Source organism: Malaya genurostris, chromosome 2 (assembly GCF_030247185.1).
Source record: "Malaya genurostris strain Urasoe2022 chromosome 2, Malgen_1.1, whole genome shotgun sequence".
NCBI lineage: Eukaryota > Metazoa > Arthropoda > Insecta > Diptera > Culicidae > Malaya > Malaya genurostris.
In genome coordinates this window covers 103,786,305-103,992,627 of record NC_080571.1, presented here as the reverse complement: position 1 = coordinate 103,992,627, position 206,323 = coordinate 103,786,305, and the positions used below count along the sequence as shown (strand labels likewise).

The window sequence follows — 206,323 nt, the reverse complement described above, 5'->3', positions numbered from 1 at the left end:
TTTATTGTTTAAAAAAGTTCTCAAGCTCTTAAAAAATCACCCTTTATTATATTATACTGTAGGGTTTATTATGAGTAGTACTACGTACCTCTGCGCAAACTATAAATTTGTTTTCCTTATAAGTTATCATTTTTAAAGTAACTTTCAACTAAATATCAAGGTCGTCACAAGGTGAGCTTGGTCCTCACTGGTTCCTGTTTCATGCCTACACGTGTGTCTGTGGTGACAAATGGTCGATGGAATGCGTTGATGGCAGAATGAGAGGATGAGAAATGACATATAAATTCAAGTAATATAATATCATAGCATATCGCAACATATCATTTTATTTATTCTATTATTTATTATATAATTCATTGTACTATATTATATTGATTTTTATTGTTATTTTCATTATTATATTAATTGTTATTATTATTAGTTTGTCATCAATAATAATAACATATATTATTTTTATAGATGTGGATATTATTATTGTTATTAGAAGAGAAATATTCTACTTCCTGCAGTATTGCGAAGATAGAAGAGCATAACTGACTCTCTACATTAACTGTTATTTTATATCATGTTTTATAATATATTATATTATATTGTATGACATTGTATTATATTATTTTGTAATCTATTATATCATTTTATGTTATATTAATTTCATTACACTATGTTTCATTGTATTTATCAATATAAAACATTTTGCACGGGGGCGTAAAGGGGAGGGAGCATCAGGGCATCGGACGAATTGATGACTGGACGAGGGATTGTGGATAGCCAGCCCAAGTCACTTGAAGGAAACTTGTTTCCTTCTGAAGGTTTGAAATGAGTCTGACGCGCCCTTCTCAAACAAACCATCAGGCGGGTTCAAGCATGTATAGCGATTTGCTTCATCCATGCACTGGATATTATGGTTGGAAGAGCATCTTTTATTCCCGCGGAATACGAGTAAGTGACTCTACTTACGTATCCGCCCAACCCTTTTTGTTCGCTTTTCGGTAACAGCTATAGTAAGAAGGTGAATGGATGAGTCATATCGGGGCTACTGTAAGTCTACCCGCATCCACTGGCAAGTCCTTGAACTGATGGTGGCTTCACTTCACATCACATCACATCACTATACCAATTGTCAAAAAACGGATGTACTTTGTTATTGTCACATAAAGTTACAATACAGCAGACAATTTCGTAACACATCAGTGATTGATTTGAAAAAAAAATGTATATTGTGACTTATATTGTGCAGTTTGGAAGGTCTTGCAGGTGAGTAAATTTTTTAGCCTTACTAGTTTCCGTCGTTGAAATTAAATTTTTCAACAATTTTGCCGGTAACGGCTGTTTTGTAGTGAAATCGACGTCCTGTATAATTTTTATTATTCGTTATCGGTCGCTGTAGAAACAACATCAAGCGATTGATGAAAACGACGAACATCATCCGATTCCCGGATTCAAATCACTCGAATCCGACGGAAAAAATAACAATATATGGCAGGTGGGTATTGAGATTTGCATCTGGACTTGGCTATTAATTCTTCCATGCTGCCCATTCCTACTTCAGGAAAAACTTCACCGAACAGAGCCTGGGATCAACAGTTGCAACCAAGCAATGCTGCTCCGTGTCTACGTTGATAATCAATATTTCACCAGGCTCATCATCATTTGATTTGATGCAAAAATAAAATAGAATTCAATGAAACTATTTTGTTGTTCTTGTTCTAGAATTCAAATTCATAGAACTTTTTAACATTAGCTCATGTTTTACTGATCTTCAGCATCGTTGAATCAACCACTGCCTTTAGTTTCGAAATAACTAGAAGTGAAATGTCAAACATACCATGGCTCTGGTTATAGCGAAAACTACAATGTAAATAAAGATTCGGTCATAGTTAGCCTAACCATCTCAATCGTATTAGTTATTCATACAATATACAGTTCAATATTACTATTCTAGAGCCGATACCATTTATAGTAAACATGAACTTGACTATTGTTGAAATCATCTTATTTAATAGTCGGCTGAAAACCACTATACTCGCATGGTCAGGTTGGCCCTCTATATAGTAACTGTTACCATAACATTTTTCTGAGTGTATGTTTGGTAGTGAGAAAGCAATGTTATTGGCAATAACATTTTCCATTATTAGTATATATGAAGGCAAAGACAACATATTAACAAGATAGCCAGCTCTCACATTTCCCGAACAAATCATTGGCAACATCCTTTTTTGCGAACATGGTGCCCTCAGGCGAGTCCGCATCGAATCTCGTACATAGAAGCAGGGGAGAGAAATGTCAAATTCGTGCGCGCCAAAATAGCAGCACTGCGCACCCATACAATTGACATGATATATTGAATGTGATGCCGTGCGATGGCGTTGCTGAACTGAAGATTGATTTCGCTCCAAGCTGACAGGGTCTGATGAAGGGCAATAACTTATTGCCTTTCATATGTATCTTTTATTGAAAGAATAAAACTAAGACGCTTAAAATGTAGAACCGATTCAAAACGGTTCTGCCAATCTTGTATGGCAAGAATCCGAAAGAAAAAAACCCGTAATAACCGCTAGGCGAAATTCACGGCCGGAAACGGTTGTTGCATTGTTGCCAAACTTTTGCCGGAACTCTGGCAGAATTCCGACAAAAATGGCTGGCAGACATAGCCAGCCGTCTGGGGGGAAATCTGCCCGCCGCGTACAAGTGGGTTTATGCTGGCCCGGGTTGGCGGTTCAATGCATCCCACATTATCGAAATGACGGAATGAGCAATGAAATCTTACTCGACTGCATGATTTTTTAGTGCTCGATCGGTTCAGTGCTAGAATTTTCGCCTGAGTTGACTGCTCGATCAACCTGATTGACAGTGACATTTTAAATGTCATTGAATATTCGCTCATTTTATGAATGTGTTAGCGTGAAATTTATGCGACTTAAACCATTTCACTACACTCCAGCTAGAGGAATGGATGATGCTGACTAAGGTAGGCCGTTTTGTTAATTTCCAGCGAATTTCAATAGTTTATGTTGGGATTCTAAGAAGAACTGGTTATTTACTAGTTCTGTATATCCGAAAAACATGAAGATTTAAACTTGTATATTCAGTTATATAATGTTTTCGTTTAAAAATAAACTGAAAATCAGCACGAAAACGTGCAAAATCAGGAAAGAAGAAGAAGAAGACGAATTGACAATTCAGTCCGCATCTTCTCACTCAATTTCGAATGATTTCCGAATCAACCGGTTGTAGGCGAACCGGTTCATTCGGAATCGGTTGTTGCACTGGAGTTGGAATTGATTCGGAATCCATTATGATTTCCACATGAAATTCCGAATGAAAATTTCTCGCCGATTCGGAATCCATTCGGATCTGATAATGTGGGATACGGCGCTGATTTTTACAAGCCAGTTGTCATATGTTCGAGCCCCACGCTTAGAAAAAGTTACTCAAAGTTTGAGTACTACACACTAAGATTTTATTCCTTTGTTCGGTAATATTTTTGACGAGAACTTTCGGTAATCTATAGAAATAATCGATATTTCGGTACATGGGTTTTATTTTACAACAATAATGCAAATTTTCACCGAACGATCAGTTCAACGTAAATTTTCATTACAGAATTCTGTATTAGATATACAATTGATACGGTAAACCTGAATAGTCACCAAATACTGTAAAAATCATACTGTCCGTTTGGTAAAGTTATCTTCCAATAACCGAACTTCTGTGAAAACTGATTGTCATGAAACTAACTGTCTATTCAGTGAGTGTCTTTTTGTTAACCAAACGAAAAAAATGTTGAAGGGTTCATCGAATGGATTGAGGTACAGGTGATAAAAGTTTTTAAGACATTAGAGCCACTAACAGCTTTTTGTTTACTTATAGGCAGAAATCAATTTTGTATCACTTGTCCTTTTGCTGCCAACACAAATCGTTCAAATGTAATTTTTGTTGGACTCGACGGATTGTGCAGTGTTTTGGAAGGCGCTCATAATTCCGTTCAGTCGGAACATCTGACACTTTTTAAATTTCTCGTGGAATAAAACCATTTTCTTTATTCGTTTTTGTGAATATGTGTTGTTTTTTGAAATCCGAAAATCCAGAATTTAAACCAAAGAAAAACAAACAAACAAAAATTACCGAACAATCTGTTAGATCCATTTGGTTTACAGTTTACGGTAGTTGTTTGACAGTTCAGCAATTACCGAACGATCGGTAATCAATTCGATTACCGAACTAATTACCGAACGTTCAGCTGTTGAAAATTCGGTAAAAAATTACCGAATACTGCGAAATTTTCTAAGTGTGTAGTTACTCATTTTCAAATGATACATGGAAACGTCAAAAATTGAGTAGTTATCATCAATGATATTGAGTAACTCCTACTCTAAACTTGAGTTTAACGCAAAATCTCGTTTTATAGTTACTATTCGCATTCGCGATAAGTCTAAAAGTTGTAATAACCATTTGTAGCAACAGGTTGTATTTTTTGTTAGTGCGACGATGTATTGTATTGTATTTTTAGTTAGGGTGAGTCGATCAACACAAACGGTGTTGTGTCTGCAAAAACCGGAATGATCAGCTTCGTGTTGTGCTTTAGAATGGAAAATAATATGCTCAAATGTCATTTATGAGGAATAAGTGTATGATTGGTGCCTGAGCATAACACACTACTCCAAGCGACCACCACTTGATATAGTATTGAGTTCAATTATTTAACATTTTAATACAATACACTCAGAAAAGGAGCAATTTTTTTTGCAAATTTGGTATATGTGAAATAAAATTTCACACAAAATTTGAGTGATAGTTACTCTGTTTTTGTACATGTACGAATAAAGTATTACTCAGTAAATGAGTAGATTTTACCCAAATATCGTTTCCAGTGGAAGAACTCAAATTTGAGTAACTTCGGAGTTACTCTAAATTAGAGTTGTTCCACTTTTTCTGTAGATGAGTGAGATCTTACTCATTTTTGAGTAACTATTTTTAAGCGTGCCCGACCTGGAAGGATTCATAGTGTCAGTATAGGATCGTAGTACTAGCCAAGCAATGATTCTGTACGCTAAGAATCGGCAGCGAAGTCTGTTGAAACAGAAAGGCCAAATTCCACAAAAGAAATGTAATGCCAAAACATTGCTTTGCTTACTTTTATTGCTGCCTTCATGAATTATAAAGTTACGCTCTTGCGCATTTTTCGTGAAATTGGTTGGTTTTCGCGACTAAGATAATTCGGCAGGTACTTTTATCGTCTCGTTTACTATTTCCAGTTGTAAAAGGATCGGAAACCATCTAAAATAAAGGAAATAAATAGTTTTGCCCTTCCTTACTAGTAATTGAAGTATCTCCCTGTTTGTTGGCATGGAACACGGAGAGCAAAACTTACGTCAACAAATGGAATGACAGTTTCGTTTTTATAGTTCTTTGTATTACTAAGATTGAGACTTTTATGGAATCCGAATTTTTAGGTAAAATTGTAGGATTTTAGAGCATTTATTGGTAGGTGAGAGAAACTCGATTTGTTTACTTTGGTAGGATTCGCCCTTCTTTGAAAAGCAGCTGAAATATGCTATATTTTTTCCGTGCAAATTTTTCGATGACATTCCTCTTTTCAGTGATTTTCCGCATCATACTGAAGAAAAACGTCAGATTTAGCTGTGAAAAGTTACATCACGCGCATGTTGTTAGAGAGAAAAAGTTTACTTAAAAATTTTCCCTAGTTTCATCGTTTAATTTGTGGAAAATATTTATTCAATAGTGGCTCTGGTCAGTATATTGAAAGCGTTTGCTTGCAACTCCGAGAAATGTATTAGTTCACGGACCGTAGCAAAAGAAATTTGGCTCTTGCGACTATGTCAGAGACGAACCAGGTTTGTATGCAATTGGAAATGAAAAACCTCTTGCTAGTTATCATCTCTACATACTTAGACCGTATTCTGTTGGTATTTTTGATTTTCCTGAAGCGTAATTGTGGTTCGATTAACTAGAAAAAAATATGTCGCTATTTAATGTTTTATTTTGTCTGACGCAAATATGTCAGATGCGTAGAAAAAAACGACCTGAAATAATCTCAGTAGACTGCAAAAATAGTAAAATTTGGATCTAATTTTTATTTTCTTATTTTTTGTTTACTTTCAGTTGTATCTTTGATTTGCTAAAACAAAGTGCATTGCTAGATAATCCCAACGATCCGAAGACTGCACCGTTTAGTGTGTGTGATATCCAATTCTAAGGCTTTTCTACATCGCAATTATCACATAACGCATTATCAACCTGTGTAAAAGAGTTAAAGTCAAAGTTTTTCTTTTCTCTTAATTATGTGTGTTATTGTAGGAAAATAATCGAAACAAAGCCCGAACACACAAGTATCTTTCTAATCAGCTTCTTTTTGCTACTACTACTATTACTATGCTTTTCGCTACCGTCACCAAAACTCAAACGTAACGGTATAAACAAACGTGTTATCTCACGGGGAAAAAATCAACCGCGCGCCCGTCGATTCAACAAAACTTGTGATTTCATTAAAAACCTGACACTGAACAAATGGCCGCCTATCTGAATCGCACGCTATCGATGATGACCGGTGCGAACGGTGCGGTTTCGGCCTACGAAACGGCGGCATTGATTGACGCTAACGCTTCGCCCCGGGGGTTGCACACCGGTGCCGGAATCGTTGGACACAACGACGTTTCTCCGCTGCAGATCTTCGTACGGGCCAAGAAAAAGATTAACGACATATTCTGCGAAATCGAGGACTATGTGGGGGAAACGACCAGATTCATCGAGGGTGAGTACTGGCCTGGCGTATCGAAATAATCTAGAAAGAAATTATGATGATTAAAATTTGAATTGTTTTTTTTTGTGTCAATAGCTCTTCCAGCGATAGTTGAAATCGTCGACAAGGCGGAGGCAGAAATGTTTAGAAGCTACGTGTTAAAGGTGTCTGGAATCCGAGAGGTTCTATCTCGTGATCATATGAAGGTAGCTTTCTTCGGACGAACATCTAACGGCAAGAGCTCTGTCATAAACGCTATGTTACGGGACAGAATTTTACCAAGTGGAATTGGCCATACCACCAACTGTTTCTGCCAGGTAGAAGGTGTCGATGGGGACGAAGCTTATCTGGTGAAGGAAGGGTGTGATGAAAAGCTGAGTGTTAAGGTTTGTTTCCATTGATAGCGGGGTATAAATTATCGTTAATAGAGAAATGTTTGTGTAGTCTGTCAAACAATTGGCCAATGCCTTGTGTCAGGAAAAACTCTCGGAAAGCTCCATGGTACGAATATTTTGGCCTCGCAAGCGATGCAGCTTATTACGGGACGATGTGGTATTTGTCGATTCGCCTGGGGTAGATGTGTCGCCAAATCTGGACGATTGGATCGACAATCATTGCCTGAACGCTGACGTGTTTGTCCTGGTGCTAAACGCGGAGTCGACAATGACTCTAGCGGTAAGTCAGTCGTGTTTAGATATCGAGAATGTTTTTAAACATGTTTGTTTTTTTTTTTTGTAACAGGAAAAATCATTCTTTCATGAAGTATCAACTCGGTTGTCCAAACCAAACATATTTGTGTTGAACAATCGTTGGGACGCCTCTGCCTCGGAACCGGAATTTCAAGAATCGGTAAGGTGTTATTGATTACATACTTGCTAACATTTATAGGCTCGGGCGACCTCCAACTTTATATTTCAATTTTTCCTCTCACCTGACTCCCAATATAATTATATATAATGGCAGATGGACCTGGAAAAGGTAATGAAGCAAGTTGAGAATTAACTCTGGCTTCTATTGCTAATGTCTGTCCTAACTGCTGATCATGCCTGTACTCGAAAAAATTGCAACAGATCAAAAATGATCACAAAAAGTAAATGTATTTAAGTTGGATATTTTTGAAACGCCCAGGGAAAAATAATGTGTTATATTTTATATTAGCTATGTTTTTGAGAAGTTATTTTATTCAATTTTCTCTGTTAGGGCAAATGCCCGCATCTTGGACTCAACACTAGAGATGGTCGGGTTTTGATTGAATACGGACCGGGTTCGGGTTTAAAAAAATGCTTTCCCGACCATCTCTACTTCGTACCACTCCTTCACCAGTTCCGCGTATCGGCACGATGCCTACATGGGACTATGTGAAGGGCAACAGACGTTTCTGGAGGCATTCTTCTATATATATTTGGCCGCACTCACAGATCGCCTTTCACATCAGTACTTTGTAGCAAATCATTCCACCTTCTTCAACCGAAACTTCTCCGGGTCAGCCAAGTCTGCTTGGTGTTCGCTTTAATGTACATCTCGTCATCCATTACGAAGCATTTTGACTGCACATCTCGTCCCGAATCAAAAGGTTCAGATTGTGCTTGAAGCAATCGCTAACCTTTCTTGGGTTCACATGTTTGCATTTCTTGGCTTTTGTTTCGCTGCCAGTTTGCCGCAGGGATGTTTGCGTCTACATGAATGTTTTAGCCACACGGGACACGGTCGAATTGTCGATTATTAATTGTTTCTAGAAAGACTAATTTCTTTTCAACCTCGCCCAAAGTGAACAACTTGACAGAATGTTACGTAGTTTTGCACATGTAAATCTTACAGACACTCTTAATTAGTTTTTCCCAAAACTTTCATCAATATTTATCCATTTTATTATTCACAAAAGAAAGTGTTGCGTTTTGTTCGAGTACAGTCTTTGTTTAGTATAACAAGTATCGGCACGACTCGTCTTCCGCTCTATGTTATCATACTAGTTTTGCACAAAATGTGAATTCATGCTTTACAGTGCTTTTGAAATATGCAAACGAAATAAACACAGACCGAATTTTTTTTCCAACAGGTCAAAGCACAGCATCAAGAGCGTTGCATGGACTTTCTAGTGAAAGAGTTGAAGGTGGCAACCCAAAAAGAAGCAGACGAACGAGTGTTCTTCGTGTCGGCTCGCGAAACACTTCAAGCCCGGTTAAATGAGGCCGAAGGAAAACCCGCAATCGCCGGTGCGCTGGCTGATGGTTTCCAAAATCGTTATTTCGAGTTTCAGGACTTTGAACGCAAATTCGAGGAGTGCATCTCCAAGAGTGCCGTTCGGACTAAGTTCGAGCAGCACAGTTTGCGAGGCAAAGGCATTTCCAGTGAAATGCGTTCGATGTTAGATGACATCTACGAGCGAGCGAACGTGCTGCGAAACCAAAAACTAGACCAAAAGAAAAAACTAACCGATCGGATTGCCAGCACCGAGACACAGTTGATGCAAGTAACACGAGAAATGAAGATGAAGATTCACAACATGGTGGAGGAAGTCGAACAGAAAGTATCGAAGGCACTGAATGAAGAAATTTGGCGGCTAAACATTCTTGTCGATGAGTTCAATTTACCCTTTCACACCGATGTCCTGGTACTGAACGTGTACAAGAAGGAAATCAATGCCCACGTGGAGAATGGTCTCGGATCGAACTTGAGGGCGCGCCTCAGCACGGCGCTAGCGATGAATGTCGAAACAGCACAACGTGAAATGACTGATAGGATGACGGCTTTGATACCCTCCGAGAAAATCGTTGCTCACACCACTCATATTGTGACAAGAAATCAACCCTTTGAAATGCTTTACACACTAAATTGTCAAAACTTGTGCGCAGATTTTCAAGAGAACCTCGATTTTCAATTTTCCTGGGGAATCACGGCTTTTATCGCCCGCTTCAATGGCAAAATGCGAGCTGGCAATAGAAAAGCAATAACACACAATAGACAGAATAGCAACATGAATGTATGTGTAACTCAGTTTGTATAAATTGAATTCAAGAAGTCTATGATTTTGATTATTTTAGGTATCGCAGATAATGTCGCCAAGTTCACCGATGTGTCTTATGCCCGAAAACGAGTTAATTACACAAGAGCAGCTGTCAGTGATATCGAAGGTAGCGATTGCATCGATTGGTTCCCAGGGTACTCTCGGTCTTTTGGTAGCAGGAGTGGTAAGACTGACCCGATTGCAAATGGATTTGCGATCTCGTTAACCCTTCACTTTTCTTGATTAATTTACCGACAGCTTCTCAAAACCATCGGCTGGCGAGTGATCGTTGGGGTGGGTGTTCTCTACGGTAGCGTTTATCTGTATGAACGGTTATCGTGGACTAACACAGCGAAAGAAAAAAGTTTTAAGAACCAATACGTACAGCATGCAACGCGGAAGCTGAAACTGATTGTTGATTTGACATCCGCAAATTGCAGTCACCAGGTGCAACAGTAAGTATTATTGTTTCGTCTTCGACTCGTCAGTGCAAAGTTCAAATTAAACTACTCCGTAACAGTTCAACTTGAACTGCTGAATTATGTTTCTTAAGAAAATTTAAAAAATCGGTAAATACGAATTTCTCTATTTTTCCTATTTCAGAGAATTATCCAGTACCTTTGCACGGCTGTGCCGTGCGGTTGATACTGCAACGACCGACATGAACACCGAATTAAAGGATATTGAAAACTCATTGGCGGTGATTGAGGCTAACCAGAAGCAAATCAAGGTGCTGAGCAACAAGGCCAATTTCATTCAACGCGAACTGGAGATTTTCGATAGCAACTACATCAAAGAAAACTGAAACCTAGAATATACCTAAAACGAGATGATAACTAATATATTGTACTGAGGAGAAAATAGTCATTACTGCAAAACCAACGGTCAACACTTTATTGACGGAAAGTTTAACTTAAATTGCTGTTTATAAAACATTGTTATTTTCGTTTGTGTTAAAATTAAATTTTATCTTCAAATATTATGACTTTTGGTGTATCCATAACCTACTTCGAAGCTTTTTGCAGCGACATGGCAGTAACTAATGCCGACACTTTAGTGCAGACTCTACGACAAGTCGGCACCGATATATCGAATGAATATTGTAGCTACTAATATATAGATAGCAGTGAACACTGACTATAACAAAACTGTTTAACTGTGTATTGTATATTGTAAGAAACTGTTATAAATGCTAGGAAAAAACGAAAATAAATCTACAATTCTCCTGTCATCTAGACATAGCTATCAAATATCGATAGAAAATACTGTTTGAAGTTCTGCGAACGAAACAAATTAATTGCCTACGATTGGCCAAACTGTAGTTCTACTAAACCAATCATAGAAATTGATTCCTAGGGCCCCGGTGTAATACAGTAGAACTGAAAGTTTTTTTAAACTCTGTAAAATAAATAGATATTATTGAAACAAATGTTCACAAATGAATTTGAATCCGAAAAAAATCACACAATGCACCTATTCCATTGCAGTTATGCTTGAATAGAATTCTTTACAAGTAAATGTTAATTATATATCAAAATTGTCCAGTTTGCTTTCGTACATTGTCCGAAACTGGCAAATAAACTGCTTACAGCCATAATAAAAGAGCTGATGTGCAATATAATCCACAGTTTGGAGGTGAAACGAGTTTGAAATTGGGAAGAATGGCATATATTTGTGTTTTTAAAGTGAACGCTGTTAATGCTACCGTGACAGGACAGGCTAAACGTAAGGATGTTCGTATAGCAGCACTTATGATCAGTGATGTCAACCCTACGGATTTATCCGTAGATCTACGGATTTCTATCTTTTCTACGGATCTACGGATGAATCATATGAAATCTACGGATTTAGCAATATTTTACCAGAAATCTCCTGAAATCTAGCATTATAAATCTCGATATAAAAGGAAAATAATTAAATATTGTTACATCGCCTGCATATTTTTTTTTGCTTGTCCAATTAAAATTGTAACTATGCATCTATCAGACATCGATAGGTCATTTTGGAAGCCTGCCTTTGCGGATTAGAGCTTAAAGTTGTTAAGTTTTTGTGAATGTACTAATATAAGCACACTTGAAACCAAATCTACGGATTTGACTTCAACGAAAAGTGGCATCACTGCTTATGATGCTCAACCGTGGCGGTATATTTACGTATCAACGAGGAATACTCGACTTTTAAACACAGGAAACAACATCAAGTCATCAGTTCGCATTCACATCGCATCCAAGTCAGTCGATATAACAAAACCGCTTACGTTCGGGACGGAAGAATCCAAGTACAGTATTGTGTAGTGAACAATAGAACTACCTCGAAATGAGTGAACCAAACGAACAAAAGCTACCGCCGACATGAAAGAATACAATTGTTGTTGACTTCAGGCAGTGCAAAATTCGACCTTCGATACGTGAACTTGAAGGTTTGCTTAAGGAACAGATGCATCTTGACATTAAACGTGTGCATTTACTTCACTGCAATAAGACGAATAATGTTGTTTACATCCAGTTTTATAAAGAGTTGGATGCAATTCAATTCGCAAAAGACAATAACAATGTGCACTATGTGGAGCACGAGAACATTAGGTACAACATTCCAGTTTATATGGAAGATAGTGCTATAGAAGTGCGTGTGCATGATCTTCCCTCAAGCGTCAACGATTCTTATATTCGCAAAACTATGCCCCAATACGGAGAGATTCTCTCTATCGAAAAAGAAAACTGGAAGAACTTTTTCCCCGGTATTCTAAATGGCGTACGTTTGTTACGCATGCACTTGAAGAGGCCTATACCTTCTTATGTGATTTTCGGTCAAGATACAATTCCGTGCAAATCACTTGTTACCTATGACAATCAGATGGCCACATGTCAATATTGCCAAAAAGCTGTTCACTACGGTAAGCCATGTGATAAACTGGACGACGAGACAACCACACCAAAGGACAACGGTGCTTCCTTCACATCAACCCCAAGCAACCCCAGTACACCTGTGACAGCCACCAACAACAATGAAGCATCCCCTTCAACGAAACCATCAGTATCCCCTATAGAACAAAGTAAACCAGCTGCAGTAAACAACTTACCCTCCAACCAACCAGCAACTGCAACTAATGTACAACACGGCGCACAGCAACTACGAGCCCAAGACTACGATTAACAAGGAACACGAAAATAAAACGGAAATCACACACAACACCGACGATGAAGCAATGGATGATGAGATAAGCCGCGGACGAAGTGACCCTCGATTCTCGTTGGATGGAAATGGAAACTCATCTCCCCCTAGAAAAAGGGTGACAACGAGATCCAATAGCAAAAAAAAAGTTTTAAGTAACAAAAATGTAAGCCAATCGGCCACGTAAAGCTTTTACGCAAAAAGGCCAGAATAAAAATTTTATTACAAAAAAAAACATCAAGTCATTCACTCCGATTATGTATTTCTTTCGTATCGGATTTTTTCGATACGAAATTTTGCATTCTGTAGCTCGATCGAGTTCGAGTTTTCCATACAGAAGCATCACTCGATCGAATTACAGAATGCAAATTTTTACATTCGTTCGACAAAATCGAAATACAGAATAGGAGTTTTTATTGCTCAAGTGGGTGAGAGTACGCGAGGGACCTCAACTACATCTTCCAACGAACATGGATCGATATTACAGCCAGTTCAAATTTCGGTTGATCCTTGACAGTGTTACCTTCCGCTCAGGCACTTTTGGACATCTGGTGTACACTGACTCACGATCGAAATGCATCACTACCAGTTTGATACAACGCACCCAAAGGCACGGTAAAATGTATATTGTACATACACACAAAAATACATACATACATACATACACACAGGCACACACATACACACATACATACATACCTACATGTATCACACACGCAAGTATTACAACATTGAATTACTATTTCTACTCTAATAGATCCTAACTAAAACTAGTGTGCCAATAGTCATCTCATTAGTAGAGTCACCATGTTATTTTCGCGATCACTCGACAATAACGAAGCAATAACGCATAGCATTTGTTCCAAAATGGTTCAATACTGCTGTTTTAGCGAAGCAAAATGTACCAAATTTCATGTTACTTCTGAAGTTAATATATCAAACAGAAATAACAGATGTCACTATAACAAATAGTTCTCGTATATGAAATGACTAATGGATTTGAGATGAATGGGGGTACCGTTACCCAATTTCTATCTCTTCTAATGGTCGATCGCTAATCCTGAGCTGAAACGGTGGCCTTTATTACCATTCTCGCATGCAATTACTCTTACATTTCACTCACACATCATCTCATCCATCAGGTCCCAAACGATACATCCTCACAATACCAACTGGATGAACATCGTTTGACAACTATCAGTGGTTTGCTCATTGGTTAAGTTATTATTATTTCGTTCTATTCTACAATATTATATCTCATTCCACAGTAATCCATTGTACACAAACCACCAATAAACGTCAAATATGGACTCGATTAACCGTTCATTTGTTGTCATCGTGTGAATCACAATTGGAATACGTTCACTCCACTTAATTTCCACTTCACACTGGTAATAAAGGCCGGTAGTATGAAAATAAAACATAAAAAAGAGCTCAGTTAAGCCCTACCGGCCTCTCCAACCCTGGATGTTGGAGCGTAATGCAATCAACAAATTAGTTATATTCGAACGATTATTTTGCCAAAAACGAACCGTGCTAAAATCGAAACGTGATAAAAAAGGGTACTGTACACAGTTTTTTGGGTGCTTAGAAACAATTGCATACAACAGTACTCAAAATCGTGTTTCACTTTGCTCTCAAACATCGCTTTATCATTCTGCGCACAATACTATTTATGCTAGAATAGGGAATGCTGCTTCTTATAACTCGAAAAGTAAACATCCGATCTCAAAACCATTCAACAGCTTTCAGGCTAATAAGAAGACTTTTCATTTGCGACCAGTTTACTAAAAATCGGTCCACTCATTCCTGAGATCTAGACCTCTTTGTTGACAGCACATGTACAGACACACACGGACATTTTTTCAGTTCGTCGAGCTGAATCGAATGGTATATAACACTCGGCGGGGCCTTGGAAAATTCTTCTAAAATTTGAGCGAATCCTATACCTATTTTTATATTTTTGAAAAAGGTAAAAACGCTCTTTGTCGAAACCGGCAGTGACAACCAATCGTTTTTCGAATTTGATTCACAATCCAATAGTGGTCTAAATTTGTTATTATACCAGTATATCTCCGGAACCGAACTAAATTCACAACCAAATAGTAACTTTTAAACGTTCCCAAGTTCCTAAGCTATCTCCGAGGAAAATCTCCAAAGAGATAACGAGATGCAACAGAAAAAAAAACTACATGGATCAGTCCCATGGGGTTGTTCGAGCCATTGATGTGGAACAAGGCAACCAAAATTTCTAATGATCTACAATCAAATAGTTCGATCAATCGTCACACTTTTGAATTCGCAAATGAACGAGAGTCTGCTTAGATTGATCTTTATTAGGAATCAAAACCGAACACGCGAACCCAGAATATAGACTCTATTTGTCGTGATTTGTATTTGTTTTGTAGCCGGAGAACTTACATCAATAGCCCAAATGTATGCAATTATAATTTGTACACGCTTCCCGAGTTGTTCACATTTTGATGTTAGACTTTACTCGGGTATATCTGCCGAAGCAGCGCTCGGAGTAAATGGCGAAGATCAGTCAAAGATCAAATTATGTGGAGACGAAAACGAGCTTCAACTTTCAGAAATTTCAATAGTTCAATTATTAAATGACATTAACATTTATTTTTTATTCGATTCGATATCATTGTTTTAATGATAAGTTTAGTAGTACAAAAAAAACTCAACGCTCTCTGAGCTCAATCAAAACAAAGTGACTTCATGTCAGTTTATAGTCGCGGTGGAGCGACATTCAAAATAAAAATGGCGCTTAACACTACTTGAAACTTTAACGCAAAGTCCTGTTTGGCCTAACACCTAAGATCTCATTACTACTTTACCGTATTTTTGGACAATCTCCTCTACGTCTACGATCATATCCACGTCTTGCCGCACTTTTTTTACGAACTCTAGCAAGGCCGCAGTATTGATCAACTGTTCTTCACCGGTGTTGACTTTCAGAACCAGTTTTGAAATAAGCTTAGCTAAATCCTTAGGCGCCTGTTCACAACCGATATAGATATCGACTAATCTATTTATGGCTGGAATATCGAAGAAAAATCCTCTAACATTAAAGAAATCTTCTAACCATCGGTGAAACATAACAACTCCTTCTCCGGTATCTAAAATCAAATCTATCAAAACGTTTATCTGGTGGAAGTTGGTTTTCTTGTGCTTCTCAAGCAAAATTTGAACTGCTTGCACTGCATTAGTTCCACTCATTTTCAGGCCATCGACAATGAAACGATAGTATTGCATGGGTCTTTTCGGTTTTTCGCAATCTGCGATGGTAGTAACCAACTGGTGACGCATTTTGTTTCGGCCCATTACCGTGGCATATACCGGGAAATATTTGACGAACAAGTCGTCTCGATTGGACACTAGTCGATAGGTCGTCATGATAAACTCGCAATTGTGGCTCATTAATTTCTGTAGAACTTCATCTTCCCTTGGCAATACGTGCGAATATCTACAGTTCACCTTTATGCATCGGTCAGTTAGGAAATCATAACAACCAAACAAATAGCAAATCATCTCCACTGTCTCAGTTGGATGTCCAGTGGGATTACTGGGAGCAACGGTTGGCGCGATGTTCACTGGTGGAGGCCATTGACCAAACATGGGCATATGTGTAGGACCCTGAGGAATCTGTTGTTTGAATTGCTCGTAGAGCATAGCAACGAAATCATTAATTCCTGCTGGATGACCAACGGTATTCATCATATCATTTCTACCGTAATTGTTCCATGCATTGTAGGCCCCCGAGATAGAAGGTTTAATATCCATTTCGTTGCACACTGGAAGACCTCTGCTGAACGCTGCGCTGTTATTACCACCGTACGGTGTAAATGAACCGAATGTATGAAAACCAGGTAGCGAAGGCTGATTGAACTTGTACTCATCCACAATCAACTGCGATGGTCGTCCTAAAGAGGACTGCAGACCAGATGCTGGCGGTGGTTGAACAGTTGATTGTTGTGTCACATCATTTCGGATCGTGCGCTTGACGTTCATCATTTCCGCACGATCCGGCAGTACACTACGTACTTCCAGTGGCAATGGTACCTGCGGAATTTTACAGGACACTGCCGTCGCATTGGTTTGATTCTCATGTTCGTTTCGAGCTGCCGGAATATAGTTGGCGTTTCTGTTGAGAGGAAAATAAACATATTTGTAGATCTGAACCGAAAAAAAAAACTTTTCTGGAGCTACGAAGTACTTACAGTGCATTAGCAAAACTCAGCGGGCTGTTCAAATCGGAAGAACTATTGCCTCGAATGCTAGCTGTTGGTTCAAAATTCTCCGATACTGCAACATTAGATCTGAAGCCCTCGCGGTCTTGTGGTTTCGTAACGAACGTGCGATAGCTTTCAGTTTCATCATCTACGTAGTCAGGATCATCATTGCGAGTTGAACAGCTATCTTTTACCACACCTTGAACTTTTTCCGAACGATGTTTGTTACGAGCAAACCTTTGCTCTTCATTTTTGCTACCGGGGCACTCTAGCACACTTTGCGTAGACGAGGTCACAGGTTGAGGAGATGTGGAAGGTTGTTTTACAAGCTTAGGTATACGGAAAGTGGACCGCACATTTTTCACCGTTTGTTCCTGAAATAGGTTTTTTTTGTCAATGTAAATAATAGTAAGTCATATACCCATTTCCACAAATATTACCAGTTGTTCGCGTGCTTGTTGATCAGGTTTCGATGGAGGAATATCAACTTCGTCCTTTTCTCGCTGGAACAACAGTTCTTCTACATCACTTCTTACTTGGGAGACCGGTGGATCAGACGGAGGATGGACTGGAGCTGGACCAATCGATCGGTGTAGATCTGCACGAGTCGGCATTTCTATTTGGCTAAAATCAGCGGATACATCCGAAGTAAGTTTGCGATCAACTTTCGGCTGCTTCGTCTCATCGTTGTACACTCGACGTAAGACGCATCGTGTTGCGCCACTGTTGAGCAAAACACGCAGCTTATCGAAGTGCTCGGAATGAAAATCGATCTGATCAAGCTTCACAGACCAAGTCAAACCACTGATCTCCGTCTGGCATGCCTTGGTTAGGCCTTTGGATCTTTTCTTTTTTGGGGTGTTGATTTTTCTGATTTTTTCATCCGTTAGTGGTGAAATTATAACTTGTACATTGTTCATCTTTAGGTCAGTTGAAGCACCTAGATCATGAGAATTTTCCGTATGTTCAACTTCTTTAACTGTAGTAGCTGATACGCTTTCATCTTCTGCACACGAACTACCCTGTCCATCGAGTGACTCGGTTTCCACCTCACTTGAACTAACAACAGACTTCTTCTTCCGTTTCTTTGTTACCTTTTTGTTGACGACTTTTACACCTATTAGGGAAAAAAACGATTAATCTATTGTTCCATCAATTCATCATCAACTCACCGGTAGTTCCACTTTCAGTTATCGATGCTTGTGAACCAGACTGACAGCATGACGCTGTACAGAAAGTTTTCTGTTGACCAGAAGACGCACAGAAGTAATCGCAGATTTTCAACCCATGCAGCTTGGGACGACCACGTTTACGGGTACCCTTGGGCGTAACTTTTCCAACCGTTGACGCTTTGACCGTACCTGGATAGAAAGATATATAAAATTTTGTTATCGTTCAGTTGTTTTGTACAGCAGTCTATCGATAATCGCATAACAAAATCAAATATATAAAAATCTTGAAACTTCTTGAGACTTAATTTGCAACGAGCCGATTGTCGCTAAAATAACACCGGGGCAATGTGGAATGTATTTAATAAAGTGTATTATCATTTTGACACAGTTTTATAAGAATTTTATTGTAAGAATTTAGTGTATTGTACTATGTGAACTTGAACAATATTGCGTTGGACGATTTGGGAGGTTTGGGAAGAGAAAATCTTTAGCGCAGGAATCGATGGATGTATTTTGGATGGATGGATTAACATTTAACTTTTTTGCAGTAAACTTGAGTTTCAAATGTAAAATAGAGGAAAATGGCGAAAAGCCTAGTTAGCTTTCCAATCCTACAAGGTTAAAATAACATGGTAATTCAAAATCCTAGCAACCAAACGTTGGTTAATAAAAACAGACGGCAACAAAAACCCAACGAAATCTAACATATCGTTGACCAGCCGAAGAATCAAAGAGAGATTTGATTAGTGTCGATAGATATTGATATTTTAACCATACCCACCGTGCACAGTCAGATCATAGACCAAGTTCTTTTTCCGCGGGAAGTGTTCTGAGATGTGTTCCATCACATCTCGAGTAGTTGATCTGGTAGAACGATTTCCCCGGATCGGAGAAGGTTGTGAGTTAAGAACTGTCTTTGAGAATTTGCTTTACCAGGTTTCGTATTTAGTTATTTTTATTTTACCAATCATTTTTTCAGTCTGCTTTTCAGTTGTGTGATGCATTAGAGCTAATCCCAGATGTTAGTCATTAAGCCAGTTCTGATCTTCTACGCGTCATAGAAAAGATTCAGGATGTGGAAAATAGGATTCTCATGAGCTGAATGATAGACAGCAGAGTTAGGAAAATTTTGCTTTCTTGGAATATTCAGCACCGGATCGTGACACTCTGGCCAACTATCGACATCAACCACAAAACCTAATCACTTCGGAAAGAAAACGATGCCTTGCATTTGTTGGGATCAAAAAATTCTCTTGTATCACGAACTTTTCAAAGTAGGGATAACTTAAAATGCTCCACAAGACATAAGATAAGCATTTTCCAGCACGAAACACCCCAGCAATTCGAAAGAAAGGTACTGAGGACCATCTATGGCGGAGTGCAGATGGAAGACGGAACGTGGAGACGGCGTATGAATCACGAATTGCAACAGCTGCTAAGAGAACCACCCATCGTACGGACAGCTAAAATCGGACGTCTAAGATTGGCTGGACATGTCGTAAGGATGTCGGACGACAGCCCAGTGAAAATGGTTCTTGAATCTAATCCGACTGGTACAAGAAGAAGAGGAGCGCAGCGAGCAAGGTGGATCGATCAAGTGAAGGGTGATCTCAGAAGCATTCGTGCCTTGAGTGGCTGGCAACGAGCAGCCATGATCCGAGTTATGTGGAGACGTATGCTTGATACAGCAAAGGACACCCCAGGCCTATAACTGTTAGGTAAGGTCAGTGCTTCCAACAGCTTCGCTTTTGCATCGATTGACCAATCAGAGCGAAGCTTTCAGTTTGATATATCGCTTACTCCTTCAAAACCGTCGTATATGGCAGGGAAATCTGGTATTCCGGAGATTTTTAGAAGACAAAATAGGACACTGCGCAACTAATCAAAATTTCATATTTTTTTTTAAATACATGGCTTGATACATTCAAATTGAAACTTAGAAATATTTCCAATAAAATGATGAAATAATATTAATAATTGATACAAAATATACTGAGCTGTAAGTGTTTAAAACCTGACCACATTTCTACGTGTATTTTTCCTTGAGTTTCTGATTTGCACCCCTATACACTGGGGTCTCTTTTTACGCGGATTTCCAAAGTTGCTCGGTTTTTTTTTTCGGCATTAAAAAAACATTTCCGATTTCGGAAGTTTCAAAATTTTTCTGTCCTAAAATCGATTTTCACAAAAAAAAACATTTCATTCATTTCTAAGGTATTTGGCATCAAAAAATTTTAGTTTGGAGGTTTTTACGCGGATTTCCGAAGTTACGCGGTTTTTTTTGCGTGGACAACCAAAATTTTAAATGATCGATATCTTCTACTGAACAATTCAATCAGTCGAACCTCATTTTTGATATCGATTTGTATGAGCGATACATTTGGTCGATCCTGATCCACAACACAAAGCATTTTTTTTTTCATAAATACGTTTATTTCTTAAGGCAGTTTACATAAGTTTTTCTTCGCCGTAGCATCACTTTTACATAATATTCTTATCCTAATTTAATTCTAACATAGTCACAACGTTTTGCATTTATTAAAACATATTCTCTTATTACTTAAATATCATCTTAGGTAACTCGTCATTAATTATGAAATCTACTCGGAAATATTATTTGAACCAAACGATTAACTTCTATAAATTATAAAATAAGCTGTTATTTTCAGACATTTTGTTAATAATTTCATAAACTGTTTCGAGTTTGTTTGTATCATTACATTATTTTTATTCTAATTTAGCTATTGGTTGAACTCATGGACGCAGCTGGGATCAGAACTAAGTCTTGAAAGGGGCCTTTATTAAATTGAAACTCCAGTTTTCTTTATGAAATGATAAATAAGTTTCATGTATGAAAGGTCACGACAAGCAAGAATGTCTCGAACTGGGATATTGGATAGTCTACCTTGGGTACGCAAAGAATTTATTAGTTGAGATCTGACATCACGATACTCCACGCATGTCCAAACGACATGATCAATATCTCGATAACCTTCGCCACAAGCACAATGATTAGTCTCGGAGAGCCCAATTCGAAGGAGATGTGCATCTAACGTGTAGTGATTGGACATGAGTCTGGACATCACACGAATGAAATCTCTACTCACATCCAGTCCCCTGAACCATGCCTTTGTCGATATTTTCGGAATAATTGAGTGCATCCACCGACCCAGATCATCTTTATCCCAAGAAGCTTGCCAGCTGGCAAGTGTTCTTTGGCGAGACGAGCTATAGAATTCGTTGAAAGCAATTGGTCTCTCATAAATTTCACCCTCAATAGCACCACGTTTGGCTAAAATATCGGCTCTTTCATTGCCAGGAATGGAGCAATGAGCCGGGACCCAGACTATAGTGATTAGATAATTATTGTTCAATATGTCGTTCAGGCACTGTTTTATTTTGCCCAGGAAAAACGGTTCAGTCTTGCCAGTCATGTTTGAGCGAATGGCTTCAATTGCACTCAGACTATCTGTGAAGAGGAAATAATGGTTTGGAATTAATGTGACGATTACACTCAAACTATAATGAACTGCTGCTAGCTCTGCTATATAAACAGATGCAGGTTCTTGAAGCCTAAATGAGGCCGAAACATTATTGTTGAACATACCAAACCCTGTCGCTTCTTCAATTCGCGATCCGTCCGTGTAAAACATTTTCTCAGAGTCAATATGCCTGAACTTACTTGAAAATATTTTTGGGATTTCCGTCGAACGTAGATGATCCGGGATTCCACGCACTTCGCGCTGCATGGATGTATCGAAAAATAAAGTTGAGTCAGGGACATTTAGGAGGCTGACACGGATAGGAATATATCTTGAAGGGTTGATTTCCTGTGACATATGGTTAAAATATACTGTCATGAATTTTGTTTGAGATCGAAGCTCGACTAGTCGTTCGAAATTATTAATTACCATGGGATTCAGCACCTCACATCTTATTAGCAGGCGTGATGAAAGCTCCCAAAATCGATCTTTTAATGGAAGAACTCCCGCCAGAACTTCAAGACTCATTGTATGTGTCGAATGCATGCACCCTAAAGCAATTCGCAAACAACGATACTGAATTCGCTCCAGTTTGATAATATGAGAGTTTGCAGCGGAACGAAAGCAAACGCATCCATATTCCATCACTGAAAGTATCGTTGTCTGATACAATTTTATTAGATCTTCCGGATGAGCACCCCACCAAGATCCTGTTATTGTTCGAAGAAAATTTACTCTTTGTTGGCATTTTGTTATCAGAAACCTAATGTGTCCTCCCCACGTGCATTTGGAATCGAACCACACCCCGAGGTATTTAAAAGTTAAAACCTGTTGGATCATTCTTCCCATCATATGGAGCTGAAGCTGCGCGGGATCATGCTTTCTTGAAAAGACGACTAACTCTGTTTTCTCCGCAGAGAATTCGATACCAAGATGAACAGCCCAATCGGACAAGTTATCTAAGGTATCTTGCAATGGTTTATGCAGATCAATAGCTTTGGGTCCAGTAACTGAAACCACGCCATCATCTGCCAATTGTCTTAGTGTACATGGGGTTACTAGACAGCTGTCAATGTCATTTACGTAAAAATTATAGAGGAGCGGACTGAGGCATGAGCCTTGCGGGAGACCCATGTAACTATTTCTGAGTGTTGCCAAATCGCCATGTGAAAAATGCATGTGTTTCTCTGACAAAAGGTTGTGCAAATAATTATTTATAACCGCTGGGAGTCCATTTTGGTGAAGCTTGTCTGAAAGAACATCAATGGAAACTGAATCAAATGCTCCTTTAATGTCTAAAAATACAGATGCCATTTGTTGCTTTTGAGCGAAGGCAATTTGGATGTCAGACGAAAGTAATGCAAGGCAATCATTCGTCCCTTTATTTCTACGGAAGCCAAACTGAGTATCTGACAACAAACCGTTCGTCTCGACCCAAGTGTCGAGACGTCGTAGAATAATTTTTACGAACAATTTTCTGATGCAGGACAACATCGCAATGGGTCTATATGAGTTGTGATTGGAAGCTGGTTTCCCCGGTTTTTGAATGGCGATAACTTTCACTTGTCTCCAGTCAGGTGGAACAATATTTTGCTCAAGAAACTTGTTGAACAATTCCAACAAACGTCTTTTTGCGAGGTTGGGCAGATTCTTCACCAAGTTGAATTTAATTCTGTCCAACCCTGGAGCGTTATTGTTACAAGACAAGAGTGCTATAGAAAATTCCATCATTGAAAATGGGTTATTAATAAAACCATTATTTGGAGGAGATTCCCGTATAATGCTCTGCGTAGGAACAGAATCTGGGCATACTTTCCTAGCAAAGTCAAATATCCATCGGTTCGAGTATTCATCACTCTCATTGCCCACGTTACGATTCCTCATTCGTCTGGCCGTGTTCCAAAGAGTGCTCATTGAGGTATCTCTTGACAAACCTTCGACAAAATGTCTCCAATAGCTACATTTTTTGGCTCGAAGTATGCTCTTGTACTTGGTTTCTAAAACCATAAGTTTTTCAAAATTCTGAGGAGTTCCTCCTCCCCGTTTTAGAAACGTCTTGCAAGCATTTTGTTTTGCGAGTTTAGCCTCTGAGCACTCTTTGTCCCACCAGGGGTTGGGAGGCCTTCTGTTAGTCGTTGGCCCAGGAAAGCGTTTAGTTTGGGATTGTTCTGCTGCCTCCAGAATCGAACAAATGAGGAAGTCATATTCTTCAAGTGGAGGGAGCTCTTCCATTGAATTCAAAATACTAGAGATACTACTTTGGTATTTAATACAGTCGATATTTTTTGTCAAATCATATGGAATACTAGCGGAAGTAGCAATGCAATTGCTACTGCTAATTGAGATGATGATTGGTAAATGATCGCTACCGTGTAAATCAGGCAGTATTTTCCAGGTGCAATCTAGTCGAATTGATGTTGAGCAAAGAGATAGATCTAATGCACTTGGGCGTGCCGGAGGTCTTGGGATCCGTGTCATGCTACCCATATTTAATACCGTCATGCTAAAATTGTCACAAATGTTTTGTATTAAAGATGATCTGCTATCATTGTAAACGGAACCCCACATAATACCGTGCGAATTTAAATCCCCCAGAATCAATCGTGGTGCAGGAAGGGCTTCAACCATTTCATTAATCTGTTGCTGTCCAACTTGTGCTTTTGGAGGAATATAAACCGAAGCTATGCAAATATCTTTGCCTTTAATGTTTATTTGGCAAGCAACAACTTCTATACTAGAAGTTGAAGGGATGTTTAATCTATAAAAGGAATAGCATTTCTTAATTCCCAAAAGCACTCCACCATACGGAGAGTCTCTATCGAGACGTATAATGTTAAAATCATTAAAATTTAAAGCTATGTTTGAAGTAAGCCATGTTTCGCATAAAGCAAATACATCACATTTTTGACTATGCAATAATATTTTAAATGAATCAAGTTTTGGCATGATGCTTCGACAATTCCACTGCAGGACAGTGATTGTATCATTTGCGACGGGTGATAAATTATCCATCAAAAGATACAAAACCTGAGACAATTGGCCATTGAGCTGATAACTGCTTCAAAAAGGTTCTAGCTATTGGAAGGAATGCCATTATGAGGGTCTTTAAGGGTTCAGATATATTGAATGCTGAGAAAATCCATTCAACAATTTCCGAAAACTTCAGTAATCCTGTTGGTGGCTGTGAAATGGAGCCCACTGGATTATTATCTTTTTCTGTACTAGATCCTGGATTGGTTTGTGAATTTGACAAACCAGGAGGCACAGTCTTTGGTTTTGACTTTTTTTGTTTAACACGGGGATCTTTTTTTGAAGATGAAATTTTAGGTGTCTTTTTTGGTAATTTGGAGGAAGACTTCTTTCTCTTAACTGACCCTTGGGTAGTGATAAACGAATTACCTTCACTATTTTCGTCAGAGTCAGAGTCCTCTGGTTCCTCTAGATTTGAAAACCCGTTTTCGGTTTCCAAAGGGGGGACATCAATGACCGTTTTAAGCATTTCTGCATATGTGCGCTTAGACCGTGCTTTTAAAGAAAGCTTAATTTTGTCTTTGTGCACTTTAAATGCAGTGCATACTGAAATATCATCATGAGGACTATTCCCACAATAAATACATTTTTCAATTTCCTTGTTGCAATCATTATCTTTATGAGGCCCTTCACACTTAATACATTTTGGTTTATTACTACAGTAAGTAGCTGTGTGGCCGAATTTTTTGCAGTTCGTACAATTCATTACATTTGGAACAAAAAGCCGAACAGGGAGGCGAATTTTATCGACATAGACATGGGACGGCAACGCAGACCCGGCAAATGTCACTCGAAACGAGTCTGATGGGCGATAAACTTTTTTTTCCTCTTCATGAACTACTGAGTACAGTTGTTTGCACTCCAGTATTTTCACACCCTCAAGCATAGAGTTCTTGAAACGACCAACACCATGCTTGAGTAAATCATCTACCGAAAGACTCGCTTCGGTAACAACACCGTCAATTTCGACATGTTTGGAGGGTATGTAAACTTTATACTCTTTATTGAAATGTTCCGAAGAGACAATATCATTCGCGTGTTTCAAATTATTTACCACAACACGAATTTTATCGTTATTTACTTTTATGATCTCTTTGATTGAAGAGTATCGTGATGTCAAACCTTTATTAATTTGAAAAATGTTTAATGGCTTTGATATACGTCTAAAAAAGACTATCCAAGGCCCAGAAGAGCTCTCCTGATATTTTTTCGTTCGTGGGGGTATCGGATTCATGCTAGGATTTACGTCCATGGATTCATCCATTACATTAAAATTTTTAACTAAACTTTAAAATAAAATTTGAAACCAACACTACACAGTACTCAATCAAAAGGAAAAGAAAAAACTTCTACCTTGAAATTGTTGTCTATCTCCGTTGCACTGCCGTGTAGATCCTCGTTGCTCTAGATGTTCTTGTTGGATGTATCTGGACGTTGATACAATGCTGAAGCTCACTGTAGCGATAGAATATGATGTGATGCTACTGCTACCTGTCATCCAGCACCACTCGAATTCCGATTTGCTTTCGTCTTCGCCAGCTGCAACCAGCGCAGGTCACCGGTGTATACCTGCGTGTTGTATGGCAGTGGAAAGACCGAGTTGTCTTGTCTCCCTCTTCCTAGTGCTCCGCACCGATATGCTTCTGCACCGAAGTGCCTTCGCACCGGTGTGCCTTTGCACTCTCCTGCTTCTATGTGCCTTTGCTCTCTTCCTCTTCGATGTGCCTTTGCACTCTCCTGCTCAGCACTTGTGGCTGTATATTGCGGCCTGGGTAGAGTTTGGGAAACGCCCTTTGTTGTTTCCTTCACCAGCTTGGCCCAGCACTAGGGCTCTCTTATGCAGCACGACTATACGTTTTAACGGCTGCTGCCAACAGGTCTCTACCTGTAGTTCAACCGTTGTCGTATTTAACGCGTGTAAACCAACCAGCGTTATTAAACTGTACGCTTCTATACACAACCTTCTCGGTTGAACGGCTATTACTGAATGACACAAAGCATTTAGAACCAAGAACATACACATTTAACTTGATTCGGTATTTTTTTCATCTTTTGACGAGTTTAGAATAGCCGAACTACCGATCATTTTCATTCTACTGATATAACAGAACAAATAAACATTTGTTGACAGCGGTACCCTAAGGTAATTCAGCAAACGAGGCTGGAACAGCTGAGATCGGTAACCCAATTTAAGTGTGTAGATTCCGTTCACCCTAAGGACTATTTACACTTTTGCGATTCGGTTTAGCTCCGTGACAGCACAGTAAAGTGCCTTCAACGCGCCGTCGGTGGGTTTTGTCGGAATCCTTTCGTGCCGTTTCCGTTCAGGCACAGCACAGGAGCTGACAGACTCACTTCAGTGAAAATTAAAAATATCAGTTACGACGAATTTGAGTTTAGGTCTATTCACACTTGACCGATCATACCGACCCAATATTCGAAGGTCGCTCAAAAAGATCGTGTCCATGCGGTGCAAAAAAGTCAGCGAGGAAATATCTTTACCAACGATCTGAATTCACAATAAATACGATTGTCGGTCGTCGGTCGGTCTGATCTGACAAGTGCGAATAGACCTTTTGACGAATGGACGCTAGGCGAGCTACACTGGAACGGTACTGCGTCGGATAGGTGTGAATGCGCGCATAGAAAACAAATGATATAAAATCGGTGCCGGCATTGAACCTGATCGGAAAGGTATGAATTGTCCATTAATGTATATTTGTTGTGTCCGACGAAATTATATCAGTAACCGAAATGTATATTTATAGCGCTTGCTGGAGTGTTTGGGATTCCAGTATTTAAGGCCTGAGGACAACGGGTCAGGTATAGATTTTAAATCGACTACGTTACTCCCTACCCTTTGCGTCTGTTTCCTTAGGAACCTTGTGGAGTCAATTTTATTTCTCTCCTCCCCTTTTTCCGAACGCTACCAGGAAATCAAAGCGGAGAAAATGGTGGATGCATTAAAACTATTTCACAGAAAAATTTTTATCGCAACATGTATGTAGCTCTTAACCAGTACTTAGGTTAAATTAGTGCACAAGTTTTTCATCCATGCGATTATATTTATAGCGAAAAGTTTTGCTATGATTTAATCAGTCTGCGATTTTGTTGAAATTTATAAAAGTTCCCAAGATTAAACCTGGAAATTATAATAACAAACATTCCAGAATAAGTTTTTGATCCTTCCAGCTCCGAAGCATGGATCTTTTCTCGTGTTTGTCTTCTAATGTCAACAATTGCATGGGAATAAATTACAGTTGAAGACAACAAACCATTTGATCGTCTTGTTGTATCACTCCACGCTAGTAAGAGATTCGCTTACATTTATAGATTCGCGTGTTATCACTGTCTCGCTTTTGGTATCGAATGACCAATCATACCTATGCTTTTCAACTGTTTTGTGGCTTACTGGTTCACACGCTTCGTCTATGTTATTGGAAAGTCAACATCGCCTCTTTGATTTTTCAGCAGGCGAAATAACACACTGTTCAGTATTATTTAAAATATCATGCATATAAGATTGACAAAAAAGTTTTTGCGTAGAAATAATTTCAATCACCAGGTATAAATAATATTATCACTCGGAACTAAATTGATTGAGTTGTAAGTGTTCAATTTATATGTACATACTTAAATGTCTATTTTGCGACCCTATATGGAAAACAAAGGCGTGTTTCACATGAAAAAAATCATTCTTAAAACTTGTAGTGTCTCCCGCCCCTTGAACATTTCGAAAGATGTGCGGTTTTTACGTTTGAAGTTATTTCATCCAGAATACAAATACGAATTCAGGTAAGAAAAAGTAAAACTATAATTTCAGTAAACACATACCTTCCTCCTTCTGTATAACCTGGATCACATTTTCCTCTTTATTAATCTTCTCCTGAGAGCCTTGCTTATCTTGATCACACACCAATGCCTTCGAACAAGACTCAATCGTACTATTTTCTACGGAGCTACTTTCGGAGCTGGTCAATGCCAAGTCTTCCTCCAATGAAGGCATACTTTTGAATGGCTGCGCTACATCTGCAGCATCATCACTCACCAGATATTCTCCTGTTGGCAAAAACTGGTTGGGTTTAACTAATTGAGATGGACGTTTACGTGGTCGTGCAAACAATCGTTTCTTCATGTAACTTTTTGGGCGATACTCTTCATCCGAATCTGGCCGCTTCCGGTTGGTTTTCGGACGTACTAATTGTTCAACCACTTTTGCCTGTTTGTTGGCTCGGTTTTGCAACAGTTTCTTGTAGCGATCGTAGTTCTGAATTACTTTGAAATGGGGACCTTTCTGTGTGCCTGTCTGTATAGTTATGGAATCCTGATCTGCGCGACAATGTACTGGAACAACCGTTGGAGGATTGACTCCATCCGATATCGTATAGTTAAAGGTAATTTGCTTGGAATCTAATGAGTTGTTTTCATGTTCACCTGTCGGCTTTCCTTCGAGAACGGAAGAAAGTTCTACAAGGGTAACATCGAAGATATCTTGGTTGTCACTCTGTTGAATCGGTTTTTCACAGTCAGCAAACAATGAATCCATTAAAAGTTTCTCTTCTGTCGAAATCGTAAATAACGACGGATTGTTATTCTTCTGTTCCTCTTCACAAGCGATATACGACTCCAACATATCTTCTAGGGCAATATCGGTTGTTGCCACCGGAAAATCGTCGTTAATGGGCAGCATTTCTTGAGTTGAAATACTGCTGTCTGCCACCGGAATTTCAGCCCCTAACTCTTTTGAAATTGCATCTTTTAACTGATTAGTATCCGTTGTTTCTTTTCTATCGTTGTCGCTTCGATTTTCTTTATCACTTCCCTTTTTGTTATCTAGTATGGTCTCCGACGGATTAGATGTTAATATGTCATCAACAGTGTCCGAAGATGATGCAGTTGAAACCGAAACTACGCTTGTTTTGGATCCCGATCGCGGCTTACGACGCTTGTAACCACGCATTGCAGGATCATCACGCTTTTTAGCTTTAACGCGATCTATCTTTGAATGACATTTTCTTAATTTCTTGGGACAAATAGTCAGAGCTACTTCCGGCAAAACAGTCACCTTGCGTTTACGCAATGAAATTACACGGTCACTGTAACCCATCGAAAGCATTGAATCATCGATTGATGCCAATGACGTTGTTTCAGAATCATTCCGTTGTCGAGCATTAATCGAATTTTCGCTTACCACAGAATCGTTCATCAAAACCATGTCCTCCGAAGAAAACGGTTCCAATGCAATGCAATCAGATTTTTTCTTTTCATCCTTCTTTTTTAGTTCTTTCTTCTGGTCATTTATTCGCTTTTCGTTAGTACTTTCGCTTGCTGTTTCTTCCTCCTCCTCGGAAGATGTTAGATCGATAGTAGGGATATCTTCGGAGCACATATTTAGTTTACCCAACCGTTCCTTAACAGGTGTTACAGGCTCTTCTTTAATGCGAACCATCGATTTGGGCATCACTGATTCATCGTCTTCCTCATCCGTTTTGTGACACTTCAATAATTCAATGTGCTCCTCTTCCGGTTCATAGTCCATAACACCTACATTGTCATAAAACTCCAATTTCAGCTGTTGAAAATCGGCATCTTCTTGCTGAAAAAAAAAACAAACAAATTTAATCTCTTATCCCATGAAATAACATTAGAAAAGGTCCCAAGTGCAAATGACAGTTTCTCTTGGTTTACTTTCTATTCCAATTAGTACGGCAAATACCAGTAATTTCCAACAAATTCTATAGTGCATTGAAAGTTGATGGTTTGTGCTATTATCCTATGTGACGCTGTTAGATGGAATGATTGCTGATTGGACCGTAATACTCGAAAGAGAAAGTAAACAAAGAGAAGCTGGCATTTGCACTTGGGCCCTTTTCTAATTATCGTCATCATTTGATCTGCATTGTAATTTTTGGTTCAAAAATAAACAAAATAGCTTACATGAAAACTTTCCATGCATGAACCACTGCTGTCCGGACCATATCCAATTTTTAATCCCATTTCCACTTCATCAGAGTCGTTTTTGTCATGGCGCTCTGAAGTACGCAACATGGTTTTATTTGAGCTCTTGTTAGCAATTAACTCCGAAGCTTTATCCATGAAGTGATCAATTTGAAGGTTTAGCGATTCATGACTGCCTATGTCGTTGTCCTCGTCATCGTCATCTTCATCTGAGATACTAATCTCAGGGATGATGATCTGCTTGACAAGCGGTTTTTTCAGAACTCGGTATCGGTCTTTTTCATCTTTCACGCGAAATAATATACACGGTCGAACCTCCTCTCTACTTTTGCTGACCGGTTCGTCCAACAGTGACTCAATATTTTCATCATTAATCTGTATCACATCATCGTCTACCTCTTCATCTATCATAATCGCAGTCTCAGACGGAATATTTCTAGGTAATGTAGATTCATTTTGGCGAAAAGGCTCAACCTTTTTCTCATCTAATGCTTTATTCGTATCAGTTTTTTTGCAAGAGGTTTCATTCGTCTTTGACTCACAGTCACGATTATTAACCAACGAATTGCGCTCAGTAGTTGGTTTCGATGAGCATAAAGAATTTTCGAAATTGACAGTCAAAGTTGAAGTGCGCAGTTTTTCTGCTTCCTTGCGACAAAAATCTCGTTCCATATCACTGTCAAAATCTTCTGTATAACAATCGATCACATCCAGATCTTCTTCTTCTTCTGCCTGTGGATTTTTCGCTTGCTCCTCCGTAATATTAACACCAGGTAAATCAATACTCTTTTCGATGGCACTGCCTTTGGCTTCTGCGGTATTTTCCGACAGATTTTTACTGACTGAATTATCGTTTGAATTTTCCTGCAGCTTAGTCCGATTAGTTTGAGCATCGGACATTTTGAACGCCTGTGAGGTGCTGTTGATGATTCGAAACATTGAAAATGAAATTATTGAAATTCACAGAAAAACACGGGAAAATTACAAAACTCCGAATTTAGTATCTTCTATGCAGTAAAAAATAGAGTTAAATTCTTTAATACGCGTGTTTCAAAAAAATCCAGCAGCGTCGAAACATTTACGCAACACACACTCCACGATTTCCACATTATTCTGTAAGGCAGAGATGCCAGAGGAAAGTTTCAAATATCTTCAGGCAGGGTTGAAAAAGTTTGAAAACGAAAAAGAGTCTGCGAACTTCTAGTTCTTTATAAGGAATACTGCACGAAATTGATTTAGCGAGCTAAAAAACCCGCAACGATTTCAAAAGCCTGTTAGTTACGACAAATGTTTTCGAAAAACGTGATTATCAAAAGTCTATAAATGAAACATTTCTGCAGCTTATACAAATCGGCAGATTTACAAACACATCTTAAGACCTGGCATCTCTGCTCTTCAGGCTTCAAAGTTGAGAAAGATCGATATAAATCCGAAAGCTCCACGTGGTATTTAATCGATTTTATTCCATTTATTGGCGTCACCATTTCAAAAGGAAGCATACACATGAAGCTGGTTTCCGGCCTCCTGTCACGACGCCATCTTGATGAGATCAAAATCGGAACTTCAAAATCAACTGATTGCAACGTAAACAAACAAACAGTAATACATTTGTTTTACGCGTTTACCTTGTTTGGTGCACGAAAATTAGTGAATTTTGGATCGACTCTCTCACAATAACTTGTCGGTTTACCTAAAATACAGCAGACAGTGTTTTGGGACATCAAGTGGAGATAATTTTCACAATTTGAGAGTCACGATGAGTATCAAAACATCGCAGTGTTTGGGGCTCGAAACGCGAGGGGCTCAACGTAATCGGTATACTTTCAAATGGCTGGTGCTCACATACCGGTGTCAGATGGGTGCTGGTTTCAGTAAAATCAACTGTGAAACCTGAGGCCGCTGAACAGAGTAAACGCGAGATCACACACTGTCTTACAGACGGATTGAGTTTATTCGACTGCTTCAAAGGGCTTCAAAGTTGAGAAAGATCGATATAAATCCGAAAGCTCCACCCTCCACGTGGTATTTAATCGATTTTATTCCATTTATTGGCGTCACCATTTCAAAAGGAAGCATACACATGAAGCTGGTTTCAGTAAAATCAACTGTGAAACCTGAGGCCGCTGAACAGAGTAAACGCGAGATCACACACTGTCTTACAGACGGATTGAGTTTATTCGACTGCTCAATCCTGATCCTGATTGTCGTTATGAATCTCACGGACTTTTCGCTAACTCTATGAATATGATATGTTGTCTTCGCTTGATGCCAAACCTAACCCATTTTCTATTCTAACTGCTGTGAAATCGTTTGTTTGAAGCCAATTTGGAAACTAGTTTAAACGTAATTGAACTGAAATTCGAGCTAGTTTTGAACCTGATTCATATATCGGGTTTTTAGTGCATATTATATTATGGTTCAGTTTCGGCATCTCAACACACCTCGAAATGTCCTGGAAGTACACAAGCAGCAGTACGATGTTTGGATAATTTAACTTGTTTAAAGGTTTAGTGAGCATGTCCGCTACCATGTCTTCTGATGAACAGTAAACTACCGTCGATACGCCTTGTTGAACAAGGAGGACAGGAACTTGGTATCAGTATGTTTTGCTCATTGCTCTAATCTTTCTGATTCCAGTTGACGGATAGTACTTTGATTGTCTTCATACAATACAATGTTACTAATTGGTTAACAGAAATCTGTCATAAGCTTCCGCATCCAAAGTAGTTCCTGACCAACTTCAGCAGAGCAATAAATTCGGCCTCAGTTGATGCTAAAGCGACACATTTTCCAACAACTCGCCCCGGGCGCAACGTTTTTAGAGGAGAGGCAAACCAATCCTTCGGATGGATGCTGTACATTACGAATATCACCAATGTTTCTTGAAACGTGCTGCTGGCCCTCCAAATCTCGCTTACGTTCGGATTGTTTGATGTAATTAATACGACTTTGCTATTTGCCAGTGGGATTGCAACGGCTTTTGGCTTTCGAAATCCAATATGTGTCCTAACGAAATGTATTTTTATAATTTTCTATGATATTTTCACAAGCTGTATTACTTTTCTCTCCTTTCGATACAGTCCAATAATAACTTCAGCCAGGTCGTCTACAATTTCAGTTGAAGTTTTACGGTTTTGATTCAAGTGGTAACTTGCAATAGTATCCACAACTAACTTCCTCCCACAATCTGATAGGGGATGTTTTCCAGCAGATTCCAATAATTGTTTTTCGAATACTGTTCCCTCCAAAAGTTCTTTTAGCTGATATGGAATTAAACGAAGTAGAAGTGATCTGCTCTCTGCATTAATGACCCGAATCTTCGTCTTCCGGGTTATGTTCTGACAGCGTCTGCAAAAATATTGAAGGATTTTCAGGAATTTTATTTTAAATTATTCCCAATAGCATAAATAAAATAAACTTAGATTCCCCAGTGTACTAGTACTGTAGTTGGGCAACCCGTGACACCAAAAGCGCCGCCTGGTGTAGAATGGGTGCGAAAATGCTCCTAAAATGCATGTACAAAGTTGACTGCGCATCCAACACAACCACAGTAGCTAATGGAAAAAAGTACACCCGTTTCTCACTTGAAGCGCTGTCAGTGTCACCGTACAGTGGAAAATCTAGGTTTATTTAATTTATGCCAATAGTTCATAAATACTAAATATGTAATTGTCATGTCATAATTTTCATCATCTTTATCGAGAATATTTTTATTACTATTTTTAGTTTGGCTGCAGCTTGGTTTGTTATCAACAATTTCACAATTGGAATCCAAATTTAATACAGTTGTCTGTAGTTATACGATTATGTACTATACAATACTCAAATTGTTGATCTCATGCTCACCAGTTTCAAATCTAAAGGTATTCAATACGATTACCTCGTTTAAACCACTCCCTGCTATGGAAGCTGGTTCCTGAAACCGACGCATTTTGTTTTGGTGGCGTTGTTGTCAACAATATAATAAGCTACGTTCATACCATACAATCAAACCACACTGATGTTAATTTCTTCAAATGCAATATAAATATAACTCTAGTCTAGTATTCTCTATAATACAAGTAATTTGACTTATTTTTGAATAAGAAAAAGAAATGTTGGTTTATTATAATTTGATTATATTCCATCGAGATCGTTTCCTTATGTTGGTGCAACCGCATGAAGAAAAATGCGAACGTGTGAACACTGCTTAAACACAGCATTTGACAGCGAACTAGAACCAAAGAAACAAAATTTTCGGCTTCAAGCCATTTGTTTGCAGATGACAATCGTGCCACCAGGGTGGTTTAAACCAGCACCATTCTCAGCTGTATGAGGATGCTCTTCAGTTCCAATGTTCTGAATAAGAAAGAAACAAATGTTATGATTTTCCATTCATATGTCAAATATAATTGAAACAGAACCGATAAAGATTGCTTGATTGCTTGATTGCCGTTACCAGCACTAACTTTCTTCAGCAGTATAACGTTATCTGCACTCGTGAATACAAATCAAATTAGTATTATGTAAAACTTTTCTGGAATCTACTTACGTTTCTTTTTCGAAAGCTGATTATTCTAGACAACAAATGATTAGCGTCAATTTCTGGGTATAATGCTCTACCAGCAGAAATAAGCTCTTTTTCGTTAAACGTCAACAACTCGATTGTTGGGATTTTTGCTCCTGAAAAAAGCATAATATGCCAATAAGATTAAAAAATTGAATAATAATTCATTCTAACTTACTAACGAAAATCTCCGAATCGACTTACGATGCTCCATGCAAGAAATCCGCAATAAATTTTGATTCATCGATTATAACAGGCACAGGTACTGAGAACAGTATTTAATTTCATAAAGCGCTGCGATGAAAACAATATGTATCACGTATGAAACTCATACTGACTGTATGAAATTCATAGTTACCTTATGAGAATTAGAGTTTGTAATATAGTGCCGGTTCTTAAGGTGGACCTTAAGAATTTCATATCTATTTGCCTGAGTCTAGAAGAGAAAATTGGCAAGGGAAATTTTGTTATATTCCAAACGCCAATTCGGTGAACGTATTGATACGGTGATTCATTCGTGATAAAATTTGAAAGTAGTAGGACGGACTTTTTTACAGTAATTATGCTTTACTAATTTTGTCTAGTTTTTTTTCAGTGTATAACATATTCATTATAAATGAATATGTTTTCTTCAGTGTACACATCAACGGTCTGAAAAATGCGCAGGGAATGATTTCATGGAAGAAAGAACCAATTAAATTTGTTTTGTTCCACACTCTATCTCTGTTTGTCTCAAGGGGGAAATGAGTATGTGCAGTAACAGTCGACACATGCCATCTTTTTCTATCGTATATTCATGAGTTTGGCTGAGATCAAAGTAATGCTTTCGTAATTCAAAATTGGTGGACGTGTTAGCTACTAATGATATGAAAAATATCTTTCCTGTGTAGAAAATTCGGTTGATATGTGGATTTCTTAACAGTAGCGGTGAATGGACCATCAGTGCACGGATTTGGTATATTATAACACATTTGCAGTACGAAAGCCATCATAAAAGTTTTAGTGAGTGATTTTGTCATCTATAAGGGGGGTGGAATTGTCCCCCGAGCGAAACTAATCAATCGTATAGCAATACAATTTTAGTTTCATCTAGTGAAAAGATAGCCCGACGAGTAGTGCGAATGCCGTATAAATTTTACAATATGTGCGGGGTAAAGGCAAATACTTGAAATGTGACTATTCGTCGTGACAGGCCGTGTTTGTTTAGTGCAAGATTTTTTTACACAATTGTGCAATGAGTTTTGTAATATAGAATGTTCGATGGATTAAGAGAATTATGATTATAAAATCAAGTTTTGCTGTGGTTTTCGAGAGGTTTTCTATTTTAGTCGTTTCAAAACTCCCAAATTTATGTTGCGACATATAAACATACTCTGCATGAGTAATCGATTCCCAAAATAATCATTGTTGAATATACCAAACACGCTTCTCGAATCGGTGACATCGTAAGAAGTTTAGTACCAAAATACTTTGTATATATGAATAATATCATACAAAACCGAAGAACCTCAAAAACATTTAAATTATAGTTAAGACTTAAATTAAAGCTTAGGCTATGAAATGACGTACAAGCTAAAAAAGGAAATGGAATAATGTCTGCTTGAAGGATTTGCAATAATTTATAATAACCCTATAGGCAGTCCTTCTATGCATTATTTCTAAAAGTCTTCTAGTATCTGTTTTTATTGAATTTTACGGTTTTTGAAAATTATTACTTTTATTTGGCATGACCATCAACAATACATTCATTCTAGAGCTTTTAATCGACTAATCGATCAAAAGACAAAGCAACTGTCATGTTATCGTTCAGTACAGTTTTTGCTGCGTTGTCGCTCAAAACAAATTGAATCGCGAATCTTCAATACATTGTCAGTAATTTTAAAACTGTTGTAAACATAAATTTGTAACAAAAAAAATCGATATCTTTCATGTACAATATACAGTTTTTATATACCAAGCGTGTGTATGTTGGAATACAAATACATTCACAATTGATGCATTACCTCACCTGATGAAGATCAACATTGCCTTTTAATCGCCCCTTGAAAAACCAAAACAAAACGTCCTGGTCGCTCTCATTGTAGAATCATTGCTCGAACCTAACGGTTCGTTGATCGATTTGTGCGATAATGATTTGTTGAAAATTCCTCGTTGTTCAACGTAAATCAAGTTTTATAGTTCAACAATTCAATTTTAGATATTAGCGAGAGAAATGATCCTAGTGAAAAGTGACAATAATTAAATCTTACGAAGGCACTTGGAGATGAATTTTATATGAAATATAATATCAACATCAAATTTCAAACACGTGCAGAATTCTTATGTACAAACAGTACTAGCCTATTTCCAATCAATAGTGCAAAGAAAAACATTGTGAAAATAGTGGCATTGGTTGTGGTTGTGCTAACAGATCTAGTCAGTGATAAAGCGAAACGATCCAGCAAGCACTTCGGAACCAGTCGGACAAGGGTGTAAAATGTTCAGTCCAGATTATGAGAAACGGATTCTAAAACACTGTAGGCCGGCAGCGCGAAGTTTATTTAATAGTGGCGAGTCATCATCCTCATTGGATCGGTTCATCCCGTGCCGGTAAGTCAGGAGTTTATGAAGTCTACATCTAACGCTATCAACGAAACATCTCAAAGCTAAATTTACACTTCCGTTGTTTCGTTTTTTTTTCTTGAAAACTTTTCCTAACTAATACCAAAGTTGTTTCGTTGAAATTGTTTATTTTTTACTCATTTTTTACATGACGGTATAATTTTACATTACAATTTTTTATCAAATTTTTCATCTTTGATTGAATACCAAAGGTATAAGCATAAGAAACACTGGCAAATATTTCGCATATTGCAAAACCACCAGAGAAAACCTAAAGTGGGCTTGCGTAACATTAAATATAACATCCAAATCCAGATATTAAGGCAAAAAGCAAAGTTTTGGCATTACATTCCTTTTGTGAAATTTGGCCTTTCTGTTTCAACAGACTTCGCAACCGATTCTTAGCGTACAGAATCATTGCATGACTAGTAACTACGATCCTACTCACACTATGAATCCTTCCAGGTCGGGACTCGAACATACGTCAACTGGCTTGTAAGACCAGCGCCGTATGCATTGAACCACCAACCCAGGTGTTATGATCCGGTGACGGTAGATGAGAGCGGTAGTTTCAATATTGTTTCACGATATGTTTCAAATTATCGTTTCCAAAAAGGTTGAAAGTTAAACAAAATAAATACAAATCTTTGTATTTAGTTCAAGTTTTAGAAGCGCTTCCTTGGAGTAAGAGGTTTTGTATCTAGTTCTTAGCTTATGAATTACTGTTTATAAAAACTTCAGTTTCTAATAAAAGCTGCAGTAGTTTTTTTGCAGATGACTATTTATTTTTATCAGTCATCAGATCAGGATCTCTGTATATTACAATTAAAATCCTATACATTTGTGTTCTCAGTTTTCGATTTTCAAGGTGTCGAATGTTGGAAAAACCTGTAATATCAGGCAATATTACTAACTCTGGAAAAATTTACCATTTTCACACTAATCAGGCAAAAGTTGACATCTGTGATCTTGTTTATTTTTCTATTTTATACCAACTTTAAGTTGCTAGCTACTTTGTCTGATCTAAAGCAAAATACTTTCGATTTCGATCAAACTCTGATGTCGTGGTTTGTCCGTAGCTCTTACAATCAATTTTTACATTTTTCATGTCCTAATCACGAATTCTGCGAAATATATAAATTAATATGCATAGTTTGAATAGTATGTTGTGTATTAAATTTTTGAACCAAAATGTTTTATTTTTAATTTTGTTCACAATAAAAACTGTGGATTTTTATTTTTGCTAAGAATTTTTATTGAAATTAGACGAATCTGTTGTAGATTTGGTCCCTTTGAGCCAGATTGATGAAATCATAAAAAATAACTTAAATTTATTACAACGTAGAACGAGTTGCTCACGGAAATGAAAATGATAGCATAAAAACTTCAACGTTGGGCGTAGTTTTTGAATTGGCGCTTCGGATGCATTAGACATACTCACTCTTTTTCTCTTTTGTTCGTGGATATTGGGAGCTTAAAAACTAACCGGTATATAGATGTCAATCAAACGATATCAAAAAAGTAAAGCCAAGGTTATTGGAACGTATACGAAACAAGGAGGAAGATTGATATTGATCTGACAATTCCAGTATTCCTTATACGACTTCGCTGCAGCTCGTTCGAAATGAATTGAGTCATAATATCTAAATTCGGGTGAACTGGAGAAAACGAGTAAACATAGACAGATGTGATTTCTGCGTCTTAGAGGGAAAGGTTTGGGAATGCTGGCGACTTACGACCGACACAACTCATTTTGTATGGATAATGGATGGGAAATGAATGATTCATGAAAAATAATTTACTTGTGATTGAACAAATAATAAAAAATAAAGTAATCAAATTATGCATATTTTATTCCAATATTCAGATCATACTCATTTGAATCTAAGTTTGTTGAAATTGGTCACGCCATCTTTGAGAAAAGTGAGGACAATTGTATCTTTCATTTGAATCTAAGTTTGTAAGATTTGGTGCAGCCGACTCTGAGAAAAGTAAGTGCACTTATTTTCATATTTTTGCACATATCACTCTGTAATTCCGGAACCGGAAGTCGGATTCGAATAAAATTCAGGAACTTTGTGTGGGGTTACAAGACCTTTCAATTAAATCTAAGTTCATGAAAATCGGTTCAGCCATCTCCGAGAAAAGTGAGAGCAAAAAATGTTACATACATACATACACACATACAGAAATTTTGCGTACTCGACGAACTGAGTCGAATGGTATATGATACTCGGCCCTCCGGGCCTCAGTTCAAAAGTCGGTTTTCACAGTGATTGCATAACCTTTCTATACTAGGTTGAGTTGTTTAAGCTTTAAATTGATTCAGAAACGATTTTATTCGAAAGTATAGTAGTTATGGAAACCAATGGATCAGGGTCATTTCGCCGAATGCCATTTTGTCGAAAGCCGTTTCGCCGAGAACCGTTTCGCCGAATGGGTCACTTCGACTAATGCCATTTTGCCGAAAGGATCATTTCAACGAATTCTGCAACTGTTCTAATATCGTAATTGGAATTGATTTAAAATAAAGACAAATGAAAGATGATAGCGTAAACACCAGGTGTATCTACCACTATTTGACGTTTACTTGATAAGTGATTTTTTTAATAAAATTGTAGTTACAACTAACAATTATAAGTAATTGTGTAGGATTAGATCTATTCAAACGGAGTAGTTTAACTAAATATCTCGAGAACAATAACTTGTAGTAGAAAGGTCGCTGAGAGTCAAGTTATTACGGTAGTGTTGACAATTTATAATTGAACAAATTTTAAATTCTGCGAATGTCTTTGAATTGTTTTTTTACTGTAACTTCTTCATTTAAAAATGGACGCAAATAATTAAGACGCTTACGTCAAATGTTGGTTTCCATCATGGCCATATTGCGAATTGATGATACGATTTTTTAAATTTAATGTTTTCGGTTAGTTTTCTAATTTTTGGAAAAACCTACAACCAATGAGTAGATTTTTAAATGAAAGGGTTTATGATCCCAAAGATAATCAGATTTTATATAATTCCTGAATTTCATTCCGATTTAACTTCCGGTTTCGGAGCTACAAGATGATAAGTGCAAAAATTTCATTTTCAAGATTGTTATGACCATGCAAAAAGTAGCGGATTCTCCAAACTCATTCTAGTAATACCGGTTTCGAGGAGTACCGGAAATAATAATTAAAAGCTCTAAAATGTAACTTACCTCGATTTATGGGAGGCGATTAAACCATAAATTTCATAGATTGTTATGAAATTTTATTCGGATCCAGCATTATACGGTTATTCTAGTGACGTGAAACTGTTTTAAAATCTTTTCCAATATGTAGGTTGATAATCAAACGACACAGTGTTTTCAATGCCGGTCCCAGGATTCCAGAAATAGTAGTTAAGAATTCTGAATGGAACTTGCATAAATTTCTCATATTACCGGTAATGAGAAAGACATCATTACACAACTAAATGTATTAAAACATGTTTTTTATTTATTTAGGGGTCTGGCTAAAAGCCGTTTTTGTGGTTTTGCACATAAAAAATCTGTGATCGGCCCAGTTCAGTCGCCTATTCGTTTCGCACGGGACGTCAGAAAAGACATTGCATTTTCTCTATAGAAAGTTAATAGAATTGCTGAAAAAACTGACTTTTGAACCGAGACTCGTAGTGTTTTATATTCAGCTCGAGTAGATTGGAAAATGTCTGCGTGTATGTACTTTTCAATTTTTTTCGTTCAATATTCTCAGAAATGGCTAAACCGATTTTACTAAGCGTAAGTTCCGCCTTTAAAAAGAAACTGAAATTCATTCCACTAACCGCTCAAAATCCAAATTTTGAAGCCTAAGTTCGCTTGAAAGCTTTAAGAGCCGAAACCGTCAAAACGCGTTTTTACCGTTCATTTTTCTCAGAGATGGCTGAGCCGATTTTAACAAGCCTGTGCTCGTTTGAAAACTACTATTGAACTATGTATCAAGTTCTAAGATCAAATGACTGTTACTTCCGGTTCCGGAGATATAATGGTATAAGTGACGTAACCGACTAACCGCACATTTCGCATCCGCAGAATTTTCTCAAAGATGACAACGAATTTCGATAAACTTAGGCTTAATTGAAATCTAACAGTGTCAATCAAATTTAGAAGGGTTATGGCCAGTGGCGTCTCGTCCTCATGTGCATCTCGTGCACTGCACAACCGGTCAAAGTCAAGGAATTGACTGCATTATTTTTTCAGATTCTCTATTTATTCGATAAAAGCAGGTTGAATGTTCCCAATAAAAAACAATAAGCGACTTTGTCCAAATTTACTTCAACTTAAAATTTCAAATATCTCTTGTATTGGTGTCTTTTTCGTGCACATGAGTTACTGCATAGATTCAAGAAGAGAACGAATTACTCAGCTCAGCTCTAAGATTTGTTGTTCTCTCTGTCACGTTTGGCTCTGCGAGAATTTGTATGATCACCTTCACGAGAGGTTTATGCTTGTGGCAGTTGAAAACAAATTGCTGTCTCAGTTGCAACTTCTAAGTGTTGTTATTGATGAAGTTATTGACAGATTTGTTCGACGTGCAGAGGACCGAATTATTATACTGTATCATGATACGAAATTAGTTTAATGAAAAAAATCCCATCCAAAAGTATATCGTTATTTCATTATATTGAAATAGCGAATATCCATTCCTCAATCTTTAGTTTTCACTTACTACGAACGGTTATATCTGATATCATACCACATAATCAGTGCACCACCCGTAAATTTTGCCACGAGACGCCACTGGTTATGGCAAACATTGCCGGTTCGAGAGATGTAATCTTATATGTTAACGGAACGACAAATTCCAGTGTTTTTTAATGAACCGAAGCATCGATTTCAAAAAACTTCGACTGGTTTAAAAGCTACCATGAGGTTATTTAGTAAGCTCACAATATTAATAACCGAGGATATAATCCCTCCCGTGGTTGATGGGCTTGACGGTATTGCAAACATCATCACATACAATCAATTTTCGTTACAATTTGATAATGAAATGTGTTACAGCTTTTAGCTTCATCACGGAATTAAATGAATAAGTTATGAAACGACTTGAATAAGATATTGATTGCATTACGCTCCAACATCCGGGGTCGGAGAGGCCGGTAGGTGAGATCTGTTTTATGTTTCATTTTCATACTACCGGCTCTTATTACCAGTGTGAAGTGGAAATTAAGTGAAGTGAACGTATCCCAATTGAGTTTCACACGATGACAGCAGATGAACGGTAAATCAAGTTCATCTTTGACGTTTATTGGTGGTTTGTGAACCATAGAATACAGTGGAATGAGACGTAATATTGTAAAATAGAATAAAATAATATAGACTGAACATGTGACCAAACCACTGATAGCTGTCAAACAATGTTCATCCAGATTATTTTGTAAGGATGCCTGATGGGTGAGTTGATGTGTAAGTAAAATGTAAGAGGAAGTGCATGCAAGAACGGTAATAAAGGCCACCGTTTCAGCTCAGGACTAATGATCGACCAATAGTAGAGATCACCTTCATTAGTCATCTCATATAGGAAAACCATTCGTTAGAGTGAGGTCTGTTGTTTCTGTTCGATAGATTGACTTCAAGAGTGAGATAAAATCAGGAGCATTCGCTTTGAGTTTTCGTATCGCTATAATATCAGTATTGACAAATTTTCGAACTACTTTTTCTGCGGTATTGCTTTACGGAACCGAAACCAAGATATTCGATTTTGACATAATTCATTGATTGAAAAGTTATCGGTAAAATAACATGGCGACTCTACTAATGAGATGACTACTGGTACATTAACCCTAGTTAAAATCTATTAGAATAGAAATAGTAACTCAATGTTACGATGTTTATATATGTGTATATGTATGTGTGTATGCAATATGTAATGTATGTGTATGTATGAATAGCAGAACTTTTAATCAGTTTTTATTGTTATAAAATAGTAGATTTGGTTACAACATACGTATCAAATTTTAAAGCAGCTTCCAAAGTTGGGTGTTAAAAATCCCAACTTTCATATGGTTGATGACGCAAAAACAGGGAGGAAATCATCAAGATTAATATCAACATTCTTCCGATTTGTTAGTCTGGTTAGTTGATGATTCGTAAATGACTTTGAATTGATAAGTATGATAAGTCTAAAAATGCTCAAATGAGTCAAGGTGATATTTTCGAAATTTTCTTTAGGGGTAATACGTGTCCTCGCGTGCTTCCACAGAAAGACCTGTATGTATGTATCTATATATTATATTAAAAACAAATACACGATGATGATGAGAACTGCAACTAAATTCATAAGACACAAACATGAACACACTTAACAACAATTTTATTAAATCTGTTTGTATCAGCACAAAAAAAAACAGCGACCAAGTGGCACCATAGCCTAGGAACGTCTGTGTGTTGATTTACAATGGAAGTTTATAGATGCAAATCTTATCAAGGGTCCAGTGTACAGTGTAGAACTGAGGCAAGGGACTGCTGCCACTGTGACTACTTACAAAAAAAAATTAATAACCGAGGATAGAATCTTATAAATGTTTTAATGAGACTATTTAAATGGCGAAAGGTATTATCACACCACTAGGTGGATTAAGAAGAGTTCTTTAGAGTTTCCAATTGATTTTCTTAGACACCATTTTATGAATAAAATAAATGCAAAAATACACCCACAATGGTTTAATATTTCAAAATCAGACTTCAGTAGAATTGGTTTTTCCATCCATGTAAAACAGATGGTTTGATATACTGAAGACGTATGCAAGGTTTTATCCAAATCGGAGTATGTGAACTCTGATCATTTGTTACCCATTTCTCGAATTGGACGATTGAATGAATATTCTCACCTTTTTTTGTTGTATCTCAATCATGTTTTTTAGTTTTTTTAAAATCAAAACAACAATAAAAAAATTAAAAATATTGTATTAAGTTATTTTAACTTAGTCAAATATTGTACAGCATTTAGTAACACAATTAGTTCTCTCTTTCCCTTACAGATCCAACAACAACTGGCAGACCAATTTTGCATCACTTAGCAACAAATCAAACGAAAACTCACCCCAGTCGAACAAGAAACAACGTGATTGCGGAGAAACAGCACGAGACAGCGTTGCTTACAGTTGTCTACTACAAAACGAATTACTTGGCACGGGAATCGAGGACGTAAAATCCGTGACAGACGATAAGATTGGCCTGCTGTCCAACAGTAATCGCCCCGGGCTGTTCAAGTACCAGTCACCGACGAAGCAGGTAGGATATTGTTCAGTTTTGATATGTTTCGTTACGACATTCCCATGCCTATCGGAAGTACAGATAAAGATGGTATAAGCAATGATAATGAATGAAAGGAAATGCAATTACCATGGTTTGCACAATTTGTTTGCATTTAACATACCAACATCGGGTAACTTTATGTATGACATTAGTCATCGCACTTGCTTAATATATACCAGGTGCTTAGGAGATTCGCTTGACCCAGCCCGAAAGGAATCGTAATACACAAAGCAAATAAAAGATAACGTTTTATCAGCTTCACAACTAATCATCAAGTAGCTAACGAAAAGGTAGAAGTGCAGGGTTTATACATAAAACTGCTCGTTTTCTTTCAAAAATAAAACTACACACCCGCTAAAATTTAATTAGTGGCTTTTGTCCATAAAAAGTTTATGTAAAATTATTCCATTGCTTGAAAAGTCGTATAAACGTCGGTTATTTTTCTTCCAATAAACATTGACACGCGGTAATGTTCCATTTTCGACTATCTGTGAAAAAAATAAACAAACAAATAGTATGTTTACACATTTTGATAAACAACCAATTCTAAGCGTACTCTAGATACTGTTAGGGCGCAGAAGAATCAAGAAAAGGCATCAATTATTACGGCGATATGACAGCGCACCTGTATTTCGTTTGCGAAATTGGCCTTGACGCGTGGCTGCTAGCTTCCCAATTAGCTCGGGAATCTAGCTTCCTTCCATTGAAAACGTACCCGGAAAGTGAAACTAACTAGACAACAAACAACGTCGCTAATGGTATTGCCAATGAGTTTTACTCGTTAATTACACTTTCAGCTCAAGACTGGCGGCCATTGAGACTAGCAGAGCGCGATGCACCACCTTGTCATTGATAACTAATGCTCATCATCCATTTAATAAGTTTTGGTATGTGCTCAGGAACCGATCCAAATGAATAATTCGTACACATTTGGCCAAAGAATGGTGTCGACAGGACACCCGAAGCCAAGTCTTCAACTGTTCTCAGGTATAAACTGCGTGACCCATTGTATCGATTTTCTTATTTGCCAAAACTGGCCAATTCTTCACATTCAATACCCTTCTAATGCAAGTACAATGGGTGTAGACTCTAACTTCCTTTGCCTGTCGGAGCTCACGATCATTCTCACACGACCGGCGGTTGATTAGCGCGGTTTATTCTTTCGGTTGCGATTTCGTAATCGAACTACATTTTAAGGTGCTTGAGCTCCTTCATTTCATATACTACGCACTGATGCACGACCAGGTGCGTACGGTTTTCCATGCTTTGCAAACAAACGCACGCCTCTTGTTTGCCAAAATTATACCGTATAGTTAACAAAGTGTGTAATTGATGTCTAAGAAACATAAGTTGCTGTCTAGTCGTAAATCACACGCACTTATATCCGGTTGGCGGTTGTCTTTTGCAGCCAAGGATTCCCCAACTTTTTTTCTCTGAACGGTGGCACACGCACTTCAACGACTGCGAAAACGTCAGACGCAATGAACCGTATGTCGGATACAAGTAGAATAGACCCATTTGAACTTTACATTATAATTCGCAATAAAAATAAGTGTAGTAGGTGCGTTGACTGGGCGTTTCTATGCAAGCATCGGACTTGCTGATACAATTATTGCTTCCAAATTAATACGACATAAAAAGAAAATATATTATATATTGGCCCTCGGTCATTTACCTGGATGTTTCCATAGGGGAAAAAATTACCACAAAACAACAACCCAATCAACAAATGGTTCTTGGAGTGCAATTACATATGTCGTGCAATAAAAGCGTAAGTATTGAGGAAATTGAAATATCTCAGTACGCATGTAGCACATTTGAGTTTATTTCTAGTCAATTAAACATCGTTCGAATATATTATCAACGTTTCAAAAAGCTGCACCCATACTCTACTGTATGCCCCATAAAATACGAAAATCTATACACTAGGGATGGTACTCGGAAGGCAAGGTAGCGATACCTAGGGTATCGGGATACCGAAATTTTGGGAATCGATACAAGGTATGATTTCACATTTCACATATTTTCTTAAAAAATTTCATGTCATAACCTTTATGTACATGAATACTACACTAAAAGCCATTTCCTATTGCCATTACGGCGGTACCGAGGACGGACTGAACAGAAGCACCAGGCTCGCGCATGTTTTGGTATGACGTGGACTAGCCGTCGCTGAAATTCGTTCTCGACAATCTCGCGTCGTCCCACAGGCGCACTGAAAGGAGTTTTGTAATTGTAGTTCTGGAGTTTTGCAATTGTATTCTGGTCTGAACCTCAATTTCAAATCCAGAATTCTATTTCAAAATGCATATTCAAGTCAAAAAATTTCTTTTCCAAATTTTAGCTCCAGAGTCTAAGTCTAGAACCAAGATTCTGATCTATGTTCCAGATTTCGGATCCATAAATCAGGCTTAGAATAAAATTCTTAATTTTGGTCCAAGTTCCAGAATTCTGGAACTCAATTCTGGCCCTGGAAACCGGACGAGGAACTGAATATTAGATCTGGATTATGAAAATGAAAAATAAAATCTGGTCTTAGATTTTGAAACCAAATTTCAGAACTGAACACTAGAATTGGATTCTAGTTATATTGCTGGAAATTTTATCACAAATTGCTGAAATCTCCGATGACGTGTAAAAATATTATGATGATACGTTGAATAAAACAAGAAATATTCACGATAAAAACCACTCTTCCAGAGGGTAAACTACAAAAAGGCGCCCCATAGTAAAGTAAGACGTATTCACGTCACAAATTCTTCCATCGGTGACGGGTATAGCGTGATGGGTTAGTCGATGCCTTTTACTCAGCCCACCTGGGTTTGATGATCTTAAGGTTAAAGCCTCAATAATGACCTTAAAATATTCCGTAGTAATAGGAATTGACTTCAATCTGTTGCGATACTGTAAGTATCGAGACCTAAAGTATCGATACTATTAGGTGTACAACTTTGCATCCGCCGTTTTTTCCAAAATTTAAAGCTTTATTGCGAAAAAGTGCTTACAGATGTATTATTCAAAGTATTGTCCGTCGGTAGCGACAACTTTCTCCCATCTTTCTGACAATTTTCGAATTCCGGCTCGAAAAAAGGAGTCCTCTTTTGACGCTATCCATGAAGCAATCCATTTTTCCAACTCTTCGAAAGATTGAAAATGTGAGGCCGAGCATTGTCGTGTTGGAGGATGACTTTGTCATGTTGCTCTTGATATTGTGGCCGCTTTTCTTTTTGCACAAAACAAAAAACCCCTGAATGTTCAAATCTCTGCGGCGACCAGTAGCCAGTCGTCATTCGTTTACGCCCGAGACGTCAGAAAGGATATTGCAATTCTGTGTGATATCCAAAAGTGTTACATAAGTTGTGTAAGCTTTGTGTCTGTCTAGCGGTTTAAGTTGGACTACTAGGCGGAGATGGCAGTTCTACTTGAACTGCTTTAAGCACTGACGACCCGAAGGCGAAACGCAAAGAAAATTGAAGCAATTTTTGTTTTTCCAAAGCAATACGTTTCCTTCTTAGGAATATTTGAAGAATTTTGTTCTGCGTCGCTAAAATACGATATTCTTAAAGAATATCGTATTTGTTGTTAGATGGAATCGGTTTTACGGACGGAGAGTTGTTCCTTAGTGATTAATTTTCAACCATAGGTATACAAAAAATAAAATAAAAGCAGTGACGTACGCTCATTACACACTGGTTACTTGTAACCAAAACCCCTAGATGATTACTGGCTGAAAACGGCGTAATATGTCATAAACTTTATTGTGTTCGGGATTTCATAAAGGCACTGTGCTACGGAACAAGATTCTTAAATAGAGATAACTTTACGTCTGCTTAGCAGTTTATGTTGAATTGCTGAAAGGCGTTGTAGTTGAACATGAACTGCTATGCACTGATGAGCTAAAGACGAAATAATAATAATAATAAGAATAATAAAAACAATACTTACGACGAGATAAATTTACTACTTTGGCAAAAATTTAATTTAGTTTGTTTTTTTTTTTTTTTTTCATAAATACGTTTATTTCATAGGCAATATACATAAGTTTTTCTTCGCCGTGGCATCCACAATACATAGTAGTTTAAACCTAATACATTTCGAATATCATATTAGTATGTTGGTACTCATTAGTTAATCTAAACACTGTTTTTATCAAGCGAGTTACTATTTTAATTACATTAAATAAAATACATTTATTTTGTACATGATCTTATAACTATTTCAGGATTGTTTGTATCAGTTCACCACTTATATTCAATATCCTATAGTTGGCTATTGGTTGAACTCATGGAAGAGAAAACAGTTTAACATAAAATAAAATTTAAATTGGAACTCCAATGGATTTAATGAAATGATAAAGAAGTTTCATGTATGGAAGGTCACGACAAGCAAGAATGTCGCGAACTGGGACATTGGATAGTCTACCTTGGGTACGCAAGGAATTTATTAGTTGAGATCTGACATCACGAAACTCCACGCATGTCCAAACAACATGGTCAATATCGCGGTAACCTTCGCCGCAAGCACAATGATTAGTCTCGGAAAGTCCAATTCGAAGGAGATGTGCATCTAACGTGTAGTGATTGGACATGAGTCTGGACATCACACGAATGAAATCTCTACTCACATCCAGTCCCCTGAACCATGCCTTTGTCGATATTTTAGGAATAATTGAGTGCATCCACCGACCCAGATCATCTTTATCCCAAGAAGCTTGCCAGCTGGCAAGTGTTCTTTGGCGAGACGCGCTATAGAATTCGTTGAAAGCAATCGGTCTCTCATAAATTTCACCCTCAATAGCACCACGTTTGGCTAAAATATCGGCTCTTTCATTGCCTGGAATGGAGCAATGAGCCGGAACCCAAACTATTGTGATTAGATAATTATTATTCAATATGTCGTTCAGACACTGTTTTATTTTACCCAAGAAAAACGGTTCATTTTTGCCAGCAGCGTTTGAGCGAATGGCTTCAATTGCACTCAGACTATCTGTGAAGAGGAAATAATGGTTTGGAGATAATGTGACGATTACATTCAAGCTATAATGAACTGCTGCTAACTCTGCTATATAAACAGATGCAGGTTCTTGAAGCTTGAATGAGGCCGAAACATTATTGTTGAACATACCAAACCCTGTCGCTTCTTCCATTCGCGATCCGTCCGTGTAAAACATTTTCTCAGAGTTAATATGCCTGAACTTACTTGAAAATATTTTTGGGATTTCCATAGAGCGTAGGTGGTCCGGGATTCCACGCACTTCGCGCTGCATGGATGTGTCGAAAAATAAAGTTGAGTCAGGTACATTTAGGAGGCTGACACGGATAGGAATATATCTTGAAGGGTTGATTTCCTGTGACATATGGTTAAAATATACTGTCATGAATTTTGTTTGAGATCGAAGCTCGACTAGTCGTTCGAAATTATTAATTACCATGGGATTCAGCACATCACATCTTATTAGCAGGCGTGATGAAAGCTCCCAAAATCGATCTTTTAATGGAAGAACTCCCGCCAGAACTTCAAGACTCATTGTATGTGTCGAATGCATGCAGCCTAAAGCAATTCGCAAACAACGGTACTGAATTCGCTCAAGTTTGATAATATGAGAATTTGCAGCGGAACGAAAACAAACGCATCCATATTCCATCACTGAAAGTATCGTTGTCTGATACAATTTTATTAGATCTTGCGGATGAGCACCCCACCAAGACCCTGTTATTGTTCGAAGAAAATTTACTCTTTGTTGGCATTTCGTTATCAGATACCTAATGTGTCCTCCCCACGTGCATTTGGAATCAAACCACACCCCGAGGTATTTGAAAGTCAAAACCTGTTCGATTATTCTTCCCATCATATGAAGCTGAAGTTGCGCGGGATCATGCTTTTTTGAAAAGACGACCAGCTCTGTTTTCTCCGCAGAGAATTCGATACCAAGATGAACAGCCCAAACGGACAATTTATCTAAGGTATCTTGCAATGGTTTTTGCAGATCAATAGCTTTGGATCCAGTAACTGAAACCACGCCATCATCTGCCAATTGTCTTAGTGTACATGGGGTTACTAGACAGCTGTCAATGTCATTCACGTAAAAATTATAGAGGAGCGGACTGAGGCATGAGCCTTGCGGGAGACCCATGTAGCTAATTCTGATTGTTGCCAAATCGCCATGTGAAAAATGCATGCGTTTCTCTGACAAAAGGTTGTGCAAATAATTATTTATAACCGCTGGGAGTCCATGTTGGTGGAGCTTGTCTGAAAGAACATCAATGGAAACTGAATCAAATGCTCCTTTAATGTCTAAAAATACAGATGCCATTTGTTGCTTTTGAGCGAAGGCAATTTGGATGTCAGACGAAAGTAATGCAAGGCAATCATTCGTCCCTTTATTTCTACGGAAGCCAAACTGAGTATCTGACAACAAACCGTTCGTCTCGACCCAAGTGTCGAGACGTCGTAGAATAATTTTTTCGAACAATTTTCTGATGCAGGACAACATCGCAATGGGTCTATATGAGTTGTGATTGGAAGCTGGTTTCCCCGGCTTTTGAATGGCGATAACTTTCACTTGTCTCCAGTCAGGTGGAACAATATTTTGCTCAAGAAACTTGTTGAACAATTCCAACAAACGTCTTTTTGCGAGGTCGGGCAGATTCTTCACCAAGTTGAATTTAATTCTGTCCAATCCAGGAGCGTTATTGTTACAAGACATGAGTGCTATGGAAAATTCCATCATTGAAAAGGGGCTATCAATGGAATCATCATTTGAAGAAGACTCCCTAACAATGCTATGCGTAGGAACGGAATCTGGACAAACTTTCCTCGCAAAATCAAATATCCATCGATTCGAGTACTCCTCACTCTCATTTCCTACGTTACGATTCCTCATTCGTCTGGCCGTATTCCAAAGAGTGCTCATTGAGGTTTCTCTTGACAAACCTTCCACAAAATGTCTCCAATAGCTGCATTTCTTAACATGTATGACCGTTTTGAGCATTTCTGCATATGTGCGCTTAGACCGTGCTTTTAAAGAAAGCTTCATTTTGTCTTTACGCAGCTTAAATGCAGCGCACACTGAAAGATCATCATGAGGGCTTTCCCCACAATAAACACATTTTTCAACATCTTTATCGCAAAGATTATCCTTATGAGGCCCTTGACATTTGATACATTTGGACTTATTACTACAGTAAGTAGCTGTATGTCCGAATTTTTTACAGTTCGTGCAATTCATAACATGCGGTACGAAAAGCCGAACAGGAAGACGAATTTTATCGATATAGACATGGCTAGGCAATGCAGATCCGGCAAATGTTACGCGAAACGAATCTGAGGGACGATAAGACTTTTTTCCATCGACAATAGATGCTGAGTACAATTGTTTGCACTCGAGTATCTTAACTCCCTCAAGCATGGAGTTTTTAAAACGGCCAACTCCATTTTTAAGTAAATCATCTGCTGTCAGACTTGCTTCAGTCACAACACCGTCAATTTCTACCTCCTTCGATGGAATGTAAACTCGATATTCAATAGCAAATAATTTACAGGTTACAATATCGTTTGCCTGTTTCAAGTCGTTAACTACAACTCGAATTTTATCTCTATTAACCTTACAGATTTCTTTAACTTCAGAGAAATGTGATGTCAAATCCTTTGTAATTTGCATCAAGTTTAAAATCTTTTCTTTTTTTCGAAGATAGACTATCCATGGCCCAGTGGTACCCTGTGGATAATGTTTAGCCCTCGGAGTATTTAAACTTTTACTAGTATCCGGAATCGGATTCGGATGATCTTCCATGAGATCATCCATTACATTAAATTTTTTTTGTAAATTAATAATACCAAAATAAAAACTTATGTTTAGTAAAATTTCAGATATAAGAAATAAAAAATAAATTAAATTAAATCTACCTTGTAGCTGATGTCTCTGTTCCTTTATCGTGAAGAACGACGTGAAGCTCTTCCAACGATTTCCAATTGGCAGTCTTTTGCTGTTTCCAATTGGCAGTCTTCTGTCGTTTACTGCTATCTCAGTTGCTCTGCCGTCGTTGTGAACACCACTGCACTTGCTGTACCTGACCCCAGGTACAGTGCTTTTGCTCTTGGTGGCGATCAAATGCGATGCTTGCAGTGTAGCACCTCGCGATATATGCCGTCTCTTTTGATCCTACGCAGCGTACAAATTCTGGTACCTGGTAGATCAGCACTGGGTTGCTTTAGCACCTCTGTGCCTTTGCACCCCTTCGTCTTCGCACCTTTATGCGATGGCACCTCTGTGACTCGTCACTTCTATGCTCTCGCACCTCTGTGTCTCTACACCTCTGTGCGTATGAACGGGATGGCCTTCGTTGCTAGCTTTCCAGTCGGGAAACGCCCCGAATATTGCGTTTGCTATGGGCAGTTTAACTACCTGAAGCTTAGAATTGTCTCGGTAGCAGCCGTTAACTCACGAGCCAGTACAATCGAAACACAACCTCTTCGCTTGAATGGTTTTTACTGAATGAATGAATTTAGTTTGTTTGTTTTATTTTATTAGTGAATTTAACCGTTTATTGTCATTCGCCGCACTATCATTTTGTTTATTACACGTGGAACACCACATTTGTTATAAGCATCGGAGATTGAACTTATACTACATCGATTTTAAAGAAAATAAAATCTATTTAATTTCACTCTTGTACTATTTTTTTTAAATATCTTTACTATTTCTTTACTATTTCTTTACAATTTCATTTCTAATGTAAATGGTAGCAAAAAAAGAATACTTAATTACTAGTATCTGTATCTGTTACTATTTCTTGACATTTATTTGACTTTTTTAAAGCGAAAATCAAAGTCAATGTCAAGTCAATGAAATTTCTCGGAGATGACTGAACCGATTTTCACCAACTTAAATTTAAACGAAAAGTCCAATGATCCCATACATAGTTCATTTTGATCTGACGTTTGGTTCCGAAAATACAGCATGATTTGCATCAAAAAGTTACAAAAATTTCACAATTTTTCTCAAAGCTCACTGAACAGATTTTCACGTACCTATTTTCAAATGAACGATATTCTCAAACATACAGTTCCTGAATTTCATCTGGATTTGAGTTTCGGTTCCGGAATTACAAGGTGATATGTGTTGAATAGTGAAAGTAATGTCACTCACTTTTCTCAAACATGACTGAAGCGATTTTCCCATAGTAGATTCCACTGAAAGGATTTGGAATCCCTTCAAATGTTCGTGATTTTTATTTAGACGTGTAAAAATGTCAAGAATATTTTTTTCTTAAGTGGCCATGTGACAAGTACCGAATTGCTTCAAAGTGATAAATAAATTTCTCTACCCAGACAACCAGTAATAACTATGGCTGTAAAATAACCTTTGCTTACTAAATTTACTTATTGGTTATCTGGGTAGTTGCAGACTTGGATAGCCGATGACCAAATAAACTCATATCAGTTATACTGGTACCTGGTTTTCGGTGTCGGAAGTACCGGAAATTGTGATCAACATCTCTAAATTGGAACACACTCTGAAATCTTCTGCCCGGATTTTCATAAGCTTAGTATCAAATGAAAGGTCTTACAATCCCATAGGTGACTGTAAAATTGTAACCGACTTCGGCCATACCGATCTCCGAATTCCGGTTCCGGTTATGTTTTCCAACAACTTTAACTTATTCCGAAAGAAAATAAATTTGAACGGTCTTTCATTCATCAGAATAACTTTGAAGAAATGTAAATTCAGTTGCCGATTTGCACAGAGCAGACGCGTATACTGGGGGGCGGGAGTCTTAGGGGTTCAACCCCCTTCCCCCTTTCGGAAACTCACGAAGTTATTAGGGGAGACCGGACACGAGGTTAAACCGGGCTGTCTTATAAACCAGCAATTATTTAGAACCATTGATTGACCTGCTGAACGTGCTTTCATCGGACAGACAGACAGTCAATTAGCTGGATAACGCTGAGTCAATTCAATTTGGCGTCAACCGTGTTCATGTCAAAACGTGTACGTTTTTTACTGCATTTTTTGTGAATTTTATGATTTTTTGGCTATGTGTGATTTCTGTGCATCATAACGACGGTCTGCCTTTGGTTCTTAACATTTTATGTCATTCTGAATACAGTGGTTGTCTATGCGGAGCTAAACCGGACAAAAAAGATGGACTCAGCCGGACACATAATTTTTGATTTGAAATTCTTAACGTGTTCAAATTCTTAACAAACCTAAATATTGATATCTTTCTATTATATTTTATATCACTTATTCCAACTACATTTAATAAAAATTTATCCAAAACGTTTATTATATGAAGCAAAACAATCAAATCTGTATAAAATGTTCAAAACGACGAATGTAACAATGAGAGATTCTCTTTGTTTACTTTCTCTTTCTATTATTGCGAAACATTCCTCCTTTTTTAGTAATTTCTTCAGTGCAGATTCAAAGATGATAGCTTTAGTTATTTTTATCGGTAAATAATTGGTTTGAAGGATTGCTAAGAGTACCGTAATAATCGAAAGAGAAAGTAAACAAAGAGAATCTCTCATTGTTACATTCGTCGTTTTGAACATTTCATGCAGAAATACCCTTCAATAATAACTCTAAATTTAGTTTCAGCAGAAATTATTCGTCACAGCAGGGTGCCAGTTTTGAGACAGTACCTATATTTTCGGCGATCAGTATTAGGTCTCACGAAATGTTGAAGCCAACAGACGATCTATTCGAACATGGCTTCGTTGTCCCGGGTTGGCGGTTCAATGTATAGGGCACTGGTCTTACAAACCAGTTGTCGTATGTTCGACCCGACCTGAAAGGATTCGTAGTGTCAGTAGAAGCTACCGTAGCACCAGCCATGCAATGTTTCTGTACACTCTGAATCGGCTGCGAAGTCTGTTGAAACAGAAGGTCAAATTCCACTACAGGAATGTAATACCAAGACTTTTTTTCGTTTTCTTTGCGCTTATTAGGGAATCTCGAGGTTAGGCACCCGCCATGATAAATACCTTAAACGTGTTTTTTGCCATTCAAGCTCAGGACAGTCAGCTGCCGAGAAAACGAATTATGTAAGGCTCATACGGACGCCTTGTTCGTTTATGTATAGGGACCGTGCACGGGGGCGTGGTTTAGTGGCCGGCGACGACAGCGCACGAGGCGGCGAGTGGAAAAAATAATGCTACCATAGCAAAACTTGTAAACTGAGTTTGAAAATACTTTCTAGCGTATTTTCTCTGTGGATTTTTTTCCGAACCCTATGGAATTATTCGCGTGTAATGCGAACGATTGTTCAACATCGACTGACTATTAAATTTTGAATCGAATTATTCATTCTGTATCTAAATACGGTCACGTCATTTTTTGTCATTGCAGTTGGATTTGTGTCTAATATTTGTCATATTCACTCATATTCAAACACTCAAACGATATTCTCAGCACATTAAATGATTTTTTAATCGACTTGACCGGAAACACTGAAAAATATCTTGCTGAAACATTCTAATTTCAGACCATTAGTGAAAATTGCTTCTGTGTAATTTCTTTTTATACTTTCACTCAAAGAAAATACACCAACAAAAAGTTAAAATATTTTTTAAATGAAGTAAGTTTATCTCGAAGTTATTCTTACTTTCGCTAAATTGCAATTATTACACCACTTGCTATTACTTTATTTTCAGAGCAGAATAGACCCAAATAATTTTGCATCCGTCAAACTTTGAAATGGGCCACAGTTTTAGATAAATTTAGCTACTCGATAAAAAAAATAACTGCTCGACTGTCAAACTAAAAGTTCAAATGATTCGCAGGATGGTCAATACTCTTAGAATGAAGGAAGAAAATAAATTGTAATCGTAAAAATGCTAGCAATCTCGCGAGTAGCCAGTTTGACGTATATTGAAAATACGAGTTACGAAGCTAACAACAAATAATCATTTTATTGAAACGCTGAACTGTTTTGCCTTTCTCATATAAAAAGGTTATACAATCACTTGAAAATCGACTAGTAAAAATTGGCCAAGTGTCATATGCCATTCCACTCAGTTCGTCGAGCTGAGCAATCTATCTTTGTGTGTGTGTTTCTCGAAAATGACTTGATAGATGTTGACCAACTTAGATTCAAATGAAAGGTCTCGTGGTTCTACTTGGAATTCCTGAATTTCATCCGGATCAGACTTTCGTTTCCGGAATGAGAGGCAAAGTGTGTTAAAATTGTGTACCGTCACTTGAAGAGTCGAAACGAAAAAAGTAATAAGTTTTCTAAATTGGTCTCGAAAGTATTCCCGTTTTTCGAATAACGACGGCAGATAATAGGCATACACTCAAAAAAGGATCTCACTTACTTTTACACTTAGTCCGGTATTCCTAATCTTAGGTTCAAATGAATGATCTTATGCTCCTACCGAAAATTAAACATATTTTTCGGTTGCAATTAAAATCATGTTAGTTGATGGCCATACGAACCAACTTCGATCATACGTTCTCGGGTTCTAGTGCCCGAAATACCTACAGTAGTGGAACTCACTTCGTTTTCTCATCGATGTTAGAGAACTGTTCCATTTTGTAGGTTATACTAGTTATTGCACAAAAAATCTCTTTGGTTTATTTTAGGAATCGGAGAGAAATGTTTTTAATAGTATACCACAGTATTATATATGAGAATATGATTGATGTGAGAAAAGAATCATTACACCACTATGTTGTATTAAAACAGGTTTTTGACTGTTTTATTCAGCGTGAACATATGGTAACAGTGTAAAGCTATGGTAGAGTTTTTTCGCCTATTCGCCACTAATGGCGCTACTTGTAATCGTGCACGGTCCCTATAACTCGGCCCTATGATGGTTATAATTTTGAACACTTGTTTTTAGGATGGCTTCAAATTTTAACACTTGACTAAATTTAACGAAAGGAGGAGTGTTGTTTGGTTTATTTCTTTTTGATTTGATATAGGTTCAATATGATATGAAGAGAATCGAAAAGAGGCATTATATCTTAATTAGTGCTACGGTCCGTGATGCAAGTTTTGAGACTGCAGTAGCTTTTGGTGCATTTCGCTCACTCGAGTGCGAAAATAAGATGCACTACAGCTAGGTATTATCATTACGATCAACAGCGAGCGTGCAAGAGTCGCCCCACTGAAGAACTAGTTAATTGTAACTGTAAATCAGCTGCTTTTGTTTTAGCGCTTTAAATCGTGCATTTCTGTGCCGGACCTGATTATCGGTCATAAACCTGGTCTTGCAAATGCACTGCACCGTATCATGATTACTGTATAGTCTGGTAGAGTGTTCCTCGCAGTGCCATAAAACTAAATGCGACTAAGCGATTCGCGAAATGGCCACATAAACCTGAAACCATTGCAGAACGTGTCCGCTATGTAAAGAAAAAATGCATTCCGTGTGGCAAATTGAATTCAAATGATAATGAAATTACGACTTTTAATGAGAGTATACTACAGACTACGAATGACACAATGTAGGAGCGAAGAATAAGTTTAAGTAAGTAATATGGACGAACATCTAAACTGGATAGAAAAAGAAAAAGAAAACTAAAATGTGTATCCGGATGGCAAAACGCCAACTGATGTTCCATATGCAGGGAGCTGTGGTTGACTGAACTCGGCTCCTGTGTGTGTGTCCCCACGAATGGCTCGGACGTGGGTGACGATGGACTATACGAAGCTCAGAAATGGTGTGTCATTTTATGACTGTCCACATTTTTCATGCAATTTGCATTTCGCAAATGGCTACGAAACTACCCTCATCCCGATATATGGAAATCGTGAATGTTCCGGGTCGCTACACTGCTAATGTGTTGCTTTTTCGTTTGTTCCGAATTGAACTCTGTAACACCTTTGCAAGTGGGTAATGAAAGACTTCTATTTTGCCGCATTTAGTGACCTACATATCAAGAAAGTCGCTGCTTGTTCTGAAGTGTTAATTTTAGGTGTAGATTGACAAGCAGCCGAAATTGTTTCTGTGTCGATGTACTGCTAGCGTTTTTTTGCTAGAATCATACAAATAGAAAGTTGTCATACCCTATTTGTTAAAACTAGTTATAGAGTTTTTTTGTTCGGATCTTTTCCGTTGTTCAGTTATGACTACATGGCATATTATACAAATATGAACTTAGACCTTCAAGAGTATTTTACATCTCACTGTAATCGAAAGTTGCGTTGCGTTGTTTCTTGGTTTCCTTCTGTTTGACTAATAGGAATTGTTTCGGAAATGGTATTTTATAATTGAACATTTGAACAGTGTGATAGCGCTTACATTCCGTCATGCTCGTCTCCTTCGTTCATTCATTTAAGGGATAGTATAAGAGATAGATGATTAACCTATTTGACGGAAGTATAACGACTCATAAGACTCTTCAGTAGATTTCGCGATGCTCGGTCGGATATAAGGTCTGGAATAAGTTCTGAGCTAGTGTAGCTTGGCGCATTTGCTATTGAATCACCAATCAGCTGTTAACTTAACTCTAAGTGCCTAAAATTTTATAGATAGGTGTCTCGTTCACATTCGAGACATCAGTAATCACATGATGCTACGGTACAAGATAAAAATGTTTCTCTCGTTGAGTTAACTTATTTGGTTTGTTTTAACCGGAACAGCACTAGTTGTTTATTATGAACTGTTTTGCACAGATTAACCGTAGACGATTTTTTAAATAAAATCATAAAATCAACGATAATTAGATCACAATGAGGGTCAGTGTATCGATTGGACCATTTACTTGATAGGCAAATGGTATAGACAGAAATTTACACCTTTATGAATGCACATAAAAGGAGCGTCGCGATTCACTTGCATTCGCAATTCAAAGCATGTAAAGATAAGTCATATCATTAACTTTACAGTTAATTTAGCTGAAGCTTACATCGATATAGACGCAAAATTTATTTTTACATGTTAATAGAAGAAATTACGGCATGCTTGAATTTACGTCAAGCGTAAATTCAATTTTTTTCTAAGAGTACACTCTACTAGGAAAAATCACACGAGATACATATAAAACCTAATCAGTCATGAAAGAAAACGCAGTTGATAAATAGAAAAAATACGTTTTACTTATTTTAAAGCTAATATTGTACAGAAAATTTAATGGAAACAAACTTATTAATAATATGTTGATATATATAAATGTTCGGAAATATATGCTACATTATATAAAACATACGCCTAATGCAGATTTTTGTCTTTATTATTTAGGCCAGCATAGAAATAATGTAATATTTAATATCAGATATTTTGGCTACGTAGAGTATCCTATTGCGTATTTTTTATATCTAATACCTTTCAGAGCATTTATAAGGGGATATTGATAGTACCTATTATCTTTCTCCAGACAGGACCAGCCTAGATGCCGTGTGGAATCCGGTGGCAAAAAATGTAGCCAAACATGGATTCACTGGTTTCCTGCTTCCATGTCGTGAAAGGCCACAATTGCAGAAGTTTCTCTTTTGCTTCTTTCAGTTACCAGAACTATTTTGAGATTAACTACAGACCAAAGTTTCCCTGTGAGTCAAACCAAGGATCACTAAACTAGAGCTATAGTTCTTCGTAAGAATCGGTCCATTCGAAAAAAATCAAATATAAATTCAAATATGCAAACTATCGTCTTATTTTATCATTATCGTACAACCTCAATTTAAAATAATTCTTCCTCTCTCGGTTACCGGCTGCCTAGAGACTGAAAAAAAAAACCTGTTTTAATCCACCTAGTGGTGTAATGATGCCTTTGTCATATCAATCATACTATCATATATAACACTGTGGTATTCTTCAAAATAATTTTCTTCGATTCTTAAAAGTATAACCGAAATCGGTTGGTTTGACCGTCTACTGATAAAAACTATCAATTAGAAAAGATTTGAGGTCGATTTAGAAACACATTTGCACATTTTACCCCATAACTCCCAAACCGGAAGTCGGATCAAAATAATATTCAGGAATTTTTTATGGGACCTCAAGACCTTTCATTTGAATCTAAGTTTGTGAAAATCGGTTCAGCCATCTCCGAGAAAAGTGAGTGACGTTATTTTCCCATTTTTGGTGCCTATTACCCTGCAATTCCGGAAGCGAAAGTCGGATCCAAATCATATTCAGGAATTTTGTATGCGACTATGAGACCTTTCATTTAAATCTAAGATTGTGAAAATCGGTTTAGTAATTTCTGAGAAAAGTGAGTGACATTATTTTCACATTTTTGGTGCATATCACCCTGTAATTCCGGAACCGGAAGTCGGATCCAAATAGAATTCTGGAACTTTGTATGGGACCGTAGGGCCTTTCATTTGAATCTAAGTTTGTGAAAATCGGTTCTGCCATCTCCGAGAAAAGTGAGTGACATTATTTTCACATATTTGGTGCATATCACCCTGTAATTCCGGAACCGGAAGTCCGATTCAAATGAAATTTAGGAACTATGTGTGGGATCATGAGACCTTTCATTTGAATCTAAGTTTGTGAAAATCGGTTCAGCCATCTCCGAGTAAAAAGGTTGACATTATTTTCACATTTTTGTACATATCACCCTGTAGCTCCGAAACCGGAAGTCGGATCCAAATGAAATTCAGGAGCTTTGTATGGGGCTATGAGACCTTTCATTTGAATCTAAGTTTGTGAAAATCGGTTAAGCCATCTCCGAGAAAAGTGAGTGACAATATTTGTCACACACACACAGTGCTCAGTTCGTCGAGCTGAGTCGAATGGTATATGACATTCGGCCCACCGGGCTGATTGTATAGCCTTTCTGTATGAGGAAGGCAAAAAGAAACCAAATATTAGATTATTTTTATTTTCTGAGTGGATACAACATACTGATGTACGTACAGGTGAGACATGTGACTGACATATTTATAGTAATTTCGTGAGACATTATAGTTTCAAACTATGGGAGTTTTCAGAAGAAATATCTAAAACAACGAAAACTTTCGCAAAGCTGCGAACGTTGCATTGCGAATTAAAAATTTGCATTATTGGCTAAGTTAACGGAGCCATTAGTATGCAAAGATGATGATGATAATGATGATGATGATGACTTTATTTGATCGTTGCTGTTGCCGCTCCGGTGCGTTACGCATGATATTACTTGCTACTGTGTTAATTTGTTGCTTCCGAATAACGATAAGTCGATGACCAATTTCGCGTGCGATTTTCTAATGTCGCCATTCGTTTCTTTTCGCTTAAGTCGTGGTTGTTAACCTAAGCGAATTCAATTAATTATGAAATCGGTCGTTCATAGTTCTTTACTATCAGCTATCACTATGCTAATGAATTAACGCTGGCTAGCGAGATTTTAACGGTTGCGTTTCAATTACTGCATCGCTCTTTCGATGCCACACTTGGAACAGTGTAGATTTAGTGGAGTTTTGGGCATCATTCTGGTTTCAATTTGATGTTCGCATATCTATTATCTGTCTAAATGGAATGTTTGTAGTTGTTTGAACTTTTTCTGCTCCACTGATGATTACCGTATTGTTATGCGTTCGTGATACAAATTTAATGATAAATGTTAGCAAATTGTATTCCACTTCTGTGTCCAGACATTATATTTTGCAAAATTCAATTGCATTTTAAATTTTTATGGCAGACTGTCTTTTTTTTTTGCTGAATGCGTTTTGGTTTTTGTTCTTCAAGCAGCGTTCCATTGTTTTATATGCCGTCAATCTATACCTAATGAAGAAATAATTAGGCGGGACACAAACTGGAACAGACTAATAAAAGCAAACGCAATGAAGAGCTCAACTCTTTGACAGTAGATTTCTCATTCCGATATACTTAGCAAGCTTTGTCGTTGAACATTAGCCGTTTTGGTTTGAAAATGTTCACAACAGGATCAAAATGCTTCGCTGAGAAATCTACAAATTAAATTGCAACTTACTAATTAGGGCTTTAAACTGTATCAGAAAAAAAATCCGACGATTCTAACGAGGAACACCTCGTTTGCGTTCTCCCACCGAGCTGCAGTTCAGCGTGACTTTGATTATGTTTTGCGTTGATGGAAATATAAGGGCTAAACTCGCAAACGTCATGATTGTTTAAACTTAGAAATTTTTATTCACTTATTTAATTGTAAGTTGGATTCATGGTATGTAATCTGTGTATAGATGCGGTATCAGCATTGATAAAATTATTACTTTCATTTCTACGTAATGCCAGTAGACTCGAGCCAGCATTTACATAATCCTATGACTAACAAATTTTACAGTAAAATAAACCCCACTTGGAAAAGATATTTAGTCACAGCTCGTTTGAAAATAAATATTCATTATTCGTAGTGTACAGGTCTTTCATTTCTTAGTGTCAGTAGGATCCAAAGTACTAGCCATGCAATGATTCTGTACACTAAGAATCGGCTGCGAAGTCTGTTCAAACAGAAAGGCCAAATTCCACAAAAGGAATGTAATACCAAGACTTTGAAGCAGAAAGGCCAAGACAGGTATTTTATTGCGTTACGTTAAACTTATATTATTTGAAAGAAGCTGCTTTAATACCGATAATCTGAGAAAAAATGGGGAATATCAGCCACCTATTAGTAACCCTTAACCTCGTCCTCGGTTGCACATATCCAACAATGAAGAGGTTTACCTCGCAACCGACGACTCTTACCAGGTCCGTACCCAAGATTTCGTATCGGTAGGCGCAAGCAGTTGAATATCCTATTTCACTGATGATCTAATTCTCGGTGCGCCTTTAGTACCATTTATTGCCTGGAAGAGTGAGTGTAGAATCTAGAGTATATATCAATTGATAGGAATTTCCAATCTCGCATAGCAAACAATTGGCACTTTAAAGTAGATAGTTATATATTTTGTATGGGACTATGCTGGATTAAAGCTAAAAGTTCTAAGTGTTGAATAAAAAAAGAGATCGATTTTTACCTTTTTCATGTATTGTAGTTTCACAGATTACTATTAAATTTTGTCCAGATTCGATTTCCGGTTCCGGAATCATGGACTGATGAGTGTTAAACCATCAATTTCAAGAGTGTGTTTTTATAAATGACAATGTAAATAGTAGCAAAACTATTCTGTAAACTCTAGTTTTCAAATTGTGTGTGTAATTTGCCGAATAAACTTACTTATATTAAACTTGTTCCGGAAGTACCTGAAAAGGTGGCAAAATCTGCGAAATGGAACTATTTCAAATGAAAAGCCTTATAATCCCATATGATAGCTAATATCATCAAGATTCAACTTCCGGGTCCGGAGATGCTTCAAACCTTCTCAATTTGGCTCAAAACTGTATTAATTTCATTGTCTTGTTAGTTGGTTACCATACAAACTCTTCTTGGCTTTACAGATTTCCGATTCCTGAAGTAGCGGTGAAAAAAACCAAAAAAGAGCCAACATAGATTTCTCAGAGATGATTTTCACTAATGATGAAATGGATTCCAATGAAAACATTCACAGAATTTTATTATATGAATTACTCAAGCAAATCTGACGAAATACCCTTTACCCTTTCACTTTGATCGACATGAACATTGTGATGCCGGCCCAAATCATAGCTCCGTATTTAAGAGCGCTGCGTACTAGGGCGATGTAAACACATTGTTGAAATCTTGGGTGTTGCGTTTGATAAGTCCCAATAGACTGGATAGACTTTCGAAGGAACAAAACGCAAACTATTCGATGAGTCTGTCTATATTCCGATCGAGAATAAGGTTTTTAAAGACAGAACTTTCTGAGCTGGAACTGCCATCATTGAGTATTCAAATAAAATTGGTGACTGTGTTCGCTTACTGACCGTTTCTGTAACACATAAAGGGTGATTTTTTGCTGGTACCTTTTTGGCAACACTGTTTTCGACATATCACGCGTGAATCATGTCTCGTGTTGTTGTTAAACTTGTTCAGCTTGGCATATAATTTAATTATGAATCGATTTACAACATCTAACATTTGGAGTTAGGAAGTTGGAGTTGGAGGAAGATCCACTTTGTTATCGAAAAATTGCTTTCAGCGATGAAATTCATTTCTGGTTGAATGGATACGTCAACAAGCAAAATTGCCGAATCGCTGGGAGTGAACCAGCAAGCCATTTCAAAATGTCTCAAAGCCCTGGGCATGATTCAGAAAGAAGGAAACTGGGTGCCGTACGAGTTGAAACCGAGGGACATCGAGCGCCGTCTATTTGTATGTGAGCCACTGCTTCAAAGACAAAATCGTAAGGGGATTTTACATCGAATCGTAACCGGTGATGAAAAGTGGGTTCGATACGATAATCCTAAACGCAGTAAATCATGGGGAAAGCCCGGGCATGCTACTTTGTCGAAGGCAAAACCGAATATTCACGGCGCCAAGGTTATGATTTGTATTTGTATCGATCGTAGTACTAGCCATGCAATGATTCTGTACGTTAAGAATCGGCTGCGAAGTCTGTCGAAACAGAAGGTCAAATTCCTCTACAGGAATGTAATACCAAGGCTTTGCTTTCTATCGATTCCAATATAGATTTCATAAGTTTTCTAAGAAATTTTTGGTTTTCTTTTTTGAAAATCAAATCTTATACCTTTTAAAAAGTTATTCTTTATTTAAAACCATCTTAAAACCCATTTATAGAGTACAACACTCCACAAGACACTGATGTGATAAATTTTGAGATCATCTGCATACAAAACTTTAAAAAATTTAAACAGAGTGGTCCGAGATGGCTCTCTTGTTACTATTAGTGAAGAAAGGATTTTTTTCTAAATGGGCCTATTTACTATTTAAATTGGTAGGTCGTATTAGTTGAAACATAAAAAATTATGTTGGTCGTATCGGTTCTCAGTTTCAGGTTTTTGCAGTCGATGTTTTTTTTTCGTTTTTCGAGGTTATCCACCAAAAGTGTAACATGACAATCCCAGAAAACCTACGTCAAGACCTTTCCGACCCATTGATCTTCCCTAGGACGCTTCGGAGAACTCCTGCCGATTTCAGTCTTTTGTCGGTTGATCATACTCTGGTGTATTATAACGGATCCAGATTTCAACAACAGTTACCAACCGACACCAGAAGTCCAACCGAATCTTAATCAGCATAGCCAAACATGCGTAAGAGAAAGAATGTGTGGCTCCCAACGGCTGAATAGGAAAGTAAAAGCAAAGTCTACCTTCCACAGCAAAGTCTCCCTTCCGCAGCGGAACTTGTTCTTCTGCTTCAACAGACTTTGCAGTCGACTCGTGAGTGTACATGATTGTTGCATAGCCAGTGCTACGTTTCTTCGGATACTAAGAATCCTTCCAAGTCAGGACGCAAACATATGACATCTGGCTTGCTAGACCAGTGCTTTATATACTGAACCGCCGATAAAAAACGTGGACGAAGTGAGCTCACCACCACCTCTAGATATATGAACGATTGAATTTCAATATCAGAAAAATGAATCGTGCTCCGTCGAATCCGTTTCCATTTGCTAACATTTTACATTAATGTAACTAGAATTACCAAGAAATGTATAATGCAAAAGACGGTTGAGTCACCATAGTGCCAAGCCTCGACGGTTATTGCGCTGTAAGTTCTCGTAGGTCAATTTTGATTCTGGAGAATGGTTCTCGCTAGAAACTCTTGTTCGAGATTTGCACTCAAGGTTTTAAATCGATTGATGCAGTTAGTAGTAGTCATATAAGTTTTCTGAGTAAAACGGGTTTATTCTAACTTTACTTTCAGCTGATTATACGATACCTATTTGTAATCATCATTAACATTGCGAATATAAAGTTGATAACTTCTTCAGGCTGTAATTTCGGAACGAGTATTGTGATCGGGATTAAATGAACTTTGTTATTTGCTTACATTAATGGTGAACAGATTGTCTTCGGAATTCAGTCAGCCTTATTGTGTAGATTTCCCGATCATCAAGCCCTAACAAGTTTATAACAAAAAGGTTTTAACGTAGCAAGTTCTGATATAATTTTGGTCACGTTGGTGGTTAAAATATCAAAATTTTCTAACAAGTATCAAAAAGAGAAATAGTTTTAATACGATGTGTAGTTCGGGTTCCGGGGCACTCTACCTTACACCATCGTTCTCCAGTTCCTGTACCTACTATTCAGCAGATGCGATATTCTCGTCCAGGGGTCAGGGTCATTTCGCTGAAGGGGTCATTTTGCCGAAAAAAGACAAATGAAAAATGGTGATGTTCACGCCCTTTTTTACCTTTCTCGTATAGAAAGGTTATGCAATCACTGTGAAAACCGACTTTTGAAGCGAGACCCGGAGGGCCGAGTGTCATATATCATTCGACTCAGTTCGTCGAGTAAGCAAAATGTCTGTGTGTGTATGTAATGTTTTTTGCACTAACTTTTCTCGGAGATGGCTGAATCGATTTTCACAAACTTAGGTCTTGATGTCCCATACAAAATTCCTGAATATTATTTGGATCCGACTTCTGGTTCCGGAGTTATGGGGTAAAATGTGCAAAAAACGAAAATATGTTTGCTAACTTTTCTCATAGATGGCGAGACCGATTTTCACAAATTTAAGTTCAAATGAAAGGTCCTGCGATCCCATACGTAACTCTTGAATTTCATCCGGATCCGACTTCCTGATCCGGAAATATAGGGTAAAATGTGTTAAAAATTTTATACCATCACTGAAAAAGGCGAAAAACCGTAAAAAAAATTCTAAATCGACCTCAAATCTTCTCCAGTTGATAGTTTTTATCAGTAGACGGTCAAACAAACCGACTTCGGGTATTCTATTAAGAATCGAAGGAAATTATTTTGAAAAATAACACAGTATTATATACGATAGTATGATTGATATGAGAAAGGCATCATTACACCACTAGGTGGATTAAAACAGGTTTTTTGACCTGCAATCGTACTTCTGAAATATTCTATATTTAAAATAACTGCCGTATTTTACAGTCCTAATAATGTCAGCACGTTCTTATACTTCGTACAGTTCGTGATTCTTGCATCTGCGTTAGTCTTTATTACCTATTTTATTGCGGGAATATTGGAATGAAATTAATTGTAGCTTACTTTTATATCCACGTTTTAAGTTGTACTAGAAGTTCGATTTCAACTTCTATGCACAGACGGATGGATGTTTTATTCTGAAAAAAGCTTTACCACTTTTCTCAGTTGGAAATTGCGATTTGTTGATTTTTTTGCATGAAGTTTCGCGAGCCGAATTCCACAAAGCGATATTGCAGTTGAAAATCTTGAGAGTGGGGCTTGGACAACATAAAGCCAGTCGAAAGTTTGCTGAAAACGATCCACTCCTGCCGGAGCCCAAAACCTATTGCCACTATAGAATGAGTATGTAATTTGAGACAACCTCATTTAGAATCGAAATGTTTATTCTAAATACTACAGGTGTTTTAAAATTTATTTCTAAGCAGAGAATACTTTGTTTTTATTTTATGATTTTGAATGTATCTCCTGTCCAATGTATTTTTTTCTCACCGAATAATGTGCTGTCTGATAAACTTTTCAAAGCAACAACACAACAAATGCTCGAAGCGGTCAGATTTAACTATTTCAATTAGTGATGGCTCGGCCTGACTGTCGGCAACCTGCGGAGCCAAAAGTCACGGTCAATTATATTTAGAGTGCGGTGTTGATAAAACTTTAACAAGGCAGTGGCAACCTCTGCCACCCAAAATGGAAATTAATGTTGCATTCAAGCAATCGTGATGCAGTTTTTACTTCTTGCAGTTAGTTCAACCGGATGCTCGACCCATAACAATTCGGTTTGTGGTTGTTTTAGATAGGAAAAGAAGTAGAGGGAGATTGCGTTATCCGGTGGATATTTTATATATTGCTAAGGGGCAAGGAGAAAAAATGTTCACAATGTTTTGAGCATGCTAGCTTATAATTTATCGTAAACGTTTTTTGATATTGCTCTATACCAGAGTAGCTGAACTCATAATGTATTGTTGGTGAAACATTTGATATTTAAGACAGTAGTACACTACGCAGATCAAAAAAGAGTAATGCTCAATGAAATATGACATTCTATTACTAGCAGTTCGTAATATACAAAGCATTCGAACTTTTTTCCGGTTTGTTGTTTTGTTTCGCTTCGTTCTCAAAAAGTAGCTGCTAAGATGGGCATCTACGAGCGCATGAAATAAATATATCTAGTACTATGTGTTTGTTTGTGTTACTGGCAGCTCTAGCCAATCAGGGCCATTCAGTAATTCTAGTAATACAAAAAAAATACGTACTTGCATTAAACGAAAACTCAATGCGATTTTATGGGCTATTCGGCAGACCTGAAGACATTATACGAAAGCCACTTTCTAGGTAACATATCTCTACAGAAACCGCCAGTAGTATAAAAAATATCGTTACAATGGCCCTACAATTGATCTGTCTGTTACGAAACGAGATGCTATTCCCCTAAAGTCATCGCTCCGCAATCGTTTTAATAGTTAACTGAAATCATGACCATACTCAATCCGCTTCGAATGTGTGAAGAAAGCGAATCAAGAAGATTGACTGTCAGCAACGTTATATTTTTCAATTGAAGTAATCTAAATTTCGGAGAAATAAATCAAAACACTCCTCAACTGTTTCATTTCTTACCCAAGGTATAGAATCCAGCAGAACAAGTAATGTAATTCTTGGTGCGATCGAAGCAAAAGTGCTGAGTCCTCAAAAAAACGTCAGCGCTTCGTATGTATGCACCCCAACCAAGTCTATCAGGCCAAGCTCTGTACTGCATTCTATATAAAAGTCAATGAACGGACTGCTGTCAATCGCTGTTGTCTTTGCACTTTTCAATAATTTATTGAACTTCGTATCCATTTTCATTTAGTCACATGCAAGTTCATAGCACCAAACATCAAAGCTTGAATGCTTTCATGGCGACTGTTGATGTTCGTATCCAAATGAAATTGAACTCCGATTTCCGCTTAGCCATTGCAATGAATAAAAAATAATCTATCTATTCATAACTTCAAAGTGTATGATTACAGTTATTGCTAGGAGACAAGCACGAATAAATTAATGATAATAATTCGTAATGTTGCTGCTTATTTTGTTTTTCATTTATTTCGTATCTCTTAACATGTTAACGTATTGTATCTTAATAAACCGAACTGTCGATTGAACTTCATAGTAGTTTAAATCGTTGTAATAGTGGCAAAACAAACAATGTTCATTTTCGGTAACATTTTCAGCCAGTATTTCAGGGTCCACTTGTTATCGGTGCTGATTGACTGACGTTGGCATTGAGCATGAATTATTATAAGACAATTTCGGTGTGAGATTTTCCATAGAGAACAGTTTACGGACAGAATTAACATGTAACCAGTTTATTTTCAGAGGTTACCAATGAGTTGCAAGGATACTTTCCGTCTTGACAATTAAATATGTAGGATGAAATACAAAATCCAATGGGAAAGATCTATGGTAATTAGCATCTAAGATATAGAAATCGTGAAATTTTTAAAAATTATAACTTTTTTATTAAATTTTGTTACAAGACCCGTTTCTTTTTTATTCCGAAGCAGAATCGACACATTTTCAGATTTTATTAAAATTTTCAGGGAAACTAAGTTGAGTTATCTCGAGCTCCAAACATTTCTTTTCACTTCACCCATTAAATTTTGTGCAATCAATTTTGTGGGTGTTTTTGTTGTTTTTACTCAAATTTTATCCAGCTCCAGCTCAGTTTTAATAGCTGTGGAATGTGTTCGAAACTTCGTCTTCATAATTGCCCAGCATTTTTCAATCAGGCGAAATTCCGGTGAATTTGTTGGGATCGAATCTGTTGGCACGAAATTTTCTCCGTTGACTCGGTTCCACTCCATCAAGTTTTCGGTGTATTATCAGGATGCTGTATCAGATAAAAGCAGAATCTATCTTTTATGTTTCCTAATGAAAGGCAAGAGACGCTTCTCAAGTCACTCTTCTATACAAACTCTTTTGGAAGTGATGAAGGTAAGTGATTTCACCACATCTGTAAATCGGTTGCCTGATCAGAAACTTCTTTGCAAAGGTATATATTTGTGCGATGCCATTCAAAAAGGAAGTTTTTTGAGCTGGTTCAACCTACGTCGTAAAATAATATAACATTTTTTCATTTGGGTGACCATTTCTATGTAAGGGTGGTTCAAAAAAACTTTCTTTTTCGATTTTTGCCTTTCTCATATAGAAAAGCTATGCAATCGCTGTGAATACCGACTTTACAACTGAGGCCGAGTGTCATATACCATTCGGCTCAGTTAGTCGAGATCACAAAATGTGTGTGTTTTGCCTTTCTCTATAGTAAGGTATTAAAATTGCTGGAAAAACCGACTTTCGAACGGAGCCTCGGAGACCCATAGTGTTATATACCATTCGACTCAGTTCGACGAGATCGGAAAATGTCTGTGTGTGTATGTGTGTGCACTTTTCGAAGATATTTGAACACGCTCAGTTTTCTCGAAGATGGCAGAACCGAACCAAACTTAGGCTCGTTTGAAAGCTACTGTCGGGCTATTATCAAGTTCAAAGACCAAATGGCTGTGACTTTTGGTTCCGGATATATGATGGTATAATTGACGTAACCGACAAAACACGTTGATTTTTACCACTCTTCTATATATAAGGGTGCCAATATTTTGGGATCACCTCTAATTTCGTAAAGCGCTAGTGCTCAAAAGTTTAAGCACCTCGAAAAATGTCCTCATGCAAAATTTGAGCTAAATCGGACATGCGTAAGGGGTGCTGCCCGGCGGTTAAGGTTTGAAAATTTTCGATCTTGAAAAAGCACCATGGGGGGGAGTACATGAAAAAAAACTAAACTGCATGAAACGTCGAGATTCAGTGTCATCTCCAAAAAAATATTTTTTTGAAAAAATCAACTTTCTGGGATTTTTTTCGAGATGACACTAAATCTCGACGTTTCATGCAATTCTAAGCTTTTTGGCATCAAAATTATTTTTTCAATTTCGAAAATTTCATGTCACCCCCCTATGGTGATTTTTCAAGATATATGACTAAGTGGACTGTTTTTTTTTAGATTAGTATCACTCTTCTCATACAAATAGGCAACGCAAATGTAAGCATTAGTTTGGAAAAATTATGCTGACTCTGTGACATAAACACTGAAGCATGCTTTTGTGAACCACTCGAATCAATCAATCAATCAATCAATTCAATTAATAAGGGTTTTTTACTTTTTTTTACAAGGTAAAATACTTTATGAACTTTCCCAGCTCACGCGCTCGGTAGTTGTCAAGCTACCGCTATTGTGAACCAGCGAGTGGGACTGGCTGAACCTTACCCACTAAAACACCTTGGACATCTTGCCTCGATCCCCCCGGAACTAAGCTAAGCTCAATACTTCGGGCGGAGGTTGTGCTCATGCACTTCTTCGTTTGGGAGAAAATGATCTCCTGCGTTTCTCTCTTTATCCATCTCGATCCACCTTTGGCGTCTCGACGACCCAATGCCGCTACGTCGCGCCCGACTACTCGACTGATCCCCGACGATGGATCTAGCCTACACCGACGGAGAGTTTCCCGGAGAAGAAAAATTCTCCCGCAACCGGTGACGTGTGTGTGTGTGTGTGTGTGTGTGTGTGTGTGTGTGTGTGTGTGTGTGTGTGTGTGTGTGTGTGTGTGTGTGTGTGTGTGTGTGTGTGTGTGTGTGTGTGTGTGTGTGTGTGTGTGTGTGTGTGTGTGTGTGTGTGTGTGTGTGTGTGTGTGTGAGACAATAATGTCACTCAATTTTCTCAGAGATGGCTGAACCGATTTCCACAAATGAAAGGTCTGATAGCCTCATACAATTTTCCTGAATTTCATTTGGATCCGACTTCCGGTTCCGGAATTACAAGTAAATATGTGCAAATTTATTAAAAAATGCACACTCAATTTTCTCGAAACTTTCTTAACCAATTTTTCAAACTAGGAAGCAAAGAAAAGGTTTTGAAATTCTCAAAAAAGTCCTCAAAACAATAATCCAGATCCGACCTCCGGTTCTGGTATTACAGTGCGATTAGTGAAAATTTTCAATTTCATGAGTATTTTTTCACAAGCGATGGCGAAACGAGGTGCACATTTATATAAAACTTACTGCTAAATTCTAGTTGGCAGATCTTGTTAGTTAGTGAATATATAAAATTATTTTGGGACTACTAGTCCCCGGTTTCCGCTTCCGGAAGCACCGATAATAGTGAAGAAAATCTCCAAAAAACGGAACTCAATTCGATTTCTCAGCAACGGTTAAGCCGATTTCACGAATGATGGTTCAAATTAAAGCTCTCTTTGTCTTAAAATATGCTGTGCAATTTCATCCTGATCCGACTTCCGATTCCGAAATTCTAGGGCGATAAGTGTCAAAATATTCAAATCGTCATGACGATGCAAAACTAGTACGCGACGGTACGTGCGGCTTTGCTTCGTTCGCAGCGTGTTTTGTTCAATTTCGTATAGCGTGCAGGGTTGCCACATTAAAATTTATATTTTTCAGGTGAAAAAAATGTAAATTTTCTAATTCTTTTATTCAATTTGTACCAACTTGTTATTGTTTATAACGATGCTCTTTTGTACAAGTACACTTATTGCCTTTCTGGAAAATTGACTAGTGAAAATTGGCCCAGAGGGCTAAGTGCTCTATATCATTCGACACAGTTCATCAAGCTGAGCAATTTTTTTTATTAATGACACTACCAGAATCCAGTCTATGTGTCTGTGCGTGTATGTGTGTGAGTATGTTTCAAATAACATCACTCATAAAATAAAAAAATCTGATAGCCCCAAAGGTTGCAATTGAATTTCATCATGCTTTCATATGGTAAAGTGTGTTTAAAATTGCACACCGTCATTTAGAGCGACGATGCGAAAAATAGGGTCTAGATTTGGCTCAAAACTGATTCAATTTGTAGACTTTGTTAGTTACTTACTAAACGAACCGACGAAGTGGTCAAAAACTCTAGAACGAGATTCACTAAATTTTCTCAGAGATGATTTGATCGATTCCCACAAACTTAGGCTCAAATGAATGTTCCTATAGTCTCATAGGTTGCTGTTTAATTTCATCCGGGTCCGACTTCCGGTTCAAGATCTATAGGGCGAAGTGTGTTCAATCATTTAGTGCGACGATGCAAAATAAAGTAAAACTCTTATTAACTTGACATAACTTTTTTTTTATTTATAACTTTTGAATCACTTTTTTTTTATTTTTGACTTTTGAATCCCTTGACCGATTTCGCTTATTTTTACCTTTTATATATATATATATATATATATATATATATATATATATATATATATATATATATATATATATATATATATATATATATATATATATATATATATATATATATATATATATATATATGTATATATATATATATATATATATATATATATATATATATATATATATATATATATATATATATATATATATATATATATATATAAAATAGGTATAGAATTCGCTCAAACTTTAGAAAAATTTTCCGAGGCCCGGAGGGCCGAATGTCATATAACCCAATCGATTCAGCTCGAACTGAACAAATGTCCGTGTGTGTGTGTGTGTGTGTGTGTGTGTGTGTGTGTGTGTGTGTGTGTGTGTGTGTGTGTGTGTGTGTGTGTGTGTGTGTGTGTGTGTGTGTGTGTGTGTGTGTGTGTGTGTGTGTGTGTGTGTGTGTGTGTGTGTTGTCAACAAAGAGGTCGATATCTCAGAGATGACTGGACCGATTTTGATAAAACTAGTCGCAAATGAAATGCATCCTCGTCACCCAGAACGCTATTGAATGGTTTTGAGATCGGATGTTTACTTTTTGAGTTATACGAAGTTTTATGTCAAAATTTTTGGTTTTTTGACAGTATCTGTCACACTTGACCTTGAAAACAGAATATGCTTCTATACTTAGATTCCACACTGTAATAGCTATCCAACAAGCCATAGATTGTTAAAATCCGTCCATTTTCAACGGAGATAACGACATTTTTGTATAAGCGACTTTTCCCCCTATTCCAGCAGTAGGAGTTTTGAGCGCTGTATGACAAACCAATGCTTGGGAGCAACGTGAAACACGATTTTTATACTGTTACATACAATTGTTTCTAAGTCCCAAAAAGACTGTGTACAGCATCCTTTTTCATGACAATTTGACTCGGACCGATTTTAGCACGGTACGTTTTTGGCAACATAATCGTTCGAATATGGCATATGTAAACCAGATGATATCAGCATTTTCGAGTTGGAAGTAATTCCATAATTATATTGATTTAAACTACTTACAGCAATAAATGGAAGAACATAACTTCCATATACCATACGACTCAGTTCGTCGAGATCAGCAAATGCGTGTGTGGCAAATAATTTCACTCAATTTTGTCGGAGATGGCTAAACCGTTTTCTGCAAACTCAGATTCATATGAAAAGTAGTATTCTCCCAAACAAGGTTTCTGAATTACGTTTGGATCCGACTTCTGATTGCGGAACCACAGAATGATATGTGAAACGAAATTAAAGTTATGCAATTCATTTTTCTCGTAGATGGCTGAACCGATCTAAGATTCACAAGGAAATCTTAGAATCTTCTATGATTCAAATGAGAGGTCTTAAAATCCTCTAAAACATCTTAATTTTTAGTCAGATCTGACTTCTGGTTTAAGAGATGCAGGGTGATTAGTATGAAAATGTCCATTTCACATAAATTAATCAGGTTTATCGGGTTCGAAGATTTGGATAGTCGATTACGAAATAAATTTATTTCAGTTTAAGCGGTATTCAGTTTTCGATTCGAGAGGTACCCAAAAATTTAATTCGCACTACAATTTCTCAAAGATGTCTACACACTCAGGTGAATTTAACTAATTTCGGCTACACCGATTTTAGAATTCCGGTTCCAGTATCGAATCGTTTCTCAAAGCTCAATCATTTTCTCAAAAAGGCCAAATCGAACTTTAAAAACAAAAACTTAATTTAAGGACTTAAGGTCCCATACAAAATTGGTGAATTTTATCCGATTCTGGAATTACAGATGATGAGTTTTTAAAATTCATGCCGATATAGAAGATGTAAATTGTTTGGCGTATTAATTTATGGCCATTCGAATCATTTTGGGTTATGCTAGTTCCTGAATACCGGCTCTGAAAGTACCATAAATAATGACGAAAAACACTAAAGTGGAACTTACTTCGACAGCCCATGGAATTTTCAATCGATTGTCACACGTTAGGATTGAAATTCGACACGATTTGCAGTTTCGACATTACAGGGTAATGAGTGATTAAAATCTCAATTTGCCGTTTAAAACGACGATAATTAAAATAATGTCATGAGAACTAAAACACCTAAGAATATCCATGCAAAAAACACATGCGGATTGATAAAAAAGGTATCATCTCACTGCCAGGTGGATTAATTACGTTTTTGAATATGTAATCACGAAAAGTTTATAGTATTTATGAAAAATATGTAAATATGATAAAGTTTTATGTTTAAAAACGTCAATCTATTTAACGGTTTACGTGGTTGGTAGACAAAGGGCATCATGGGATTTTTTTTGCTGAAAACAAAAACATTTTTACATACCATACTTAGATATCATATACCGTTTTCTCATGGAATTGCTTTGAATATAAATCACACATAAATAATTTTCGTAATTTACTATAGTCATTTCTATTATTTTTGGAAATTACTGGTTTTCCATAGGATTTTCTTAATTTACTGAATGGTTGCTATGATTCAACTATCATATTTTATTCATTTTCGGTAGTTAGCGGCATCGTGTGTTTATAATTAAATTCCTTAAACAAATCTTCATGTTCGTTCGTATATGTAAACGTTCAGCCGAAGCATAAATTCAGAGTTTCCGTCCAAATCGTTACCTTCGCTACACCTTTGCAGGAATCGGATGAGTCGTCGTCGTTCCGTAAAGTAGATCAAGCAGCAACATGTCCTCCCTTCGATATCTTTTATCCTTCCCTGTGAACGATGGCGATGAAGTGGGTTGATAGGGGCACGTTATTACGCTGTAACGTTGTCTTATCAGAGTTGAATGGTATCAATTTTGAAAATTATATCCTAACTAACTCTTATTTGTCAATCAACACAAAACAACAACAGATTTGTATTTCAGCACACAACATATGGCCATAATCGATTAGTAGACTACACACAGTGTTTGTTGTTGATATTTCAGTTCAAAATAATAAATAAAACAAATTTATTTCGTGAGAAAGGTAACTGATTGATTGTACTATCAATGAGCGTGCTAATTTAGTTGAACAGATGTGATTTTTATTGCGCTGCAACGATCATTCATGTTATCATTAAAATGCATTTTGCGTACCTCTCTATCATCGAATGGGGCATTGAACTGTATTTACCAAAATTGAAGCTATTTTTGCGATTATATTCTCATTGATCTACCACAGGATTACAATGAACAGTGCCCATACTCGCTGTCGCCGGTTAGCATAAAAAGTCAAAAACTACTACGGTCGCCACGGAAAGCCACCCGCAAGATCTCCAAGATCCCTTTTAAAGTGTTAGATGCACCGGAACTACAAGATGACTTCTACCTGAACTTAGTGGATTGGTCCGCACAGAATGTACTTGCAGTGGGGCTCGGTAGCTGTGTGTACCTTTGGAGCGCTTGTACCAGTCAGGTAAGCAACTATTTCGGCATTTACTCAGCACTAGGAATTCGAAATAATCTACGGAAAAATTTATTTTCGTAGGTGACACGGTTATGTGATTTGAGTTCCGATGCAAATACCGTCACTTCGGTCTCATGGAGTGAACGAGGGCATCAGCTAGCGGTAGGTACGCATCATGGATACGTCACTGTGTGGGACGTGGCTGCAAGTAAACAGGTATGTGCTACTGCAAAAAAAAGAGACAATACGAATATACGTTTGAAGAGTGTGCAAATATTGATTATTGACTAAGAGAAAACACACTTTTTAAGTGAACGTTTGAGCGCATGCCTTCCAGCAAAATGATCCAGAATGGAGAGAGTATTGCCGTCGATTAAAATAACCCTGCTCAAGTAGTATCCTTTTATTTAAAACAAATACGTTTGGAAGCAGAAGTCCTTCAACTTAATTAACACTTATTTGTTTTTTAATAATGGGAACGTCAACCCGAGAGAATATAGAAATGACGGACACGTGACTTGAGGAGAATGTGCATTTATTAAATCAATCATACAATAGTTATATGTCAACCCAACCTAAATATGGAGCTTATTTATTCCTATCCTATGCAGTCTGATCTTAAACGAAAGTCAATGGCTAGGTAAATAGAAAGCATACTTAACGATTTACGCACCGCGAAAATGACACCATTCAGTGTTCGCGAAAAAGTTCCAAACGCACCCAATCATTGCGAAACGTGCTTAGAAAAACAAATTGTACTGCTCCGTCATGCGTCGTTTTTGCACATCTCCTGTAACGTATAGCACATTTTCGCAAGACTAGCATTCGCAAAAAAGTGCGTGTGACCTACTAAATTTCTCTTTTATTTTCGATTCGACTCGTAGGTTAATAAATTACAAGGTCATTCGGCTCGCGTAGGAGCACTTGCCTGGAATGGTGATGTCCTCTCGAGCGGGTCTCGAGATCGCCTGATTATGCAGCGAGATACGCGTACACCTGCCCAGGTTTCCGAGCGACGTCTCGTTGGGCACCGACAGGAAGTGTGCGGACTCAAATGGTCTCCGGACAATCAGTATCTCGCCAGTGGCGGTAACGACAATAGACTGTACGTCTGGAATCAGCATTCATCCAATCCGGTGCAGTCATACTCGGAACATATGGCTGCGGTGAAAGCGATCGCATGGTCTCCGCATCATCATGGGTTACTGGCCAGCGGAGGCGGTACAGCTGATCGCTGTATACGCTTCTGGAATACCCTCACCGGTCAGCCAATGCAGTGTGTGGACACTGGATCTCAGGTTTGTAATCTTGCTTGGTCGAAACATTCATCGGAGTTGGTGTCAACCCATGGATACTCGCAGAACCAAATCCTCGTGTGGAAATATCCCTCACTGACGCAGGTTGCTAAACTGACAGGGCATTCGTACCGGGTCCTGTATCTAGCTCTGAGTCCCGATGGTGAAGCAATTGTCACCGGGGCCGGAGATGAAACGCTGCGCTTCTGGAATGTGTTTAGCAAAGCACGTAGCCAGAAGGAAAACAAAAGTGTTCTAAATTTATTTACCAACATTCGGTAGACACGCTCTGTCGGAATTCGTTTGTGATTTTGTTGAAATAGGTAAACCCGATCAGCGGCAAAATTTTAGGTACACTTCATATTTGGTTCGCTCCATTTGGCTTTCTTTAGATTTAAACGTTTCAAATAACTTATTTTTGCACTTGTGTATATTTTTGTAAGTACTTTATTTTCTTTTAGAAGAAATAGAATGAGAACTCAGAGTAAAAGATTTATAAAGAGTGCGCTAAATTTTTGAATGTTTGAAATAAATATCTAGATTTTCAATCAAATACGATTTGTATTTATAATTCAGTCTTGTGTATAAGTCTATTATTGTCATAGAGCGATGATAAAGTTGGTTTGCTATCTTCAGTATCGATAAAATCAAAATAAACTGTTTGTATTTTTGTTCTTCGGTAATATAAATTTAGACCGATTGTGTAATAGGATATCAGTAAAGTAATAACAAGAAAGTCCAATTGTTTACTTTCTCGTCCAAAATGATAATATTTTTTTAGGGTAAATTTTAAGTACTATACTAAAAAAATGACAGAATAATTTGAGGATTAAATCAGTGAAGTTTTCATTATAAAAATCAACAGAAAATATAAGCTTGAAAGATATTTGGCGACATTAAAAAAAGGTATACCAAACGAACAAAAAATACACAAGATTATCAATTCTGTGTCAAAACAGCTTCGAACGTTAAACAGGAATCACATTCTCGAAACCACGAATGATTTTTTGCCAGGTGAAAACAATGAAGGTCAAAATTTCGGCAAGGCAAAAAATTGCATTTTTTTAAACTATAAAAACCAAATGGACAGTCGTTTGGGACTATTTGAACTGTTGACCGACCAAAATCAAATTTTATCCTGAATAGCCATCAGGTATTTGAATTGATTCGTACCGTTTTGTTATGAAAAGTTTCGTGATCGATTATGAGAGTATTCTTACTGTACGTTTATTCAAAGTATTGTGTGAGCCGTTATCCACTACTTTTTGCCATCTTCCAGGTAAAGCTCGAATACAATCCAATTTTTAGTCAATACGTAGCTCTCGAAGTGCTTCTCTGACAAACAATGCGTAATCGAATCGAACAATGTCCAGTGTATATGGCGGGTGGGGAACATCCCATTTCAACGTTTCTGAATAAGCTTTAACGACTTTCGAAATGTGGGGTCATGTAATATCATGAAGCAAAATTAAATTATTGTGACGAGCTTAACATTGCGGCCACTTTTTCTACCCCGTTGAAGCGCATCAAATGTCGTCTATATTCATCAGTGATAGTTTCGCCCGGTGGGAGCTGCTCATAATAAGAAAAGCCCAGTTCATATCATCAAATTTTCGGTTGTCCGGGACATTCCTTGTTTCGAAGTAATGAAGTAACACTCCCCATAAAAACGATTGTTCAGGCGCAAAAATCGATTGTTTGATATTGCACAACAAAATATGAAAATGAATAGTTTTCTTCACATTTCGCCTTCTTACTATCATTTAAACTTCACTTGAACAACAATTTTAGAATTGTTTCACCATGGCGTACTAGTTTTACCGATGTTTGGAATGAAAACTGATTACAATTTAGTAAACTAATGTACTGACCTCGGTGTAACAATTGTTCAAGTAAAGCTTAGATTTTGTTTTATAAACGTTTCGAATTGAATTGCTAAGTAACTCTAACAATGGAATTTGACCTGCTATGCATTTACGAGCTGAAGTCGAAATGTAAACAAAACTAAAACTGATTAAGTATCCTAAGCATACAAAAACTTATCTTTGAATAACTAAAAAGTGTTGATTTTATTTTCGAATTTTCTTTATTTACCATCGTATAAATATTGTGATAGAGGTAAGAGAAAGTGGACAAATGGTGGTGCTTGATATCATTTTTGTACTTTTGACAACTTGTTTAGGAATGCATTTATAATTATGATGATTCTGCTATCAAAGAAAACTGATGCAATTCAGATTTGACGTACATAATGCAATACACTTTTCCAATCTGAATAAAACTCAAGTTTAAAATCAAATTCAAGGTCCGGCATTTGAAGAGCTACATTGAAACAATCAGATAAATTGTAAAAAAAAAATATTTAATTTCAAATTCATTCAATTTCACTTGATACCTTCTCTATCTTGCTTGGCTTGAGAAGGAGTTTATTTCTCAGGACGCAAAGGAGACTTTGATACGATACATTGAGATTTCTTCGTTGAGTTAGGGTAACGGAGGTATTTTGGCCCACTTTAGGATTGATTTTATTTTGGCCCAATTTGTAAAAATACCCACCAAATTTTGTAATATCTTTGAAAAACCCTTCCGCAAATAGGTAATTTAATGTGATTAGCTTCAAATTGATGCAACATGGGTTACTTAACATCGGTTAAATCCATAAAGTTTGTTAGGTGGGCAAAAATATATGAAGTGGCCAAAATACCTCTGTTACCCTAATTTAGTGGCACTAATGGCGTAAATTTCTCTTAAGACCTGAAGAATGATCTTCACAAAGGCAGGTGTCACCACAGTAGCTCCACGTTCCCCATCATATAGTTTTTTTGCTTCCGATTTCCAGGTATGGTTTGACTATAAACGAGCTGTCTTTATTCCGTTTTCCATTTTAGAACAAGACTACAATAGTAACATGTTTCGGTTCGAAATCTTTTTATCCAAGACACAATGTCGCCCAACACAGTTTCGCGTGCAACGTAATAGTGACTGTAGAATAGTAATGTAGCAGTTCAATTGCCGAACCATGTAAGGCATCGACTTCATTCGTTCGAATTTGAGTGAATTCAAGACATGGAAATACCGATTCAAGACATCATGTTTGATTCAGAAGGAACACTTTTCCGAACAAAATTGATTCATTCTATTGTCCGCAAAATCATTCTTTCACCGGTTAGAATAAGAATTGTATTATTTTTTTAGTACTTCTTTCTCTTATTGGGAATCTTACGCCAGAGAGAGATTTTAAAATACAACCAGATAATGCAGAAACTAAAGTTTTTCATTGGCAAAGTATGTTGTAGTCGTTTTGTCAAAGTTTTTGATCGTGCACTTTGTCTTGCCTTAAATAAATGCGAACTAGTGCAAATGCAGTAAGTATCTATTTTTACGAACATGCAGGACCTTCATTCGAGTCCACATCGAAACTCGCAGCGGATTCAACTGGGGGCGTCATATGTTTTGCTTATGATGTGTTCGTAAAATCAGAGAACCGAATATCTTGGTAACACTATTTCTTTGCTACCGATTAGACCCTAGTAGTGTTACCATATTTTAACTTCTTCACTGTCAAATATAATCCTACTCGTTAATATGATTGTTTGTTACAGTTCTATAGTTTGTTTTTTATATTGTCTTTATAAAACTTTCCATCTGTCAAATTTCGAAATGTGTAATATTCAAATTCAACTATTCTATTTTGATCTACTATCGAAATGTCAACTTTTACCCTAAAGTTAAAATCATGTCCGAGATGTTAGCAAAAAATTGTCGGCCATACGCAAATCAATGCAACTGAACTCAATCCTAGAGCAGGATTGAATTTTATGACTAAGTTATGGCTCAAGCCTACTGAAATAAATATTGTTGATGCTGGATATCCGCAGAACCGGCGGTACTCCACATAAAACTTCGGCTCGTGTCCAACTCGGTTTCCAAGATTTCACCAATCGACCTTGGAACAATAAATTTGGCAACAGAGACTATGCAACGACGAAAACTTCATTAAGAATTATATTACTAAAACCCTCAAAGTTTATTCTCGTCAACAACAAAACAACATATATTATATGTGCCAAAAACTTCTGGCTTAAAAGGTAATTCATAGCATTGACGCAAGCTTTTGTATAATAGTAAAATCCATATTTTATATTTTCGTTCAACTATTGTACTCCCTACAAGACTGCGGAAATCGAATGATTTTCCATACCTCGGGGCTCATCGTACTGTATTAGCCATAGTTTTAACATGTAAATAGTACTTTTAATTCAAATTAATAATATAATTTATCCCATTCGAAAGTAAACATTTTGTTTTTCTTCATTACTAATGTAACATATTGGCATATATTCTGAGTTATTCGGAGAAATATTGAAAAAAAATACGAACGCTAATCCGTGTAAAGCATATTAGAAACGTCAGAGAAGCATTTGAAATTAACTTCACCACGTGCTTTAGCCGAATAATCACTACGCATGCCAAACCCTTTATATACAAATCAGTACACGGCTCGATAGTGTCGTGTTACATGCCAGCGAAGTTTATATGCTCACAAGTGTTCGCAACCCAATAAATAACAATAAGAAGCTCCAAAATTGAAGTACTATAACAAATGAAACGTATAGCTGCGCACGAAATCAACCATAGCTAATTATTAAAATGTTTAAGTGACAAGTGCACCAGTAAAGTTTATAACAATAAATTGAGGCGTTGAATTATTCATGTAAAATATTGAGAAACATATCTAACTCATTCTGTTATATACACTCGAATCGATTATGGTTAACGTTTAATCTTTTCTACTCGTTTAGATAAACAACTGAGACTGATCACCAAGTCACCACCATTCAATTCTACTGAAAATTTTAGCAATGATATTCCTTCAAATAATAATTACTACATAAATGATTTGATTGACAAATGCTACAAATGTACCGTTCATACTATCAAATCTATAAATTACGCAAAATAAGTTGTTTTTCATTTTGGTATTTGATTCTGACACAATATCAGTATCAATTTTATTAAAAAATTATCCTCTCCGACGAATTTTAGTAGGTCATCTTTATATGAGTGGCTTAAAATTCAATTTAAACGGACAATAACTTGTGAAGCCAAAAACCTGTTTTAATCCACCTAGTGGTGTAATGGTGCCTTTCTCATATCAATCATACTATCATATATAATACTGTGGTACTCTTCAAAATAATTTCTTCGATTCCTAAAAGAATAATCAAAATCAGTTTGTTTGACCGTCTACTGATAAAAACTATCAATTGGAGAAGATTTGAGGTCGATTTAGAAAACTTTCTATGGGTTTTCACACCTTTCAGTTATGGTAAAAATTTTTAATGCAGTTTACCCTATATTTCCGAATCCAGAAGTCGGATCCGGATTAAATTCAGGAATTACGTATGGGATCACAGGACCTTTAATTTGAACCTAAGTTTGTGAAAATCGGTCGCGCCATCAATGAGAAAAGTTAGAACACATATTTTAATTTTTTTGCACATTTCACCCCATAACTCCGGAACTGGAAGTCGGATCCAAATAATATTCAGGAATTTTGTATGGGACCATAATACCTTTCATTTGAATCTAAGTTTGTGAAAATCGGTTCAGCTATCTCCGAGAAAATTTAGTGCAAAAAAACGTTACACACACACACATTTTGCGTACTCGACTAACTGAGTCGAATGGTATATGACACTCGGCTCTCCGGGCCTCGGTTCAACAGTCGGTTTGCACAGTGATTGCAAAACCTTTCTATATGAGAAAGGCAAAAATCCAATCACTACTAAAAGTGAAAACTATATTTCTATCACTTTCATTTTGACAGGAAGGTGATTGATTCGTGGTGACTACAGACTCTCATAGTAACAGACCGGCGAATACTTCTTAGGGAACCAAATGAACTGTCAAATTCCTATGCTATAGTATGGGAATTTGACGGTTCGTTTGGCTCCCTAAGGTACATTCGTCAGTGTGTTACTATGAGAGTATGTAGTGGTGCCAAACACCTTACGTAATGCCAACATTTGATAGTTATGTTGACCCTTCAGCAGTGGTGACAGAACTTGGTGATTATCATCTGACATGATTCAAAATTTTCAAAAGTGATAATCACCTAACGTGATTCCACCTCACCGACTCAGAGAGATGTTCGCCCTTATTCTTAATAATGACGTATTGGTTTTTCGATCGAATATGGTTCGGTCGAATCCTAGCTACCTTTGATTTTGCTAGCGTTATTAGGAATACGAATGAAATACGATCGAAAAAACGATACGTCGTTATTCAGAATAAGGGTGGTTGACTCAATCGAATTCCGATGACCCATTTCGTATACATAGCAAATCGTGTTCCGAGGTCACCGTTCCATCGACCAGCCCGCCTAAATGAAATGTTTGCATCGAATGGATTCAAACATTACAGAAAGACTTTCGATCCCTTGCAATTGGCAAACGACGCGTATTTAATTTATATTCTTCAATTTTGTATTTCTCGAGTTTGCATTCAATGTTTCATTTCTTACCGTATCCAAATCTTCAGCCTTCTGAGCCAGCCGATCACACCCTTGGAACATAGTATGATATTGCACATTTCTGGATATTTTTTGTTTTGTTTGTTCTATTTTATTTGCGACTTTAACCGTTTCTGGTCATTCGCCGCACCGGATATTTTTTCTATAGACACTCTTGCACAAAACACTAATAATAATAGAATTATTATTTATACACAAAGAATTATTCTTTCGTCCTAATTTTTCTTTATGTGTCAAATTATATAAGGATGATATGCAAAATGCTAATTTATGAATGGCAAGGAATGCTGCAGATGATTTTCATAAAAACGAGCTGACAATTTAAATTTTCATTAAGGATTAAAATACTCTTTAACAATAGACTTCGAAATACTTGACCTATTTGAAGAAATTTCAATAATTTTCGCGTTTTAAATGAATTATTACATACAAACCAATTCGCATCCTCTCATTCTGCTACTAACACAGAAGGCGATAGCACCCAGTCGACGCCGTTCTATTGAATTTTATTTGAATTTTTCATTGTATGTAAAATGAGTAATTTTTAAGACCTCCGTACAAGCTTCATTAAAAATACTTGATCATTTAATAAATATAACCTAAGTTTTGCGACGACAATGTAAATTTGGGCCACTTCTCGCGAACAGAGAACGCCCTGAAATGTGCCGTTTCGGAAAAAACGCAAGAAGTCTCAACACCTAGAAAATCAGTAGAAAAACGTGAATGTATTGCGTCAAATGAGAAATCAATTTCTCTTCAAATAAATATTTTTATTTCATTTTTACTTGTGTGATATTATACCTCATGATTTACGATATAACTTCTAGTAAAAAAATTTCTTAACAATTAATAATTCAAATATTATACACTGAGGTCTTTTTACGTAATTTTTTAAGTGTTTTTTGGCGAAATTCCGTAGTTACGCGGTGTCGCGGACGCTCGAATTAATTTTAATATTTATGGAAGATTTCTTCTGACGAGACGGCCGTAAGTAGAATCGTAAAATCAGGCCGATCCTAGAATAATAGGCTGAGTTATAAAATTTGTATAATGTTTTGTTAGGATGTAGCGTCTAGACAAAATCGGCGCACAGTATAGACAGGAAATAAATATATTATTTCTTTTGCATCTCCTCTGAATGGGAAAACCCATATCAATTGGTCTATTGAGACGCGCAAAGATAAAGGTAAATCAGCAGGTAAAATTAGCATATTTGTCTGTCCCTTTTGAGGTTTGAAGTGTAGTAATAGAATAAGAAAAGTGTACATATAGATGTAAGATGGAAATAATAAAGTAGTCTGTTTTTAGTTAGGAAACAACTCGTGTTTCTTTTGACGAGAAGAAAGAAATCCCTTCGTTTGGAAGGAGCTCGTTTTCCACAAGGGAAAACGAGAGCTAAAAAAAAAATTAAAAAAAAATCCCTACTTCGTGTAGGAAGAAATTTTCAGTAGTTGGAAAATTTAAATGGTGACCCCGACGTGATTCGGCAATCCTGGAAAGTATACTTCCAATGCGATGACAAGTTTGATGTGCTCTTTACGCGAAAGTTCGTAGTTGCAAGAGTGAAATTCAACCAGCAAACAGCTGGTGAAGGATATTCAACCGGCAAACGGCTGGTGAATTCAACCAGCAAACGGCTGGCGAAAAATAGGGTCGGCAGCGGATAGTAAAGAAAATTCAACCCGCAAACAGCTGGTGAAGGATATTCAACCGGCAAACGGCTGGTGAAGGATATTCAACCGGCAAACGGCTGGTGAATTCAACCAGCAAACGGCCTGCGAAAAATAGGATCGGCAGCGGGTAGTGAATAAAATTCAACCGGCAAACGGCTGGTGAAGGATATTCAACCGAGATACGGCTGGAGAATTCAACCGGCAAACGGCTGGAGATATTCGACCGACAAAAACGGCGGGTGATAAATTAAGTAGAGGTATGTGTTTACATTAAAGTATCTAAGCTAGGAAGCCAGGTTTCGTTCGAATCTCAATTCGAAAGCTAGAAGAAAAAAAAAATATCAGTTTTTCCTTTTTGTAATAATATTGAAAAAGTAGAGATTAACCTTCGTAAGGTAACTGCTCTACTAAAATGACGCATCCATTTGTAGTCAATAAGAACGGGCATTGCAGATTGTGCAATGAACCCGACAATAAAGAAGATTTAGTGGCATGTGACGAATGTGACCGTTGGTTTCATTTGTCATGTGCTAAACTACTTAGAAGACCGGGAAAATCTGAACGATGGTTATGTATTAAATGCAAAACCATCGAATCAGAAATTCTTAGCTTAAAAAAAAGAGACTCTTCTCCCCATTCAGGGTTTGAAGAAATGTTGAGAATCCAAAGGGATTCAATGAAAAATTTGGTGGATTCAATTAAAGAAATCAAAATTGAACCACAAGAGAATAATGTCTTGAGTATTCTCAAAAGGCAATCCTTGATGGAGCTGCCGTATTTCGATGGCTCATACAAGGTATGGCCTCGTTTTAAAGCCACATTCGAAGAAACTACAAAAGAAGGTGGTTTCTCTCAATTAGAAAATTTGAATCGTCTCCAAAAATATTTGAAAGGAGACGCCTTAAAATTAGTGAGTACCTTGCTCATTGACAAAGGCAATGCAGAGCTGATAATGAAAAAATTAAATCTGCGATTCGGAAGTCCAGAAATTATCTATTCCAATCTACTAAGTGATGTCCTTACTCAAAGGAATCCGAAGTTTGAATTACCTCAAACTGTCATAGACTTTATAACGTCTATTGACCGATTGGTTAATAATATGATTGTAATAAAACACGAAGAATATTTGAACGATCCAAGATTGATTCGTGATTTAGTGGCCAAGTTGCCAAGTAATCTACATCAACAATGGTTGAAATACATTGCTGATATAAAAGATTTAAGTGATGATAATATTTTCATCCCTAATTTAAAAGATTTCAACGATTGGTTGAAACCCCATGAAAGATTGGCGACAATGCTACTCTCTGAAAAAAGTGAGAAGCCAATACGTAATAAACGAATACTCGTTCATGAAAAGAAAACAAATAATAGCGAAATTTCTCGGGTTAAAAGAGCTGTTCTATGTTTTGTATGTAAAGACAAACATAGAACAGTTGATTGTTCCAAATTTAAGGGGATGGACATTCATCAGAGATACACCTTGGTGAACAAACACGGATTATGTTACGCTTGTTGTACGTATAACAATCATAAAGCAAGTGAATGTAAATTGTTCAAAAAATGTGGCACGAATGAATGTCAAAAAAGACATCATTCATTACTACACAAGAACTTGAATAATGACGCCATGAATATGGACCGAGTTAATCTTCATACGAAGGCAAAAGATTCAATTTTATACCAAATTATTCCAGTTACTTTAGAAAACAAGAATAATAAGGTTCACACTTTCGCCTTTATTGATCCTGGATCATCGGTAAGCCTAATTCGGGACGATATAAGGACAAAATTAAAAATTAAAGGGAGAAATAACCCATTAACCCTTTCGTGGACAAATGGGGAATTACAACAAGAAATGGAAAGTGTAGAAATATCTGTGAAAATATCAGGGAAAGATAAGAAACCATACATCCTCAAACATATCAGGAGTGTATCGGAATTAAGTCTTCCTTCACAGTCGCTCAAGGTTCAGGAACTAAAACAAAGATATCCTTACATCAGTGATATTGATTTGCAGGCTTACAATAATGCTACTCCGACGTTACTATTAGGTTTGCCACATTCATACCTAATAGTTTCAGATGAAATTAAAACCGGTAAATTCAATGAGCCAGTTGCACAAAAGAGCAAGCTTGGTTGGATTTTATCAGGACGGGTACTGGGTAAACCAAATCGTAACAATCATGTTATGATGAATAAAGAAATTATCACAGTAGAATCTATTAACAGAAAGATGGAGGAATACTTTAGCACAGAAGCATTCGGAGTGATGGTGCCGAAGAAGACATTAGTGTCAAAGGAAACTAGTAGAGCTAGCTCCATCATGAATGACACAATAAAATATAAAGAAGGAAGCTATGAAATTGGCTTACTTTGGAAGGATGACAATGTCCAATTCCCAAACAGTTTTAATGCTGCCCTAAAAAGGTTACAGTATCAAGAGAAAAAGATGCTCAAGAATTCTGAGTTAAAAAATTGGTACATAAACAAAATAGAAGAATATGTACAAAAAGGTTATGCGCGAAAGCTTACGCTGTCAGAGGCAGGCGAGTATAATCCAAAAATTTTTTATCTGCCTCACTTTACAGTAGTGAATCAAAATAAATTACCAATAAAACCTAGATTGGTGTTTGACGCGGCTGCGAAGGTAAACGGAGAATCATTGAACACAAAATTATTGTCCGGGCCTGATGCAACTGCTTCCTTGTTAGGAATACTAATAAGGTTTAGAGAAGGTATTTTTGCTATAACCGGTGATATACAAGAAATGTTTCACCAAGTAAGAATACGAAAAGAGGATCAAAACGCTCAAAGGTTTTTATTTAGAACAGACTTTGAAGCTGATCCCCATATATACGTTATGCAAGTAATGACATTTGGGGCTACTTGCTCACCAGCATGTGCGCAATTTGTAAAAAATACAAACGCACGAATTTTTCAAGAGACAAAACCAGATGCTGTCAGAGCAATAGAAAAGAATCACTATGTGGATGACTATCTCGATAGCTTCGAGAGTGTTGAAGCAGCATCAAAGGTGATAAATGAGGTCATTGAAATCCATAGACATGGGCATTTCAATATACGCAGCTTTATTTCAAATTCGAAAAGGCTGCTGGAAAATATTCCGAAAGAAAATAGATCAGACGATAAAACAAAGTTGCTCGGAAATGATGAAGAATCATATGAGAAAGTGTTAGGAGTATTTTGGGAAACCGATACCGACTATCTTAGATACAAGGTCAAAATTCCTAAAGAATAAGAATTTACTAAACGTCAATTACTTTCGCAAAGTATGAGCGTTTATGACCCCTTAGGTCTACTGTCAAACATTACCGTCCAATCACGAGTTTTAATACAAGAACTTTGGAAAACCGGAATAGGATGGGACGAACCAGTTCCAGTTAAAATCAAGGAAAACTGGCAAAATTGGTTAACAAGACTCGAAAAAGTAAAATCATTAAGAATACCGCGTTCTTACTGTCAGTTGCCGAATCCCACTGAGCAGGAGCTACACGTATTTGTGGATGCCTCCGAAAATGCATTCGCAACAGTTATATACTTGAGAAGTATATGCGAAGGAACTGTTTACATAAACATAGTAGCAGCAAAGGTAAGAGTTGCTCCTACAAAAATGCTATCCATACCCCGACTCGAATTACAAGCTGCGGTACTTGGAACACGATTAGCAAAAACCGTTGAAAACGAGTTACGACTTCCAATAAAGGGAACAGTTTTCTGGTCTGACTCAAAAACAGTTTTAGCATGGATCCGATCAGAACATCGTAAATATAAACAATTTGTTGCACTTAGAATTGGGGAAATCCTAGAAAAGTCTTTTATTAACCAATGGGAATGGGTTAATAGTAAGGATAACCCAGCAGATGAAGCCACAAAAACTATAAACCGTGAATCTATTTGGTTCAAAGGACCAAACTTTTTATACGAACCAGAGGAAAACTGGCCTAAAGAAAAGGAGTTTAAGGAAACTTCTTTAGAACTAAAACCGTTACATGTTATACGGGATAAAAGTATTAATGCCTTTAGATCAATTCACACCAACTGGTGCTTAAATTGGAAGACACTAAGGCGATCGGTTGCGATCATTTTTAAATATATTGACTATTTAAGAATGAAAATAGGTAAAAAATCATTTAGCAAATATATAAACAAGGATAATCTAGATTATGCTGAGAACATCCTTATTCAAAAGGCGCAATGGGAATCATATCCTAAAGAAATGGATACTCTCGAGCGTGGTGAAAATGTCCATAAAGAAAGTGAAATCAGAAATCTAAATCCTGAAAGACTTCATAATGGAATTATGGTATCTAAAGGACGAATAGAAAATGCGACATGTTTGCCGATATCGGCAAGGAAACCAATTATTTTATCCTATAAACACCATATTAGCACGCTGATACTTCGTTTTTACCATGAGAAATATCATCATAAAAAGACGGAGACAGTTATCGCGGCAGTCCGCCAAAGATTCTGGATAACAAATATGAGAGTTGCAATTAAAACAGTCAGGAGAAACTGTCAGTATTGCAATAACATGTCTGCGAAACCGCTCCCACCAATTATGGCTGCCTTGCCGGATTTCAGAACAACACCTTATTGCAAACCGTTTACATTTACAGGAACAGATTATTTTGGTCCATATAATGTAACGATTGGTAGACGCTCTGAGAAGCGCTGGGGATGTCTATTTACGTGCATGGTAACTAGAGCCGTATATTCAGAGTTGGCTCAAGATATGAGTGCAGACTCGTTTATTATTTGTCTGAGAAATTTACAATTTCGAAGAGGACGAGTGCAAGAATTATTTAGTGACAACGGAACCAATTTCGTTGGAGCTAACAATGAATTTAGAAAAATGCTAAGAAGAACATCAGATGATGGAATTAAATGGCATTTTAATCCTCCTGTTTCACCACATTTCGGTGGTGCATGGGAAAGAATGGTAAAGGAAGTTAAAAGCTTATTAAACAATGCTCAACCCACTATTCCAGAACATACTCTTAGAGCAGCATTAACAGAGGCTGAGTTTATAATAAACAGTCGACCTCTAACTCATATTCCACTCGAATACGAGGACGATGAAGTACTCACTCCTAACCACTTTTTAATAGGTTGTGCAGGAGAAGCCGTTTGCTCTATTAATGAAGCATCAAAGGCAGAGGTAACTCGCAGACAGTGGGTAAGAGCCCAAATGGTCTGCAAAAATTATTGGGATCGATGGGTCAAGGAATATCTTCCAACGTTGGGAAAAAGATGTAAGTGGCAAACTAAAGCTAAACCGTTAGAAGTAGGAGATATTGTAGTGTTTGCCGACGAAGAGAAAAAAGGAATTTGGCTTAAGGGAAGGATAATTAAAACAATGATTGCCAAAGACGGGCAAGTTCGATCGGCAACCGTTAAAACTAACAAAGGACAATATGATCGACCTGCTGTCAAGTTAGCTGCTTTGGACGTAAGAAAAGAAGAGGATTCGTCCTCATCCGAAGATCCCGAAAAAACTACAGATAGTAGCAAAATAGGATCATCAACGGTAAATTTTGTAGGAAGCATATCAAATCTAGATATGGCAAAAAATATCGACTATGATAAAAAGTCAAAACCTAAAATAAAGCAGTTTGGCACAATACAAAAGATTATTCTAGCTACTATGACAATATTATCTCTGGCAAACGCAATAAATACTTTAAATATAAAGCCAGTACCAGACGGCGGATTAATATTTGATCACATGGGAACTTGTATGGTTAAAAGAGGAGTATGGAGAACAAATATTGTATCCAACATATATCCTATTGAAGACATTGATCTGTTAAATCATATTCAAGCGAATCTAAAGAAAGCACTAGAATTTACGCAAAATAAAACTAAGGACAAAACACTTTCGGAGCTAGCAGCTTCTATTGAAAGACAATGTGATAACGCTATTCCTGAAATTCAAGCAATCGCGCGTCAGAAAAGAAGCAGAGGAATACTCGGATTCCTTAAAGATCTCCTTTTTGGGGGCGACGATGTGGAAGAAGAATTGAAATCGTTGCGAATTCATGAGGAACAGAAACTTCATGAAATTTCTCAAACGATGAAAATTCTAAACGAAAAGGCAAAGGTTATGGGCAACGATCTGAATCAAAGAATATACCATTTGAATACAGGCATGATATCCTTAAAAGAACGGTATTCTATCACGCAGGTTGAAGTATTCTCCAGGAAACTTCTTGAAGCAACGATGTTAGCATCTCAGTTAGCTGAAGGAATAATACAAAAATATCGTTCAATTCGTCAAGATCCTTTGAATAAAAACGAATTGGAGGAAGTGTACAACAGTATTAAGAAAAAACTACCTGCGGGTTATACAATCCTGCGGGACCCACTTGCTATTAAATTCGGAGTAAAACTTAGCAATAACTCCATAAATATTTTAATGGAGAATGTAATAATAAATAAGGATAACTTTGAAGTATTCAAAGTTATACCAGTTCCAAGTAATGGAAGCGTGATTGAAGTAGATAATCCAATAATCGCTATCAACCATTTGGAAGAGTTCTTTTATATTAATGAAAACTTGATTCAATTTAACGAGAGCCACTATCTGGTAAATCAACCTATACTGACAAAAACAGTTGACTGCGTTGCGGCTGCCATCCTTCATAAGGTTACAAAAGAAAAATGTTTGTCGAAAAAGCTAAATGAAACTTATGTTCAGCTAATACCAATGAACAATCAAAATACGGTTGTTTATATAACAAACGAACCAAGGAACATAATTGTTCATTGTGATAATGTGATTATAAATCCTCCGTACAAGGTTGCTATGGTGGAATTAACTTCCGATTGTAAAATTTTGGCAAAAAAGCAGGTTTGGTATGCACAAATGACAGGCGTAAACTATAGAACTAAATCATTCTTTAAATCTATCGATCAGTTACCTTACGAAATTGAAGTTAATCAAAAGAAATTAGTTAAAAGTAACATGACGTTACCTAAAAATCCGTATGAAGAAGTAAATATCATAGATGAAAGGGTTTCAGAAAACCGTCCATATGAAAAAGATTTATATGCTTTAGGAGGAGCGACTAGTACAATCATAATTACGTTAATCATTATATTCTGTTACATATATTTTAGAAGAAATAGAAGACAGAGTAGCAATAGTAATAATCAACAAAACATGTTAGAAATGCCACAGTCACTTATAAGTATGCTACAAATGAGGAGATCTAATCTAAATGAAGAATCAATCATGTAACAATTGAGTTAAATCGGTAAATCACCACGCGGATGATTTACGGGCCCCGGAATGTCGCGGACGCTCGAATTAATTTTAATATTTATGGAAGATTTCTTCTGACGAGACGGCCGTAAGTAGAATCGTAAAATCAGGCCGATCCTAGAATAATAGGCTGAGTTATAAAATTTGTATAATGTTTTGTTAGGATGTAGCGTCTAGACAAAATCGGCGCACAGTATAGACAGGAAATAAATATATTATTTCTTTTGCATCTCCTCTGAATGGGAAAACCCATATCAATTGGTCTATTGAGACGCGCAAAGATAAAGGTAAATCAGCAGGTAAAATTAGCATATTTGTCTGTCCCTTTTGAGGTTTGAAGTGTAGTAATAGAATAAGAAAAGTGTACATATAGATGTAAGATGGAAATAATAAAGTAGTCTGTTTTTAGTTAGGAAACAACTCGTGTTTCTTTTGACGAGAAGAAAGAAATCCCTTCGTTTGGAAGGAGCTCGTTTTCCACAAGGGAAAACGAGAGCTAAAAAAAAAATTAAAAAAAAATCCCTACTTCGTGTAGGAAGAAATTTTCAGTAGTTGGAAAATTTAAACGCGGTTTCATTTAGGTGAATTTTCAGTTATCCAAAATTTTGTCTTAAAAATGCATGAAACGTCATGATCTGGTGTTATCCCGAATTTTTTTTATGTCAACTCTCTGACACTGTTTTTTTCCAAAAAATATTCAGATTACACCAGATCTCGATGTTTCATGCATTTCTAAAACATTTGGCATTAAGAAAAAATATTAGTTATGTGGTTTTTTTCTATGCAAATTTCTAAAATTACGCGGTTCCAAAGTCCCAAAATCGATTTTTGTCAAAATTTTGTTTCGAGATTGCACTAGATCTTGACGTTGCATGCATTTCCAAGACATTTGGCATTGAAAAAAAATCGATTTCGGAAATCTCAAAATTTGTTGAAGTCCCAAAGTCGACTTTTTAAATAATTTTGTTTAAGATTACACCGGATCTGAACTTTTCATGCAAAAAAATTGGCATCAACATTTCTTTAGTTTTGCGGTTTTTACGCGGATTTCCGAAGTTACGCGGTACGTCTTCCCAGTGTAAAAAGAGACCTCAGTGTAGTTGTGTGACCCAAGGCATTCGCCATGGAGGGTGCCTTGGGCCAAATGTCAACAAATTTTCAAGTTCAATTTTAATGTAGAAATTACAAAACAATCTGTTTACAAAAAAATCACAATGAAGGTAAAAAATTAAATGAAAAGGGAAAAATGGCCTAAGGCTGCCAACCTCCCCTATATATTCTGAAAAGGATAAAAAAAGAAAAATTCTTGGAAATGTTATAGAATCGATATGTACATGGTTTACTAATTATCATCCAACTATATATTTCGATCGAATGTGAAATCTGATTTTTTATAAAAAAAAAACTCAAGCTCGATCGAAATGCAGAATGCAAATTCCACATTCCATCGAATTATTCCGATTCAATCGAATCCTTTCCATTAGTTACTTTCCATTAGCTACTCGACTGATGACGGTGCTGATGAGCGTTTACATAACAACATCCAACCCATCTCTATGACGTGATATATTTGATATTTCAGTTACATTCTCATTAGTTCAGTTCTGCAATATTCTTTATTTAAATATGTAATATATTACATCCATTTCATGTTCTGTAATTTAATACTTGATCATTTTGCTCCGTTAAAAAATCACTTCTTCAATGCCTTGTAGATCAAAACCAGGCCTAGACCGATTACTAAAGCCGAACCTGCAATGATGGCCATTCGTTGGCATCTGAAATTATATGTTATGAGATTTATATATAAGTTCATGTGGTATCAATCCATCTAATCTAGTTGCAACTAGCAGAGAACGCAGATAAGCACATTGCAATATATACTTTAGGATGATTATGCACATGTCGCAAAATGTGTTGTTCATATATAAGGCGTTAGGGAATATCGGATGATTGGATGTTTATCAAATAGGTATGTATTTGAAAACTGAACATTTATTATTCAAGCACCGGAAAATAAACTATTTAGAATAATCCAAAAACGATAACTGTTGTATATACCTAAGCATGTCAGTTCTTCAATTATCATAAGAAGCTTTGCACGATTATTATTGTTATTTATACAGAAACTGCCAAGAATCATTGAGCTTGAGAAATTGAATACTTTCAATTAACCAAACAACTTAGACTTCAAGGAACTAAACCAGGATCCAGATGGTGATGATGAGTCAGTACTGAGTTGGAAAATAAAAATAAAGTTTACACTCTGTCATTACAAGTAAAGCACTTCAATAACAACAAAAAAAATTATAACAAGCCAGTCATTTAAAAATGTTTTATGATTGAAATTCTCATTCGAATATCTCATTTGAAAAGCAATGATCGCATTTAGACTTGAAAAATTAATCTTAAGTTTTGATTCTATGTAATTAAGCTTTATCGTTTTGCGTGCAACTTGCATATTACATTATGTGTAAGAGAAAACATAAATTGAAATGAATAACTTACTCAGGCATAGCCGGTTTCTTTTTCCGCTCAGCTTCAATGATCTCACCAATAAGATATTGTTTCATTTGTTTCCTTAAATTTGAACAAAATATGATGCACATGAATCACGAGTAATGCATTTTAAAGGCGAACTCACTTTGCATCTGTACTGTGGCCAACATCATTGAATTCATTCGTCGCATCTTTGCCAGCGGATTCGAATAATACCTCCTCTCCGCCAGGATGCTATGAAGGATGGAAAATTTTAGTTATTGCTAAAAGTCAAGAATATTTAACGCTAAAAAAAGTTACCTCTGTTTGAAATTTGGTAACGTCGTACACCTTATCATCGATTACAAACCACAAATCCTGTTGGGTATTATGCTTCGCTACTTCGGCCAAGCTATATTGTTTAAGAGCAGCCATCACAAACAAAACTATGTTAACAGGATAAACAGTTAATGGATATCTAAGGATACTGAATGCTCTAAATTATCATATATATGCCTTCATATAAATAATAAGTTACAGTTATCAGGCAATGAACCGCCTCACACGAGATGAAATGTGCTCTGTCACCTTCTAACAATGATGCCAAATTAAATTTTGTAAATCGGTTTGTGAAAACACGCTTATTGAGAACTACAAAAAGTGAAACATACTATACACGGTTAAAATAAAGTACCCATTTATTTATTTTTTAATGTGGAACACATTTTTGTTTTCTATATAGGGATGCAAACTAGAAACTCAAGAAAAATACACGTAGAAATGTGGTCAGGTTTGGAACAATTACATCTCAGTCAATTTTGTATCAATTATTAATATCATGTCACCATTTGATTGGAAATATTTCTACGTTTGAATGTACATTGCCATGTATTTTTAATTGTATATCATTGAAATGTTGATTAATAGCTAGCAGTGTCCTATTTTGTCTGCAAAAAATCTCCGGCATACCGGATTTCCCTGCCATAGTCGACGGTTTTGAAGGAGTAAGCGATATATCGAAGGGAAAGCAGCGCTCTGATTGGTCAATCGTTGCAAAAGCGAATCTGTTGGAAGCACGCGAAGCTATAAATATAAGCAAAATTATAGCTAACGTTTCAGTCCTACACGTAGCTTGCTAGAGGTAGGTTGTTGCTACACAGCAAGACAAAAAGTGCCATAAAACGATTTGAAGCTTTAATTGCTATGCCCTGATCTTGTGTCATGAAAGATTGGATGAAATCCATGTTATGTCGTTTCGCCTGAGAAATTGACAACTACTCCACGGTAAATTTTTATTGCATAAGATTAATTTTTTATTTATATAAGATGAACTCGATTGATAATGAAAAAAAGTTTATCGCTTCAACCGAAATCGTAGAATGGTAGTAATGGTAGGGAAACGCTATAAAAATAACTTCGTGCATACAACACTTGAACACAAGCTTGGTGAAAAGAAGCTTAAATATCGATATCTGTATCGCAAGCATGTACAAACATATAATTGCATACATTTGGGCTATTGATGTAATTTCGTCCGATACAAAACAAATACAAATCATGACAAATATAGTCTATATTCTGGGTTCGCGTGTTCGGTGTTGGTTCACAATAAAGACTAAGCAGACTCTCGTGCATTTGCTAATTCAAAAGTGTGACGATTGATTGAAAATGTTGATCATTAGAAATTTTGGTTGCCTTGTTCCACATCAATGGCTCGAACAACCCCATGGGGCTGATCCTTGTAGTTTTTGTAATAAAATTTTTATTCTGGCCTTTTTGCGTAAAAGCTTTACGTGGCCGATTGGCTTACATTTTTGTTACTTAAATTTTTTTTGCTATTGGATCTCGTTGTCACCCTTTTTCTAGGGGGAGATGAGTTTCCATTTCCATCCAACGAGGATCGAGGGTCACTTCGTCCGCGGCTCATCACATCATCCATTGCTTCATCGTCGGTGTTGTGTGTGATTTCCGTTTTCATTTCGTTGTCCTTGTTGATCGCAGTCTTGGGCTCGTTGAGAGTTGCTGTAGATGCGCCTTGTTGTACATTGGTTGCAGTTGCTGGTTGGTTGGAGGCAAACCCTGTCAGGTTGGAGCGAAATCAGTCTTCAGTTCAGCGACGCCATCGCACGGCATCACATTCAACATATCATGTCAATTGTATGGGTTCGCAGTGCTGCTATTTTGGCGCGCACGAATTTTACATTTCTCTCCCCCACTTCTAAGTACGAGATTCGATGTGGACTCGCCTGAGGGTGCCATACTCACAAAAAGATGTTGCCAATGATTTGTTCGGGAAATGTGAGAGCTGGATCTCTTGTTAATATGATGTCTTTGTTGGAGGGTAAGTTAACTGCAGCTGGTGTACTTTGTTCTATAGGGGATACTGATGGTTTCGTTGAAGGGGATGCTTCATTATTGTTGGTGGCTGTCACAGGTGTACTGGGGTTGCTTGGGGTTGGTGTGAAGCAAGCACCGTTGTCCTTTGGCAATATTGGCATGTGGCCATCTGATTGTCATAGGTAACAAGTGATTTGCACGGAATTCTTGTATCTTGACCGAAAGTCACATGAAAATGTATAGGCCTCTTCAAGTGCATGCGTAACAAACGTAAGCCATTTAGAATGCTGGGGAAAAAATTCTTCCACTTTTCTTTTTCGATAGAGAATCTCCGTATTGGGACATAGTTTTGCGAATATTTGAATCGGTGACGCTTGAGGGAAGATCATGCACGCGCACTTCTATAGTACTATCATCAATATATACTGGAATGTTGTACTTAATGTTCTCGTGCTCCGTGCAGCAAACCATCATGTTCTCGTATCGAAGGTCGAATTTTGCACTGCCTGAAGTCAACAACATTTGTATTCTTTCGTGTCGGCGGTAGCTTTTGTTCGTTTGGTTCACTCATTTCGAGGTCGTTCTATTGTTCACTACACAATACTGTACTTGGATTCTTCCGTCCCGAACATAAATGGTTTTGTTATATCGACTGACTTGGATGAGATGTGAAAGCGAACTGTGAAAGTACCCATGAATATAAATCTCGTCATTTCATTAAAATGATATTATTTTTTAATAATGACACTTTTAATGATCGTGTAAGGTCCGCTATTTAATGGGTAAAGTCTTTTCTCAATAAAGTAAAGCAAATATGTGTCATAAATTGAGTGGTTCACGCAGAGAAATAGGGAACATTAGATTGTAATATATTGAGTCTTCAAGTCAATTTCAAACAATTGCTCGAATCAAATACAACTATTTTTGAATTAAAATTTGAATCAGATAAAACTCTTTAAATCAAAATCTAGACTGTGTTTATTTTTTTCATTTACCAACAGAGTTGCCATTCATACAGAATTACCTGTAATGTATTGATTTGTATACGACCATGCGAATTTCATGCAGGATACAAATATAATACATATTGCCAAAACAATATATAGAATTGTACCTACTTCTCATCCTCCAACGTAATACAAAATCGAACCCGTTTTGTTAAAATATTTACTTGCTTCTGGTCTGCCGCCACTTTTTTTCGGGTGAAAATTACCAACACAATAAAAAGTAGTCTAGATGAACAACGTTGAGAAAAATAAATGGTTACCTTCCAACGTCGCTAAAAAAGTTAAATATATTATCAACGTAATCCAATAATTTATTGTGACGATTCATTTCCAAATATTATGACGAAATCAGGCATCCCTGCAAGCAGCTGATCGGTGTTGACAAGCGAGGGGGAACCAACTAGTAAAAAAACTTTTACATAACACAAGGGGTGTACCGATAGTAAACAGTTCGCGCAGTTCAATATAGGGGGAACTAGTGCATGACGAAATTTATTTTTATAAAAATTTACTCATAGCGTCATGTCTGTTAGTCTGTCTTAGCTTCCAATACTTTGATGTTGATTAAAATTGTTCGTCCTTGGTTAACATACCAGAGATTATTGATTCTAAAATATTTTCATTGAATCAAGCATTGGTACTAGTTTATTTTGTGATATTTAACAAAACTGCTTTCTTTTGCTTTTATCGGATAGGTAGACTATGAATGACGTATGTTCACAAAATGCAATCAATAATAAATAATAAAACGTGGTGCTATTGAGGGTGAAATTTATGAGAGACCAATTGCTTTCAACGAATTCTATAGCGCGTCCCGCCAAAGAACACTGGCAAGCTTCTTGGGATGAAGATGATCTGGGTCGGTGGATGCACTCAATTATTCCTAAAATATTGACAAAGGCATGGTTCAGGGGAATGTGATTAGGGGCTTCATTCGTGTGATGTGTTTAGATTAACTAATGGAGTGTTTAGATTAACTATTGAATACTAACATACTAATATGATATTCGAAATGTATTAGGTTTGAAGTACTATGTATTGTGGATGCCACGGCGAAGAAAAACGTATGCATATTGTCTATGAAATAAACGTATTTATGAAAATAAAAATAATAAATAAAAATTCAATTTACAATATTTAGTGAAAATTCTTTTTGAATAACTATTTATTGATTTTTTTTAAAATCCATCATTGAACTAATTTGCTTTGAATCAAATAACAATTGCATTTGATTCCAAGTGAAATGAAATACAGATGGAAATGAAATATTTTTGAATTCAAAGCAAACAAATAAACGCTGATTCAAAATTAAATATATTTGAATTCAAAGTGTAACAGATCGGCTGAAAAGTTCGTATCGTTTCTATGAGAAGGGCGCCACTAGAATTAAATTCATACCATTTTCAGTTAGTACCAACCTTCAAAAGATACGTGTATAAATTTGACAGCTGTCTGATTATTAGTTTGTGAGATATTGCATTTTGAGTGAAGCTACTTTTGTTATTGTGAAAAAAATGGAAAAAAAGGAATTTCGTGTGTTGATGAAACACTACTTTTTGATGAAAAAAAGTGCCGCCGATACCAAAAAATGGCTTGATGAGTGTTATCCACCCTAAAGATATCAAAGGAACGTGTTGGACATATTATTCACGAATATTTGGATATGAGAAAGCTTTGTGCAAAATGGGTGCCGCGTGAGCTCACAATCGATCAAAAACAACAACGAATTGATGATTCTGAGCAGTGTTTGGAGCTGTTATATCGAAATAAAACCGATTTTTTTTCGTCGATATATAACAATGGACGAAACATGGCTCCATCACTTCACTCCGGAGTCCAATCGACAGTCAGCTGAGTGGACTGCACGCGATGAACCGAACCCAAAGCGTGGAAAGACTCATCAATCGGCCGGTAAGGTTATGGCGTCTGTATTTTGGGATTCGCATGATATAATTTTCATCGACTACCTTGAAAAGGGAAAAACCATCAACAGTGACTATTATATAGCGTTATTAGAGCGTTTGAAGGACGAAATTTAAAGAAAAACGGCCTCATTTGAAGAAGAAAAAAGTTTTGTTTCATCAAGACAATGCACCGTGTCACAAGTCGATGAAAACCATGCTGAAATTGAACGAATTGGGCTTCGAATTGTTCCCTCATCCACCGTATTCTCCAGATTTGGCCCCCAGTGACTTTTTCCTGTTCTCAGACCTCAAGAGAATGCTCGCTGGTAAAAAATTTAGAAGCAATGAAGAGGTAATCGCTGAAACTTAGGTCTATTTTGAGGCAAAGGACGAATCGTACTACAAAAACGGTATCGAAAAGTTGGAAGATCGCTATAATCGCTGTATCGCCTCTGATGGCAATTATGTTGAATAATAAAAACGAATTTTGGCAAAAAATGGGTGTTTCTATTACACGATACGAACTTTTCAGCCGAACTGTTAATATATTTAAACCTACAATAATTTTTTCTGCGTGTACAACAACAAAACTCGTCGTTTTTAAGATAGCACATCTTTTGAAAAATGATGGCGAAAATTCAACCTCCTTCAATTTTTTTTTGTAATTCGTAGGTATCAACTGACTGACATAATTGAATGAATTATTTTTTGTAAAAATATCCACCAAATGTTGTAATATCTTTGAAAAACCTTTCCGCAATAGGTAATTTAATGTGATTAGTTATGTTGTTAGGTGGGCCAAAATATATAAAGTATTTTGGCCACTTCATATATTTTGGCCCACCTAACAAACTTTATGGATTTAACCGATGTTAAGTAACCCCTGTTACTCAAGTCATTGGCATCTTAGAGCTTAAGCAGTGTGCCTTAAACCCTGTTACCGACGACACGACCAGGCACTCTGAAGGAAATTCGGCTTGAAACATGTTCGTTAATGATTTACAATCAGTTACCATAAATTGAGCGATCCCTCGCTATTGACAAAAACAATCTGATCGAGCAACACTGTTTAGTTGCTACGAACAAGTTTCCAAGGAGTCCCAATATAAATAAACAAAGAGTTTGTCTCCAGAATTTTGCTACAGGTGGAACAAACTAGAGGGTCGGGTTCGGATTTCCCGTATCTAGTGCAGCGAACAATCTCCAAAAATTCAAATTGACTATCGGTTAAGGGACGATACGGTTAGATTTCATTTTGTTTGAACCACTGATCCATTCTGGTTCCGATCACTCATGAGGCTCGAAAACATACTCCGTTACACTGCTGATATCGAGGGAAACCGGAACGTGCACGATTATTACGAGCAATTATTACGATTACCTTAAAAATTATTTTATTAATACTGTATTATGTACTGTATTAATACTTAATTATATCACTGTCCTCTTCTTTGGTACTCCATACGGAGATATTTGATACGCCTGACAAAACAGCAATAGCTCGTAGACATCCAAAGAAAAACCATCGATGCTAATTTGTCAGCAAAATGTGGTATATGCATCACAAGAAAACACATAGAACTAATTAAACTAATGCATTGAAAAGCAATCGTTTAAGTGTATATGAAATAAAATGTGGAGCTGAGTCGATTACGGACATTTCATTTATTTATTATAAACGTATTATTGAATGAATAAGGTAAAATGTATTCATTCACAAAAATCAGGTAGCTGGAAAAGTATTCTGGGATAATAGTGCACCTCAGGCTATTCTCCAGTCGCCAGGTCCTCACCACCCAACGAAGAGAGGATCTGAGTTTTTAAAAGTTTCGACTAGTTTGCAGCACAACTTGGTAGATTGTACTTGTTGTTCGGCTTTCGAACGGGAACCTGAAATAAATAACTATTATAAAAAGCTGTCATTAATGCATATTTTATGAATACCTTACCTAGAATTGATAGTCATTTTTTCGCTAGCACAAACACATATCGGTACCATTTTAGATTTTTTTATTTTTCAACAGAACAACATTGGTAACTATTGTCGTTTTCGCTTGATGCAAAACCTAACCCAGTTTCCACTCTAACTGCTGTCAAACCGTTTGTTTAAAGCCAGTTTCGAACCTAGTTTTAACGTTGTGGAACTGGAAATCGAGTCAGTTTCGAACCTGGATTTTATATCAGGTTTGTTCAAACCCCCGTTGCTAAGTGCGAAAACAACACAGTTTCGTAAAAAATGTTTGTTTGATGAAACTACCCTGGGTCAGTTTCAGTTTTTTCAAGCGAAAACGACATATGGTTCTGTTATTCGAAATAAACAATTTTTTGCCCTTGCTGCCAGTTCCAATATTTTTTCAAGCTATTCAGTTTTGACATTACCAGTTACTGAGGGGTAGTTAAATTTGCGATACAGTTTTAATAGACGAGTGGCAGGTCGTGTCGTCGCTGTTACCCTATTTCTACCTAATTTTGGGTAATTCATAGCTCGACAATGAGCGGTTTCTTTTAAAAAATACTCGATTTTCAGTGTAGACGGTGAGTAATTTTTTCGAGCGTGTAAATGTGGGTGATTGTCAGCTGTTTTGTTATGATCTGTGGATATCATAGATTTTTATGTAAAGTTTGGTCGAATTTTTTTTTTTAAATTCAAGTAAAATATTGATAGCAAATAGAATTAAAATTAGCTAAAAAAAAGTTTCTCGTGAAAACTTTCCTTAGATCAATGAACACATGTTGATTGAAAGATGCCAATCGACCGTAAAAATAACATAACTCGACAATCGGACGATGAGGAAGAATTTTTCAAACCAACGTCAAAGTATAATATTTTTTATCACCGTGAACTTTAACTTTAAAACGGTTTTTGTTGTAGTTCCACGTTGGCAAAAATTTTCGGTATATCAAAAGAAAGCATACCAAAAAAATTATCATCCACAGAAGTCCCTAAATCAAATCAGCTTTCTGATCGTTACGGCGCCTCATCGTTTAGGTATATCCCACCACAGGAAACGGTAGAGTCTGACGACAGTAAAATTACAGACAGGACAACAGAAAATTGGAAACTTCTACAGGCTAGTGTAGTTTCTGCATTCAAACTGTAAGTATTTCTTTACCGACGCTTATCAATTGCTAAACAATTCCAACTTTTCAGCATCAATAATGAGAACCTGCCCCAAGGAAAACTAGGACTGGCTCTGCTATGTTTAGAGGCCGAATATAGAATAATAATATATCGAACCAAAACGGACATTCTGGCCACTCTGAACATTTATCCGTCTACAACACTGATGCTTAAAAATAGTTATTTCCAATTCCACAGCGAGGATGGATGTTTTTGGAGTGTCATTTTTGATCACATAATGGAACGTGATCAACTATTGAAGCAAATCAATGAAATTTGCACGATTGATCAAGACGACAAACCTGTACCAGCTTCGAGGACTATTCCATTTGTAGAACTACCGGACTCGGATACCGATAAAACAAAAGCAAGTTTAATCACCAGGATGGCCAGAGTAGGACAATCGATTTATCCACAAGATAAGCCTATGTCGACTACCGAAGTCAGCGATTCATCCGATACGGATGTTCGAATTGAAACCCTTCCCCGACCAAACATCTCGTCACACCGCCGAATCATTAATTCTGCAAAAAATTACCCCGTTGCAATCGGTATGCAAATGGTTCCGTCTTCCACAAATGCTCTTAACACTACTATGAGTGGTCAAAGCATGCTGGCGACAGCTGCCGACGTGAACATTAATATGTTTCTTACCGAAAATCGCATGCAAAATACTGAACTTAGAATGAACCTATCTAAGATTGAAACCAAGTTAGAACGAGTGCTTGACAGGATCGATCTACTAAATAATTTAGGTACAAAGGAAGCAAATCAAGTGATTGATAAAGACGAAGATATGCTGCAACTAGAGGAGAAGATATTAGAATTGAAAAGAGAAAATCATTCGTTGAAAGGAAGGATTCGAAGCTTGGAGACGGAAGCTGTTACTAGCAAAGAAAATATAAGGACCAAAAATCAACTACTGGAAACTGAAGTCGAATGTGAAAAATTAAAAGATGAGATAGAAAAATTACAAAACGACATTCAGGAAAGTCATGAGAACAATCAGTTGAGAAGTAATGAAATTGATAGGCTGAATCAGGAACTTTTGGGTAGAAATGAAATCATAGAGAAGACCGCTAAGGATTTAAAAGTGCTCGAGGAACAAATAAAAGCGCATCAGAGTACAGAAAACTCTTTAAATGATGCAAATAAGTTACTGACGAATGAATTAGACTGCTTACAACAAACTATCGCCAGTATGGAGCAGAAATTAGTAGAACAAACAAAAGAATTGAAAACGAACGATAGTACAGTACTGGGCGACATGGTAAAAGAAATAATGAACAGCTGTTTCCAACGAATATCGGATCAAATTGATGACGCAAGTGTTTTGAAGATCGTTGGACAAGCAATTAAACAAGAAACGAAATCTGTACTTCAAAAACAGAAATAGAACTTGTTCAGCGATTAGATCTAGTTGCTCTTACTCTCAAATATTGCTGGCAACTTAGACGAATACTTACATGATTTTATAGCTTTGAAGCAAAAAAAAAAGAATCGTGATTGAAAAAATAAAATTTGCAAAACATTACAATTGAATAGTGCGACGCTTTGTGAGAGAAGAACAAAATTTATTTTCAGATGTTGATTGTGTAAGCGAAATTCCTGCTTTTAATATTTATGGAATCCGGGGTCCAGTATAGACGAAGTTGGTTTGATTGGCCAGTAACTGCTATGAGTAAGGTGAATGCCAGCAAACCGAAGAATATTGAAAAACTAAAAGATAATATCACAGCGGAAATTGCTGCTATAAAAACCCGAAATAGGTTCAAAAACATCACAGAATGCCCAAAATAAGTTTATGAAATTCAGTTGAGTCATCTCTGAGATTTTGTTTTTTTTATTACAATTATAGAGGTTTCAGCTTACCTTTCGATTTCCAACCATGCACACAGGGTCGAAGGTTTTTCTGGTCCGAAGTGTTGAATGACTTTAAGGTTGAAACCTTTGTAATCGAAAACAAAAAAACAACACCATTTGTTTCAATTTCGTCATTTTTAGAAACAAAGGATTACCTATTTATATTTGTTTGATATTTGAGATATTTGTACGACTTGTTGGGAGTATCGTATGCTCATTTGATAGTTTTTCCAATGTTTAATAAGTTTTAGAGGTATTCATACTTCCTTTTCTAAGTTATCGTTCTACTCCATGTTCACGTGTTCGTCAAATCCTAAAGGGTCCCTATCATTATCACTTTTTTTTGCAGCCATGTTTTTGAATATTCCACATTTCGAGGATATAACAAAATGAATTTGATTTTCTGATGGCAAGAGATTTTCGAAAGACTTCAACTGATCAGAAACTTCTTATGCTCGAGCTTTTGGGTTAACGATAAGCTTTGGAAAAAATAGTTCTGTATTATCCCACCGTATGATATAACATACGTTCAAATTTTAAAACAATTTCTTATTGTTTAACATACATTTTTGGAATTTAGCTACAGAAATTCTAGTTTGAATTTTTGGCAATGGTTTATCAAAAGATGGAAGTTTTACCTTTTGGTTTCGAACATAAGATTCACACGAGCTTCCTTTATGTTCCCAGTCCACAAGAAAGTCGATAAAAAGGATATAAACAACTACCGCGGTATCATTTCCCTCAGCGCTATACCAAAGCTGTTCGAAAAGGTTATACTGACACCAATTTTCAATCACTGCAAGCAATATATCGTCGATACTCAACACGGTTTCATGCCTAATCGCTCAACAACCACAAACTTACTATCGTTTTTGTCTTATGTGTTTGATGCAATGTCTAACGGTTTACAAACGGACGTTATCTACACAGATCTTTCTTCCCCTTTCGATATAATCAATCACGACATCACGGTTGCTAAGTTGGACAGACTTGGATTCAGTTCGAACATTCATCGTTGGTTGCAGTCGTATCTTAGGAATCGTTGTTTAGCAGTTAAAATTGACGATCATACTTCCGGAGAGTTCCTCGCATCATCCGGAATACCACAGGGAAGTCATCTAGGACCGTTAATATTTTTACTGTGCTTCAATGATGTCAATTTTGCCTTGGAAGGTCTTCGCTTATCGTTTGCTGATGATGTCAAGATCTATCACATCGTCCGCAACTTAGAAGACGCAGCCTTTCTCCATCGGCAATTTTTTTTTTTTTTTGTTTCGATTATAGAGGTTTTAACCTTAAGGTCATTCGCCTCTTCGGGCCAGAAAAATTTTCTGACCCTATGTGCGGGGTTGGGAATCGAACCCAGGTGGGCTGCGTGAAAGGCATCGACTTACCCATCACGCTATACCCGTCCCCCCACGGCAATTGTTAATCTTCGCAGATTGCTGTAAAGTTAACCGTATGATTGTAAATCCCGACAAGTGCTCTGCCATTACTTTTACGAGGAGAAAAATGCCATTGCATGTCGAATACTTTCTGGATGGATTCTTGATTGGAAGATCGACTAGCGTTAAGGATCTTGGCGTCCATCTCGATGAACAACTTACATTCAAGCATCACATCAGTTACATTATATCTAAAGCTTCCCGTAGCTTAGGATTCTTAATGAAAATAACTAAGTACTTTACAGACATACACTGTCTAAAATCGCTTTACTGCTCGCTTGTTCGTTCAACTCTCGAATATTGCTCGGCAGTTTGGAACCCATGCTACCTGAACGGTGCTCATAGAATTGAGAGAATACAGCGCAGATTTGTTCGCTTCGCTCTTCGCCGATTGCTGTGGACCGATCCTCATCAACTACCTAGTTATGAAAGTCGTGGGTTATTAATGGGTCTCGACACATTACAAGTGCGACGAGAATTATCACGCGCTTTGATAATAGCAGATATATTCAACAGTAGGATCGACTGTCCCGTTTTGCTCAACGAAATTAATATTAACGTGCGACCCAGAGCTCTCCGCAACAGTGCTTTTCTTCGACTTCCTATACGACGTACCAACTATGGCGAAACGGTTCTATTATTGGTTTACAGAGATCGTTAAACCGTGTTTCATCTGGGTATGATTTTAATGTGTCACGAAGCAGAATACGTATAAATTTTCTGAATATTATTAGGAATTATCATTAGGACCAAATTGTGTCTGTTGATTGTAAATAAATAAATAAATGAATATGTTGCATACTTTTCCTTGGTCATTTGTGTGTACTTTGCAAGGTTATAATACACATAAAACGTTGACACTTGAAAACAATTTTAATATACAAAGAAATTAGAAGTGTAAACTATCAACTAGTGCTCTAGTAAAGCCGCTAGGTATTAAACTTCTAAAGTAAACATGTATTAAAATATAGAAAGTTAGTATGCTATATCATACGCTAGGATATAATGGGTTAAGCATTAAAAATCGAATAATGCACCGTACCACAAGTCGATCGTTACGATGGGTAAATTACATGAATTGAAATTCGAATTACTAAAGCATCCACCATATTCACCTGATTCATCCCTACGCAACTGTTTTCTGTTCTTCATTTAAAAAAAGCTGGCTGAAAAAGAGATTTCCATCGAATGATGAGGTAATCAATGGGTTTGAAGCGTTTGAAGAGACTAAGAAGGATTCGTTATATAAAAACGGTGTAGAAATGTTGGAGCACCGTCGAAACAATTGCATTGCCCTGCAAGAAGAATACAATGATGAATAAAATCTAAATTCGAAAAAAAGGTTTGTTTTTGTTGGGATTTTTTGGACCGACGTGTTATTTAACCCGCTTCATCTGTTATAAATCCGCTTTATCTGTTATAAAAATGGGTTTTCTTCGTAAAGTGATTCAAATAAACAATTCTATGGGAGATTGTTTGCATGCTCTAGTTCAGCCTCTGAGGTGTATTTTTCATCAATTTGTACAACCGCAATTCAAAGCGTTTAACTTTTTGCCTTTCTCATATAGAAAGGCTATGTGATCACTAAAATCGACTTTTCAACCGAGGCCTGGAAGGTCGAATGTCATATACCATTCGATTCAGTTCGACGAACTGAGGAAATGTCTGTATGACAAATATTGTCACTCTGTTTTCTCTAAGATGGCAGAGTCGATTTTCACAAACATAGATTCAAATAAAAGTTCTTATAATCCCTTATTAGATTCCCGAATTTTATTTAGATCCGACTACCAGTTCCGGAAATACAGGATGATATGCAACAAACAAGTGAAAATAATATCTGTTTTCTTCGAAACCGATTTTTACAAACTTGAATGCAAATGAAAGGCTTTATGATATCATACAAATTTCCTGAATTTCAATTAAATTTGGTTGACTGAATTTCGCAGGTAATTTTTTTAATTTAAATTATGCAACTACGTAAAGTTTAAACAAAACCCTCCCTCTCCCTCGTAGACAAACGTGCACCCCTATTCTTTCGATCAAATCGGATAATGTCGATCGAATGTAAAATTTTGCATTCTGTAATCCGATCAAATGATAATTTTGTATGGAAAACTCGAACACGATCGAGATACAGAATGCAAAATTTCACATTCGATGGAAATAATCCGACTCGGAACGAAATTTAGAATCGGGGCGGTAGACTTTTATGAAACCTTTTCTCTCTCCCCAGAGAGTCTACGTGATTTATGAATGACGCCTTATGAATTCAATTTGAATTGCTTGACTGTTTTGCATACTTTCGTTCTACACATAATTGTCCCATATATAGGAAATGCAACAGAATATGGGACAATAACGTGTAGGATGGCGGTATAATACTCCCTGAACTTATTGAGAGATTACAAATTCAGTGAATAAAATGAAGTCACCAACAATGAAACGTCAACAATAACTTCTCTACATAATACTTTAATGTAGGTTCTAAAATATTGTCATCTTGCGCTTGTCGCTTCGCAATTGTTGTTCTCTACTGATTGTATGTTCTGTGGCTTTGATTTGTGAAATTTCCGATCGTTTGTCTTCTATCTGTTTTCTTATATTCGAATGAATTTGTGATCCAGGCTGATGTCGCGTTAGGGAATGTTTCAATTTTCCGATATCTGTTTCCAGTCGACGGCTATGCTCTGACAGTTTTAAACTAGCAATATTTAGATTTTTCGAAGAACAACTCGGTAGATCAAATTTGTTTTGTTGTGTAACTTGTTTCTGGCCATCCGGAACGGATACATTATCTCCGTTGCCCAAAATTTCGCTATTAATAAAACTGAACACGTCATTCCTTGGTTCTTTTTTTGCATACCTACTCGCGTCTCGTTTTTCTTGTATTCTCTTCTGTCGCATAAGCTTTTTCTCGACGCTAAACAGGTCGCTATCACCTTTTGCCTGTTCACGAAGTTGCATACAATAATCCAAAGATCTTCCCTGGGGCAAAACCTGTGCACTAACGGGTAAAACGATACCTTCTCCTTTACTGCCTAATCCAGTACCCACTACGTAACCCATCTTCATCATTATTTTGGATCCGATTCCTTTTGTATGTTTCTCCCATTCACCCAAACGCTGTGACGCGACTGGATTAAGAAGACTTTTTTGAATTATTTCCATGTTTCTAAATGCAGAAACATCATCCTCTGCCTCGCTACCGGACGAATCGTCCTCGGATTCTGAATGTAGCGACTCTGTATCATCTAAAGGCAAAATATCTTCAAAAGGTAGTTCCATTTCGCGTTTGTTTTCCTCTAGTAATATCCTACAAGTTTTCTCTTGGAAATCAGCACTACTTATGGTACCTTTACTCCACAAGCGATTTTTCTGTTTAGCCAATACTCTACCCCCCTTTTTACGAAGTAATTCAAATCGTGGCTCGCGATAATCTTTTAATTCATTGAATGGTACATTCTCACCGTGTGAAAAGCGACACTTTCCATTTTCGAATTTGCATTTATCTTCGAGATAATAAGAACAAGGAATCATCTCCTGGTGGGTTGGATTTATAAATAGCACTTTAACCATCAGGTTATCCTCATCAGATGTATCCAAACTGCAAATCAGTGCGTTATGATGAGCAACCGATCCCCAGCGGTGTATATGAGGTGCAGAACATTTACTTCCAACTATATCCTGGAGTATATTGGCTTTAGGATTTTCTTGTTCGGTGATCGGTCTCTCACCGGTTTCAAGTTCATTTATTTCCGACATGAACAAAGCGAATTCATCATCTATGTCATTGCTATCCGTGTCTATCGGCTTATGTTCATGTTCCAATGTTTCACGGGTAAGTTTTAGTAGCTCATTTAGATCATCTTTGAGTTTGATTAGATCCATTTTTTCGTTCTGGTCTACGGTTATTGCCAGAGCTTTTTCCACATTTACAAGCTATTTGTGATAATAGAGACATAATTGCTTGAAAAATACATTTGCATGAGTATCACAAACCTGCTCTGTATACATCTCAAGCGACTCGTGCAATTCTTTCACAGTACTCATTTTTACTTAATATTCTGTAACTGTACTCGATCGATCCTGAACTATGCAAAATATACCCTATCTTCTAATTGTGGTACTATTTGTTAGTCATTTAATTCAGTATTACTGCATAAATCTCAATATTTGTTTACAATCACAATAAAATTTATTACACATTAATTTGCTTATAATCACAGTAAAATAAAATATACTCAAGAAATAAAGTATACCGCTAAAATAAAACAATCATGCACGCAGAGAAATTGGGCTTGTTTAAAATAACAAATCAGTTAGTAGATTTTTAAATCTGATTCCTGTTAATCTCAAGCTGGAATATGATTGTTTCAAAACATTTTCTCCCTTCACCATCAACAATGATCTCTGTTTACTGTGATTTATTTACATTAGTTCACATAGTCTTACCAAACGAAAAAAAAATGTTCCAGCTGATTTTATTGCTGAAACAAATTACTTATTTATTGCGTATAAAAAAAGTAGAGTTGATTTTATTGACAACATCAATGATTCAATTCTGCTGAACCTTTATGTTAAGAGAAAATTTCATTAATTTTATCTGTGGTCTTATTTGTGTAATGATACAACAAAGTTTATTGTTCAAATGAACCGTACCAGAGCTGTTTTTCAATCATGAATGTTACTTAATGTAATCTTTTACTTGTTGATGCTTTCTGCAAAATTGTGGAGAAATTGATGCGATTTCATGGCATTAAACGACCATTTTCAGTAGTAGTGTAACTTTTAACTTTGCAAAAATAAGGAAATAATAACCTTTTAACTGAAATCAGATTAAGAATTTTTGTTTTTGGCAATATTACAGAAAATGTAATTTCTGGTAACTTTGCTGAAAACCCATTTCAAAACTTATGTCGTTCATACTAGTTTTTTCAAATTCAACCTAAAGAAATGGTTTGTTCTACAAAACGTCAGAAAAGTTTCAGATAATTTTATATTAAGAATGGTGTTATTTCGAACTTAATTATTCCAATGCTAAGGCCTAAGAGAGTTCGTTCTAGCTTGAAAATACTTCTAATTTACATCGAAACTACGAAGAAATGGTTTGTATCCGATATTATCAAAGGTTTGTATAAATATGTATCTCTGATGTACGTAAGATTCGTGGACTACGTATTACCTTCACTTACCATTGTCAATGCAAATGAACAAACTTTTCGCATACAGTAAAATATGGTAAATGGCTTGGTGGATAGTTTCTTTCTCTTGTTCACTTCTGGGTGGCGTCATCTCACGGGAGATGACACCGATTGATGGCACAGCATCTTAGGCTATATTGCCAGTTAATTTTCATTTATAGTCCAATGGACTTCCTTTTCATTGGGCTACAAGTGAAAACCTCGCTGGGTGACAACATGGAGTCGCCAAAGTACAGATGAAAATCCTTTCTTTCTCGCGAAATACTTAAATTTTCAAGGCTCTAACACTTCACATCACTGCTCACTATTTGAGTGTTACACCTGAAGTGAGGATAGTTTCCGTCGGCTTGTTACCACGGAATCATAAAGCGGCCCATAACGTCACCGTCACGGAGCGTCTTGACGGACGGAGCGTGTGAACGTTCTAGTAGAGAGAGTATTAAACTAATTTTGACGGAAGCTGACGTTCCGGTGACGGTGACGGAAGAAGGCGGACCGTCTGAATCGTACATCATCTGGTAAACTTATCAGTTTACAGTTATCTGGTTTTATTTTCATATTCATTTTGGTATTCCTGTGGCACCCTAGGAATTCCGCTCCATATCGTTTTTGTCTATAATCTTTTATTTCGATAGTTTCTCGTCATGAAAATGAAATGAAGTCATGTGTTAGTAAGTTCGTTAAGTTATATAATGTAAGGATGCGCATTTAACACTATATTGCCCATCAAAGACACTATATGTACACAATGGAAGGATTGCTTGAAATTATGTGCTCTTTTTTTATTCTTTATTTAACGGTGTATGCACTAAGACACACTGCACTAGCTTTTAGTTACTTTGTCACAGTTTTTTTTCTTCCAATCATTTGACTGCTTTTGAGCAATTTAGGTCTATACTAAGTTTTGTGCCTTCTAGTGAGCACGCATCCAGGGAACAAGAACTACATGTATTTCATAAAGAAATACAAGGTGTTGTTGTATGAAATGATCCACGTGAACCGCTCTCTTCCAGAAACACACATCTCACACTTTCAGTTAAAAGGTGATATCTGTGTCAAAGTTGGAGAAATTTAGGTACATTCAAACCTTTCCCGATTTGAGCGTGTATTTACACCTGATTAAACAGTTTCGCCGTCATTGCAACTTGTGAACACTAGTACCGATACCGAACCGGATCGGAAAGGTTTGAGAGTTCCTTAACGGTTCATAAAATGTCAATTTACTCCTATTCCTGATAACACTAGTCCTCCTTTTTGAATTAAATTCATCAAGTTCAGGACGAATATGATATATTAACATTCATCCCAACTAGATCAAGATAATTCAAATTGGTGACCAATTCCAGGCATAAGAATGCTCGAAACCACCTAATGACCTATTGTCAATTTCAAGCAGTATTAGTCCTGTCCACTCCGAGATCGATCCAGATAACATAATAATTTTCATCTTTTTATTTTTATAAGCGAACGATCGATCCATCTCGGTATGGTCCGACTTTGTCAATACGAAGTGTACATTGTCTCCCACCCCCATCCGCCAAAGGGGGGTACGCGCTCATCATCCAAAGCCTAGGGACAAATTTCATTCAACTCATTTTATAATGTAATCTAATTCAATAACTATACAACGAAATTTTAATGAATCTCATACCAAATATAAATAATAATACCAAAAGAACCTATCATTCTTTTTTAAGACGATTTAAAATCATAAGGTCCCATTTAAACGAATAGCCAATGTTTAGTTCATCGAATGGTCAAATTTATCCTAGCCTATTTTTCTATTCAACACAAATGTTTCTTACTGGCAATTGATCAATGTTACTATGGTTACATTAGCTTTGTAGTGATATCTCTATGGAAACACACTCAACAAAAAGCAAACATACAGCGCGTCACAAGTCCATCTTCACTATTCTGCTTTGCCACTAGCTATGGATTTGAGATATCTATTTGATGATCTTAGCTGATATATTTGTAGCAGCAGCAGTGACAACTGTGATCTCGAACACAATATATTAAAGATAAAGCAAACCTTCGATTGACATGTGTTTTCATATTCAGGGCAGTTTAATTGGCAAAACAATTTCCCCGCTTGGGAGCTAGCTACGGGTTCGTGTCCCGTCTCTGTGGTAACATTTTCGCGGTTTTCAACACATAGTTGCATTCGCATGTTATTTTCCAATATGTTTTTCCCGTTAGATACTGATCAAATTTAGAACTAGCTCAAGACGGCTCTACGTTTTAACATGACTAACACAAATCGTTGAAAGTCAAACGTTCGAGATCACAATTGGCATATTGTCGCAAAACTGAAATGTAGTGGTGCTGCTTGTTTAGAGATGATACACGCTTAAAAATAGTTACTCAAAAATGAGTAAGATCTCACTCATCTACAGGAAAACTGGAACAACTCTAATTTAGAGTAACTCCGAAGTTACTCAAATTTGAGTTCTTCCACTGGAAACGATATTTGGGTAAAATCTACTCATTTACCAAGTAATACTTTATTTGTACATATACCAAATTTGCAAAACAAATTGCTCCTCTTCTGAGTGTATATTAAAATATTAAGTTGAGTGTATATTAAAATATTAAGTAATTGAACTCAATCACTCAGGCAAAAAATATACGGAATTTCATAATGATTTCGTATGATTTTTAGCCACAATAATATCGTAAGCGAATCATAAGACCGCCTTAGGAAATCCCGAAAATAGGAATTCCAATAAAATGCCTTATGAAAATCATACGAAAATTTTAGGAACATTGTGCGAAATTTCTATGATAAACATAACTTCTCTCATATATTGTGAAGTTTATGAGTTGGTCGTATGAAAACTACAATAGTGAAAGATAAGATGTATATTGCAGAGGTATATTTTTCATATTTATCTTATGAAATTATGATTTTGGTGATTTTTGATGCATCATAAGATTTGCCTTATGATTTTCACTACTCAATTTGCTTGAGTGATACTATATCAAGTGGTGGTCGCTTGGAGTAGTGTGTCAATCGCAAATTAACATACATGTCAGTTATGCTCAGGCACCAATCATACACTTATTCCTCATAAATGACATTTTAGCATATTCGGTTCCTTCTAAAGCACAACACGTAGTTTATCATTCCGGTTTTTGCAGACACAACACCGTTTGTGTTGAGCGACTCACCCTCGAAATACGCGATCTCACTAACAAAAAATACAACCTGTTGCTACAAATGGTTATTACAACTTTTAGACTGATCTTGCGAATAGTAACAAAAAACCGAGTTCTTGCGATAAACTCAAATTTAGAGTAGGAGTTACTCAATATCATTGATGATAACTACTCAATTTTTGACGTTTCCCTGTATCATTTGAAAATGAGTAACTAGTACTCAAACTCTGAGTAACTTTTTCTAAGCGTGTACTTTCAGCAAGACCTATCAAATCGGTAGGAAAATTTTTAATTACCTTTTCAACAATTTCTTATGAAAACGGGCAAATTCATTTGAAAGATCGTAGTAGAAGTTGAAGGAAAAGTTTTTACTCTGAGGTGGTAATGTTGATCTAAGTTAATTGTGTCTCGGCACGCTTTCAAATGGGAGTGCCTACGGTGAATACTTTGTTTAATCGAACTATTGCACCACCATCTCCAAACACAAGTCGGTCTCATCCTACTACACCGTCATTGCCTCATCGACCAAAAAGAAATATTCGTATTCCTACAAGGCTAAACGATTGTCAACTAAATATGTAATATTTTATATTAAAGAAACGAGAAGATGTTCTGTGTTACCATAAGATACCTTAGCTTAATTTACAGTGTATTAATAACTATGTATTGGACGCCATTGTTAGTTTAGATCTCACTTGATATAGATCATTGTTCGCAATAAAAGTAAACTATTAAATAGATTGATTGTTTGATGTTCGAAAATATAACAAATTGTGCGAAATTTACTGTTTATTCAGAATAGAGCATTAAACTTGGTTTGATACCATTTTTCAAATGCCTGGAAATAACAAATAAAGTATCCAAAATAAAAAGTACTCGATCGCTATACATTCTAGTACTTGAAAAATCAACATTACACTGGTTTCTGTTTAAAAAAATTTTGATCCGAAAAAATCTAACCTTACCCAATTTCACACATTTCTGAAGATTTTTCATGTTTAATCCTAGTTTACACTAAAAAAAGTAGTGGTAGTTACTTTGAAATCGATTTTCTTCTACTAAAAAAAGTAGTGGTAGTTACTTTGAAATCGATTTTCTTCTACTCCGAGTGTACTTTCATTGCTGCTATCTATTTGTACTACTGCATAAACGATTAAAATGTTGCAAATCACTACAGCCGATATAAAAATTTCCGGAAGAATCCTCCTTTTCTTGGTTCCATTTTTCATTGGCGCTACTGGCAAATCAGCTTTGCGACAATGTGCCAACCGTTACACATCAGCTGCTTGCACATTCGAAATTACCGTTAAAATGATTAAAGAATCCAATTCGAGAGTCCTGTCTGTTAGTCTGTGATCTTATGACGTAGTGAAAGTACACTCAGAAAAATGTTATGGTACCAGTTACTATATCAGGGATCATTTTGACCATGCGAGTATAGTGGTTTTCAGCCGACAATTCAATCAGGTGATTTCAACAATGGTCAAGTTCATTTTTACTATATAAGGCTTCGCCTCTTGAGCAGTAATATTGAACAGTATATTGTCTGTATAACTATTACGAATATGATGGTTAGCGTAACCACGATTGCATTTTTTTACATTATTCTTTTTGTTATAACCAGAGCCATGGTATTTTTGACTTTTCACTTCTAGTTATCTCGAAACTCAAAATAATGGTTGATTCGACAATATTGAATGTCAGAAAAATATGCGCTAATGTTTAAAAGTTTAGTGAATTTAAAATCATACTAAGTACTAGAAAAATAAGAAAATTTGTTAATGATCTGTTTTATTTTCGAATCAAATTTTATAATATTTCCCATGTTGAAGTAACGTGTTACTGCTTGCGCGGAAGCATCGGAATGACATCGATCATCGTAGTAGTCATGTTGAGGTGTGGATAGACACGAACCGACGACACGACCAGGCACTCCGAACAAAAATTGGCAATGAAATTGTCTGTTAACGATTCATCGCCAGTTACCGCAAATATAGCGACGGTAATGATGTAGAATACGAATACAAAATTTAAAAAATGATGTAGAATACGGATACAAAAAAAAATAAATTTGTTCCCGATCGTCTGGATTGAATTCTTGAATGTATCGAGGCCAGCACGCGCCCTGATTCAAACATAGGTGTCACAATTCTCGTTCGGTAGAATGGCGCTCAAATTTCGGGAAGGTCCCGGTACGACGGTTATTCAGGGTAGAACGTGTACGATTGCTACGGCTTCAAAAGAGATAGACGCATCGATCGGCGTGATTCATTTCGACTATTTAGTCGTAATTAAGGGTTTCCTTCAGGAGCAGGAATTCCGCTTGAGTTCCCGGTTTGAATACGTTAACGCACAGAATCTATTTCATTAGCTCGTGCGCCTCGATGATCAGCTGATGCGATTCGCGATCAGTCATGATAACCAGATGTTTCGAATAGGGATTTTCCGCATATTTCTTCGCTTTTCTCGGCGAGCGAAATAAGACCCACGGATTAATGTATACCGAAGTATTTGGTCTGCAATGGACGGTAAAAAAGAGTTATTGTCCTTGGTAAATTGATGATTCATAGCTAGTACAAGCGAATATGCCCTGCTAGCAACTTTTTTCTAATTAATCCGCGCCCCGATTTTCTACCGCCAGTTCACCATGCGCTACGCACATCTAGTCAAATATCTGCTATATGTCTGCCTTTTCGGGGTGTCAATACTAAGCTCGTCCTATTTTTTTTGGTTCACAGAAATCCGCATTTCTTCTGGTTCACAGAAACAATTTGTTTTTGTTTTGAGATTATTTATATAGTACGTTCCATTGAAAAAAAAAACATTCGTAGCCATGGTTCTGGTAACTGTTATCTAAAGTCAACAGTTTTCGACTTTTGTTGCCAGTTTCAATAGATTTTCAAGCAACTTCGTTTTGACATTACCAGTTACTGAGGGGTAGTTAAATTTTCGATACAGTTTAGATAGACGAGTGGCAGGTCGTGTCGTCGCACGAACCGTCGATTACTGATACTCATTCCATTGCTAATGTTTTCCCAGTTCATATAGCAAGCCTGCAACGGGAATGGCGATATTTGACTCAGAGTCCTCATCAGGAAGAAATCCTCATGCTACGATGGCAGGTGTCGTCGGAAACGGTGCGTTTTCACGTCCGCTGGTCGACTTAAACCGTCTGGAACTGGGAACTGTCACTTCAGCTCATGTGGTGACATCAGTTCAATGCTGCATCACTCATTACGCCGTTGTCTGTGGAAAGGTTCATGATTGACGTAGAATCATTACTGGTTGCAGTTGCTGATCCAGGAATCTGGATCACTATCCGGTGAAGTATTTCTCGGAACAAGAATGAGCAGCTAGAACGAAATCAACAGCCGAGTCAAGAAGTAAACCTAAACACCTGTTAGATTACCGCACTGAGATATCTTGCTACTTCTCTCGTCATAAAGAGCTTATGTTGTTCCCCCGTGATCTATATTTTTTCGTATACAAGACGTCCATTTACATAACGGTTCGATTTGACTGAAAACAAGTTGAAAAGTTCCATTTCAACGACGGAAACGAGTATGACTAAAAAATTTACATTAATTACCTTCAAAACCAATGTAAATGAAAAATTATGCACAATCACAAAATACAATGCATCCATCACTTCAGTTATGTTATACGCAATTTTCAGTCATACTGAAACTTTGTTATGTCCAATAAAAAAATAGATGCGTTTATTGACAATTTGTATAATCAGCTTAAATAAAAGACATAGTCGATTGAAAAACACTATACGATCATGTAGTTACCACATGAATTCTGTTCATATGAACAATATGAATAGTGTTTTCAAACTTCACAATCTTCTAGCCAACTATATATGTACTCATGGTAACATTTGTACATTGTAAAGAAGAATATACTGATATGGTAGCAATAACTACTTCGCTTCTCAAGTTTATCATGAGCGATTTCACCTTCCTTGTGATGGTTATTTTATCTATTTGTTCTTAGTTTTGAGATGACAACCATTATTAGAATGACCATACCAGAAAAGTCATAAATACAAATAGTTTTCTCAAGTTATAGTCTTTGTTATCTAGTATTTTATACAATACAGATAGTGAATAATCTCATATCATGGCCGTTGTTGCTATTTAAGCATATAGTTGACATGACCATGACAAACAGGTTACGGCTACTATAGTATTTTTCTCAGTGTATGTATTCGGTTCAACACGACTTTCCTTTATACTTGGCAACACTGCCCATAAGCCCAGAAGGAACTTTTATTTCTGTATGAAATGTTCAAAACAACGAATGTAACAATGAGAAATTCTCTTTGTTTACTTTCTCTTTCGATTAATACGGTACTATTAGCAATCCTTCACTCCAATTATTTACCGATAATAATAACTAGTTATCATCTTTGAATCTGCACTGAAGAAATTACTGAAAAAAGCAGGAATATTCCGTAATAATCGAAACAGAAAGTTACCAAAGAGAATCTATCATTGTCATATTCGTCGTTTTATACATTTCATACAAATTTTTCTTATTGACTCGATTTGTTTACTTTTGTAAGATTCGACCTTCTTTGAAAAATAGCTGAGTTCATCATTACAGCCCTTACACGTTCATTTAAAATGACATTACTTTTGGGTAATGGCATTTTTAATAATCGCACGCAGCCAGAGATGCCAGATTTTTTCATAGGAAATCTGTATTACTCTGTATAAAAAATCTGTATTCATCTGTATTCACTAATAAAATTAACTTTTAACAATAAAATGACGTTAAAAGATGTTATTCCAACACATTATGGATGTAGAATGGTTGATTCAATGACTAATAACAGAAAGGTCAAATTCCACAAAAGTAATGTAATGCCAAGACTTTGCTTCTCGTCACTGCATTCATATACTAATAGATTGTTCATACGAATAAACTTTTTTTTGTTTCTTGGGAAATCCGTATTAAATTTAGAAAATCTGTATTAAATCTGTATTCTGTATGCGTATGTAAAAATCTGTATAAATGGCATCTCTGCACGCAGCCATCCTTTTGTTTGAAAAATACGTGGAATTAGGTAAACTTGTGGCGGCGTGCAGTTAAATACGTCAGCGTCAGAGTTGCCATATTAAAATTTATGTTTCAATTTGAAAAATCTGTGTTGCACATTCTCGATCATAATCTGTGAGAAACTTTTTGAAAATCTACCGTTTTGATGAAATATTCATAAAATCTGTGATATGCATATGTGACACAGAAACTCTAAAGCAAAATAGTAATAAAAATGTGATATTCAGCAAAAAAAATCGGTGAGTATGGTAACTCTGGTCAGCGTCCAAAGTTTCCAGATTTAAAGATTTGCTTGTAAATTTTCTGGTTTTTAAAAGAAGCTGCAAATATAAATTTTTCGCAACATTCGTCAACATTTACAAAATTTTTAAATCGCTGTGCCTTTTTTTATTTGCTCGCTCAACCGATTTTGTACATCATACTTTATAGAGCACTTGAAACCCGCAAACTTTTAATTCGCACATTTTTCAAACCTGTCTGAATATATGTATTTTTTACCTGGCATCTCTGCTGTCGTCAAATATATCACTCACTCTTCGCCACACACGGAGAAACAAAGAAACGCAATTTTTCGCTCCACTCTATTCCAAACCAAATTATCAGAAATTTTCAATCATAAGCCTCAAGTACAAATTCCTAGTTGAATTTTTTTACATTTAGGTTGCTTCGATCATAGACTGAAAACGACGTATTAGCTTTAGACGTTTGGAAAATTGTGGATAGAACGTGTTCCGTCAAACGTAGATAAACAGGCGAACCAAACATGGAGGTTATCAACGAGGCTCAAAATAATGGTGAAAATGCGAACACCAAAACAGCCGAAGAACGGAAGTCTGCGGCGGAACTAGCTGAATTGCTTACTAGTGTTGTTCCGAAAAAGGATGAAAGTAAGTAGACTTGAACAACAAATGTTACTGAAAAGAAGAAATCATTTTTTCAATCGCACGATACCTTCATTTTGATTTAAAAAAAACCTTGATTAACTTAATAATCGCAGGTGGTAATAATAATTTTTCGTTAATATAATTTATTGCTTAATTGCAATACAATTTTTCGTTAATATATTGATTGCTTAATTACAATATATTGATTGCTCAAGTCGAATCTAAATTCTTGAACTTCAGTTTTGTTACCGTGGTACCATATGTCAGTACAATTGAAACATTCCATTTTTTCTGATTTCAGAGTTAGTGGCTAACTTGCGCCAACAAATTCCGGACATCGATAATATATTCAACATCCATCGTAAAACTGGACACGGAACTTTTAGTTCTGTGTTTCTCGGTTCACTGAAGTGCCAGGAGCGTTTGCCAGCAGAGCGCAAGAAGTTGTTTGCCATTAAGCATGTCGTTCCCACTAGTCATCCGAGTCGTATCGAGCGGGAACTACGATGCATGATGCAGATCGGTGGCGCATGCAATGTGGTAGGAGTAGATTTGTGCTTACGGCGCCAGGAATCGGTTGCGTTTGTTATGCCGTATATCCCCCATGATCAGTTCCATCAGTACTACGACAAAATGAGTCCGGCGGAAACGCAGCTCTACATGAAAAATTTGTTGATTGCCTTGAAACGGGTGCATGAGTTTCAAGTCATACATCGTGATGTAAAGCCAAGTAACTTTTTATACAACCGCAAGCTGCAAAAATTTCTGTTGGTAGATTTTGGTCTAGCACAAGACATCAGTAACAAACGCGCAATTAAGTGTACCGAAAATAGTAAGGCGCAGGTGGTACAACAGACAGAGGGTAAGACTGGTAAAAGAAGACTTTCAATAGAAACTACTGGGGAAACTAATCAGCAACATAATGATGCTGTGATTCAACAGCAAAAGAAGCTAAAAATTAACGATGACAACCTAGAGAATAGTACTAAACCTACCGACGAGGGACATATGGGTATCGTTCCACTGCAACAACCACCACCAGTATTCAAAACCCCACTCAAACAATCGAATCAAATTATTTCACCAATGAAGCTTTCGAATGTCACCAAGGATCTGTATAGCTCTCCGTTGGTTCGGCAGATTAAATCAACTGTGTTGGGGATTAGTACTAATATTAAGGTAGCACAGCGACAACAGCAACGGGGAACCGTAAACAATCAAACTGCCGTTGCACCATTGCCTCTGAAATCGGCAACGGGTAATACAAGAAACCACCAGTACAATAATTCTTCAACTAGTTCTACATCCAAACCAGAATCTGTGTGCGAGTGTTTTGGTAAAAGTCAGGTATGTAACATCTGCCTTGTGAAGAAAGAAATGCAAGCATCTCGTGCTGGTACACCCGGCTATCGACCACCAGAGGTGCTTCTAAAGTATCCTGATCAAACCACCGTAGTTGACATTTGGGCGGCCGGAGTCATGTTTATGAGTATCCTGTCACGGTGTTATCCGTTTTTCAAAAATTCGGATGACTTTCACTCGCTGGCCGAGATAATAACCGTTTTCGGTGACCAGCGCATCAAAAAGACTGCCATTCAACTTGGGCGCCACGTCAAAACTGCTCAACGAAAGCAGCCGTTAGATCTGAGAAAACTTTGTATGCGTCTACGGTTCCGCTTCAGACGTCTCCGCGCACGCCAGCAGCAGGACCAGGATGAAACGGTAACCACATTCGCCAACAGCTGCGATAACTGTCAGCAACGTCTGGTTGAGTGCCTTTGCGAGCATTCAGAAGCTAATAGAGACTTCTCGGAGGATGAGTACTCGGAAAAGGCTTATGATTTACTACACAAACTGTTGGAAATAAACCCACACAACCGTGTTTCCGCTGAGGAAGCTCTGAAGCATCCCTTTTTCCAGGAAACTTACTAAGTGATTTGACCTACTCACAAGTATTAGATCGATCTCTATAGCTGAACAAAATGCCAATGTCGATACCGATCAGGTTTACGAAATCAAATTAGGCGAAAGGGGAACAGTTTTCAATATTAGTGAAAATTGATATTTGTTAGGTTGTAATAGTGCAAAAAAAGTATTTCTCGAAGAAATCTGCATGATCTAGACTAGCTCTTTCTTACGCAGGAAACAATATCTATAATGAATGTGTGTGTATGTATGAGTGTATGCTGTTTAATTTATATTGAAAACGAATCGAAATTATTTATTTGAAATGATTAAAATTTGCTTTTATGTAGTTGGAGTGTGTCTTCTGTTCGAAATAAACGTCGAATATCTAACGAAGCCAAAATAGGACTTTCATAACTATTCAACAACACCATGGCTGCCGAGAAACCTAGGCTTAAAACAAACAAAAAACTAAAAGAGGCAATAAACTTATCGACTAGTAATTTGTGACATTTTATTTCATGATGAGAAATTTCTTGATTATTTGCTACTACATATGTTTCTTTAGCTCCTAGCTATATCTTTCTGAGATTTGAATTTTTGAAATCATTTGGTAAATTTTATCAATACTGAAGTGACTAGATGCCGAAGAGACTTAGGAATTATACATTAATACTCTTCCTTACTTCTTCCGCACCTTGACAAAAATGTAACCAAAGAATTTATCATAAATCTAACGGGTTAATTGTTTAATCAGCCACCATTTGTCATAACAGATACGTTCGTAACCTAATAATGACAAAGACTCATGATCGTCACTCAGTCATGCCTTATTCTTCTGCCCTGCTACGAAATAGCAATACTATCGCTGATTAGAGGCGTTTCGAAGATTTTACCAGTTCGACTTTTTCAGCTGAATATATATTTTAATGATGTTTGATACATTTAGATTGGAAATACTTGTTACCTGTAAGCGATTATTTCTTCGATCGATTACTGCCCTGGTCCAGAGAGCGACTTATCCATGAACTTTTTCTTGGCAAAGCAAAGCCACCATTTGCTGGGTTTTCCATCCTCCCCGGAAAATACTTTTTCACACACCCTGATGCCCACTTCTTGGCGAAGTTGCTGTAAATACTGCTTCATTAAATCCACCTCCGTGGGTGTGGATGGCTTTGCATAAACCGCATTCAGCGGAAAACCTGCTTCGCCCGGTATGTCAAATTTAGAAATCGCCAGAGTGTACATTTCCTGCAAACCTTGGTTTTTGTTAGAGCAACGTTGCAATCGTTTGAGACACTCCGTTATGTAAAGTGTAATATAGATCAGTACTCGATCAACTTCTGATTTAATTTCATATGTACGAAAAAACACGTTGGCTTTAAAGTAGTAAAGCGACTCGTCGATGATGTCCTGGTCAATACTGGCATTAGTAGGAGCCGGGCCGCGGGCTTGAGTTCTCAACGGGAGAATTGCCATATTTCCCACTGATTGAGAATAGTCTTTAATCAAAGAATGATACGCCTGTATGGAGTAGATAAGCAAACTTTCTTAGACACACCCTAGTGACAATGATGATTAATAACGTCGATTCAATGTAATAACAAGTGCAATGCAAAAACTATTAACTATTATCAAGTACATACAGGCATATTTCCTCCTATTGCTTTGTAACAAAGGCCTTTTTAGTAGCGTAATAATGGTTCACTTGCAATAAATTGAGACAAGTTTTTCATCAAAATATATGAACACAAATTTCATTTGACACCAAGGAACAGAGGTAACCCTTAACTAAAAATGTGATGCTCGTGTCATTCTACACGTACACTGAGAAAATAAATGCCAGCTATTCTTCAAAGAAGGGCGAATCCAGACCCTGTCAGCTTGGAGCGATCTCAATCTTCAGTTCAGCAACGCCATTCACGCTTAAAAATAGTTACTCAAAAATGAGTAAGATCTCACTCATCTACAGAAAAAGTGGAACAACTCTTATTTAGAGTAACTCCGAAGTTACTCAAATTTGAGTTCTTTCACTGGAAAAAAAACTGGGTAAAATCTACTCATTTACTGAGTAATACTACAAACAAATTTCCAGACATGACAGTCACGATCTTTTTTTGGCGCACATCTACGGTCCTCCGTGAAACTGGCATCAATGGTGATAAATTGGTTGCACTGCTGAGTTCCCATCATCACATAATGCAACTGTCAAACCGTGAGAACCCTTTCGATTCGTTAGCTCATTTGTATAAACAAATTGAGATTTTATGGCACACTTTGGTTGAAATGATAACAATGCAATTAATCTCGCGCTCCACCAAGCGGTGAGTGTGGTTATTTTAGAAAGTTTTTTTAATATTTGTAAGCACATACATGTCTTTATTATTTATCTTTGGTAATACTTTATTTGTACATGTGCCAAAAAATAGAGTAACTATCACTCAAATTTTGAGTGAAATTTTATTTCACATATATCAAATTTGCAAAAAAAAACTCATTTTCTGAGTGTATTGTATTAAAATATTAAGTAATTGAACTCAATACTATATCAAGTGGTGGTCGCTAGGAGTAGTGTGTTAATCGCAAATTAACATACATGTTAGTTATGCTCAGGCACCAATCAGACACTTATTCCTCATAAATGACATTTGAGCATATTCGTTTCCAGTCTAAAGCACAGCACGGAGTTTATCATTCCGGTTTTTGCAGACACAACACCGTTTGTGTTGAGCGACTCACCCTCGAAAAACGCGATCTCATTAACAAAAAACACAACATGTTGCTACAAATAGTTATTACAACTTTTAGACTGATCCTGCGAATAGTAACAAAAAAACGAGTTCTTGCGTTTAACTCAAATTTAGAGTAGGAGTTACTCAATATCATTGATGATAACTACTCAATTTTTGACGTTTCCATGTATCATTTGAAAATGAGTAACTAGTACTCAAACTTTGAGTAACTTTTTCTAAGCGTGTTGCACGGCGTCTCATTCAACATGTCATGTCAATTGTATGGGTGCGCAGTGCTGCTATTTTGGCGCGTACGAATTTGACATTTCTCTCCCCTAATTCAAAGACATCATATTAACAAGATATCCAGCTCTCATATTTCCCGAACAAATCATTGGCAACATCCTTTTTTGCGAACATGTCGCCCCCAAGCGAGCCCGCATCGAATCTTATACATAGAAGTAGGGGAGAAAAATGTCAAATTCGTGCGCGCCAAAATAGCAGGGTTGCGCACCCATACAATTGACATGATATGTTGAATGTGATGCCGTGCGATGGCGTTGCTGAACTGAAGATTGACTTCGCTCCAAGCTGACAGGGTCTGCCTACTTCTATGTACGTGATTCGATGCGGACTCGCCTGAGGGCACCATGGTCGCAAAAAAGGATGTTGCCAAAGATTTGATCGGGAAATGTGAGAGCTGGATATCTTGTTAATATGATGTCTTTGGCGAAACTCATATTGACAACAAATGGAGAAAAACATTAATAACTATTTAGGATTTGACCTAGGACAGAACCTGGTCGTCAAATGGTCAGAAGTCCTCACTAGTGCCTCCCCGAGGTTCTATGATGACATTTGGCAAAGATATTATATTAACAAGATATCCAGCTCTCACATTTCCCGAGCAAATCATTGGCAACAACATTTTTTGCGAGCATGGCGCCCTCAAGCGAGTCCGCATCGAATCTCGTACATAGACGTAGGGGAGAGAAACGTCAAATTCGTGCGCGCCAAAATAGCAGCACGGCGCACCCATGCAATTGACATGATATGTTGAATGTCACACCGTGCGATGGCGTTGCTGAACTGAAGATTGATTTCGCTTCAAGCTGACAGGGTCTGCATTTGGTCAATAGAACGGCGTCGACTGGGTGCTATCGCCTTCGTTATATTATATTATATTGCATTATATTACATTATATTTTTTTTATAATATGTAATATCACAGAATACAGATATCCAACAAACATTCATGCGTGCAAAGTCGTGTGCAACGGTGATTTTTAACGGATTTTCACTTGTTTGCTTTATACAGTTTCTTGAAAAAGTTTGTACTAGCTGGGATGTCTGTTTTTTGTAGATATATTATATCATGTTATATTGAATTATATCATATTATATTGCATTATATTATATTTTAGTCTACTGTATTGCATTATATTATGTTATATTGTATTGCATTATATTAAATTATGTTACATTGTATTGTATGATATATTATATTATATTGTATTATGCTCAATTATATCGACAACAGGGAAGGGCAGGGAGTGCATCAGAGTATCTTACAATTGAATGACTGGATGATGGAGTGGATTACCAACCTGAGTCACATGGGGGAAGCTTTGTGTTTCTCCCTGAAAGGTCTGAAATGAGTAAGACGCACCCTTCTAACAAACAAACCATCAGGCGGGTTCAAGCTGGTACAGCGAAATTCTTTATTATATGGCTGGATGTTCTTGCTGGAAGGCGCCTGGTCCTCAAAACCCATTTTGGCCTTCTTAACAGCAGTTATTTGAAAGCTATCTGATACTCAAATTCGGATCTACTGTAAGTCTACCCGCATACACTGGTAATGCCTTGAACTGATGGTGGCTTCACGCATACATACATACATACATAGGATTTGACCTAGGACAGAACCTGACAATTGTTAATCCACTTCGAGAGCTAGTTTCGGACCAGCTCGAGATTGGTTGAAATTAACATAAGTATAAGTTGTTGAATTTAATATTACTGCAGGGTGGTAAAAAAAGTGTTGTCAGTATCGTCGGTAACAATGGAGTTTGATATTGCATATTTATATTTATATTATTTATATTAAATGAATCGAAATTTGAACGGGTTTCGTTTGTATTTACATAGCTGAATTCATTATTCTTATTAGATTTCAGAATCCTCCGTTCTGGATTATGAACATTTTTTCAGTGCCAGATAGAAATTAATTTTCATCCTGAATATTAAGTACCATATGATCAGCGTAACCAGTGGCGTATCGAGGCAAAGTGGCAAAGAGGAAAAAAGCTGAACTCCATCTCCCGAAAGATAACTTGGACGAGCAAAAAAAGGCCTAATGATTGGTTTGCCGCCCCCTAGCCTAACCATGCAATATTCCATGCATAAAAATTCAAACTAACGTTTGACGAAATATGGTATAGTTAGGAGGGAAAGGGACAGATCACTAGAAGTGCCAATTCGCAAACATGATATTTTCCGTGCTCAAATTTTTCATTCCCTCTTAGTAGACCGTTCAATTTTGTTGGTCTTTGAGCGCTTGTTGAACGACATATTGTACGAAATATTCGTTTAATTTGCTGGAACGGTTTGTTGTTGTTTTTTCTCTTGCAAAAATAGTGTGAAAATTGAGTGTTACTTTTACACAGAGAAAAAAAATGTTGTTATTCCACGTGAAGTAGAAGCACAGACTAACAGACAGGACACTCAAATTAGATTCTTCAATCATTTTAACGGTCATTTCGAATATTCCTTTATTTGGGACAGTACTCACATGTGTCATGATGGCGCCACGTTACCCTATCAAAAACCACGATGTAAAATACCTGGTGATCACGTTTTTCTATGTGTTAGTGCGGTTGTCATTTTTTTTGGAATAACAGAGAGAAGTGAAGAAGAAAAACATAAACAAATGACGTTTCGGGAGTTGCTTTTATAAAAATATTTAGACTAGATTCTGTTTGCGAAAATATTGACAGTAAAATGCGGTGTTTTGTTCCGGGATGTTTCAATCGTTTTCATCACCTGCATTTGAAATGCCACCCACATCATTTTGGGGACGGGTATAGCGTGATGGGATAGTCGATGCCTTTCACGCAGCCCGCCTGGGTTCGATTCCCAACCCCGCACATAGGGTCAGAAAGATTTTCTGGTCCGAAGAGGCGAATGACCTAAGATGTTAAAGACTCTATAATTAAAACAAAAAAAAAAAAAAAAACCCACATCACAATCACTCCATTATCCATAATAACTGTAATAGATACCACAGTGCGATCCGCCAAATCCTTCCTCCAACGAAATGAATAGAATCGGATGTGTGTAAAATTTTCTATATTTCGACGTTACCTTGCAAGCCCTTGAAGAAAAAATGTTCAGATTTTCAATTAGTGCCAAAGATTCGCCAGGCTGCGCGACAACTGGAGTAACTTAGAAGTGAAATCCCGATCTGAACTGGTCGTTTGTTTATGTTTACATGCTTAAATCCCGGCACGCTATACTTAATTTCGTGAGAAAATTACCAACACAACCAAAACTGTCTTATCACGCCACCAGTGTATTTTACGTCGTGATCAAAAACATCCTGTCTGTCATCTAGACTGTGTTTATTTTTTTCATTTACCGACAGAGTTGCCATTCATACAGAATTACCTGTAATGTATTGATTTGTATACGTCCATGCGAATTTCATGCAGGATACAGATTTAATACATATTGCCAAAACTGTATACATAATTGTGCCTATTTCTCATCCTCCAACGCAAGACAAAATCGAACCCGTTTTGTTACAATATTTACTTGCTTCTGGTCTGCCGCCACTTAATTTCTGGTGAAAACTACCAACACAATAAAAAACAGTCTAGATGAACAACGTTGAGTCAAATAAATGGTTACCTTCCAACATCGCGAAAAAGTTAAATATTTTATCAACGTAATCCAATAATTTATTGTGACGATTCATTTTCAAATATTTTGATGAAATCAGGCATCCCTGCAAGCAGCTGATCGGTGTTGACATACGAGGGGAAACCAACTAGTAAAAAAACTTTTACATAACACAAGGGGTGTACAGATAGTAAATAGTTCGCGCAGTACAATATAGGTGGAGCTAGTGCATCACGAAAAATTATTTTTTATAAGAATTTACTCATACTGTCATGTCTGTTAGTCTGTGGTAGAAGTATTGTGCAGGTATGTAGTGTTAGTTTAAAAAATAAGTGGAAAAAACTTCAAAAAATATGTAATAAAACTAGTCCAACGGGGCTCCAACTCCCCATGTTAAAAATTGAGGTTTCTATGCCCGGTGAAAATTAACGGCGGCCCTACTGAAAAATGGGTGGTCTACACGTTTCCTGATAAAAACAAAACAATACGTAAAGGCGATTCACACGCAGCATCAAGCGACTATCGCCTGCATGGAACGTTTACGGAACAACAACATTAATTGTAAACAATTCATATGAAAGGACACTACGTCAAGTTCACGGAAAATTTTAACTTCGGATACGTGAGTAATATTCGGCTAAAAAATAATAAAAATAATCAGGACGTCGACGGAAGTTGATTGATCGTCTGAATCGTGTTTAATGCATGCGTTTCCTGATGAAAAAAAAAAACCAATCTCATTTGCATTTGTGGTTGTAAGTGAGCTGTCAGAGAGCCTAATGGCTCAACAATGGACCTCTGTCTGCCGGGTTTGTTGAACGAAAAAAATGGCATTCGGTTCAACCAAATACAAATAATAATACCCCTAAGTCCCATACAAACGAACCGCCAATGTTTGGTTCACAGCCTGAACAAGTAAGCCTACCAAATTACTCCCTTTCATTGCGATAGTTTGAAAATGTGGAAGGAGATCGTTTCTGGCAATGCTTTATGCTAGTTGCTACGGTGCAAAACAAACTTGTTTGTTTATGTTTATCGTTGCTGTATTAAACTGCAACAATCAGTCTAAATATCACCGGAACTAGCACAAAAGATGAAAAATGAACACAAACACCCACGAATCTACAAATATCAATACAGCTAGTAGTATATTCATGGTGGCTTAACCATTCTAGATTATTGTTTAACTTACATTTCGCTTGTGATCTTGATTATCAGATAAAAACTGTTTGTTTATTTATTTTTCACTATAATAAACAGTAACTATGGTGAACTTGTTCTCACCCTTCAGTGTTGCTAGTTTTATTGAAAACTCGTTAAAGTACATTGTCACTCTGACAGTGTATCATGACAGTGTACCGCACGATGCAAAATGTGTCCTTGAAAATTTGTCGAAGTATTCCGAATTATAATTTGTATTTGGTTCAACGGTCTGTTTCAAAATCGTCAAACGAAGGTCCCGTGTTGACCTCCCGTTGAACGATTGATTGGACTTTTATTGGACCAATGATCCAACGTATTGGATCAATGAAGGACCACCGTTGAACGTTTTTTTCTAAGAGGGTTGTGAAAATACTGAATGTGGGATTAATTTAAAATCAATGCGATGCACGCACAGAAAAAAGTGAATTGTAAGTACTAAACACAACTAAAATTAAACTGTACTTCAGAGTTCATACCATTTAATAGTGTTGTTTCATGAACTATAATTCAAAGCAGGGAGTTGGTTCTTCTTCTCTGACAATATTCGGAAGCGCGAATGAAATGCAACACGAACTGAAAAATCGCCGAGAACATGTTACGTATGTAAATATTTGTTGGATTAAGGAACACCAATAATTAAATGTATAAACATTAGGCTTAGAAAAACCATTGAAAGCATCCGTAGTGTCACGCACCGTCATTAGTTCTCACGGAAATATTAATCGCATCCAGCAGCCAACCAAACAAAATATGAAATATATAATGCAAAACAAAAATAAGGCATTCTAGCAACACTGCGCAAACGCAAAATGTCCGCTCAAATGTCAAATGACACAAAACAAAAAAGTAAAAGAAGATTCATTTCCCATCACTCATCGAAAGCGGACGCGAAATCGGCTCCACAAGAGCAGAAACAGATTCGACTCGATCGGCCATTGCTCACCTTTGTAAACGTGTTGACAAAAGTTCGAAGATCTCTACGGCCACCAGAGATGTTTATCTCCTCTGTGTGACGAAGAGCAAGCAAAATTTCTCCCCTCGCACTGACAACTTCAACGAGAGCTCTTCTCTTTCACATTTATACACCACTGTTGTGTAAAGTGTGCACGCATCATGAGTGCGTTTGTTTATTTCCTTTTACCTCTTCCACTGAATCGCACCAAAGTGCTAGAGCATTAGCTAATAAATTCTCCGAGGTGGATGCAGATACTTTCACAGAGGTGTACACGCCGGTGAGCACTCTGCTGTATGGTTTTCGTAGATACACGCAAAATCAGCCAAATAAAACAATTTATCGTAAAATTTTCGGTTTTCCTTGCAAATTTTTCATAGCAAGGCTAGATCTACTCTCTATTAATTGAAGTTCACAGAAGTGTTCGCTCACCATCACGCGCCAGTGGTCACTTGGGTGTATTTAGACGAGAGCGCGTGTGAGCAATTCATGCGAAGAGAATGTGTTTCACTCGCGCCAGCTGCTTTAACCACAAGCACACACTCAAATGATGTCTATTCGACACTGAGAAGAAGTGCGCTTTCCTCTTTGTGCGGTGCTTCGTTTTTTTCATCCTCGGTGTGGCAAAAATCTGACTCTAGCGTGTATCACTCTGGTGAAATGCCATCTCTGACGGCCACATAAAGGAATCTGCACAGAAAAGCAAATCGACTGCGACGCGGCGAGCTCACTTAAGAAAGTGGTCAGTAAACCACAAAAGTAACGTACGAAGGAGTTTTGCTGCATGATTAACGATTGCCGATAACGACAACCCAAGGTAACAAGTCACATGGAATAGTGGTAACGCTAAATTCAACATGTCCACCATTTCAGTCAGGGTTTTATTCATGTATTTTTCGTCATTCGCGTGCGGCCTATCAGCGTTCCGATAGTCAGATATATGAGCCACGAGCATCGCGTTTCATCTCTGGTTACCCGATTTCTTCGTTGGACGGGGGAAGTCATTGACGGGTGTGATCAATTAAGTGAGTCTACCTCATCGATCGGTGGTTGGATGCTGGTCATTGGACAATAGACTGGCTGAATTTTACTAGTTCTTGAGCGGTGGGCATCACGGATGAGCCACGATCTTGCCCGCTGACTTCATCGCGTGCAGAGAGCCACCGCAACTGTTGGGGAAATGACGACCCACTCGGTCGGCAAGCTGAGGTTGCTCATTGGTCCGACGACGCCGAGCGGATGGTGGACACATTGATAATGGAACTGTTCCGGTGGAAGAGCGGAAGTCGGGCGCGAGGTGTTCAATTAAGAGCGAAACAACGATGTAACTAGGGTGATTCAGCTAAGTAGTTTAAGTTCCGAGACCGTGAGTAAGAAAATTTTGTTAGACATATTTATTGGAGATGTTTGTTGGATATTGGTGGGGAAAGCTGAGAAAATATTGTAAGAGAGAGAAAAATGTAGAGCTGGATGTTCAAGAGAAATGTTTTAAGTCTAGTGGAGGAAGGCGGCGGAAGGAGATAAAAGAGTACATGCTGGGAATATAGAAACTTTAAACCATACGTAGCTTCTATTTATTTGGATTTGTTGGCTAGCACTCCCGCCGTGTGAACACAAACACTACAAACATTTCATACGGTCGCATAAACCAATGAGAGTTTCTCTTTGTTTACTCTACCTTTTGTTAATATCTATTTAATTTTTACGTTAACTTACACAATATTTGAATAAAAGACAATGTTAAGTCAAAATAGGAAAGACTTAACGCTTGCGTATAGGGGCCCTTACACGAGAACGAGTAATACCATTATTATGGTGGCGTTTACACTATTAGTTGTGCCAGTTTACTCACATACCACCAGCTGGCAATGTTTACACTATTGCTGGAAATTTTCTTGTTGGCAAAATTTGTAAAATTTATAAATACAATGAAATGTATCTCTTGAGTACTTAAATCATTATTCTGATGTTTGATATTGACCCACAAACGAATGCTTTCAACTGAAGCATGAAATACGTACGAGAAGTGCAATATTTTCATTCCGTTGTCATCTTGAGTTTCTTCACCAGTATCGCTTGTCAGCATGAAATTTAGAACGTTCAGAAATTTTCATGCTGGTAACAATCTCGTGTAAGACCCCTTATTATTTCTGTTCCGTGTACATTATTTTGGACGTTTAAATTTTGAGTTTTTTTTCTATTGAGTAAGATATGGTTTTCGTGTATATATGCAGAATCCACCTCACGATAGGTACAATTGTGTAAGTGTAACTTTCCATTTTCAACTGAAATGTATACTTTCATTCTCTCCTTTCTACGATCGGTTACTTGTGTGTGATTATTCTTCTACGTGGTCAAGAAATTTACGTGAGCGAAGAAAAGCAACTTTGTCACTTGCTAGACGGTTACTATATCCTTTCTGACGTTTTTTAAGTTTTTTGGCTGTATAGTAAAGTTGCATAAAAAGTAGTAAATCTTCGTATTACTGGTGGCAAACATCTAGAAAAAGTTTCTCTGGTTCAGCCGAAATCAGCTGGATACAGAACTGCTTCATCCGGCTTCATAGCTGTCGGCCCGGCCAGTACAGATTGACGAGCGTGAAAGAGAGGACGAAAAGTAAGTGATTGCTTCCTTTAAATTTGTCGCGTTTTGTAATGTTATTTTTTAAATTAGTTGTAAAAGTATGAATTCAATGACGCATAGTGGAAGTAGATTAACTAATAGAAGGATATGATTAGAAGTTATCAAATACGAATAAAGTAGTCTTTGGTCTCGGAAATGTTGATTCAGAAAAACGTCGAAAGTCCGGAGAGAGACAGCAAGTTAGTACCGTGAAGCATGATGGCGGCCGTGTATGAATATTCGTTTTTTACTGTGCGACTGGGAGTATGTAGGAAAGCAACTTTGTCAATGAAATTCCCGTTAAATATACAGTTCCTTTTTTTTGGATTTGTCTCGCATATTTGCTAATCATAACTTTGGTGTGAATCGTTTGCATAATGGCAGAATTTTGAAGTCATCCAAAAATCTGGTAGGATTGAAGAAGCGAATGAACTCTCACATTGAATAGTCGCCGTCACCGCTGTAGTCGCTATTCGCATGTTTCGGAGCTATATAAATCAAGATGGTTAGTGGAATGGGAAAACGGCAGAGAATAGTCGTCGTCATCAGATTTTTTGAACTCGTTCTCTTACCCAGTTCGCAGTGTGCAGACCAAAGTTACTACAACATGAACCTATCAAAGTGGTGTTTCGGAATGAAGCGTATCATCGTAAATTTTATGCTTGCTTTTATTTAAATAGCTATCTAACAGGTGTAATCAACGCCATATAAAAAACATTAAGTAACGTAGGAAATGTTAAATATTTGCAATTGGGAGATGAAAAAGATGTTTATTAGTATGTTTATAAAATATTCCTGTTGTATAGGTGCTGTTTTAATCAATAATAAAAATTATGTCGGGTATGTTCTGTAAGAAAATCTCTATAGCAATCACGTGAGGGCTTTCTTCGAAAATTGGTACTAAACACATCTGAACCTTCGTTTTATGGCCGTGGCCGATCATTTTTACCGTTCTCATATAGAAAATTTATACAATCACTGTAAAAACTGAGTTTTTAATCGAGGCGCGAAGGGCCGAGTATATGTATATCATTCGACTCAGTTTGTCGAGTACGCAAAATGTATATTTGTGTAACACTTTCTTGCACTCACAGGGCTATCCGATTTGCATGAATTTGGATTCAAATGAAATATCTTGTAATCTCATGCAATGTTCCTGAATTTTATTCGGATCCGCTTTCCGATTCCTAAGTTACAGGGTGATATGTGCCAAAAAATTAAAATAAGTGCGCTAACATTTCTCAGAGACGACTGAACCAATTCTCACACACTAAGATTCAAATAAAGGTACAATTGTCTCGAAGAAAGTTCCTAATTTTTTTTTCAATCCAACTAGAGATTACAGGAGAAATTTATGAGTAAATTTTCTCTGAAATTTCTCTATCGATTTTTCACAAAATTTTGAAATTCTTTAAAAAGTTCCCGAAAAGTCGATTAGGATCCGGCTTCCGGTTTAGATATTACAGCGCGATAAGTGAAATTTTTTCAATTTCATGAATATTTTTTCACATGTGATGGCGAAACCAATTTTTATAAAACTGACTAGTAAATTCATCTAGTTGGCAGATCTGGTTAGTTGGTGGATATATAAACCTACCTTAAGATTACTAGTCTCCGGTTTCAAGTTCCGTAAGCATCCGTTGTAGTGGAAAAAGCTCCAAAAACGGAACTTACTTCGATTTTTCAGCAACGGTTTAACCGTTTTTCTCAAATCCAAGTTGGTCCAAGTTGTAGCTCTCAATGTCTTAAAAGATACTGTGCAATTTCATCCAGGTCCGACTACCGGTTCCGAAATTATGAGTGTAAAAACTTTTAAATCGTCATATAAAATAATGATGCTAAACCGGTGCGTGCCGGTACAGAAGAAGAAAACACCACCGCATTTGCGAACGTAGCACACAGCCTGCTTTGTTCAATTTCGACATAACTGTTTACAAGCTGAAAAGATTATGTTAGTTTATATCCAAAGAAAGTTTTTAATTTTATAAAAGTTTAAAAAAATTCACCACTAGGTGGATTTCTAAATATCTACACCACTAGGTGGATTAAAACAGGCAATTATTTTACCGAGATCCAGCGAAAAAAGTTTGTTCTTCACTTATTCCATTATATCCGGAACCAGAAGTGGCAGACATTCGATCTTCGAATTTGATCTATGGCCCAATAGCAGCTTTCAAACGAGCCTACGTTTGTGGAAATTGGCTTAGCCACCTCCGAGAAAATTGAGTGGCAAAAAAATCTGGAATGCGCCCACTTACTGATCCCGTCGAGCCGAGTCGAATTGTATATAACACTGTCTACGAGTCTTCGTTCGAAAGTCAATTTTTCTAGAAATTCTTTATCCTTTCTATACAGAAAAGCAAACAGCGTTTTGCGGCAGGACCGTACATTGTTCCACGATGAACATTTTTTACAAACAATTCGAACGAAATTCAGTTTTCTGGTTGGAACATGCATTTCTCCAATACTAATTATATAACGTTCGCACATAAAAACAAATCTTTCAAAAACCTGTAGCCGCAAAACTTTAAGAAAATTGAATTGACTATTTTTGTTGGTTTAGCGGTAAGTTTTAGTGTGTTTAGCCTATCTGAAGCCCTCCTGTCTGATAGCGGTTTACAATATTAAATATTTCCATGTATTATGTTTATCCATGTAATTAACTAGTCTACGACAAAGGTGGGTATTAGGTCAATCGAATCTCAATGACCGATTTTCCGTTTGCGTATCGTATTTGAGATCATCATTCCATCATCGAGCCCCGCCTTAATGCAATGTTTGTATCAAATGGATTCAAATATTTTCAGAGAGGCTTTCAATCTCTTGGAAATAACAAGCAATCGACGCGTATTTAGTTTATGTTTTTTAGTTCGGTATATACAGTTAACATTATCTCGATTACACTTACACTAAAGACGTCTTTTGTTGTTTGTTGTTGTTTCTAAGATGAGATGATTTTTTACGAATCTATGAATAATACTAGCAATGTTAAAGATGTTTTTTTCATGAAAATGAATCAAAAAGTTGGCGAAAAGTCTGGATAAATTAAAGCCCATTAGAGCCAATTCAGCCAGATGTATGGATTTTTCAATAACATTCCAATTCAAATGAGCTATTACATACTAACCCTTTCGCACACTATCATTCTGACACTAGCGCAGCAGACTCTAGCGCCGTTATATTGATACACCGGGACTCCCCGGCGGGGAGGAATGAGATCGAAACTTGTGAGCACTTGGTTATCTCTCCTGTTGACGATTAGAATACAATAGGTAGAAGGTAAAATAACTGTCATTTTGGTCATCCAACTATTAATGTCACTTTTGGTGGAGAGCCATAACTGGATGCCGTGAATACGAATAAAACTGACACTCTTTCTTTATACTTCCGAATATCAATTAGTTGATCGATTGTGCAAGCTTTTCCCTTTTTCACTACTAGAATTTAAAACGATATACCTAAACTAAAGTACAGATTAGCCACATTTAACATTCTGACACACAATTAAAATTTGCGAAATAACCAGTGTAGTTCTTTATGATAAAATAATGGGGGTTCTGAAAGGTTTCTGATGGATACCGCTGATACTGGTATGGTTGGTGTAGATAAACGCACAATTCTTTGGGTATATAATTATGGTTCTAAAAAGCAACATACCGAATTTTCAACTCAATTAAGGAGTGTATCGAAAATAAGCTATCCACAAATTTTTCTTTCAAATTATTATGAAAAACGATATTTTATTCAAACTAAAAATTGATCCTTTATTGTACGAGGTTAAACTTGAGCATAATGAACACCGGATGAAATTTAAGTTATTCCTTCACGAGTTTTCGAACTTTTGATCGAACGCTCTTCATCAAGTTCCGGACAAGTGTTGCATCGCATTTTTTGGACGCTTGAGCCCAAATTTTTTTGAACTCCTGCATGTTCCCAGCTGCCTCATCAGTCTTATTGAAGACCCTCTTCACGATTGCCCAGTAACGTTCGATGGGTCGAAGCTGAGGCCAATTTGGTGGATTGATATTTTTCTCAACGAAATGTATACCCTTTTCCGCAAGCCAATTTAGATTGGTTTTGGCATAGTGAGCCGACGCCAAATCCAGCCAAAACAGTGGAGGTGTATTATGCTTCTTATATAAAGGCAGCAATCTCTTCTGGAAACGATCAGATCGATAGTTTTCTGCATTCATAGTTCCGGTAGTGTAAAAAATGGTTGACTTCAAACCACAGGAACATATTGCTTGCCATACCAGTACCTTTCGACCGACGACGACAGTAAAGTATTGTGAACCTGGAAGGGTTTTCGAGTCCTCTTTTACATAAGCCTCATCGTCCATCAAAACGCATGCATCCGGACCCTGCAAAGTCGCGAATACAATTTCCGGGCCCTTGTTGCTACTTGCTTCTTCTGTTTTACACTTTGTTCCGAGATTTTTGCGTCTTGTAGGTCTTTAGGTGATTTCGCCTCTTGACGCTGGACCATTCCGACACTCGTTCCTGCTGTTTTGGCAAAATCACGTATTGACATTGATTTATTTTTCATGATTAGAGATACAACTTTCTGGTCCAGTTTCGGGTTGGAAGAACCGGGTTTTCTGCCTCTTCCTGGTAGCTCATCCTAAGAATAATGTTCCCCAAACTTATTAATTATGTTTTTAACGCTTGCATGATGAATTCCAAACCGCTTCGCCAATTTTCGCATAGTAATACCCTTCTCACTTAGCCATGTGTCCAGAACTTTAATTTCCACTTCCTTTTCAATACGCGACATTTTGAAAACGCAAAATTTCAACCGCACAAACAAGTAAAGAATCGAAAGCTGACAGCCAAACGCTCAGCATGCTGCAATCTGAGCATAGAAAACCATGCATAGAAATACATGCGTACAACACAAATGGATATGGACAGCTTATTTTCGATACACACCTTATTTCTATTCGGGTTTGAATATTCCAGTGAAAAAAAAACTATTAAATTGCTGTACGGGATTAATTTCTGGCATTCAAAAGGTCCAAATTGCTCTATCCTATCCTAGATTTGCACTACAATGATGGTTTCAATTTCCAATTTGCAAAGAAGCAATCGTGAAGTTATTTATAAAACATTTGGAGCCATTAGAAGGACTCATTTTGCATAATGTTCCCATTGTTGTCCGTTTTTCGTTGTATTTTTCGCCAATGCAAACGACCAGCAGCAGGATGATGCAATCGATCTTCTTTGGAGGAAAACTGGCTCTGCGACCTGTTCGTTAGGGGTCTTGTACCATGCAAAAGGTCTGCTTCCATTGCCGTCGTCCGGGTGCGTAAAAGGCAAGCAAGCGTGATGAGTTTTCCTCATTATTTACAAAAGTTTGAAATAACTGTTTTTCAGTTATTTATAGTTATCTCCCACTGTTGAAAATTTAATCACAAATCTCTATCATATTTTCGATAGCTTGGAGAAAAAATATGTTTTTGGGTTAAGTACAACAAGAGATATTCGCGATAAAGTTCTGCCCATGAACAGGGTAAATTTTAAAAAAGCCGCCCCATAGTAAAGTAAGTCGACATTTCATGACAAAAACAAATAGCGAAGATGTTAACATAAATCGTCAAACAATTTCTGATCGTCTATACGACATGGGAAAGATTCAGGAGATGGGAAAATTGGTTCCTCATGAGCTGAATGATAGCGAAAAACGTTGAAATCGAAAAGTGTCTCGTACAACGAGCTCCTAAAACCATGACAAATTGTAAATATTGAGATGAAATTTTGCCAAACATTACTCGAAAAACGACCAGAATTCTTTACAAGATATGAGAAGTTCATTTTGCGGCACAACAATGCCTCCGTGCAGACAGCGAAATCGGTCAATAACATAATTTCTGAACACAGATGGACACTTCTACCCCACTCGCCATACTTCCCAGACTTGAATTCGTCCGACTATCACTTGTTTCCATCAATGTCTCACGCACTTGCTGAGCAGAACTTCATTAGTTATGAAGATGTGGAAAAATGGATTTACGACTGGATCGCTTCAAAAGATGGACTTCGTTCGCATAGTATTCGTGAGTTGGTGCAAAGATGAATAAGATGCATTGCTTTCGAAGACTTTGAATAGAGTTTCATGAACCTATTATTTTTAATCAACAATTTTTGCACCTGGTATGATAGATAGCTCTTACAAGTTGCTCTAAAGGGTTCCTATCGACATCGACTCAATGTCAAGTAGATAACATTGTTTTTGTTGTACATATATGTCACCTTTTTTAAAGATTTCGCTTTCTATCAATTATTGATATATTTTGTTCATATTCATTACAGATCGCCATTGAGCCTTCCCACGATTAATTCGTTTGTCATCCGTCCGTTAATTGTTGTGTCGTCGTCACAAGGCTCTGAAGGCACCATCTGTTCTAATCTGTGTTCGAAATATAGACCATGCAAATATGGATCTGTCAATTTTTGTCGTAATCCTTGTCGGGACCCTGCTTTCTTTACTAGGACTCCACTTTTTTCTGCTGAAGCCGTTATCCGGCAAGTCTTTCGAAGAGATGTTAAAAGAGAAACGTGAAATGCGTGAGAAGATTCTGGGCACCGGTGGTGCTAATCTAAAGTCATCCAAAGACAACGCAAATAAAAAGGCAAAGAAAGCTAACAAAAAACCTCAACAACAGAAACAGAAAGTCTCCGCTGTTATAAAAGAATCTGATCAGGACTCAGGAGAAATAGAGAGCGACACTAATTCTTCCGAGAGCCCACTGGAAGAGGAGATTAATCCGTTAACCTACGCAAAAAAGAAAGTAAATTCTGGAGTGGAATATGCCGAAACAGAAAGCTTTCCGCTGAACGAAGGACAAAGCAAGGTGATGATGCTGTTTCTATTGTTTGGTTGTTTATATTTTTTCTGTCGGTAATCGGTATTATTTCATTTATATTTTCAGAAGAAAGAAAATAAACCAGTGCAAGGAAAAAAGAATAAGCAAAAGGGAGGCATTTTGATCAACAAAACTGAACCAGTGCTTGTTAAGCCGGAACCTGCCCCGGAAATCAACCACTTCGAAGTGACTCATCCCAAAGATGCTGTTGAAATTGCTCGTCAGCATGTGACTGTTTCGCAGAAAGAGGAAGCGATAAAAACAAAATCTCAATCAAAGGAACAACGCAAAAATAAGGTTAAGGATCAAAATAAGCCCATTCCGAAAACTAGCGCTGTAGAAGAAATACCCGTTGTTCCAGTCGTAGCGCCAGTAATCGTTGCTGAAGTTCCCAAGGTCGAGACTAAGCCTTCGGCTCAAGTGGGCAACAAGGAGAAATCGAATAAAAAAAAGAAAAATGAACTGATCACTCAGCAACTTGCTGCCGAAGTTCAAGATGCTGCCAACGTGCAATCGTTGGTTCGTATTTTGGCAAAGGCAGATCTCCCCCGTAATGACATTCAGATACTTATTGATTTTCTGCTGAACAAACAGCAGGATACGTTAACCAAGGACCCATCTGAATGGAACGATCCGTCCGATCCATTGCAGAAGCTCAAGAAACAACTGCAAGAGAAAGAAAACCAATTGCAGGAAGAACAAAAAGGATCTGCTGGGTTACACGCCAAACTAAAGGAGCTGCGCCAAGAGTTGAACAGTGACAAGGTGCAGCACAGTTCCCTCATTAAAAGCTACAACGAGGAATTGCATGCTAAACGTATAGAGCAACAAAATCTTCAGCAGCAGTTACAAATATTGTCCGAAAAGTTTACTGCAGAGAAGCAATCACTCTCACATCAATATCAGCAACTGCATGCCAAATTCATTCAACTTTCAAAGGAACATACAGCTGCACAAGAGAATGTGGCTACTATCTCTCAGCTGAATGAAAACCAACAGATCCTGCAGCGTGAGTTAATGACGAAAGGTCAATTGTTGAATGAAAAGCTGCAAATCGAAGAGGTAGGGTTTAATTGACTAAGATTAAATTACGTTGCCCATTCATAATCTATTTTTACATCATGAATTGGAATCACGAGTGCTTGATAAGATAAGAAGTAATAAAAATTTCTTGTTTAATTTAGGAACTGGTGAAGAAAAATGCGGAATATGAAATGCTGCTTCGCAGTAAAGATGAGATGATACAGCAACGTGTGCAAGGTAGGTCTCCCGGGTTTATTGCTATACTATTTATTTATACTCGGTTTTCTCCTCAGATATCGGTGCATACGAGAATGAACTGCAACAGCTGCGTGTAGTTGCCAACCAAAAGGATGAATTAGCCAAGCAACAGAGCTACGAATTGGAGCAGCTCAAGGCTCAGGTTGATGAACTGCAAGCTAAGCAAAAGCAAGCAGCTGCGGCAGTTGTTACAGCGGCCGCTGTGAAAACGCAAGTGGAAGAAAACAGCAAAGTGGAAATCCGCAATCTCCAGAATGCCTTAGATTCGAGCAACACGGAACTTACCGTGTGCCGTACCGACCTTGCCGACAGCAAAAATAAACTGATCGACCAGGAACAGCAGACAGCGGCATTGCGTTCTCGCATGGATGAGCTGCAGCAGGAAATTGAGGAGCAAAAAGCGAGGAACAATGTAAGAATTTTAAATGTTATTTCCTATTGTAGTAAATTGGCACTTACAACTTTTGAAGATTATGCTAGTTTGCAAGAAAGTTGGTGATTTAGGTACAACAAAAAAAAAAGAAGGAATGTCACCTAATTAAGAGGTCTTGTGAAAGATGTTTGTTTTTTTTATTAGTTGTCTATTTAGACCAGACATAATCAAGCTTTCTGGGTTTTTGTCTTGGGTGTCAATTATAAAACGAAATCATTGTTCATGTCTCACTCTATTGTGTAAGCCAATACATTGAGCGATGATATTAGACATATTGTTTGATAGATAAAATTAAAGGCTATTCTTTCATTTTCGATCCAATCCAACTTCTGCTGATCCATCAATCACATACCTGTATTCCCAAACATCGCACCATTTTTTGCGTTGGACTCCGCGCACCATCCTATTCTGTTCTACCCTTCCTTCTGTTGGTATCAGGATTTGCGCATGAAGAACTGGAAGCTGATAGAAGCACTACAAGTAGCTCAAAATAACACCATCAAATCAAGCACTAACACAATATCCAGTAGTAAAGTTGTAAGTTTCAAGAACCCTTAGCGAATTGTTGATTTCGGCCGCACAATATATGATTACGTTTCTTTATCTGGTTTGATTTTGTACAGGAATTGAAGGCATCCAGCCAAAACTCGTCGAATCATGTAGACGAACCGGTAGCACAACCCGCACCGGTTGTCGATGTCGATAAAATCATCCTGGAAGAGCAAGGAAGGACCAAAGATCTGCTGATCAAATTGCTTCCTACAGAGATTGTCTCGACACTGCCACTAGATGCAACCAACTTCCATAGTTGGTTGGAGGCCACTGTTACCTGCATACGCGAACAGCAGGAGAGCCTTCGTGTTTCGAACGCCAGTAGCGATAGTAACAGTACCGGTACACAGGTGCATTTGAACTGCAATAACAACACAAGTAGGAGTAGTAATAGTACTAACAATAACAATAGTAGTTTATATGAAAATGATGATGCCCATGACGGGAAGACCGAGGGCAGTAGCAGTAGTAAAAACGGTGCACCAACGGTATATCCTGTCGAGGATCCACAGGCTTTGGCTGCAAAAAATGAACAGTTGCAGAAGACGATAGAACAGTATAAGCTGATCATCGCTGAAACTGTAAGTTATATAATTTTTTCTCTCTCTTTTCTTCAATGTATTTTGTAATTATCGTCCTTAGGAAATCATGTTGAAAAATCTGGAATCGAAAGCAAGCGGAAGAGGCGTTGGTGCGAACGATGGATGAAGAACTGATTCTGCTCAAGTCGGCTGGTGCATTAAAGTAGTATAATTCGCAGTACTGATGGCTGGCCAACCTGAATAGAGAACAGTATGCAGGGTGGTTGATACGACACAGTAGCGATACAGTTGAACAGAACATCATTAAGGTATGCTCTAGTAAAATATATGACCATTAATCCGTATTGGTTCGATCTTAATAACATAACCAACTGGTTCTATTTAGTCGTAATCTGACAACGAATTATGGTTGACGAGCCGTCGTATGGTATCAGCGTGTATTTGTAGCAACAAAATTACAAATGTTAGATTTACATGCAGACCACTGTTCGTTTCTTTTACACTAATTAAGTCGTTTTAGCATTGTAACCGAATTTTCATTGTTTTGGATGTAAATGCCTTTAAGCCAGGTTTCTCGTAACTCTCCCCATGGTATTCACATGTGATCTGTTGATTTTCATTTGAGACTAGTTATTTATTTGGATGCCTTCCGTTCTAGTCGGGAAACAGGCGTGGCACATAAACGTTATTCTGGAAACAATCTCTCCGCATTGTTTTCGACACATACCTTCGCGCATAATTCTCGATAGCGTTCGGAGGAATGCTACGATGATTTCGGATCTTGGAGCAACCACCAACCTATTGTCATTCATGTGCTACGTGACTGATGGTATGTCAAAAGGTTTACAAACAGACGCTATTTACACCGATTTCTCTTCTGCCTTTAATCAGACCCTGTCAGCTTGGAGGAAAATCAAACTTCAATTCAGCGACGCCATCTCACGACATAACATTTAATATATCATGTCAATTGTATGGATGCGCAGTGCTGCTATTTTTACGCGCACGAAGTTGACATTTCTCTCCCCTACTTCTATGTACGAGATTCGATGCGGACTTGTCTGAGGGCGCCATGCTCGCAAACAAGGATGTTGCCAATGATTTGTTCGGAAAATGTGAGAGCTGGATATCTTGTTAATATGATGTCTTTGCTTTGATATAATAAACCACAATATAACAATTGCTAGATTGGAAAAACTTGGATTCGGTTCTATCATCCTTCGATGGCTGGAATCATATCGCTTCGTCCGGAATTCCGCAGGGCCATCTCTGGCCTTTAATATTTTTACTGTACTTCAACGACGTCAACTTTACTCTACGGGTCCCTCGTCTATCGTTTGCCGATGACGTTAAGATCTACTATTACACACCTTATGATAAAAAAAGAACCGGAATTTTCATTTTAAAATTCCCGCGCTTGTCCAATCGGTAAACTTGTATTCTCTCAACGTTGGCAACACTTTTATACACACACATCATCACCAGTTATGATGCATTCGATGAATGTGGGGTCACTATATGCGTTGGAAATCATCTCTTTGGCCACATCAACACGACGCTGTTTTTGAATGAAATTCAGCTTTTTTGGCACCAGCCGAAAAGCGACGCGTTTCAAACCCAAAACATCAGTTAAAATGTGTTCGGCTGAACCATAAGAGATGCCCAACAACACAGCAATCTCTCTAATCGGTACAGAACGATTTTGCAACACGATTTGCTTCGCCGATTCAATGTTTTCTTCAGTAACAGATGGCGGCCAGGGATCTCATCATGATCCAAGCTTGTACGACCACCTTTGAAGCGTTTATACCACTCGTATGCCTGTGTTTTTCCTAGACACGATTCACCAAAGGCCTTTTCTAACATTTTAAACGTTTCGGAACACTTAAATCTATTTACAACACAAAATTTGATGCACGCACGTTGTTCTAAATTTTCATCCATTAAAAAAATCGCCACACGAAATTTTTTCAACTTCTTTGTATAGACACCAAACAAAAACTAAATGCTTCAAAATTTGACAGAATGTGTATAAAAGTGTTGCCAACGTTGGGAGAATAAAAGTTTACCGATTGGACAAGCGCGGGAATTTTAAAATGAATATTCCGGTTCTTTTTTGATCATAAGGTACATAATAGGGATGAATAACTTGGGGTTTTTCCGTATGTTTCAAAAACGATTAGCAGTGAATCAGGGATGTATTCTCTTATTTATCGACAACCCACATCATTCTACAGACTACTAGGGTATACATTTTAGAAAAAATAGAAAATAGCACTTTTTTAACTTTTCAATTAACTCAAACATTTTTTTATGTTACAGATTATTGACACGAGAGGAAATTCATAGTTATGTAGTCAGCGTGACCTGTAAAGCGGCATGAACAAATTCACCGGAAACATCAATAGTGAAAATCGTTTACTGCTAGAGTTGTGTTCCAGAATAAAATCTGTCCTTTTGGGGAAACTCTATTGTAATTCCATTCTCATCTCTTGATTGTTTTTGTCGCGAATATTATAAAAAAAACAAATCTGACGTTTTAAAGATTCCTCTCTACCTAACCGAGCTATCTGTTTAGTGTTGCCGAATTACGATCACTTTCCCTGTTGGCAAGATACACTCCACTTAGTCTCGTTTTTATTATTATTCGTAATAAAAATTAAGTGATTTACGGAAACGAAAGAGTTTTCGACGGATAGCACGAGCAACCGTTATTGTAAATTCACGATGTCAGATAAAGGATACGATTTAAGAACAACCCAACTGACGAAAACACCAAAGTAAGTTTATTTGACTCACTACTGTATACATTCTTTGTTAAAACTCTATCCCAGGTTTCTTATCAAAAATATGAAATGTGATTATTTTGTTTGAACAGATGTCGATTTTATTTTCCGTTATTTTTTTCGTAGTTGGGTATTTCTTGCACTGAGCTTCTCAAACGTAGCGAACTCGAAAGATGGAATTTATTATAATGACTATAATCAATATTGATTTGCATTTTGTTTAGCTGCCGTTGAAAACTAGATATCGTTTCCTCAAATAAACATTATTTATCAATATTACGTTTTTGTTCAGAGATTGAAGTTCAAGAATTCCTCCACTAAGCAGCGCATATGAATGCAACCCAAATACTCTTTTGAGGAATGATACATTAAAAAAAAATTCTCTACACAAAAGTCTGCTATCCCAGAGAGGCATGTCATGCTAAGACCAGTGGAAGCAAACCGGAATGAAAATGATACAAAAAAAAACTATCGTGACTCTCAATAAACAACCAAATCTTACTAGATACCAATCTATTTTCTATTCTAGAAGTTATCAGTATCATTTTAAAAGCGTTGTTATAAGAGTAATGTAAATTTGAGTATCTATTCCTTAGAATCTTCTTTAGATGCCGCCTGACCCAGTTTAATATCATTCGTTAGACCAGCAACATTAGATTCCTATTAGATTTATCCAGTACGAAGCAAAACTCAGAATCATGCAATCAATCTCCTTGTTTTTCGAATTCATATCACGGAATCAATAGAAATGTCAAAGAAGTTCCACTAACTAAAAGCCACCCTATTAATCATATGTTGTAAGAAACTGTTAGTCTTAGTTGTGTATTATTCTTAAATCTATGTTTATAGAGATTCGCTTCCGTTATATATCTACGCGTTTCTTATTTAATTCCAGAAACTTGGTTAAACGCATAAATGAAATAGATAATGTGCCCTACTTACACCGTCACTTATGTCAGTAAATAATATGATAGTAAACAGATACGTTCAACACAGTGGCTCAGGTGACTGGACATGTGAAATGAATGAGTAGACAGTGTAAAAAGGGCTCAGTGCTGCAAGAAACCGCTTTTTTAAAAGCCAGTCTGATGAAAACATAAAGCAAATAAACTTTACTAAAAGACACGTGAACATTATTTTTATACATAAAAATGAAAACATAGAGTTTAAAAAAACAAGAACTAGATATACACATATATACTTTATGATGTAGAAAAAATACTGAATTACAGCGAAAAAAAAACAACGCGCAAAGCAAAGCTGAGCATGGAAAAATAGAAATAAAGTCCGAAGCTTCCGTTATAAAAAGAGACAATGCAAATGGACTCCGATTTTTTTTAAATATTACTAATAAAACAAGCAAACAGTAAAGAATCGATTAAAGAAGCTGATTAGCAATATCCGTGAATGAAAACAAAAAAATCTATTTAACGGAATACGAATAAATGAATTCTAACACAAACATTTTTTTTTAATTTTTTTCCGAAATTTCAAAGAAAAAATTTTGCTAAATGTGTGAGCAACGACTAAACTGAATTTTCGATCACAAAAATCTGCACTTAATTTTCTATGAAACTATAACAAACTTATAGTGAAATGAAAATTAGTTCTGCATCATAGGACGCCATTGTATTTTTTTCCGAATCTTAGTTTCAGTTCCGGAATTGCGAATTGTTGAATATGAATATGGCCAAATACAAAATAACTATGTAAATAACGACGCAAAAAAGGTCTCACGAAGTACTGCAATCGTTTCGATTCGCAAGCTTTGACGAAAAATGAACAACCACAAGACGATTTGTTGCATTGGCCTCATATATCTTATCCCGGATGTGCTGGAAATAGTGATGAATAACTCCGAAATGGAATTCACTTACTTTACCTATCAGCCTAGTCTTGCGGTGTTCTTTGCTGTATCTAGAAAACGTCTCTATGTAGCTTGATCCATCCCCGCTCTTCGCCATCCACTCAAAGTCTGGATACTTCGTAAATCCCCCTCCACTTAATTAAATCACCTTGCTCGCTGTGCTTCTCTTTTTCCTGTGCCTACCGGACCAGATTCAAGAACTATTTTCGATGGGTTGCCGTCCGGCATCCTAATGACATGCCAGTCCATCGTAGCCGTCCAATTTTAGCTGTCCATACGATATGTGGTTCTTCAAGCAGCTGTTGCATATTGTGGTTCATATGCCGTCTCCTTGTTTCGTCATCCATCTGCAATCCGCCATAGATGGTCCGCAGAACCTTTCTTTGGAGAATAGTCAGTTTATCCAGAAAACCGTGTTCGTGTTCGTATGCCGCTTTGAAGTCAATGAATAGGTGATGCGTTAGAAGTGCGTAGTGGCGCGGGCTCCAGTAAATCCCTTTTGGTACAGCCCTACGAATTCTTTAGCTATTGGTGATAGACGACGCCAAAGAATTTGAGAGAGTATCTTGTAGGCGGCGTTCAGTAATGTGATTGCGAGGTTATTGCAACAATCTAGCTAATCACTCTTTTTGTAGATGAGACATACCACTCCTTCCATCCATTCCTGTGGTAGAATATCCTCCTCCCAAACCTTAGAAATCGTCAAGTACAGTGTTCTAGCCAGTAGCTCTTCTCCATGTTTGAGCAGCTAGCCTGGTCATTGTCCGTGGCTTTGTTGTTTCACAGCTTGCGAATCTCCTTATTTATCTCAGACAAATCAGGTGCTGGGAATCTGTCCAAGTATCTTCAATAATCGCCGCGCCACGCTGCTCATACATTGATAGTACTAACTCCAGCTTATGCGCGTATTCCTCGGTAATACGATCGCTCCATAGCTGCTTGAGTCTAGGCGTTCGTGTGCGACGAGTGTGGTAAGAATATATGCGACCATATAGTGGTAAGAATATATGTTGGCACTGCGGTAGATGCGTACATTGATGACACTGGAGAAGAATCGGCGTTGATGATAACGAGGTCGATTTGGTTTTCCGTATGTTGATCAGGTGATCTCCACGTGATTTTGTAGAGATGTATGCGGGGAAAGAAGGTAATTGGGGCTCCCATTCCTCGGGAGGCAGCAAAGTTCACGCATCGTTGGTCGTTGTCGTTGGAGGCCGTATGCAGGCTCTTCAGCCCGTTTACAGGCTTGTACATTACCCGGCCTACCTGAGCTTTCTTGTCGCCGATAACGAGTTTCAGTAAAAAGCTGGTTTCATCTGATCTCGTCTCATGTGGGTAGTGAACCATGCTCGAAAGCGTGGTTATTTTTGACAGATCGATGTTTATTTTATGACATTTCAACCAAAAATTAAAATTAACCGCGTAGTTGTTCACAGACTTACAGTTCCATGTACCGAGTTTCCAATCGTTGTCCATTATTCGTCGCCTAGGTCTGTCTACCGACTGTTGCGATTCTTATTTATTGCTAGACTATTCGTAAAGTGTATTTTCCAGGCGGTTCGTAGGATGGGCATCGTGGGAGTTTCTTTGTCTGCCACCCCACATAACTGACACCTGCGACAGATATTTAATTCTGCCTATGGTAGGTTTATCGCGTCCTTGCTCGTGGAACTCACATAGATTGGCTTTTCTAGATTCAAGCTTTTACAGATCATTATGTCTTTGATGAAATTTATCATGGAAAAGCTTTAAAATGACATTCCAAACAGTATGTCAGAACAAAATGCTATTGAGTCGGGACAGGCACGGGTAAGACCACTGCCTTTCACGTAGCCTATCTGGGTTCAATTTCCAATCAAAAAAGAACCTGATCCGTAGAGGTGAGAGATCACGAATGCTATTGGGTCACGTTGGTCATTGATGTGTAATAGTTGCTTTCTAATGTGACGAGAAAGTTCAATGGTCCACTGTGCAACTATGCCCAATACGCAACAATCAAGAAGAATCAGTTGTTTTTGGATAAGGACAAACAAGTTCTCGCGTCGATGTGGTTTTTGACCTTTTTATTTTTCCAAAGTACTGAGTCAAATTAAGTAGAATTATTTCCGTTTTTCGCAATGTCGCTTCTAAACGACGGTTTGAAAGTTCAAGCCTTATCACATTGTAATTCCGAAATCGATTCAGCAAGTCCAATTTCCTTCAGCGTTAATAATTGCTTGACACCTTCGAGGCATGCTTTGAGCGAGATTTTGCGTGTATTCTTCTGAAAACGACCTCCGAATTTCAAATCGTGTGATCGGTTTTTCCTAAGCTTCATCTTCATTTGAGCCCAAATGTTCTCGATTGGATTGGCATCGGGCGACTAAGAGGGCCAATCCAAGGTCACGACACCATTTTGCTCCTTTCCCCATTCAAGATGTTTTTGCACATGTCTTCACTCAACATCGGTTTTTGCAAAGTATTTCAAAATTTCAAATTATTTGCGACGAAAATCAAGTTCCGTACGATATATTTAAACAATTTTTGGCAAACTTTCAAGCACCTTTGCGTCGTTAATGTCGGATTATTCAAAAACAGGTCGCAAATCACCTTTTCGTCTTTTCCTGACAATGAACGACAGAACCGCGATTTGGAAAGTCGTTGACATTTTTCACCTCTTTAAATCCATTCACCCACTTACTCACAAACTGTTTCGACTTTTTCATGTATTTCGCCGCGGTAGCTTGGGTCATTTGGGGACCTTTCGAGTGAGAGAACAAAAAAACTGCTTCGAAGCGTGTAGCGTATGCGGTACTCATTTTGGAAAATGCTGAAATTAAATTGTAAACAGTAGTCAGCTGATTTATTCTCGCATTGCATCAAGGACACTACTGCCCTCTGTGTTAAAAAAAAATATCGCACCATTCCACTTTACCGATTGCGAGTTACAGACATTTTCTGATCTAGACGAACTGATTCGAATGGTATATGACACTCGGCCCTCCGGGTTTCAGTCCAAAAATACAGTACATTGATTGCATAACCATTCTATGCGAAAAAAGCAAAAATATCAAGGAAATCTTAATTCCTTACCTTTTTCATAGCATTCTCCGTTCTCCATCTACCTCTATCTGCCCTTACCTAGCGACAGTAAAATTATATCCCATTAAAATTCTGACAGTTCGAGAAAGCGTTTCGAAGCGTACAACGAAAAATAAACAAAATTTTTACCTTCTTCATCGAATTGTCTATATTTTATCAGTTTTGTTGCCGTTGGTCTTTAAAGATATTTTGTCACAATTGGTTGTTGTTGATTTCTGTACTGAATTTATTAGAAGTAAAATGAGTTTTTTTTTTAAATTCATTGTTTGCCCTTCTGTTCGTCCGTCTGCGTTTTTCACTTTAAAAAATGTTTCGCAGATTGACCATTTCTTACAGTATTCAGATGTTTTCGGACAATCCGTTCTGTTCTGCGCTATCACTTCTTGGGTTTATTAGTATCGACACGAGAGTTTCGTTTCAGTTTTCTGATCACGGTAAACTGGCTGATGTAGAAAGAAGCGATTGCCAGAAATTCCACGAAGGCACCCCATTATCATGCTGATAGAAAATGTATCCATAATTTGATATACTCACTTCATTTGCATTTAGTTTTTGTTGTTGCTGTTATTTTTTTTGGGGCTATTTAAGTCTGTTAGAGAAACATTTTATTCACTGATTTTCATTTATTCATTGTGATCTCCTAGTGAGCCTGCGAGATGTTTTAAAACGCATTTATAATAATTTGATAAATAAGAAATTTTGCTACCATATTTTTGTTTCCAACAAAGAGCTAGTGATTTCACCTCATCTTTGTTTTGCATCAGTAAAACGAGTTGGATTATTTAAAAAAAATATTGTAGCTAGATTTTACAACCGAATTCTATTCTGAATGAACCATCTATTTCCTGCAAAAACGAAAAATAGCCTTTTTCTTTTGCTTGTTATGTGTGTTGATTTAAAGTGGGTATCTCATCTGTGTTCTATTTTTAATACGAAGTTGCTGTTGTGTATGTGTTTCCATTAATATTCTGGAAAAAGGTGTCAGGGTTCCTTATCGTGGAACCCGATCACTTACTCGTTCCACCAGTCATGTCCAGAGCTACTGTTATTGTTGTAACTGCCACCATAACTTCCACCACCGCCGCCACCGCTGCTTCCGCCGTTGCGATAGTAGCCTCCATCATCGCGATCTGTAATTTTACCGGAAATAATGAGTATGAAAAAAAACACGAATTCTGATAATACGTACTGTAATTTCCTCCACCGTAGCTGCTACGGCCACCGCCGCCTCCAGAGCCGCTGCCACCACCGCCGCGCTGGTCACGATTATTGTTGCGACTGTTATTCTGCTGACGGTAATCTCTAGAGCCAAAGGTAGAACTTGCCCCTCCATAACGTTGCGTGCGTCCACCTCCACGACCACGACCACCCCACGAACGATCGGTGGTCATATCTTCCAGGAATGAGGGTATTTCCTGCTGTGTCTCCTGCAGCAGTCTGACCAAACCGTTGGCCACATTGCGATTCTTCTCATTGAAGAAGCTAGTAGCAACACCAAGGTTGCCCATACGACCGGTACGACCAATACGGTGGACGTACTCTTCGACTTCCGCCGGCAGATCGAAGTTGATAACATGTTTCACGTTAGGGATGTCCAAACCACGAGCGGCCACAGCAGTAGCAACTAAAACTGGACAGCGACCCGAACGGAAGCACTTCAATGCTTCCTCGCGTTCCTTTTGGGTACGATCTCCATGAATGCTAGTCACCGGATGGTTGTAACTGTAGAGAAAATCTTCCAACGCATCCGCCGATTTCTTGGTTTCAACGAAGATCAACGTCAAACAATCCTTATCATCGCCCTCATTCTGTGCATTGATATTTGAGAGTAAATCCAACAGATGGGAACGCTTATCGTTTTCATCTACCCAAAAGATCGATTGTGTAATATTGACGGAAGTAGATCCAACACGACCGACAGCTAAAAATATATAGTTATGGAGGAAATCACTAGCAAGTTCTTGAATTGCTTTCGGAAAGGTGGCTGAGAACATTAATGTTTGACGTTCCCCGGTCGGAGGCATCTTGCTTTCCTCAACAATACGACGAATCTGTGGCTCGAATCCCATGTCCAGCATACGATCAGCCTCGTCGAGTACAAGGAACCGAATATTGTCGAGCCCTACTTTGCCACGCATGATCATATCTTCTAGACGACCAGGGGTAGCAACAATCAGATGACATCCGCGATCGAGTTCGCGCATTTGTTCTTGTGTATTATTACCACCGTACAGAACGGCCGGGCGCATGCGTGACCGGTAACAGAATTTTTTGGATTCTTCGAAAATTTGAGTGGCCAACTCCCGAGTAGGCGCCAAAACCAATCCGAGTGGATACTGTTTGCGACGATTGAACGGACGACCTTGCGGCGGAGCGCTGATTCCGTGCTTGTACATCTGGTTGAGAATTGGTACAAGAAAGGCGGCAGTCTTGCCCGAACCGGTCTGAGCACAAGCCATCAGATCGCGACCAGTCATGATGATCGGGATGGCGTACTTTTGAACTGGCGTCGGTACATCGTAGTGCGCTAATTTTATGTTGTTATCGATAATTTCTGTCAGCTCGATATCCAAGAAGGAGTTGATGTGTATTGGGACATCGTCGCCCGTCGCCTCCACGGGAATATCTTCGTACTTGCTGAAATTGATACCGGTGTTACCGTTTTTGAAGAGCTCCATCTCCAAACGTTCATCACGATCGGTAAGCTGTGTATAATCGACATCTCCTCTGCCACGTTCGTTCCAGCGTCCTCCCATAGCTGGTCCGCGGTCCTCTCTTCCGCCACGGTTGCCTCCGTAACCACCGGAGCCACTTCCGGCACCATATCCCTCTCTAAAATCTGCTGCTCCGTTTGTCGGCGGCTCCTGCCAACGGTCGTTCTGTGGTGGGCGATTATCCACTGGCCTATCACGATAATCCCCTCCGCGACCACCGCGAGGACCGTTACCCCAGTGAGCCCCGGCTCTTTGTTCATCACGATCGTTAAACTGGCCGTCACGTACTTCGTCGCCATTCTGTTGGAACTCTTGAGGTGGTTGCTGTTGATCAAGAGCACGTTCTTGGCCTCCGCCACGGTTACTGTATCCACCACCACTGCCGCCGCCGCCGCCGCCGCGATTGTAATTATCTCTTCGGTCGTTTTGGAATCGTCCACCACCGCCTCCGCGACGGTTGAAATCCCCACCACGGTTGTTGTAGTAATCACCACGATCACGGTCCGGATATCTGGATGAGCCCCCGGAATAATCGTCTCCACGACCGTATCCTCCACGGCCTACACCAGCAGGCTTTGGATCAGTCTCAGAGCCACTACCGCTACCGCCTCCACCACCACCACCACTACGGCCGCTTCTCAGCTGGGGTGGAACGTAACGAGCAGCCGAAGTTTTAAAATTTCCAGAATCTTGCTTGCTCAGCTGCTGCTGCTGCTGCAAGTCCAGACCAGCAAACTAGAATTAAGGGGAAAAAAGAAAAAAAAGAACAATTATAATAGGTTCGATGATTCAATCATTCAGTCACGACTGGTTATACACAAAGGCCTAAACGACGCGACTGAGACAAGGTGAATAAACTTCGTTTGTCGGCAGTGTTTTTTCGTTGACACGTTTCAGAACGTGTCTACCTTGTGGTGTTCGCGTAAACGCAAAGTTGGCTTAATCAGCAGCTTTTTAATACCCCATCAGACGGTAACATAAAACGGAATTGAACTTGTTGGATGTTTATTGTTTTTTGCCTTTCTCATTAGAAAGGATATGAAATCTTTGTGAAAACAGACTTTTGAACCGAGGCTTGGATGGTCAAGTGTCATATACCATTCGAATCAGTTCGCCGAGTTCGCAAAATGTCTGTGTGTGTCGTATACCAGTGTATGTGCAAAAAACATGCACTTGATTTTCTCGGAAATGACTAAACCGATGTTTTCAAACTTAGTTTTATATGAATGGTTTTACTTTCCCATAAAGACTGTCCCAGAAAGTAAGGACGCACTTTGATTTTGCTGTAAATAAGTCACAAGTGTTAGATATTCAAATTTTATTCGATATACTGATAATATTAGACTACAACAACAGAATATTATTCTCAACATTTGATACTTAGTCATTGTAGACTAGCTGGCGCACCTTCTTGCGAACGTTCCTCATTAAATTCCGTGCAGACTTCTTGGCGACAAGTTTTGACACTTTTTTCCAATCTTTTTCGAACTGTTGAATGGTTTCGGCTGCCGAGACATGCTTCCTAAGATGTGCCTTCGTTAATGCCCAAAATTCGTCAATTGGTCTAAGTTGTGGGCAATTTGGTGGATTCATGTCTTTTGGGACGAAAGTGACATTTTTGGTAGTATACCATTCTACCGTTGATTTTGAGTAGTGGCAAGAAGCAAGATCTAGCCAGAAGACAACAGGATCCTTGTGGCTTCGAATCATGAGTAGAAGTCGTTTTTGTAAACATTCCTTGATGTATATTTCGCTGTTCATTGAAGCAGTGATGATGAAGGGTTTCGAAATCTTACCGCAGCTACAAATTGCTTGTCAGACCAGAGCTTTTTTACCAAATTTTTCAATTTCAATCAATGTCTCGGACTGGTTCAACACTTGCCCTTCTCGCACCGTATAATATTGTGGTCCCGGCAAGGACTTGTTATCCAGTTTCACGTAGGTTTCGTCGTCCATGATTATGCAGTTCAAATTTCCAGCAAGAATTGTATTGTACAGCTTTCGAACCCTCGGTCTGATCGATGTTTCTTGTTTCGGACTACGTTTTGGTTGTTTCTGCTTCTTATAGGTTCGAAGATTCAAACGTTCTTTAGCACGAAGAACATTTGACTTCGAAGTGCCCACTTTTTTTGCCACATCTCGAACGAAACCTCCTTCTTTTGCTCGAACGCCTTATACTGAGAGTTAGCAGGACCTTTTTTTCGACCCGTTTTCGGTTCATCCTCAAAGGTGTTATCCTCACGGCTTTTTCACTTACTCCTTCCATTTTTGCTATCTTTCTCAGTGACAGTCCGCGTTCTGTGCACCATTTGTACACAATTTTTTGACGTTGTTCTGCTGAAAGTCCACGCATTTCGAAACAAACTAATGAAAACAAATAAAAAACTACACAAGTGGTTAGAGAATAGTGTAAACTACAGGACGCAGTCATAAAAATTGACAGATTCTGAACCATTGCGAAATGGCAGCGGTTTTTGGTTGCATCCATACTTTCTGGGACAGTCTTTAGAACACTATTGAATTTTATTTGGATTTTTCAGTATACAGGGTGATAAGTAAAATAGATCACATTTAGTGTTTTTTTTTTGTTTCTATTTCGTCGCGTCTCCCCTTCGGCTCATCAGTAATCAGTATGAGTAATGTCAACAATCTGTGCGTAAAAACAAATTCCTGCGTTTTTTTTCTCATTTTTAATGATAAATCTTCCATATGGATGAAAATAAACAAACCAGTTCATTCTGCTTAAAATAGCGAAAATTTTAGTCTAAAACTCTTCCGTTTTCCCGAAAACTGATCGAGAAAAAATATTTCAGTTTCAGCTTACTTCCACTAACACAATTGATTAGCAACGAACATATTCCTATATTGCAAATTCACTAATATGCTAGATTACATTATTTTTCACTTAGCTTTGATGTTTTTTTTCCTTTGGATGTGATGTGTTTTACTATTGAATCGAACTACATGTGTTAAACACTTCATTTTCTAGTGGGAATGAGTACAGCACAAATGTATGTGCAAAACACTTGAATCGGTCAACTCTGTTTCAATTGAAATCTATGTGGAAAACAATGTGACATTCACATGAAATGCATATAGAATCTAGAGGTAACGATATATCTTATCGTTTTTATGTGCATTTCATATAAACGTAGCATGATTTCCATTAAATATCAACAGTTTTTACATTCATTTTATGAGTTAAGTGTATATTTTAATAAATTTCATGTGTTCTACAAGCAGTGATAGATCAAAGGCTTTGCACATGATGCTAGCGTGTAAATTATTTTCAGTGTATGTATTTATATATGCAGTGCTACCAGTTTATCAAATTGGTTTGAACGATTGAGTTTTGAGCAATATTTTCTTCTCAAACAAATGTTCAGGATGACTTTTTGGATGAAATGTCAGTCAGTTGAAAGAATTTTCACCAATGTTTGATGGAAAATTTCTTACATTTTATAAATGTAGATTTAAATTCCCTAATAAATAAGTTAGCTACACTGCTTCAATGCATTTGTATTAGATTGCGCTACACAAAATAAACAAAACTAAATATTTTCTGTTAAAAAAGCAGTTTTCCGAAAAAATAAATAGTTTTACGACAACCTTCCATATCCATTACCTTTCGCGTGTTAAATTAAAGGTTCTTATTTTGCGGGGTTACTAATAGAAGCTACATAAATCTTAATTTCGCAATACTTTCTGCAAGAGAAAATCCATATAGGAATGTGTTCGTTGCTAATCAAAAGTGTTAGTGGAAGTAAGCTGAAACTGAAATAGGTGTTTCTGAATAATGCTCCGTATTTGATTTTCATGCCGTATAAACTATTTTTAATTGGGATCTCATTTCTACCATAAATTATTTCAACTAGTCAATTCATATTTTTTTTATCACCTACACACTTGAAAAATTTAGTTCCAACTGAATAAAATATTTCATTTTTTTGGACTCTAAAATCTACAGCCAGAAGAAGGTATCGAAATTCGGTTTACTTCTGTTCATTATATGTTGAACAGAGACCAATTCTGCATTTTACTTTACTGTTATTTAATAGTCCCGATTGACCACTTTTAGCATAAAGCATACCTATTATGAAGGGATCACTCTATAAAATGATTCACGTACGTTGAGACATTCTTTCGGAGCGCTACTCAAAATGACGATTTAAGATCCTGTTCACATGTTAAAAATATGTTTTAAATCACCTAGTGATTTTAAACATTGCGGTATTTTTCAAAATAGTTTTCTTTGACTCTTGGAAGATTAAAAAAAATCGATTGGGCTTCAACTAGCATTTCATATAAACCGAAACAATTTGAAAATTCAAACACGATCCTCCTGTAATTCCGGATCCGATAGTCGGATGCGGCTAAAATTCAATAGCAGTTTATAAAACCACAACACCTTTCATTTCAATATCAGTTTATGAAAATCGGTTCAGTCATATATGAGAAAAATAGGTTTGTTCTGTTTTGGAGATTTTTACCACTATTTCCCTTATTTCCAGTTCGCGTGGCCAGCGACATTTGGGAGAATTTTTCCTAGACCGTCTTAAAAAAATGAAATGTTTCTTTTTGATTGCAAAAAACTATTTTTGATGAAAAAAACTATTTCGCTATAACTACTAACTACTCGAATGCTATTTGCATTCATCCTCAGTGTCTACTTAGAGGTCTCTAAGAAAATTTTCAAACTTAGATTCAAATAAAAGGTCTTGTGTTCTCATAAAAAATTCCTGAATTTTGTTTATATCTGACTGCCGGTTCCGGAGTTATAGGGTAACATGCAGTGTTGGCATTATCATTCTCAAAATATCAAAAATCAGTTATTATCGCCGATAATAATTGTTGGTGATTATCACTTACAAAATCATCGCCGAACATCATGAAGAAAATCATTTGATATTCTGAGAATGATATTAGAAAACGATTATCACTTAATATCGGTGTGCGAAATTTTCAAAACATCAAATATCACCGCTGAGTATGGGGGAAATCATCACCCGTTCAATCTCACTTTAGCGATGTTTCGTAAACTCACACATGATTATCATTCAAAAGCATTATCACGATTATCACCCATGCGCGATTTTCACTACCACATGGTGATATTCCGTGAGGTGAGTGTGGTATTGAAAATCAATTTCAACCAAATCTTAACATGCAGTATGATTATTTTTGGAACGGGTGGTGTCGAAAATCATTGTCTGAAGTTATTTGAAATTGATGATAGTGAATTTCGGTTCGTAAAATTTTATCAAAACCCATGCAATATTGGTATTTTTGGAATGGGTATGATGAGTAGATGTTGATTATCGATGTCTGGAGTTATTTTGAAATCCAACATGGCGGCTCTCGGTTCATGAAAATTCAACTAAACCCATGCAATATGGGTATTTTTGGAACGGGTATGATGAGTAGGTGTTGAATATTGGTGTCTGGAGTCATTTTGAAATCCAAGATGGCGGCTCTCGGTTCATGAAAATTCAACGAAACCCATGCAATATGGGTGTTTTTAGAACGGGTATGATGAGTAGGTGTTGAATATTGATGTCTGGAGTCATTTTGAAATCCAACATGGCGGCTCTCGGTTCATGAAAATTCAACTAAACCCATGCAATATGGGTATTTTTGGAACGGGTATGATGAGTAGATGTTGAATATTGATGTCTGGAGTCATTTTGAAATCCAAGATGGCGGCTTTCGGTTCATGAAAATTCATCTAAACCCATGCAATATGGGTATTTTTGGAACGGGTATGATGAGTAGATGTTGAATATTGATGTCTGGAGTCATTTTGAAATCCAACATGGCGGCTCTCGGTTCATGAAAATTCAACTAAACCCATGCAATATGGGTATTTTTGGAACGGATATGATGAGTAGATGTTGAATATTGATGTCTGGAGTCATTTTGAAATCCAAGATGGCGGCTTTCGGTTCATGAAAATTCATCTAAACCCATGCAATATGGGTATTTTTGGAACGGGTATGATGAGTAGGTGTTGAATATTGATGTCTGGAGTCATTTTGAAATCCAACATGGCGGCTCTCGGTTCATGAAAATTCAACTAAACCCATGCAATATGGGTATTTTTGGAACGGGTATGATGAGTAGATGTTGAATATTGATGTCTGGAGTCATTTTGAAATCCAACATGGCGGCTCTCGGTTCATGAAAATTCAACTAAACCCATGCAATATGGGTATTTTTGGAACGGGTATGATGAGTAGGTGTTGAATATTGATGTCTGGAGTCATTTTGAAATCCAACATGGTGGCTCTCGGTCCATGAAAATTCAACTAAACCCATGCAATATGGGTATTTTTGGAACGGATATGATGAGTAGATGTTGAATATTGGTATCTGAAGTCATTTTGAAATAGAAGATGGCGGCTCTTGGTTCATGAAAATTCATCTGAAACCATGCAATATGGGTATTTTTGGAACGGGTATGATGAGTAGATGTTGAATATTGGTGTCTGAAGTGATTTTGAAATCCAACATGGTGGTTCTCGGTTCATGAAAATTCAACTAAACCCATGCAATATGGGTATTTTTGGAACGGGTATGATGAGTAGGTGTTGAATATTGATGTCTGGAGTCATTTTGAAATCCAACATGGCGGCTCTCGGTTCATGAAAATTCAACTAAACCCATGCAATATGGGTATTTTTGGAACGGGTATGATGAGTAGATGTTGAATATTGATGTCTGGAGTCATTTTGAAATCCAACATGGCGGCTCTCGGTTCATGAAAATTCAACTAAACCCATGCAATATGGGTATTTTTGGAACGGGTATGATGAGTAGGTGTTGAATATTGATGTCTGGAGTCATTTTGAAATCCAACATGGTGGCTCTCGGTCCATGAAAATTCAACTAAACCCATGCAATATGGGTATTTTTGGAACGGATATGATGAGTAGATGTTGAATATTGGTATCTGAAGTCATTTTGAAATAGAAGATGGCGGCTCTTGGTTCATGAAAATTCATCTGAAACCATGCAATATGGGTATTTTTGGAACGGATATGATGAGTAGATGTTGAATATTGGTATCTGAAGTCATTTTGAAATAGAAGATGGCGGCTCTTGGTTCATGAAAATTCATCTGAAACCATGCAATATGGGTATTTTTGGAACGGATATGATGAGTAGATGTTGAATATTGGTGTCTGAAGTCATTTTGAAATAGAAGATGGCGGCTCTTGGTTCATGAAAATTCATCTGAAACCATGCAATATGGGTATTTTTGGAACGGATATGATGAGTAAATGTTGAATATTGGTGTCTGAAGTCATTTTGAAATAGAAGATGGCGGCTCTTGGTTCATGAAAATTCATCTGAAACCATGCAATATGGGTATTTTTGGAACGGGTATGATGAGTAGATGTTGAATATTGGTGTCTGAAGTGATTTTGAAATCCAACATGGTGGTTCTCGGTTCATGAAAATTCAACTAAACCCATGCAATATGGGTATTTTTGGAACGGGTATGATGAGTAGGTGTCGATTATCGATGTCTGGAGTCATTTTGATATCCAAAATGTGAACTTCTAGTCCAGATCTGGTGCAATCTCGAAAAAAAAATTTTTTTTGTGAAAATCGACTTTGGGACATAGAAAAATTTTAAGACTTCCCAACTCGAAATTTTTTTTTGATGCCAAAAAAAACCGCGTAACTTTGGAAATCCGCGTAACTTCGGAAATCCGCTTAAAAAAAACTTCGGAAAAAAGCAGCGTAAAAAGAAACCGCATTAAAAAAACGCGCAAAAAGAGAGAGTAAATGGATAATTTTATAGTTCTCTACAAAACTTCTGAATTTAATCTGGAACCCATTTTCGGTTCCGGAATTATAGAGTATTATAGAGATTTGCATCTACTTCTCACGTATGCCTCCTTTAACTGATGTGTGCATTTGAAACGTGTCTGACAACTAATGGCGTTTTCGTTTTTAATTTGCACCGGTGCAGTGCTACACTGAGGCATGAATAAACGAACAAAAATGACGAAAACATAAACAGTAATTCCCTAGATGGTTGGAGGCAACCCTGATTAGAAGATTGTCGTTGAATATTTTTCCTTCCATTTGTACTAACACACCGCCTAAAGTCCGGCTTCTTCCGTCACCGTCACCGGAACGTCAACGTCCGTCAACGTCATTCTGATTCACACGATCCGGTTTCCTATCTGTGTCCGTCATGTCATTTTCTTACACGTTGAATTTGAAGAACTTAGTTTCGCACAATTTTATTCCACTAATACAAAAACTGGGAGCTTTTGAACCCAATCGATCTGTTGTTTTCCTACCTTTTAATCGAATAAATAACTTTCAAAATTAACTAGAAAGAGGATAAAACAATACAATCAGTTCCACTCAACAACGTTACGTACTTTGAAAATCTACTGATAAGTTTAATTACTTATGTATGGTATATTTCGTTTAAGAGTGGGATCATAAACATACATAACATACGTCAGCTCAATAACGTAATCATATGAATCGGATATGTGTGCGATAATCACAGACCGTCAAATATTCTTTCGGAGAAATGTTGACGGAGCTTGCCGTTGACGGACGTCGACGTTCCAGATCTCTGCTGGATCGTGTGAATGCGCAAAGGGAAAACTCATTTGAGTAATTTTGACGTTCCGGTGACGGTGACGGAAGAAGCCGGATCGTCTGAATCGTACATAATCCGTAAGTGCATGCATCTGTAATCAGTGTTGCCAGGTTGGTAGATTTATCTCGTTTCGCCAGGCCCTCAAACGAACCAGATGTTTTAGCCAGATTTTACATTTTTTTCCAGATTTTGTCAGATCTCACCAGATCTTTACGGTTCTGGTCGCAATACGATAGGTGGTGAGACCGTTTTTTTGCTAGCTGAAAATGAAGCTCGGTCAAAATTTCCTTGTATATAGTTGTACATAGACAAATCCAGATACATTTTTGAGCCAGAGACAGATTTTTGAAAAAATAACAACTCTGCCTGTAATAACGATTTATGACAATTTTGAGTTATAAAATTATAGTACATTCAAAAGAAATATCCATTCTCAAAAGATTGTACAGGGTCCGCCATCTAACATTTTTTTTGTTTGAACTAGCGGTTATTTCGACATTGGTAACCTTAATGTCACTTCTGATTTGACAGAAACTTAGTTTTATCCTTCCGCTGAACGTTTGAGGAACGCGTGAAAATAGTGCAGTTTTACTTTGAAAATCATGGTAATGTTGCGGAATGTGTGCCAAAAAATCATCTTCTCTGATGAGGCACATTTTCATCTCGGCGGGTATGTTAATAAGCAAAATTGTCGCATCTGGGGGACGGAAAACCCGCACGTTATCATGGAGAAGCCAATGCATCCTCAGAGAGTGACGGTTTGATGCGGATTTTGGTCTGGCGGCATCATTGGGCCATTTTTTTTTCGAAAACTTGATTAGCGATTGGTTCTTCCCGTTACTTGAAGAGGAAGTCTTGGACACCATTTGGTTCCAACAAGACGGCGCTTCGTGTCACACAGCCAACGCTACGATCGATCTTCTGCGCACAGTCTTCGAAGATCGAATTATAAGTCGAAATTCGGATGTCGTTTGACGGCCTCGGAGCTGATTTGACGCCGTTAGACTATTATCTTTGGGAGCTGTCAAAGATAAGTGTTATGTGGACAAGCTAAAGACAATTCAAGCCTTGAAGGACAACATTCGTGCAGCCATAGATGAAATAAAGCTGTATACAATTGAAAATGTACTAAAAACTGGACCGACCGTATGGCGTACTGCAAAGCCAGCCGAGGCAGCCATTTGAATGAAATTATATTTCACAATTAACCGGATTTCAATTACAATTTTCAGGAGTTTTTGCCTTCTCAATTGTTGAGATTTTGTCGGGAGCTTGTAATAGCCTATCATTTGTTATCAAATGTCCCAAATATTGCAAAGAGGACACGAAAAATTCGCACTTCTTGAAAATTACATATATGTTAGCTTTGAATAATCTGCCGAGGACTTTTTGCAAATTGTCTAAACATTCTTTAAAGTTTTGTCCAGCTATGAGCACATCGTCCAAATAACAAGTACCGTCTAATCCGTTGAGAATTTGGTCCATGACATTATGAAATACTGCAGAACTTGAACTTGGTCCCTGTGGTAAACAGTTATATGAGTAGAGACCAGCGATGCTAACCTCACGGATTTATCCGTAGATCTACGGATTTCTGTATTTTCTACGGATCTACGAATGGACCTTTAAAAATCTACGGATTTTTCATTTTTTGAACAAATGCATTTTTTGCAAGATATGTACGCAAAATGCTTGAATATTGTCGCAATATTTTTACAGATTTTTTTGTATGTCCCATTATAAAAACTATCAAACATCTACTGGCACTGATTATTCATTTTAAGGAAGCCTGTCTTTATCGCTCGACATTCCAAGCTGTTGATTTTACGAAGTTTTTTTTTATTGATGGATTTATTTGTATTTTATACGTACTAATTTTAATTCTAAGCATCTTTTTAGATACATTTTGAGTTTTTCTCCATATAAGTTCACGGCAAGCTCGTCTCAAAGGAGCATGGACGAGTATAAGTAAGCAGTTCGGTTTCACATCTCATCCAAGTCAGTCGATAAACCAAAACCGCTTACGTTCGGGACAGAAGAAACCAAGTACAGTATTGTGTAGTGAACAATAGAACGATCTCGAAATGAGTGAACCAAACGAACAAAAGCTACCGCCGGTACGAAAGAATACAATTATTGTTGACTTCAGACAGTGCAAACTTCGACCTTCGATACGAGAGTTTGAAGGTTTGCTTAAGGAGCAAATGCATCTTGACATTAAACGTGTGCATATACTTCAATGCAATAAGACCAATAATGTTGTTTATATCCAGTTATATAAAGAGTTGGGTGAAATTCAATTAGCTAAAGACAATAATAATGTGCACTATGTGGAGCATGAAAATATCAAGTACAACATTCCAGTATATATGGAAGATAGTGCTATAGAAGTGCGTGTGCATGATCTTCTCTCAAGCGTCATCGATCCTTATATTCGCAAAACCATGTCCCAATACGGAGAGATTCTCTCTATCGAAAAAGAAAAGTGGAAGAATTTTTCCCCGGTACTCTAAATGGCGTACGTTTGTTACGCATGTGTTTGAGGAGGCCTATACCTTCTTATGTGACATTCGGTCAGGATACAAGAATCCTGTGCAAATCACATGTTACCTATGACAATCAGATGGCCACATGTCAATATTGCCAAAAAGCTGTTCACTACGGTAAGCCATGTGATAAACCGGACAAGGAGACAACTACGCCAAAGGTCAACGGTGCTTCCTTCACACCAACCCCAAGCAACCCCAGTACACCTGTGACAGTCACCAACAACAGTGAAGCATCCCCTTCAACGAAACCATCCAACGTATCTCCTATAGAACAAAGTACATCAGCTGCAATTAACAGCTTACCATCTAACCAACCAGCAACTGCAAACAATGTACAACAAGGCGCATCTACAGCAACTAGCAACGAAATCAACAACAATACCACGGCAATGGGTGGCGAGACGAACCACGAACAAACTGCCCCTCAATCCTCGCAGGAGGAAAATGGAAGCTCCTCTCCCCCTAGAAAAAGGGTGACAACGAGATTCAATACAAAAAAAAATTATCTAAAAACTCAGCTAAATCGGCCACGTAAAGCTTGTACGCAAATAGGCCTGAATAAAATACCTTTTAAATTAGACGAGTATAAGTAGACTTGGAGTCAAATCTACGGATTTGACTTCATGAAAAAGTGTCATCACTGATAGAAACTGGGTGTATGTACCAGCTAAATCGAGAGAGCAGAAAACTTTGCATTCGACAAAGAGGAAAAAATGTTCTCTGCTGGTGGAAGAGGATAACTATTTGTTATTAATATCTTATTTAAAGAAACTTGGCACTTATAGACTCTGTCTGTAACAACGGCTGTAAATCCTAGAAACATCGAATTCACCACTAAGTGATAGATAGGGTTGTCATTACAGATTCGTTTGGTCATCAACTAACAAATCTACAAATTGGAGCAGCTTTGAAATTTTTTTACGTTCTTGTTTTAAGGTGTACATCAGTGCATTTAAAGTCCATCGTAATCTCCTGATGAACAGAAGACGAAACGCGAAACAATTAAAATCTTGCAAATGTTTTAATAAGATTCTTTAAATGGCAAGAGAAAGACCTTATTTCACTACTTGCTGTATAGAGGAGTTTTGTTTGTAAAACTGTAAATTTATTTAGTAATTGAAAAACGTATAATATATTCCAAATGACCAAATGATACGACAAAGAATATCGATTGAATAAAATATTAGAACCCTCGGTGAGACAAAGTATGTTTATTTACTAGAGAAGTGAAACAAAATTCTTACATTGAAGCCTACTTTTTTAACACTGTCAAATAAATGGTGAATAAAAACACAGTTGATTAGAGCGAAAAATGCTCGAACAAATGGTTATTTGACTTTGATAGAAATCTTTGACCAGATGTTTCCTCTGGTGAGAATCTACCTGATCTCGCAACAAGACGTTTGTTGAAATTACTCAACAAGTTTCTTGAGCAAAGCGTTGTTTCATATGATTGGAGAGGATGTTACCCAGTTTGGTTTAATACCACCATTTGTTATAACGCCGTCTGTTTGGTAAAAAACAATTTGCAATAATATATAATCAACGTTTGGAATGAGTCGTAAAAACAGAAATACTTTTCCGAAATAGAAAAAATATAAAACTTCAACCATTACCGGTGCCGGTTTTGCCCCACGCTCACTCAAATAGGTATATAGCAACCTTGAGTGGACTGAGCCAGTTTAAGCCAACTGTATCTGTATAGTTGGCGAGGAGCACTGCTGACCTTCGTGAAATAAATACACTTACACTACGGAGCTGACACGCCATACTATAGTGCTGCTGGTAACTGAACTGATCAGAAGGGTAGCAGCAAATGATAAATGAGTCATTTTACTTGAGTTGTATTCCAATACGGAATAAGCTGTTCTCACTGTTGTTGAGAAGCGGATATTCCGCCGTTGTCAGCTGTGCCGTCATTATTCTTCGGAGACTGATTGTTATCATGATCAGAATGGGTATGAATTGAATGAAATTCTGTTAGCCTGTCAAGCTTTTCCAAGATTATTCGTTTTTTTTGTTCATACAACACAGTTAAAAGTTCCAGTTTTCTATACCAAGCATAAAAATAAATAACAAAACAATGTTCATCTAGATTTCAAAGAGAAATGCAACCACGGTCATTTTCTCTTGTGCAATTCAAAATGCTTGCGCAGTAACGAATCGACGAGAGTGCTTATACTGAATCCAAGTGTAGCCCCGCACAATGCAAGAGAAAGCTTGTCTCATTCCTTTGTTTCTAACTTTGCACGTCTGTTCCATTGCGCTCTTTCTTATCACAGCCATCACGCGGCATTTCAATGTTGTTCAGGGTGATTCCAGAGTCGCGAGTTTCGCATGAAATCTTTACCGAAGCAATTGAACTGCAGGATGTAGATTTTTTCAACCAGGACAATTGCGGTATCGCATCGTTTAATTAATATCTTATCTTTGATTTCAATTGGTGCACTAGTTTTTCATTCAGCAAAAATGATTTCGCTTTATTTTATCATTTGAAATGTCAATCAAAAACATACTAAGGTACTTTCACTATAAAATACCGAATGGAATTACATTATTCTAAAATAATGTCAGAGTAAAAGACAACGGTTTCGCAAGCCATTTGTCGTATGTTCTTGCCCTACCCTCGAAAGATTCCTGGTGACAGTAGCTGCAATAGCACTATCTATTCAATTGTAGACTTACGTGCCGACTGGGAAATCTGTTGAACCAGGTCAAGTTTCGCTTCGCAATGTGGCACCGTGACTTTGTTTTGGTTGTTCAAGGTTATTAAAGATATTGCGCTGAAATCAAACCAATCCGCTTAGTGACCGGCAGTTATTAGTCATTCACAAAAAGTGTGATGAATAAAATATAAACGCTGAAGGCAATCGTAAAAGACAGGGCTTCCTTATATTTTCAACATTTAAACTATCATTATTCTTGACGGTAGTTTTATTGCATAATCATAAAACTAATTTCAAAATTACTCCACCGATGTTCGGGAGAACTTGAAGATTTTCTTAGAAATTTCCACTTTCATCTACCGCCCAATGGACCGACCAGTCCTCGGCGGCCTCTTCTTTATCTGTATAGTTTAGTTTTGTTTTATTTCAGAGACTGTCAGCCAATTTTTTCCACTTAGAAATTTACAAAAAAGATTACGTTTGAACAGAATTGCGGGCTTTGGGTGAATCATTGTCGACAAAATTCATTTGAATTTTCTGGTACAAGTGCAGCAGGAAAAAAAACCCTATCAATTCACTTAGGCTGTGAACCATGTCGCGGTTAATTTTAATTTTTGATTTAAATCTGACACTTGAGCGGTTATTTTGTGTCGAGTTGTTAAATTTAACTAAAACTGCGACCCATTTCAAAATTTGACGGATGGAAAGTTATTTGGGTTTAATTTGCACTGGAAATAATTTAAACCAAAGAATTTATATTAGAATTTTCTATGCAAGATTCTTATCAGTGTCGGAAAATAACCATCGATCTGTCAAAAATAACCATGCTTTCGAGTAGGGTTACTTTTGACAACATCAAAAAAAAAACGCTCGAGTTTCCGATTTTATCCAAAAGTTAAAATTAACCTAGAAATGGTTCCCAGTCTTAGTAGTGCGATAATGCCTTTCTCTAGTCATTCAAATAGTCTCATCATAACATTATCTTCGCGGAGCCAATTTCGAAACAACGACTAGAGCCATTTCATTTTACTTCCATTTTATTTATCTCTTTATGGACTACTCTGGCCGAGGGTGGGGGTTACAAGGATCCATACATTCCATACCGGACAAACTAGGCTATGGTACCCAAATGAACACTAGTGACGAAGAAGGAAACCAGCTTATCACTGATAGCTTCCCTTCAGCATGTAACCCTAGCAACAGATTCCTTTTCGATAACCAATTTGCAACTTGCAACATTGCAAGTTCGCCAGAGAATTTGTCACTTGGGCAGGAAATGTGCTTCACTTGTCATCCTACCAACTACTTCTGTGTTTTCAATGTGGTACATACGATTATTGCTTTATCTAGAAATGATTGGTCGACTAACACTAACTTTTCTAATCTGCTCTGATTGTTTCTATTCTTGTCGATGTATTTTTGCATCCAGTGTAGCATTAGTAAGGAACTGATTGAAAGTAACGAATGTCAGAGAATGTACCAAGCATTCTACAACGCAATTTAAGTCGACATACGTCAAACATCTTGGTGTCTTTCTCGATGAGCAGTTATCGTTCAAACAGCACATTAACTACATTGTTGCGAAAGCTGTTTGGGATTCATATTTAGAATGGCTAAGCACTTCGATGATATTTATTGCCTGAAGACCATATATTGTACACTCGTCGTTCGTTCTACTTTGGAATATTGCTCAGTAGTCTGGAACCCTCTTTACCTCAATGGAGCTGATAGAATAGAATCTACACAACGTAGATTCGTACGTTTTGTTCTTCGACGGTTATCTTGGAATAATACACATCAACTGCCGAGCTATGAAAGTCGCGGATTGCTGATTGTTCTTGACACACTACAAGTACGACGAGAGCTGTCGCGTGCTTTGATGATAGCTGATATTTTGAATGATAGGATTGACTGCCCCGCTTTGCTCTTGTGAGGTTATTATCAATGTTTGTCCCCGTGTTCTCCGTAACAACGCCTGTCTTCGATTACCTCTACGTCGCACCAACTATGGAATAAACTGTGCCGTTATAGGCTTGCAAAGATCGTTCAATCGTGTATCATCTGTGTCTCTTAATTTTACAATAATAATAATAATAATGATAATAATAACATGCAATCAAACTACTAGGTGTGCAGACTTTGGACGATGTTGTTTACGCTGTTTGCGGCTACCAGAGGTGACATGACAGAGGGACATGATTCCATTCCCCTTTCTGATTCAAATGATAGGGGAAACAGGAATATTGAGTTAATACACATTGCAATATACACACACACATACCACCAATCCTACGAGATTTGATTAGTATGTTTCATTTCTTCCACAGATCAGTGGGCAGTATCCGTTCTGTCATAATCATTGCAATGCGCAGAAGAATATAAGCAGTTTTTTGGTCCTTTGAGAAATATATTGAGTATTTTATTGATTGTAGTTCCGTGCTGAGAGTGATAAAGTTAGAGTAAAAGGAATTCTGTATTCTACAATCGACAAGAATTACAATGTATTTCGCATGGAAATACTAGATGTTATTGGATGAAATGGTCTACGTAAACCGTACTATTCCGAAAGTACACATCTCACACTTTCAGTGCTGGTATCGAACCGGATCGGAAAGGTTAAATTCCTTAATAGTTCATAAGATATCAATTTACTCTTATTCTTTTTCGAATTAAATTCATCAGATTCAAATTGATATATTAATAACCACCCCAAGGCATCAAATTAATTCAAATCTGTGACCAATTCCAGACATAAGAATGTTTGAAACCGCCTAATTGCCTGTTGTCTATTTCAAGCACTATTCGTTAAATCTACTTCGTGATTGATCCAGACAGCAGAACATTTTTCATTTTTTTTTCATTTATAAGCGAACGATCGATCTCGGTATGGTCCGACTGTGTCCAACTTATTTACCTTGTAAGTGTGAAATGACTCCCACTCCCATCCGTCAAGCGGGATACGCGCCCTGTATCATTCAAAGCCTAGGGCCAAATCGGAGGTTTCTTTTTTATATAAACATATTTCAAGCTGTTTCAACATGTGTAAATTCACTCAAATCAAATATATCATATACCAATAAGGATCACTCTTGCGATTCACGAGGAACACCACAGTAGTAAGTAGTAAGAAAGGTTACTAATACACTACAAGTTTTTTAAGCACGCTCTTTAAACAGTTTCAGTGTACTGAAACTCGAAATATATGAAAAAAAATCCATTTTCACAAAAAAATAAGCTGTAAATACTATTTAGAATACAATCTTTTACTAATTCGGAAGAGAAAAGGGTATCGGAGGTATTTTTGGCACTCTAATATAGTCTGGCACGGCGCTCATATTTTTGATTATAATCGTCATGAAGTACATATTTATACCTAATATGTTAAATAACGGAAAAATCCTTCCAGGTCGGAGCTCGAACATACGACAACTGGCGTGTAAGACCAGCACTAGGGTGGGACAAAATATTGATTTCAGCTCTTTACAGTAAACTTTGGAGCATGGTAAAAATAATCTTCATTCTCTGCTGAGTAAGTATCGTGAAGATATCAAACAACTCGGATCAACCTTTATAGCATATTAAAAGGAAGTCACATCATATAACTTTCACTAGCAGCAGTGGTGCACTGATTTTTAGAGTTCATAGGATGATCTCCGACCGATTTTTTTTTTGTAAAAAGTTAATGTCTCCATACTAAATCCCATACAAACTTTAAATATCGGGCTCGAAAATATAGTATTTCCGATCGAGCTGAAATTTTGCATTGTGCTTATGGGACCCAAAAGGAAAACGAAAAGTTTGGTGGAACAAGAAAATAAACCTTTTCATCTTTTTCCTTTTTTTAATTTCCGAAATTAATATTTCCTATGGTGCTTTTTCAAGATCGAAAATTTTCAAACTTTAACCGCTGAGCAGCACTTTACCCATGTCCGATTTAGCTTAAATTTTGCATGGAGACTTTTTTCGAGGTGCTTAAACTTTTGAGCGCTAGCGCTTTACGAAAATAGAGGTGATCCCAAAATATTTACACCCTTATATATAAGAGCGGTAAAAATTAACGTGTTTTGATTGCTTCCGTCACTTATACCATGATATTTCCGGAAACAGAAGTCGCAGTCATTTGATCTTCGAACTTAATCAATGGCTCAACAGTTGCTTTCAAACCAGCCTAAGCATGCTAAAATCGGTTAAGCCGACTCCGAGAAACTTGCGCGGTAAAAATACAACACGTTTTGTCGGTTAAGTCACTTATACCATTATATATCCGGAACCAGAAGTCACAGCCATTTGATCTTCGAACTTGATCAATGGCCCGACAGTAGCTTTCAAACGAGCCTAAGTTTGTCGATTCAGCCATCTCTGAGAAAATTGAGCGGTGAAAATTTATTCGAAAAGTGTACACACACATACACAGACACAGACATTTTACGATCTCGTCGAACTGAGTGGAATGGTATATAACAATTTGAGTCTCCGAGGCTCCGTTCGAAAGTCGGTTTTTTCAGCAATTCTTATACCTTTGTATAGAAAAAGGCAAAAAGATATCCGAATGTATATTTTAGGTCGTCTGTTGGAGAACATTGCATGATAAGACGTATACAGCGACAATATACGCGAACTGACATAATTTCGTACTCAACAAACCGTGTTGATGCTTCCTTAAGCGTTTATTCGACCAACTAATCTAATCCAGAACGGAGTTTATTATGCGGGGAAATACGCATTAGTGAGTCTGAGTAGATCTGAACATGATATCTTGGAATGATTTTTTTTTGTCCAAATCTAAATCATACTTTGCTTGATGTTGAAACTGGTGCACAAAGCAAAGCGAAGTTAAACTTCGGACCCGATTCTTAGAAGATACAATAATTGCATGACTAGTCTAGGTTCGAACATACGACAACTGGCGTGTACGACCAGTTCTCTATACAATGAACCGCCGTTAAAACTGTTGTTGTTGCGTTTTGTAAGCCGCTTTTAAAGCCACTGAATAGTGTAACAATGCCTTTCTCATAGTTGTTAATATGATTTCTTTTCTTAAAATTTGACCATTTATATAAACATCAATTAACTAGATCTGTATTGTATTGTATTGGATCAGCTAGGAAAAAGTTATAAAAAATTCTCATTCTATTCTAGAAGATAAAAAATTCGGATCCGAATGAATATACAGCTTCGTATAAATTTACACACTAAGAAAATTTCGCAGAATTCGGTAATTTTTTACCGAATTTTCAACAGCTGAACGTTCGGTAATCAGTTCGGTAATTAAATTGATTACCGATCGTTCGGTAATTGCTGAAATGTCAAACAACCACCGTAAACTGTAAACCAAATGGATCTAACTGATTGTTCGGTAATTTTTTGTTTGTTTGTTTGCCTTTGGTTAAAATTCTGGATTTTCGGATTACAAAAAACAACACAAATTCACAAAAACGAATGAAGGAAATTCCAACCTGTTGTGGCTATGCTTTTATTCCACGAAAAAAGGGTCAAATGTTTTCCGGCTGACCGGAATTATGAGCGCCTTCCAAAACACTGCACAATTCGTCGAGTTCACCAGAAATTACCCTCGAACGAATCGTGTAGGCGGCAAGTGGAAAAGTGATTTATTATTTTCTGCCTATAAGTAAACAAAAAGTTTTTAGTGGTTCTTATGTTTTAAAAACTTTAGCACCTGTACCTCAATCCATTCGATGTACTAGTTAAGAATTTTTTTGTTTGGTTAATAAAAAGACACTTACTTAATTTCAATAACTGTTTGACAGTTAGTTTAACAACAATCAGTTTTGACAAAAGTTCGGTTATTGGAAGATAATTTTACCATACGGACAGTATGGTTTTTACCGTACTCGGCGGCTATTCAGATTTACCGTATGAATTGTGTATCTATTTACAAAATTCTGTAACGAAAATTTACGTCAAACTGATCGTCCGGTAAAAAATTGCATAATTATTGTGAAATATAATTCATGTACCGAAATATCGGTCATTTTTATAGATTACCGAAATTTCTCGTCAAAAATATTACCGAACAAAGGAATTAATTCGTAGTGTGTAAGTTTATGAAAATCGACAAAGCTATCTTTGAGAAATCGAAGTAAGATGGATTTCGGAGTTTTTGAGTTTTTACGATGTTTCCGGAATCAACGACACATCCTGCATGAAATCTTCAGGGGCGCATACAAATCAGCACATTACAGATAATTCTGTATGAATGACAACTGTGTTGGTACATGGAGAAAGAAACACAGTCCAAATGATAAACTGGATGTTCTAGATAGGGTAACGTGGTGCCATCATGACACATGCAAGTACTTTCCCAAATAAAGAAATATTCGAAATGGCCGTTAAAATGATTAAAGAATTCAATTTAAGTGTTCTGTTTGACTGTGTCAAACACATGGAACTGGGATACAAAGTCGGTTTATTTGTTCGTCAACTAACAAATCTCTTTTTTATCTCTCATTACTTATATTACGAATAGCGGAATCATAAATTATAATTTTACGAAAATCGTTTCAGCTATTTCTGAGACATCTGGATAAGTTCCGTTTTGGGATATTTGTCACTACTTTCACAGGGTGGTAAATGAATTAGCGATTTCAATTTCCCGCTTTATTCCCGGCTTTCCCGGTGCGCGAGACTAAAAATTCCCGGTTTTTTCAACATGTCCAAAAAAAACATCGAGAGTTGAGAAATAAGTATTTTTCTGGTATCTCCTTGGAACTACGATTAAAACTCTCATTCACAGTTGTTCCAAACGTTCATCTTCTGAACTAACAGTACCATGCAGTCCAATGTATTCCATCTTTATATTGTCTTTTATTTCGCCAGTAACTTCGATGTAACAATAGGATTAAAACAAGAAACATATCTGGCCAACGGTGATGAAAGTGATCAGTCTTGCATTTCACGAAGGAATGAAACATCAAAATTCTTGCAATTTTCTTGAAAAATCAACACAATCTTTTTTAAACTTCTTGCTTTTTCCAATAATGCTCTTAAGTGCAGCTTTCACATCATATTCGACGATTATTGGTGGTGTTTTGTAGTTTTCCAGAAATATCATCAGTTATTTGAAAGCCTAATGATCAAAAATTAAATTTAAAGTCTTACAATTAAAATAAAATAATTATTTTTCGAACTATTCAATATTTTCCTAGACTACCACTGAATCAGTTTTTTAAAGGCTATCTGGAAAATCAGTCCTTAAAACTTATGCAAGTTAAGAGTGTATTCTAGAAATGAGCAAAATCGTTTATTTCAAAGAACTGTTGAAAACTTGATAGTTGTACCGAAAGAATTAGTTCTATTGAACCGTTCTTTCGTTTTTCTGAAACTTTGTATGTTTCTTCGAAAATAATATGAGTTGTAGTTAACAGATTCAATAATAATAAAGTCTTTTGGCATGTGTTCTACCAATAATCATTCTCTTTTGTATACATTTTCAAAGTTCGCGAACTTCTACCAGATTCCTCAAACCAGCAAACGTTTTGAAAGACTATTCTATTGAGAAGAATAGTGAGCTATTATTATTCAATAAAGAACTCCAGTTCATTCAATCTTCGAGGAAAACTAGTTCTTTTGGACCGTACCGTGTCGATTTTGTGAGTCCTATTGAAATCAATACCAAGATTACTAAACAAGTATTGTAACAATTTGACATTACTAAGACAAATTTTAGTGAAATTAGGGAAATTATTGGCTGGCAACTAAAAACACGGCCCCTAAGATTTCTTAAAAAAATTATCAAACATGTTATCTGATGTTACTTTTCCCATTATGCATACTTATCCTGATATTTGAAGAAAAACACTAGAAAAGATCCTAAGCGCAAATTATAGTTCCTCTTTCTTTACTCTTTCTTTCGATCTATATTACATTTTGCATAGAATAACGACTGAAACTATCAACTGTTGGAAAATACAGTAATAATTGAAAGAGAAAATAAACAAAGAGACACTGTCATTTGCACTTGGAATCTTTTCTAATATTTGTCAAGATTTAATAGAAATCCAGCAAAAGTATCCAAATTATCCTTATTTATCATTATGAGCAATCATTGTGCTGTTATTGATGCCAACTAAGAAAGCGCTTATTGAATTAAAATTGCAGAAGTGTTGGCTCCATTTTCAATGGATTGTGCACCATTGAACCTGTGAGGGACAAGAAGAAGTTTCAAAACTTGTACTGAACTTCTAGTTCAAACACAAAATGGCCTTCATTTTTTCATTTGTTGTATCAGGAAAATGATGATGCTGAAAATCGTTACTAAGATTAGGACTAGTAAATTTTTCCCCGGATTTGCACTAAAATTCCCGACTTTTTCCCGGTAAAACCAAATTCCCGACTTTTTCCCGGTTTTCCCGATTTTCCCGGTCACTTGCCACCCTGCTTTCAGTACTTCCGGAAATGGGAACTCCAGTCGGTTCATTTGACTATTAACTAATAAAACCTACCAATTGGAACAATTTGGAAGGTTGTTACGTTCACATCATCGTCACTTACCGGAACCGGAGGTCGGATCCGGATGAAATTTGACAGCCACAGAACTGTAACTGAACTATAGGACCTTCGATTTGAATCTAAGTTTGTAAAAATCGGTGTATCCATCTCTAAGAAATCGAAATAAATTCTATTTTAAAGTTTTCGATCCCAATTTCTGATGCTTTCGGATCTGTAAATCGGAAAACAGTATAACAGATTTGTGTTCAATTAATCATTAACTAACGATTTCTGTAAATTATTTATTTGTTAATCGATTCTAAAAAAAATCGACAGAAATAAAGACAATACAGTGTAGTAAACAATAGAGTGTAGGAAAAGGGCAAATACGATTTAATAAAACCTGAAACTTGGCCTACCTGACCAAATTCAATTTATAGTGATTTCAAACGCTGCAGAGTTAGACCAGCAGCAAATGAAATCGAAATCTTACTCGAAGAACGGATGCATGTCAGACGCTAATGATGTAACTGAGATTCAATTCAACAAAGCGTCTAAATGTGTGTGCAACATTAAAAGAGACGAAATTTCATTCGTTCCAGTTAACAGCGAGGTGCACAGCGTCGAGTGTGACAATATTAAATACAAAATTCCTGTGTACATGGTGAACAATGTCATACAAGCACGCGTGCATGACTTTCCCCCGCAGGACAGCGATAAGTTCGTTCGGGAAAATATGTCGCAGTACGATGAAGTTCTTTCCATCGAAAGGGAAGTATGGCGGAACTTTTTCCCCGGAATGCGTGCAAGTGCTACGTATGCAACTACGTAAGGCAATTCCATCTTACATCATTTGTGGTCAAGGTGGGATACATCCGTGTAAAACGCTGATTACCTATAAAAATCAACTGGTTACATGTCAGTTTTGTGAACAACCTGCACACTACGGAAAACCTTGCACTGAAACAGCGAAAAGGACATCTTTAACCAAAAAAAAAGGACAACCGTTTAGCAACGGGAACTGGCAAAAACTAACAACGAGGTCAAGACTACGAATAACAAAGAAAACGAAAAGAAAACAGAAACCACCCACGAAGCGACAATTGATTATAACATGTGCCACGAACAAAGTGCCCCTTAATCCTCGCTAGATGGAAATGAAGGCACCTTTCCTCCAAGGAAAAGGCTAACAACGGGATCCAGGAGTAAAAAAAATATGTGTATTTAACAAAAATATGGCTCAATCGCCCACGTAAAGCTTACACGCGAGTTGGCCTGAAATCGCCCCTCTTTACATAGTTGCTGATGACAAATTACGTTTCAAATTGAAAATCCATCCATTTGAATCTGTTTATGAAAACCGATGTAGCTCTAAAAACGTTTAGGACATTTTCGATTTCTTCGCGTTTCGCCTTCGGCTCATCAGTGCTTAAAGCAGTTCAAATTGAACCGCCATCTCCGCCTAACAGTTCAATATCAATCTCTTTTTTCGCTTGTATCATTTTGTATTTCTGGAACTAGACTTATTTGAATCTTTGTTGGTAAAAATCGACTTAACCATCTCTAGTACACATTTTTGTATAAATCACCGCAATTCCGGAATCTTCATTTATTGAATAGTAAAATCTTTATTTATAGAATAAGTGAAATCTTCGTTTAATCAAGAAAATAAATTTCAATTGGAAAATGAAACCTTTCATTTGAATCTAAGTTTGTGAAACTTAGTCAAGCCATCTCCGAGAAAATTGAGTGTACATTTGCGCTAACATTTCGCGATCTCGAGATATACGAATATTGCCAAGCATTTTCCGTACCGTTAAATTAGCTAAACTTCCTATAACCTTGCCGTTTGTGAGTTGAACCAGTTTTCTAGGAAACTTCATCAACCAGGACACTAATCATTAATCGATCATCAGTTCGAAGTTTTCGGTCCACCAGAGAAATAATTTCATCGGAATACATATTGGGCCTACAACTGCGTTGTTCTTCGTCACTAACATTCGCTCATCCGTTTCTGAACTCACGAAACAAACCTTTCCTTCACGAAGTTTATTGACTTGCGATTAATTTCAGTAGCTGCACAACCGGTCGAATTAAAAGAATGAACTGCGTCCCCAACCCCAACCAAATTCAATTATTCTTTCGCAATCTTTATTTATTCGCAGGTTGGATCGCAGCGAAATTGCGTGTATTTACACACATCTCATATACATCAGAATAAAATTTCAAGTATCTGTTGTCGCTGTGTTAGTGTCTGCACATGAGTTACTGCACAGATTCAAGAAGAGAACAAAATCACTCAGCTCAGCTCTGAGATTTGTTTGTTTAATAAAAAATGCCATCAGAAAGTATATCGTTATCTCATTGTATTGAAAAACACAAGCGAATCTCCATTCATCAATCTTTAGTTTTTACTTACAACGAATTGTTACATCTGCTATCGTACCACATAAGCAGTGCACAACTAGTCAATTTGGTCACGAGACGCCACTGGTTTTTAGAACACATAAATTTTTTTTTTACAGTGGGAACTCAACAGCTTTTGGGGGCATTAATTTTCGAGGATATTTTCACAGTACGCACAGATATGCAAATGACTGCAGAAACAAAACAATATCTGAAATAGGTGCAAGTGCAGATATGCTCATGTTTAAAGAAATGAACAACCCACACTTCTCGCATATACCTTGTACTTTAGAAACAAAAACAAATTTTGAAACTAAAAAATAAACATTTTTTTTCCATGTTCAGAATTAGGAGCTTGACATTTCCATACACCAGCTAGAAGACTCATTTAGCAAAACAGTTTCCTGGATTGGAAGAAGTTACGTTTTGTTGAGACCCGTTTTATCAACTTAAAAAAAATCCTTTTCTGTACTTCTCTTTCTAGTAGCCAAATCGGAAAAAGGTTAGTTCTGGGAATGGATCAATTTACCGAATCAAAATCAAAACAAAACTATCGACGCGTTTTAAGATATCAAATTGCGAGTTTTCTTGGTATAAATGAGAAACACACTCTCAAAAGAGACGTAACAGGAATTAGTCATCTGAAGTAACCCCTGAATCTCTGTTGGTTGCAAATTATGTGCTTGCAAAATGTTAAGCACTGATGTCAACGCTTCGGTGAACTACCTATTCGACTACCCAAAGCATTTAATGCCTCATATCCATATCATCAATGTCACATTTATTTCATATAGATCAGGAGAGTGAGGTGTTCTATGAATACATTTTTAAGCTGAAGTGATAATACACATTCGCTGTGTTCGATTTACACCTTACCTTAAAACTTATATTCAAAGTAATGGAATAATAATTCTGAACTATTTCCTATTACTATCAATCACCAAATTTTTACTCTAATAAAGAAACTCAGTAGCTTCCACCAGCCTTACTAAAGTAGGTCATTTGAAAGAAAATCGCGCACAAATACAAACGTACGTTTAGTTTATTTAAGAACTTAAAGGCAAACTGTATAGAACCTTTGCCAAGTGAACCTATTCAAAGTGGGATTTATATTTCAATATGTTTTCAATAATCACCATTTAATCTCCCAAACTTTTTTCAATATGCCCTTCATGAATAATTTGATTCTATTGCAGCAGCATTAACCTTGTGCATAGAAACAGCAGAAAAAAATGAACCCGATTCCCACTTTTCATTCGCGTTCAGCAACCTGGCATCACTGGCCAATCCAGTTGGAAACGATGGAAGCAAAAAGAGAAATCAGGTTAGAGAACAATCGTTGTGCAACATTTTCTTTTCCGCTGCATTTAGCGTTGGTACTCCCAAGATAAGAACAGATGATGTTCGAATGAAAAAATAATTCTTTGTGCGATCCACTCACCTGCTGCTCTAGACCTGTACCATTTTGGTTAATAGCATTACTCATATTACTACCAGCGTTCGTATGGGTTTTGTCTTCTTCCGTTCGACTTGGCTGATGTGAATTCAATTATTTTTCGATAAAACGTTATACAATTTGATGTCTTTAAATGCGCCGATGGCACTGTTACACCGATGATGGAATTCCACTGAAACTACACAGTTCGACCCCAAGCGATAGCTATATTACGGGGCTTGGATTACACCACCGTCGTGCAGTTTTTTCTCGCTTCTCTTTTTCTTCTTGTCAGCTGTCTTGTGAATCTTCTTCTTTCTTCCAACACACTCCACGCACTACCAGGGAAAAAAAGAGATTGCAATCCGAAATTGAACAAATTTTCACAGCGACCAGTAGCCGCCTTAAACCACTTCCGGGTGGCGCAAATATCACACGCGCAAAGCGCAACACTTTTGCGATAAATTAATATCGTTTTTGTTTCCGAGCGAAACTATTGAAACACGATTTTCTCCTTTGAAATAACCGAATGACGAATTCGTCCAACTTTTGCACTGTTCGGAGTTTTCTCCAGAGGGAACGGGTATTACAGGGTTGGTGCGAGGCAAAAGCGTTTATATGACTGGTGAACGTTGGCAATCCTGCTTAATTTTTGGGTCTCATTCTTCCACACACTCAAATCAAACTGTTCAAAACTGGGTTCAGTTCCAGGGCTCGAGAAAATAATTACAATCAAATACAAATTATAATACGGAATACTTTCGCAAACTTTCGTGGACCCGTTTTGCTATATGCGGTTCACTGTCAATATGCACTGTTACAGTGACACTTTAATAAACTTTTTATATAACTGGCAACTTCGATAAAAGAAAATCAGATCACCATCGATAGTGTTTATTATTGTATTCGTTCATCACCTTCAAACTGCTGGTTAGTTTGACTCGATTACTTCTGAAAAGGATTTTCTTAATTTTTCTTTTACTTACCACTGGTATCAAACAAAGCCATTATATTAACAAGATATCCAGCTCTCACACTTCACAAACAAATCATTGGCAACATCCTTTTTAGCGAGCATGGTGCCCTCAGGTGAGTCCGCATCGAATCTCGTACATAGAAGTAGGGGAGAGAAATTTCAAATTCGTGCAAGCCAAAATAGCAGCACTGCGTGCCCATACAATTGACATGATATGTTGAATGTGATGCCGTGCGATGGCGTTGCTGGACTGAAGATTGTTTTCGCTATAAGCTGACAGGGTCTGTATCAAGTGTCAGCATTTTCAACACACTAAGATTTGAATCCTTTGTTCGGTAATTTTTTTGACGAACACTTCCGATAATCAATAGAAATAAGCGATATTTCGGTACATTTAAAATTTATTTTACAAAAATTTTGCAGTTTTTCACCGAACAATTTGTCTTATGCATGTTTTCATAACAGAATTATTTTAATAAACATACTATTCATACGGTAAATCTGAATAGTTACGGTAAAAAGTCTAAATTATTATCTTCTAATAAATTTCTGTAAATTTTCAGTAAGAGTCTTTTTATTAATCAAACGAAAAAAAACTTAGAGGGTTCGTCGAATGGGTTGAGGTGCAGGTGCACAAGTTTTTAAAACATTAGAACTAGCTTTTTGTTTCACTTGTCCATTTGCTGTATCACTTGTCCATTTGCTGCCAACACGTATCGTTCGAGGATAATTTCTGGTGGACCCGACAGACTATGCAGTGTTCTGGAAGGCGCTCATAATTACGATCAACCGGGACATTTTCTTCTGTTATTTTTTCGTGAATATACAGTGCAACAAAACCCGCTTGTGAGAAATTCTAGCAACCGTCAGAAGGCTGGCTGCATTCCGGCTGCTGTCAAAATTGTCCAGACGAAATTGAGTCATTATCTCGCCGTACGTGTCTTGTTTATTTCTCTCTTCCTTCTTTTTTCTTTTTATTTTTTTATTCGACTTAATTTGATATTCGTCAATCCCGCACATACATACAAAAACGAATCTTGAGACGAGGTAAATGAGATTGAAATATGGGTATGTTTGATAGTGAGAAAGCAATGTTTTTGGTAAGAACATTTTCCATAATAAGTATATATGAAGGGCAATAACTTATTGCCTTTCATATGTACTTTTTACTGGTGAATTGTTGCCAGACTTGGCAATTGTATCCGGCAGAGATTTTGTTGAAAATAACAAAGTAGGCAGTTGTTTATTTTTAGTCAACAACTCGTACAATAGCAACGGTTGCCATCAGTAACCAGATGATATAAAAGTAGTTGTTAGTCGTTGGAAATACTCAGTTGTTAAATAAACTTTGCTTTTAACGTTCAAACCGTATTTCTTTACAGGTTATGGGCCCAGTCGCGCCATACCTTCGAGTAAAGTGATAAAGTTACGTTTCGTGAAGCTGTAATAGATTCAGGATGTCTAGCAAAGAAAGCAGGGATCACCCAGTTTGCTGGCGAAGGTTACGATACGTGGAAGTTTTGAGTAGAGTCTCAACTTTCGGCTCAAGGAGTAAAAGAAGCGATTACGGAAGACCCACCTGAAGATGAAGAAGCTAAACCGGAATTCCAGGAAATGGATAACAAGGCCAAAGCGCTTCTGGTGGCGTATATTGCAGATAGTCATCTGGAATATGTTCGCGATAAGCAAACCGCGAAAGAAATGTGAAAGTCGCTAGAGAACACGTTTGCTAGAAAGGGATTTGCTGCTCAAACATACATCAATGGCCATGCTCCGAATGGATGAAGGAACGTCACTGGCGGACCATTTTCGTCGTTTTGATGAACTTGGACGACCGTTGAAAAATGCAGGTGCTACAATAACAGAGCTCGACATGGTGAGTCAGTTGTTTATTTCGTTGCCACCTAGTTACGATGTGGTTACCACGGCGATGGAAAATTTGGACAACGAGCAACTAACGATTGAAACCGTCAAAGCTCGTCTTCTAGCAGAGGAACAAAAGCGTTGTGGAAGGGAATGCAATTCGACTCCTACTAACAGATCAGATGGAATGGTGCTGGCAACCAAATTCAAAAAGCAAAACAGTAATCCATCGAAGTTTCTGGGAAAATGCTATCTTTGTGGAGAGGTTGGACACAAGAAATTTGCTTGTCCCAAAGCAAAAATTCGATCTGGTCTAGCTCACATAGCAAAAGATCCAATCGATAAGGAGATTGCACTAGTTTCCGGCGCGGTAGAACCATATAGTAATCAAGAAATCTTATGGGTTCTAGGTTCAGGTGCGAGCAGTCATATGGTTAACAATGAACAATACTTTCAAGAAATCCACGAACGAAATGAGTCTTTGCATATAGACAGTGCAAAAGATGGTGAGACACTTACAGCAACCAAGGAAGGAACCGTAAAAGGCAAGTTATGTGTCAAAGGAAATCGATTTACGTTATCATTCGGACATGTGCTATATGTTAAAAAGTTAAAATACAACCTACTATCTTTGGCAAGACTGCTGAAAGCGGGAGTACAGGTGGAGTTTAAGCCAGATCGGGCAATTTTGATAAAGGATGGCGAAACCATCGGTATTGCCAGTTTGAAGGGAAATTTATTCTATTTGCGAATGAAAAATGTTTCAAATGAAACAGTTTTGGCAGCTGATTGCGATGCGGATCTACAAACTTGGCATAAACGGTATGGACATCTCAGTTATAAAAGTTTATTGAAATTAAAAAATTCGAAGATGGTAAATGGATTGAACGATATCATCAACGGTGATAGTAAATTTTGTGATGTATGCATTGAAACCAACATGGTTAGACCGACGACACGACCTGCCACTCGCCTATCAAAACAGTATCGCAAATTTAACTACCCCTCAGTAACTGGTAATGTCAAAATGAAATTATCTGAAAAACTATTAAAACTAGCAACACAAGTTGATCAATTATTAGTTTTGAATAACAGTTACCAAAACCTTGGTTACTGCATGTTGAAGACTTGAAGAAAGTAAACAAAACAAACTTCCTCGAGAGGAAGATTCTTATTTCGCGGCAAGTTGCAAATTCTGCATCATCATCACGCGTTAAATACCAGCGCAATCAGGTTGCCGTATGCGGTCAAGAACTTTTGTAAAAATGTCAAGAATGTCGGAAACAATTCAACAAAGTTTTATCTTCGTTTCGCGCATACTGGTACGAAATTCCGGGTTTGTTGTCAGTATATCAAGCAACGGTCATGTGTTTTGGAAAGTCGAGTGGATATTCCTGTCTGTAACAGCAATGCACCTAGTGTCAGATTTGACATTGTGCTTCCAGTTCCGGTCGCCGTAAATACACAAAGAACGTTGTAACATTAGCTTGATAGTATCTTACATTTTTTTAATTTGTTCCAATACATGACAAACTTTTTTACCTGGCTCTGGTGCAGGATGATTTTGTAATTCGGAATAAATAAATTCAGTAAGCCAAATTTTATGCGTATTGTGAAAACGTCTAACTACGTCATATTTGATAATTTCATTTCAGCGCTGTAAACATGGGCATCTGTTTGTATTTTAGAAGTAAGTGTTAAACGAGGGCCGGACAGTTATATTCCCCTAGGGGTATCAGTTCACGGTCGATGGGTCGCAGGGCCTCGTACAGCTTTCACAATCTCGATTTCTTCACAATAATTTCAAGTCTTTTAATTTGGTTCTGATGTCACAAAATTTAAATTAATAAAACATTTTCTACATTTTCTGAAATGGTTTGTTTATTTATTATGGGGCTCCGTGGCAACTAGCTCTTAGCAACTTAAACAGTGTTGCGCAAGAAGAATATTTTTATCATTATCAAGGGGTCGCTATATTTGTGGTAACTGGCGGTAAATCACTCACGAACACTTTTTATTCCTATCTTCCTTCGTAGTGCCTGGTCGTGTCGTCGGTTAGACAGCCGTTCAACAACACAAGACCGCAAACGCGAAGACCACTGGAACGTGTACATACGGACGTGTGTGGACAAATAACTCCTCCTACATTTGATGGACATCGATATTTCCTGTCTTTCATAGACGACTATTCACACTTAGGAGTCGTTTATTTGCTAAGAAGAAAAGATCAGGTATTCGATTATTTTAAAGCATATGAAGCAATGGCGACAGCAAAATTTGGTACGAAAATAGCAAATCTGCGCTGTGATAATGGTAGTGAGTATTTTTCAAAGGAGCAGTTGACTTACTACAAGAGAAATGGTATTCAAATAGAATCAACGGTAGGATATACCCCGCAGCAGAACGGCGTGGCGGAACGTTTTAACCGTACCATTGTTGAAAAAATGCGTGCAATGCTGACCGAGTCAAACGCACCAAAATATCTCTGGGGAGAAGGAATATTGAATGCTGTGTGTGTTACCAATAGAAGCCCGACTGAAACAATAAAAGGTAATCAAACGCCGGCAGAACGCTGGCATACGAGTAAACCGGATGTGAGCAAGCTGAAAGTGTTTGGATGTGAGGCTTTTTCTTGGATACCGAAGCAAAAACGGAATGCTTGATCCAACGGGACACAAATGTGTTATGCTTGGATATGCTCCAACCGGATATCGACTCTGGAATCGAGAATCACGAAAAATGTTTGTGGCTCGTGATGTCCGATGCAACGAAGTAGTTTTTCCATTCAAATCGTCGAACGACGATGTTGATCGTCGAATGGCAATTCCTGAGGAAATATCGCCAGTTTCTGAAAGGAAAAATGAATTGAGGTTAATGGATCAAAATGAAACTGTGGATGATAATTCTCGAGATTCTAATACTCCAACTGAGGATGAAGGAAACAATGATGAAGGTGCAGAGGCACTCCCACCACAATTAAATAGGAATGAAACCAACGTTGAAGACAGATGCTGATGGGAAACCTTTACGTTACAAAGCAAGGCTGGTCGCCAAGGGATACACACAAAAGCGACATATAGACCGACGACACGACCAGGCACTCCGAAGAAAAATTGCAATTGAAAGTGTCTGTGAGCGGTTTACCGCCAGTTACCACAAATATAGTGACCCATTGATAATGATAAAAATATTCTTCTTCAGCAACACTGTTTAAGTTGCTACGAACAAGTTACCAAGGAGCCCCAAGAAAATAAACAAACATTTTGAGGAAATGGCAATTGAAATAATTCTATTTTTGTTGCCTCAGCGCCACTTTCTAGTAGCAACTTAAGAAAGTAAAGCATCGAAATTCTACAGCCAACATCAATGCAAGGTATAATAAAGGTGAGCGATTAAATTTCATTTGTGTGCTATGTATATAATAATGTTTTGTTCTTGCTTCTAGAGTTCAACGTATACAGTCTGCAAGAGTCACACCAGAATCCAGAAACTGCCCATTGTTTAATGGACACATTCTTATGTTCATTTACCCGTTTGACTCATTTGCAAACGTTAACTGGTGGCTTATATCATTGTGCATTCAATAAAATATTAAAAATTGACATATTCCAATGAAAAGAATAAATGAGAATTGAAAGAAAATGCTCATATATCACTGGCTAAATTTATTTCCTTCAGATACGGGGCAGGGCAGTACATTCGATCATTTAAAGAGCAGTTTATAGTTTTTCGAATGTCCAATTCCTACTAGTAGAATTTATCGTTAGAATATATTCTTTCTATGTTCTTTCCAAACACAGCAGTACTCTGTAGTCCTGTCCATCGACTAATTTGTAGCCGCAAATGTGATTTGATTAGAGCAACACGCAAAATGGTGTATCTCTTTACGCATACACCACGCATCAAGACCGATTGATTGGTCCACTTCTATGACAGGTAATGATGCTGGAGAACTTGCAATTTACTTGCAATGTTGGAGCTCACGAAGACGATACGGTATATATATATATATATATATATGTATATATATATATATATATATAGTGCTGTACGTAGATGATCTCCTGATTGCTGCTGGGAGAGAGACCAGTATTAACATGTAAAAGTAACACTGATGAAAAAGTTCGAAATGACGGATATAAAACAGCTCCATCATTTTCTGGGAATTAAAATTGATAGAGATTTTGATCAGGGACTAACGAAACTGTCTCAAAAAGGACATATTGGAAAGATACTTGCTCGTTTTGGTTTGGAAAAATGCAATCCTTCTAAGACACCTTGTGAAACGAGACTACAGTTGAAACGAAGTACTGAAAAATGCGTGTACCCTTATCGTGAGCTTATTGGCAGTCTTATGTACATAATGATGGGCTCGAGACCAGACTTATGTTTTATCGTTGGATATTTATCGAGATTTCAAGATGCTGCTAGGAATGAGCACTGGAAGCATGCCAAGAGTGTTCTTCGATACCTTCAAGCAACAAAGGAAATGGAATTGGTTTACAGACGAAATCTGTCAGAACCAACAGTAGCTGCCTATGTGGATGCAGACTATGCAAGTGACAAATCTGATTGAAAATGTGTTTCTGGATTTTTGCTGAAAGTTCAAGGAAACACTGTTGCCTGGTCTTCAAAGAAACAATCTACCGTGGCGATGTCATCAACTGAAGGTGAATACGTTGCCATGAGTTCTTGTGTAAGTGAAACTATATGGTTGACCGGTTTAATGACTGATCTTCTTCAAAGCGTTCGGCTGCTTCCCGTTCCTATTTATGAAGACAACCAAGGAGCAATTGCATTAGCTGAACGAGAAGATACGAAGCGAATCAAACACATCGACGTGAAGCATCATTTCATTCGAAATGCAGTGTCTGATGGAAAAATCAAATTAGTATATACTCCAACTCAGAAACAGCAAGCAGACATTCTTACAAAATCGTTATCTGCTTCAACGTTTCTAGTATTAAGAAATCAACTAGGCTTAGAAGAGAAACAAAAATAATAACTGAGAGGGGGTGTTGAAAATAACAAAGTAGGCAGTTGTTTATTTTTAGTCAACAACTCGTACAATAGCAACGGTTGCCATCAGTAACCAGATGATTCACGCTTAGAAAAAGTTACTCAAAGTTTGAGTACTAGTTACTCATTTTCAAATGATACATGGAAACGTCAAAAATTGAGTAGTTATCATTAATGATATTGAGTAACTCCTACTCTAAATTTGAGTTTAACGCAATAGCTCGTTTTTTTGTTACTATTCGCAAGATCAGTCTAAAGGTTGTAATAACCATTTGTAGCAACAGGTTGTATATTTTGTTAGTGAGATCGCGTATTTCGAGGGTGAGTCGCTCAACACAAACGGTGTTGTGTCTGCAAAAACCGGAATGATAAACTCCGTGTTGTGCTTTAGAATGAAACCGAATATGCTCAAATGTCATTTATGAGGAATAAGTGTATGATTGGTGCCTGAGCATAACTGACATGTATGTTAATTTGCGATTAACACACTACTCCAAGCAACCACCACTTGATATAGTATTGAGTTCAATTACTTAATATTTTAATACAATACACTCAGAAAAGGAGAATTTTTTTTGCAAATTTGGTATATGTGAAATAAAGTTTCACTCAAAATTTGAGTGATAGTTACTCTATTTTTGGTACATGTACGAATAAAGTATTACTCAGTGAATGAGTAAATTTTACCCAAATATCGTTTCCAGTGGAAGAACTCAAATTTGAGTAACTTCGGAGTTACTCTAAATTAGAGTTGTTCCACTTTTTCTGTAGGTGAATGAGATCTTACTCATTTTTGACATTTTTTTTTAACTATTTTTAAGCGTGTATAAAAGTAGTTGTTAGTCGTTGGAAATACTCAGTCGTTAAATAAACTTTGCTCTTAACGTTCAAACCGTATTTCTTTACAGATTTTCGCCTAGCGGTTATTAACGGTTCTGTTTCTGTCGGATTCTTGCCATACAAAATTGGCAGAACCGTTTTGAATCGGTTCTACATTTTAAGCGTCTTGGTTTTATTTTTTCAATCAAAGATACATATGAAAGGCAATAAGTTATTGCCCTTCATATATACTAATCATGGAAAATGTTATTGTCAATAACATTGCTTTCACACCACCAAACATACCCATATTTCAATATCATTTAGCTCGTCTCAAGAACCGTTTTTTGTACGTACATGCGGGATTGATGAATATCAAATGAAGTCGCATAAAAAAGACGAGATAATGACGCAATTTCGCCTGGACAATTTTGACAGCAGCCGGAATGCAGCCAGCCTTCTGACGGTTGCCAGAATTCCTCACAAGCGGGTACGTGCACCATATTTTTTATATCGTGCTAGAATGACACGGAAAGAAAGTGTCATTGTGGAACCTAAGACAAGACCTGACAACTGGCTTCTTATTCTTCCTTCCGAATCATCCTTCTCGTCATTTTCGCCCTGTGAAATAAATACCAACGTATCGGCTACAGTGTAGCCATATTTACAGATTTTTTAAATAACTATGCTAGGAAAAAAATATCACATTTAAATTTTTAGACTTTAGGTTTTTGATTTGAAATAAACATAAAACATGTTTTGGTGAATGCATTTCTTTATTATATATTAATGCTTAAAAACAATTAATTGATCTTTGATGACAAAACACGAAATATCTCATGTTGAACGAAAAATCGAATCGATTGTTGACGTATTACCGGATCTTTTGGAAATCGGAAAAAGTCAGGTTTGGATAGAAATGCTTAATGCGACCACAGTGTGGAACACAACAGTTCATTCTTCTCGTGAAACTATACACACTTTCGAGTTTACACCAATTTAAAAAATCTTTTTTGGTTACACTTTAATTTACTAAAAATAAAAACGGCTTGATGCCTATTTTAATTACACAGTTCTGCCACTATCAACATTTATTACCAATGAGATTAAAAAAAAAGTGAAACTTTCTCCGAAAATTTTCATTATCATTGGTGAGCTAAAATTATACATTTTAATAAATTTGTTTTCTGATTTTCTTTATACTTGGCATCATTGCTCTCGTACCCTGCAAAAGTTTTTCCTTTTCACAATGTGCAGGTGGCAACATCAAAATCAGCCAATCAGAAACTGGTCCATTTTGGAACAAAAGCAGCCCCCCCAGATGTCAGGTCTTGTCTTATGCCCCGTTTACACTTCTGCTGGCTGCCAGCATGCTGGTGTCAGTGTACTGCCCTCTTAGGAAAAAACGTTTAACGGTGGTCCAATGATTGAACGTATTGGACCAACGAAGGACCACCGTTGAACTTTTTTTCCTAAGAGGGCAGTACACTGACACCAGCATGCTGGCAGCCAGCAGAAGTGTAAACGCTACATTAGTGTGGAACGAAACAAAACGATCAGCCGAACACTCAATCCTGCGACGCGTCAGCACTGTTTGAAAATAGATTTTCAAGAGGAATATTTATTGATATGATTTGCAAAAACATTGGCTAAGAATGATTGATATTACTGCCAAACTAATAAGAGATCAAAGTGCCGTTTTTCTCTGCGGCGAAATAGTGGAATGTTTAATAATGTTCACAAACCCCAAGCTACCAGAACATAAAATTTCTCAAAGCCATAGGTAAATCAGCTGGATGAGTATTTTGAAAACATAATCAAATGTGTTGTTCGCAGTGATATTCTAGAAAACTTGGCATGGGCGACAGCACAAATCCATTGTTATTGCAATTCAACTTTACAAGATCGGAGTGGAACTATGGCAGACGCATCCAGTTCAATCAACAAAAATGTTAGTGGTTCCACATCGCTGAATGCTAGTAATCAATTGAAAGGAGAGGTTTTGAAATCTTCTGAACCAAAGATTTTATTTTGTGACTTACGACTATCACCTGGTGAATCGAGACAATGTATGTTCATGAAACGTTACCTAACAATACTGTTTGTTTCTCCTTGATAAAGAATATCAATATCGATGGCGAACTGGCAATAATCGTTTAAATTAATTTCAGTTATGTTTCGTGAATCGCTTTCATTGGATACTCCTCCAACCTATCGGGGTGTTATGGTTAAATACTACTATAAAATAACAATAGCCACGCAACGTCTCGGTTCAGCGGTTCAAGCGTTATACATTCCGATACGTGTCTTACCTTTGCCCCCAATCAGTTGTAGCGATGAAGCGATCACTCTGAATGATGAATCCAACGAAGATTTGGCACCAAATAATCCGTTTCTGGAGAAAAAGAAAGCTCCATCCAAGATCGAATATGCTCTGCACTACTTACAGAACATTACTGCAAGACGAAGGCCGAATTTTTACTTGATTTCGAACAAAAGGGGAAAAGTTGGTCGATTTTGTTTGTTCAAGCCTATTTACAAACTTGGAGAGGATATCGTAGGAACGTTGGATTTTAGCTGTGGTACCGTAAAATGTGTCCAACTTTCGGTTACGTTGCAATGTGAAGAAGTTGTCAAAAATAAGGACACAAAACCTGCGAATGAAATAATCAGTTCTGCAAACCCAGACAAGGAATCTATGAATGCTCCGCTGGGACGAATTACAAACTTCACTAAACATCATGAGGTTTGCCTCGGATTGCTTCAAACGCAGATGATTCTATCCATTCCACTGTACGTGACTCCCACGTTTGAAACCGATTTAGTAGATGTCAGGTGGAGATTACATTTCCAGTTTGTGACCAGCACGAACGAAGAATTGAATACAACTGTCAACAGTGACACATTGGAATGGCAGGCTCCCACAGATATTTCAATTGAAACTATGATCTGGAACCTGCCGGTGACAATCTACCCAACTGCGCCTGTACAAATTCCACAGGCGAGTGGAACGTTTATGTTGAACATTAAATAGAACGACACAAGTAACGAAACAGTAATATTTATTCAATCAGAGTCCGAGCTCTCATCCATTGGACCATCACTACCTATGCTTTTGTCATTCTCGTTGTCTTCTCTATCCCATCCAGACTTTTTACCGGTTAGAAAATCTGCCTTCAGAACACCCCATGTGGACTCAGGTTCGTCATCGTCATTGCCCGACTCATTCTGTGATTCGGTTTCTTCTTTCTTAATTAAACTATCCACCAATTCAGATTTTGCTCTTGGTCCATTCATCAGAACATTTAAAAATTCTTTTTTGCTAAGATTTTTTAGCACTTTTTCGCGCTTATATTCCAGTTTCCCAGCGTTTTGTAGCTTTTTACTGATATCTCGTTGTTGATGTCGGACAGCATTGAATAGTTGAACGGTACCTTTGGTGGCAATCTTTTTCAGAGCCTTCTCCCGTTCGTACCCTCCAACAGCTGGTTTTACCCGCAATCCTAAAATATCTTTTTGCCGTTCCTTTTTGAGCAATGCCCTTTGACGAATCAGTTCTGCGGCCATCTCTAAATTGGTTGGTTTGTCCTCCTTGTCATCAACATCTTGAACTGGTTTATCTTGACTAATGATTTCAAATTTATATGTTGGCTTTGCTTCCTTTCGCTTTTTTGCAATATCCGATTCTTTCGTGGCTTTCGAGAGGATGGGCGCATCTTTCGACTTTTTAATATATTTCGCCATTGTAAGGGCCCATTTAGATGTTTCTGACAAATTGTTACCATCATTCACTTCATCTGTTTCATCATCAGTCATAGGGAACTCATCGTCTGATAAGTGTTGTTCATCCAGATCTTGCTCGGACATTTCACTGTCCGTATCCTGATTAGCTGCTGACGTAGTATCAAGCAAAACTAAAATTTAAATATTTTCCTCAATAGAAAACATTCAGTGTGATTGTATTTGTTTCAGCTTACCTTTGGATTTTTTATTTAGGATTTTCATCTTGGAAATCATTTAGCGGAATGGAAATTACAATATGCACGTGCACCTAAAATGTGTGTGCACAAAAATATACACAAAACCGGATTCTTTTTTTTTATTTGCCCAGTCGCATGACAGCCGAGCACGCTTAGTTACTTTTGCCTAAAAATAAGTAATATTACCCAAATTTGGGTATCGCTTATTGAAATCAAAAGCGGCCCTTACACGAGAATTATTTTTGTCATTTTTAATGATGACTGAGTAATGATATTTAAAATTTGCATAGAAAACTCGTCAATACTACCCCATACACGTTCATGAAAATGATATTGTTTTTTAGTAATGACACTTTTAATGATCGTGTAAGGTTTGCTAAAGTGAAGAAAAACTTCAATTTAATGTAGTTCACTACATCCTCATATCAAGCAAAAAACTAATGATTTCTCAACAGATTGCATGAAGAAATTCTTTTAAATGCTATCTATGTTTTTTTCTCTTCGGGCCAGAAAAACCTTCTGACCCTATGTGCGGGGTTGGAAATCGAACCCAGGTGGGCTACGTGAAAGGCATCGACTTACCCATCACGCTATACCCGTCCCCCTATTTATGTTCATTTTTACTAAACTAAGATATATGTTTTAGGTATACGACAAGATATTTTTAGTGTTGAATCGTTCTACGCCATTTTCAAGTGTGAAATTCTACTGAACGATTGCACATGAAAAATGTGTTTTAATCTACCTAGTGGTGTGATGATGCCTTTCTCATATTACCCAGAATCTCCGAAATATTTGTGCGGTATTCTTGTAGAAACATTGCATAGAAACAGAATGGTTTTCATTTGAGTTGTTAAGCTTGTTCAAATCGCTTCAGCGATCTCGAAGAAAAGTGAGAGCATATTTTGTTCAATTTTTTGTTCATTTTTCATTTTAAATCCGGGATCGTAAGTCGATCAACACGAAATTAAAAAAATATACAGGGAACAAATAGAACCTAAATTTATGAAAATCGGTTCAGACATCTCGGAGAAAAGTGAGTGCATATATTTTTTACATACACATACGCACATACACATACACACACATTTTGAGATCTCGACGAACTGATTTGAATGGTATATTATACTGGGTTCTTCGGACTTCGGTTCAAAAGTCGATTTTTACTGTGATTACATAGCCTTATCTCATGAAAAGGCAATAAAATGAATCGAAATGTCGATATCAGTGCATTAAACAGGAGAGCAATTTCCTACGGAGTCTATGTGAAAATGAACTACGTCAATGCGAACAGCAACTGCTCCGTTCATCACAACGGACATACTAATGAGTCAATTTACAATAGCTTCTCTTGAAAGATCCTGATCCGATTGAAGAAAATGATTTAAAACATATCATGCATCTGTTCACCGACCAGCTTTGTTAACAAACACTTGGAAGTTGCATTTGTAGACATTCTTAATTTCACTAACAAATTCTACCTGAAAGAAAACAATTCATTATAGTCCTCAACCAATGATTATGCCAATCGATAAAAACCTTTTCGTTGTGACAATTAAGGTATGATTAATTCTGTGTACCATACGTAATATGATGCTTCAAGTGACTGGGAGGAATAAGTGATGCCGCTATATATCGCATTAGATGCTTGATGATAACCTGGGATCAAACAGGACCGGTATGTCCATCGAAACACTGCGTGAATCTTCGATCGGGGAGTTGTATCAAATACAAATTATAATACGGAATACTTCGACAAATTTTAAAGGACACATTTTGCATCGTGCGGTACACTGTCATGATACACTGTCAGAGTGACAATGTACTTTAACGAGTTTTCTATAAAACTAGCAACACTGAAGGGTAAGAACAAATTCACCATAGTTACTGTTTATTGTAGTGAAAAATAAACTGTTGTTGTGTATGAGATATGGTTATTCCATATCGGATTTTGTTTTTTGTCCTCCTTGGCTTTTCAGAAATTTGCTCCTTGGCTTTTCGGAAATTGCTCAGTATTATATGTTAGAATGGCACTGTTCACTGAATCGTTATGGTAGCCATCCGTTGTTCTCATTGCAAATCACTCCCGTCAGAGGAGTAGGAATTTTTCCAACATCTGCTAATTGCTAATTGAATTATTTTCTATTAGTATTATGACGTAAAGGTTCCCCTTACGTCATAATACTAATAGAAAATAATTCAATTAATAAGTTTATCCATCGTGAGAGAAAAACTGCTGTGTCTGCCACCGTTCGGGCTATAATCAATTTGTCTGGGTCACGCATAGATGAGTGACTATTGGGAAAACGCATACACAGCTTGCATTTGTTTATCTTTTAACTTTTATTTTATCGTGTAGAGCGCTAATCGCTGTTTCCGTGGTACGTATACGAATCGTACCCATGTTCCACGCAAGGCCCTTTTATGAAATAAAGTCCCATCACTGCCAAAATATATCGCAATTCTTCATCCATCGATTAGCTGGAGTGTACCTTTGAATTTGTTGCAATACAGCAACGGAAAACATAAACAAACAAACTTGTTTTGCGCCGTAGCAACTAGCATAAAGCGTTGCCAGAAACGATCTCCTTCCACATTTTCAAACTATCGCAACGAAAGGGAGTAATTTGCTAGGCTTACTTGTTCAGGCTGTGAACCAAAAGTTGGCGGTTCGTTTGTATGGGACTTAGGGGCATTATTATTTGTATTTGGTTGTATGTCAGCTAGTTTATATCGTAACTTTGTTCCAAATTAATTGCGAGCTTCATAACCGATATATAAGTTCAACATAAGGTGAATTTGTCAAGACGGAGGTAATTCACCGCGACTCTGCAAGCAGTGGATCTGCATTTGATTAATTCCGTAGTTATCACGATCATCCAGTTCACAACGGCCGAGTACCGCTAGGAGCATTTTATCGAAAAATATGATTACTATTTTCGCAGAAATAAGATACTAGGTCACCAGGCCAAGTAACTCTTTTACTGATAAAATTTAATGTCCCGTTCTGTTCTTGTTCATCAAAGGTTACCTGTAGCCAAAGACTAACAGACAGGACACTTAAATTAGATTCTTCAATCATTTCAACGGTCATTTCGAATATTCCTATAGTTGGGACAGTACACGCATGTTATAATGGCGCCACGTTACCCTATCAAAAACATCCTGTCTGTCATCTAGATTGTGTTTATTTTTGCATTTACCAACAAAGTTGCCATTCATACAGAATTACCTGTAATGTATTGATTTGTATACGTCCGAGCGAATTTCATGCAGGATCACGCAGAGAAATTGAGCTTGTTTAAAATAACAAAACAGTCAATAGATTTTAAAATATGATTTCTGTTGATTTCAAGCTAGAATATGATTGTGTTGAACCAATTTCTCCCTTCTACATCAACAATTATATCTATTTCATTTGAAGACAAATTCTCATCCTGGCTAACGAAAAACTGGTTTGTTTCGGCAGATTTTATCGCTGGAATAAATCAGCCATTTATTACATGTCAACAAAAGTTGAGTTGAAGTTATTGGCAACGTATTCGATCGTGTTTTACATTTATATCGTTGATTCGATCGTGTTTTACATTTATATCAAGAAAAAATCTTATTTGTGTAATGACAACTAGGTTTGTTGTTTGAAATTAAATTTGAAATAAATTAATTCTTATAAACCAGAGAATTTTTCTCCCGTGGATAATCAAAAAAGTTTGTACATGTTTTAGAAGGAAAATTTAAGTGTTTCTTTTTTTTATTTGGGATCTTTTAGCAGTTCAAGTGTATGTATGGATAATTAAAAAACTTTACTAAACTTGCATTACATTACATAACACGTTTTTTACAGAAAATATTTGATGCAGGAATGCTATCTTGACCAGATTAATGGAGCACCAGATCATTGATTTGGCATGTGAAAACATTGATCGTCCCACGACAAAGGGGCCCAACTGCTGTGGAAGAAATAGACAATTTCAAATGGAAAAAAGTACGGGTGTGTAATGTCAGAGACATAACTGGATGTCGTGAATACGAATAAAACTGACACACTTTCTTTGTACTTCCGAATTCGAATTGGTAGTTGATCGATTGTGTGACTTTCCCCTTTTTCACTACTAGAATTTCAAACGATGCGCCTAGACTAAATTACAGATTAGTTACATTAATCATTCTGAAACGCAATTAAATATAATGAAATAACTAGATAGTTCTTTATAATAAAAATGGGCCGTATAGAGTACAGTAAAGCAAAATTTCGCATAATTCTTTGAGAGTATTATTATGGTTCTAAAAAGAACCGAATAGAATTGTAGAATAACGAATTAGACCTGAGTTCAAGAACTAAATTTAGAACCAAGAACAGAAGTTCTGCTTTCATTGACGACTGCTCCACCTGACGACTGAAGTCCAAATGAGAGCACGACCTGAGCGTTTGAGGTTTGACACCACGCTAAAGGTCTGCTCAGTTGAAGATATGTGCCTGACTACCTCAAAATCGTCGTCCTTGCGCGAAAAAGCCAAGCAAAAGTAAAGAGTTTTCCACGTTATTTTCAAAATTTGAGAAAACTTAATATTTGAGTTGTTTGTGGTTATCTCACACTGTTACAAATATTATCCTAAATTCCTGATCATATTTTTGATGAAATGGTGAAAGAATTATGTTGCTGCCTTTAATACAAGTCGAGATATTCACGATTAAGTTCTGCCCATTCTGCCATATAGCTAATTTTGAAAAGGCACCCCATAGTAAAGTAAGTCGTATTCACGACAAAAATCGAAAAAAAAATAGTTTAAAAAATTATCTTGAAATTTATTTTGAAAGAAATATCTTTTTTAGAATAATGACAAACAAAAATTTATGATTTTAACAACAAAAACCGTATGTTGCAATACTAATTATTTTAGGTTTGAATATTGTAACTGCCAAGTTTATAAATTCAAAAAATTAAAAATATTATCATTATCTAAAGCTAGTTCATTTTAAACTTATTTCAAAAGTTAAATTTACCATGAAATTGTTTGTCAAGAAATTGACGTGAACGCGCAAATAAATTGTTTGTTATTTTAACAAAATATTTCTTGAAACGAACTAATACACTAAGCAAAATCAAATATCTTATTTTGTAGCTTCAAGCAACAATATTTGCAATTTCAAATCAGATTTTCTTTTGTCACTATTTCAACAAAATAAATCGTTGCGTGAAACCAAAATTTAGTTATTTTTACAATATTTTTCTCTGCGTGATACAGATTTATTACATATTGCCTAAACTATATACATAATTGTGCCTACTTCTCATCTTCCAACGCAATACAAAATCGAACCCGTTTTGTTACAATATTTACTTGCTTCTGGTCTGCCGCCACTTAATTTCGGGTGAAAATTACCAACACAATAAAAAATAGTCTAGATGAACAACGTTGAGAAAAATAAATGGTTACCTTCAAACATCGCTAAAAAAGTTAAATATATTATCAACGTAATCCAATAATTTATTGTGACGATTCATTTTCAAATATTATGATGAAATCAGGCATCCCTGCAAGCAGCTGATCGGTGCTGACAAACGAAGGGAAACCAACTTCTGCATAACACAAGGGGTGCATCGATAGTCAATAGTCCGCGCAGTACAATATAGGTGCAACTAGTGCATAACGAAAAATTATTTTTTTAAGATTTTACTCATACTGTCATGTCTGTTAGTCTGTGCTGTAGCTGAATAAAAGAACTTGTTTCACAATGAATCTTAAAATAGCTATAGCATTAAATTTTATAAATATGGTTTTCTATTTTCTTGTGGAATTGCTTTCATATTTTTCACTATAATAAACAGTAACTATGGTGAACTGGCTTTTTCCATTCAGCATTGCTAATTCCATAGAAACTTAGTTAAAGTGCATTGTCGCGCTAACAGTGTACGCTGACAGTGTACTATAGGTTGTATCATAATTTGTATTTGCTACAATAAGTGTCTTCACGTCCGTTCTTGACGACTGCTAATCTGAGAAAGAGGACGATCGATGGTCACGAGTATTCTCGTCTCAAGGCTGACTTGGATCTTGATGTGCGATGACTTGTCGTAGCCAAGTTATTTAACTTTGACAGCTTGTCACTGGGTGGCATAAGTAGTATATCACACCTATGTCGGTTATGCAGACAAATTCGAACACAGCGTACTAGTTCCCGGGTTATGACTGCAGGCAAAATATATAAAACACAAACAATAAGTACTGTGAATCGAACAATAATGCTCAATACAATTTTGAATACAACCTTTTCGAAAGAAGTCGTAAACAGTTCTGGCGATCTTACGAAAAAAGTTTAATAGCACAAAAATAACTATTGTAATTTTAAATCTGTTAAAGATTGAAATAGAACACTCGCATTGAGTTGAATCACTCAAATTCATAAAAAGTGCACGTACTCTAAACTTGAGTTACCACCTATCTACTCATTTTTGCGTTGAGGGACAAAATTTTAAAAACTTGAGTAATTTTAACTCAAAATAAGAAAAAATATTTTGTTCAAAATTTGAGTAAGTTCAACTCAAAATTCCTTGCTCTCAAAATGAAAAGATTTTTCTTCTTTAATTTTCATATACAAAGTTATTCTTCTTGCTTTTTAATGCGCAAAATAGTGATTCAAAACCGTTTCCTATTAAACGGTTTGAAGTAAAAATTGAATTATTTTTTGCGCTTTCCACTAGGCATAATTGAAACCACAAAACATCTATGATTGACGTTGATTAATGTTTTCAAAACCGGATCTAGAAACGGCAATGGAAAACGATGTATTCTTGCATTCTTTATTTCGATAAATATATTCCGAGAATAAAAACGCACTGAACTGCAAGAAGTATTTTTTTTTACTCAAATGTTTAAAAACTCAACGCTTACTCTAATGTATGAATAAATGCGAGAGAACTCATGGCAACGAGTTTATTTTACTCAAATCCATACTTAAATTTTGAATTTGAGTAATTGCAACTCAAACCATGAGTTATGTTCAAAGAGCGTGAATGCGACGACACGACCTGCCACTCGGCTATCAAAACTGTATCGCAAATTTAACTACCCCTCAGTAACTGGTAATGTCAAAACGGATTTGCTTTAAAAAATGTTTAAACTGGCAACACAAGTTGGTAAGTTATTGATTTTGAAAAACAGTTAACAGTAGTCTTGGTAACTACATATAGAATGTAAACAAAAACAAGAGATTCTTACTTGAAACGAAACCACTGAGTGTAGTTGGTCCGCTGGCAGGTATTAAATTTATTCTTTCAGAGAGTTTTGAGTCATTTTTTTTAAATTTGTATCTTTTTATAGCCAGTCAGATACCTCTAGCTTCGGCTATCAGCTCGATGTTTCTTTCCATAATCTTCTCAAAGTTACGTGTCACAATATCAACATCGTCAGCGAAGCCAAATTGCTGTACGTATTTTCGGAAGATCGTGTTGATCCGCGCTCTTCGAAGCAATATTTAACAAGAGACAAAAGAATCCAAAACCTTGCCGTAGCCCTCTCTGAGACTTGAAACGACTGGAGAGCGTCTCAGATACTTGGACGTAGCACATTACTCTATCCATCGTTGCTTCGACCAATCACGTCAAATTATACTTTGAAGTCAATGGCGCGTTGTATTCTCGTCACTTCTGGATTACTTGTCTCATAACGAATATGTAATTCGTAGTGGCGTACCGTACCGGCAACGCAAATTATTCACTACCAAAAATTTGATTTCGGTTGTTTGAGGCAATAAAAATCTTCTCGTGTTTTATCTTCAGAGGGAATATATTCATCTAACTAAGCATTTATCACTTTCATAACGTTCCCAGAATTACATTCCTCGTTTAAAGTTTTGCTCGAGCTTCCTGGTTTAAAACTAGTCCACCAAGCCGATTGAATGTAGACTTTTTGATAACTCGCTCCAGGCGACCACAGTGTTTCTATAAACTTGGTGGACATATCAGCATTGTTTAAGGTTGTCAAAAATTTTGAACGTGCCTGTTCAAGTGCCGATTGGGATAGATCTATGTAACCTGCAACCAGATTGTTGTTCCACCAATGAGGGCATCAATGTCTTTCGCATTCAGTTTATCAACCGATCCACCACCAGATGTGTTCCCTCATCGTGCATTCCAAGTAAAGGAAAAAAATTGAAGAATCGTTCTACCGATGTCAAATTGCTTTATCGAACTTTTGTCAAACGACGTCGCGGATCTGTGTCGTTGCTTGTTCTAGTGTAGAAACAACTTTTCGAACGGAAGCTATCGATCCAGACACGTCATCAGCAATTTTTTGTAAAAATTTTTAATAATGAAATGTGGAATTATTCCATAACTATTTCAAACTGTTTGTTTATTTATTCTGATGCTCCTTGGTAACTAGTTCATAACAACCTAAACAGTGTTGCTCGAATAGTTAGTTTTTGTCATTTTCAAGGGGTTGCTATATTTATGGTAACTGCTGGTAAATCGCTCACGAACACTTTTCATTCCGATTTTTCTTCGGAGTGTCTGGTCGTGTCGTCGGTGAATGGCTTTCAAGTAATTCGCCCTCTGGGACTATAATTCCCAAAATGGCTAACTGTAGAGCTAAATAATACGGATGCCTTAGACTCACCTGATAAAAATGACCAGTACACGAAGCGTTCAAGCTTTTTTTTATACCTGTTTACATTTCGCTTCTCTGAAGTTTGGTAATTTAATAAATATTTCACTTAAATTTGAGTAAAATAATATAATATACAAATGATGAGGTTAAAATTATCGTATACAAATCTTGAAATAGCGCCACATTCTTGACACTGGGCAAAGCAGAGCACGTTGTTGCTGAATTTAATTGTATTTACTTGTAGTTACAGTGAATTTTTTATTTGATCGTGAAATTAGAATTAATTTCTAATAATGTCTACCACTAGAATAAAGTACGTATCTAACATATGCATGAACGATTTCATACATTACAATACAAAATTTTTGCTATAGAAAGCCGGTAACGCGTCGAGGAAAACGATTTCTAGATGAACGGGAACCAAAAACAATTGAAAATCCTAAGAAAACTTTAATAATGGAAGGCAGAAAATGCTCCAACGAAATTCGACAAGCATTAAAGGATCTGTACTTGTTCAAAAAACCTCTAGCCAGTCTTATGCGCCGGAACAACGACGTCACATTATTTGAAGATGCTACTCCTCTTGAACAGTAAGTTCTTGTAATAATTCTTTTATTGCAATGGAACGACGAATTTCCTTTTTTTCTTCAGATTAGCTAAATCAAACGACTGTCAATTGTTTATGTTCGGGTCTTCCTCGAAAAAGCGTCCAAACAATCTAATATTGGGTAGAATCTACGACGAACAGGTACTAGATATGGTTGAATTTGGCATCAAAGAATACAAAAGTCTGCAAGATTTTAAGAATGAAAAAGTTTCTGCTTTTGTGAAACCAGTTATCGTATTTAATGGGTACAAATGGAAGTTAACAGAAGAGCTACGTCGCCTTCGTAGTCTACTACTTGATATGTTCCACATAGATAATGTAAATTCCATTCGATTGCAAGGTTTAGAACATGTATTGAGTTTCACGATTACAGAAGATCTCACCATACTAGTGCGCTCGTATCGGATTATGTTGAAAAAGAGTGGACAGCGAACTCCCCGAATCGAGTTGACTGAGATGGGCCCGTCGATGGATCTAATCATTCGCCGTACAAAAATAGCTTCGGATGATCTGTTTAAAACGGCGATGAAGCAACCAGAAATATTGAAAGTTGCGAAAAGGAAAAATGTTAGTCGTGATGAGCTGGGTAATGTTCACGGAAGAGTACACGTTGGAAAGCAGGATATCAATAGCATCCAGACAAGAAAGATGAAGGGCTTGAAAAAAACCGCAGAAGAAAAGAAAACTGGTCGTGCTGCAAAAAAACGTCGTATGGCCAGTGGATCGGATGATGGAACATCCGATCGGGAGAACCATTACAGCGACGCTGCTTCTGGAAACAGTGCAAATAATAGTGACATAGATTCAAACGACGAGTGATTCAATGAAATAAAACAAATATATCTGCATTTGTTTTATTTTTAGTTTTACTTAAGGGAGACACTATGAAACGTTAGAAAAAATGGTAAATTATGTTTTTATCGGAGTGCAGAATAGGGGTGTATATCGTCGGTACCGTGTCAGATATCGAAGCGGTTTATTTTGATCGAATATGAAAATTTGCATTCTGTATTTCGATCGAGTGATGCTATTGTATGGAAAGCTCGATCGAGATACAGAATTTAAAATTTCGCTCGATCGGAATATTCCGATTCGATCGAAACTCAGAATCGGGGTGATTATGATTCACAACTCTATAATAATTAACTTATTTATTAACCAACTCCGAGAAAATTGAGCGTATAAGTAAGTGCGATTTGTGATATGATCATATTGCGGATACGATCATGTCTCCGGAAATGTCAGCCATGTAATCTGCGAAATACAAGGTACGGCAGTTATATTTTCGTCTAGTAGTTTTTGTTGAAAATAACAAAGTAGGCAGTTGTTTTAGTCAACAACTCGTACAATAGGAACGGTTGCCATCAGTAACCAGATGATATAAAAGTAGTCAGTCGTTGAAAAAGTGTACTGCCCTCTTAGGAAAAAAAACGTTCAACGGTGGTCCTTCGTTGGTCTAATACTTTGGATCATTGGACCACAGTTGAACGTTTTTTCTTTATTTCTTTACAGTTTTTTTTATTTCTTTACAGTTTTCCATAACGGAGCACTGGAATGTTACTCATTGCGTTTTTATTTATAACTCGTTTTTAATAATAGAATAAAGTACGTTTCAACTATTCGGAAATTGAAAAAACATTTCAAATTGAAGCTAAAAATACCGGTGTTTTCGCGTGATACTGTAAAGCAGAGATGACTCCGTTACAGGTTGTGGAGAAGCCCCTCCACTAATTTGAAATGCGTTTTAAAATCACGAATAGTTGTAACGAGCTATAAACAAAAACGCGGTGAGACACTCCAATGTTCCATACTGGAAAACTACTATCGTTCTCT

General features: G+C 37.2%; 13 protein-coding genes and 1 long non-coding RNA gene across 31 annotated transcripts; 7 read left to right on the top strand and 7 right to left on the bottom strand.

Moving 5' to 3' along the window:
* The first annotated feature begins 5,635 nt into the window (after nt 1-5,635).
* Nucleotides 5,636-11,193, top strand: LOC131428709 (transmembrane GTPase Marf). Of its 4 annotated transcripts, XM_058592754.1 has the most exons (11): nt 5,636-5,855; nt 6,124-6,262; nt 6,319-6,772; nt 6,857-7,146; nt 7,205-7,435; nt 7,502-7,609; nt 7,724-7,738; nt 8,817-9,740; nt 9,802-9,948; nt 10,023-10,219; nt 10,368-11,193. In XM_058592754.1, the coding sequence occupies exons 3-11, from the start codon at nt 6,529-6,531 to the stop codon at nt 10,567-10,569; spliced, it is 2,358 nt and encodes a 785-aa protein (XP_058448737.1). In that variant the 5' UTR covers nt 5,636-5,855; nt 6,124-6,262; nt 6,319-6,528; the 3' UTR covers nt 10,570-11,193. The 4 variants fall into 4 exon arrangements, with proteins under 4 accessions (XP_058448737.1, XP_058448740.1, XP_058448738.1 ...); XM_058592757.1 differs by lacking the exon at nt 6,124-6,262 and having other exon boundaries at nt 6,688-6,772; XM_058592755.1 differs by lacking the exon at nt 6,124-6,262.
* Nucleotides 11,194-15,583: 4,390 nt separating this feature from the next.
* On the bottom strand, nt 15,584-31,925 carry LOC131430628 (uncharacterized). Of its 2 annotated transcripts, none has more exons than XM_058595734.1 (7): nt 31,862-31,925; nt 30,798-31,737; nt 28,695-30,456; nt 18,349-18,537; nt 17,617-18,293; nt 17,165-17,550; nt 15,584-17,088 (listed from the first exon to the last, which is right to left on the bottom strand). In XM_058595734.1, the coding sequence occupies exons 1-7, from the start codon at nt 31,894-31,896 to the stop codon at nt 15,759-15,761; spliced, it is 5,319 nt and encodes a 1,772-aa protein (XP_058451717.1). In that variant the 5' UTR covers nt 31,897-31,925; the 3' UTR covers nt 15,584-15,758. The 2 variants fall into 2 exon arrangements, with proteins under 2 accessions (XP_058451717.1, XP_058451718.1); XM_058595735.1 differs by having other exon boundaries at nt 31,804-31,901.
* A 4,241-nt stretch (nt 31,926-36,166) lies between these two features.
* LOC131433021 (fizzy-related protein homolog) lies at nt 36,167-86,933 on the top strand. Of its 5 annotated transcripts, none has more exons than XM_058599747.1 (6): nt 36,167-36,319; nt 37,562-37,953; nt 44,971-45,223; nt 77,560-77,793; nt 77,866-78,000; nt 78,669-86,933. In XM_058599747.1, the coding sequence occupies exons 2-6, from the start codon at nt 37,841-37,843 to the stop codon at nt 79,359-79,361; spliced, it is 1,428 nt and encodes a 475-aa protein (XP_058455730.1). In that variant the 5' UTR covers nt 36,167-36,319; nt 37,562-37,840; the 3' UTR covers nt 79,362-86,933. The 5 variants fall into 5 exon arrangements, with proteins under 5 accessions (XP_058455730.1, XP_058455729.1, XP_058455726.1 ...); XM_058599746.1 differs by having other exon boundaries at nt 36,167-36,340; XM_058599743.1 differs by having other exon boundaries at nt 36,167-36,366.
* A 9,242-nt stretch (nt 86,934-96,175) lies between these two features.
* LOC131427444 (cytochrome b5-like) lies at nt 96,176-122,775 on the bottom strand. Of its 6 annotated transcripts, none has more exons than XM_058590626.1 (5): nt 122,665-122,686; nt 97,378-97,502; nt 97,223-97,311; nt 97,087-97,158; nt 96,176-96,356 (listed from the first exon to the last, which is right to left on the bottom strand). In XM_058590626.1, the coding sequence occupies exons 1-5, from the start codon at nt 122,669-122,671 to the stop codon at nt 96,272-96,274; spliced, it is 378 nt and encodes a 125-aa protein (XP_058446609.1). In that variant the 5' UTR covers nt 122,672-122,686; the 3' UTR covers nt 96,176-96,271. The 6 variants fall into 6 exon arrangements, with proteins under 6 accessions (XP_058446609.1, XP_058446611.1, XP_058446610.1 ...); XM_058590628.1 differs by lacking the exon at nt 122,665-122,686 and adding an exon at nt 97,595-97,678 and having other exon boundaries at nt 97,378-97,543; XM_058590627.1 differs by lacking the exon at nt 122,665-122,686 and adding an exon at nt 97,595-97,671 and having other exon boundaries at nt 97,378-97,534.
* On the bottom strand, nt 103,951-104,349 carry LOC131427446 (uncharacterized). Its single transcript, XR_009229271.1, has 2 exons — nt 104,254-104,349; nt 103,951-104,194 (listed from the first exon to the last, which is right to left on the bottom strand). It is a non-coding gene; the product is annotated as an uncharacterized LOC131427446 (long non-coding RNA).
* Nucleotides 104,849-110,384, top strand: LOC131427441 (uncharacterized). Its single transcript, XM_058590622.1, has 3 exons — nt 104,849-105,122; nt 105,177-105,401; nt 105,456-110,384. Exons 1-3 carry the CDS (start codon nt 105,049-105,051, stop codon nt 106,819-106,821), a joined length of 1,665 nt encoding a protein of 554 aa, XP_058446605.1. The 5' UTR covers nt 104,849-105,048; the 3' UTR covers nt 106,822-110,384.
* Nucleotides 111,193-112,925, bottom strand: LOC131427442 (zinc finger CCCH-type with G patch domain-containing protein). The gene is made up of 2 exons (XM_058590624.1): nt 112,736-112,925; nt 111,193-112,675 (listed from the first exon to the last, which is right to left on the bottom strand). The coding sequence occupies exons 1-2, from the start codon at nt 112,784-112,786 to the stop codon at nt 111,221-111,223; spliced, it is 1,506 nt and encodes a 501-aa protein (XP_058446607.1). The 5' UTR covers nt 112,787-112,925; the 3' UTR covers nt 111,193-111,220.
* A 6-nt stretch (nt 122,776-122,781) lies between the features above and the next one.
* LOC131427440 (cell division cycle 7-related protein kinase) lies at nt 122,782-125,458 on the top strand. The gene is made up of 2 exons (XM_058590621.1): nt 122,782-123,053; nt 123,352-125,458. The coding sequence occupies exons 1-2, from the start codon at nt 122,930-122,932 to the stop codon at nt 124,980-124,982; spliced, it is 1,755 nt and encodes a 584-aa protein (XP_058446604.1). The 5' UTR covers nt 122,782-122,929; the 3' UTR covers nt 124,983-125,458.
* A 402-nt stretch (nt 125,459-125,860) lies between these two features.
* Nucleotides 125,861-126,760, bottom strand: LOC131427443 (actin-related protein 2/3 complex subunit 3-like). Its single transcript, XM_058590625.1, has 2 exons — nt 126,602-126,760; nt 125,861-126,479 (listed from the first exon to the last, which is right to left on the bottom strand). The coding sequence occupies exons 1-2, from the start codon at nt 126,605-126,607 to the stop codon at nt 125,949-125,951; spliced, it is 537 nt and encodes a 178-aa protein (XP_058446608.1). The 5' UTR covers nt 126,608-126,760; the 3' UTR covers nt 125,861-125,948.
* Nucleotides 126,761-136,066: 9,306 nt separating this feature from the next.
* LOC131427931 (ribosome-binding protein 1) lies at nt 136,067-150,283 on the top strand. Of its 4 annotated transcripts, XM_058591523.1 has the most exons (10): nt 136,067-136,358; nt 136,416-136,564; nt 142,674-143,215; nt 143,294-144,289; nt 144,412-144,487; nt 144,544-144,920; nt 145,380-145,478; nt 145,565-146,074; nt 146,136-146,343; nt 148,358-150,283. In XM_058591523.1, the coding sequence occupies exons 3-9, from the start codon at nt 142,799-142,801 to the stop codon at nt 146,199-146,201; spliced, it is 2,541 nt and encodes an 846-aa protein (XP_058447506.1). In that variant the 5' UTR covers nt 136,067-136,358; nt 136,416-136,564; nt 142,674-142,798; the 3' UTR covers nt 146,202-146,343; nt 148,358-150,283. The 4 variants fall into 4 exon arrangements, with proteins under 4 accessions (XP_058447506.1, XP_058447505.1, XP_058447508.1 ...); XM_058591522.1 differs by lacking the exon at nt 136,416-136,564 and having other exon boundaries at nt 136,068-136,358; XM_058591524.1 differs by lacking the exons at nt 136,067-136,358; nt 136,416-136,564 and adding an exon at nt 137,083-137,204.
* Nucleotides 150,284-153,891: 3,608 nt separating this feature from the next.
* Nucleotides 153,892-183,205, bottom strand: LOC131427467 (ATP-dependent RNA helicase bel). Its single transcript, XM_058590683.1, has 3 exons — nt 182,623-183,205; nt 154,959-157,218; nt 153,892-154,899 (listed from the first exon to the last, which is right to left on the bottom strand). The coding sequence occupies exons 1-3, from the start codon at nt 182,665-182,667 to the stop codon at nt 154,781-154,783; spliced, it is 2,424 nt and encodes an 807-aa protein (XP_058446666.1). The 5' UTR covers nt 182,668-183,205; the 3' UTR covers nt 153,892-154,780.
* Nucleotides 183,206-192,831: 9,626 nt separating this feature from the next.
* LOC131431092 (RAB6A-GEF complex partner protein 2) lies at nt 192,832-194,349 on the top strand. The gene is made up of 3 exons (XM_058596591.1): nt 192,832-193,076; nt 193,130-193,362; nt 193,465-194,349. Exons 1-3 carry the CDS (start codon nt 192,949-192,951, stop codon nt 194,325-194,327), a joined length of 1,224 nt encoding a protein of 407 aa, XP_058452574.1. The 5' UTR covers nt 192,832-192,948; the 3' UTR covers nt 194,328-194,349.
* LOC131431093 (RRP15-like protein) lies at nt 194,339-195,418 on the bottom strand. Its single transcript, XM_058596592.1, has 2 exons — nt 195,271-195,418; nt 194,339-195,207 (listed from the first exon to the last, which is right to left on the bottom strand). The coding sequence occupies exons 1-2, from the start codon at nt 195,308-195,310 to the stop codon at nt 194,360-194,362; spliced, it is 888 nt and encodes a 295-aa protein (XP_058452575.1). The 5' UTR covers nt 195,311-195,418; the 3' UTR covers nt 194,339-194,359.
* An 8,647-nt stretch (nt 195,419-204,065) lies between these two features.
* On the top strand, nt 204,066-205,441 carry LOC131432363 (ribosome production factor 2 homolog). 2 transcript variants are annotated; one of them, XM_058598596.1, is made up of 4 exons: nt 204,066-204,196; nt 204,258-204,473; nt 204,535-204,808; nt 204,864-205,022. In XM_058598596.1, exons 1-4 carry the CDS (start codon nt 204,177-204,179, stop codon nt 204,879-204,881), a joined length of 528 nt encoding a protein of 175 aa, XP_058454579.1. In that variant the 5' UTR covers nt 204,066-204,176; the 3' UTR covers nt 204,882-205,022. The 2 variants fall into 2 exon arrangements, with proteins under 2 accessions (XP_058454579.1, XP_058454578.1); XM_058598595.1 differs by having other exon boundaries at nt 204,535-205,441.
* Nucleotides 205,442-206,323: the final 882 nt, after the last annotated feature.

What these genes read in the sequence shown, in the direction of transcription:
- LOC131431092 (XM_058596591.1), top strand. Translation starts at nt 192,949, where the DNA reads ATGATTGATATTACTGCCAAACTAATAAGAGATCAAAGTGCCGTTTTT. An exon ending in AAAATTTCTCAAAGCCATAG is followed by an intron (nt 193,077 to 193,129) that starts GTAAATCAGCTG and finishes TGTTGTTCGCAG; the next exon opens with TGATATTCTAGAAAACTTGG. An exon ending in ACCTGGTGAATCGAGACAAT is followed by an intron (nt 193,363 to 193,464) that starts GTATGTTCATGA and finishes AATTAATTTCAG; the next exon opens with TTATGTTTCGTGAATCGCTT.
- LOC131427441 (XM_058590622.1), top strand. Translation starts at nt 105,049, where the DNA reads ATGCCAATCGACCGTAAAAATAACATAACTCGACAATCGGACGATGAG. An exon ending in TTTTTCAAACCAACGTCAAA is followed by an intron (nt 105,123 to 105,176) that starts GTATAATATTTT and finishes TTTTTGTTGTAG; the next exon opens with TTCCACGTTGGCAAAAATTT. An exon ending in GTAGTTTCTGCATTCAAACT is followed by an intron (nt 105,402 to 105,455) that starts GTAAGTATTTCT and finishes CCAACTTTTCAG; the next exon opens with CATCAATAATGAGAACCTGC.
- LOC131427440 (XM_058590621.1), top strand. Translation starts at nt 122,930, where the DNA reads ATGGAGGTTATCAACGAGGCTCAAAATAATGGTGAAAATGCGAACACC. An exon ending in TGTTCCGAAAAAGGATGAAA is followed by an intron (nt 123,054 to 123,351) that starts GTAAGTAGACTT and finishes TTCTGATTTCAG; the next exon opens with AGTTAGTGGCTAACTTGCGC.
- LOC131432363 (XM_058598595.1), top strand. Translation starts at nt 204,177, where the DNA reads ATGTCTACCACTAGAATAAA. An exon ending in ATGTCTACCACTAGAATAAA is followed by an intron (nt 204,197 to 204,257) that starts GTACGTATCTAA and finishes TTTTTGCTATAG; the next exon opens with AAAGCCGGTAACGCGTCGAG. An exon ending in GATGCTACTCCTCTTGAACA is followed by an intron (nt 204,474 to 204,534) that starts GTAAGTTCTTGT and finishes TTTTTTCTTCAG; the next exon opens with ATTAGCTAAATCAAACGACT.
- LOC131427931 (XM_058591523.1), top strand. Translation starts at nt 142,799, where the DNA reads ATGGATCTGTCAATTTTTGTCGTAATCCTTGTCGGGACCCTGCTTTCT. An exon ending in AAAAGCTGCAAATCGAAGAG is followed by an intron (nt 144,290 to 144,411) that starts GTAGGGTTTAAT and finishes TGTTTAATTTAG; the next exon opens with GAACTGGTGAAGAAAAATGC. An exon ending in CAATATCCAGTAGTAAAGTT is followed by an intron (nt 145,479 to 145,564) that starts GTAAGTTTCAAG and finishes GATTTTGTACAG; the next exon opens with GAATTGAAGGCATCCAGCCA.
- LOC131427467 (XM_058590683.1), bottom strand. Translation starts at nt 182,667, where the DNA reads ATGAGTAATGCTATTAACCAAAATGGTACAGGTCTAGAGCAGCAG. An exon ending in GTACAGGTCTAGAGCAGCAG is followed by an intron (nt 157,219 to 182,622) that starts GTGAGTGGATCG and finishes CCTTAATTCTAG; the next exon opens with TTTGCTGGTCTGGACTTGCA. An exon ending in CTACGGTGGAGGAAATTACA is followed by an intron (nt 154,900 to 154,958) that starts GTACGTATTATC and finishes GTAAAATTACAG; the next exon opens with ATCGCGATGATGGAGGCTAC.
- LOC131431093 (XM_058596592.1), bottom strand. Translation starts at nt 195,310, where the DNA reads ATGATTTCCAAGATGAAAATCCTAAATAAAAAATCCAAAG. An exon ending in CCTAAATAAAAAATCCAAAG is followed by an intron (nt 195,208 to 195,270) that starts GTAAGCTGAAAC and finishes TTTAAATTTTAG; the next exon opens with TTTTGCTTGATACTACGTCA.
- LOC131430628 (XM_058595734.1), bottom strand. Translation starts at nt 31,896, where the DNA reads ATGTTTCGACGCTGCTGGATTTTTTTGAAACACGC. An exon ending in GGTTATACAGAAGGAGGAAG is followed by an intron (nt 18,538 to 28,694) that starts GTATGTGTTTAC and finishes CTTTCTATCCAG; the next exon opens with GTACGGTCAAAGCGTCAACG. An exon ending in AACAAGCACGCGAACAACTG is followed by an intron (nt 17,551 to 17,616) that starts GTAATATTTGTG and finishes AACCTATTTCAG; the next exon opens with GAACAAACGGTGAAAAATGT.
- LOC131427442 (XM_058590624.1), bottom strand. Translation starts at nt 112,786, where the DNA reads ATGAGTACTGTGAAAGAATTGCACGAGTCGCTTGAGATGTATACAGAG. An exon ending in TTGAGATGTATACAGAGCAG is followed by an intron (nt 112,676 to 112,735) that starts GTTTGTGATACT and finishes TATCACAAATAG; the next exon opens with CTTGTAAATGTGGAAAAAGC.
- LOC131433021 (XM_058599747.1), top strand. Translation starts at nt 37,841, where the DNA reads ATGTTCAGTCCAGATTATGAGAAACGGATTCTAAAACACTGTAGGCCG. An exon ending in GGAGCGCTTGTACCAGTCAG is followed by an intron (nt 77,794 to 77,865) that starts GTAAGCAACTAT and finishes TTATTTTCGTAG; the next exon opens with GTGACACGGTTATGTGATTT. An exon ending in ACGTGGCTGCAAGTAAACAG is followed by an intron (nt 78,001 to 78,668) that starts GTATGTGCTACT and finishes TTCGACTCGTAG; the next exon opens with GTTAATAAATTACAAGGTCA.
- LOC131427444 (XM_058590626.1), bottom strand. An exon ending in TTACCAAATTTCAAACAGAG is followed by an intron (nt 97,312 to 97,377) that starts GTAACTTTTTTT and finishes CATCCTTCATAG; the next exon opens with CATCCTGGCGGAGAGGAGGT. An exon ending in GGCCACAGTACAGATGCAAA is followed by an intron (nt 97,159 to 97,222) that starts GTGAGTTCGCCT and finishes TTCAAATTTAAG; the next exon opens with GAAACAAATGAAACAATATC.
- LOC131428709 (XM_058592755.1), top strand. Translation starts at nt 6,529, where the DNA reads ATGGCCGCCTATCTGAATCGCACGCTATCGATGATGACCGGTGCGAAC. An exon ending in AGTCGACAATGACTCTAGCG is followed by an intron (nt 7,436 to 7,501) that starts GTAAGTCAGTCG and finishes TTTTTGTAACAG; the next exon opens with GAAAAATCATTCTTTCATGA. An exon ending in GACAGAATAGCAACATGAAT is followed by an intron (nt 9,741 to 9,801) that starts GTATGTGTAACT and finishes TGATTATTTTAG; the next exon opens with GTATCGCAGATAATGTCGCC.